Source organism: Diabrotica undecimpunctata, chromosome 3, assembly GCF_040954645.1.
Source record: "Diabrotica undecimpunctata isolate CICGRU chromosome 3, icDiaUnde3, whole genome shotgun sequence".
Classification (NCBI taxonomy): Eukaryota; Metazoa; Arthropoda; class Insecta; order Coleoptera; family Chrysomelidae; genus Diabrotica; species Diabrotica undecimpunctata.
Genome location: NC_092805.1, coordinates 103,930,988 through 104,171,201, shown reverse-complemented (window position 1 = coordinate 104,171,201; position 240,214 = coordinate 103,930,988). Strand labels below are relative to the sequence as shown.

General features: G+C 32.6%; 5 protein-coding genes and 1 long non-coding RNA gene across 8 annotated transcripts in view; 4 read left to right on the top strand and 2 right to left on the bottom strand.

The window, feature by feature from the left end:
* The first annotated feature begins 2,319 nt into the window (after positions 1 to 2,319).
* On the top strand, positions 2,320 to 8,141 carry LOC140437135 (uncharacterized). The gene is made up of 3 exons (XR_011950351.1): positions 2,320 to 2,400; positions 2,543 to 2,647; positions 6,881 to 8,141. It is a non-coding gene; the product is annotated as an uncharacterized lncRNA (long non-coding RNA).
* On the bottom strand, positions 6,334 to 32,143 carry LOC140437134 (lipid scramblase CLPTM1L). The gene is made up of 7 exons (XM_072526469.1): positions 31,841 to 32,143; positions 30,308 to 30,550; positions 27,538 to 27,901; positions 22,580 to 22,768; positions 22,296 to 22,492; positions 8,414 to 8,665; positions 6,334 to 6,482 (listed from the first exon to the last, which is right to left on the bottom strand). Exons 1-7 carry the CDS (start codon positions 32,083 to 32,085, stop codon positions 6,389 to 6,391), a joined length of 1,584 nt encoding a protein of 527 aa, XP_072382570.1. The 5' UTR covers positions 32,086 to 32,143; the 3' UTR covers positions 6,334 to 6,388.
* Positions 32,144 to 34,427: 2,284 nt separating this feature from the next.
* LOC140435963 (retinol dehydrogenase 11-like) lies at positions 34,428 to 48,169 on the top strand. 2 transcript variants are annotated; one of them, XM_072524675.1, is made up of 3 exons: positions 34,428 to 34,768; positions 40,191 to 40,712; positions 40,976 to 41,092. In XM_072524675.1, the coding sequence occupies exons 1-3, from the start codon at positions 34,499 to 34,501 to the stop codon at positions 41,075 to 41,077; spliced, it is 894 nt and encodes a 297-aa protein (XP_072380776.1). In that variant the 5' UTR covers positions 34,428 to 34,498; the 3' UTR covers positions 41,078 to 41,092. The 2 variants fall into 2 exon arrangements, with proteins under 2 accessions (XP_072380776.1, XP_072380775.1); XM_072524674.1 differs by lacking the exon at positions 40,976 to 41,092 and adding an exon at positions 47,897 to 48,169 and having other exon boundaries at positions 34,431 to 34,768.
* A 6,724-nt stretch (positions 48,170 to 54,893) lies between these two features.
* Positions 54,894 to 238,075, bottom strand: Spred (Sprouty-related protein with EVH-1 domain). 2 transcript variants are annotated; one of them, XM_072526482.1, is made up of 7 exons: positions 237,922 to 238,075; positions 142,206 to 142,434; positions 105,032 to 105,200; positions 81,875 to 81,948; positions 74,881 to 75,037; positions 72,732 to 72,960; positions 54,894 to 65,862 (listed from the first exon to the last, which is right to left on the bottom strand). In XM_072526482.1, exons 1-7 carry the CDS (start codon positions 237,942 to 237,944, stop codon positions 65,538 to 65,540), a joined length of 1,206 nt encoding a protein of 401 aa, XP_072382583.1. In that variant the 5' UTR covers positions 237,945 to 238,075; the 3' UTR covers positions 54,894 to 65,537. The 2 variants fall into 2 exon arrangements, with proteins under 2 accessions (XP_072382583.1, XP_072382584.1); XM_072526483.1 differs by lacking the exon at positions 237,922 to 238,075 and adding an exon at positions 148,986 to 149,127.
* On the top strand, positions 113,284 to 135,801 carry LOC140437144 (glutathione S-transferase 1-like). Its single transcript, XM_072526484.1, has 3 exons — positions 113,284 to 113,613; positions 118,365 to 118,548; positions 135,341 to 135,801. Exons 1-3 carry the CDS (start codon positions 113,392 to 113,394, stop codon positions 135,583 to 135,585), a joined length of 651 nt encoding a protein of 216 aa, XP_072382585.1. The 5' UTR covers positions 113,284 to 113,391; the 3' UTR covers positions 135,586 to 135,801.
* Positions 238,076 to 239,643: 1,568 nt separating the features above from the next.
* Positions 239,644 to 240,214, top strand: part of LOC140435960 (tubulin polyglutamylase complex subunit 2) — a 5,219-nt gene continuing 4,648 nt past the window's right edge. Inside the window, exon 1 of the mRNA XM_072524671.1 lies at positions 239,644 to 239,810. The gene's annotated coding sequence lies outside the window, so the exon portion shown is untranslated. The remainder of the gene's footprint in view (positions 239,811 to 240,214) is intronic.

Sequence of the window (240,214 nt, the reverse complement as noted above, 5' to 3'; positions counted from 1 at the left end):
CAAACAAATTATAAAAAATAAATTTTTTCCCTTAAAAACCATTTTTTTTTAATAATTTGGGTTATCTTAAGATGAAAGTTATTATTGTCCAAATATATATGGCGCAAGAGCACAATTCGTGAAACGCTCCGTGTATGAAATCGGGTACCTATCATTAGAGTCTTATAACGCGTTATTTCTACATAACCTTGCTTTGTCAGCTACATAGGTAAATACAAATTCAAACACAGCACGGTTAGCGAATGTCTGTGCTTATTTTTCACCTGAAGTGGTAGCTACAAAAGGTGCCATCTATTTTGATGGCCATAAACGAAATACGGTTTAATAAAATTGTTTTCTATCCTTTTGAGCTGTTCAATAATTGCAAAGTTTACACTTCAGCAAAAGCCTGCTTTCGGCTTTGATAGAAAAGCCAAATATAAAGGCGTAGCCAAATATATATGGCGTGTAATGCGCAAAAATAAGGTAGTAAAGCTAGAGAAGAAGTCACTTGGTAGCTGCCACCCTGTATTTTCACCAGAACAAGAACAACAACTTGTAAGGCATATCCTAGATTTTGAAAGTAGGATGTATGGACTCATCTTGCGTGATTTGCGACAATTAGCCTATCAGCTTGAAAAAAACAAACTGCCCTACAAGTTTCCCATGTCGAAAAAGCTGCTGGTAAAGATTGGTTGAATGGTTTTAGAAGAAGACACCCAGAAATTTGCTTGAGATATCCTGAAGCGATCTCAGCTGCTAGAGCAAAAGCCTTCAACAAACCGGTTGTGGCAAAGTTCTTTAATCTGTTTAGAGAGATTTATGCAAAAAATAATTATGCTCCTCACCAAGTTTATAACAGACGAGACTTCGATTTCTACTGTTCCCGGGCGAAATTCAAGAATATTAGCAAAAAAAGGTTCCACACAAGTTGGGAAGGTAACATCAGCGGAGCGCGGAATTTAGACGACAGCTGTAGTTTGCAGCAGAAATCGAATGAAAGCTGAACTGACAGACGAAGCTCCTCCGGGTACCATATTTGCTTGTCTCCATGAGCCCGTCTTATTTATATTAGATGAACATTTATTGCATACCAGAAATCTCGATGTTATTGTTAATGCCAGAGAAAACTTTGTAACTATCTTGTATTTACCTACCCACTGCACGCACAAGGTACAGTTGCTGTACGTTGTTGTTACGGGTCAACTTAGCGTTTATTTAGACCAAGTATTAAAAAAATGGTTAAACGATCATCCTGGTAGAACTGTGTCAGTGTTTCAAATTAGCCAAATATTTTGCGAAGGCTACTTGAAGTCTTATATACCAACAAATGGGATAATCGGGTTCGATAAAACTGACATATTTCCATTTGACCAGGTTAAATGGAAATATTAACTAAGAAAATATTAACTGCGTAGAGTCTATTTGCGTGTTAATTAAATAAATTCCCACAACAAATTTGAAGGTCCAGCACTCTTAAGGTTCATTATCGAATCAAAAGCGTAATTAAAAAGAGTTCCGATTAGCTGGAGGTTAGAAACTAGATGGGGTGAGACAGAGAGATGGCTGACAACGAAAGGTTAGTAGGAGTTAAAGGTCTGAGAAGCGGAGAGAACGAATTGGGTTCTAAACGATAAAGGATTATTTTCGGTGATAGTTTAAAAAACCGGCAAATTTTGGCTTAATTCAAATGAGCTTTGGTTAAAAAAAAAGAGATTAGGCTCAAATGCTATGTAGCAGTCTTTGTGAAGCGAGATAATCACCGGTTTGTTGCTGTATTCCGTGTCACGGGATCTGATAAACAGCATGTCTGAGGGCTAACTGAGGCCCACGTGGTTTTAAGTGAAAATTAAGCAGCCGAGTTTTGAAGAATATATATTGTTATCATCCAGAATAACCTGAAGTCCAGTTCGATGTTTGACCTCCCCAAGTTTTGTCCAGCTTCCGTTTTGTGTCTCCCATGGGTAGAATCCAGATCGTTTGAAGTTTGTGTGGGACAGTGTTTTTTTTTGTATCCAATTCCAAGATAACAAACTTTTTTAATAATTTAAAAGGAAATAATTAGCCAGTGAAGAAGATAGTTTTGTTAAATTTTTCTAAATAAACATTTTTCGTTAATATACTAAGATTTGCTTTCATGACAAATTAATAAGTTTATAAATAAATACAAGTTTTATGGATCAGCTAATTGTCATATTTTAGTTTTTTTTAAATAAAGTTAACCTTCATAATTAATTAATAATTTAGAAAAGTTTGATATTTGACATATGACAATCAGTGATATCTTTTTCTGTCATTTAGTACATTACCAAAATTTTAAAGTCTGTAGATTCTAACTCGATGGTTTTGTTAGAAGGTTCAATATAACAATTGTTGATAAACTTAGCTTAAATTCTGTTTTATTAGAAGGTTAAACTCAATGTAAGTTTTGTAGATAAATTTGTATATTTTTATTTGTAATAACTGTTTATGTGAAATAAAAATAAATATGTAATGTTTCTCTTTAAATCAGGAGTTTAAAATTATTTCTTTTAAACACATTTTCATCCTCGAAATTTTTTAGGAGAGAAAAACAAGTCTTTCCAAGCTGCAAGAGGATTGTTTTCAACGGCGTCCTATTTTAAATAGTTTAGGAATCTTCTTGTGTAGTGTTGCCCAGGACATCTCTGTAAGTATTTTTTTGATTTATTTTTCGTAGTTGGTTTCTCCCAGTCCCCAAATAAAGAAACCCTTATCCACGACCTAGCTCTCCAACCAAATCACGAGTAGTAAACATGGCCGCCGAGCAATTTTAAGAGGTTGTCATATCTGCGTTCGAAGACAATTGTTCATAGATAGCGAGGATTTCCAACAGGAAAGTACCTTGGTAGAATAACAACCTTGAAAATAAAAGGAAAATTTAATTTCGAAAAAAAAAACAAGTAAGTGGGGCGATTATCGCAAAGCTCCGACTAAATATAATAAGGAACAGACTGCAGATGTGTCAAGGCTCCATAAAGTTTACTTAAATAAGTATTCCCCTCAGATAACTATTCCCTCACTCCAAAAAGAGTCAGGTGAATACACTGACAATGATGAAAGAAGAAAGAACTTTTTAGGGTAAACTTTCCTGAGTCTAAAACAAAACTGATACCTCTAGACACATGGTAGCAGACTGGACTGAACCATAATTTAAGGTTCTCGGTAAAACTGGCGTGTGGCAAAAAAAATGGTAAACCTGCATAAAATCAAATGGACAATAAACTCATTTAAGTAATATAAATCACCGTGTCCGGACGGGTTATATACAATACTTCTACTGAAGAAAAACGGCCTTCTGTATAGAAAATTATGTATGATACTGCAAGCTAGCTTAGGACTGGACTACATACCAAAAGCATGGAGGCTGATAAGAGTAGATTTAAGTTCCAAACCTGGCAAACCAGAAAGAAAAAAATGCTCGATAGGGAAATTAGAGATGGCATTTGGTTAAAAGTTCTATACATCAGGGACGTATCGAGCAGGCCTTTTTACTGAAACGGCACCATCTCCGGGTGTACGTTCTAGAAAACCAAGAGGTGATGTTAAGTACATTTCTTCGACAGAGACGAAGCATTCGATAACCACTCCTACGAAGCAATCACAAGTACGATTCGCCTGAAAGAAATAGTCGAAATAAGCTGCAGATGAATAGACTGCTTACTAAGGAACCGTGTGATATACGCAACGTTACTGGGGGATAGAGTGTCAGCAGAAGTAGCTACTGACTGTTCGCAGGAGGGGAGTATTATCTTCTATCTTGTGGAATCTGGAACGACAGGCATCATGGCTTGTGCTATGCGGATGACCTAGTCATCTTAGCCAACGGTAATCTAATGGCATAGTCGGAGATATAATGTAACAGACTTTGACTTATCAGTCGTCTAAATTCAAATCCGATATGTCCATTAAAAAGAATTTTAAGTAAACCCGAAAAAACTTTATTTCTGTTTGAAATAACCTGAATCAAAGTATATTATTTTTGTTTGGCTATTTCTACACCTAAATAAATTGTGTCCATAAATATTTTTTTAATGAAATTTAAATTTTGACATGTCGGGTTTTGCTTAAAATAGCAGAAATCTGAAAAACTTAATATTTTTGATATTTTTTATTAAACAAAAATGTGTGGTTATGGTTCTTCCAAACAAAATTTTTCAGTTTTGATTTCGTCTGCTTCCTACTCCCTCAAAGCATCTTGCGATTTAAGGCAACTAGCTAATTTTGACGTAAATACTGTAGGATTTTTGTTAAAGGCTTTCTTGAAACAAGATAATTTTTCATCTTTTTGTCAAGAACTGAGGTATTGACCCCTCGACATTTTAATATATTGGTCAGGACACGTAACTTCAGTAATTTTCTATGACTGTAAAGTTTTTATTTTCAGCGCCATAGCCATCACAGGAGAGGTGAACGGTTTTTGCATTGTTACTAAATTTAAATGTTGTAAGGGTATGGTATAGTGCTGGCGCTAACTTCTATTATGACCCAGTTCTGCCCATATATACGATATAACTGTAGATGGATTCAATATTCACTTGGAACTTTCACCTTGGAAAGTTGGTCTGCCATTTTTAGGAGTACTAAGTTTTTTTGGCAATCAAAGCTGAATGTCAGACACGTGGAACATAAGTCAGTTTTTGGGATACCAAAAACATTATATTATCGCGTAAAAATATTCGAAAAACGATTCCCTAACCTTCAGGTTTCTTACAGTGTAATTAAACATTTTCCAGAGCTTTCGTATGGTTAGCTCTGTTCGTAAATAAAATCTGTGGAACGTTTTGGAACGACAGTAATGAGACTCACAGAACTTTAGAGACTAGTTTCTTATCATTTTTTCCTCTCTGTCTCCTCCACCACGTTATTTGAGCATGTTATTACATGCTCTTTTTAAACCTCTTGGCAATATTTAAAATTCTGTCTTTTTTCACTAATAAAATTTCCACAAAAGCTTGTCTACACACATTAAACATCCACACAACTATTAAATCATCACTTCTTTTAGTCTGACATGCGCCTTAGGCACGTGGTACATCCAACTCCATTCTTATTGGTTGACGTGGACATGTCGGTGTTTGCACCGAAGTCGGCTGTAGATATGTCGGGTTTTGCATCTACAGCTTGTTTTTTATCCAGAATAATTTATGTAAGATGTCGACTTTTAAATTAAGACTATACAGCAACTGGTAACCCTTTATATTACGGGTAGAATGACGTATAAATCTCAAAATCGTAAAGGTTAGCTCTGTTCGTAAATAAAATCTGTGGAACGTTTTGGAACGACAGTAATGAGACTCACAGAACTTTAGAGACTAGTTTCTTATCATTTTTTCCTCTCTGTCTCCTCTACGACGTTATTTGAGCATGTTATTACATGCTCTTTTTGAACCTCTTGGCAATATTTAAAATTCTGTCTTTTTTCGCTAATAAAATTTCCACAAAAGCTTGTCTACACACATTAAACATCCACACAACTATTAAACCATCCCTTCTTTTAGTCCGACATGCGCCTTAGGCACGTGGTGCATCCAACTCCATTCTTATTGGTTGACGTGGACATGTCGGTGTTTGCACTGAAGTCGGCTGTAGATATGTCGGGTTTTGCATCTACAGCTTGTTTTTCATCCAGAATATTTTATGTAAGATGTCGACTTTTATATTAAGACTATACAGCAACTGGTAGCCCTTTATATTACGGGTAGAATGACGTATAAATCTCAAAATCGTAAAACATGTGACTTGTCGGGTTTTGCATTTAGGCGTACAGCCTTCGTGTACCTTGGCCTACCTGAAAACATCTTCATCCTTCCCTATCTAGTGACTGTCTTCTAAATCCCCTCACTCCAATCTCCCTGCACATCGTCCAGATATCGTGAGTTTAGGTCGTCCTTCTTCTTATTCCGAGTAGCTTATTTGTATGGATTTTAGCAGGATCACTTTCATCGGCATATCGTGGCTTACCCATCTTAAACGGTTTCTTTTGATAGTTTTCACGATATATCTCCGCCATATGTGGTCCTCGATACTTTTCTTTCAAATATTCGTAGTAACTATTCATTGCGCGTGGTCATTGCCCATATTTCCGATCTGCAAATGAGTACTGAGCGTATTATTGTTTTACAAAGTTTGCACTTTGTTGCTCTCGACATAATTCTCGTTCTTAGTTGAGGGCTAAAATCACAGCAATTAGCCACGCATATTCGTTTTCTTATTTCTTGGGATGCGGTATTTTTGCACCAGAGACCACAAGTAGCAAACTTCTTCCACTGGTTATATAGTTTAGCTAATTATTATTACTGTGTGTAATATTTAAAATGCAATAAAAAATAAAGATAATTGAAACAATTTTATTATCAAAATAAAACATAATTGAAACAATAACAACATATTAATTCTCTTTCTTTTCTTTTTTATTATCTTTTTTCTGCTCGCCAACAACATGCGACATATCGTCAGTTCTGCTTTTATCCACTGGATATAACCTAAAAAGAATGTAAATGGAATTTTAATCAATACAGGATTTGAAATATTTATCAAAAACTATGAAAATAAAATATTTTCAAATATGTGATCTAATGAAAACGTTTTATTTAACGTTCAACAATTTTTTTTACAAAATTATCTACGGTTTAAAATCTAAAGTGACAATCAGATGTAAAAGAGTTGTGTTAAAAAATGACTTATTGATAACTATTTAGTAATACTGGATATCCAAAAGAGTGTCTGTCCAAAAAAGGTGTCGATGGTTTGGTAATTAAACTAAATCAAATAATAAAATTATTTGTAAATATTTTATTTACAAATAGTGAATTGGTAACAACACGTTAGAACATTTCTCGCGAGATTGCCCTCATTTTTAATCAGTATTGTACTTTTTCAGATATTCTCTATAGAAAAGGTCAAGAGGACCCCTATACCAATGGCGCCTTTACAAGCAATCACTTTGTTTGGGAAATATTTGCTGCCGCAGCAATTGACGAGCCACAGGTATGGCAAGTGACCTCGTCTTCCTTGAACCATGTTTTCAAAATCTCTGTAGCATTCCATTTGTAAATTTTAGTAGAATAATATAATCTGGTTCAAGAACTGAATCAAAGAACCCCAAAAAAATACATCAAGGATGAAAATTTGGGACTAGGTAGATGAAAGTGTCTATTATTAAATAAAAAAAAGTTTACATTCCTAAGGTACCTCCGTTTTTCAGAAATTTTTCAAAAAGGATCGACTTCATATTTGTATGTATTTCGTAAAATAATGAAAAAAAAAAAATTTTTTAGAAAACTATTATCGGCATGACTTTATCTTTAAAATTTGTACAAACAATTTTTTTATACCTTTAGTAGTTTCTGAGAAACTTCAATTTTAATATGAATATATTTGCACAGTAAATTAAAAATTATTTAATTTAGAAAAATATGTTTAAAGATAAACACATAGTTTTTGAGATCAGCAAATATTTTTCGTCATAGAAATTTATATAATATTTATATTTAAAATTTTATATTACTTGTAAGTAAAGTAAAACTTTTAGGGGTGATGTTTTTACCCTCAGACTGTTACCCTCATCAAATTCTGACTATTTTGCGTATTTTTTGTGTTCTGCAGTGAGTATCGTAGTGGTTGTGCAACGTAGGTTGTGTAACATGAATTATATGATTGTGTATTGTGTGTTGCATAAGTATTGTGTGAGGTGTAGGCGATGTCTCCGCTTCCTATTACTCCGCTATTGGTGGTATGTTCCTGTTGTTGACTTCTTATTTAGTATTGACAACCAGCCTGCTACTTTCTGCTGGTGGGTTTGCTACACATTTTTCTTCATTAAGTAGCATAAAAGCTGCTTCTTTGACTGTTCTCTTTTTCATGTCTGTTTTCTTCAACTATAATCATGCTGTTGTCTACAAGATCAAGGCAAAGTATGTCAATTTTGAAAGACATAACCTATCTACAACCCGTTGGTCATACCATTATATTTCCAAGAATTCTTAAAAATAAACTATTTCGAGAACGATTTCCGAAGAGGAAATCGAAACGTCAAACTTTATATAGTTAAAATTGTGATTTTAATTAGAATCAATTGTGGTTCAATCCCATATAAACATAATATTCAAATTTGACAAAATAGTTTCCAGCGGAATCGTAGATACCTAATATTGACGTATCGTAGATACCTAATATTGACGTATTAAATCATCTCAGAATTGCAAATAATGTATTTATTAAATATTGTCATGAGTTATGGTGTTTGGCTCTATATTCATATTCTGACTGACCATAAAGCAATTTGAAATTGAATGTAAATACTGAGGTTACATTCATTTTTTCGTAATTATTTTTAAGATATTGTCACAAAACAAATTATATAAAATTTTTGTCCAATGAGTATATATTTAACTATCGTATAAACACTACTTACCATCTTTGGTATAAATAAATCAAAAAGACAACATCGTCTCTGAAACAAGCTACCCTGTGTGCAATAGGCATGGTAATGATAAAGGCGAAGATATCGTCTATAAAAGTGTTAAATGCTCTATAGGTGAAAGCCCTCCAAGGCAGGGCTGCTACAGACTTGAGGCGATAGTTGATGAACAGTTGGGGCAGCATGAATATAAAACCAAATGCGTAAACTCCGTTCACTAGGCTATTTATTGTCCACGAATACCAACTAAAAAATAAACAAAGCATGTACTCGTAATTTATTTTGTGTTTAAAAACAATAATTATATACAGAAGCAGTGGGTAAATGGGTAGCATAAAGAAATACAGTTAAGATTTAATTTCATGAATGGTGCCTCTGCTCATTCACTTATATGTATTTCGTCATCGCAGGACTTAGAAGCAGAAATGCAATTTTAGATTCTCCATGTCGGTCCATTTATCGTCTGTTTTATCTTGTAAAAGGCATAGATTTAAGCAAAAATCTGAATTTTGGTTTCGACAATTAAGAAATCTTCGTATTTCTACTTTTTATTATTATTCCTTCTTGATGGAAAAGATTTGTTTTCGCGTTCAGGGCTTCTGCAGAGTTGCTCAGATAAGTCCTGATAGGACGAAATACCTATAAGCGAATAAGCAGAGGCATTATACGTGAAATCAAATCTTAACTGTCTTTTTTAACTGCCTTTTAATATAATGTAGTTTATTTACTGCATTTAGAAATATAATATATTTGAAAAGATTTTAACAATAATAGTGTAGTACAGTTAGCTATATATTATAATCACATACAATGTTTTTAACGTTAATATACACATCGCGTAATTCTTCCCCCTTCCTATTATTTAAAAAAAACTTAAAAGTTCTCAAAAATTAAAAGGGTAGAACTTATAGTTAAGATTCTTAATTACAACCGTTATAGAGGTCACTACTAGCTCTTAACTCTTACGATCTGTGAGGTCGCCTTTCTTATGCATGATTATTATGATGGAACTGCTCCATGACATTGGGATTCTTCTAGTTTCTAAGCATCAAGTATGTCTTTCAGAGCGTAAATTAATTTTTCTCCTCCTTCCTTAATACTTTCAATCACAATGCCACCTACATATATGGCTCTGATATTTTTCATCTCTCTTAAGGTTGATCTTCACCCTCGATTAATTTGTTTCTGATCCTAGAGATGGCTCTACTGCGGCATACTACTGTGGTAATTTTTTTAACTTAATCGTAGATTTCTACATGACGACTCTGTAATATTTTCAAACCCTAATATAAATTACAGTTTTCTATAATTATATCCATTGGCTGAGGTGCCAAGTTGTGCAGACAATAATTTTATCAAATACCTAGTAGACCAAATAAGCAAAGATATCTTTAACAACATCTTTATGTATAATATTTTACTGCTCCGCTGTGTCAATCGGAATGTATTAAAGTTACGCATTTGCAAGAACATAATCCACACCATAACATTGAAAAATGACACATATTTATTATGTAAACATTTTTATCGACAAAGAGGTACTTAGCGGCGCTATCTGTGAATATCGTATTACCACTAAATTTATACATGCAATCATATATTAGATTTTTGTTGATAGAATAGTTAAAAATTAAATTATCTGGTATTATTTAATATTTTAGTGGGATTTATATGAAAAATGGTCAATCGTCAAAAATGTTATTTAAAACATGCGAACATGTCTTTCTTTTGGTCTGTTTATTACTGGTTTCAGGTTTGTTATCTTCCTTATTAGTGCGTCTTTTTCTCTTCTTTGTATGTGTCCAAACCATCTCAGTCTGTGTGGATTAATAAATTTTACTATGTCTTCCCCTTCGGTTATATTTCTATTTCTTATTTCATGCTTTATTAGTCTTCTATATTCTCCTTGTTCGGGCTTTATTGGGCTGTTTATTCTTATCATTTTGCTTTTAATAATTCTTACTTTTTCTTTATATTTTACTTTTTATTTATATTTTTATTTTCTTTATATCTATTTTCGTACGACATATTACTCTCGCTACGTATGCTATCACTGGTCTAATTGCTGCTCTATATATTTTTGTGTTTGTTTTTTGCTGTTTTTTATCTTTAAGTAGTGAATGATATTTCCAAAACACGATATTCTTCTCTCACCTTGTGTGCGTGGTACTGTCATGCGTTGGATGTACGATTTGGGGTAGTTGATGCCTATTTAGTTATCACGGTTCTATTTGGTCTAATTAGTTCTTCAGTTTCCGTATTCGACCATTTTATAAAGCCAAATGAGTATGTGAAAAGTGGTATTGAGTATGTGTTTATTGCTTTTACTATGTGCTTGAAATTAAGTTTGCTTTTGAGTATTAGTATCCCAGATTTAGTCATACGGCTCACACTCCATCTAAGGGGAAAATTGACTCATCCCAGATACCTACGGTATCAAAAGGATTGAGCTCTGGTGGGACTCTTTCCGTGTTACCGAGCCCTAGGTGGCTTGATATGTTGGAGTATCTCCCAAAAATTTTCGTACACATCTGGACGTTGAGGGTACTACAGCTTTCTGCATAGTCTTGTAGAGATGTTCATTCAGACCTAGCTTTTTTATGTTTTCTAGGAGTTTCTTTGGAATTACTCCAGTAGTAGAGAGAATAATAGGTATTGTCTGGGTACTTTCCATTCTCCACTGTCTTCGTATTTGAATTTCCAGATCCCTGTACGTGGCGATTTTTTCGTTCTGTTTAACACGAAGATTATGGTTGTTGGGTATCGCCACATCAATTAATGTTATTTGTCTCTTTAGTTTAATAACTAGTATGAGATCTGGTCTATTATGTGCCACTGTTTGTTCTGTGAGCACAGTGCGGTCCCAGGATAGCTTGTAGTTGTCATTGTCAAGTATACTCTCAGGAACGTATTGATAATATGGAAGATGGTTTGTTTGAAGAAGTCCGAGTTTGATAGCTATCTCTTGATGAATGATCTTTCTTACTGAGTCGTGCCGTTCCTTATATTCAGTTGCAGCAAATGCCTGACAGCCCCGGTAAGATGTTTGATGGTTTCCTGAGCTTAACATCCATATCGGCATTTGTCATTCTGGACCTGAGGGTCTTTGACGATATATTTCAGGTAATTTTTGGTTTGTATAACCTGATCCTGAATGTCTAGTAGTGAATCTTCTGTTTCAGGGAACATCTTTCCTGACGTCAGCCAATAGTTCGACGCTATATTGTCGACATGGTCTTGACTGACCTCATTGGGATGTCGCCCATGCAGAGGTTCACTCATCAAACAGAGAAAGAAATAGGTATGAACCCTGTGACTGTAAGAGAGATGATCGTGAAGATGACTGGAGGAAGTACGGAGGAATGGAATAGTGTTCACAATTACATCCGAGCAGTCATTAAAAAGAAAGAAGAAGAAGAGAAACACCAACCGAGCCAACGACAGAGATAAGATCTAATTACTATTTTAATGGAAATAAGCCACAATTGAAGGTTAAAATAAGTTTATTGACGTTTGAATCTTTGATCTTTGATCTTGCACTAATAACTTGTTTATACTCCAACAATTAATAGAAAAAAGAATAGTAGTTGGTACCAAAGTACATCTAGCCTTCATCGACCTAGAAAAGGCGTATTATACAGTTCCAAGACTTAAATTGTGGCAACAACTCGACATTAGTTCATACCTTTTAGGAATAATTACAGAAGTATACAGGGAGAACACTACTTACCTAAAAATCGGAAATAGACTATCAGAGCCAATAAAAGTAACTAAAGGACTAAAACAAGGGTGCATAATGTCACACTCACTGTTTAATTTATATATTGAGGCAGCCCTCCATAATTGGAAAAACCACTGCCTGGGAATGGGAATCCCCATAAGAAATGACGTACTGTTCTTCCTGAACTTTGCGGATGACCAAGTCGTCCTAGCTCAAGATTTTAGCGTCTATACAGAGAATATGTAAAATGTGGGTTACAAGTCAGCATGAAGAAAACAGAATATTTAGTTATCAATTCAGATGCAAGGTTTGAAGTGTTGATCGACGAGGACGTGGAAATCAAACAAGTGGAAAAATTTAAATATTTAAGTGCACTCATTACTAAGAACGGCTTGGGACAAACCAAAATTAAACACCGAATTACTCAGAGACGTAAAATTGTAGGATATCTGAACTCCTTATGGTGGGATCGCAACATTTCCAAAAGGAACAAAAAAAGAATAGGGCAAACCATGGTCGAATCAGTTCTTTGTTATGGCTCTGAAGTATAAACAATTGTCAATGCAGACCTGAAGAGAAGATTGTTAGCAGTTGAAATGGATTATTTGAGAAGAAGTGCTAGAACATCAAGCCAGGAAAGGAAGACCAACGCTACAGAAACGGTCATTGACAGAATAGAAAAAAAGAGGTTCAAAATGGTTTGGACACCTATTGAGAATGCCTGACGAACGTTGGCCCCAAAAACTTCACAAATGGATGCCCCCCGGAAGAAGAAAAAGAGGTAGAACTTGACGCTCATGGAATGAAGGAATTAGAAGAGCGATGGAATCGAAAGGTTTGGAGGAGGAGCATGCCTTAAACCGGCAGAATTGGCGGAGAAGAACGGGAATACGGCGATAGCCGTCTCCAAAATAAATTGTATTTACAAGTTGGCTTATTCCCATTAAAATAGTAATTACTTTAAAAGCCACAAGAAAATAGTTTCAGAACAATAGATAAGATTTAGATAAGAGAAGTGAGTGTTCCAAAAATGTCTTCACCCCACTTTCGGAGTACAGTACGTGCGACAGTCAAATGCACACAAGTAAGAGAGGGTGGTTTTAGTTGGTAGGCAGGATAATAGATACCTGAATCTTTGGCACTGCTATCTTTAGTACTTTAAATTAAACTAAAACCCAAATTTTATGGACTCAAAATGGAGGTAGCATAAAAAAATTTCAAACCCCCCCCCCTCAGACAAATTCTGTGTACGATACTGGTTATGCAAGAAACACTATTTTTATAAATACTAAAATAATTAACCATAAACGCCTAAATAGGTTTTTAAAACTAAATAGGTTTTTTATAGATATATTACTTATAGAGTGTAAATTTTATGATATCCTACTTTCAAAATAAAAGTTGCAGTATCTACTATTCTGTAACTCTGTAAGTTTCAGCATGACCGGTTCAAAGTTCAAACCGATAACATTCCTATTAAATTTTGTTGTTATCTGCCAAAGTGTTGTACAAAGTAATTGATATGGCAACCCTGTTAGTGTGACGTTTTGCTTGAAGCGTTTCGAAGCCGAACGTAATGCTATCTATCGATGATAAATACTACCATTGCTTCAGATGGAGCCATCTCCCTACATTACGATTTGAAGGCGGCAGTTCAAGACATAATTCTTGTTTAACGAGATTTTTCATATGTTTAGGAAAAAATATTTAACTTTTTGTTGCAAATATTTTCCACTTTTACAGTTTTAAATATGTTGTTATTAAAAAAATTTTCGGTTTCTTACCGGTAACTTTATTATAAGCCGAAACATATTATTTTTTCCTATTGGAACAAAACTGTAAATTCAAAAATTTTCAAAAAATTCATAAGTATTTCTTATAAGCATATCTTGATGCTGTAAACAAAATAAACAAAATCCTATGTTTGGTTTTCCCGCTTTATACTTGGAAAAAAGTAGTTTTTTTGAGTTTTTTCAAAAACGAAAACATGAAGTTTGTTTAAAAGTTGTCAAAATACTTCTAGACATCACATATACCTTCTCAAATTTTTTCAAATTTTTTGAATTTGGGGTTTGTCTTTTGGGGGGTGCAGATCAACCTTAATGCCATTTCACTTTCTAATAATGTAATTTCCGGTATATCTTCTAAGCCCTGATTATGAACTGTTGGAATATTTGTTACGTCACTGTTAGTGGTGGCATGTTTTTTGTACTATACGCAATAGAAATCTTCCACTATTTTTATTATTTTTTCTTTATCTGACCTTCTGTACCTGTACCTTCACGGTGCTTATGAATATGTTTTATTCCTTTGTCTGCAAGCTTCTTCTCGATCGTTTTAAGCTTTTATGTCGTTCTACTACTTCTTTCCTAATTTCTTTTGATACTTCTTCGCTTACTCTTCTATATTTTGATGTGACCTTCTTTTCAATTTATCTTTGTGCGTTGATCTATTGTATCAGATTTTTTATTTTGTTTACTACAATATCTGTCTACAGCGTGTTTCAGAACACCTGCTATTTGGTTATTTATTCCCTCCAGCTCTATGCTCTCTAGGTTTTGAAGATGGTCCATCAGATATTCTGCGTACATTGGAAGGGTTCTCTGGGGATGTCCACTTTGTTAGCTTCTACCTTGTTATCTTGTTTGATTTTTTCCTTACACTACCTACTAAAAACTTCACACTCCTAAAAGAATTTTCCTGCAAATGCTCTATGGAATTAAATTGATTGAATGTGTTGGGCAGTATGGTTGCTGCTTATTAGAGAACGTTTCTACACTTTTTATGAACTGGAGCCTAAAAATAAATTTTCTCAAATTTGATTTCGTAACAGATAAATAAATGATTGGATATTATTTTTGCCGTATATATTACCTGTCACTATTTGTCGCTTATACTTCCCCACGCCCAGTTAAGTGACGACTTATCTGGAGAAAGCCAAGCGTTCTTGTCCTCTCCCTCGTGACACCGACTATGACTATTTTGTAACAAATGTTGTGTCATCTGAGAAAATCATATTGTGACACTGTGAAGGGCACCATAGCTTACGTTCATGTGCCAATTCTATGCGTACGGCTTTAAGTCGTTTAAAAAGTCTTCTTCTTCAAATTCCATCTGCTGTCGAAGGTTGGAAATTATCAGGGCTATGCGAATCCTGTTGACTGCCGCTCTAAATAGTTCTGCACTACTGCATCCAAACCATTCCCTCTACTCTAGATACTCTCAAACTTCTAAATCTTAAATTAGCAGCATAAAATTTTAATTTAAATGTTATCTCCTTTTTACACATTTTATTGTTTATCGGGCGTATTAGTTTATTTTTAATTTTTGTGATTATGTACTCAGTGAAATTTTTCGGATTTAAATAAAATAGATTACGTTGTTGATGATGAGACTATTGATGGAATGAAGAGAAAATTTCTAATTATTGAAAAACGTCAAAAAAATCATTTGCACATTCTACCTACAAAAAAAAGAACGAGCTGAAATACAAAAATTATTGGGGCACAATTCTCTTGTGCTCCGCAAAACTATTTGTTCAACGTTTGTCTAATGTTCAACATCCTTCGAAATATATCCAACTACAAAAGGCAACGATCGACTCACCAGCACATATACAGTACGTAAAGTTTAACCGTCGACTTTCCACGAACCTCCGTTGACCCGTTGCCAATAATTTGTCATTATACCGTGGTTGTTTAAAGCAATAACAGCGTAGACTTTTTAATTTATTTTTGTAAACAGCATGTCCGTTTAAACGCACGCAGAAAAGGTTCAAGTAATAAAATGGTTTTATGGTGGTAATTTTGGACAGTGTGTAGCTTTATTTTCTGTGTTTTTTGAAGGGAGATCAATTCCTTGGGCACGGTCAATTCGTAATATTGTTAAAAATTTTGAGAGTTGTTATTGCCTCGAAAATTGCAGAAAATTTCAAGCTCAAGAAGTGTCACCAGAAAAATTTGAGGAAAGAGAATACCGAGATACACAAATTTGTGCAACAATCGAGGTAGATTTAACTCGTTCAAGTAGAAGTGTTGCTAGAGAGTTAGATGTTAACAATGTTACTGTAAGGAAAGTATGGAAAAAGCACAGTTACAAGAATTTTATTCGAAAAAGCACAGTTACAAGAATATTCGAAAACGCAGCAGCTTTATCCAGACGACTACTTCCGAAGATGGAGTTTTGTGAAACTCTAATAACGAAGGCTAATGATGAACCAAATTTTATTAAAAACATTTTATTCACTAATGAATCTTCTGTTTCGTTAGTAGGGAAACACAGTCCTTCCATTACGAGGTATTGGGCGCAAGAAAACCAACACAGAAGTGTTGTTTACCGAACTCAACGTCCTTAAAAAGTTAACGTCTGAATTGGCATTTTAGGAGACCACATAATAGGTCCATTTTTTATTGAGGGCAACTTGAATAGTAGAGTATACCTTGATCTGTTACAAAATTATGTTCTTCCCGCTATTCTCAATCTTCCTGATGTAAATCTGCAGAATGTTTGGTTTCATCAAGACGACTGTTCATTTCACAACGTTCGAACAATTAGGGAGTACTTAAACAATACTTTCCCGAATCTAGTTATCAGTGGAACAGGCGATATTAAGTGGCCTGCGCGATCTCCAGATTTTACACCCATGGACTTCTTTTTTTGGGGACATTTAAAAGTCTCCAATTCTGTTACATCATAAACTCGTTCATCTGTCCGCAGAAGTTTTTATCACAGATTGGGATACTGTTCAGTCGTAGAAGGTAAAATATTTAAATCATTTCTGTAGGGCATAAATAATTATTTCTTATTTTATTATGAATTATTTTTTATTTTCAATAAGAGTATACTTTTTGTTTTATCTTTTTAAAGAAATGCGCTTTTATTTTTAATTCAACCACAAAAAATTGTTCACATTATTAAAAACCGATATAAATGCACCACCTTATAAAGGTCAGTGTATTTTTATCGAGTTTATGTTTTAAGGAATAAACCGATCATACGCAATGAAAACAAAGATCGACGGAGGGAGGTGCATATCCGATGCATTGTTATGTGTTATTAAATGGTTTTCTCATTTTCTGTCTAGAAGTCGGACGGGATCGGAGAATTACAATTAAGTAGATCGGAGAGGTAATGTTGCCGATTTTAGCGCTGTATGTAGTGTGCAATATTTAATCCAAAACTTAACGTACTCTAGAAAAAACTAACTGAGAGTTTTCAAATATTCAAGGATAAAGGCGATAGGCTAGTCCCAACATTGTTTAATCTACCTCTTGAATCGGTCATAAGACAGGTGAATGTCGGAATAAATGTCGATGAGGTTGCGACGAAAATTATTCACTCAAAAGAACTCTAACACATACAAGAACAAGGGGACTCCGGAACCAAAATAAATTAGATGACGATGTTGAAGCGATAAAAAGCTTGACATATATGTAGAAGTCGAATGTACATCGGAAACAGCACGGAATCATACAAAAAGCGAAATTTCAAAAAATAATAATGAAGGAAATATTAAGGAAATATAAAAGACTTTTTGACTAATCAACGAAAATGGGATATGGAGATCCAGATCTAAACATGAATTTTACCAATTGTTAAAAAAAAATCTTAGAACTTGCCAAGCTTCAGAACCTTTTATGTCATGGATCATGTAGTTAGGATGAATGTAGAAGACTAAAAGGTCAGGGAGATCACAGAAAAAATAGAAGAGTGAAGTGGCAGAGGATCAGGAAAACTTAATAAACATCAGAATTTGAAGGAGGGCGAGGTTCAATTTAGGTTGTAGCGGTATTGGGAAAAGAAGAAAAAGTAAACTCTCTTGAAAGTTTTAATATTTGCCAGAACATAAAGCATTGTATAAGAATCTTTTGTGGCCTTTTCTCTGAGAAAATTCATAATTTAAGTTACGATGAAGGCAATTTGAGACTTGTTTAGGACTCATAATAAAGCGTAATAAACCCTAAAATCAAACTCTATTGAAGGATAATGCATAAGAAGAATATCTCAAAGAATTGATATTAGGCAATATATTGCTGGGTCTGTAAAAATTACCATCTAAATTGGGTTTATCAGGTTTGCCATTATGAAATGATTTTAATAAATCGAAAAAAAAAATTGATATTTTAAATATTTATGTACAATCAAGTCATACCTGAACCGCGTTTTTTTATGAAAGCGCTCTTTTCACTATTTTGAATTTTTCAACCGTCGAATAATGGAATAAAATGAATGAGTTCCGGTCCCATATTCTATTATTGAAAACATTACTGATAAAAATATCATTTAGTTATGAAGGAATTTCCTGTCGACTTTACTTCAAAAAGACACGAGTTTGGCAACACTAACAGTCCGTAAGAAATGTGCTTATGCTTTAGCGATGCAAAATGGAACAAAACGATTTAACAACATTTTATGTAAACCAAGAGGTGCCAGCTTAAAAAGAAACTAATGATGTATGTTATTTTCGATGAAATATATCAATGACACTGACCAGAACAAGAATCAAGTCATGATTAGATTTTTGATGCCCTTAGTTGATTCTGGCACATTAAAAAAAAGTTGTTTACATACTCTCGATGAAAGGATGTGACGTTTAAATTTCTTTAATTTTAAAACTTTTAACGAAACTGGATTTTCACGTTAACCCTCTGTCTAAGAAATTCATTTTTTATCGCTCAGAATACGTCAATTATGTGTACCTACTAGAAAAGTTTCCCTTTTCATAATACATTAACTTCGGCTATAATAGTGTTAAGATTTTCCCATATGAACGAAAATCACCACTTTTACCATGTAACCGTATACCCCTCTCTGAAAATTAATTAGCTTGGGCAAAACTATAAAAGAGCAAAACCCAATTTCAGTCGCAGTTGTTAGTTAGTTTTGTGTCAAAATGCATTTTGACGTTAATATAGTTGTTTAATTGTGATCACGAACTCACATATTATGTGGTAAGGTTTGTCAATTTATTGTTAATGTATCCGATATAAAGAAGTTTTTTCTTTATCTTCGGATAGGGTTCTTCTCCGGAGCAGATAACGGCCGGTAACCTCATTTTGCTGTCTGTTTTTCCATCTGGTTGTTTGCCGATGCGGTATAAAGGGATTTGAGAGCACCAACCTTCTTCCCTTTTCAATACTACCGAAATTAACCTGTTTTTTCGCCCGTATCAGATGCTTTCTTTGAATGTCGTTGAACTATGGGGTGTTTATTAGTTTTATTGACTATCTTTTTTGCCTTATTAAGAATATAAATTTTACAATCAAAAAATTATTGAGAGTTTTTTACGATACTATTTTTAATCTTTTGTTTACGTTACATGGTTTAGTTAATCAAAGGCCACGTAATTTCTTTATTTTTTTAAGTATGTTACCAGATGTACCAACGTTTGAGTTTATAATTTAATTTTAGTATTAACGAAAAAAGGCCAATTGAATTCGACTCAGATTTTAATCATTTCATTCAGTTGTGGTCAACTGTTCAATTATTTTTTGTCATTTTGTTACGTTTAGTAATTTAAAGTTTTAATTAAAATTAACTTGCTAATTAAGCCTTATTTCAATTTATTTAAAGACTGCAACTTGTTTAAATAATGTTTTAGAGACGATATAACTTTTTTTTGAAGATTTTATTGAATATATAATCTCTTTTAGCTCATGGATAAATATGTCGATTTTTATATATAGGTATATATATATTTTTTGATAATTCTTTGATATGTTTTCTGACGTGTTTTTCTGATGCCTTCGAGCGAAATGTCGATCAAATGTTTAGTTTATTTAAGCTTGAATTCCTTCATAAATTTCAGGATAAAACTTATTGGCGCCTATCTTATTTTGCAGTATAGCTGTATTCCGTGTTTCTTATTAAATTTTTCGTTTGTCAAATTGTTATACAATTATTATCTATCGTTTATCTATCTGTATTTAATCTGTTATTTCTCTATCATCTATATCCTTTTCCACTCAATGAAGTCCGAATTGAACAACGTGGTCTTCGTTAAGTCTTGGTAAAAGATACGTTTTTTACCATCTACTTTTGTTAGCTTTTTCGTGACAAGGTGATTTATATCTTTTCTGTCCCTGTCACAGCGATTTTGGTATTGTATGAAAGTTCAAGCATGACAGTTATTACTAAACAATGGAAGCAGCGGAAATCGTTGCCACCTCATAAAAAATGAATGCCGTTAAATTTATGGTAGACTTAAATGAGACACCAAGACGTTTCAACAATGGTGGCCAAGATTATACAAAAAATTATTTTCTAAAAGGAGACTTTAACAAAAAAAAAGGCCAAAGAAAGTATTTTATAAAGTACTACGAGCTCACTTGTACTGAAGCAGCGAATAAGAGAGCTTCTAATTTTATTGGAGTTTATGATTCACAATAGATGGCCAAACAGAGCGCTAAAATATCATCCTGCAAATAGAAGAAAACTAGGACGATCAAAAATAACATGGAAAAAGATATAATGAGTGAAAGAAACCTGGAAGAAAACGATTGGCAAGATAGGAGAAAATGGAGGTTAAGAGGCAGCAGTAGCTGTGAAACTCCGCGATATATAACATTACAGTCATATATTTACAAGATATTTTACACTTACGCAGACCTCAGAGAAATTAGGGAATTATAGTATTAGATTAGATTATATAAGAGCATTATATATAGTAAGTAGAGAAAATATGGGAATTTCAAATAAAAGATGGCGGCCAGTTGGATGGCTGGTATGTGGCGTTGAGGCCGTAGAAGTAGCCTCTGGGGATGTGGGGGGTGATGTACAAGAAATATAAGTATGAAAGAAGTACACCCTATCGTGATAGGGTTGAAAAAAAGGGTGAGAAGTAGAAAATACGCAATATTGTTGTAATAATATTGTTGCAATGAATAATTTGCTGACAGAGTTGGTTAGGTGGCGTTGGGGCCTCTGTAGATGTACACGAAAGCCTCCCCTGACGTCAGAGGGGGTGTGTGTTCGAAATGGTAAAGAAGAAGCGGTGAAAAGATGAGTAAAGGAAATTGTATGGTGTTATGTAGATATTTAGTAACAAAATATGATAAATGGGGAAATTAGGCAATGCAGATACGTCGTATATATTGGTCATTAGCAAGCTAAAAAGCAACGATTTAATTTTTTAGTATTAAATAAAATTTCATTTTATTCATATAAAGAAACGAATTTTTGCAATTTAAACCATCAACTAGATACGCCCACTTTCTGATAACGCGTAAAAGTATATACAGTTTTAGAATTAAGAGAAAATGATAATTTCATTTTATTCGAACGAATAAGTATTCTTTCATACTTATATTTCTTGTACATCACCCCCCACATCCCCAGAGGCTACTTCTACGGCCTCAACGCCACATACCAGCCATCCAACTGGCCGCCATCTTTTATTTGAAATTCCCATATTTTCTCTACTATAGTATAAGCTCTTAATTTTGGATAAGTTTGGTAATTTAGGTTAAATTAAAGTTTCTTATTGATCGTTTATGACCGCATTACAATAAAAAATAAACTATACGATTGAATGACCCCCTTTTTAATACATATATTGTGGTTTGATTTGTAATTTAGATATCTGTTTGTGTGTGTTGGTTTCAAAAACTTACTAGTTCTAATGCAATAATCATTTAGAAGGGAAACATTTTATTTACTAGAGTCAGTTATTCAGCATCATCATTAGCCCTTTAGAGTCCAATATTAAACATTAGCCTCCCGTAAACAATCCAATTGCATCCGATCCTGAGCACCTTGAATCCAGTTGTGCTGGATGCGCTTGATGTCGTCCGACCACCTTGTTGGAGGATGTCCTCGATTACGATAAGCATCGTGTCTAGGTCAACATTCTAAAATTTTCTTGGTCCATCTACCATCTCTGACTCTGACAACATGTCCTGCTCAGTTCCATTTCAGCATTGTAATTCTTTTTTTTCTCCCAACTATTTGATTTGAAACTTTGTTTCTGAGGGATATATTCAACATTGTCTCTCCATCGCCCCCTGTGCCACTCGTACCTTATTGATTACTTTTCTGGTAACAGTCAAAGTTTCTGCTCCATAGGTCAGTTATTAATATAAATGAAATGATTTTTATTTCTCAAATGATTCGAAATAAGGACAAAAGTCTTTTTATAAAAAAAAGCGATTTACTTACCTTTTGTGTGGCTGGTATATCAATGAGTAGACAGCAGCTGATATACACAAAGGATATAGAAGATAGCTCAAGTATCTCATACATTCTTCATCATATTCTCTAGTTTTCTTTTCTTCATCAGTCTCAGTTTGTGTTTTATTCAGCTTTAATCCCCTCCATGAAATGGTCGTCTTAAATACTTTACTAACTTTCCAAAACTACAAAAAGAGATTGCATAATGTTTTGCGTTTTTTAAACTGTGGTTCACTCTTTTGCAAGTTATGGAGATGTGATTAAAACCTTACCTCAATTAATGTTCCGATACCGCTTGGAATAAGAACCAATAAGGAGGTTCCCTCGTCTAAAAGAAACAGAAAAACAATAGTCTGTGAAAACGCTCTCCACAGTACAGCTCTGGTCGATAAACCTGCCATAGATGTCTGAGATTTCCAAAAACTGACGTCATTCTTGAATGTCAAGAAGTCCAGAAGAAGCTAAAAGTTGAATTTGTAGATTTAAAACATATACAATAGTACAATGTGAAATTTATTAATGACTGAGTACGGCTAATACACATCAAATCTAGGAGACACCCATTTTAACAGCTTTAAATCAATGTTAGCTGTAAATACAAAAATAAATTTACGTTTTTAATTTTTTTTGTTGTTTTGTCGATTATTGTACCATCTTGGACGGTAATGCTGATAAGAATGGCTATAAAAATTTAACAAAACTTCAATATGCATTTTTTATGTATAAGATAAAACGTAATATTTCTTTATTGGTATTTGATTTTCGATGTCTATGTGGATTTTTATTTAGTTTTGTAGAAGCTGGCAGAAGCCAAAAAGACGTTATTGAGGTCTTCCACACGAACAGAAGTGTCATTAATAATTTGTGGTTAAGGTGTCAAGAAACTGGTGATGTTGAACGTCATACAGGCCATACAAAGATAACCAATCAGGTTAAAGATCGCTTTATTAGGTTGCAGGCTTTGCGAGATCGCACTGTAACTGCATCACGATTACAAATGAGGCTGCAAGAGACCTATCATGTGTTTAGAAGTAGTCAAACCATTAGAAATAGACTGCATGAAGTAGGGTTAAATGCTCGAAGACCTGTGAGAGTTCCTGTGTTATCCAGAAGAAATCACGCTCATCGACTTCAATGGGCACAAGAACACGCAAATTGACTTAGATGTGAGTGGGCCTCTAGTTTGTTCACAGATGAGTTCCGATTTGGATTTGCACCAGATACAAGATGGACACAAATTTGGAGACGATCTGGCAAAGTTGAACGATTGGCCACCGTACAGGAGGTTCATAGACAGCAAGGCGACAATATAATGGTTTGAGGTGGCATCACTTCTGGTGGAAGAACCAATCTCGTTTGTCTGAAACGGTTTCTAAATGCAACAGAACAGACTACCGCGATATTATTCTCGAAATTGAGGTTTTACCATGGTCTGCACAATCGACAAATTTAAACTCAATTGAACATGTATGGGACACGCATTTTACAACGAAATATCGCGTCCAATACAAGACAGCAACTGTTTGAGTGCCTTTCAATGGAGTGGAACAGAATATCGCAGCAAGACATTGACCAGCTGATCATGAGTTTGCCTTACATATGTAGGACAGTAATCACAAACCGTATAAGTCATACACTATACTAACTTAACCTAAAGACTACTTTTTTAGGAGTTGAGGGGCAACAAATTAGTTTTTTTATTTTTTTTGTTACCATTTTTTGACTTATGGGAGTTCTCTTTTAATTTTCTTAACAGCTATTACGATAATTCTAAGAAAAATGTTTATTTTATATTCGGGACACTTATTTATAATTTTTTATTAAAAATATTTGAAATCCTTATGTAATCTCGAACTTTGTTTTTGTCCCCTAGATTATTTTAATGTATGTATATTTATTTCCTTATTTTCCAACAAAACAATGTTCACAAAAACTAAAAAAATTGTGAAGATACAAAAGTAAACATACCTAAAATACAAAAGCAATTCAAGACAGGAACAATATACAAAATACATCGAAAAATAAATTAAACAAATTCCAAAATCGAGTATAATAAAACGCAGGATAATATTGCACTAACACCAGTAACAATAGAGACAATAATGTATATGGAACACTACGGAAAGTCTTGATGTTCAAAAAAACAGATTTATTGAATCATTTGAAACGTAATCAAATTCAAAGACTAAATAATCACATATATCAAAAATTATAAAATAGGAAAGAACCGAGCAGTTATAATAGACTATATAAACTATTCAAATCTGGCTGTACACGTGTATAAATAATATACTTGAAATATTATACTAATCATCACGGAGATATTTGATCAGTGAAATAATGTAATGTGTAACATCATACAATCCACACACCATCTACCACATTCAGAATTGCTTATAAAGCATAAGAATAAGAAGAAGAAATTCAATAGGGTTCGACCTTGGAAAAAGCTATGTATCAAGTATCATGTTTTTGGATTTTTCCTTTATAGTTATAGCACATAAAGGCAGAAAAACAGACAGACAATAACTATTGAGTCCTTAATAATAAATATTAAAAGGGTCAAAAATTTTAGTATATAGTTTGTTCTCATAAATTGTGGAGATAATTACAACACATTCAACATATATTCTAGCTAGAATGAATGAATTTATTTAATATGCTAACGTGAAAAAAAAAACGAAATAACCCAAACAACTCTTTTCTGAACCTTAAAACTTGAATTATTAAATTTTTAGGTAACTGAACTAAGCCTGTTTTATTAATAGCGTCTTGGCGCCATTTTGTAAGATACTTTTAAATGGGACCATGGAGAAATTAATATATTATTTGAAAGCACTTGTATAAATCATTAGGTCCCTGGATTTTTTTTATTCTTCATGACACCGTTTCAAAATCATCACTAAATTGTGAAAATCTTATTAAATTAACTCTCGGTGAAAGAATAACTCTTTCTTCCTAGATGGATAACGTCACTAGTATCATATATATGCCAAAAAATCTTAATTTAAAAATAAAATCGACCTTTTTTGAGATTTATCTCCATACATATAAACATATACATAAAAGAAATTTAAAATAACAATCATTATATTTGTCCCTTTCATCTCTATATTCAATGATAAATAAAATAGTTTGGAAAATTAAATAATGTATAAAATTATCAAAACAATATTAAAAAAGATATTAAGATTTTTCCATTCTTTGATTTTTAAATTGCCGATTCAGTCCCGTATAAACTTCCAACGTCGAACGCGCATATAGAAGTATACCTTGAAAAACTTACAAACAAATTAACAAAAATAGCAAATACCCTTATAATGGAACTCTTTTGAACGAGAGAGTAGTAGTATTGAACAGGTGGCAGGAACACTTTAGTACGGTACTTAATGGAGAAAGTAGGAAAAGATACATAAAGCAATTCATTCTCTAGTCAGAAACCTGGAGCAGAACCGACCCGCCGAAATATTTAAATGTGGAGGTCAAACATTTGTAACCCTTCTTCACAAAAGATTGGAATATTGGAATTATATGTCCTATACACAAAAAAGTAAACGTGCTTGATTGTTCCAACTTTAGAGGGATTTCTTTTCTTACAGCATACAAAAGTTTGTCCCTTGTTATACTTAACGAACGGCTAGAACACTATACTGTCAACATAATAGGATCCTACCAAAAAGGCTTTTTGAAAAACAGGTCTACCATTGATCACAGATATACGACAGAGTACCACATAGACTGCCATTATTTCTTCGTAGATTTTAAGGTATCGTATTGACAAACCCCGATTATATTCGGTATGATCGAATTTGGAATAACAAAAGGATTGGTAGAATTCACTAAAATGAAAAAAAGGAAAGTCGAATGTAAAGTGCGGATACAACGGCATTTCAGAACCATTTAAAACTAACACCAGAAGACTACGCCACGGAGATGCCCTATCATGCACGCTGTTCAACCTAGCGTTAGAGAAAGTTATGAGAGACTGACTCGGGACTTAAATGACACGACATATATCCGTAGTATACAAATAATTACATATGCTGATGATATCGTGATAATTGGAAGAACCCGAAATGAAGCAGTTAAAGCTTTCACAATTATCAAAAACGCAGAAAACATCGGACTTGTGATTAACACCCAGAAAACTAAATACTACCGGCTATGTCAAAAATTCAACAAAATAACTTAGAGGTGCAACATGAAACGATAGAAACGGTGGAAGAAGTCTGCTACTTAGACACTGGCGGACTGAAAAAACAATACTTCAAAAGAAAAATAATATGCGTGGCTAACCGCTGTTATTTTGGCATATGCCCTCAACTAAGAGCAAGAAGTATGTCAGAAGTAACAAAGTGCAAACTTTATACTACAATAATACGTCCCAGTGCTCACTTACGGATCGGAAACATGGGCGATGACAACCCGAGCTGAAGAATTACTACGAATCTCTGAAAGAAAAGTTTTGAGGACTACGAGTATATATGGATGAAGTTAACGAGCAAGATCTATGGAGAAGGCGACATAATTTCCATTTAAGAGGGGTGGACCACGTTATGTGGGTGGATGAAATTTTTTGAGTAGTAGCTCCAACTAATTAATGACGATGATAATAAACACGCCATAGCACATACCGAAGTTGAGAGATAAATTAAGATAATATGCAGGATGTTAATATATTCGATCGAAAACGGTCTAACACAAAGAGATCTCACCAATAAATTAATGATGACCAATTGTTATATTGAGGTCATCGTATGTGCAGAACGCAACACTAAGGCAAACACTTGTTTAGCAAAATAACACTAACAAACGGTCAAATAGCACTATAAATCATAATCTGCAAAATATCTAAATACTTGCATACTTTAGCTCTATTTGAAAAATATTTACAAACAGTTTTTTCTGTTAAAAACAGAAATTATTTCTTGGTGTGAATAGTAAGATTATTTTGTTGCTAGCTAAACATACAGTTATAATTAATATTGTTTTAAATTTTTTAACAAAACAGTAAAATTTTAGATTTTATCATATCCAGTGCAATGCTATATTTATTCATTTTTTGCCATAAATCTACAATTAATTGGTAACTACAGTAAATTAAATATATTGGCATGGAAAACCATTGAAAAATGATGCTAACAAAAACTGACGATATAAATCTATGAATATGCAAAGGAGTAGAATTAGCAATAAACAATATATAATTCAAAAAAAATTTTCCACTTACATGAACACTTCCAATGAAGAGAGTAGCACATAACAAATGTAGATTAGTATCAGCAAAAACCCCTTTAACTTCGTCTAAATCCTTCTCAGTAAAACCTAAGTCTAAAAATTGTTTTAAAGTTATTTCGATTTGTAATATAAACCTCATTTTTCCAAAAGACGATGGTGTGTATATATAAGTGAAATTCAATGAAGTTGTTTCAGGTGTTATTTCTACAAGATCTCGTGTTCTCATGTTGAGAACATCAACATGGAAAATTGGCAGAAACTTCCGCTGTCTATTTACTCTAAAATCTCTTATTATTTCCATAGGAATGGCTGAATGGGGAACAGTCACTTCATCAGTGCACATTATCACAGCGTATCTGAAAAGATAATAAAACTTATAAAAAGAAAGTGTAACAAATTTTCTATTAATTATTTAATAAAAACTACTAAAATAGAGGAGCAACTGTTTTTCAAAGTGCCTCATATTTATATCTCCCTATTTTCATGATTATCTATTAATTAGTCAGTTTAAATTTAAGTCGTTGATTAATAATTACATCAAACACTTAAATTGATATCGTAGGCTTTCACAACCAGAGTCAGAATTATCCACTGAATGGTTTCTTATAAAAACGTTTTAAGTGCCAATTTTAAAATTTTCAACATATTTATTAAATACCTACATATAATAAAAACTAACAAACTTTCTCGTGTCACTAGAATAATATGAACATTTGTGTTAAAAATGGAAAATCTTTTGACTCAATCGTAAACGATTTATATAAGCTATGGATACTGAATGGATTTCAGCCTCCCTTTGGACAGAAAAATTACTGGAAAATAATTTAACACTGGTAGGAACAATAAGAAAAAATAAACCTGATATTCCAAAGCAATTATTCCAAAACTCGAAAGTGGCCACTTCGAATTTTGTATGCTATGATTGATATGGCTGGGTCCAATTCGATATAAAAATGTAGACAGAGAGGCGCTGTTTGCGACTCAAACACAATCAAAAATGCTACGATCACCAGAAAAGTATATCTCTGTTTAATTGACTACCAGAAAGCTTTTGATAGAGTCCAGCATAAAAATTGTTGTATGAATCATAGAAAATGAAGCTAGATGGATGGAAGCTGGATGGAAAAGATCTCCGCATAATTCAAAACGTTTATTGGAACCAAGTAGTAACCTTAAAATATTCCAACCACACTACTAAAAGCATCCTTATGCAAAGAGGTTTGTGTCAAGTCTCCATTTCTCTTTAACTTGACGGCGCCGAAATTGGTATAAACATAAACAGTAAATATATTAACAATATCAGGTATGCAGACGATACCGTTCTGTTATCAGAAAAAATGGAAGACTTGCAAAATATATGACACAGAGTTAATAATGCAAGTGAAGCAATGGGGCTGACAATAAATTTTCAAAAAAATTAATGGTGATTACCATAACTGACATAATTGTCCTATTGACCTAAATAACACTCAATTAGAACAAGTTCACAAATTCAGATACTTAGAAGCAGTACTAAACGACAAGTGAGATCCAGATATAGAAATAAAAACACAAATAGAACAGGCTAGGAACATATGGACTTAAAATTAAATACTATGAGACACCTACAAGCCTTTGACATGTGACTTTATCGCAGAATGCTCAGAATATATATAATCATGGACATAACACATTATGAATCGAACCATTTTAAACATGATCAATAGAAAGTTAGAATTTATAGCAATAATTAAGAAAAGAAAGACTTCGTAACTAGGCCACATAATGAGAAATGACAAATATAACCTGCTAAGAATAATAATTAAAGGGATGATAGAAGGGCCGAAGAGGTGTAGGCAGAAGAGCCATGTCATGGTTTCTCAATATCAGAACAATTACTAAGAGTGGAGAAGAATAGAAAAAATTTTGATGTAGTGATCGCAAACCTACAGTGATGGAGTGGACCAGAAGAAGATAAAAATGTAACTGTAAAACGAAATTACGGAAACGGTCCGATTTCCTAAAATATCTATCTTATTCACTTGTAGAAGATTATTTGAAAGAAAGAATGACCAATGCATGCTTCCCAAGTGAAATTAGGAATAATATTAATAAACCCCTGAATTGCAAAGAAGAACAAGAAACTGCTCAGAAGTGAAATGACTCATTAGGCCGACGTGACTTCTGCCACCAAAGAAAGAACAGAAAGGCTTGAAATAAATGTGAACATTGCCATAAAAGTGTACACACTGAATTTCACCTTAGCATTTGTGTAGATTGTAAATGACTTTTTTTGTAAACAATGTATCTTGTTTTTTATTTTACCAGTTCTAATACACACTATGATAAAAACGATTGGTGATGCATGTTTTCTTTAGGTATATATGAGTACGAATACAGCACATTTTTTAATTTTCTAATCACAATTTTTATAACTGGTGTTAATAAATCTTAATTTCAGTATGAAATGTTGATTAATACTGATTAAACACACTTTTTACCATAACAACTAAAGTTATAAATAGCAGGGATTGAAATATATAGAGGGAGTTTAGTGGTCTTACATGACTCTACCTTGTTACTAACGTTTCACAAACTCCACCTTGTGGTTCTAGGGTTAATTAAGTTCAAAACATTCATACTAGAATATATGAAACTTAATAGTACAGAAGTGATTTTAGAAACATAAAAAAAACTGGAACTTTACAATAAATCCTGATAGCCAAAATTTACATTTTTATCCACACACCACACAACCAAAAAAAAGTATGAAAATTTCTTACCTGGAACGGAGGTGAGTAACAGGTTTCCAAGTTAAAGTTTTTCCATTTTCTTTGAGTAGATTAAATGAGGCACTTATTGGAATGGAATATTTGGTAAGTCTACTTTTAATATAAGTGGAATCAGGTGCATCTACTAATTCCTTTAGATCATCTGTGTGTATTCTTTGGGATGGAACAAGTACTGAGTGTATGATGAGGGAGCCATTATTGCGAGCTGGTTTCGATATTTCAAGAGTTAACTGTCTGAAAATAATTACAATATAGAGCATTAAATTTTAATGATGAGACTAAGTGTGAGAGTATTTAAAAGCACTTGCATTTTTAATCAATCTTAGATTACTTGTAAAAATCACACCATATATTTGAAAGTAAAGATAGCCTTTAAAATTTGTATATATATTCAGATGCAAAAAATTAGATCCATTATATCATTCCCATTTTAATAGTTAGCAAACAGTAAAAATATTGAAACATTTCAAAAAATATTCTAATATCCCAGATAGACTCCTGAAATTTCTCCTGAGAGACTTGAGAGAGAGTGTGAGCCGTATGCTGTATGGCTAAATCTGTGTAAAATTTCATGTTTTATGGTAGAGTTGCTGAATACTTTATGGTGGTGTTAAAACAAGAATATATTCTTTATCCCAATTTTGATCATGTTATTCTCATAAAAGATTGTACAGGATTTAAAATAATTTGGGTTTGTCTGTTGGTTTCATTCTTCTTAGTCGCCATTAGTCTAATATGATTTATGAACCACAGTCTTGGTTATAACAGTAACTCAAATCCTGGCATTTTTTCTCTTTAGTTTAATCTCAATTTTATTTATTTCTCCTTCTAAACTGTTTATGTATCTCAGTTTTAATTTCTCTCTCTATAGGATATAGTGACAAAGACTGCTAAGGAAACAAATTTTTAAAATGTTAATATAGGTATATACATACATATACATATATATATATATATATATATATATATATATATATATATATATATATATATATATATATATATATATATATATATATATATATATATATATATATATATATATATATATATATATATATATATATATATATATATATATATATATATATATATATACGTATATACATATTGTAGTTTTGTTATAAAGTCAATTCAATTTGTTAATAGTGTTAAAGTTTGTCTCTGCCTCCATAATATACTTTTTATTTATACTAATATTTTACGAAAGATGTAAAAAAAACGTGTGTTTATTAGTACCATAGTTATTAATAAGACCTATTAAAACTAAACAGACTGATTTGGGACAAACTTAGTGTACAAGCTCAAGATATGCACAATTGTCATGAAACACTGTACATAATTATCTCAAAGTATTCACATGACCTTTCAATCAAAGAAAATACATTTATATATTGTATAAGGAAAGGATAAATAGATTTATACAAATGGATCAAAAATCGAAATATTATTTGGTTTTAGTAGGTCAAACTTTTTGAACCATTTCTTAAGTAAAACCGATTTTGATAACAGGAAGATACTTACTTTTCAAGCGGTGAGAAATAATCAAACTCTTTTAAGTGTAAAATTTTATCAAAATTTCCTGATTTTGAATTATCAGATAGAAAAACAACTAAATCGAGCTTTGGATTAGAATTTAAATACGATTTATAACATACGTCTCCCTTTTCACATACCGGTAATTGGAATATTCCAAAAAGACTATACATTGATTTTAAAATAAATATAAAAAATAATACTGTTAAAATTGAACCTAAAGAGGGTCTCATTTTCAATGTTTTAATGGTTTTTAAACACGTCAATCAATACTACGTCAAGATAATATTTTTAAAGCATTTGAACTACCATAGCACAGCCATAGTCCATGGTCCATGGTATAACATTTTACTAGTGTGAAGTTAGTAGCGTTTTAAATAACATTGGAATCAAAAACATCGTTATTACATAGGCGCATGTAATCGTAAATTCATTCATAAAACTTATATAAATAACTAATGCCCGCTATAATTAAAATTTAGGCAGAACGCTTAGTGCCTTTTTAGTTTGATATTTCTAAATTGTTTTTGAAACAAGCTACATTCCATATTTTTTTGTATGTAATGTGAAAGGAAGTTTATTTATATCTACAATATAAGTAATAGGGTTCAAAAATTAGAACGATGCTATTAGTAAGCTCGGCCCCTCAGATGGGTACTGGATATAAAAGGGAAATATTCATTTTATATCCTCAGTTTTGACATTCCGTTGGCGTCAAAATAAAAATCCGTGCACGTGTTACTAAATGTAGAATTCGAAAGTAAAATTTTTATTATTTACTTACCTAACTGTGAGGGTTTTGGTTTATTTACTTATATTCTTCTTTTTCTTCTTCTTCCTCTTTATGAGCAATTCTGCTTTTTCATTGGCGGATTAATATCTCTATGAAAGGTTGTCACTCCATCTTTTGCGCGGTCGACCGATACTTCTGTCGATTGGTGACTTATCTCTTGCTATTTTGACGACACGGGTTTCCTCCATTCTGCTTATGTGGTTATTCAATTCTTTTTTTCTATTTTATGTCCATTCATTTATACACTGTACGTTACATTTTCTTCTAATGTCTTCACTTCTCTTTCGATCTCTCAGCGTATTTCCTGTAATTCTTCTCAGTACTCTCATCTCTGCCGTTTCCAGAACCTTTGCGTTGTGGCTGTGTCAGGTCTTGTTTCTGAGGCATATGTCATTGTTGGTCTTACACTGGCTTTATAAATTCTTGATTTCATCTCAGTGTTAATGTGCATGTTTCGCCATATAGTATTATTAAGGCATCCTGCCATTCTATTTGCTTTTTGTACTTGATCTCTCACTTCTTTGTCCAGGTCTCCATAGCTAGACAGTGTAATTCCCAGGTATTTTATTTCCATTACTTGTTCAATACTGATGCCGTCAATTTCTATTTTACATCTGGTTTGTTCTTTACTGACTACTATTGTTTTAGTTTTCTGAGATGAGATTGTCATATTAAATTCTTTTGCTCTTATGTTAAATCTGTGGACCAGTCTTTGCAGACTATTTTCATCTTGGACTATCAATATTGCGTCGTCTGCGTAACAGAGTATTTAGATTTCTTTGTTTTCCATTCTGTATCCTCTTCCTTTGTTATACTGTTACTTATATTATTATTACTATTATTATCAAGCTATAAACCATACGGCTCTAACTCTTTCTAAAGAGATAATTCACTAATCCCAGATACCTGTGGTATCATAAATCTTGGTATGCTGAAAAATCTCCTTAGCTTGGCGATTTTCTCGTTATAAGTATTTAGCAGGCAGATTGTTGTATGATTATTATATGTATACTATACGGTAAATTTGTTTTGGACGACCTTAGCACTCTTACGATCTGAGACTGTGGATTAGCTCTAACCTGAACAGGACTCCATTTAAGACAGACTAGGTAACGAAGTTCTCATCCCCGAAACGGTGAATCCCAATGGCTAATAACGTCCTATGGATATATGGGACAATGGGAAAAGCGTGATTAAGGTATAACGAAATAAACACCCACGAATCAACTAAGAACATGATGTAATGGTAGCAGCATTTCATTAACTGTAGATTTTTGATTGAACATGACACATCCTCACACAAACACAAAATACACTGACACAGATGTACACCACCATATGTACACAAATAGTTTATCATACAGTTAGATTTATGCTGTGATCCCCAATCCCGAGGTATAACACCATCAGCCCATGGGATGCATCGCACAGTGAGAAGAAAAGTATTACTTAAGCGATGCTTCAAAGAACTGGCAAGCTCTGGAGGATTATAGCCTTGGCACAGTATGTGTATACTGCAGTATATACCTACTTGACAACAGAGAAGAAAAAAAGACTTTAGAAGTAGTCGTATTTGTATTGTAATCTATCGTTTGTAAAAACTTTATTTATCACTTATATATTTAGGGAACAATATGCACGTACCGTATTTGGTCATTCGTATTTTAAGATCCTGCCATGTATAAGTTCCTTCTATTATTTTATGCTCCTCCGCCTATGTTGCTACGTGAAAATAGCGGATATATAAAAGGTGACGAAAACTGGTTAGCTACCAAATACAGTAAAAGGCAATGCAAAGGTCGGTATGAAAAATAGATGTCTGAATTTGTTTATGTATTCTAGTTGTCAAAATAATGGGTTACTTGGTTTATTATATTTTTCCGACAATTTTGATTTTAGCCTTAATAAGAAAGTATCGTGAATCAAAATGGGGTAAATGTATAAATAACATCCAATTAGATGGAAAAACGGTCATTGTTACAGGTGCAAATTCGGGTATTGGTTTTGAAATCGCCAAGGAACTTGCCTCTAGAAAAGCACAAGTCATTCTAGCATGCAGAACTTTGAAAAAAGCTAAAGATAGTTGTTTATTAATTCAACAGAAAATTAATAACGTTATTGTCGTAAGTTTCAATATAGTATAATATAAATTAATCTAACCATATAAGGCATCTTTCTGAAATACCTACTTGACTTTACCTACTGTTTATCATGATTTATGTCGTAATTAAAGATAAATTACTCTTTAGCAGGAATGTAAATAAATAAATCAATTTTTAAAATAATTATAGTTTTTCAACTAATTATTAAGTGTATGAAAACATCTGACATAATTTTCTGCAATACTTAGTTTCTTTTATTTCATTTTATGCTATTAATATCACCTTTAGAATCTGTCCTTAAAGATTCAAATTTAACTAAATTTCCTTAATATCTGAAATACAGCAAATCAGATCAGAAGCCTTTCTTGAATATTTTTGGAATTCATTTTACTTTTAACTTTTATCTTACTTCATTTTTTATTTTACCCAACATTAATAGTTCTTTCCACTTTCTTGATAGTTTCAGTTAATTACCCTTACTTGTATTTTTGTGTTTGGTTTAGTTATGACATATCCATATTCCTATAATGTCTCATTGGCCCTATGCCTAGTTTCACATTGCTGTAAGATGAGATGAATAGAAACAGTTTTAAACTTTGAATAGAATAATTTATCATATCTAACATTATTATAAGATGTATGCATTTAAATCTTGCCGTGATTTATGGGTCTTAAATTTCTCTTAAAGACCTATCTCCATATCCATACTGTTTCTATTCACCTCATAGAGAGAGAGAGATGAATAGAAACATTTGATATATTTTTTAAAATGTTTCTAATCCAGAATTTGTGTGTGTAAAAACAACCAGTAATATTCAGGGGTAAATAGAAACACTATTCTGAATTAGTAAGAAATTTAATAAATAAAATTACTAATATCAAAGTGGTGAAAACAACAAAAAAATCCAAAATCGGAAAGACTTTACTGGAATATGGCTGGTTGATTTAGTAAATAGTAAACAAACTAAGATTGTCAATAAAACCAGTTTTGTCTTTCAAACAAGAAGTAGACTTTGAGAGTTTTGAGATATTAACAGGTAGCAGGAGTTTCCTGATGATCAACTGGTAAAAATGTAATATTAAAAAGCACTTATCTTCCTATAAAAAAATACTAATATAAGTATGGTCTTCAAGTTCAGTGTGTTGGGATATTTACATATGAAGTTTTTCACTTTTTTATGTTACAAATCAACTCTCTTTATTGAGTCTTTTAAGAACCTCCTCATTATGTACATAATCCATCCAGGGTTATTTTTTTGAAGAGTCTTTACTAAATCAACATTTCAAAGACTCCTAAGTATCTTTGTCTAAGTATTTATAGTTAACACCAAGTATCTATCCTCTGTTGGCAAATTCAAACAAAAATATAACTTCCAGACCATCTTTTACCACCTTTAGTCCAGACAAATTAATATATGCATTTAATATATTTTTTACAACCAAAAATGAGATGTTTTAACCAAATAATGCTTCAAATATAATGTGCAGAATAATTTTGAATTATGTTCCGCTAATGAACTTGCTTTTTTTTATCTTTAAAAGTAGAAAAAAGTTTCAATTATATTGCTTAATATTTCGTCTAAATATAATCGTCTAACAATTTTAACTGTACTAATGCCCAAGTATCAATTTTCAAGTTTTAAACTGATTGATTTACGATGAGTAATCTGGTTGTAAAAATACCAGCATGTGCCTTATCTAAAGGACTGGACTTGCAAATTTTTAGTTTAGTTGTATCTCTGCTACTAGCTTGTTTATAGATAGATGTGCATTGTGCATTGTTTAATTTTGAGTTGTGTTGAAATTTTGTTGTGAGTAGTTATAATAATTGTAGTATTTTTTGGTTCTTTGTTTTTTTTTAAACTGTCTATTTGTGTATAAAGAGAATGATTAGACCATGAGAAAAATCACCTACAGTTTTTCGTGCATGAGAGCAAGAGAACCCAAGTAGTAGTAGAGAAAGTGTAGTAGTCAACAATATTTTAAGTGTAAGTGATACAAAAAACAATGACACTGAGACTGTAACTGTAGAAAAGTTTTTAAGACTTCCAAAGAAAAGGATCGTTTTGAATGAACAATCTAAGAGAATTTGTATGAACGTTTACAAAAATCTTCAACATGATCCTGAAAATAGTTGTAAAGGCAATATTATAAGAAAAACAGCCTTTCTAACAGGAATTCCGTATTCTACCATCCGCGACATCATGAAAAGTGGTGTTAAAAAGAGAAAAACAAAATCGGATGCTGGAAAACCTAAACAAATTAATATCGTGACTGCTAAATGTTTAAGGAATTTGGTTTATGAGGAATACAAAAAAAATGTAATACCAACAATTGTTATTGCACCAAGCTTGTTGTGATGGGAAGAAGCTGCCCTAAAACCACTTTATGTAGACAGCTGAAAAAACTTGGGGTCAAATACAAAATCGTTGATAAACGGTTGGCTATTATGGAAAGTAAGAGGATAGTACACTGGCGTTTAGATTATTTAAAAAAAAATTCAAGAATATCGAGACCAACAACAGACTATATATTATTTAGATGAGACATGGTATGACAGGCATGATACCGCTAGTAAGGGTTGGACTGATGGTTCACTTAGGTGCCAGTTGAAAGGAGTACCTCCGAATAAAGGTTCTCGGGTGATTATTGTGCACTGTGGATCTGCAAATGGTTGGGTGCCAAATGGGTTAAAAATAGTTTTCCAAAATTTGACACGAAAGTGTTCGGTTTAATTCGATATGAACTATCAGAGGTTACAAGTGCCGACTGGAAAAAAGCAGTAAACCATGTAGTGAAAGTAGAAAATGAGTACAGAAGACTAGGACAATTATTTTCAAACAGTGGACAACTTATTATTAATCTGGTGGATAGTGATGATGATGAGAGCTCGCCTGTAGGAGAAATATTTTAGACAAAGTACGCTAATATGATGATTATTTCAGTTGAAACAATCAGTTTTTCATTATAAATTGCTAACTTTGTTTAAAACAATATTTTCTTAAATGTAAAATACTTTTCCACAGTTTCGTCTATGTACGTCATTGTTAAACGCTAATAGGGCTTTTCAACGCTTCTCATATGTTTCAGGCACTTGTGATATGTCGTATAAGTTTAATATATCTAGTTCATACGTTATTAGTATATAGTATATACCAATAACTATACATACCAAAGACGTATGAGGTAGATATATTAAAATTGTATGATGACATATCACAAGTGCCTGAAACAAATGAGAAGCGTTAAAAAGTCCTATAAAAGATGCCGTTGTATCACCTAGTACTTTTTTCGACAGGGTGGTAGAGTGATAATTTTTTTTACATTTCACTTTCAACCATTTAAAAAACAAAGAAATATAACGTTTTGTTTGGTTTTCCAAAATCAGAATTTCTGCTCTTTGACTATAATATACACATTATTGTTACACACATTGTTATTTTATGATATAATACTTGTATCAAAAAATTTGTGTCGGTGAAACAACCAATATCGCGAGACGTCCCTGGACATTGGTTACTCGAATTTCATAACATACAAATATTATCTGTTTGAATTTGCCGACGGACGAAATATCAATGGACTCGACTTTACTTTGAATGTTGAGGTTTCACAGCCATATAAGAGAACTGACTATAAAACTTTCACAATTGAAAAATCAACAGATTATATATACATCTGTCCATTTGATAACATTGTGTTGAAAGATAAGGATCTTATGAAGTGATAGGTATCTTAAACTGAATAGTCTGAATCTTCATCTATAGATGATTGGTAGGCAGATCTTTTGTTTACTCTATACCTATTTTTACAGGAAAATAGTCCACAGTTTGACCAGACCAAAAAATATCTTAGTATCATTAATTTTACCTTTTGTCAACTTTTTGGCATTTGCAACCCTACTATTACTATGCGTCTATATTCTTTGCTATTACTACTCATCCCATTTTATGGTATGTTTCGGATCAGTCACACGTTATAGGTCTCTTACTCAGTGGTTAAAAATATAGATTGCTCATTAAATAACAAAAAGCTGGTTTATATAGCTGTACAAATATATTCTAGAAAATAGCGGATGATTCTCGGAATTACTGCACTGGCCTGACAATCGATAACTCATGTAGAAGTTTCGAAATTTCCCCGAATGTATTAAATGTTACATGTTCGGATAACGTTCCAATAGTTTACATACTTCGGGAAATTGATTCCACTATCGTGCCTGTAGCTTACCTCGGTGTTTCGTATTTCGATAAACTAACTTGACGCTCGACTGTAATAGTGTGTTTCTCCGTTCGGTATGTAATATGTACATTTCATCTGCAGACCAAACAAGTTAGTAAAAAATAAGCATTTTTTCATCACAACTGTTTAGAAGGGTTTGACAGTTGAAATGTGTAGTATGAGATAGTACAAAAGATCTAGGGATTTATCAATTTTTTAGTGGAACTATTTTTAAATAAACAATCAAAACATCAAACTCATTATTTTGCTCTTAACTTAAAACTTATCTATTTAGAAGTTTAACGTCAAGTCAACTTTTTCAGAAAAACAGATATACAAAATGAGATATGCTTAATTAAAATCGGTTAATAAACAAAAAAGTTATTGCAAAATGAACAACAAAATTGCTGTTTGTTAATATTGCTAATAACGTTTTTATTATTTATTTAAATTTGTTTAAATGTGCCTGAACTTAAGGGTCTTATCGTGTTTAAATTGTAAACAAAAGATGGGCCAGATCAGTTGAATAGTTTTTGCAAAGTTTATAAGATTTTTTGAAAAATTAGCTAATTTCTATGGCCGCTCCAAATAATTTGACTAAATGGATCTCAATAATTCGGGACTTATTTTTTTGTATAAATAAACAAATTAAATTTCGCAAAAACTATTAAAACGATCTGGCCCATGTTTTGCACACAATTCAAACACGTTAGACCCTCAAGTTCAGGTACATTTAAACAAATTTTAATAAATAATAAGAAAAGTTATTAACAATATTCAAAAACAGCGATTTTGTAGTTCATTCTGCAACTACTTTTTTGTTTATTAACCGTTTTTAACTTAGCATATCTCATTTTGTGTATCTTTTTTTTTCTGAGTTTTCTGTTGACGTCAAATCTCTAAATAGACAAGTTTTTAAGTTATGAGCAAAATAATGAGTTTGACGTTTTGATTGTTTATTTAAAAATAGTTCCACTTAAAAATTGATGAATCCCTAGATGAGAGTCCTTTTGTAGTATATCATACTCCGCATTTCAACTGCTAAACCCGTCTATATACCTACAGTTGTGTCGAGTACAAATCTAACTTAGGTAATTGTTCTACTAATGGAGTTGCTTTGTTGATGTTTTTCGGCTTAATGAAATTGTTTTCTTTGTCATTAGTAGCTTTTCTAGTAACTAACCTCCTGATAAAGAAATATTTAATTGCTTATTTTTTGCAGGTGCCAATGGAATTAGATTTATCTTCATTAGAATCAATTAAGAGCTTTACAAACGAAGTGAAGAAAAACTTCAATGAAATTCACATTCTTATAAACAATGCTGGAGTACATCATCCTAACACAACAAGAGTAGAGACTAGTGATCATTTTGAAATTCATTTTGGAGTGAATTACTTAGGTCATTTCTATTTAACCAATCTTCTACTGGAACAACTATCCCTTCCTTCTGGAAAAAGTAGAGTTGTAGTCATAGCTTCTTCTTTACACGAAAGGGGAGAAATTCATCTGGATGATTTGAATAGTGAAAAAAATACTAGAAGAGCAAATCTTTATGCCAACTCTAAATTGGCAAATATTTATTTTGCACAAGAATTAGCCAATAGGATTAAGGAGAAAAATATTAATGTTTATGCTTGTTGTCCAGGATGGGTTTTCACTGGATTATTTAGGCACACAATTAGGTGGTATCACTTTTTTGTAGTTGCTCCTGTTGCTTTTTTCTTTATGAGGAGCCCCCAACAGGTAAGCATTTAGTTTTTAATATCTTTTCAGTTTATCTTTATTGAAAAATCTTTGAGATGAACTGTTTCGGCAGTTTATTGTCCATTTATCAATGAAGTCCTAATTATTTCTCAATTAAAATTTAACTTAAAATTAAATCTTATGTGTAGTTTTGATGAAATTTACCGCATTCCCGAATGTTGTAATTCTTTTTACATTGAAACACGGGAATATAGTATAAATATTCATTTCATTGAACCCAAGATAAACTTATTGTTATATAGTCAATGAAGAACCCGTCATTCAGTGGCGTAACCATACCAGCTGAGGCCCTGGGCAAATTCATTGGATGGGGTCTCAAGAAAAACCGTCACATTGTAATTTAATTTTAATAAATCACTGAGATAGTTACCCAACAGTAATAGTGTGTCCGTTTTAGTTAAATATATAATTTTTAAAAGCATAGGTATTACATATTTATATTAAAATAATAGTTTAATGTTAACAAGATATTTATTGATAAAATTCTTTTCTTCGCACTTTCTGTTCCGCAAAACTATCAATAATATCATCAAATTTATATAGAATAGTCAAGTTATGTAGAATGTTTTGTCTCATTAATAGGTTTTTATTAATTTTAGTTTCGAAAATGATCTTTTAGTACTAGCTGTAGTCACAGGTATTGTAACAAATAGCATTAATGTAGTACATACTTCAGGAAAGCTGCATGACATAAAATGATTCTTTATTATTAATAAATCGTCAAGTTCTTTAATTATTATAAGAAATAACATTAAGCATCATGAAACAAATAAAATTTGTAAAGTTAACATCCAAGCTACATCAGTGTCGGTCGAAGATTCACAATGCCCGATTATTCTATCTGCTGTTTACTGAATTTTACTGAATACTTTAAGATGCTCAGACACCGTTTCACTACTGCTGGAGATTATAATGCCAAAAATCACAAATGGAGTTCCAGAATCATAACCTCACGTGGACGAGAATTATTAAAAAGTATTAATGAGAATCATTTAATTCCTTTCTCTACTGGAGAGCCTACGTATTGACCTACTAGTAGACAAAAAATTCCTGATCTTATTGATTTCGCTATAGTAAAAGGAATATCACATACCTACCTCCAAATTTCTCCTTCATTTGACCTCTCATCAGATCATTCCCCTTTCTTCATATATCTACAAAGCCAAATTCATAACTGTCCTAAACATTTAACACTCTCTAATAAAAGAACACAGATGTGGAGTTGCTATGATCCTCAGTGAAAAGTAGCGAGATCAGTAACAGGCTTCGTTCCGATGTCCGAAAGAATTGTAATACTGCAGATATTGACAACCCATGGAAAAATGAACTTAATTCAGATTTATGCGCCAACTGCTGACAAAAATGAAGAAGAAATAGAAAGCTTTTATAGCGAAATTCAAAAAATATTACATCTCACAGCATCTAGAGATATAACAGTGATCATGGGTGATTTCAATGCAAAAATTGGCGAAGGAAAGTGCTACCCTAATGTAGCCATATGGACTTGGTGAACGAAACGACAGAGGAGATCGCCTAATAGAATTTTGCCAGGAGCATAATGTTATAGCCGCAAATACATTTTTTTAATTACCCAAGCGACGCCTTTATACATGGAAATCGCCAGCTGACAAAGACAACAAAATCGTCAGAAATCAAATTGATTACATCCTAATAAAACACAGATATCGAAACTCAATTCAGGCAGTAAAGGCATATCCAGGAGCAGACGTATCCTCTGATCACAGTCTTCTTATTGCTAGGTTTCAACTTCAACTAAAAAAGACGCAAAAGAGCCGCAACAACAATAAACTTAACATACAGAAACTAAAGTCAGAAGAAACAAAGGAAATCTGAAACACGAAATCGACACAAATCTAGATAGAAACCCAAGAAATAATTGCAACGTAGAACAGCAGTGGCAATTCTTCAAAACCTCTATATTGGAGCCAAGTAAGAAAGTACTTACAACAACCAAATGTAAGAAAAAAGAATGGATGACCGAGGAAATTCTAGAGTTGATGAATGAAAGGAGAAAAAACAAAACCATCAATACGATCCGCTATAAACAGCTTCAAAACCAAATAAGAAGAAAAATTAGGGAGGCTAAAGAAACCTACTTCTCTGAAAAATGTAAGTTACGAACAGTGAAGTACTGAGAAGAATAGGTAAAGAGAAGGAAGTTGAAATAACAATTAAAGAAAGAAAGCTACAGTATTTCGGACATGTGATGCGGGGCGAGAAGTATGGCATCCTGCGACTCATAATGCAAGGAAAGATAGATGGCAGAAGAAGCATCGGAAGAAGACGAATTTCATGGCTCAAGAACCTGAGAGAATGGTTTGGATGTAGCTCAAAACAACTTGTTAGAGCTACTGCCTCAAAAATTAAAATAGCTATGATGATTGCCAACCTCCGTAGCGGAGATGGTACCTGAAGAAGAAGAAGAAGAATAAAAGAACAAACTAACAGATATAGAGAATAAATAAAAACATCCATTAACCCAAACTTGCCTCTTAAAAGTGATAGCGACATATAAAATGCAGTTGCTCACGTAACTACAGTTATTCAGCAAGCTGCTTGGACGTCCACCCCAGAAATTAATTACAAACACAACTCCGAGTCTTATCCTGCACACATAAATACACCCATATTGGAAAAAAGGAAACTGCGAAAGAGGTATCACTAGGCATCCAAAAGATAAAGCAAATCTTAATAGAGCTTGCAGACTATTCAAAAGAAAACTGATCCAACATAAAGACAATGGAATCAACAAATATTTAATGAACCTCTCACCTGCAGATGATACAAACTATTCGATGTGGAAACTAACAAAAAAACTTAAACACAACGAACAAATGAATATGCCAATCAGGAAACAAAATGGCACTTGGGCTAAAACTGACATAGATAAAGCATATACTTTTGCAAATCATCTATGCGAGGTATTTCAACCGCATCAGAGGGAAGTCTCAGTTGAAGAAGAGCAAGCTATCCGTGAAGTCGTAAATGCACCATATCAAATGGTTCCACCTATGAAATCTATTAAGAAATATGAAATCAAGTTCCACAAGGAAGCACATTAAGTACCACCCTCTACTTAATATACACATCAGATCTCCCAACGACGACCAATACAACAATCGCTACATATACCGATGACACAGTTATCATGGCTTCAAATTCTACAGCAACTGAAGCATCCCAGGTATTACGAAATCACCTACTTAAACTAGAGAGCTGGCTTAAACTGTGGCGAGTCCAAGTTAACAGTTTAAAATCAAAACAAATAACGTTTATTGTGTCGCGCCACCAGTTTCTATAAACAACACTATAGTTAATAGTTAATACCACTACCAGTTAATAGTTAATACCGTGGTTAAATACTTAGGAATCCATTTGGATAGCAAAGGTAATTGGGGCATCCACATCTGGAAGAAACGCCTTCAACATAGCTTAATCTACAGGAAAATGTATTGGTACATGAGTCGAAAATCAAATCTTAGACTGGAGAATAAATTCTGATATATAAATGTATTTTAAAACCGGTATGGCAATATGCGGCACAAATCTGGGGTAAAGCAAGTAATACCAACATACAAAAACTTCAACGATTCCAATCGAAAGTACTGCGCCAGATCTGTAATGCCCCTTGGTATATTACGAACCATAGATTACATTACGATTTACAGTTACCAACAGTTAGCGAAGCAAAATCTGCTGTAAACTCTATATACAAGACCAGACTATCCTGCCATCCAAATCCGCTGGCCACGGATCTGCTCAACATTTCACACGTAAGAAGATTAAAACGACCAACCCTTTGGACCTCTAGTAAATTTGGAGATACGGAACATAGTGTCATGGTGCGGTGAAATAACAAGTTTTTATTCTGGTGTTTTCTAAATCTTTTCTTGATTTTTTTTTAGTCTTGTAATACTCATATGTGTGTAAGAGTTAAAAAAAAAGACTTTTCTATTTGATCACTGAAGGTGAACCGAAAACTGAGAATTTCTCTGGCAAATGATTCAGATATGTTTTTTTTATATTTCAATTTCATTCATTGGAAGAAAACACTCATAAATTTTCCGGATCTTTAAAAAGGTTCATCTTTGAAAAGTTCGTCAAAATGGTATTTCACCTTCCTCTAATAAATTTTAGAAAACCCAGGGTTGATGAACTACTTTTCTGTTACACTATTTCAGAGAGAGCTTCAGAGAGTTCGCAGAAATCCAAAAATATTTTTTTATATTCTTTTTGCTCAAAGCTATAAAAAAACCCTATTATTATCACGTCTAGCATGTAAAAATAAAATTAACACTTTCTGGCAAATCATTCGGTTGAATTTATGGTTTACTGTAATTAAATTATTTAAGTCTGAAATTAGTTTTGTACTGAGGAAGGTTGCTCTATAGTCAGTTATACTAATAAAGAGCAAATTAATGTTTCATAACATTTACACGCTTAGTTAACATAAATGTTGATCAAGTAATATCCAATTATTAAATATTTTTGGAGTGAAAACGGAATATATAGTTTTGAACTGAATAAACGATAAGTAAGAGGAGAACTGTGGGAAACGGTACCTTCTACCGAAACCAAAATATATTTAGAGACAAACAGATAAGACGAATCACGAAAATGAAAATACAAAACGACTATATGACATATTTTACGCCTCAAAAACAAGCACATTAATAGCAAGAGAGGAAGAAAAACTAAATATTCTTGAAAGAAAAATAATAAGAAATATTTTGGAACTAAGATAATAAACGAAAACATATCAATGTCTTGATGAATCATGAAATCAATATATGGATGAAAAACGAGAACATAGAGCAATAAAAACAAAGAATAATATCATCATCAGGCCGCATTAACTTTTTGGTTTACAATTGGTTGTGTGACTTGGTTTTTGTCCACAATGTTTCTCCATTCTTTTCTCTTTTTATAAATGGATTTCCATTCTCTTACCCATATCTTCCTAAGCTCCTCTATTATCCGATCCCTATTTTCGTTTTGGATCTTCCTCGTGGTCGACCTGAAACTTGTCTCCAGTTGATGATTTTCTTGATAACTATTTCTGGATATCTCCTTTCTAGATGCCCTATCCATCTGAGGCTTTGTACCTTATATCTAGATGCCTCTTACATCTGGTCTTATTAGACTGTAAAATTCTTGCTTAGAATCTATGAAGAGGATGTGTAAGTCAATATCATGTTCATAATCTTTCTCAATTAACTGTGTGATTATTTGTATTGCATGTATTGTTGACCTTATCTCTTAAAATCTCTGCTAGTAGTCTTCTATTTTAAATCATGAATGTGTTGCCTGTGTGAGTCCATTTCAAATAAGTAAAAAGAAATAAAATAAGACTTACTCACAATCAATTTAATGTTACCACCAAAACGACCGGTTTCGCTTCTACACTTTGCTAAGCATCTTCAGGTCTAACGGTACCAGGTAAATTAAATGCTGAAATTACAAAGCCCACATTAGGGTGCTGTCTTATAAAGATAACAATTACAGTAATTATGTCAATATTACAAGTCTGTGATTATTAATATGAATAAAATTGATGAAGCAGACAAAGTAAAAACCCACAAATTGATATAAGATAATCTATTGCATTGAAATAAATTAGTAAATAAACAAAATACTACTTGCATGCCTGTACAAGAATTATTAATTAATGATTCGTGAAACATAGTTCAAACTATCCTGGATTGCTGGTGATGGGTGATCATTTGTTTTATTGTAACTGTTTGATAGTTAGCGAGGAAGTTCTTGAGGGGGGAGAGATTAACAAATGAAATAGAAATAAGGTATTATGTAATTGTTTGTTAAATGAAAGTGATGATAGACAATTAGGGACAAACAGAACACAATTAAAAAGGCAAAACAGACATTAAATTAAAAAAAAAGGGGCACTTATTGGTACTACATCACTTGTTAGGAGAGGAACTGGTAAAAACTTAGTTTTTTGTTGTCTACTAGAATTTAAGAGGTAAATTTGAGAAGCTATTGTAGGTCAACAATTATTGTATATGTAGGATAATACTTATTTTAATTTATTTACACTAACACTAAAAATACAACCAATTAATTTATAATTTATTTATTACTTGACGATACAATATTTTAGACTGATTTTAAAGTCTAAGTTGTTCTTCATATATAGTCCGCCTTTGGTTCTAGCTTTCGGGGGAATCTTCTCGATGAAAAAACTCATCAAGACTCGTCATGATATCAGAACCGGGTACATACTTGGAATCTTGACCCGTCGATAGTAGATTCTACGATTCTAGACTCGACAGAGCTGTTCGGTCAGATTACTCGTGGTGCCAGGCCGTGGGAAACTTGCTTCGAGAATCATCTAATCTAGACGTCATAACACTTCCTATTGCCGTGCTATATCCTATTGTTTTGTCTGCTGCTATCAAAATGTGGCTTTTTATTTCTTGTCACGTTTCTCCTATATTGTTAAGGTTTGAATTTTTTAAATTTGCTTCCTACTCTTAAGGATCATTTTTATGAATAATGTGCGGGTCTAGTTTTCCTATATTCCAATTTTTTCTTTTAATATATTTCTTTGCGTCTTTAATTATTTTCATGTCAATATTTTGTATTACTAGCAAGCGGTTAGAATCCTCATTTACACCTTGATACGACCTGACATCTTGAATTGTTCTTCTCTACTTTTTTGAAATCAAAATAAGGTCTATTTGATTATTTTCAGTTAATCCTGATATTACGCATGTTATCTTTTTCATATAGCTCTTCGAGTTCTTCAAAGAATAATTTATAGTGGAAATATCATGAGTAAAGAAAAGACAAACCCGGAAAGATTAATAATGTAAGGGAAATGATCAGGATGAAGAGCGAGAAGAAGATCATAGTTCAAGAGGATTTGAAAAAAACTGGAGTTACAAAACAACGCTTTTCCAGAAAATATCATAAAACTTTTGAGTCTTGTTTAAATATGTAATATACTCTCCAAGTTGTCAACATAATGTAGGTGGTTTCGGTTAAATCGCAATAGAATACAATTACATAATTTTGATTGTTCTCAATGTAAGATAATAAGTCAGAAGATATTAATTTTTTTTAATGTACTAAATGATTTTTTTTGCATTTTGTTTTTAACACATATGTGTATTTTTTAGGGTGCCCAAACTCCAATTTTTTGTGCCACAGACCCTGAGTTGGAGTCTGAGACAGGTCTTTTATATAGAGATTGCAAACATTATAACAGTAAAGTGATTTTTTATGAAAATATTTCAAAAAAACTTTGGTCTGAAACTGAAAGCATGATCAACAAAGCTATTGGTCAAACAGAATAGAAAATGACATAAAATATCTGTTTAGCGAATGATATTGCTATCATATAGTTGTTAAAGTTATTAGTTATTTATTAATAAAGTGTTAGTTAAATTGTTCTTTCGTTTCTTCTTCTTCCCCCTCGGCTTTTTTTTTCAGGGGTCGCTGTTCCTTACTCTTCTTCGCCACTCATTTCTGTCTATTGCCTCTATCGTGTCTTCTTCACCAAACCTTTCTCTCTTAAGTCCTCTGCCACCCAGTCCTTCCATCTTCTCCTAGGTTTTCCTCTACCTCTAGTCCTCTTCCCGTCTAGTCTTACCCAACATCAACCGTAACATTTTCATTTCAGCTAACTCCATCTTCTTTTCCTTAATCTTGTTTACAGGATTCACCCTTCACCGCCGGACACCAACTCAGGTCTCACGGCACTCTTGTATATCTTTCCTTTCAACAATTCCCTGATTTTTCGATCTCTACCGTGTACCCCGCTTATTGGCTTCCAATTAAACCAACTAGTGTGTATCCGTTTTCACATTTTCTGTTATGTAGATCCAAGGTATTTAAATTCTCCTACTTGTCCTAGTTTTTCTCCAAGCAATGCAATGTCCCCAACCAGTCCCGCTCCTCCAACTACATATACTCAGTTTTCGACCTACTAAACCTGCTCTTTAATATCCATTCTCCTTAACCTTCATCTATCGATGTTTCTTACATGTGTACACGATGTACATTAACTTTAGTTCTTACAGTCCTGAATTTCCCCTTTATCTTTATACAAGAGTTGTGCCAAGAGCAGGACATCAGTCTGCAAATGCATTATCGTGTTTGAGAATGGAGTGATTGGGAAGACGAGTGGTTTGCTAAAAAGCAGTATTTAGTCAGAGTGGGCGAAGAAGTTTGTTAGCCATGCCGTCTTGAGGGGTACCTTCGCATGTTTACAGTTATACTTATGGCAACGGCTCTTTTGATTAAACATTTTTGGCTTTCAGATTATTAATATGTGCGATATCTTAGTGGCGTCGTTTCTAATGTGTTAAAAGACTCATCAGGAAGTTCGTTTCCAGCCAAGTTAAGAAGTTTGGTCGGGAGGAAAGGAACTTTATTTGTGGGATGCCTGGTAAGTATGTGCTCTCATCGGTGGCAAGATTTTTGGAGGACCTCCTTTGCTCTGATGTTGGACCTCTTTATAGTTCGTAAGACGTAACTCTTGCCAAGGAAGCGAATTTTGCTCTCTATGTTAGGAATATTCGAGATTTGGTGGATTAATGCCGACTGATAGTCTGCACGTTTCCCCATGATCTTCCTCAAGATTTTACATTTTGTGGCCATGATGGCGTTTATTGAGTGCGGAGTAAAGAACACCCCTGTATTCAATTATCGGTCTGATGTACGTTTTATGTGTAGAAGAATTTTGCTTTGTGCGCTACCAAATTTGCCTGATAGTGCTCCTAAGAGTGTAGCCCTCCTTGTCACCCTGTTTAGAGTAAGATTTAGTTCGGTGTCCCAGTTGAGGTTCCTCTGAAATTTAACGCCCAAATAGGAAACCGTCCTTTGAAAGGGAAGCCTAGCTCCGTATAGCTCTATCAGGTTGCCCTCGTATTCAAATCGGCAAGCACCCGGTATATGAAGAGGATGGCTTGTGTCTTGGTTGGATTGAGGGTGACTCTCCATTTGTTGCACCATTTGACTATTTTATCAAGTTGGGCTTGTGACCTGTTAAACACAGAGCTGTTCCTCATCGTTTCGTCAACTGTGCCTGAGGAGAGTAGTGTACTATCATTGGCATAGAGAAGGGTAGTTTCATTTTGGTCTGTAGCGCGGGGGAGGTCGCTCTTGTAAACTGTGTATAGGATTGGTGCTAAAATTGAGCCTTGTGGAGTGAATGGCGTGGAGAATTTATTATTGATTATAACTCTTATGGTTTGATTGGAGAGATATAAGTGGATTGTTTTTAGAAATGAGGTTGGCAGTCCAGGATATCTCTGAAATATGGGTATAATATCACTCCGGGGTTAACAAGGATTCTGAAAAGTGTTGAAAATAGCTTTGGTAATAATAATAACAACATTAAACTTAATGTGGCTTGTAGATCAGCCCTAACAATTAATAATGTTTATTCTAAGATAAAAGATAAGACTCCCATAGATAGGCTTAGTAACATTGTCTACAACATTCCATGCCTCTCTTGCAACAATTCCTACATCGGCCAAACATCTCAATTATTGAAATCACGTATTACACTACACAAAAGTGATTCTCGACTTCACCCTGACCGTTGTGCATTAGCCAAACATGTCCATTCCACTGGTCATCTCATGGACTATACTAACACTACAATTCTCCACCGTGAGAACAATAAATCTACGAGAGAGTTCAGATAACTAACTTGACTGATATATCCATTAACAACTAACCTACCTTTATAATTAATTTTTATTAACTAAAAAAGATAACATTCCCTTGCTTTTCTTAGATACATCTCAATAAGATATAATAATACATGAACAATAGAATATAATTAAAAAAGAAAATCAAAATAATATTTCCCTATACTGGGATTTAATTTCATTCGTTTTTACCAATGAACCTTAACGACATAAAGATTCATAAGAACTACTTGAATTTATCAGCGCATGCTTTCTGGCTAAAACGGAACCTCACTTTTAAACTTTCTAACAATTAAAAATTTGTATACATTTTGTAAAAATTTCTAACAATTAAAAATTGATACTCATTAGAGTCTTTCTCGCAGATTTCCCCAATATTTAAGAGTTTACTATTTAACTTATCTACAAAGATTAAATTTCTTTTCTATATATATATATATATATATATATATATATATATACATATATATATATATATATACATATATACATATATGAGGAGGTAACATGCAAACAGCCGTAAGTCACACAAAAATCAAAGTTGAGTTAGATGTGCCAATGCATTGTTCTGTTGTAGCCAAAGTGGTTTATTTTATCTGATTCATGCAAAAATTATTACCCATGGTAAAAGCATATTAAAAACCACCTTTACATGCAAAACAACTTATTTCCACTATACTGGTTCATGCTAACCAGCTTATTTCCAACCAACCAATAGGAGCTCTGCAACTGCCACTTAGCTGACCCAGTGAGACTTACAAATTGTTAGGGTTTATTAGAGGTTATGTGAGGGTTTATTGGCAAAGTATTTAAAAAAAATTAGTAATTACTTTATTATTTAAAGAACAATGGATGGGGCAGGTGGAAATGTAAGGACTAGAAAGAGAAGAGTACAGGAGGAAAAAGGAAAAGTGAACAAATTACCAAGTATGTAGCTCCTAAAAGAGCACTAGTTTTTGTACCGTTTAAGCACAGCAATACACGTTTAACGTGCGTAAAAATAAGGCCTATTTACATCAGCACTTTCAAAGAAGAGTTTTATAAAGTTCCGGACACGAAAAGACAAGACAATATAATTTCCACTCTGATTTATACAACACAAATCAAAATACATAGGCCTAGGTAGGGAAACAAAAAGAAAAAACCTGGACCCAAGCGAAAGTACTTAATATGTACAATACTTTTTTCCAACTGTCTTTGGTGCTAAGAATTTTGTATATTTAAAATTTTTTCGCACTGTTGTTGGTATTGAAGAAACTACACTGCGCGCCACGAAAAAGATGCCACCTAGAATTTTGTAAGAATTTTTCAATAACTTTAAGTTTATACACTTTATTCTATTGTAACTAAATTCCCACAATGCAGAAACACTTTAAGCGTCTTTTAGGCACCGACAAACGGTGCCAACAGGTTAATTAAGGGTAATAAGTTTGCAGAATTGATATCAGTTTTACGACTTCGGATAAAGCCCGTATTGCCTGTACCTTATTTTTCTTGGAATATGGCTATTCTGTTTTTCCAAAACCTTTCACTAGTGTACAATTGTTCGAAGAGCAAACTTGAGCAATTTTTAAATTAAAAACTATGGCTGAGAAATTTTCTAGATCTGTTCAAATTGTTACTTTGATTGGTAATGGAATGAGTCAAAGAGAAGTGGCCAGACAGCTTGGAGTCAGTCGTTGTATGGTCCTAAAAATTTACCAACGATTCGTAGAGACTGGATCTCACGAACAACGACCAGGATCAGGCCCGAGAAGACCGTTCTTTACAACGCACTTCTTTGCAAAATCGGTTCTTTACGGCTAGATCAATCCAAAACCGCTTTCAAAATGCTCACAGGTGGACTTTAAGCACTTCTACCGTGAGGGAATTTGGTCCAAGGGCTCGCTGTCCAGGAACAGGACCTTTGTTAACAGCAGCAGATCGACAACAGTTTGCTAGAGACCACGAGTAATGGACGAATAGAAGATTGGAAAAATGTTTTGTTTAGTTATCCAGGATGGTTCTTTATGGCTCAAATGGTCGCATCAAAACATACTGAAGACGTGGGGAATGATATGCTGCTTGTGTTCGACGAGTACGTGTTGCTTTTGGAGGAGGTTCGGTAATGTTTTGGGCAGGCATTTCATTCGAGGGCCGTACTGATCTCGTATTTATTGATAGAGGAGCGTTGAATGCACACCGATACATTACCGCAATTCTAGACGAGCATGTAATGCCTTTTGCTGGCTTTGTCGGCGAAATCTTTATTTCTATGCAGGACAACGCGCGGCCACACATAGCCTGGATGGTAACGCAATATCTGGAAACTTCGGTGTGCCAAAAATGAACTGGCCGGCTCAAAATCCAGATTTGAACCCGATTGAACATGTTTGGGACCAACTCAAACGAAGGGTAAGAAACAGAATATTGATCAATTCAATGCCAAATCGAATGAGGAGTGTAATTCAAAATAGAGGTGGTAATACACAGTATTAATAATCACGACTTAATTTTATAAAGAAAACAGAAAAAATGTAGAATGTTAATTTTTTTTTATTTTTCAATAAAAGCATTATTTTGGAAGAAGTTATTTTTTGACATTTGTTATTTAAAAAATGATTGCATACTGCTTTAGAACATACTCTTTAAACTCCACAAGGAAACTAAATTCTGTAGCTGTGGCTGTATACCATGTATCACAAAAATTTCTTATTAAAATCCTTTATAAAAGGTATATAATTAAAAAACACAATCGGGTTATGTCATAAAGACAGAACGATTTTGGAATCCATATTCCATCATCAGTGTCTAGGTATACATGTTTAAAGCCACTAAATATCTGGGTAACAACCTGTTAAAAGTTGTAGGTTAAAATTAGGTTTACATTATTTGATCTTATGTACTAAGATGTTAAAGTTACCAGTGGATTTGATAACATGGCAACGTACGACTCTACATGAAGTAGAGTCTTAGAACTTCATAGATATTTAGTGGCTTTAAACATGTATACCTAGACACTGATGATGGAATATGGATTTTATAAACCTTTTAATAAAATATATATATATTTTTAATAAAAAATATTCTTAAACATTACACAAACATCTAATGACAATCACTTTGTGGTATGATTCGTAAAAATTAAAAAATGGCAAAAATTTTAGGCGGCCTCTTTTTCGTGACGCGCAGTGTACAATAAAAACATAGCCAAATAAGTGCATTTTGGGTTTGCTGTTGAAGGAAAAAGAGGAGGTAACTAAGATTATATCTGAGTAGTAAGTTAAGTATTAGTAAACTAAGTAAAACATTAACATAGGTTTTAAGTCACCTGCCTCCGATACTTACAGTACGTGCTGCCTTTTCAAAGATTAAATTAAGCACAGTCTGCTGAAAAAGCGCAGCTAATGGTTGAAAAGCGGATTCATTCAAGAAGAGCAAAGGCGTTTTATTAGTGCTTGGAAACAGATGTTTCACATTCTGTGAACTTTGATTTTCAACAAATTCAGCCACAACCTAAAAGTCCAATTCAAGATTACATTATTACAGACAACTTTGGTTTTATACCTTTTGTATTACTGATCTAAAAACTCAAAACCACATGTTCTACACTTGGACAGAGAAGCAAGCAGGAAAAGGCAGTGGCTTTTCCTGCTTGCTTCTCTAAAAGGCTCTCTTTAACTATTTGAAAGAAGCTGATGTTTAGGGCTGTTCTGTACTAAGGTTGTTTAGCGATGATTGTTTTTCTTAAAATAAAAATAATATTGTTCTGAGAACACGGATTTATTATTTGGAAATGCACAAAACATAAATCCAAAGGATTTTATTGTATTTTGTTGTACGCGGGCATAGTTTTTTACCTGCCGATCGGGTTTTTAGAGGAGCAAAAAAACCCATATTTTTAATTTAACAGGAATACCATGACATCTACAGTGGTATAGGCAAGGTAAGCGCACTAGGAGAAGATTGACCACTTATTGATACTAAGAAGCTAAGTGAATACTATAAGGATATCCAATCAATTAGTAAACTGAAGAGAATTGAAATATGCTACCGGACACAAGAAGAAATTGAACCCTTTCGAAAAAAGGGAAAAGGAAAGTCTTACAAAAATATTGTGTTGGTAAGAGACTTGAAAAACTACAAGTATGAAGGAAAAGAGTCTTTTCCTGCCCTTCTTGATTATCATTGGGCGTGAATATTTCTCTTAGATGAATGACGAATTTGATTCTCTTTATTGATTCTGGCCTAATTACCATTTTCTATATCTTTGGTTTCTTCTTAAGCTTTGTTCCCTTAATTATTATTTTGCTCTTATCACTTTGATATTTTTATATGGGATGTCACAATTGATTGTAATAGAAATAACATTTTATATGCCACAAGAAAACACTTTCAGAACTGTGAACACTTGTTAGATTACTTAGTTATTTTCGTTATTATGAAAGGGAATAAAACAAGGTATTTAATAACATATTCTTTATTATTTATTCTTAATATATTATTTTTAATTAAAATATCACTCACACATTTTTTATTTTAAGCCATATCATACTTTTATTAATAACATATATATACACACAATAAAAACTATTAAGTTTTTCTTTCTAACCGATTGCATGAGTGCAATAATGGAATCTCAGTAAAAAATTAGAATCAAGAAGTCGATTCGAACTTTTTACATTGTTTATTTACAATCAACAACATAACTATTCAACATTATATGCCTATGTGTAAAAGTAAATGATACGCTCCCGAGCCATAGGATGCGTTCACTTAAATTTACGTCAGGTACCAAGACTAGTTTAAAAAAGACATAACTTAAATTTAATATTAAGGAAGTGTTAAATTATGTAGTATTAAACAAAATAAAAAATTACTATGTTTGAATAGTTATGTTGCTTTTTAGCAAATGTTAAGAAATTGTATTTCTCAACATTTGGTTAAGATTCTTGGACAAAAGTTAAGATACACGGCTCAAATTTAATTAAAATAAAACAGTATTTAAATATGAACGTTTTTAATCGAGAATTAGATATTTATTAACACATATCAAAAGTAACATTTGTTCTTATAACTTTGTAAAAATATTATATGTAGCTAGTTATTCGAACTTAGTTAGATATTTTAAAATACTTCTTAAAACACTAAAAAGTCTTTTAATAAGTAGTGTTGTGTAAAACGTGTAATCTTTTTTACTTGAACAAATCGTAGCCCTGATATGTAGAAACAAAATGTCTAGCTTTACCATAAAAAATAAATGATTAACACATACAAATGTTAATATATGTTTTGAGCTGTGTACTCATTGGCGTTTTTCTTTTTGGTTAATGCATGTATGAATTTTTTGTCGGAAAGTTCAAACACCCACTTCTAGGAATTCATACATGTTTATTTCCAAAAATAATTTTAAACTGTATTACATTTTTGACAGTCGAACAGATATCACCCAAATCACAAAAATACCTATTCTGGGTATAACACTTAACCTGAAATTTGTACTGATAGTTAAATTCATTAACAATATCAGGTGCCATACAAAGTTAGCTTCACTCCTGTTTCTTTATTATGTCAAAAGATATAATTTGAATTGATATTGTATATCATTGTACTAAAACAACATTCAGCATCTTGAAATTATGTGGAATTATAGATGGCGAAAAGAAATAAACAGTTTTTACATCTTTTTTTATTACAGCCAACCGTTTAATTTTATATCTATATATTAGTTAATCAACTCTGCCTTTTTTTTACTTATTGCTGTTTTGATTTAGTATATATCTTTACATTCAATATGCAACATTAGTGATGACTCATCCATTTTTGAAGTTAGAACAAGGTTTGAAATCCCAACAGTCCCACAGCAGTTAATTTTAAAGCCTCAAAATCACTTAAGTAATTTTGTACTTTTATGCAATACATGAAATTAGGGGAGGCTTATGTTTAACTTTGGACGCAGAAGGCTGGATAATGATGCAGTAGACCCCTGCAGAGATTATATATCTCATTAAATGTTTCCAGGCAAATCTTTCTTCCATTTATACAATTTATTGCAATAAAACAAGCCTAAATACATAAAAAACATAAATTTTAGTGACAATAGCAAATAATTTGATTAGAATTTAAACGTGGAAGACCAAAGCCCCATTAATATTTTGCAAATATTAGTCTTATCATATATATATCAATTTATCAATAACGAAAAAAAAAATGTTTTCTTGAATTATAGAAAAATTTATAATTTCATGCCAAACCTACATCTTCCAGAATACTGAATGTTTGTGTTATTATTTGCCTTGTGTATATTCTTTTTAAAAATCCAGTGATAGGTTAGGTTAAAAAATAAGTCAAAAGAAATGTTTGATATAAAAGTAGCAACTTTCTGTGACACTCTGTATAAATACATTTCGTAATACAGTTTGATGGGAGGGTAAGATTTTGTTATTACTTATCCAAAATTTTGAAATGAATAAATGACGAATTTTATACTACAATATTTAATATAAAACACTGAACTTCTATTGGTATTTTAGCTTTTATGATTTTTATTATCTGTATTGTCATTACTATGTACCATGATATTTACATTTTAATTTTGGTGGCATGGCAGTTCTTAGTCTTGAATTTATGATTAGGGGATGACAAATGTCATCTAATGCCAGAGAATGACATCGACTAGTGATTTTTTTTACCCATTGGTCGAACCGACAGTCTGGAATACCTACTTTGAAAACTACCTGAAATTCAGTATTTCTTGCTAAAGAGCAAGTTCCAATCACCTTCAGCTGTCGAGAACTACCTGATTAATTTCATATTTGTCTAAAAATAATAGCAATAATCGGCAATATATTCTCTTTTTTATTTTTTACCTCATTTTAATTGAAATCACTATGTTTAACATTAAAAACAAAAACTTAGACAATTGTGTTTAACTTCATTGATTAATTTTTAAAACTGGATATAAATAAATATCGGATGGATATTGAGATGAAAAATAAATGAAATGGGAAGGGGCGACAATTTTAACTTTTACAAAAGTTTATGAATCGAAATAAGTAGCTTTCCCAACATAGAGCGATTCTTAATCATTTTGATCACCTGAAGTAAAATACTATAAATCAATTAGAGGCATTTTAAAACAATGACCACCCATGTACCAAAAGTAAATCTTTACTCACTCTAAATGACCGCGCCTAAAGTGGTTATTAATCTGCGATTTTTCTGCAGCAGGGATGCAATATCTCGCAGTTGTCACTAAAAGAAACACAAATAATTTTTGTGGTTTGTAAATTGCCACTAATTTCCTCGTATCACTTTAATATATGGTCAGAAAATGTAACAATGGTCTTGTGCGATGTTATTAGTGTGCTAGTATATTAGAATAAACCAGAATTATGATATACCGCTGATAGAAAAAAATAGAACACCCTAGATTTAACTAAACGATCATAGGCAGAAACATCGAAATGGATGAATGGAAAGAAGAAACAAGTAAATTCGAACTTGGAATTAATAGACATGGTAGTATAATGCGTTGCAAGATATAATAGAAAATCGTCTCGTATTGTAGATAAAGTGAAGCCCAAATAAACTATGAAAATTTATGGATGTTTAAGTCCGATGCTTTCAGATGCAGATAATGGACAAATCAACAAAAAAAAATTAAAGTCGAAACAAACCGAAATAACCTTGGAACCAGATAAGCACTATTTAGTATTCCGGTTATGGTACAGAGATGTCGACCATCCAGTTTACACATTTTTTATTGATTTGGAGAAGGTCTTTGATCGAGTAAAATATACTGAAACGGTAGCCATTCTTCAACAGATAGGTATTGATGATAAAGACCTACATATCATTAAAAATCTTTACTGGCATCAACGTTCAAACGTCAGGATTGGTCAGGATAATTCCGAGTTTCAAATATGAAGAGGAGTAAGACAGGCAATGGCGTCAAATTTGAGGTACGCGGATGACACGGTGTTAATTGCAAAACACGTGTAATGAATACAGAGTGAAGCTAAACACTACAAAGACAAAGGTAATGGTTGTCAGTAAAACATCAATAAATCAGAAGTAGTAAAAGCTTATGCAGATCAGTTGAAGAGAACCAACAACATCCCTTATCTTGGTTGTAATCTAAATGAGAATTGGTCTTCTCTAAATGAGAAGGCTAGAGCTGCATATTTTAAGATGGATAAAATCTTATGTTGAAACAATATTACTTTGAGACTGACAATTAAATTAGTAAGATGTTATGTGTTCTTTATTCTTTTATATGGTGTCGAAAGCTGGACTGTAACGGATACACTTCTCAGAAAACTTAAATCCTCTGAAATCTGGGTGTATCGGAGAATACTACGAACAAGTTAGAGTTGGCGACGAGGTTGTTTTGCAGCGGATGGGAAAAGTTACGGAAGTGGCCGGAACAGTTAAAAATCGAAAACTGGAATAGTTTGGTCATGTTATGCGTCGTCCAGAGAGATACAATATACTTCATTTAATAATACAAGGTAAGATATACGGAAGAAGTGAGCCAGGTCGAAGAATAATGTCATGGCTTAGAAACCTGAGGGAATGGTTCTTACGAGCTGCCGCCAACAAAATTAGTATAACCAATTTGATAGCCAACGCACGATAATCGAGCTTGGCACAGGAAGAAGAAATGGGTTATATGTTATCAGGAATAAAATTAAAATTATAATTCCTTATGGTACCATAGGGGACAAAATCAATTAAAAATGGAAGGGGGTAGGTAGTATGCTAATAAGCCTTCCTTCGAAATAAGTTCTGAAAATTAATATAAAAATATTTTTTATGTTGACACTGAGTATATTAATAGAGCTAAAAAAGGAATTGCCTTCTTCCGAAGCTATAAAGGAAGCTATTTTGTAAGTTGCAATACTTTTTTTTACTAAACAGACATTTTATATTAATATTTTTGATATATACCAATGGAAATCTTGTAATGGTAAGTGTTTTTATACTTTTCTTCAAGTATTACTAGTTTTTACTCAACAATTACTCAATTTTTACTCAATTCTGATCTGTGAACGATTTACGGGTTGCCAGAGGTTTGCGCTTACTAGATTATCTTGTTGAAATGGACTATATATAAGGTTATGGCCTCTGATGTTTTGTAGTTAGTTTGACAGTGACGTTTCAAATGACTTTTTTGTCGAAGAAGATTCTCGAAAAATCGTTACTTTAAGTTGTTTCTTGGTTTACATCGTAGAATACATCAAATAACTTATTTTAAATCAACATTTTAAGACTGCCAAGGGTTTAGAATTTTGTTAAATGCAACAAAAAGGCTTTGCATTATGAAAGCGATTTATGGTTTCTATATCCTAAAGAACCCAACGTTTGATCACTTGTCACAGTAACAATCCATGCCATTCATAGAACAGTCAGATAACTAGAATTGCATTTTGGAGTCGCATTACCTTATGTAATGCAAACAATATAGAGACCAAAATTAATTATTACCAATATTTTTAGACATAAGTCGCTTTAGTGTGAATCATCCCTATTTATTACATATAGTACATAGATTGGCATTTTTAATGGTTAACAACACATAAATTATATGTAAAGCTTTTAATCGAACAGCACAATGATGTAAAACCATCACTATGGACATTTTTAGAATTGTTACAAAGTAAATTTACATCAAATATTAATCATATTTACCGTTTGAATCCGTATAAGATTTACAATTCTATATACAATTACAGATTTTTACATTTTGTAAATTTACTCTGTATAGTTACACATTTACAGCGTGTAAAAAGTTACTATGTAAGTTACATTTTTGTTCAACAAAAACATATAGTAGAAGATTAGATTATTAAGGAGAATTAGGGATTCTTAAAAATTGTAAATAAATTACTGAATCCATTTTCGGTTTCAGCAATGTATTTTGAAAATTTTCAGATTGACTATAATGTTGTCTCTGTTCAATTAGTCCAAAAATGTGTCAGTTTTTGAAATTAATAAAGGTCCAAATAATAAAAAAAACTCCAGTGAAAAGCAAAATATCTGATCAGTACTTGCGTTAGTCCTTCATTATTATCACGTTATAGAGAGCCCATACTTTTCCAGTTTCCGCTTCAATAGGTTCTTTGTTTTACTTAGTACTTTGTAGTAAACCGTTGGTAAGCGGTTGACCATAACTTTTTTTTATTATACTCCATTCTGGTTTATGCTTACGCAGTAGTACCACTGATTTAAATATTTTGTACGAATTGACACACCAATCAATTTTGTACCACGACCATCATTTTGATGATTGGAATATTAAACTTAGTACTCTTTCTTACATTTTTGATTTTTACGGTTTATAAGATTAATGAGGAACAAAAACGCAAATATACATGATCAATTTTTACATAAATATATACACATGGCAAAAATGGCATGATAGTCATATTTTTACACCTTTGAACTTGGAACACATCAACAATATTAAATTCTGTAATTCGGGATACTCCCGAATTATTTATAAAATAAATAAATTTGATTAAAAAAGTTTAGCGCAAATTTACATTTAAAAATCAACAAATATACTACTTAATATAATTAGGGGAACATCTATTTATAATTCAACAAATATTTTATAGCAAGATTCAGATAAACTATACCGACGCAAATCCACCATTTTGTTCAAAAATTAATTTACTTATATTTCCAAAATTTCTTCAAAACACTTATTAGTATTTGCTATATTTTCTCATAGAGTAGTTTTCACGAGTTATTTTTATAATAAAGGTATAATATTTGTAGACATATACAATGGTTTCGCTTTAATGAGCATAATTTTGCGTTTAAAAATATACATTAATACTAGTGATCAACATAAGCTTGTATTTAGGCTATTGGCTGAGTTTTAAATGGGTACACACAGGATCACATTGGTCAGATACGTGATATATTATTTCTTGAATTGCCCATATAAATGTTATACTATAAAGGAGACCATAGAATCAGAGTGGCCTAACTGCATATTTTTCAATATCAATTTTATCCAACCAGCCATAAGTAAATGTTCAAACCGATATTGCCACAGTGGCCAAGAATTAGTTATCAATAAAATACAGAGGATGGCAGCACAGAACTACTTTAGCTTCAGTGTAATTTTTAAACATGAGTAGTGCTATAGTAGCCTATGTGAGTTAGGGCACTGTCATAAAATAATTTTGTCAAAAATTTGACACTTAGGCCTAACTTCACGTTAATTAAAACTAGTATTTGTTTATGTTTTATTAGAATCGTGCTAGTTCAATCAAACAATCACCTTCATTTTTAATAATTATGTTAGTTAAGTAATATTAGTAGATAACTGATTATTGTTTGTATTCACTAAGATAACAAGAATCCGTGCCGATGTTGTGTCCCAATCAGGGCGATCTGGCCGGTGATTCACCGCTGAGGAGGGTGTTTTTTAGCAGGTAAGTCTCTGCTAAAAAGGCTGCCGAGGTTCTGTTTTGAATTCTCAATGCCAAAGTGGCCTCACACATTGTTAGTCTCCGACCATTTTCCTTGAATATGTAATGTTCTTATCAGTTATGCCACTCTGGTTCTCATGGCCTCAAACTCAAGGTCGAGATATATGTCAAATGAATGAACATAATTACATTATTAATTTGGGCGTATTTTCCAATTTTGCTACTGGGCAGTACCTGAGATAATCGAAAAAAAAAATCCATTTAGGTAACTAACTTAAAAAATTGACTGAACCTCGATTTGAACTTTGATGCTTAAGGTACGATTCCAACAACGACTCCAGACGGCAGTTGGTGCCGTGGCATACATTACTTTATAGTATTAATTTGTAGGAGACTGATTCTGACATATGACTGCAACTGCTGCCCAGCAGAACGTCAGTTGCTGTGCCGCCCGACACCAGACGACACACTTAAACAAACACAGTACTATCGTTAGTGCCGTCTCGTGAAGTTGGACGACATGGAAGTATTGACAAATGAAGAAAGTGGTGATTATTTTATTGATCTAGTGTCTAAATATCCCTGTTTATTCGACTACTAAAATGCGAATTATAAAAATTCACATCTCAAAGAAAATATTTGGAAGGAGATCGCCCAAAAAGTGAATAAAATCTTTTCTTAAAGTCTTCTTAAGTCTAGAGTCTAGTTAGTTAAGTACAATACAATAATACAAATCGTCGTCATCTTCTTCTTCTTGCAGTAAAACTTACAGCTTTTTGTAATCCATATTTTTTATGTAATACCCAACCTTAAGTGTTTTATGCCATCACGTAACTGAAGTAGCTGTTGCTGACTTCGGAATCAATACGACGCCTAGTACTGCCCGACGGCAACTGTAACTGCCGTGTGTAGTTGCTGTCTGCCGTCATTGTCGAAACCGTACCTTCACTGTGCGTTCTCAAAAGAGAGAAAGTGAGAGAACGAGAACAAACAAGAAATTGAGTCCTCTGTTCAGCACTATCCCTTGCAGACCACATTTAGCTATTGTTTTATGGCACTTAAGAAATTATACAGTACTTATATGAAGTATACAAAAAAACTGAAAGTTTAGTTTGCATATAATCTATATTGTATGTAAGCAAAACAAAACAATTACTGAAACCAGAAACTGATTGTTTATCGGAGGAACTACCAAAAATAGAGGCAGGAAGAAATTATTTTAGTAGTTGCAAAGTTCCAATTGAAGTAATATAATGTTTCAACGTCAATAAGAATTGTGAGTAAAATAACAGTACATAGTTGTTAGTAAATAACATGCTTTTAGCAGAGTAGTAGATCTTTTTTTAGACTTATTAACTACATAAATATATCATTTATTTTATGTAGTAGAGCTTATGTTAGGTCATAGAGCTGTTGCTGTACTTCAGCTAGCACCTACCTACGTGCCTTGTGATTAAATCAAAATCTAACAGTTAATTTTGAACTAGATACAATAAAAGTAAAACGAAAATAAATTTCAAAACAAAATCACTTTGCACAAACAATAAAAACAACACTTCAAGCATATCATTGATATTTTTGAATGCTTTGTATTTGTTATCATTCATTAGTTATCTATAGCTCATAAACTCACTTGATACTATTAATTCAATTTTGACTGGTAGTTATTTTAAATTGTCACGATTTTACTGAACCATTTCAAGATTGCTATAAGCAAATTTGAACAGTTGCTGAATTCTAAATAAAAGTTTCCCTAATTATTTTGGGCAGTATATAAACAGTCTTTTAATTTTTTCCATGGATAAGCTTAACATGTAAGTTTCTTCTAACAATGTTCACAACCCTCAACTTGTTAAGCAGGTATTTTACGATATTAGGTACCATAGTTTCCAGGAAAATTGAAAATCATAGAAAATCTCTATTACTATGAAATGCTTACTAGTAAATCACAGATGCTTTAAAGATATTATTTAAATTGGATCGAAAAGAAATTATTACTACTATCGATAACGATAGCTAGTTTGTCAGTATTAATAAAAACTAATTTGACTATAAATACTTAGGGATCCAAATTGATAAAAAAAGGGAAAACCGCATTTTATTTAAATGACAACAACAGACCTGCTATCAGTAATATTTTTGAGCAAAACATTCAGAGGAAAAGGCATGAATAAATTTGATTTGTATAATAGATAATGATTTAAAACAATATGAAACCTTAACTGATTCTTCCCCTACTTGACTTTTTTCTCATTTTGTTAAAGGAACATTTGCTGGTATAACAAACTTCAAAAAACTATTGTAACTTTGACATAATATGACAATTATGTGTGATTATGTACTGACAAAGGAGCATTTTTTGTTACCGAATAAAAAAATGTATTTTAACTCTAAATCTAAACAGTCGAAAATCTAAAAATGCATTTTTATTATTAAAATTGGATTGCCAATTTGTCAATGGTTATTTAAGATAAAAAAAAACTCAAAAACGCTTCTCGGTTATACCACAGCATAAATCATAATTACTAGAAGAGAATTTCTTCTTTTATGAAGAGAATATTGTATTTAAAGTACTTTTAATGCATACTATACTTCATCTAATTTACTAACCGTTGCACGTAAAGAAATACACAATAATATGTTTCATTTAATTTGTATAAATGCATTATAAAGCGTTTTTATGAAGAACATTTGTTCGGAATACACTGTAACTGTAATCGAACGAAGGTGATATTTTGGCATAAATTGGTAACACTTATTTGACAGTTGCGGTGTTGACACTTTTTGTACTTTATTATTTTGAATTTTAAAGTGAATACCACTCGTTTTATATTTTTGCCTATTTAAAAAAATCTGTTCTTTTTAGAACAAAATTAGTGTTTTATTTTAAAAATGTCAAGTAAGAATTTAAATAGTCGTTGTAAAGAGATGGTAGCTTCTTTGATTCATTATTTTGAACAGTTATAGATAGGATAATATAATAATGGATTCAGGATTTTTTTATACTTTGGCAACTATGTCAACTTCGATCTCTGTCAATGATAATGACATGCAACGGTAAGTAAATTAGATGGACTGTAATCAAGTACTTCCTCACTAAGAATTCCAGTCAGTTAAATCTACATATATTTTTGATATATTTTGATAAAACACAAAAGGGGAAATGCAAAAACTGCATTATGTATTGAATACAAAAAGCAAAGCACATGTATGCGACATGAAAAATGATTTTATTGAATTCATGAACGTTTATGTCATATTAATATATTACATGAAATAATAAAACTGATGGGAATAGGCACGAGGCGAACAATAAACTAGATAAAATCATGTAGAACCAATGTCTATCTAGCAATTATATATTAGCTGTAGTAAAAATATAAAAAGAGAGCAAACGAAGTCTTAGGGTCAGTTATCAATACTGACGATTATAATGTATTATTATATTTCATCTGTCTGTGATAAATGTTAAATAAATTATTTTAAACGAAGCATTGAAAAATTTTTAAAAATATATAAAATGACTAGATAAATATGTCTTGACAGAAATCAGTCACAGTAATTTGTCATTTTGCAGTATTGGCAATCTTGTCAATAAAATAAACTGAATCAAAATATAGAGACCTGCTGTCGACAAACCTTAGAGCCTAATATCGTAAAATATGATTCATAGATCACATACTGTGTCTACCCCCGCACATCCCACACTTCACCCCACACCAGTGGCACATCTTAAGAGGCGGGTACAACCAGAGACAGGGCACCAAAATCGATAGAAACGTCAAACAGAACCACCGTTTCACACAGTTCTCGTCACTACAGTCACATGGATGTTGCGCAAAGTCACCTTCTTCGTCCGAGGCGCAATGGTAGTCTATACCCTCCGCACATCCCAAGCACGTTATTCGGTTGATGGCCGTTTTGATGACATCGGGAGCGTACTCGCACGCACCGCGAGGGTTCTTATCTTCCGTATAATATTCGTGACAGTGGCGACACCTGCAAACAGAAAAGACTTCATTAAAAGAAGAAAGCAGCATTAAAGGAAAAAAGGAAATTCGTGGTTTATGTACCTTTGTCTAAATAAAATTTGTTTATATCCACAATTACTACTATATTGATATAAAAATTATATAGACATTATCATTAAATTAATATATGTAAAACATATGGCAAATTCGGCCCGCAGCCGATGTAATTAAATATACCGCCATACTTTCATGCTAGAATTGCCAGATACTCAGCCTTTTTTTACTTTTAGTTGAAAACTTTTTCAGCCATATCTCGAACTGCACATTTCTAGAATTTGCTCTTATCGATTGTCGAAATCATAGAGAGGTTACATGATAAGGAAGACATTTATAGACTCAAAAAATGGTAATGGAAATAGAGAAGACACATCACTTGATGAATCCGATACAAAATTATTAAATAGCTATAATAACGAAATCAACAATGCTGTCACAAATAAAAGAGATGCACGACCCATACAAGGGTCGGAAAATGGCGGTGTAAAAGATGATTTATTAGAGTAATAATGAAAACAAAATATGATTTCTAATTCTAATAATTAAATGCTATATTTTGAGAAAAATAAAACAATTAAAAGTAATAAATCAAGAAAGCGTTAACAGTTTAAAAAGCAGATACATAATAGAAATGTTACGACAAAGTTGCTTCACATTGACTAAAATTGAAACTAAGACACAACGTTTTAGTTAAAATTCCTGATGTTGATAGGTAATGCTTAGATTCTCGTAATGTTTTGAATGTTGTATTGCATGTACTGACTTTTAAGGGTTCCAATGCCATGATGAGAATATGATGGACATAGATTTAAATATGACAGAGGCATTTGTATTGAAAAAGAAGTTAGGCAAGGTCTTAACAACACTTAACACTTAACAACTTTAAAAGTGGAATCGACATGAGAATACGAAGGTAGACAACCATACCTACAAATCTGCCTCCACCTTACCCTACCTAGGCACAATAATAAATGAGAGCAACCGACCTCAGTCAAGAACTATAAGCACGTATTCTTAGTGGTAATAAGTGCTTTTATGCATATAAAGACATAATGAAAAGTAAGTTACGGAATCGTGAGTCTAAGCTTAGAATATACGTAACAGTAATTAGACCAGTGGTCACACATGGATGTGAAACGTGGACACTGTCAACCATTGATGAAAATCAATTGAAAATATTTGACCACAAAATATTAAGAAAGATATTTGAACCAATCCATTATAGCGATGTTTCTTGGAGAATAAAAATGAACTATGAGCTGGATGAATTAATGCAGAACGCAAATATCGTTAGATTTGTAAAGTCACAAAGACTAAACTGGCTTGGCTATTTAGAAAAATGCCAGATAATCGAGCTGTAAAAGTTAACCAGAGATGGAAACCCCAAGGAAATAGGATAAGGGGGAGGTCCCGTAAAAGCTGGATAGACGATGTAGAGAAGATCTTAACGCTATGAACATCAGGCGGTGGCGAAGGAAAGTATCCTACAGGGCAGAATGGAAGAACGTTGTTAAGCAGGCCAAGACCCACAAAGAGTTGTAGCGTCATTAGAGTAGAAGCTTGCATGTAATAGAAAATGTTATTCAAGTACTTTTTGTCGCAATCAATAATAACATAAATAATTCTTCCCGTAGCCCGTAGCATTTGTTCATTGCCCTATCTGTCATACATGGCTATATTGACTTAACGACAAAATGTTTGTGTTTTTATTATATGGTGTACATGTATTTTTTTGTATATTTGTTTTTTTAACAATTAAATTACATATTTCAAATACGCCAATGTATTCTGAAAAAATTGACGTGCTCAAGTATTTTGAGAGCAAAAAAAGCTGGACAAACTTTAAGACTAGTTGAAGATCTTGATGAATTCATTAATTATTGTGGATCTAAGTATTTTATCTATATATGTTTTAACGCGGTTCTGAGTCCTTAGATGTGCCATTGCCTACTATGAAAAATGTATCTCCTGTTTAATATTTATGTACAAAATTATAACAGTCAAAAATTTGGTAAATAATCGTCAGCGAGAATACAGCTTGTGACTTGAGTTGAAGGTTTTGCTCTTGTCGCATGTTTAAGTTAAATATTGTATTTATATGGGATTAAGCCATAATAATACAGCACTAACGACCACTTACTAGTGATAAAGGACCTAATAGAGAAGTCTGGAGAATACAACAAACCATTGGCACTGATATTTGTCGACTACGAGAAAGCATTCGATACCAAAAGCCATCAGAAAATGTTAAAAGCATTGACAGAATGCCAAATAGACCATCGCTACACTAACATAATCAAATATATCTACCAAAATGCCACAGCTAGCGTAAGACTATTTGAACAAGAAACAAATAAATTCTGTATACAGCGAGGAGTGCGGCAAGGAGACACAGTCTCTCCAAAACTATTCACGACGCTTTTAGAACATACTTGTAAAAATACACATCTGAGCTAGCATGGTATCAACATAAATGGAGAGAAGCTCAGTCATTTGAGATTTGCAGATGACATCGTTCTTATAGCCGATCGTATGGATGATGCAATAATAATGTTTGAAAAATTATATCACGCTTCCTTTGAGGTCGGACTAAAGATTAATATGAACAAGACGCAAATAATGACGAATCTGCTGCTAAATCGAAATATTGCTGTTGATGGAAGGGATATTGACTATATCGTATAAGTACCTAGGACATGAAATTCGGTTGGGCAGAGATAACCAGACATGTGAGCCCCCACGTCGCATAGGATTAGCCTGGACAGCGTTTGGTAAATTAAACTATGTATTTAAATCGGACTTACCCATATGCCTCAAAAGGAAAATCTTTGACAAATGTGTATTACATGTACTCACATATGGAGCGGAAACATTAACACTCACAAAAAAGGTAGTTGATAAGGTTCGCGTGAGTCAGATGGAGCGACAGATGTTGGGAATCTCTCTGAGAGACCGAATCCCAAACGAAGAAATACGTTGTAGAACAAAAACAACAGACGCTATCGAAAAAATCGCGTCGTTAAAATGGAATTGGACAGGACATGTAGCGAGATAATCAGATAACCGATGGACAAAACGGACCACCAACTAGATGGACTGACAACCTGAAGCGTGTTAGCAATAACTGGATGCAAGTCGCACAAGACAGAGACATATGGAAAGAGCTGAGGGAGACCTCTGTCCAGCAGTGGACGCATACAGGTTTGTGATGTTGAAGCCATAATAAATGAAAAGAAAAGACATTTAAAATTTGATTTCACATACACTGCGTTTGTGTATCCGCTTATACGTATCTCACCCTAAAAGGGATATTCGGAGCGGCTATTCACAACCGCTCTGAACGTGAAAATAACCTTTCCTGTCATATTAGAAGCAACTATAAAATGGCTTCAATCTGGACGCAATAGCGACATCTGATAAATAAATCCGTAAACTAATTTTCGAAACCAAGTTCAGATTTCTGCGTTAATCTGTGTCTTCTAAGAATTGCAAGGCAAAACAGACGTTGATAAAGATGTTATTAGAGAAATGGTGAATCTAAAATTGCATTCCACAACATATATCCTCAACTAAGCAAAAATCCTTAGCGAATTGGTTTCTCGTACTCATAAAGAGTAAATCGGAATAAAAAGAAAAGACAGTTAAGATTTGATTTCACGTACAGTGCTTTTGTGTATCCGATTATACGTATTTCACCCTAAAAGGGATCTTCGGAGCGGCTACTCACAACCGCTCTGAACGTGAAAATAATCTTTCCTGTCATATTAGAAGCAACTATAAAATGGCTTCGATCTGGACGCAATAGCGACATCTGATGATTAAATCCGATCCAAATAATAATTGATTGTAGTAAAAATTACATTTTTATTTGACGTTTCGTTTTCCAATCCGGAAATCGTTATCAAACAATAAATTATTGTAAATAGAAATTATTTTTACCTGTCGATGTTTATTAGTTAGCGCATTGTAACCATAGACATATAATACAAGATAGACTGACTGCTGCAATGCAAACATGACCTTCTCATTGGCCATTTAGGTCACGTGGTCGATAAACCTGGCAAATTAGAAAGAGATGCAGGGACTGCTTTGCGTCAGTTTTCTCTGTCCCACTGGGGGAATGGGCTAGTATAGCAACGATCAGTCTATCTTGTATTATATATCTATGTTTGTAACATCCAATTTGACAGTTGACTTCCTTAGCCTAATAATTACTTGGCATCGATCTTTGTAGGTAAATAGCCATGTTTTGAGTTGAAACTCTAAGAGTGATGTTTTACCCTCCGGATTGATATCCAATTCTGATTTTTATGTGCATGTGTAGTTAATTGGCGTGGAGCTACTACTAACACTTTGCACACAAAATACTTATTTTTAACTAAATAATGAATTCTATAACCAAAATTTCAGATTAGAAATGGGCTCATCCTTATCTCCATTATTAGCAGATATATTCATGGAGGATTTCGAATAAAACATTGTCCACAAACAAGACAAACAATCCATAGTATGGTGGAGATAGGTAGATGATGAGTTCTCCATTTGGTCTCATGGACCAGAACCATCTAATAAATTCCTGATGGATATTTGCAATAAAGAAGAATCAATCAAATTCACCATGGAAAACAACAATTTACTTCCTTTTCTGGATGTGCTAATCACAAGAGAGCATACATGATTTACAACCAAAGTTTACAGAAAACCAACCCACACCAACAGATATTTAAATTACCACTCAAATCAGCACGTAAACATCAAAAAAGGAATCATCCAATTATTATATGATAGAGCCCAAAACACCTGCTCTAATGAAAAGACATTTAAAGAAGAAAAAACTGCTAACAAAGGTTTTAACACAAAAAATGGCTACCTGACAATAAATGTCATTTATCAACGAGGAATTCCACAAGATAGAAGAAATAAAACAACAAAACACCACAAGCAATCCAGAACCACTCACAAGAAGGGACTCAAGGATGACAACAATATCATATGTAAAGGGCTTATCACAATTAAAATGGATAGGAAATAAGTATAACATCACAACATTTAAAACAACTAATACACTCAGATCTATCCTGTCCAAAACCCAACCCAACAACACAAAAGAGAAATCGAAGAACTGCATCTATAAAATACCCTGTGAATGCAACAATTTTTGAATCAATAATTATGAAAGAAACAGACATGAAAAAGAGAAAAATCAAAGAAAAGAAGAAGTCAACAATAAGATTATAGCAACAATAGCGGATTAAGAAACTCTTGAGATATATCGTCTTAAATCATACACAATACATATATAACACACAAACACAATACACGAACGCTCACCCACACACATCCGTTTAAGCACATACAAATAATGCAGAAACACACAGAATGATCAAAATTTGAAGTTCCATAGGACATAAAATCCACACTCATATCTGTACAGCCAAAGTATGGCTGTTGCCTAGGACACAATGACTTATCGCCAATTAACTTTCAATGTTTGAGAAGACATAACCTCAAACATAACACCATATAAAATTATAATCTTCATAATAACCTATCCAATATTAACATTTAAACCACTTATAAGAAAATAGAAAACATAAATAAAATGTAGATATTATGTAGATGAAATGTCTATATTCACTCATAATAGGACATGAGGATATATTCTCAGGCTCACGAGAGTGGCCCAAAAATTAACAAAACAAATGTACTGGCTGATTATTCAGTAGAATAAAAGCCAAAAAGAAGAACAACTTGGCGGTTATATACTTTTCAACAAAATTCTTAATTAATCTTTTCACAAACGATTTCCGGAGTGGAAATCGAAATGTCAAACTGTAGTTGTCAAAAATGTAATTTTAATAAGCATTACCCATAAACCTAATGTGACAATGTTTGGAAGCTACCCCCAAACGAGAAAAGTCTAATCTAACCTTAAATGAAGAATATAAACAAATGGAAAAGCTGATCTTTCAGTATCACCCAGTTGTCAATTAGCAGTAAACAGTAACCTTAAATGAAGAAGATAAACAAATGGAAAAGCTGATCTTTCAGTATCACCCAGTTGTCAATTAGCAGTAAACAGAAGTAGAACTTTATCCCTGGTTGTGCATTGCCTAGAGCAAGACGAGCATAACCTTACATGTACTGGGTAAATGATTATATAATCGAAACCCAAAAACAAACGAAGAAGAAGAAGAAGTAATTTTAATTACAATCAATTGTAGCCTAATCCCATATAAACACAATATTTAAGTTAGACAGGTCACAAGAAAACAGTTTCAGAACCTTATTAACTAACGTTTATATTTCTTGATATAAAAGAATATTACTAATACATGGATTTGAAAGGGAAATGATAGAAGTATCGTTTGAGATAAAATTGTGAAATGAAATGAAAAATAACCATTTTAACAGGATAGCCCGTGACTACTGGTTAACATTATTAGAAATAGCATGATTATTTTTGTTATTTGTAATGTTAAAAACAAGTCTCTTTTCCGAAACGAAAGAGTATAAGATACAAGATGAGAATAAAAGAAAAATTAAAATTCAGAAAATACCCAGGAAGGATTTATGATTAAGACGGAGGAAAAATAAGTAAAACAACAGTTCATATGATATGGCCATGATACGAGTCAGAAGACAGAAAAGATACATTTTAGAACGTTATGGCATGAATAACATCATATCATCATCATATACCTACATGATAATCAGTACTAAATTAGTGTCACTTCAAAGGTAATAACAGGTAATGTTATAGAAATACCAAACCTGCCATCACATGATTGACTCGGGAAAGGATATATTTGTCTCGATTAGATTGCATTTATTTCTTACCTGATTTGTATCTTTCCCTTGTGTTTGACACCCTTAAAAGGCAACGGAGGTTGCTGAGGTGGGTTCATCTCTACACCGATGTTGGATTTTTTAAGGCTCGAGTTTGAGTCGCGCCTCATGAGCGGTGGTTTTTGTTGGTCCTCGGCAGGGTAAATATATTCGTGGACTGCCGTCAGCTGAACATAGGGGTAATTTTCGCTTCCACCTCCAACCCCTTGGGCAGAAACGTCTGAAATAAGTAAAACGAAATTAAAAACCTAAAATAATATAGAGAAAATGTGTTGAAATGTTATGGGCATATGGAAAAATGATAAACCTTTTGTTTATAATTTTACTGTTTATTAATGATAAATAGAGGAAGGGAATATCAGCAAGCGAATAACTATAGAAACAATGACAAAAATTATTGGATGAACGAAGAATCAGGAATATATTAAGTTAGTAAGCGAATCTGTAAATCAGTTTTTACAAATTATAATTGCAGATGAAGTACATCAAACATCAATTGAGCCAAGGTGCACGAACTGACATATTTTTGCCTCGAGATAGCGGACTGATAGACTTGCGCTCACCACTGGTTCATGCCACGATTTACTTAACCAATACCGCTACAATCATTCCTTTTAAAATTTGCAAGATGAAAGTTCACCGTAATTAGCGAATAGCTAGCTAAAAGCTGAAGTTGGTCTGCTGAAGATTAGTATATGAATAAATCAAAATTTTATATGTGTAGGATAAGCTTGTTCAAATAATACTGTGCTACTTGAAATGTTTTGATTATGTACGATTAAAAGTACAATAAGAATAAGTAAAGAATCGTTAAATATGAAGTACGAGGATAGATTGATATTAAACTAGCCTTTGATAGATGGCGCTACTTGATACCGAATTGGTTTCGGTGCTGACATTTGCCATTCATGACATGACATCTGTCAAAATTTTAAGTTTTAAAAACAATTAGTTTGGTTTTTACAGCCGTCAAAAGCAAGCAAATTTTGTGTTTTCGGAGAAATGGAAAAAGTCATTCACACGAGTATCTTTCGGTGATTAAGTTCCTCCACAAAAAGGGTAAAACGAATGTGCAAATCAAAGCCGACCTGGAAGAAGTTTATGGTGAGGTTGCAACTTCGTTAACAACAGTAAAATTTTGGAAAGCTGAATTTGTTCGTGATCGTACGAGTGTTTTTGATGATGAGCGTCCCGGGAGGCCAAATAAAGTCACCACGCCGGAAATGATCAAAAAGTCCATGACATGATTATGGCAGATCGTCGAATTAAGCTCCGCGACTTAATAGAGATCCTAAACATTTCCTACGAACGCATACACAACATCATTCACTATCATTTGGACATGAAAAAGCTATCCGCACGATGGGTGCCGCATTTGCTGACAATCGATCAAATGCAAAAACGTGTGACCACTTCCGAGACGCTTTTGGCGATGATACGGCGCGATCCGAAGGATTTTTTTCGTCGATTTATCACCGTTGATGAAACCTGGGTGCATTATTACACACTGGAAACCAAAGAACAGTCGAAACAGTGGCACAAACGCGGCGAAGGGCCGCCGAAGAAGGCAAAGAGTGCACATTCGGCCGGCAAAGTGATGGCGACTGTTTTCTGGGATGCGAAGGGCATCATCCACATCGACTACTTGGAAAAAGGAAAAACAATCAATGGTGAGTACTACGCAGCATTATTGGATCGATTCGGTGCCGAATTGCGTCGAAAACGCCCCGGTTTGGAACGCAAAAAAGTGATCTTTTACCAAGACAATGCACCGGCTCACCGATCGGCCGTCGCCATGGCAAAATTACACGAATTGGGCTATGAATTGATTGAACACCCACCGTATTCCTCAGATCTTACCTTCCTGTTTCCAAACCTAAAAAAATGGCTCGGAGGACGCCGTTTCGCAACAAATGATGAAGTCGTCGCTGAAACTTCGGCCTATTTTGAACAGCTCGAGCAAAAGTACTATTCGGATGGGATAAAAAAATTGGAACATCCTCTTAGTAAGTGTATCCAGCTAAAAGGGGACTATGTTGAGAAATAAATCGATTTAATTCCAAAAAACTTGTTTTTCTATCAAAGGCTAGTTTTATATCAATCCACCCTCGTATGTAAAAGTAGTCACTTATTTACGCACCTTTAGGTCCTTTTTGTGGGTCGTAAGTAGGTAGCCTAGAATCTAACGGTTTGCTATCACGTCCTATGTATGTTACTTTGTGGAGATGTTCTGTTCCTTTGGTACTGGAGTCGCTCGAACTTCGAGAGTCTTTTGGGTCCTGTGGAAGGTTTAACGTCTAAAAAATATACAGTACTTATCAGAAACATAGTAAATTAAGTTACTAGAAAAGGGATTTAGTTTTACACTATAATAATTCTTTATGATGCTACACGTCTAAGAAACGCATTAATATATTAAGAAGTAATTGGAGTTAGCATTTCTTAATGTTTCTTCTGTAGGCTTTCTTGATTTTTTATTAATACGTATAATACCACATATATTAAATATTTTTCATTTTTAAGTCCTATTGTTTGTGCTATTATTTTTGCGGGTCTGAAAATTTAGAATACAACTAGAGAAACTGTTGGATAAAAGTAAACAAGAACGATAAAGCAGAAAGATTTAATTCCAATGCAGTGTCACTGCCATTCGCTTATACGTATTTCGACCTTCTTAGGTCTCCTCAGAGAAATATGCAGAGGCTTTGCATTAAAAATAAATCTCTCCCGCCACAAAAGTATAATTATAAAAATAATTATATAGGACGTTATAAATCTAATAACTAAAATTCAAATATTCTACTGTGCTTTTTTACAATATATAAAGCAGACCCTTCTCGGTCAATTCATCAATCTCCATTCCAAGAGATCTATAAAAAATTCAACCTGGTAGATTTGGCTGTATCAACTGTTAAATATATGCATTAGGAATCGTCAAAAAAAAGACAATATTAATTCTGTGTACCTATACAGATAGAAACGAAACATGGGGTAGATAGAGGAGAAAGATAACATTACGGATATTATTTTATTTATTAGAAAAATTAACGAATATAATATTGAACACCGTAGATGTAGAGATGTATAGGTATACAATAGTCGAAATATCTTTAATAAATCAACGCAAATTATTGCATATGCTGATGATCAGAATCTGATCGCTCGCACCGACCAAAAACTTTACTTCATTCATTCACACCACTTCAGCTGCACTCAAAATTTTGAGATAAACTTTCGAGTAAACAAATTCGTATACCTAGGTTCTTTCATGACCAGTGGTAACTCCACAGCAGAGAAAATGAAAACAAGGATACTACTAGCAAATGCATTTTTGGTTTTTGGACTTTGGATTAAACAAACACCTGAAAAGCATAAACTTAAGCCAAAAAACCAAACTAACAATATATAGCTTCGGAAACATAACAATTTTCATCGAACCAAATACTTAAAGCAATATATGACGAAATAACAGACGACAGAGATGCAATATCCTTCATAAAAATAGGTAGACTATGATGATCAAGACACATATCATGAGCGAATCAAAACTATCTTTTCCTATGAGAAATAGGAGTAGAAGCAGGTCAAGACCTGAGGTGGAAAGATCGTGTAAACGAGGTCGCGAGGAAAATTGGTGCTGTAAATTGGCAACGATTGGTGCTATTGGTGGTAAAGGAACGACTGACGTATAAGATTACGGAAAGTAGAAGCTGTTACTGGGGCTGTAGTTCCACTGATGATATTTACCATTATAAGAAGAGTTTAATAATATTATGGATGACTGACAATACGGAAGTCTGTAAAATCACCTGTAAATTTATCTAGGTACAATATTAGACGTATATAACGCAAGCGAAGTATATTTTGTTAGTTTAATTAAGGAAAGTGAAAGAAGAGGAATATAGAAAGAATGCGAATATAATGTTTTCTAATTTTATTGGAAATTTTGGCTATATATCAAAACAGATAAAGATCTGCATTTTCACAAGCCAATCTTAATGTATTTGTAATTCTTTTGACCTATTTATAACGAGTACTTACAAAAATATACTAACGAAGATCATTAACACTGTGCACCAAATGCTCCAAAAATATTTTAACGATACCTTTAAATATCATAATAGTAGTTACGTATTAAGGTTTTCGGAATTTTTTGTATTTGTTTACATTTACGTGTTTTGTTCGACGTTTTGTTACGTTTTTTAAACCATTTACGTCTATGTACCTCTTGTTTTTATGTTTTTGGCAATGAATGCACCCGGTTGTTTGATATTATTATCAGAAATTATTAATTAGCTAAACAATAGTACAAGGAGTAATATTTGTAATGTCAAGAATACGTTTTAAATAATTAACATATGTATATTAATTATTTATTTATTCAATATATCAATATTTAATTATTCTTGCGGAACTGTTCTATAAATTTGACTCAGAAAATTAATAAGACAGGTTCGCACAAAACAATTGAGTATACCGGACAATGTCCAACATTGATGCTATGCACATGCGAAGCAGATAGACATGTTACCTATCATGAAATTCTTGTATCATTGGGCATAAGCATGAGTCAAATACAAACAATTGCATGACCATTTGGCAGTGATAAAGATGTGCAGTTAGTGAATACTGCATAATGTTAATGCTACCCATAAGAAGGCACATGTCGATTGGTGCCGCGCCACACTCAACGATTCAACGGAGACAGTTCAAAATTGGAATGGTATATCGTGACCGCTGATGAAACATGGATATATTGCTATGAGCCCGAAACGAAAAATCACTCAACGATATTGGGGGTTTCAAGACGAAGCAAACTCAATCAAAACAGTCCGGGCTCTCAGCATTGGCAAACAAATGGTCGCGGTTTTTTTTTGCACAAACGGGATATGTTCTGATTTCATTGAATAATGGTAGAACGGTAAATGCTGTAAACGGTATACAACCATTTGTTTGCGGGAAGTGATTGATGAACTCCGAAAAAATAACCGGAATCATCGAATCCTCTTGCGCCAGGACAATGCCAACTCTCACGGATCATATAACATTCCAGGCGAATCATATAAAAGGCGAAAACATCGATTTCTTGGGCCCTTATGCATAAAGACCTGACTTGGCATCATGTGATCTCTTTGCGTTCCCGAGAATCAAAAACAAACCTCAGCAAAAGTGTACAGATCTTAAATGCTGATAAAGCTGATTTTGTTTTCAAAAATGTATTTTATTTATTTATTCCACTACAAACACTGTACAGAATAACATGTAATTACAAGTAGGGATTTTAGCATTAGATATACCTACATGCTAAAATAAAGTGATCGAAGCGGGTAGAAAGCTAGATTTAATGGCTTTGATGTTGGTGTTGAAGATATCTATGTCGCTATTTTTTTTTAGTATTATATTGCACTGCCTCATCATGTTGTTTATGGGCGAAGCAGTCTGTCTCACAAATAAAAAAAGCAGCCCTCTATGACTTAACCTTACGTTAATCTTAGGTACCAAGAACTTTATATAGTTGATCAAAGTCTTTATATTTTAAGTTATTCACAATATAATATACAAGTAGCATTGCTTGCATTTTCGCATTTTCCGTCTCTGTTCCAGTGTTACAAATTTGAAAGTTTCAAGCATACTCCGGTAAGACACCAAGTATGGATAGGAATTATATTTTCTAACATATAGATATCTTAAAAACCTTTTTTGTACCTTTTCAATTAAATCTATGTTTACTGAAGCATACTCAAGATGTGGTCTTACCAAGGAATTATATAGTTTAATTATGCTATCTATCATCTTAAAATGTTTGGTGTTTCTAATTATAAATCCTAACATCCTAAAAGCCTTATTAGTAACAATGTGGTAGTGATCATTGAAGTGCAAGCTTTGCTGAAAATTCACACCAAGATCTTTACACAGGGATTTTCTGGGCAATTCTCTATTATTGATATAATAAACCATTTTAATAAAGTTCCTATTACGTGTGAAGGTCATCACTGAATACTTTTCCAATATTTAGATCCATTCTGTTTATCTGAAACCAATTAGATACCGCTTTCAAATCTAATTGTAATAGTTGGCAATCACATTGATCTTCTACAACTCTAAACATCTTAAAATCATCTGCAAACATTAAACAAGTGGAACATTTGAGACAACTAGAAAGATCATTTATAAAGCAAGCAAATAAGAGTGGTCCCAGGTTGCTGCCCTGAGGAACTCCAGAAGTTACGGAATATTCCTCTGAGAAAAAATTACCTACTCTAACTTGCTGACTTTTTTTACGCTGACTACGTTATTTAATTAACAAAAAAAGTGAAAAATCGAGTGAGTGGGATATGGAATTTGATAATACCACACCTGAAATTACAAATTATGCAAATAATACAACCCACCACCTCCTAACGCAAGCACAGAGAAATGATTATAAAAAGTATTATGCACTGTTTAGGTATTGCCAACAAGAAAAACCAAGTCTTTTTGTTTTTAGAAAATGTTTTGATTATACTTTTTGAGTGATTTAGATTCATTAAAAAAATGGAAATCATCGACTCTCTGGAAAATATATTCGATCTTAAAACAAACGGTAAATGTGAAACACCATATCGTCATTTCAACGTATAAAAATTGACATCTTTGTTAAAATGTTCCCGTGATACTCGTAACTATGTAGCTAATAAATCAAAGGTTTCTACAGAAGAAAATATACAATTTCGGGTGAAACATTCTCAGGATGAGATATTTATTTAGCCACACAGGGAAAAAAAGTTATAATTTAAATAACATTAAAAAAAAAAATATTTTTTAAAGTTTTTATTTTTAGGTCGTTATTGTCATTGATATTTTTGGGATTTTAGAAAAAATGTGCTTTCCAACATTAAAATTTCGAAGATTAATAATTTGCGATCAGCAATACTATATAATACTATAGTAGTTAGTGATACAGTCAGTCAACAACGTAAATTGCTTGTGCTGGAAATTGGCTAAACATAGAGGAAAGAAAGCAAAAGATTTTAATTAGATTAGATGTATCCGAGATTAAAATAATAACAAACTAAGAAAAGTATATCAAAAACAGATGGAAAAAGTACTTTGGCAGTTTATTAAATGAAGAATTTAACAGCAAACCAGTTGAATTAACGGAGACAGTAACAGCAACGGCCACCAAAGTAACAAACGAGGAAGTGGTTCGAGCACTTCAAAATATAAAGAAAGGAAAAGCAGTTGGAACAGATGATATTCATGGGGAAGTGTGGACAACATTAGGAGAGACAGGAACAAGTTGGCTAACAGGTTTATTTAATAGAATTATGGAAGTGGAACATAAAAACAAGGGAGGTATACAACAATGCACAAACTACAGGGCCATAAAACAACTTAGTCACAGCATGAAAATATGGGAGAGAGTAATTGATAGACGGATACGTAAAGAAACCGAAATATCCGATACTCAGTTTGGTTTTAGGCAAGGCAGATTAACAACAGATGTAATTTTCATTATAAGGCAGGTGATGCAAAAATACAGGATTAAAGAAAAAAAGATTAATATGGTAGTCATTGATCTTGATAGAGCATATGATAGAGTTCCTCGAGAGATTCTGTGGTGGGCGCTCAATAAAAAATGAGTTCCCTGTGAATATGCAAAGATTGTGAGACATGTATGACTGAGTAACAATTAGTATTTGGACAGGTGTGGGAAGGGCTGATAAATTTTCTGTGAAAGTAGGATTGCACCAAGGCTCAGTGCTTAGTCCTTATCTATTATCATTAGTGTTGGATCAGATAACAGCGAAATTGCAGGATAACATTCGTTAGTGATTAATGTATACTGATGATGTTGTGTTCGTAGGAAATACTGAAAGCGATTTAGAACAAAAACTATAACAGCGGAGACAAGATCTTGAGGAAAAAGGTTTAAAACTTAGTAGGACAAAAACAGAGTATTTGGAATGTTCATTTAAAGATAGAATTACAACAAATAAAATTATTACATTAAGAACTATTATGGAAGAAACAAGAGCTGCCGAAATAAAAGATACCATTATTACATATATGTCTCAACTTGTGGCGTATGCTGATGCAATAGCACTAATTAGAAGATATTTAAACAGTTTGAAAGAAGAATTTGTGCAGTTGTGCAAGGAGGCATCCAAGGGAGGTTTTAGAAATAAACCAAAACGCAACAAAGTACCTTTGGTTATTGAAACTGAAAAATATGATTAATACGACAGAGATAAATATTGAAGACTCTGTGTTCGAAAAGGTACAACATTGTAAGTACATAGGAGTTTACACAAGTTAATGGAATTAATAAATAGAAGCATAAAAATTAACGAACGAACTCTGGAAGGAAACGCAACTTATTGGAAATACCTACAACAATTTTAAGATTAGCATCTCATTCAAAACACAGAACTGAAAATTTACAGAGCAGCAATTAGATCAGTAACCAGATATGGTGCTGAAACAATGAGCTTGGAACAGAAGGACAAGGACAGGTTAAAGATCCTAGAGAGAAAAATAATTCGGAGAATAGCAGGCCTAATAAACCTCGGTAATGGTGAATTTAGAAAATTGATGAACTACGAAGTAGTTTTTGAAAGAAGAAGACATCTTCAGATTTTGAAACTTTCAGTTATCAAGAAAATCACCAAATAGAGATCAGTAACAGGTAGGCCAAGAGGAAGACCCAAAATGAGATGGGAGGACCAGACAGATAATTGAGCACCTTGGGAAGATTGGAGTAACAGACTAGTAAGCCATATGCAAAAACAGGAAAGAATGGAGAAAGAGTGTAGAAAATGCCAAGATACACAACCAATTGTACAACCAAAAAAGTTATTGTGGACTGATTTCCCACGGCAAATGTATCGAAAGAGTCCGAAGAGGACGGTAATCGCTCCACTAGGAAAGTAGATGCCACGATGGATACATATATTTGAAACTTTTATTGGACATCCTAAATATTTATTTGTAAATTAGTCTTGAATATATTTCTATATATTTCAACGTGAAATGGTATATATTTTTAAACAGTAAAGCCTAAAATGTCTAATTAATAAACTCATTTATATTACTTGTTAACTTACTGACTGACCCTTAGTGTTAGTGTATAAATATGTAAGAATTTTGCTTACCATGAAAACGTCATCATCTCCTACGTCTTTCGGACATTTCGGCATAGGTGATACAGGAGAGGTATCCGCAAAACCTAAAAAGAAATGTTGATATTAATATTTGGAACTAAAATCGTTTAAGTAAAAAAATTAAGCACACTTTATAATCTATTTAGTTTCGAAAGAATCTATTTCTAAGAATACTATATCATAGTTCTTTGGCGAATGAGTATTCTATACACCAAAACCCATCCATAAATCAATCAGTTCAATTAAAAAGGTAGATTGGTCGATTTAGTATATAAATACTTTGGATGATTGGAAAATTTTCATTTTTGATTGACATACTTAGTATGTCATTATTAGTATTAATAGCACCAAGCTATTTATTCTTAAAATGCTGTCGTTAGACGGATGTTAGCTATTCTAATGAGCATTTTTTCTTGGCTGATTAAAATATCCGCACACTTCCCAAAGCTTCTTTAGGAAGTGTGCGGATATTTTAATCACTTTTTGTAATTCTTTGATTCATGGTATGTTCAAAACTCTTGTACTATGTTCATTCAAACTCCTACACAATCTACCACCTATACAAACCACCTATACGATCCGCAATTCAACTTAATTCAACCCACAAACGAATAGGTACGTGGAATGTACTAAGTCTATACCAACAAGGAAAAGATGATAACCTGATACAAGAAATCCAACGCTTAAAGATAGACATCCTTGGATGTAGTGACGTTTGATGGCCTAACAGCGGAAAAATGTAATAGACAACTACGTTTTTTTATTACTCTGGAGATAACACCCCACAAAATCGCAATGGAGTAGCTATTGTCATCAACAAAGAAACCGAAAGATCAGTCAAAGGGTTTATATCGATAACGAACAGAATTTGATTTATGAAATTAAAAGCCATGCCGTGCAATATAAACATCATTACAGCACACGCACCGACGTCTGATAGCATAGTGGAAGAAATAGACAGCTTTTACAATGAATTAGAGAAATCACTGGAAGAAACCAAAAAAGACGAAGTTAATATTATTTTAGGCGACTTCAATATGAAGGTAGGGAAAGGAATAGATGGAAAAGTAGTAGGCGAATATGGACTCGGAACATGTAATGAGAGAGAAGAGAGGCTACTTCAGTTTTGCAAGGACTACGAACTCATTATCAAGAACACATGGCACATACTAACAGTCAGAAGAATATACACCTAGAAAGTCCCTATAGGTGACGGTGAGAACATAATAAGAAACCAAATTGACTACATCATTATAAATCAAAGATTCCGCCACGCCATAGTATAGACTAAAGCTTACCCAGGGGCAGATATAGCAAGTGTCCACAACCTTGTTTTAGCAGACATGAAACTCACACTAAAGAAAATAAAAACAGCCACCAAAACACCTAGAATTAATCTAAGAAGACAAGAAGCTAATCTCTGCCAACAGATCAAAGAACAAATACACATGGAAGTCCAGATAGTAGAAAGACAAGGACAACTTAATGCTAAAGAAAAATGGAGAGAGTTATAGAAGATCCTGAGGAACATTATACAACAAAAACTGGAGGGCGACACATCCCCTAAAAGTAAACAATGGATAACAAGAAATAAACTCATTAATATAGGAAATGAGGAAATACAAGAATAAAAACGAACAACATTACAAAAAAAAATAACAAAACAATCAAACAAAAAAATCAAAGAAACGAAGGAATTGTGGCTATCAGAAAAATGTACAGAAAAAACAACATGACAGCTTTCACATGACAAGAAAATTAAATAAACAGCTGTTATATACAAAAAAGGGGTATTGGAAACAATGCACAAAAACGACAACATAATAATTGAAACTGCAGTGTAAATAAATAGATGGGAAGAATATATAAAAGAGCTATATAAAGACGACGAAAGAATGGAGACAATAAAACCAAGAGGTAGAAATAGACCTACAATTACCAAAGAGGAAATTGAAAAAGCACTTAAACGTATAAAAAATGATAAAGCCATGGGATCGGATGAAATACCTACAGAAATCTTAAGGCTACTAACAGAGAACCACATTGATATACTATCAGAATTATTCGATGAAATTTACTATATCGGGGAAATTCCGAAAGAATGGCTAATATTTGAGTTCATCCCAATACCCAAAAAACTCAACGCAATGTTGTTATTTTTCTTTAAAAATATTTATTTTATTTCAATTTCTTTTGATTGTATTCATCTATTAATATCTTTCATTTTACTATTTTTATTTTAAAAATAGTTGGTAAATGATTATAACCACATTTTAAAAGTCTTGTTGCGAGTGATACATGATACGTGATACATACCTGTCTACAAAAAACTAGACGATAGAATAACTGTGATTTACAAAAGGCTTTGGCACTAGAGAGGCATTATTTCTATACCAATCGTTACAAATCCATACTGATATCAGAAAGCCATAATACGAGTAGACCAATAAAAATCTAAAGAGATACCTATAAAAAGAGGAGTACGACAAGGATGTGTACTATCCCCTCTACTTTTTAATATATGCTCAGAAGAATGTTTAAAGGGGCACTAGAAGACATTTGTGAAGGCATATCAATTAACGGAACACTAGTGAATAATGTCAGATATCCAGTCGATACAATACTCCTTGTAGACAGCAGAGAAGGGCTACAAATTTTGGTTGATCACATTACGCAGTACTGTGGGAGGTATGGAACGTCTCTGAAAAAAAAAAATCATGATTGTGAGTGAGAACAAGATTGAAGACGAAACAATGAATAGAAATTAGAACTAGAGTATTCAGATGCTACGTATTCTCTGTCCTTTTATATGGACTTGAAGCCTGAACAATTACGGAAAGTAACAAACACGGAAACATTAAGAAAGATAAAAAAAAAACGAAACACTCAACACTATGAATGAAAGAAAAATGAGCTACTTTGGCCACATTCTAAGAAATGAAAAATATGAGTTGATGCGATTGGTTATACAAGGAAAACTGAAAGGAAAAAAAGGACCGGAAAGACGACGCACATCCTGGTTGAAAAATTTAAAGCAGTGGAGTGGAAAAACAACAATAGAACTCTTCAGAACAACTGCAGACACAGTAAAATGAGCCGTAAAGATTGTTAATGTCCTTAACGGATGAGGCACACGAAGAAGAAAAATGGCCATTCAAATAATATAATTAAAAAACCTTTACTCTATTTTAATTGTGCTTGTCAATGTATATATCTCAGATATGTATAACGATATACTAAAGATGAAGAATCATCTTCGTAAATCATTGAGCGAAGACTATACAAGTTAGAAGTGAAATTACAAATTTCTGATACTCCATTTTAATCCGCCTGTTAATTTAAGTCATTACATTCATTATATAGTTGAATATTAAGTGATTGTTCTTGTTAAATCATGTTCTCATCTATCGTTATCATTTGTGGTCTTTTTGTAGCAGTTATTTATTTTATCTCTCTAAAGTTTATGTTAAGTATCATCTTAGTATGCTTCGACTTTAAACCCTTTAACGCTCTACATAGATATTCAATGCTAGTTGCAACGATTGTGATCCCATTAATATATAATCCAATTTACTACTTTTATTGGGAATAAGCCAGAATTTTACTTTAAAGTAAGTTTATTTTGACGTTTCGATTTCCACTTCGAAAGTCGTTCCGATAAAACGTTCAGGTAAATTGTATTTAGATGTCACAAGAAAATAGCTTCAGAACAGTTTAATTTATATATAGCATGTTATATATTAAGAACAATCTTCATCGTATATATATATATATATATATATATATATATATATATATATATATATATATATATATATCAAATACTGTTCCTTGTTTTCTGTCTGATGCAAAAAAAGAGTTAAAAATATCTCTACTATATTGGATTATTTTTGGTTCAAAATAATAGTTTTTTTAATAGAGCTATCGCCACGCTTCGTAAATTCTCTAAAAGCATTTTAAGCAATTTTGTAAAAAAATTCGCCACCTACGGATCTATGTACCTTCAATAGATCCACCAACAATGACGTTACGCCCATTCATATTTTTTCACAAAAAAAGGTAATGAAATTCCTCACTCAAAGAGCTTTAGAAAGATTCCAAAAAGCCTCATATAGCGTAAAATGTGCGTCACATTCTTTCATTTTTCTATTTTTAGACCCATCTCGTTGAAATGTCCTTAATTTTTAGTTAATTGATGTAATTGTATTAACTTTTGTCCTATTCCGTTTCATAAGAGTTTTCGGCAGAGGCGCACAGAAATTCTGATAGTAAAAATTTCTTTATTTACGTCTAAAAAGCTAAATATAGCAATTCCGATGCAAGCGGCAATTATCTGAGAGTATGTAATTAGCTAGACGCATCCAATTGAAATATACTGACAGGTATATAACATATATGACAGTTTGAAAAAAAAAGTAGCATCTGACTGCAATTATTAGCCGAATTCAGCTAATCCAGAAATTCTACATTGGAAAAAATTTATTACAATGAGCTAATAATTGAAATTGTTTATTTTTTACATTAATCAAAAATATTACTTTTTCACCGTTTATTGTTGTAAAAGATCGTATATAAATTCATAGCTCCATTAAGTTAGAGCTCCCTAAGACAGCGGAGCCGTTTTCAAGAGTTTGTAATATGTCGTGATGTGATAAGCGTAAGAAGCCAGACATCTTAAAGTTGATAAGAGATGTTATATTAAGAGAAAGTCAACTAGCGAACTAGCGTTTAGTCGGTGAAGAATGGACTAATGATATATTATTACTAACAATTTGCTTGGTAAATTATGGTTTTACGGAAATACTTTCGGAAATTTGTTTAATTGGGTTTTCTGTAATCGTTATTCTTGATTTTTTGTAACACTTTATTTTCTACCTAATTGATCAAAATTTTGTCATTTTCGTAAGTTTATTAATAGTTTGTACCAGTTTATTGATTTACAAATATACACCCCTACGAGAAAAATACCTCCCGAATTGTTCCAAATTGTAAATTAAAGTTCTTGTAACCTTGTGGCTGAGGTCGCGCAAGCGCCTCTAACATAACTTAAGACCACTATTTAGCCTGAAGTCTGTAAGTCAAAACTGTAATGACATCCGTAAAAAATAAAAGATTTTTGTTTAATACCTTGTGCTTTTGGTACAATAATAACACAAAATCATTAAGGGTAGAGTGTGTAGCATCGTAGTTAACTTTTTTCAAAAAAAATTGCAAAATTACCATATGGACATTAGTTACGCGACATACGGGCTAACAAAGCAAAGAATTATGTCAAGTTTACTTAGCTAAAACCACGTATTATCCAATATCCAAATTTGGCTTGGTTTTAACTATGTAATTATTATAAAATTTATATAACTGCCTCGAAAGGCAAAACATTTAAGTATTTTAATAATATTTTTTATGAACATTTGTTGAATAAAACATAAGTATTTACGAAAAAAGTTTATTTAAAAATACAAAATGAAAATTATTATTAATCGGGAGTTGGCAATTCTTCCCAAAATTGATGGCGCTTCGCCGATATAATTTGACCTAAGTTTTTTAATATTTGTTCTTTTCTCTTCTTAGCAATCCCAGAAGGTTTCGTTACAGGTGTGGGGTTCTTTATCCCAGATTTTAACACTCTGGCCTGCAAAAAGTACATCTCTATCAACTCAACGTCGACTACGACTAACGTCAATCTTAACGTTTAAAATCTTGCTCTCTCTCTTCACAATTACTTTAACAGTTTGTGATAGGTAACTACGTGAATATGTTTTCTTTAATTTTGACTGTGATGATAAGTCTTTCCAAATAAGAAAATCGGAAGCCCCCATTTCTTTCACCACCACACGATTCAAATTACACGTGTTAACGGCATCGACAAATTCATGATAATCCTAAACTTTCTTCTTTTTCTTTAACGATAGTTCCACTTGGTGGTGGAAACTATTAGCGATGTTGCTTTATTCCTTAGAAAAAATCTCGCATATCGTTTTATCCTACGTTAAAAACCCGTATCTGCTGAGCATATACCAGGTTTTTACTACGAAGCGTTAAATGCCAGGTATATACTAAGCATAATAGTCATTTTTGACGTTTACGGGGAAACTATTTTCTTTCACAAAACATTTAGAAATGTAAAATACGGGTTTTTCTCTATGTGAAATTGTTATATAAATCATAATTATTCATATGGTGCAAATATCCCAATTTTTCAAATTTTGGAGATACGGGGTTCTTTCTTAGTAGGGCAGTATATCATTTCAGCATTCAGCAACTCTAAGAACACACATTATTTGCCAGTTACTATTGGAAAACACACTGCGTTGTTGCTAAAAATGGTCAGAAAAAGATAAACAGAGTTAGAACACAGTAAAGAATATGACTAAATTTTGGTAAGATGGGGTATTAGTAGAGGAGATGTGCCATATACGGAATATCGTTTTTATTTGGTTTGTAATTTTTTTGTTTTTTAAAAAAAATTGTGATTCTTCTGTAAAAATTTGTGAAAATCTGTGATCAGATTATAATAGTAAAAATAAGATAGTTTGTATACCGGGATAGTCAATAGTAATATTTGTAAAAGAGACATTTTATGTCTAATATGGAATATGTACGTAATATGGAACACGGTAACATGCATATAAATAGAAAAATATTATTAAACATAAAGCAGTACATATTTTACGATATTCTTTACTTTTATATTTTAAATATAAGGATTTAGATACTTTCCAATTATTGAAAAAACATATTAATTATCTTAGCAAATCTCGCAAGCGAAGGTATAAGTTTTATACCCGGAACAATATGTATGGTACCATCGAAGAATTTTCCATCGCAATAAAAACAAGTAGTATCGTCTTCCTCAGGGATGTCGGCTGCAATGTCTGTTATATCATCATCAGACGAATTGTCTTTGAAATTTAATTATTCGCATTCCGAAAAGAAATTTTGAAAGATTGCCTTCTTCTTAGTCCTACGTAAATGCTGGCCACTACAGGATGATTGTTGGTTATCTAATGATTCCTTTAACACTTTTTGCTTTACTGTTTTGGCTTGTTTTGAAGAGAAATTTATTGAAGTTTTCTAAATCATCTTTTTATGGAGACGAGGTAATAATCGCTGCTTTTCCAGGTGCCCTTCCCCTTCGAGACCCTTTCTTTTTTTGAAAGGTTGGCATCGGTGTAATGTATTAGAGTCCAATAAATTCCCTTTCATGTAAACCAATGTCGGCAATATTTTCAACTACTACAGATTATTCTTTTTCAACATTTTCTTGTTCTGCAACAAGGAAATCGCTTTCGTTAAAGATATGACCATTTAAAATAAATATTCCATTCTTTTTAAAGCCATTAACGGCAATTGTCCCAGTTTGCACCTTAAGATATGCTTTTCCAAATAGTTCAGCAATGACATAGTGTGTACTTAATTGGGATTTGACTTTACCTTAAAAATGATTTCAACTCCTAACTATAATGAGCTTTCAAGGATCCCATTAACGTAGGAACCACTATATAAAAATATGGGTTTGAAGCCACCCACTTGGATGACGCACATTTTTGGACCATGAGGCACCCTTTTCCAATAAAACGTTGCGGTTTTTTCTGTGAAAAATCAGATATGGTGGAACAAAAGTCCTGTTAGCACCCATGCACAACATTAAAGAACCTTTTTTTGCGGAGGTTAAGGTTCCTACCTGCTTCGAGCGCCTGTTTTCTTTCAGCACTCTCTTTGGAAAACGGATTTGATATAATTTATTTTAGGTAGTCAGCTGACAAGCCATCCTTTTAACATAATTTCTTGTTAACCCATAAAACTTTTTTGTCTACCAAATGATCTTTTCTTTCTTCATTGCCTATAGTATTACTCTGGCAAAAACATGTTAATATGTAGATCATATATTTATAGAGTATTTATTTTAATGGAATGTATCATATAAGGTACACTACACGGTCATCTTTTTTTTTTCGTTGACCAAATTAAAGTGTTAGCACCAGGTTAATCTTAAACTGCAATATCAGAAACTTAAACTTTTAAGCATTATAAACGTGCAATACACAGTCTGATATTTCTATGCTTATTTTAACTAGGTGAATACATACCTTAAATAATTTTCTAGATAGCGTAAAAACAAACCGAACTACAAAATTACAACAATTAGATGAAACGGTTTATATGACTGTCTACAGGCACGACTAGCACTAGCTACATGCTGGCGATGACGTTCTGCTGTTGCCACTTTTAGTTTGTTCAATTTTAGTGTATTCCATAATGGGGACATATTCCATATTTGGCACATTTCCTCTATTATTATAGAATGCATGTACGACTGAATTGTTGAAAATGGATTACTCGACGACTATATAACAATAACAAGCGGTGTGTCTTTATATTGTAAAATGTGACGTAAAGTGTGTATAAATTTGGGATCAATTTTAGTGTATTCCATAATGGGGACATATTCCATATTTGGCACATTTCCTCTATTATTATAGAATGCATGTACGACTGAATTGTTGAAAATGGATTACTCGACGACTATATAACAATAACAAGCGGTGTGTCTTTATATTGTAAAATGTGACGTAAAGTGTGTATAAATTTGGGATGTCGAAATTCGTACAATACCATAGGAAGAAATTAACGTCTTTTAAAACCACAAATCAAGGTAAGAGTACATGACAAATTTTGGTATGTAGGTATAAAATATAAGAGAGACATAATATAAACATTAGGTTAGTTATTGGCTTGATAGTTGGCAGTGAACGTCACATAAAAAATTAAACTCATAAAAGAGTTGAGATCTAAATTGGATCTACATGTACAAGAAAATGGAGATTAAAAAGGTCATTGAGGAATGGAATTCCTCCAGGAAAAATGAAGTTGTAACAATTATACATATTGAGTAGTAATATAGATGATAAAAAGTAAAGTAAAAAGTAAATGCATTATTTCGTTGGTCAATTAATTTTGTTAATTGAAGACATAGACTGAAGATCGTCAATTATTCGGTAACAATTGGTAGAACTACCTAAAATTTGGAGAAGCTAGGATATAAATATACATAAAAAACTCAGGATGGTTAGATACAGGAATATAGCTGTTTTTTATAAGTATAAAACAGGTCATTATCAATGAACGATTAAAGACGCATGCACCCAAATAAATAATAAACTATTTTAGACATGTAAATCTTAGAAACGGTCCTAAAACGATTGCAATTAGCGAAAAGTAGAAGGGTAGATAAATACACCACAATATCCACCGGATTTTGTAACTTAGGTCTGGACAAAAAAATGTAACTTATACTTTTTAAAAAATTGGGCAGTATTAATAATCAAAAAATGGGAAAAATGAAGAATAACTTGAAATAAAAAAAAAATAAACAATGTACGCCACTGATCTGTGGCACTTGTTTTTGCACCAAATTGTGTAAATTGCTCGTAATGCCTCTAATAAACTATAAAATTAACTATATATTTTTAAATTGCGATGTACGTTATAGATCATCGGTAGAGAAGTTGAACTATGTAGCAGACACGAGAAATTTTCTTGTACATTGCGGTTTCGCATACTCTCTAGGTATAATTTATAATACCAATTTTATTAGTAAAAGGGTCTACTTTAATATTAAACACTTTCAAGTTACATAATATACGGTAAATATAAAGGAAACAATGTGCTTCTATTTCTTCATATTGCAATTGCCTAATCTGTAGTGGTAACTAGAACTTATCCCCTCATTGTTTTCTGACATGGTTATTGAATACCAAACCAACAGAGGTTTGGCAGTATAGTTGTAAAGCTTATTTCGGCATTCGGCAATATAGTTGTTAAGTTCATTTTGGCGTTTACGTCATCATAGCATACGAAATACCTAATATAAATAAATTTAGAAGGCGCCATTTTCTAAAGTATGTATGATTGGGCAATTATTGTTTAAAATTGAAATGCAAATTTTGTGGTTTTGGGCTAAAACCCATAATCTTGCAAGTGTTAAAAGGAACTTACTACTGGTTTTCAAATCAGGTATTACTTGTAATATGATCCTATTTAAAATAATTTTGCAAAACAGTGCCCATTTCTCAATTTTAATGATTACATGCCTTAGTTCAGGTACTTGAAAATGTATTATTTTTAATTTATGGTTGACGAGGAGGAACTTCAACTTAAAACGATGATTAAGTCGTATCTTGCAAGGTAGGGAAATACAAATAAAAAAGATTTAAGTGAAAAGCTAGAAATATTCAAATATTAATATGCAAATAATTGTATAGTAGTAATTCAAAATAAACTGTCTGTGTTCAAAATAAACTTGGCTCCCTTCAGTAATTAATTCTACAAAACAGTAGCAGTAACAGTAACATTTTTATCAAGGTTTATAGCTCTTAGTAACTTATTTGCTTCTGACGTTTAGACTGAAACTGCGGCAGACATTATCAATATGACTTACAACTACATATGGATCGTGGAGGTGTCAGAGTAAGGCGTGCTGAACTTCATACTGCAACAATACTTCGAGAAACGTTCACTGTTTCTGAGCGAAAGTAGACGTAGGGGCGAAATCTCTACTCCCATGTCCTGGAAGACATTTATGTCACGTAACCACTGGATCCTGTGGTTAATGTGCTGATCCTTCAATGGTCATTCGGAAGACATGTGATATGCTACACGTTTCGATATCTTACCTCGGAATATGGATGGATTAGATGAAAACTGTTTTGAAAAGGTGGAAATTTTGGCTATCACACCAAGCACAATATTGGTTGAAGATACAACTTCATATCTCGAGTTGGAAATTCGTGATTTTCTGCAGGATACTGCAGAAAAAATTCGGATGGAGACTTAACGAATACTACGACGAGTCAAACCATCTAAAAGAATTGTCACGTCTTTGGAAAAAAAGGTCATTAAAGACCTAAATGCTGACACGAACATTTTAATTTTTCTTAATAAACGGAAGGTCACTGTTGTACTTAAAACCGAATACTTAACAATAATACTAAACAATTAGTAATAACTACTGGATACGAAGACAAAATAAAGTAAAATATCATCCCACTAGAAGTGATTTGAGCAAAACTAATCACTTTTTTTCCGGGTGATACGACCACGGAGTAGATACTTAAGGAAGATAATCATTGACTGATGGGAACGATGTGAGATCACATCTACTTCCGCTTATAAAAGAGACAGTGCTGGAAAAACTGAATATTGAACCTTAAATGTACCACCTTTTTTGGTGCTGTTAGGCGGCAATGGTCTTATAAATGTACCAATATTTATAATTCGTTGTGGCGTACATTGCAGTAGTACAGATTTTCGACCAATGTAAATCTACTGGAGAGTGAACAAATACGCCGGCATGCCTAAATCCAGATTTTATCGTAGTCTGTAGTCACAAACTTTTTATTGTCAGTGCATCGTATACTGAAGCTTGTCGACAGTTTTTTTTGTAAATAAGTTACTAAAAACTAAAATATTTACAAAATAATGGTGTTCAATCTAGGTATACCTAAGAAATACATCAGCCTCATAAAAATGACATTGCAGGGTTCAAAAGCCGCAGTCAGAGTAGATGGAGAACTGACTCCCTTGTTTAACATCAACATGAGAGTATGACAGGGAGATGCCCTATCAACCATGCTATTCAACCTAGTTCTTGAGGCAGTCATCAGAAAAACCAATATAACCGGCCATATAAACACCAAATCAGTACAAATTACTGCATATGCAGACGATGTAGCCATCATTAGTAGGAATAAGCCACGACTAATGGAAGTGTTCAAACAAATTGATCCTGAAGCAAGAAAAAGAGGTCTCAAAATAAACGAAGCAAAAACGAAGTATATGACAGTCAAAAGAATAACTGACAATGAAAATAATATCACAATAGACAACTATACTATCGAACGAGTGGGTGCCTTTACATATCTTGGCACAGAAATCAATCAGAAGAACTCCGTAAGTAGCGAAATTAATGCACGTATTTCCAGCGGGAATCGTACATACTATGCTAATAAAAGATTGATGACATCGAAATTATTAGACAAAAGAACCAAAATGACTATCTACAGAACACTGATTAGACCCGTAGTAACCTATGGATGTGAAACTTAGGTAATGACGAAAAAAGATGAAGCCCAACTCAGGACATTCGAGAGAAAAATACCGAGGAAAGTATATGGCCCGGTACAAGAGGAAGATGGCACATGGAGAATCAGGAGAAACGACGAGGTTAATGAGTTAAATGAAGGTTATGACATTGTAAGATTTGTGAAAAGTCAAAGACTGTCATGGCTGGGACATGTGCAGAGACAAAACGATGCAAAAACAACAAAGAAAATGTTACAATGGAAGCCCATAGGAAGGCGAAAAAAAAAAAGGAAGGCCCAGAACGAGATGGTTGGATGACGTGGAAGACGACCTGAAAACAATGAACATAAGACAATGGAGAAGAAGGGCACAAGAGAGATCTGAATGAAAGGACATAGCCAGACAGGCAAAGACCCATCCAGGGTTATGATGCCAAAAGAAGAAGAAGAATTGTGTTCAAGACTTGTGTTGATGTTGCTAGGTAAGTCATAATTAACCTGATTGATAATATTTGTGTGGGAATTAAAAATTCTCAAGGAAAATCCTTTTTCTCGTTGTACAATATTCGTACAACCATTCCGAATACGATATTTCACTAAATTAATTTCATCTAGGATAATGTCAAGATTGAGAAAGGACGGTGTATCTTTTACCCTAATCGGAAGAACGTTGGACGAATAAGTGGAAGTGGATAATATAGATGAAGACCTAGAAGCAGTACCATCTGATTTTAAATCGATAGTGGACGATTCTGAAAATGAAGATCCCGAAGCGATTGAAACTGCAACGACGGGTGTCGAAGAAATTTATAGCAGTTCTGGTGAAGACTCCCAGTCTGACTTGCCACTGGAGGTGACAGCAGATATAACTAAAGCTCCTATACCATAAAATAATGCTTCTGCTTATAGACCTCTAACATAGCCAACTAATCATATACCTATCTCTCCTGAAAACTTTGCACATTCTTCTGTAGTTCCACACTTTATGCAAAAGCTTGATAATCCAACCCCATATAATTTGTTTCAGCTGTTTATAAGGCTGTATATAAATGATTTTATTAAACATTTGGTCTTCCAAACTAATTTATATGCAGTACAAACAAAAACTTCTCATGGTAAAAATTTGTGAAGTAATTATAAAGAAATAAAAACATTCTTGGGTATAAACTTGCTAATGGGTATGAAGCGATATCCTAGTTATAAAGACGACACAATGCAAATCAAAAAGAAAAGCCGTTTGTTCCCATTGAGGTGCGACTAAATTCTTCAGAACATCAGCCACAGCGAAGTTCAAGAAGAAGATGTGCTTTGCTTAGCACCAAAGATAAACAAGTTGGAAGTAAATGAATTTATTCTGTATGTAAAGTTTTGTTATGGTTATCGTAAAAAGTAAATTATGCTTTCAGAAATATCAAAATAAACTCTAGGTTCGCTTTTTAATATTGACGTATATTAATTTTATGTCTGCAAACTTGTACCAACTGGTACGGTGGTACAAAACCTGTACCACCCCATAATTAAAAAAATGGAAAACTTAGTTGCAAAAAAAAACATTGATTTTGTATCAATCATAAATAATTAACCCATTTATGTGTTTTTGCATAGATACTTTTGCTCCTCAAAGAGGTAAAGAACAGAAAGCTTGAGTTTCTTGGCTACGGCTCTAGAGACATAAGATATGAGTTTCTACATTTTATATTGCAAGGAAATATAGTTGGACGTAGAAGAATTATTTGGCTGCGAAACTTCGTGAATTCTAAAACACGTCGATTTTTAAATTTAATGTTCTACATTTTACAATAAAATTTTATTATACAAGGTGATACACATTACAGTGATGACGTCATCGGCTCTTTTTTTGTAACACCCTGTATTTTAGGACATTTTTAGATCGATAAAAATGAGCTGATTCCAAAAAAGTATAATACTGGGGGTCTAACGGATATAATTTAAAGATATGCGCTTAGAAAATTATTTTTTATTGATTTATAATATTAATAAATTATAAATAAATTATAATAAATAACTTGAAAGTAATCCAGTAATTAATACATGACTTAATCTTAAATGTTCGAATTGTAGCCCTTGTTATATATGTCAGTAACCCAAACGTTGTACAAATTCTTGTAGAACCTTGTTTATGCTTTCTTGAGAAACTTTGTTTATTTCTTTACGAATTATTGTTTTTAAGTCTCCAATATTTGCAGGTTCCGTTTTATAAACAACATTCTTTAAATGCCTCATTTAAAATAATCCAAAGGATAGAGGTCTGGCGACCTCGCTGGCCATTCAATATGTCCACGTCTTCCAATCCACCTCTTCGAAAAAATTTCGTTTAGGTACCTTCGAACATCTAAAGCATAATGCGGAGGCGCACCATCCTGTTGAAACCATAAACTTTTATCAAAACTTCCAAGATTAATTATACTGGGGAATAAATTAACTAAAGTAGATACGAGATACCCACTTAAAAACTGAAGGTATGCTGGCCCGTTTAAATTACCTTCGAAATAGTAGGGTCAAATGATTTTATTTCTTAGAATGCCAGCCCATACGTTTACCTTTTGCGGTATTGTGTATGATGTTCCCGCATCCAGTTGAAGTTTTCTTTTGCCCAGTATCTACAATTCTGACGGTTGACCTCGCCATTTAATTTGACTGTAGCCTCATCAGAAAAAATAATATTTTGAACCAAGAGAGGGGTTTCGGTGGCTGTTATCCATCATTATTTCGCAAAATTGTATTCTTTTACCTGGATCATCCTCGTTTAATTCCTGTACAACTGTGCATTTTACTTACTTTACTTACTTTTACGTACTTTGTGTACCGTTGTTTTGCAACCATCGAGATCACTACATCCTTACGAACAGAAGTGTGCGCATCTTCTTCAAAAGCAAGTAGAACATCTAATGTTGTAACATAATTTACAGCGGGACGACCTGATTTGCGTGAATTTTCAATCATACCAGTTTCTTGAAATTTCTTTTCAATCTTACTTACTGTTGACTGCGTAATAGGTATTTATGGATATTTATCATTAAATAAATTACACACTTCCATCTGAGTTCGCGATTTGTCTCCATACCCAATCATCATGAGTATTTCAATTCTTGGCTTTATACTCAAATTTATTTTTACTTAAAATTAATTCTAAGCAATAATACAGAACATTCACGAATTAATACAAATATTGTACTACTTAATTGTTATCGAACGTTACTAAAAATAATTACAGTTTACCAAAAACTAGAAGTAGGCTACTTTTTTGCAATTGATAATATCTTTCAAATTATATTCATTAGACCCGAGTATTATACTTTTTTGAAATCAGCTCATTTTTATCGATCTAAGAATGTCCTAAAATATAGGGTGTTACATTTAAAAAAAGAGCCACGTCAAAAAAAGGCGTCATCACTGTAATGTGTATCACCTTGTATAATGAAATTTTATTGTAAAATGTAGAACATTAAATTTAAAAATCGTCGTGTTTAGATTTTTTTAAAAAGGCTTTTCATTTAGGAAATATCTAATTTATTCCATACTTTACGGACACACTGTATATTAAATGTAAACGTGACCATATTTTCCACATGTTTATATGGTTTATTCAATACTACATATATCTAAATCTACCATAAATATAGTAAGCTACAACAAATTTAATATTAAGATAACAAAAATCAGGAATTTATTTCTTAAACCACAAAGATTATTTTCTAAAACAGAATAAAATAGGTAGACAGTAAAAGTAAAAAATTGTATATCGTAAGAAGATCGTGATGTTCAAACGAATAGAAAAAAAAAAAAAATAATAGAACACATGTCGAATAGTATAAAAACTAGAAGGTTTTAGGTTGTCTCTTTTATTTATACAAAACTAAAAAATTTCAAAAAAATGTTGGCATTATATTATTATAATATACTCTACTTATAGGTAAAATAAACATAATCCCTACTCAAGGTTACGGTAAATGTCAAATTCCACATTTAGCTAAGATTGTTTCTAAAGGAAATTCCGTATCACGAAAGTGACAAATAGTAGATTTTTTTTAGATTATCTCAGTAAATTAGCAAATTTGGAGGCTTTAATTGCACTGGACTTTTTTTGCACATTAATTAACCTCGAGTGACGATTATGATTATTTTACATACACATATAGTATAATTTATTAATTTTTAGGCGATGAGAGAACCTGAAAAATGTGACAAACAGATATTTAGGTAGATATGCTGTCAGAGATGTGATTTATCGCTACTCATGGGTAACTTTGAAAAAAGTTTAAAAAATACGCTCAATATTATTAAAAAGGGAGTAACCGTTAACGAAAAATTAGTCAACAACATAGGATATGCAGGTGACACTGTGATCACTGTGAACGAGCGTAGAATACCTACAACATTTAATCGAAAGTTTAAGTATGAATAGTGCTGAAATGGTGATTACTATAAACGCTAAAAAAACTGAAATATATCCTAATTACAAAAAGACCACATGTAAACCACATATTGGTAAATATACAGTTACAATAAAATGGCTAAATATATAGTTACAATAAATGGTAACGTAATAGAAAGTAGAACAATATAAGTTTTTGGGAACTTTGATCAATAAAACCAATGATCATAGTGCAGAAATAAACGTTAAAAATATTATGGACTGCTATAATTATTACAAATGAAGAAGTACTGGAGAGGGTTGGTAAAAAAGCCAAATAAGAAAACTGGATTACCTAGGCCCACGTGATGAGGGGACCAAAATATAAAATTTTGAGACACATACTACAGGAAAATTTTCAAGGAGAAAGATCTGTTGGCCGAAGGCAGAATTCTTGGATGAAGAATCCACGTGAGTAGTATCAATTCAGATCGATTGATTTGTTTAGAGCAACAAGTTTAAAAATAAAAAAAAGCCGTTATGATTGCCAACATCTGTAGGGGACGGTACTCTAAGAAGAAGTTGTGAGATAAATATTGCAAAGTTAAGAGTCTGGACATATGAACAGTCTTCATTTCGCAGAGTAACGAGTCCAAATTTGTAAAAAAAAACAGTTTTAAATACTTTTAATATTAAAAATATGTGCTTAACTACGTCATTAAGAAACGCCATTACAATTATGAGGGTATATCTTGAGATTTGCGATGATGGCATATTATATACTGTTATAGAAAAATTAAAATTTCAGTTCTTTAATGTACAAATTCTATTTCAGTAAAAGAATCATAATATATAAAGCAAATAACATCCAAGATGTATTTCGATCAAACTTCTCGTTTCCAAAATTCCATTCACTCTATAAGGAATGGATGCTGATGTGATAAGCTAGCTACTAGACAGAGTCCAATATAGACATAATATTTAAATACATACATAAAACGATGGATGACAAGAGCACCGGATAGAGACAAATGAAAGACAAAACGGAAGGTCTATGTTCAACAATGGATAGAATAAGGCACAATTTTTTGGTGTAATTTTAAGTCTAACACAAGTTTTTCATAAAATCCAACATAAAGGCTTATATAACAATCTTATATCGCAAAAGCATGAATTAAATAAAATAAAGCCACCAAAATGTAGATATCCTAAGCGCATACTCCGCAAAGATTACGCAATTTGGGAAAAAACAAAATGATGAATGGGGAATTTTAAATAAGTAATCGCTGCATTTATGCTAGGTAATCTTCAACAGGTTCTACACTTCTTATTCCAGTCGTCAGAGAGGAAAATGGCACTGAACTTAAAAAAAAATATACGAACAAGCTGAATTTTGCGCAGAATGTTAATTTTTGGACCCCAAAAAAGATGTAAATAAGTTTAGCACTTTTACCCCCCGGCTTCCCCCTAAAACGCCACCTCGGGGGGTAAAACGGAAAAACTCGATTTACCAAGAATCTGAATGCCGTAGAAAAAAATGTTTTAATAAAAAATGTAGCTGAGATAATTATGAACAAAAATGTTTATTAGCATTTTTTGTGTAGAATGAACCGTTCTCTCAAAAACAACGCTTGAAGCGACCGGCGATTTTGAATGTCAGTTACGAAATCGAAAGCGAAATCAATTTTAAATAAAATTTGTATCAACTCGACGGCAAAAATTCGATATCTTTTGTATGCGATTTTTGTATTTTGCACCAAATAAAGTCAGTTTTTATAAATCTATTCAATAAATAAAGGATGCGCGGTTAAAGATCAACAAAATCGAAATGATCACTTTTTTCTATTATTAGTAGATTATTTTACTTTAATTATATAATTATATTATTATTATTAATAGAAATTAATTTCTATTATTAGATCCAAATCTTCAAAATCTATACCTAGCATTAAATTTCGTTTAATGGTTTTCAGTTTTAGCAACAGATGTGAGGCTTTGAAATATGACAAACAAACGCTAAATTTAAACTTTCACGTTACAAACGATCTAAAACGTTTAAAACTATTTCTTTTTGATTGCACAACTCCGTTTTTCGAAAATACACAAGTTCAGCTACAAAATTTCACCCAATATTGCCTTCGTGTAAGTCTTTCCCGTGGCATGTGATCGTTTGTAGTTTAAAAGTTTAAATTCTGCGTTTTTTAGGCATATTATAAATACCTCCTATTGAATGCCAAAACTCAAAATCGAAATTTCATGTTATATGGTTTGAAGACTAGGCTCTAACAATGTAAATTCCCCTACGACTGGTCAATGAAAGTTATATACTTTATTGATGTTTTGAGAATCGTAAAATATGACAAAAATTGCACAACGTTTATTTATTTAACACCTTTATAAAAACTGACTTCAAAATACAAAAAGAGGTGCACTTTTTATCTTTAAAACGAATTTTGATTTTTGTCGAAGGACATTCTGATCAAAAGATATCGAATTTTTACCGTCGAGTTGATACAAATTTTATTTAAAATTGATTTTAACTGACATTCAAAATCTCCGGATCCTTCATCCGTTGTTTATGAAAGAATGGTTCATTTTACGCAAAAAGTCCTAATAAACATTTTTGTTCAAAATTATCTCAGCTACATTTTTTATTTGAAACATTTTTTCTACGGCGTATAGATTCTCCGTAAATTGATTTTTTCCGTTCCCCCTCTACGATGGGGCGTTTCAGGAGGAAGCCGGGTGGTAAAAGTGGTAAACTTTTTACATCTTTTTTGGGGTCCTAAAATTAACTCAGCAAAATTCAACTTGTTCGTATGATTTTTAGAGGTCAAATCTCTGACGACTGGACTGTATGTGTTCTGAGAGCAGATTCAATTATGGAATAGTTATAGTTAGCTCCAGTAAAAAATATATCGCCTGGAAAAAAATGGGGTGAATCAGAAAGAAATTTTGAGTAAGTGTTGTCCAGGGAAAAATCGACGTATTTTTATTTTACCGAGTAAAATATATGATCAGTCTCGAAAAACCAAACAAAATTTAAAAAATTAAGTTGAAACGTTAAGCTCAAAATAACGAACAAATTTTAAGCAGTTCACATGTAAACACTTTGTTACAAGGAAAACCGTTATCATAAATAGTGAAAATATATATGACAAACCAAAATTTTATACTCCCGCTTTTCAAAGAAATGCCTCTGTCATTACCTATTATTCATTGCATATGAATAGCTTTTTCATAATTTGGGAGCTTCAGACATATTGTCCAAAAAAATATGAAAATGAAAGTACGCTTGTTTTCAATTTTTTTTTGTATATTAAAGAAGAAAAATAATAACATTAGCAGAAACGAATTCTAAATTATTTAGCACAATGTATATCAAGCATTATTTAGTTAAAAAATCTCATTTTAGCGATGACTTAATTTCTTCGAACAAAAGGCGGCATTTGTTTCAATTATCTACGGGCAATATACTCTGGGGCTAACTATACTTATTGTAATGATACATTGTATTCCTAACTTATATTTCGTTACTTATAAATCTTCTGACAACATTGTAATGTTAGACGTACAAAAATCTAAAAAGGTACAAATTTCTGGTTAGTCCTGATTTTTGTTAACGTTTACGTAAAATATTGTACTCACCATGTAGGAATCCCGTAGTAGTAAAGGAAGCATTGAAAAAAATACAAATACAGCAAAATGAGAAATATTAATTGAACCTATATATAGCTAGTTTTAATGATTTTTTTATATTTCAGTTCCTTTGGAGTGTTTGTCCCACATATTTTGTTCAAAACTATCAATTACTATACTACGGTAATTGATTAAAACATTATATGTATTTAGACTAAGATCTTTGGTGTTCAAATTTCATTAATTCATAGTTACATTATTTGTGACACTATAGCTTGAAGCCTAGCAATACTATGTAGCAAGCAAGGATATGAAAATATCAAGAACACTAAGCAAAATGATTAAATTATTAAGAAATCCAACATGTTTTAAAGAACTATTTTCCAAATTATCCAGGATATATTGATCACGTCACAATACACAATCACGTCTTCCTTCTCTCCAACGAGAACATCAACTATTTTTGCTATTTATTAAAAATGTCAGAAATGTGAGATTTCGGTAGGTGTACCTATACCTAACGAGTAAACATCGTTTTGCCGCTATCGTAAATTAGTGAGTATAAATAGATTTTAAACTTGTTTTGCGATTTTAGACTTGCTCCGGAAAATAATAAAGTGCAGTTTCTATATGCGTATTTTCACTGGTGCATTTAATCGCTAAATTTACATAAACAATATTTCATCTCATTAGTGCATATAACCTCGCAAGAAAATCAGAATCACAACAAAGTACATTACATTAGTTGCCCCATATTTAGGCAACTTTCATCACTATGGTGTATGATAAGTTGCCGACTTCTGACTCTCCCCAATTAATTCAAACAAAACTCAAGAAGCTGTTTTTTGACTACGAGGGCAGTTCAAATTCAAAAATTTCATCAAACCTAATTGTGACCAACACAAACTCAACCACCAACAGTAACGTATCTTTACGGCTGCAGTAAAATCCGCACCTAGACCAACGTTCCCAAAAAGGATCAGGCCCCTTGTTTCTTCATGAAAATAGTTTAAAGTTATATGATAACGTACACGCAATTGGTACAATCATTGGAACTAAGAATATTTGCTTCGCATCCAGGATATCAAATAATACGGTATTTACTTATCTAATTCTGAATTTGTCGAAAAATTGATAAATTCTCATCCATTCATTCAAATTAATATATTCTTGCTTAACATTCGGAGGCTAATATCTCCAACCAAAAGAATTGTTATTTCAAATGTATTCATCATGATCTAGCTGAAAACACTATAAAAAGTCTTGGCTTACAACTAGCATCCCCAATATCGTTTATCAAAGCAGGTAATTCTGGATGATGAATACAGCCAGGTATTAATAGTCCATTAAAATGTTACATTTTTTATGCCTTAGCGTGCATTTCTTAGGACACAAGCTTAAGTTCAAGTTTGAGTGGTCGCCACAAAAGGTCGCCGAAAGGGTTTTCGCGCTGTATCTTATAAACTAGTAACCCTACAAAACATTTTATTAGACATTATCTGTAGCAAATTAAATTGTCTACAAATTTATTCGTATTACTTTTTGTAGTAAAATGGCAAATAAAAAAACAAAAATACCTAAAAAAATTTTAACGACAGGACAATTATAAAATAATAAATTGTAAATGTTAAAATAATATAACTGATCCTATATTTATAACGACAATTACTAAACGTTTTAACAGTAAGTTTCTGTAATACAATTTTTATCAAGATGCAAAACCATCTTTTCCTGTTTTTATTCACTTATAATCCAAAATAAATTAAAATTAACCTGCGGTTAGGATTACTACATAAAAAAATGTACTTGCAAAACCAGGAATCATTGGTAATAATAGTCATATCAATATGACTATTATTTTATTTGAATTTTGAGTTTTTGTTCTTTGTATACAGATGAAAATATAGTCAATGATAATATAATCAAAAATTGTAATATGTACTAAGGCGGTCCGATAAGTACTTCGTCTACAAAAGAAAAACGAAAATTTTGGAAAAATGGCGATTTATTTCTCAACATAGTCTCCTTCTAGCTCCATACACCTGACTCAGCGATGACCCTACGGGATAAAGCCTTCGACGGCTTTAACCCGTCTGAAAAATACGTTTTCCAGAAGTAGTCGATGTACATAACCCCTTCTGAATCCCAAAAAACGGTGGCCATCACTTTTCCGGTCGATAGGACAGTCTTTGCCTTCTTCGAGCATGTTCACCGGATGCTGTTCACTATTTAGACTTTTCCTTGGTCTCTGATGTGTATCAGTGGATCCATGTTTCGTCGACAGTTACGAAACTACGTAAAGATCATTCGGATTACGCTTAAATAGCGTCAAACACCGCTCTGAAGTAGTCTCACGGTCGGGAATGAGCAAACACGGTATCCATCGCGCCGACAGCTTTCTCATGACCAAAATTTCATGCAGGATATGACATATGCGGTCTTATGAGATGTTTATTATCTCAGCTATCTCGCGCATCTTCAGTCGGCGGTCTGCGAATACAGATTGTGGACTTTTGTCATGCTATCTTCAGTGGTAGCCATTTTCGGAGCATGGGGCGTGGCTCATCAAAAACCGACGTGCGACCTCGTTGGAACTCGTTAATTCAATTTTTGACTGTTGCCACCGAAGGAGAAGAGTCACCGTACACAGCATGCAAGCACTCTTCACTGCTCGATTTCCCTTTTAAAAACAAGAATCAAATCACCCACCGATTTTTCCAAAGATAAGCCCGCTTTCACACGCGGTCAAAACAAAACTACGAGTCCGATTCGGCTAAAATTTTGACATTAGCCGTCTACGAGAATCGAGAATACTTATCGGACCGCCTACGTATGTTGTGGATCTTACACTTAAATGATGATAATTATTTTGCAAAACATAAATGTTGTTTATAAAGAGTGTATAGTTGATTCAGTCGACAAACACCAAATTTATCAACAAGATGGGACTGGGTTCAGTGAAAAAGAGTATATTCAAAATTTTATTATAAGTTAAGTTGTCATTTTAATTGGACAGACTAAATTAAAAAAAAATTAAAGAAATCCTCTTACCGTCCAGCAGATCCTGAATAGCAGTCTTCACTCCCTTGTCAAAGGCGCGTGCGTCAGCAGCAGCTTGAAACGTCAAGCCGTATTTTTTGTCGCCGGTCTTCCAGTGGTGAAAAGTTGGCATCACCTTATTGTACTCGAAATCCTTCTTTATCGTGCAACTCAAAACAATCTGTAACAAAAAAAGAGGAAATTGAATATGTGGTATATGATGTGTATATCCTCTTGTCGTAATCAGTAGCATTTATATAATTGTATTGACAATATATTTTAAATTTTTTAAGAATGAACCACAATGAATGTTATTAATGTTACATGTCTTTGCCTTTTCGAGTACCAGTTTGGAAATATGTAGTATTAAAAAACTTTTTTGAATATAAAAAATTGATATAACCTGTATAATATTACTTATGCTTTTTGTCAATTAACTGGTGATAACTTGAATATTGACTGTTTAAGACTTACTTTGTCTTGATATTGGTCGCGTTATGTACTGTACTTCTAATGCTAGAGGATATCATTATCATGGCTCTACAGCCCTTTGTGGGCATTGTCCTGTTTCTCCATCCTCTAATACAACTGTTTTGAGATACTATTCTAGTTCTATTTCCTACTGGGTTTTGCAACAAAGATATTCTGGTGGGGTTTCCAGAGTTCATTTCATTTAAGGTTTTCAGGTTTCCAGGTTTGCCTGGATAGGTTTCTTGATCTAAGTTGAAGGAGCGGATCATAATAGCATCTATTTGCCAGGACTATACGGCGTTTTATTTCCATGGTGACATCGTTTTGGCCGTTGACGAGTGAGCCCAGATAAACGAAATCACTGATACACTCTATTTGTGCTTGTTCTAGTTGCAGCACTCTATTCTGTATTGGCTGCATTGTCCGCATATACCTGGGTTTTATTAATGTTTATCACCAGCCCCATATCCCTCGCTGCCAGTTCTAGTGTTTTGTATGCTTCCACAACAGCCATTTATTTTCGGCCAATAATGTCTGATGCGTTTCTATATTTAGCTCCCATGCTTTCTCCAGGATTTGCCTTAGCGTAGAAATCTGGTCTGTAGTTGATTTACCAGCCATAAGACCCGTTTGGTATTTTCCAATTAACCTTTCAGCATACGGTTTTAGGTGACTACAAAGAAGTATGGAGAATATTTCATAAGCGCTGTTGTGATCTCTATACAGTTGGATGATTCGAGCATATCACACGTAATCGGTGTACGTAGACATCTACAGGGTCTACAGAGGTTTTCTCCGCCCTTATTTAAACAGCTGACATATTGTCAGTGCCGAGTGACTTAGTGTTTGTTAGCTTATTTATTGCTTCACTTACATCGGTTAGTGATGGTGGTACCCTTTCTCATTTTCTCTTTCTATTTTCCCCGGGTTTTGCTTCACTTTTTGAGTTGATAAAGTGAAAATGTTCTCTCCATCGGATTAATATTTCGATTAATATTTCTTCTTTGTTTGTGATTAAATCGCCATTTTTGTTTTTTTATTATTGTACTGTTCTAGGTTGGTATTTTTTTCTCATGTGATTAACCTTTCTATAGAATTTAAAACTTTCATTTATCTCATTCATTTCTTCGATATCTCGTAGTTATTGTTCATAAAAAGTTGTTTTCTTCGCTCTAAGTATGCGTTTCCCTAGCCGTCTCGTATCATTATAGTCCTCCGTTGCTGCTCTTGCCCTACGTGTTTGCGTTTTTCTGTATGCTTCGTTTTTAATTCTGGTGGTCTCTTCTCATTCTCCATCATACCGTTCATTTCTTCTTCTTGTCTGGTGCTCCATACCCATTACTTCCTGAGCGGTCAATTGCATTACATATCTTAATTTGTTCTAGTGTTCATATTGGCAAGTACATTTTGAAGGAATTCTGTTAGACAGCTGTACATGTTGGTCGAAAGATCATCGGCCTTACTAGGGTATCTAAGTTCATTAACGTTATACCTCATTTGCTTTGTTCGTTTTCCTTTGCTGACTTCTGATATTCTTGCCCGTATCTTCGCTTTAATAAGGTGATGATCCGAGTCCATATTTGCTCCCCTGTAACTGCGACAATCCATGACCTCCGAGCCATGCCTAGTATCAATCAGAAAATTATCGATTTGGTTCCTTGTATATCCATCTGGCGACACCCATGATGTTTTGTGTAAGCTTTTATGTTGGAAACATGTGTTGACTGTTGTCAGATCGAGTGACGTGGCAAAAATAGTCAGTCGAGTTCTGTTGTCGTTGTCGTCAATGAAGCGTGTCCCCTCGAGATCAGGGTTTATAGGTAGTTTTGTCCACCAGTGTTGCCGGTAAAAATTTTAGTAAGTTGGACAATTTATACAATGATAAAAATTCCACCACAACTTCGTTAGAGCACTCCATAGTAAAATTACCACGACACTGACCGTACCGGTTCCTAAGTAACGTCAGAAGGTTTGATGGAGGACTGTGTTAATTTACCGACAAACAACGGGACTGGATGCGCTGGCCATAAATAGATTGTTTTGCCCTATCCACATTAGGGATCGTAAAACACAAACATTGAGGGTAAAAACGCTATTCCAGGTTACGTTGGTTCCTGTTTTTATATTTTGTCTTGTTTTATGAATTTTCTATTTCTCTTCGCCAATGAAGAACGCCGCTCCACGTTCTGTCTGATCGCACCTTTAAAGTGATAGAAGAGAGTGTTATTCTTAAAATATGTTATTGTAACCCTAGATTGACATCAAATTCTGACATTTTTATGCCACTGTCATTCGTTTGTGTTATTCTTAAATTATGAATAATGTGTCATATTATTAACATATTAACTTTTTTCCATCAGAAAAGAAAAATAACACATATTGCAAATAAAAGAACAAAATAAAGACCAATAGAAATATGTATTATGTTTTGAATCAGATATTTTCGAAAATAAAATCAGGATAGAAGGAAGCATAACAGAAAAATTTAAAGGTAAGAAAGGAGTGGAGACGGGGATCCGTTGTCAACAGTATTTTTATATTGTTTTCTTTTGTTAAAGACAACAACGAGGGAAAGGGGACTAAGAACACAAGGAATGATCTGCGATAACAGAAGCCAAGAGCTTGCGTTTGTCTACGAAGTGATACTAATAGCGAGAACGAAAAGGGAATTGCTGAGGATATTAAAGTTGTTCGAGAAGAAGGCTAAGTACTAGTAATATAGACTGATTATTAAAGATTAGAAAACAAAGTAATTGGAATTGGAAAACAATGAAGAGTATTTTTTACCAAGGTGCAAGATTTTGTTTATCTAGAAGCTACCTCAACAACTAAAGGAGATGGAAGTCAAGAAACTGAGAGGTAGATTGCGACAGGAAGAAAAATTGTTGGAGCTTTGCATAAATCACTGAAAGCAAATCAAGGCCAAGAGCTTGCGTTTGTCTACGAAGTAATACTAATAGCGAGAACGAAAAGGGAATTGCTGAGGATATTAAAGTTGTTCGAGAAGAAGGCTAAGTACTAGTAATATAGACTGATTATTAAAGATTAGAAAACAAAGTAATTGGAATTGGAAAACAATGAAGAGTATTTTTTACCAAGGTGCAAGAGTTTGTTTATCTAGAAGCTACCTCAACAAGTAAAGGAGATGGAAGTCAAGAAACTGAGAGGTAGATTGCGTCAGGAAGAAAAATTGTTGGAGCTTTGCATAAATCACTGAAAGCAAATCAAGGCGACAACATTGGGACTATATCGAACAGTGTTTAAACTCAGGGTCACGGTTTATAGCAGCGAATTCTGTTATAAACAAAAAAACCAGAAAATATAAGACAGTAGTAATGATGTCTAAAATTAAAATAAGCATTACAAAAGAGACAAACGCGGGAACAACCGATATTTAAATAATTAGAATTTAAATCACTCTCAATGCCACGAGAGTAAACGTAGTGTAGAAGTTATAATTTGTAACAGTGATTGTGTAAGAAACTAATAGCTGTTTCTGGTGTGAATGATTCAGCTAAAATAGGCAATCAAGTTTCATTCAATGGTTTAGTATAACAAATCATGAGTCATAAGTTTTATTTTAATAATATAAACAGGTGTTTTTAGTGGTAATATAATATAGAGATACACTAATAAAATTTGTTGTAAACAACATCCTTAGATACTGAAGTTTAAGGCATCAAACAAACGATTTATTTACATAATTATGTTTTTTCCAGCTCACTACTTCTATTTTATTCTACAAATTATTACATAAGTAAATAAATGTATGTATATTATAATAATATAGTTAAATTTAAAACGCGAATATTAAATAATACTGGAATGGATTATTTATTTGCCAACTTTATTAAATAACAAAATATTTATAATTAGGGACTTTTTAATTTTGTTTTTTTTTTTCAATTTCAATTAAAAATATTGATAATATTTTAACTTTGTAATAGAGGATAGCAGCTGCATTTAAATTGGCGACAAAAAAACAGTATACATTATACGAAAAAAAAAAAAAAGTCAAAAATCCTGTTTTATCTTCTCTGGGTAAAAGCAGACCTCATTTAAAAAAGAAAACTACTGATTTACCTTAGGACAATAAAATGGCAATTCAAAATACAATATATAATATGTACCAGGATAGAAAGTAAACCAACTTTCTGTTAAGAATTATGAGTAGAACTTAACATGTTATAGTAATATATTAAAATAAATAAACTTTTAGAAAAACATGTAACCCATGAAGCGTTGATCAATGAGCTACAGGCTAAAGAAATAATTGTTTCTACAAGTAAAACATTCTTGAGTAGAATATTAAAAGATTTGGGCTTTAAATTTAAAAAAGATGATCATCGAAGAGCTTTAATTGTAATGTTAAGAGAAGGTGTATTTTTAGACGAAACGTGGATTTTTTTAGGGGAAATAAAATGATGTCGTGGCAGGATGATAACAGCAGACGTGTACGTAAACCAGATGGTTATGATGGAAAAGATTTATTATGGTTCATGCCGGTTCAGCAAAGGGTTTTATTTCAGACGCCAGTTTGTTATTTTGTTCCAAATCCTTGACTGCAGATTATCACAGTGAAATGAATAGTAGAATATTTACTAAATCGATAAGTACACAATTACTTTCTAATTTAGAACACCCATCTTTGATTGCCATGGGCAATGCACCCCATCATAGTGAAATCATGAAAAAACAACCTTCCGCTAAATTTTAAAATCAGACATAGATTGGTTGAAGAAATACATCAGATGAACATCAGTTAAAACCAGAATTGTTACATTTGGCCAAGAGGAATCGATATATATATATATATATATATATATATATATATATATATATATATATATATATATATATATATATAACTGTTTTGGATGGGTTTGAGTCAATAAAAGGGCTATTGGTTAACTATTTTTGTTAATCTCGAGCTTTCAATTGTGTTTACAATTATTATCAAGAGCTAAAAAAGACAAAATATCTTACAAGGTTGAACTAGAAAGAAAAAACAATTTTTGTTAACTTACCAAAAAAAAATTAGTTTAGTAAATAAAAATTGTTGCTAATACATCTTAAAAATAATTAATATAAAAATGTCCTAATCTAATAAATGCTTCTCTGAAAATTTTTTATAATTTTGAAAACATTTTTTTAATACAAAAATAATTGAATTTATAAATAAGTTAAAATAGCAACCAATTACAAATAAGCCTCAATGTCATAAATGACAAGTTAAAATTTTTATTTTTGACAATTATATTGCCAAAAGTAAAATTTCGTTTAAACATTCTTTTTTGTTTAGTAACAAAAAAGAAAAAGATTTATTCACCGTTGACAGATGTCTGAAAAAATGTAACAGATATATGGAGAATTAAATATGACATTTTACAAGTTTTATATATAAATCATAAAGAAAGAATATAATTATAAATTTTGCTTAGATTTTGAATTTCTGATCTTTTGTTTAAATTATTATCACTTTTGCTAATACAAACCATTTCCAAAAAAGTCCTTTTAAATTTATTACTTTCACTACATAAAATTTTAATGTTATCAAAATCCACAATATGGTTTTTATCGATTACATGCTCTGCCAAAGCACAAGATGGTTTTTTAATTCTGCAATCACTTTTGTGAGAAATAATGCGATTTGAAAGATTTCTTCCGAATATATATATATATATATATATATATATATATATATATATATATATATATATATATATATATATATATATGGTCTGTAGGAAATAAAACTCTATTTGTTCTATGTCTCAATATTTCGTCACGATTTTGTGACTTCTTCAGGAGAAAACTGTAAATTTATTATAATTATTATATGTAAAAAAAGTGAATTCATTATTATATGTAAACAAAGAAGTCACAAAATCGTGAAAAAATATTGAGACATAGAACAAATAGAGTTTTATTTCCTACAGACCGATTCCTACTGATACTATAAATCAATATTTAACACAGTACTGTCGAAAATAAATTGGAAAAATATACTGCGCGTCAAGAAAAACAGACCACCTAAAATTTTTGTCATTTTTTAATTTTTACGAATCATACCACAAAGAGATTGTCATTAGATGTTTGTATAATGTTTAAGAATATGTTCTAAACCAGTATGCAATCATTTTTTAAATAACAAATGTCAAAAAATAACTTCTTTCAAAATAATATTTTATTGAGACTGAGATTGAAATTATTATCAAATCTGCACTTTGAGCCGGCCAGTTCATTTTTGGCACACCGACAGTTTCCAGATATTGAGCTACCATCCTGGCTACGTGTGGCCGCGCGTTGTCTTGCATAAAAAGAAGGTTTTCGCCGACAAACCCAGCAAAAGGCATTACATGCTCGTCTAGAATTTCGGTAATGTATCGGTGTGCATTCAATGCTCATCTATCAATAAATACGAGATCAGTACGGCCCTCGAATGAAATGCCTGCCCAAAACATTACCGAACCTCCTCCAAAAGCAACACATACTCGTCGAACACATCACTAAACAAAATATTTTTCCAATCTTCTATCGTCCAATGCTCGTGGTCTCTAGCAAATTGTAGTCGGAGTTGTGATGTGTTGCTGTTAACAAAGGTCCTGTTGCTGAACAGCGAGCCCTTAGACCAAATTCCCTCAACCTTCTTCTCACGGTAGAAGTGCTTTAAGTCCACCCGTGAGCATTTTGAAAACGGTTTTGGATTGATCTAGCCGAATTGATACGTGAACATGGACACCAGATTTGAATGCTATGGAATTAGTACGAGCAGATTGAAGACTTACTATAATAAATATATTGGCAGGTATGGATATAGAGATGAATATGTTTTTAGTATGTGGAAGGATGCAATTCAAAAGTATAACGATGTCGCTTGGACAAGGTCTGTAGAACATACTAACAAATTAATTGAACAGTGGTTTATTAGAGAAGAAAACATGTGTAATATTAATATCGAACCTGTAATAACTAACATTGAATCAGTAATAATTAACAAAAAATGAATTTTTTCAAGAAATGTAAACCAAAAATGAAAACAAAACAAAATCAGCTGCATAATCTTCAAGGATTTGTCATCAGCTACCCCTCATATAGTTTTTAAAAGCTTCAAAAACCTGTATAAGATTTTTTTAGCTTGTTTTCCTTTACTGGCCTAATATGACTGTTCTTTGTATTCTCAATTTTATGGCTGTGGTTTTTTAAAATAGGAAAATATTAACGTAAAATTATAGAAGGCAAATGAACTTAGAGAAAAATATACAGATGTCAAAAGAGGAAAATTTTGAGTTTTTGCACAAACCCCGTGATATATTCTGGAATTTAGGTTTATTTCCAACAAGATATTTGTTAAAAAATAATCTATAAAGAATCAGTTTCAGAAGAATATTTCTTAAACATCTTTCGAACAATTTAAAACTATTAAACTTTTGCATCATAAATAGTTGAGTATTAGAAATATCACACACAAAATGTCATGAGCTTATATTAAAATAACAATTTCAAACTTGATTAGAAATTATTAATGATTTTTTGGAAATAATAATTAAAAATATGTAAGTGTACATATATCATCATTTTTAACCTTATTAGCAATGATTTAGTAAATTTTAGTCAGCGGAAAAGTAAAGTATAATGCTCCATATCTCACCAAAACCAAACGTTTCCCCATAGAAATTTCCCAAACCAACATTCCCCACAATCTCCGCTTCCCGTCAATATTCGAAACAAACCAACAACCATTATTCTCCGTAAATTAAAAAGATACCTTATCTATATAACCGGTTGATCGCTTCAACAAACATTCAGTTGCTGTAGTGATTTCGTGGCGTTCGAACCAATTCACTTTCATCAACCTTGATCAGTCGTATTTTCCTAACAGTTTTAACAAAATCGAGAAAATGGCCCCCAAATTATACTGCGCAGAGGTCAGTCCTGCCGTCAGATCCACTCTTTTAACGATCAAGGCTCTGGGTTTGGATGTTGAGTTGGTTCCTGTTAATTTGGCAACGGGAGAACAACTCACCCCTGATTTCCTGAAAATGAACCCTTTGCATACAGTACCTACATTGCAGGACGGAGATTTCGTTGTATGGGATAGTCACGCTATTAACATTTATCTGGTAGGTTATTGTTTTAACTGTTCTTAATAATTTTATATGCTCTATATTATCGAACGAACAAAATTTAACAGTTCATGGCATCCTTTGCTTTGTACCCACCTAGCCTCCTTTGTCAATGTCTATTTCGTTTAACACTCTTTTTATCTCATTATTTTTGTATCTCATAATTTGCAAATAAAAAATCTCTGCAATGTAAAAATTACCAAAATTTGTCAAATATTGTTTGTGAATTTAAGAATTTTGCTGTGCGTTTCCGAAGGTTATTTACTCTTATTTAGTAGCTTCTATTATATACATATATATATATATATATATATATATATATATATATATATATATATATATATATATATATATATATATATATATATATAAAGTAAATGCGGGTTGATATAATTTTTTCTAGTAGTTTTTCTGGGCAAAGCTAGAGATCATGTACATATATAAATGCGTAAAAACATTTAAAATTCGTCAAATGCCAATCGATTTCATTAACTATTTTTAGATATTACGGGAAGAACATTTAAATTGTTAAATTAAAAAAAAATATTTATCTTTATGGCATTGTGCTTAACAAAGATAATCTCTTTCAACTCATTACAGCAATAAATAATTTTTTTTAGTTTCAAGTATGTATGTTAGCAAGTATCTAAAACTTTTAAAATTGTATATTAATATTAATCGTGATGTTGTCACAATAATCCATGTACTAATCTATAATATAAATTAAATTATTTTCTAGATTTATCTTAGTCTAATAAATAAGTCTTTTAAAGTACCATGTTATGATAACATTCAATTTTTATAAGGTATTTAAACAAATATTTACGTTACTTTACATACACAATAATTTTAGTTTTATTATATTAAATAATATAATAAAATTTTATACCTTTTAAGTAATTGAAGACTGTTGATATATTTTTGGTCGGGATGATTTTGAGATCAGAGAGTTCTTCCTTGAAGTCAAGCGTGCTCCGTTTGATTGTCAGTGGAACACAGCAGTTAATGTATATTGGCGGTGTCTTGTTTTATATTAAAGACTTTTGTGTTAAGATAGGATGACCAATTTACAACCGGTCAGGTCAATAATGACTTGGTTTCTTCTACTTGAAGGGTTATTCAAAAATGTATTTACTTTCTAATTTTTGTTGCGTGGTTTGAGCTTTCAAATAACAAGGATATGCATATGGTATTTGTGGACTTAAGGAAGGTTTACGATTCAGTAACGAAATCAGAACTCTGGAAAGCAATGCACAAATTGCAAATACAAAAAGAATTAATATACGCCAAAAAAAATCGGCATAAAGATAACGAAGCGTTCATTAAAATGGTAACGAGAATCATAGGGAGTTTTAATACAACAAGATGTGTCCCACATCTCCATTACTGGTTTAAAAAACACACAAAAAACATGGAAGAAAAAATGCGACATAAAAATCAAGCTTGGCGATAATGAAGTAGTGATAGTGCAGGACTGTGACCATCTGAATTTCATGGTGAGGAATATCGTTGCGTGATACCAAACAATAGTGGACTAAGAGTTAGAAGATTTACGTATAAACGGTAACATAATAATAATAAAGGAGAAATCTAAATTTTACAGGGTTTACAATGACGACAAAACTTCAATGAAAAAGAAAGTACAACAAAAAGGATAGAAAAAACACGAACAGCATTTAGACAACTGATCCCCATCTAGTGAGATAAGCACCTGAGCATGAAATCAAAACCACAATATACAATATATATATATATATATATATATATATATATATATATATATATATATATATATATATATATATATATACAACAGAGTGTCAATTTTAAAACTTACAACGAGCTATATCTCAAGAACAAAAGCTGATATTGAAAAATTCTTAAAACAGTTTCTAGGATAGTAAAGGGGAACTACAATGTCATGATGACATGAAAGAGAATTCACCCCCATCAATAATTATACAGGGTCATCAACAGAATCAACAAAAACCTCATTAAATTTTCCATTTAAGTCAAAGTTTCACAATTATTGCTTCACCCTGTATAATTATTATTTATACCATTGGATAGCATTTTTTATAGTCTTTTCAATGATGTATCAAAAGTAGGGGTTTGCAATTTAAATTTTTTTGGTTGTGGTGGGTGGGGCCTAGGAGTTTGATGGGGGTGAGTTCTCTTTCATGTCATTTTAGTTCCCCCTTACTATTCTAGAAACAGTTTCAAGCATTTTTCGATATCAGCTTTTGTTCGTGAGATATAGCCCATTAAGTTTTAAAATTGACACACTGTATATAACATTGCAAAGTATTATGACCTATGGTGCAGAAAATGAAATTATAAACAAAATACACAGATACCTTATCTATATAACCGTTGATCGCTCCAACTTTCAACAAACATTAAGTTGCTGTAGTGATTTCGTGGGGTTAGAACCAATTCACTTTCATCAAGCTTGATCAGTCGTATTTTCCTAACAGTTTTATCAAAATCGAGAAAATGGCTCCCAAATTACACTGCGCAGAGGTCTGTCCTACCGTCAGATCCACTATTTTAACGATCAAGGCTCTGGGTTTGGATGTTGAGTTGATTCCTGTTAATTTGGCAACGGGAGAACAACTCACCCCTGATTTCCTGAAAATGAACCCTTTGCATACAGTACCTACACTGCAGGACGGAGATTTCGTTTTATAGGATAGTCACGCTGTTAACATTTATCTGGTAGGTTATTGTTTTAACTGTTCTTAATAATTTTATATGCTCTATATTATCGAACGGACAAAATTTAAACAGTTCTTGACATCCTTTGCTTTGTACCCACCTAGCCTCCTTTGTCACCTATTTCGTTTAACACTCTTTTTATCTCATTCTTTTTCTATCTCATAACAAATCGGTATAATTTTTAGGATTGGCATTTATAAATATTTAGAAACTACTTAAAAGGTTGTTTTTCAGTATTTCGAAAAACCTCTCTCAAAAATCTGTGTATTCATGTGTTTTATTAGACTTTGCAAATAAAAAAAATTACCAAAATTTGTCAAATATTGTTTTGTGAATTTTACAATTTTGTTGGGTGTTTCCGAAGGTCATTTACTCTTAGTTAGTAGACATTATATATATATATATATATATATATATATATATATATATATATATATACAAAGTAAGTGCAGGATGACCGATTTACAAGCGGTCACGTCAATAATGACTTGGTTTTTTCTACTTGTATGGATATTGAATTTAAATTCCCTAGTAGTTTTATCATAGTTCTAATGGATATGCATATGGTGTTTGTGGACTTAAGGAAGGTTTACGACTCAGTACGAAATCAGAGCTCTGGAAAGTAATTCACAAATTGCAAATACAAAAGAATTAGTACACACCACAAAAATCTGTATAAAGATATAGAAGTGTTCATTAAAATGGTAGCGAGAATCATGGGGAGTTTTAATATAAGACGATGTGTTCCACATCTTCATTACTAGTTTAAACACACTAAAAAACATGGAAGAAAAAATGCGACATAAACATTAAGCTTGACAGATGATAAAGTTGTGATAGTGCAGGACTTTGACTATTTGAATTACATGGTGAGGAATACAATATGAAGTAAGAGTTAAAAGATTTACGTATAAACGGCAACATAATAATAAAGGAGAAATCTAAATAAAAGCTTACAGAGTTTACAATGACAACAAAACTTCAAAGAAAACGAAATTAAAAAAAGATAGACAAAACACGAACAGCAATGACACAATTGATTCCCATCTAGTGAGATAAGCACCAGAGCATGAAAACAAAAACACACATATAATATATATATATATATATATATATATATATATATATATATACACATTACAACATATAACATACATACAACATTAGTGCGAAGTATTATGACCTATGGTGTAGAAAACGGAATTATATACAAAATACACAGCAGCAAGATTACACACAGTAACATTGATGGATTTCCTTCGAAGATGCTGTTAAGAACAAGAATATACAGAATATGAAATAAAGAAATAAGAGAAACCATTGCTAGAAAAAATAATACGATTGAAATTGTACGGACATGCAAAAAGGCCCAGCATCATCAGATGGATAAATGAATGGTGCCACGTGTAGAAGGAAGAGAGGACAGGAATAGAAACGTCTGAAGAAACTAAGTAGACGAAACAGTGGTGATCTCTCATGGTAAGAGTGATAAGGAAGGAAACAACAGGAGTATATGAAAAAGTTGAGTGGAGAAACGCAGTGAAGACTATAGGTAATATTCTTGAATATATAAAAAATGATTTGTGATCTTTAAAACCTTAAAAGATTAATTTAAGAGTATTTTCATTAATCAGCTTCTGTTTCCCAATTTAGTACATTTCGATGCATGCATTTCAATATCTTGAATTTGGTTGTAGTATGTTGCTCTAAATGTCAAAATAATCTTATTTTAAAGTAAAATTGTGGCTTATTCCCAATAAAAATAGTAAATTATTTATATATATATATATATATATATATATATATATATATATATATATATATATATATATATATATTAAGAATCATTCGAGCTAAGACTAGTTATCTGCTTACAATTTAACATATTCTCAATAAATCTACTTAAGAACAAAATATTTTTAGAATCTCATCTGCTGCGTTTAGACTTGTATTATTTTTAAATCTTAAATATCTAGAACCCTTTAAATATTAAATATCTAGAATTATTTTTACGGTAAATGTATTTTCAGATTGAAAAGTATCATCCAGAAACCGACCTCTATCCAAAGTGCATTCAGACGAGAGCTACCATCCACCAAAGACTGTTCTTCGATGCCGGCATCCTTTTTGCCAGGATGTCTGATATCGTCAGAGGCATCATTAGAGAAGGCGTGAAAATGGTTAGCAAAGACAAGGCAGACAAAATTATCGAAGGTTAGTGAACAATTTACGAATCAATAGTTTTTCTTTGTGATGTTTAAAATACCGCAAATATTCCACATACAAAATATATGGTACAAGCCAGTTTTCTTGGCGTGGAGTTTTATTGTACTTCAGGTTTTGCTGTTTCATATAACGTTCCTAATACTGTGTCACTTCTAGTATAAAGCTGCAGACGTAGACCATTGAAATTTTATTTATTAAGATAGTTAATTTTTATTGAATATGTCGTGGTTACTTTTGATTGTTGATAAAGCTACAAAAATGCTGCACACGCTCTATAAAGTGTCAAAAACAATTGGTCTTAAAATTAACACCTCAAAGACAAAATTTATGACCAACCTTGTTTGTCAGCGGTAAAATTCTGATTGAGAGCCGTAGCATCGATCAAGTAATAGCTTACAAATATCTAGGGCATGAGATTCGCTTAGGCCGAGATAATCAGACAACTGAAATACAAAGAAGGATAGGTCTCACATGGGCTGTCTTTGGTAGATTGAATAACATTTTTAAGTCTGTTATCCCAGTTTGTTTAAAAAGAAAGGTTTTTAACCAGTGCGTTTTACCGGTTCTTACATATGGTGCAGAAACACTGACTCTGACAAAAAGAACAATAGATAAAATAAGAGTTACACAACGCGCTATGGAAAGATCAATATTAGGTATTACCATCAGAGATAAAGTACCAAACCTAGAAATAAGAAGAAGAACAGGAGTCACAGATGCAGTTGAAAAAATAGCCATGGCTAAAAGGGCTTGGGCCGGACATGTTTCCAGATTAACGGATGATAGACGGACCAGAAAGATTCTGGAATGGCGACCAAGGCAAGAGGCATATCGAAGCAGAGGACGACCACCGACTAGATGGACCGATGATATCAAGCGCATCACCACAAACTGGATGCAAGAAGCACAAGATAGAAATAGGTGAAAAATTTTACGGGAGGCCTACGTTCAGCAGTGGACAAATATAGGCTAATTGATGATGATGATGACTTTTGATTGTATCGTCATTATAATCATCTGCTTATCCCAATGACCCTAGCCCTAGAGCTATTTATAATACTGCATTATCACTTTTATTACATTGTTATATTATATTATATTATATCAACGTTGTTCTGTTATTATATGGCTATTATATATATATATATATATATATTTCGGAAAAATATTTTCAATAGAAAAGAAAAAAAAAGGTAGACTCCGAAGATCATGGAGGGATGAAGTGGACAAGACAATGGAAATGGCAGGATAGAAAGGACTAGAGACATTGGCTGAAAGAAGGAAGGCGGCGACAACCGTAGAAATATATATCGAAAAAGGAGAACGATTATCAATTTAAATGAAATCTTTAGTTCACAAGGATTGTGGTAGGGTTGTGGGTCAAAAAGTGGAGAAAAAAACAAAGGATCTTGTAACTTCATCCTTTAATGAAAACATTTTTTATATATACATAATATGGTACGAAACATCTTCATGAAAGGATGAAGTAGCAAGATCCTGTGTATACATTTTGTATTCCAATTGATGATCATACTCCTTTTCCGACATTTATTATATATATATATATATATATATATATATATATATAAATATATATATATATATATATATATATATATATATATATATATAATACATGTATAAAAATATGGTATTTCTGTACCTTGTATCACTTATCTTTGAGAAGCATAGAGTGTTGATGAACGTACATCTAAGTAAAGGCGTGTGGTATATATCCTGTTATGTTCTATCCACTCAATTTGGAATTGGAGAACTTAGTGTTAAATAATGCCATTATATAGCTAATTTGTTTGCATGGATCGATAATATTTTTAAATGAATTTGATTTTAATGCTTTTCAGATGATGTAGTGTTATCGAAATTATTTTGACTATACTAATTTCTTTGAGACTTTTAAATGTTTCATAGCCTCATAGATGTGTTTCCCATTGGCACTGTTAATATTGTTTAAAATTGTTAAGGACAAATAATTATTTTTATACTCTGATATAGGACCTGCACCTAACTTGGTATATTTTCATTATATTTCTCATGTATATGTTCTGGGAGATTGTTTTGCCTGTATATTATTTATTGCCTTTCAAAAATAACCATTTCCACGTAATTTTTGATTTCCTTTTAATGCACCGTCATATTTCTGTCCCAATACTCCGTGACTGTCATTAATCCGAAGGTTTTGGATAATGACGTGTTGGCTCATGTAGTTGTTCCCTACCTGATTTTATCTAAACAATCCAATATGATAATAAAAAAAGTTGCCCTATTTTGTTTGTAAACGTTGGCAAATAAATGTATGTCGACGATCATATGTTATACGACGAAATTAATGAATTTGGTTAAAATGATTTGCGTTACTCAATATAAATGACTCACTTTTTTTATTAAAACAAGATTACAGATATCGATAGCGTAATATTCAAGGGTATACAATCAAACGCACCTTTCACGGCAACCTACAAGTAATACAAGGTGAATGAAGCATTTATTTATTCTTGTTTAAAAAAAAATTAATGAATATCATAACAGATTGCATAAGCGTTAAAATGTTTAGGGTTTAACACAATAAGAAATTTTTTAACTCTAAAAGCACCCCCAAATATTCTATTAGACAATTTGATCAGTACTATTAATGAGTGGCTTTATTACCATTGAGTATAATAAATACATTTTATTCTTTCTTTTTCTATACGAGGGTTGTCTTTTTAGTTTTGCATGTAGCCACGAATGGAATTCTTGATCTTTGGGAACGTGAAGAAGTCGTTAAGACTAAGGTCGGGACTATACGGTGGATGGTTTAACAATTCGATGTTTTGAAACTCCAAAAACTCTATTGTCTTTTGGGCAGTGTGAGCACTTGTATTGTCCTGATGTAGGATGATTCGCCCTTGTGTGTTGCTTTGTCGGAGTTTCGCGATAACTTCTGGTAAACAAACGGTTATATACCAATCAGAAGTCACCGTTCTACGATCCTCTAAAGCATTTTCTTTGACACACTTCGACAACTGATTACTTTTGTTGGTTTTTCCTAATCGTGAAACATCCGTTTCACGATGAGGCGTTTATTTTCCGCTTTGTAGGAATAAATTCAAGATTCATCGCCACTAACAATACTATAAACGTTTTTTGAGCTCCCTTTGTTGAACTGTTCCAATGTTTTTCTACATTGTTCATGTTTCGACAGTTTTTGATGTAGAATCTTTTGGAACGACGTCTTTGAAATACCCAAAGATGCCTCTATCTTCCGGTATGTTACACGTAGGTCATTCTTAATTAGCTGACGAACAGCATTAATGTTTTGCTGTGTGGTTTCAGTTTCGCGTGGACCTGGCCTGGATTCGTCGCTGAGACTGGAGCGACCACTTTGAAATTTGCAATACCAGCGGGAAATAGTTAACTGGTGTGATGCTTCATTCCAAACACAGAAACCATTTCAGCGAGACATTGCTGTTGGGATAATCTCCGAAAATTGTAAAAAATTATTGCTCGCAAATGTTCTCGGCTAAGATTCATGTTTCGACAGACATTGTTACTGACTATTTTTATTTGTTTTAAAGTAGTGTTTAACTCTTCTCTTCCCCCTCCTAGTACTCCACAGTAGTTTTCATGGTCTCTGCGATCTCCTCTCTTAAAAAATATTAACATTTTCTTCATTTCTGCATTTGTCAGACATTTTATTTGGTGAGGACAAGGAATAAAATGCAATCCTAACTTTATCACTTTTAGTAACGTTTCTATAGGTTCAATTTAACAATAAAGGACCTATTTGTCTTTTTTCAGGTGCGTTCTGCCGTAAACTTTTGCTTGTAGAAGCAATTCGACATTTCGAAGACTGTCCTTTCATGCTTCGTTTTCAGAAGTAAATTTAGACTTGAACAACAGTAGATACCCAAATTAAGGAAAGATATTTCAACAGAACGGTCTTATTGTTTAAAATATATGTTCATATTCTACTTTCGATATCTTGAAGATTGATGGTCAATTGGGTGTTGATATTAATAATAATAAATTTTTCTTTCCCAATCCATTGTTCAAATCCATTATGTAACAAACGTCATCTAAGTGACTACAAGTTTTCAAGGCAAAAGCGATCAAAGAGAGCTTTTATTTGAACCTTCCTCGTAAAAATTAACAATAAAAATAGAATAAAATTGAAAATTCGCTTATAATTAATGATTCAACCTCCAGAATTTAAAGATATGTGAGATTTTTCAAATTTTCGATTTTTTCTTTATGAGAGGCGGGACTAGCACGAGTCCACGCGCAGCTGAAATTGGAGCGTTTTCCAGCGTGGTTGTAGTTAGCTCCTCCCATGCCTACATTGTTAGTTAGGCTGGGCACTCTGCGGAAATTGTGCAAAAAAAAACAATTATTTTTACAACATATATTACGTTTAAGCTATATACAGGGTAAGGTACAGACTTTGAGGATTGATTATAACTGTTTTTTCGAAAAGTATTAATTTGAAATTAATCTTCACTTAAACTAAACATGAAAACAAAACAATAAAAAGGACAAAATACACAAAAATGGATACTAGGGAATAATTAGAACCGTATTAGATGGTTTAGGGATTAGATACAAAGCTTGTTTTATTTATTAGTTAATTAATAAAATAAAATCCTAGAAGTAACAGAAAACGATGACAAGGTATTAGAGAGTTAGTTCAGATTATATTATCATTATAAAATAAATCATAGAAAAATTATTAAAATTATAAGAAATGTGTGTTTTTATGTAAATTAGCACTACTGACCATGTACGACCATGACTTGATGTTGCTATACTAACAATAAGGTCCTAGGAGTTCCAAACAAATTTTTCTTACTCTCTTACTAATACAATATTTACTTTGCTATATCCGTATACTATCCGTTCCTTTCCGTAGTATTTTATCTCTGGATCGAAACATGTTCAAGTGAAACTTAGTAGGTATTATTTTCTTAATATTTCCATCGCCTGTCTAATCGTCTACCTCCATTCGTTCTTGTTTATTGTCTTCTCTTTTCAGTTTGTGACGACGTCTCTTTAAATCTACTGCTCTCATTTTTTCACATCATCTTCTGCCGGCCTCTTCGTTGCTTTCTTCCTATCAAGTTAGTTAAAGGTTTTTTTTGGTACCTTCCATTTGACATTTTTTTCATATCAATTCTTTATATATCCCAACCATCTTAATCTTTGCGATTTTATTACGCATATTATGATGGGATCTTAATATTGCTCTTCTACTTGTAGGTCTTATTTGTCCTGTTCATTCATAGTCCATCTATATTTTACTCCAAATATTTCTTAATATTTTTCTTTCCTATATTTCAACATATCTATTTAACTATCGGTCTTATCACCCTTATATTATACACCATTAAGGCGTGTAGACTTATACACGCATGGATTTTCTGGCGTGTAGTGGTGAGCCAGTTCGAAAAGTGCATGCATTGTTCCAGTAAAGTTAGAATCTTCCAACTTTTCATGCGCCAGTAAGCAAATTATGGGCGTTTTAAATTGAATATGCACGTATAAACCTTTATATTTTGTGGTTATTTTAAATTATAATATTTTTTTATAATTATTATTTATTATATATATGTTATAGTCAAACCTCGAAACTCCGGCACTCGTTAGTTTGGCTACACAATCCTCAGGTCTGACTTACGGTCTTAATCAAACCCCGAAATAAATTCCATTTTCCGCCTTTGACTAGAGAATTTTCGTCAAACCTAGGAGAGACTAATTTGGTCAGGCAAACGTCGAAACTTAATTTCATGAGATCGGGGTTTGACCAGTCAAACTCCGATAAGGTATTAAAACGTCATAGTTTGTAAGATTAGTTGTTATTAATGTCATTTTTTAATTTTAATGTTTATTATTTTTATATTGTCGTAATTAAAATAAAAAATTAGTCTTTACTCTTGACATAGTGAGGCATTATGACATTTAGAATTGCATAATACGTTAGACCTTTTACATCTACATGATTTTGAAAACCATTTTTTAGTGCAGTAACATTTTATAAAGACTTGCCCCCCAAATTTGAAATCTTTTGCACTGATTTCTCTAGAGGCAGCTGAACGTCGGGTACATCTGCGAAATTAAGAAAATTCTCTTTACATTCTTTTATTTGATTCCTCGAAAAAAATGTGTTTATTGTTCCGTGTGTCGTCCCTGCTCTGTATAAATAGTCAACTATTTTATCCTTATGATACCCAAAACTTTTCAAGCCTCTCCTTTGGCTCTATCAAGGCTGGGAATAGGTATGATTACAGTTTTTCCAATCGCAATTGGCGGAAATTTTTGTTCAATTAATTGCTTCATAACATTAGCCTGAGCAAGAAGACCTTCAATCGCCATCTCTTTATTTATTTTTATATTTTCTGTCTGTGCACACCGCATGCACAGTTACATAAAGCATGCATAAAGTTACATAACTTTACTTTCGAAGCCTTCCTGGTATGCACCAAGCGTGATGTCAGCGTACACAACATGTACAACCTGATTACAAATTATGCACGTATGTGCGCCAGAGCACTCTTTTTGGCAAATACAACAAACCACATCTGAAGAAGTAATCTCAATTGTTAAATAATTTTGTTCCTCTCTTAGTGACGATGGTTCAGGGGCTTTGTCAGTATGGTCATCTTTAGTTTTTTCTCCGATTGCAGTATCTTCTTTCACAGTTGACGATGCCGGTCCAGGTATTCCCATTTCATATCTTTCAGCTAAAATAAAATTCATATACTTTGGTAAACCAAAATTACATATAAATAATAATTGACGAGCTTATTTTTAAAGTGTCTTAAATCCAACATTTCAATTTTTCGATGTTTGTATTTTATTAAAGACGTTATAGATTTCTTCAGACCTAAAATAAAGATTTATGCACCCAAACGGGTTATTTATCATTTGAAAGTCGATTTGACAATTGTATTTATTTTTAAAAAGTCTCATCTCCCTACTGGTTTTATTTTCAAAGCGTCTTAAATCCGCTTTGCCAATCTATGAGCGCATAGATGTTACGTGACTCATCATGGTTGTTTACTCGTTTGCTTCTAGTTGATGTGTACAGTAAGTGCCAAGCATCTGTGTTACAAACGTGCATTGTTTTTCTTTATTTATTTGTGTGAATAACGATAATGGCTAGTTTTGAAGATGTCTCGTACGGGTCGTACCGCGAAAAAAAGATTAAGAACAAGTTATTTGCCAGTAGATCGGGTATTAGATCAGTACCAACTGATTATCACATTATATGTATTTGAAAAGTTTGGATATGTGATTCTCCTAGGCGAGGACTGGTTTACTCCTGACTGGAAACTATTGGTTAGGAGGTACATAAAATCCAAAATGGACTTCAATATAACAGAAATGAAATCGATAGAGATAACAGGTAGCAGAGTGGGCTGCAAGTCAAGCTACTCTGATCTTTCTATATGTTATCACTATCACACACTGTTAAAAAGGGGAAAGAAATGGTCACCTCTTAAGCCAAACAGAAATTCCTTATGCCATTAAATCTAGAAAGAGTAGTTGAAAGTTATTAAATTACTTTTAAGTAAGCTAGGAATTTTCGAACCTCATTCTGCCATGTCCTTTTGGTAGAAAGTTATATCAGCTGATATAAATAATGCTGTTGAAAATTCTTTTTCTAACGACGGTGGTGATGATTGAATAACTTTTAAAAGCTGTTTTGGCTAATATTACTTACTGTAACCTAAGAATAAATACACAATTTTCATTACCTACGTTTTATTAAAACTAATTTAACACGGAGTTTCGACTGGTCAAACCCCGATTTCATGAAATTAAGTTTCGACGTTTGCCTGACTAAATTAGTCTCTCTTAGGTTTGACAAAATTTTTTTAGTCAATTTATTTCGGAGTTTGACCGCAAGTCAGACCTGAGGAATGGCGGCCTAGGAGCGCCGGAGTTTCGAAGTTTGACTATAACATATAGATAATATTTTATAATATAATATTTTTACATTTGTGGTTAACCAATTTTATCAAATGCCACTTGAAATGAGCAGTTCACGAGGTAAAAAATGTAATTCCCAGGAGATTGTAGCAATCCAGTTTCTAATTCAAATTGGGCCTCTCCGCACATCATTTCTTCTCTTTTCCAACCGGCTAATCATCTGTTCAACAATACTTTTTAGTTTTTTAGAATTAAACGACACCCTACACGAACTCCTCATTTAATTTCCTCGATTGACATATTACTATTGTGTAAACGACCATGACAAATTAGAATTGAAAAGAATATTCCACTGTGCAAACTTAAAAATTCAACTGGCGTGCCAACATATTCTGTCCTGTAAATTTAGTGTGAATCTTTACTGGCGTGGCTACTGGCGCCAGCAAATCCATGCGTGTATAAACTGGCCTTTACTCTTGCGCCCCCTTGACACATGTTTGCATTTTATCAGCTTTTACAAAGCAACAATTTTCAGCCATATCTTCCCGTTTGCTGATTTTCGACTTATAATATCCCCAAGTATGCAAATCTCTCTCGTTTCTTCGAATTTTGATATTTTTTAAAATTGTCTACTATTAGATAGGTTGCTTGTGTAAATTCATTCAATCCATTCGTCATTCAACTCATTGATGTATAGTCTTTTTTCCAGCGTTCTCCCCATTCTCCCTCCAGCGTTATTTTTATGGCTTGTTGTTCTTTACTTCTTGCTGGTATTTATTAGAAATACCAAAACTCTTACATAAACAGAAGATACCGTATATGTATAAAATATGTAGTTCACTGTGACAGTGGAGAGTTATCGGTCAAAAGTCGAAGAATAAAAAAAAGGGATACTAGCTACTTCATCCTTTATTGAAGACGTTTTGTATAGGAATCCATACACATTATCAATTCATCGAAAATCCGCTAAATGAACTCAGCTGTTGTAAGGTAAATCTGTAGCTATTTTCTCTATAGATACATGATCATTTAACTGATTTTAGATGAACTGATGATGCGTATGGATTCATATACGAAACGTCTTCAAGGATGAAGTAGCAAATACCTTTCTGTTAGTCTCAAACTTGTGACCGATAACCCTACATATTGTACTTAAATTGATGGTACTCCTTTTCTCGATAACACTGGTGGGACTCGACAAGTAGTATGTGTGATTAGTTGGTTTGCCGTTTGATTAGATACTTTTTGCAATTAAAACACCTAATGAGGTGTTTGCTTCATCGTCAGCTATATACTAATCTAAGATAAAAACGTGGTATGCAAAGCAATGAAACGCTAGTTAAAAAAAATTATCCGAAGGATAAATCACTAAATTTCTTAAAATACCTTTTAAACATTTTAATCTATTATCAGATGTTAACATAACATAATATTGTTTATCTAAATATTCAAAAATGATAAAAATAATTCACCTTTATAACTCTTCTAAGAAGTACAGTTAAAGTACAAGTGGCGCCAGTATATGTTTGTAAAATATGCTGCTGATTTTACGTCAACAACGATGAAGTTTACATGATAAGACACGTTTCAACAAAAATTGTCTACCAAAAATAGCGATTTTTTGATACTACAGATCCCAGTCAAACTATGGAAAAATAGAGTAGATTGGTTGTCTCCCAGAAGAAAATATTTGTGTCAGAAAAAGCACATCATGACAGAAGCTAACTCTCGATTCTTACTACTGAGGTTCTGAAGACGTTTGTTGGCTTGGTGTTTCAGTTCGTATTCAGCTATCCGTTACCTGAAGAGATCAAAACAAGGTTGAAATGATATCATAGTACGAAGCTGACAAATCAGTATCAGTACAGAAAGCAGTAAAAATTCAGCGTAAAATAACAGGATGAAACAAACAATAAAAGGAATGAAGATGAATGGGTTTTTAATTAACAATATTAAATATGTTGATGACACAGACGATAATTTGAATGGAATATTAAAGTTAGTGGAGAATATTCTTCTTATACTTCTATTTTTGAGCCCTCTAATTATATGGCCGTAAGTACTCCGTTTTTTCTTCTCTTTATGATGTTTGTGGGAAAGCGTTCTGAAGTCAGCATTTTAAGAACATCTTCATTAGAAGTGTGCGAAACCCATGATATTTTTAGGATCTGTTGTTGGCATCATAATTCGAATGCTTCTAATTTGTTAAGCATTGTGGTTTTTGTCCATGTTTCACAATCATATAATAGGATAGACCACACATAACATTTCAGGACCTTCAATTCTAGGCCAGCACATAGAAAAAGAAAAGAAGTAACTGGAAATACTAATAGCAGAAAATATCGAGTACACTATAGAAATAAAAGTTAGAATTGAAAAAGTACGTGCTAACTTTATAAAAATCAAAAACGTTCTTTACAACGGGGATTTATCATCCCTAATTATCCGATTGAGTAAATGGTTACGTATACAGTGCCATATACTATGAAGTTGAATCGTGGACGCAAAGAAGATTTAACTCCTTTGAAATATAGACTTCTGATGATTTCATGGGTGGATCACAATACGAATGTTGAAGCGTTAAGATCAATGAAATATTAATAAGGCCAAATACCAAGGTAAACTAAAGGGCAGAAGGAGAGAAACTTCCTTCTGAAAGACTGGTAATTCCTTCTGGAGAATTGATGATCTACATAATGGCACTGCACATTGCTATCCTAAGTTTATGCTTCTTAACAGAAAATTAAAAAAATATTCAAATCATGAATGTGTTGCTTGTGTGAGTCCATTTCAAATAGGTAAAAGAAATAAAATAAGACTTACAATCAATTTAATTTTACTACCAAAACGACCGGTTTCGCTTTCTACACTTTGCAAAGCATCTCCAGGTCAAGCGGTACAAAGTAAATTAAATGCTGAAATTATAAAAAGCCCATATTTATATCTTTATAAGACAGCACCCTAATATGGGCTTTTTATAATTTCAGCATTTAATTTACTTTGTACCGTTTGACCTGAAGATGCTTTGCAAAGTGTAGAAAGCGAAACCGGTCGTTTTGGTAGTAAAATTAAATTGATTGTGAGTAAGTCCTATTTTATTTCTTTTACCTATTTAAAAAAAATATTCAACTAGAGAAAATCTGGGGTGAGCGTCATTCTGTTACATAGCTATAATCTTAGCACCCATACGGCAGCTGAAATAGTGGATTTTTATCGTATCTATTGTACTTTTTGTTTTAAGAAATCCTTGGACAGCAAAAAATAATATGAATCAGCTGAAATATGATTTTTTTTCTTCGAGAAAATGGAAAATAAAAGAAGAAATGAAAAAATAAGTAGAAAGTTAACAAAACTGGAAATGAAAAAAATCGAAAAAAGAAATAAACAAACTCCGTATACTCTATTAGGAAAAATTTTAAACTGTGCAAAAATATTGATTATATCTTATTAAATCTCGGAAAAAAGAAAAAGTTGAATCGTTATATTAAATTTTTCGTTTATACAATGTATCTTATCGGAGCTCTCCATTTAGAGAAATGATAATGTTTGCAAATAAAGATAATAAAACTATAAATTTTTATAATTGTAGAATAATTTTTTTTAAATTGTTATACAAAATACAAAGACATCATTACAGAAAAAAGATGGTACAATAGAGGGTAAAATCGACTAGCGCGACTTCATTCTGTATTTTTAATATTTAAATATTTTTAAAATTGAATAAAGTATTAGGGTCACTCCGAAATTATTATTCTTTATTAACTATTTTCGGTTGTAACATATTTTACTATTGGACTGCTTAAAAAAATTGTTGTTGTTGCTGGTTCGATAAGCGTTTGAGATAAAAAGGGCCCTTTACTCTAATTCCTAAAAACCATTATCAGCATAGTTTTTCTTTCTGTGGTTTTAACGTCAATTGTAAATTGTTTGTGCAATACTGTTACTGTCAGTGTACTGTAATGAGCATAATTTCTGTTGTGACGGCGTTAGAAGATAGCCACGGTCAGCGCGAAACTGCGAGAAACGTTGGCGTAAGTCTCTCGAGTATGGGGACGGGCTGCTTACTCGAAGACCTAGTTCAGATTGAGGCAGAATTACAACAGCTAGAGATGACCGCTTTGTCGTTTCTAGTGCTTTGAGAAACCGAACGGTCACTGCAGTTTTTCTTTGAAATCATCTGCAAAAAGTGAGAAATGTAAACGTAAGTGTAAGTAATAAACAGTTAGGAGGCGACCTCATGCTGCTGGTTTATCTTGTCGAACTAGGGTAACTGGACCGCTGCTTTCTCGTGAACACTTTATTTACCAGATTGAATTTTGCACGAGAACACTTGGCTTGGACAATATAGGATTGAAGTCGTAAATTGTTTTCCGATGAATCGAGATTTGCGCGTTTGCGAGAAATACGGGTTTGTTTTACGAGCTCACACAAACGCGTAAGAGCGTGGTGACGTCCAGGCGAGAGATTTGCTCAAGCATGTGTTGCTGAGGGACTTCCATTTGGTAGAGGATCAGTTATATCATGGGGAGGCGTATAGTTTCACGCTCGCACAGAGTAAGTCTTTATCGAGAATGGGACATTGACTGCGGGCAGGTATCTGACACAGATTCTAGATGACTATATTTTACCGTTTATTATGGTTATTCTTGGAGATGACAGTGACAGTTCAACATTTATGCATGGCAGTGCACGGCCCCACTTTGCTCGGATAGTTATTGAGTATCTTAACGAGGTTCAAATCACAAGATTTGTTTGTTCTACTGTCAGTTCAGATATCATTCCCATAGGTCATCTTTAGGATAAGATGAGAGGACTTTTACGGAGTCATGTGCCGGTCCAAATAAATTCAAAAGGGCTTCGCGACGTATTGGTGCAGGAATGGAACAATCTTCCGCAGAATGTGATCCAAAGCATGCCTCGTCATTTGCAACCTGTTATCACTGCCATAGGAAAGAATACTCAATACTGGAATTCTTAAAATTTCTTTTGTTTCAATAAAATGCATATCAAATTAAAATTGTCCATTTGCAATATTTAATATATCAAGGAAAATTGTTTATTTTCAAGGACAAAAACGTTGTTTTCTTTAAGCAATCCGTTAGTAAACTATGTTGGAACCGAAAATAGTTTAGACTGGCGCGCAGCTTCATACTACGTTTTCTTTACTTTGAAAATGTAAATCAAATTTTTACAATTGAATAAAATAATTTTATTATTTATTTTTTATATTTAAAAAAAAATCAATAAATTATTATATTTGCTCCCAACGCCACCTGTTGACGTATTAACAAAGCATACGTCGTTTACTTCTGACAGACCTGTTAAATTCAGACGAAATGAAATTGCAAGATTTGTAAAGTAGTTGGAAGGGAAAGCAATCCATCTCAATCTAGACCAGCCAAACAATCAGTAGCTGCAACAACCGCGTCTTCTAAAAACTCCTACATACTGACCAACACAAGAAACCTTTCCAAGACCCTAACATGTATTGCTAAAATTTCATGTATTGACTTTTTCTCGTAGTTTAAACTTGTATACGACATTTATTTGGAGCTTTAAGTTAAGCGTTTGGATTTATAGTAGATTTTAGATTACAAAGTGGTTATTTGGCCTTCTAGACATTTCCACACTGCGAATTAAAAGATCTTTCATATATACTACATCTATTTGTAGGTCCAAAATATCTAAGTTTATTATCCGTTTTGGGGCTACATTCGTGTCACGTTCTAAACAGACATATTCCAGGTATTTACAGACCCCTTTAGCTGTTACCCGACTGAGCTGTCCTCTTTTTTTACAAAGATGATATCTGAATGTGCGTTGTCTTTGGTCTTGCATTTTTTTCCATTTACTGTGGATCTATGATATAAAACGGTTTTTAGAATTTGCTCTGGATTCCTCAATTAGAAAACCTCTTAATGTTGTACTGAAATAGTTTAATTAAGGTTTTACAATTTGTAAACTATTTAATCTAAAAAGTATAAACAATATAATCAATGCATATTGTGTGTCTTTGATTATGAGAACATATCACTTTACATAATTAGTGATAGTTATTATTTTTATTATTAAGTCTATTGTTTATTCAATACTTATCATATTATTTGTTTTGGTTTGAAATGGTTCAATTGTTAGTGTTTTATTATAGTTGGTAAACTACTTATTTAATCTAAAATATACAAAAATATTATAAATGCGTATTTTGTGATTATGAGAACATGTCACTTTACATAATTAGTGATAATTATGTTTATTATTAACTCTATTGCTTATTCAACACCTTATCATATCTGTTTTGATTTCTATTTCTAAAACTTAATCTATGTTTAAAGAATGTTACATTTAATTTAGATGATAAATAAACAACTGCAATCTGTCTATAAAAAAAACCGAAACAAATTGATTGATAAAATATGATGAGTCAATTCTTTGATCTAAAGCGACATTAAATAAACGGGATATTCAAATTATTAATAATAAAATAACGTATGGTTGATTAAAAAAAAAATCGTACACCAGTGTATATAACGAAATTTTTATTGTTTCCCTTATATTAGTTATTTTATTTATACCAATATTATAGACATATGGTTAAATAAAATTATTTTTTTTAACTAATAAATTCACTACAAAATTTATTTAAAATCTTTTAAATATATTTTGTTTTATCACCGCATCTATCTAGAGTGAACTTTTTCGGCATGTGTATTTTGATCTATGAGTTAATAAAAAAATTGGATCAGGTCATTCACTGATAATTGAAATTTTACAAGTACAGTAAAGCATGAAGGAGTAGGAATATTCGTACTGATATCAGACTATTGATAAACCTACAATATTCCAAGCTGAGTTACCACATGGAGTGTCACATATTTGTGAGCTCAAGAGTACCTACCTGAAAAATGCCTCAATTCTACCATAAATATATTTATGGCTTCTGATAACTGAGCTGTACTAAAGATGTAATGTCAATAACTTCTGACTCCGTAAGAACTCGGAACCCGTAAGGACATAAAGGAATTGCTGATAAAGAGATTGCTGATAGTCTTGCTAAAGAAAGAGTCAGTATGTAGAGATAGTAGATTATCTAAACGGCTATGATTCATACATGCGCAAAGTACAAGTTTACGCTTTGACCGTACTTACAAATTTTAATAATTTTGGACCATCCGACGGGGTACTTCTTTCGGGAGTTTACATAAGACAGTGTTCTTCTTTCGGGAAAGCGTTCCGTGTATAAAGCTTGAGCATTTCGACCATTTTTTTTTCTACATTCACCATAAATCAACAACATATTTATGTATTCATTAGGTGTGACTAGAAAAGGCATTATTACTACTGTATGAACTCACTATATTTCAAAATTCTGTTTTAAAATTACAATGCACGTATTAGTGAGTGAACACAAGAGAAAAAATTTAGCGTATTTATTAACATTAATGCCCTTATTGTGGTGCACCGTTGAATTTGCGATAAAAAGCTTTTCGTTTGACCTAAACTTCACCTCCGTGATCTATTTAATTTTTTCCATTGTAATGGCGTCACAGATCTTATATATATATATATATATATATATATATATATATATATATATATATATATATATATATATATATATATATATATATATATATATATATATATATATATGTATGTATATATATAAATCAATTGATAGTATTGTAGGTCCAACTGACATTTCCCAATTTTCAAAAAAAATATTCATTACTTCCTGAATTGTAGGCTGTTAAAAACATCTTGGAACACTCTGTACACGCATATCAAATATTTTTTTTGTATTAGAGTTTCCCAAAACGAGTTTTTTGTTTTTCTGGACATTGTGCACAGTGTCATCCATCCCCTTCTCTCTGACGTTGTTCATAACCTTTTTTCATGTTCGTAAACTTCTTTTTATCTGCTCAGTTCATATTTTCAAAACGCATATTTTCAAAATATGGACAAAAAGGTTACCGCATTATTTTAAATAAAAATTATGATGGATTCTGTAAAAATCAGCCGTGAGATAGTAAATTTTTTTGCATAACTTTCGGATTTATCGCTTGTCCAAAGCGTCAAACGACCCAAACTTTTCGTCCGACAAATTTTGTTCAGCTTTTTATATGCTAAAAACTGTAGATTGAAAAAAAATTACCAGTGTGGTTATAAATTTTTTTCTCGTATAAAATCCATGACTTTTTGATAGCTTGAGAAACGCTCCATTGCCATGCTTCGCTAAGATCAAAATTTGTCCGACTCCACCCAAATAACAAATACACGAAGTTTCAACAGTGTGGTCATGAAAAGTTCTTCTAGACATGGGCTTAAGCACTATTAAATAAAATTTGCCAAATCTGTCTCTCATTACCGGTCTAGAAACACGGAGAAGCATCCAATACTCAACGAGGAGTATTAGACAAGGATATTATTAGAGAGCTATTAAGAATGTTCTACACGATTATTTAACACTTTTTAACCCACAATGCTTTATTAAAATATAGATGAAATATGTATTAAAATATATGGGAAGTACTATTGACATCGTCATTAGCATAGCAAATATATACATTTTATTGAAAAATCGTAATTTTGAAACAGTTTCAAAATTGCATAAAGGTTATTGAATTGAAACACGTTGAAATTAAACTTTTATTTTTAAGTTAATGTCTTCAACTTTGTTATCAAGATGAAAATAAATTATAAAAACGCAGATTCAACTTCGTTCTGTACCATTCGCAGATGTACTATTTAAATATAGGTACGTCTTGTTCTCAATTTCATATATATTTTTTTAAGCTATACCTGTACAATATTTTGTATTTAAACGGAAGAATTAATTAATTTTTTATTGTTATAGGTTACAGTTTCTTGGAAACACTACTAGAAACGAGTAAATACGCCGCTGGAGATAACGTCACCATCGCTGACTTCAGTCTAGTAACCACTGTTGCCTCTTGCAATGTTGTGGTGCCAATAGCCTCGAACAGATACCCCAAGATCTCTGAATGGATGACTAATATGGAACAGCTGCCATATTACAAAGAAGCAGTCCAGGCTGGACTAGACATGTTCACCGGAATGATCAAAAGTAAACTGGCTTAATTTCAAAATAACTTGCTGGTTACGATTAAAATAATCACAACGTTGGCAATTGGTATTAGTTATAATATGTTGCGACATGTTGTTTGGCCGACATGACAAATATATTAGAATAATCATTATATCTATAAATTGATGTCATCTTTATGTGCTCCACCTTTATTTATTTCTTTGTTATGTGCAAACCTATATAAATATATTTTAAATGTCAAAATGGAACTACTTTTTGTATTATCCTTTAAAGAATTACACTGTTACAATTGTATATAATCACGTATCGTATATTATATAGTTAAAACAAAAGATAGAACAAAAAAAAATAGATCGACCATAGATCAGATTTTTACTCTAAGGCAGCGGCTTGAAAAAAGATATAAATTCAATAGAACTAACTATCCTTAATCTCTTCATAGATTTCCGACAAGCATACAATAGCATTAAAAGGGATCAGATGTGGAATACAATGGAAGAACTTTCAGTTCCAAAAAAACTTATCCAGCTCGTTAAAATATGTGTAAACGGCTGTAGATCCAGAGTACGGATAGGTAAAAAAACTCTCAAAATCGTTTGAAATAAACAGTGGCCTGAACCAAGGAGATGCCCTGTCACCCCTCCTCTTTAATATAAGCCTGGAGAAAATGAAAATAGTGAGCACAAATTAGAATAGAAATACTGACAGTAAATGGACCAAAACCAAAATTACCACTAGGATATGCGGATGACATTGACATTGTAAACACCGTCACCAATGTAAAGAAAACTTTAAAAAAATTAGACAAAGGCAAAAAAAGCCGGCCAAGGAAGAGAAAACCAAATATATGTGCAATATCAGACCAAAGAGACGAGATAGAATTGGGCAAAATGTAACAATACACTCACATAACTTTAAAAGAGCGTTTTAAATATCTCGGAGCGACAATAAAACCGTATATAACGATATCAAGGAAGATATAAAAGGGAGAATTCAGGCAACAAACAGACGTCTGTATAGCCTCCACAACACATAAGATCCTACCACGAACATTAAAAACCAGGATATATAAAACAGTGATTAGACCGGTGCTCATGTATGAGCGTGAGATAAAGGCTAGCGACGTGGTGTAAGATGGGCTGGCCATGTCCATAAGCTCCCTAATAGCCGCCTTGCCAAGTTAATCTGGAAGGAAGCCCCGACAGGGAGAGAATGCCCTTAGGACGTCCACAAGTGCGGTGGAGAGATAAGATATGGTCAGATTTAAGAACAATGGGCTACCCACTGACTCAACTATCATGGACAACCGTTTGAGATAGAAGCAAGTTGTGCATTCAGCCAAGACCAACCCCCCGTTGTAGTGCTATGAGAAGAAGAAGAAGAACACAAAAGAGACTCTTACAATAAATCTGAAATCGACACATAAGTTTTCAGTAGTATTTGGCCATAATAGATTAGGTGGTTCAGCACTATTAGCTAACTAAACGAGCGACCACTTTAATAGTTTTAAAATATAGTAAGGGACACAGAACTCCCAGTAAAATATGGTTTTTTTTTTAAATTATCTGTAACTATTTAAAGAAACATTGTAAGGAACAGATTAAAATTTCAATTCATTTTTGAACAAAGTGCTACACATTCATTGATCATTGATGCGCTTAGAAATATCAGCAAGTATTTCTAAATTTAGGACTCTTCTACCCATAATTTAGAAGATTGGAGATAAATCAGGAAATCTTGAATGCTGTGATAAAATAAGGTAATAATAAGTAGTCCATTGTTAATATGACTACATTTGAACTACCATTATTTTGTTGAAAAATCAGATTTGGGAGTATTGGGATGTGCGGTCATCTTATCTCTGATACACAACACTAGAAAGAACGTAGATCTATAAGGTAATTAAACTCCACGCCATAACCGCGGAGAGGTGGCATAAAATGCGGAGAACATGGTTTTCTACAAAATACTGTGGAATTCTTTTCTCACCACGTTGCCTTAGACACCTGGCCCGGCCACCAGCCTTAGAACCGAGTTTTGTCACTAATGAATATTGAAATCCACTCCCAAGATCGTAATAATCGTTCCCTATACTCTGTAATCTAGATATTTCGATGTTCTGCAATTAGAGGTAATACCCATGGCGGTAAGTAACGAAAAAGGTCAAATGCTCTAATTCGACGATAAAAGGTTCTCATTTCAACTCCTCTCCCATGCTCTGTAAACAACTTGAAAAGTAACAAAACTAGAGAGATAAAGAAGAAAATAAGACTGAGATTGATTCTTCTAGAACAAATTTGGACTTTTTTACAGATTACGTTTTGTTACACTCCTTAAAACCTAAAAATTTATTTGAGAATATGAACGAAGATATTCAGTGCATACGATCTACTTGTTCTAAGATCCGAGACAAATAAATAGGCAGAAACGACTGGTACAATAGTGTTACAAAATAGTGAAAATATATAAAACGCTTACTTGTGTGAGGTAGCAGCAAAAAGTTGTGAAAAAAGTCTCGAGATGTTCATTGTAGTGAATAGAAAAAAATGGACAAAAATCCTGTGTAAAACTGTTTTCAAAATTATACACCACCCATGCAATATGTGTATATATCTAATGTAGCAATTTAAAATTATTTATTTAATTAACATACATTTATGGACAAACAATTATTAAAATACACCTATTAGGACGAACACATTATGAAGTTGTCACTATTGAAGTCACATGGTCAATAAGTTAAATAGCAAATACCTCAAGGTGATGGAAGCCTGTAAGTTATCAGATCCGAAAGTTTCTGTCAAAGAACAATGACAGTTTTCGGTTTTAATTCTTGTCAGCTTACGTGTTAGATTTTGTATGAAAGACAACACACAATATTTTGAAGAAGTTTGGGTAGTCACAGTGTTATGTGTATCAATATTAGTGATTATGTTAGTAGGATAGTAGGTATTAAATTTATTGGAGTGCTTATGTTTCCAATGGTGCTATATAGAAAGTCCCTAGAAGAGAAGTGGATAGGAATTATTTATAAGTAAATCATAAAGTATTTTGAGATTTTTCTGGTAAAGAAACTTATCTGAAATTTTTAGAATCCTATTTTTCATTTGTTTTACCAAATTAACTTTCGTAGAATGTTTATGGTAGGACATGTAGTTGATGTATCTACCTGAACTCATTGATTTTATATACCAATCACTTGTAATGATTTTATTATTTGAACGAACTAATCTATGTAGTATCTAAAAAACCGAACCCGAAAAAACCCGAACATAAACTTTCCTAAGGTTAGTCTTTGTTAAAATATTAAATAGCTTCTTCAAGGGCACACTATCACATGCTTTTTCCAGATATATAAATACGAGATGGCTAGGTAGATTTTGAGCATAACGTTTTATTATTTTTCTGTGAAGAGTAAATATATTCAATCAATCTCCCTATTGACTGGTGTTGTTAATTTCTCTTTAGTTCCCACAAATATTTCTGTCACCATTTTTGTAGATCGATCTTATGATACGTTCAAGTATAATGGAAGACCAATGGAATTATTTCCTGACTCCTCAGATTTGTCATTTTTCATTCCTCTTAATATCACTTTTATCTTATCTACCGATATTTTCTCCACTCGTCCTTCTAGTAATCTAATTTCGCCTATTTCTCCTTTAAATTGACTTCTTTTCTCTGTAATAGGGCTAGTGTTCTTCTCATTCTATACTACTTATTAATTCCATGTTTCCAGCTCTTCTTTTTTTTTCAGATTCTTTATGGTCTTCCATGCAAGTTCCTTCTAGACATCTCTCTATCTAATCAGAGTTTTCTTCACATTTTGTATTTTTTCTTTTTGCTACCATTCTTTTAACGTTTCTGTTGAATCTTACACATATATTCGTCTATTTTATTAGTCTTTAGTAGCCACGTTTGATAAGCTTTTTTTCCCTCTACCAATTATTTTATTTCTTCTGGCCACCATTCTGGATTGTTCTTTCGATATACCTCTTTATTTCCCAGAGTTTCTTTTGCCCCTCGATGAAGGCAGTCTTTAACTGATTCGTACTTCCATTCTGTCTGTCGTCCTTAATACACTATATCCGCAGTTATATAGTCATACGAAGTTTATACAGGAATTGTGTTGACTGCTGCTCGAGCCTATCTATATGATATTTCTCGGTTTTTAACACATCATTTTTATCATTAATTTCTCCATTTTCATGTTCTGTTCGTCGTTAGTTTACCATTACTTTCCCTATTACCAAATGGTGGACTTATAATAAATAGTAAGTCATTGTGTCATTGATTATTACAATAAATAGTTTAATTTAGCATTCATTTTTTTGCAAATAAAAAAAATAAATGAAATTAGTGATGAAACAAATAAAAACATTGGAAACCATATCTTAAGTTATAAAAAACAAAATATAGTTTAGCCATAAATTAACAATATTAAATTGCATAATTCATATTTCCATAAAAAGGTGGCAAATTCTCGTGGTTTAGAAATAAAGATAATTAATATCGCGGTGAATGCAAAATAAAAAAAAACAACTATTATGTCCAGGATATTGCGAAATAAAAGGAAGTACGGTGTACCAAAATAAATTTGTCGTTCTAATCAACAAAGTACAATAACGTAACAATTTGAGGTGGCCTATAGTATTAGGATACTCTAAGACAACTCAATAAAATGAAATATAAAATATGAAATTATATTTTTCAGAAGCTATTTTGTTGTGGCATTTTAATATTATTTATTATCTTTAATGATAATTAACCACAATTACCCGTCAGAAAAATCATAGCATGTGATTCATCTTTAAAAAGACAACCACGCACAATAATGACAATAGAATTCTCTCGTTAGTGATTCCATTGTAGATCATGAGGAAAAAACCAGAAACAAACCTCATACGATCTCGAAATGGTAAGTATTTGTTCTTATATTTAGTTTACTGTCAATATTAACATCAAACTTTAATTTTATATGTATGTCACTTTAAAACATATATAACGTAATCTCAATATGTTATTGATTTAATAATAGTGGTATTTTTTTAATAATTTCTTCTTTTAATATTGGTAACCAGATCCTAACCTTGCTCAAGACAGAAACGAATGAAGGCACGTTGTCAAGTCGGCCTAAACCCACGAAGGGTAACGCCACCGAGTGAGTAAGTAACCAGCTCCTATTGCTTTCTACCGAGGAATTTGCGATGCAATTGGTTTCATTTAACATAATAAGATCAGCTTCTTTGATTTTTTTTACCATGTGTTTCTTTGAGGACTACACGTGAACCATTCCACAGAATTCTATGTCCATTTTACCATGTGTGTTAATATATTTGAGATCTGCCAAATTCTCTATTTTTGATATAAGATCGATGTTCACTTATTCTAACATTTAATGGTCTTGATGTTTCACCCAAATAAAAATGTTCGCATTCACAAGGTATTTTATAAATACAATTCTTTGTTCTGACTTATTCGTAATTAGGTTTGATTTTAGGTAAAATCAATCTCAATGTGTGATGTTTTAAATGTTGTTGTAATATTGAATTTATTTCCTATTCTTTTAAGCTGTTCTAATAATACTTTTATGTATAGTATCGTTGTTTTCCTCTTATCGTGTACTGTAAATTTTATAGAATCCCGTTCTATGTTCTTCTGTTTCATCTTCCCTATTTTTTAAAATACCTTATTTATAATCATTTTTTATTAAAATAGGTAAAATATTTTTCGCATCTAAGAAAAAATTTTCGTTATAACAATTGTGGCATTATAATTGAATGCTTTAATGATTCCCTTTTTAACATCCATGCTATGGCTTGATTTGTAATTTAGATTATGTTGGTGTGATATATCCTCCTTTGTGATTAAAACATCCAGGAAAGATAATGAGTTACTATATTCCTTTACCCTGGTAAATGTTATCCACTCTTCTCTAACGTGAATGTTCATTAGGAATGTGTCCAACAACTCTGATCCATGAGTCCACATAGAGAACAGATCATTTACATATCTCCACCAAATTGTGGGTATTCAATATTGGTCAGAAATATTTGTTTCGAAGTATTCCATAAATATATTCGTTCATAATTTTGATGTCGATTCATTCATTCAAGGGGGGTTGAGGTTAATTGTGTATAGAGCTAATTGAAAGCCAAGTGTACTCTGTTTAACAGTTCATTATATTTCGCCAATTTTCATTGGCATCATCAGATGAGAGCTACTTGGTACGACTTGATAATTAGTTGTTATTTTATATCTTACTTGATTGTGGTTAACGTCAGTGTAATTTTTATTAAAATCAAATACAATGCTTGTATGCTTGATTGCAATCCACATTTCATCCATAAAGCATTGTACTTGATGTTATTAAAAATCACACTGCCGTTAACCTCAATCAAGTAAGATATAAAATAACAACTAATTATTAAGTCGTACCATGTTTTAAATGATTGTAGCTCTCATCTGATGATGCCAATGAAAATTGGCGAAATATAATGAACTGTTAAACAGAGTACACTTGTCTTTCAATCGCTGTATACCCAATTAACCTCAACCCCCTTTTCATCTACCAGATCAGCTGTTATTTTAAAGGATATATTATGTATATAGTTTTACAGATCAATATAGAACTGAAATAAAGTACACTTACCGAATTATCACTTATTCTCTTGCCGTAAATGAGGTAATCGTGTTTGGGTTTGGTGGGTTGGGCGTCGGGGGGCAACGGCCCCCCTCCTCCGGGCCCAGCCGACGGGGTGGGTCGCGGCCTTTTCCGTACCGACACGTTGCTGAGCCCCCCGCCACCCAACGGAACCCATCCACCCGAGCTGTCATCCCTCGACATCACCTGCGCTCGCACGCGCACCAAATAATTTCCACTGAAACAAAAAAATCTGAATTAGTATTTTGGCCAAATTAAAATTTAGATTATCGACTATGCACATTAGCTTTCCAAAAAATCTTGCGGCATATTCAGCTGATTACTAAAATTTTCCTTTCGGCAGGTCGAATCCAATCTCGGATCCGTGATTTTAGCCTTTGTTCCTAGTAAGAATTAGGCATTCGGTTGGAATGGACACGCGTTAATTTTGATAGAAATGAATTTATTATTGTATTAAATCTGCCTTAACGTGTATCCTTAGTGATAGACAGGAGGTAGACCAAATAGAATAAAATTTCTTGCATTTAAGAGAAAAAGTGGAAATAACAAAGGTCGAAAGAAGTAGGAGAAAGACACAAATTTTGGTATGCACGGAAAAATAGCACTACGAATAGAGTTGGTATAATTGCTCATAGAGAAATAAAAGAGTACGTAGTAGAAGTTATAATAACGAGTATTTCTGGTATTTTCCTAACGTAACAGGGGCTTGGCCACAGGTGTTTCTGCATCATAAAACAGATGAAGAATAGCTGAGAGGAGATTGAATTTGTTATTGGGGAATCTCTGGATCGCTGATGGTAACATTATGTTCTCAAGAATGTGTTTGTAATACGATCCTGTTCATTTTGCTTCTATATGAGAAGAAACGTCCGGGCCTTCAGAACTTATCCATCTCCATACGTTGACCGGGAATCCCCCACATTTCTTAAGTGATGAGTATACCGTTCATCAAACTTATGATTTTTCGGCCTATAAATTCTTATTCGATAATCTATTGAAAATATATATGGAAAATATAAATAAATATGGAAAAAAATCTTACTTGATTTATATACGTATCCTAAATATGATATTATGTAGTTTTACCACCTAACTTCAATGCGCATTACATACAACTTTACATACCAAAATTATAATATTCAGCAGTGTAAAAAGCCCCAAAAACCAATCTATACAATAAAAAGAAAATAATTTAAGAAATACTAAACAAAAAATTAGACAAGAAAATATTGTATCACCTATCCTCATCGTTGTCTTCACCTTCGTTAAATATTTCTTCAGTTCCTTCAACTATATTAGTTATTACATTTTCCTTAGCGTTATTTTGTTCTAATTGGTTTTCTTTGATGGTACTCATTTCTTTATTTTCGCCATCATTACGCATGTTTGGTTAAGTTTTTATGTAGGTAGAATAACTTCTGAGTAAAGATACTGTTTAATACTAATTATACAATAGACATCGTTATAAAGTTTTCAAATACTATAGGTCATTATTTTTAATTGAGTACTTGCATTCATTTTACAACAGTCATTAGTGTAAAGAATAATGTGCAGGTAACTAATTATCTTTTTTCCAACAAAAAAAAACACATAACAAATTTATATTTTCAAAATTCAATACGTTTATTGTTATATTGGTATTTTCAATTTTTTAAATACCGAACTAAACGGTGTGAGGTTTATTTACTGTTCTAAGTTTGAATCCTTGGAGAAGAAACAACAAAGAGCTAATTTTAAAAATAACCAAAAGTCAGAGCCTGAACAAATAACGATCGTTTGTTGAGTTTTTGTCATAAATGCTTAGGTTGTCAAGAGGTTATAGAAAACGCTCATTTTACTCCCTAACAAGTATGCAATCGTGATGAAATTGATCTACTTTGGAATAAAAAAGTTAAACAGGATCTATATCACACAAGAAGAGAAGTCATTGCAGCGACAGAAGCCAGGACAGACCAACTATTATGGAATATTGTGGTAATGTAAATAAAGTCTTGAGGTTGATCTACAACTCTGAAAACCTAAAGGTACTTAAAAACATACAGTATAGAAGTAACAGCTGCCTTTTATGTGAAGATCAGGCAACGAGGCTGGCGTAATAGCAATATTTCAGAGAATTGTTTAATGTTCCATTTACCACAGACAGGATTAACCCCGAGAGAGTTCTGGAAAAATCACTTTATTATCGTATATCCTACACAGTGGCAAAACTTGACAAAAACGTTGCCATAGAACGATAAACTACCTCTACATGAAGAAATCTGTGGCTACAAGCTCTATCCGAAAATGACGTAGAATCTAGGGTATGCATAGTGGAGAATCTTGTTTCTTTAGAGAGATCCATGGAACCTGATGTATGTGATAATTATGTGGAAGAACACAATCTAGAACTGACCAATGAGGAGTTACAGGAACTGGAAAATGATGAGCTTGAGCGGACTAGAATAGGTAGACTCTCTTCCAATCCAGAGGAGGAACCTCCTTCTTCAATAATCAAATAAATTCTCCCACTACGAATGAACTTTTTTGTTCCAAAAATATTAACCTAACAAAGTTCAAATAAACAGTAATAATATTAGTAATAAAGAAAATTAATATGTTATCATATTCTACCTTTAAATTTAAATGGTGATAATATGTACCTTGATTTTTTAAACAATCGCTTATTCGTGATAGTAGAAGATATAACGCTAAATGAGTGAAGATCTTAATTTTTTATGCACGATGAGCTGTATCGCACTTTGATAGAAGGTGCCATAATTGGTTGAATAAAAATTTTCCGAATCGATGGATTGGTAGAGGTGTAGAAGCTCCGATTCACACATTTCGATTACACAGTTTGGTAGTAAATTAGGGAAAAAGTCTAGCTGATTCCCAACCGTTTAGAAGATTAATGAAATCTCTAGATTATAGACTTGTGTATTTGTGAAAACGGGGGACATTTTGATCACTTAATTTAATTGAATTTTATTTTATGTTCTTAGTCTTTTTTAATTAATAACTTTATCATTACTTTATACCAGCATCGGTTATTACTTCATAATTTGCAAATTAAAATATTCCGAGTTTTATCATGAATACCTTCTTGTATAGAATTTCCAATCTCCGAAAATTTTGAATAATACCTTCTTGGCGTAAAATTGTATGATGTTTAAGTTCACTTGGAATTTTGATTAATAATTCTACACGGACTTCTCTAAAGCCTTCGATAGAGTTAACCATTGTCTGCTATGGATTGCTAAATTACGAGGCTATGGAGGTAAAATATGGAAATTGCTTATCTCAGCGTGACCTCAGGAGTTCCTCAGGGGTCCCATATTGGGCCTCTCTTATTTAATATATTTGTTAATGATATTATATCATCAGTCATTAAAAGTAGTAAGATCTTAAAATATTTCGAATAGCTAATAACTTAGTTGATGTCTCTTTGTTACATAAGGACCTTAAAAGCTTAGCTAGTTGGTGTGACGTAAATATGCTATACTTACATATAAACAAATGTTTTAAATTACTTTTGGTAGATCAAGGGAGTTGGTAAGTTATTGCTATTGTATAAATAATGTACCTTTAGAGGCACGTAATAATATCACTGATTTGGGTATAAACTTTGATTCTAAATTAACTTTTAAATATCATATTAATGAAACTTCAACTTAAGCTTTTAATATGTTGGGATTTATTCTTAGAAATTGTAATCAGTTTTCAGTACAAACTTTAAAAATGTTATACTTTAATTTAGTTTTATCGAGAGAGTTCAAAATAAATTTTTGAGAGTATGTGCTTACAAGATTGGTTTTATCAGACAATAACATACATATGATGGTATACGTTCAATACTTAATATTTCGTCACTACATCATAGAAGGTTTCATAAGATTATGAATGGATACGTTGAAGATCCAGAGTTACTAAGTTTAAAAGTTTTAATATTAATACTAGAAGGACTAGTAATACTGAGATTTTCAACATTTCTTTTTATACTACAAACTATGGTCAAAATGAGCATATTACAAGAATTCTAAGAAATGCAAATGAGCACAGCAAAAGTTTGGAGTTATTTGGAATACCTACAACAACATTTAAGAAATCACTTAAGGTTTTGAGTATGATTACCTAATAAAAATTAATTTAACTTACTTTTAACTTTAGTGTGTTTTTTTTTAACACAACTTATGCTTTGTACAGGTTGACGTTATATTTTTGTAAAAATGTAACGTCATGTAATGTTAAAAACGTAATGTTGTATATCCGTAAATAAATAAATAAAATAAAAAATCATAAAAAATGTGTAATTTTTTTCTTCAACGCCCTATATCTTGAAAACGGATGGCGTTACAAAAAATTTTTACTAAGCAAACACCAATTATGTTTCAGTTTTTTACCTATCCTAGAGACGGTGTTATTTTTTAAACACCCTGTATATGCTGTAGAGTGTGTAGAGAAAAAAGATTATAAAGTATGTTTCAATTATTTAAAGGTAAATAAAATATACTATGATATAGATTGTTTGGTTTTGTGGACAAAAACATATTCAAATGTTGAGCTTCACCTTCTTCCTTAAGTATCGTCTTCTATCGTCGTATGGGACGTAGATGGAAGTACCGTTGAATTTTCTCAGGTACCACAGTATTCGAAAAAATTATGTTGTTGACAGTTTTTTCGTTTATTATAGATTTACTCACTGACCTGATTTTAATTTTTGCACGGATTTCATTATATATTACCATTTCTATGAACTGATTCCAGTAAAACTGTATCATCATTTTTAAATCTCTATTGTTTATAAGTTATGTTTGTAGAATTTGGACTAGCTTATGTTTCGGGGATGGATTTTTTTTTCTGATAAGACAAAGTGATCTCGTTAATAGCCGAAATGTCGCTATTGTTCTGACGTTAAACTCCATTGGATGAGGAAAACTCACATTCAGCACCCAGTAAAAATTAATGTTTGGACGCGGGGTCCTATATTCTTTGATGATAAATTGACTGGAGGATGGTATCAGCACTTTCTTCAAAACGAACTAGTTTCGCCCTTATCTGCTTTATACTCAAGACACATATATGCCTCACATTACGCTGGTGACGTGCGTCAATACTTGGACGATTTTTTTCCAAATATATGAATTGGTTGGTAGAAAATTTACGATAGAATGGCCAGCACAATTTCCTGACCTTACCTCACTCGACCTTTGTTTATGGGGATAAATACTTAGGGCTAAAAACAGTTTACGTGAAATCCACGGAAGACATATAATTTTACCATCGTCTTGATTATACCAGTACGTAAATGGTGAACATTTTTAGAATATTTTACGTAAATTATAACGGGTCAGCAGCTGAATTAATCAAGTCAAATATATTTCGCTATACTTTATACCATCAGCAGTGATAGCTAAAATGTTATTGGATGAGTTACATATTGAACAATAATCAAAGATTAAACCATACAAAAGTGAGATTACGGCCATAACAGGGGAATATAATATAAATATATTTTAAAATTCCATTGACAAATAGCGTTTCATTTTCTTGATTGATATTAAAATTTCTTTAAAATAATTATTTAACAATTGAATCAGAAACTACTTCTACATAACACTTTAAAAAAATGGTTTCTTAATTTAATACTAAACTCTTGAGAATCCAAGATCAGGCAAAACGTGTAATTTTTGGTTATTGTTGGTTCTTTTAATTAGTAAAAAGTTGATAGTGGGTTATATTGGAGGTAATACTTATATTCTGTAATTTTAACATATGAAGTTGACCACGACTGATATGACTTGGTCAGTCTGTTTTGTGTTGTGTTCATTTATAGATAGCCTCTACCTACAGTTGTAAACAGATGTACGAAACAATAGAAAACCACATCTTTCATTTTTAAACATTCAAATTTAAGTTGTTGCCATATCTTTTTAGCATTGGATTCCTTGTCTAAATATAATCAATGTGAGCATTTAAATGGTTAATGTCAGACCTTTTATTAATGGTTTTCTCTGTTGCAGAGATAAAAGTTATCTCAAGAAACAATCTCTTAAAATAATTATTCTCTGTTGCTAATACCTTGACTCCTGTATAATTCATTACATGAGCATTTTGATTGGGATGCGTAGCTAAACTACACCTATCTGGATATTTCCTGGTATCACTTCTGTGCGAGATAATACGGTCCTTTAAACGTTTTGATGCGTGGCCAATATATTGCAAATTACAATTTGTATATATATATATATATATATATATATATATACTGTTAGAACTGTTTTACCCTGCAGCCATTTGTGCGATTTACTGACATTATATTTAGACAAGGAATTCAATGCTAAAAGACATCGTAACAACGTAAATTTGAAAGTTTAAAACTGGAAGATGTGGTTTTGTATTATTTCGTTTTGGAAATTTATCTGTTTACAACTGTAGGTAAGGCTTAACTATAAATTAACTGACTGTCTAGTCATCTGTTAAAATCATAGAACATAAGTATTACCACCAATTTAACCGACTGTCAATTTTTTACTAATTAAGATAACCAACAATAAAACAAGCTGTTGTACCTGATCTTGGATTCTCAAGAGTTGTAGTAAATTTATAAAAAAATGTTTATGTAGAAGTAGTTTGTGATTCAATTGTTTAATAATTATTTTAAAGAAATTTTAACATCAATCAAGAAAATGGAACACTATTTGTCCTCAAAGCAGTAAAAATTGTGTATTTCTTGTAAAAAATGAAATGATCTGTTTAATAAATTAACAAAAAGTTTTCTATAAAACTTACTAATTATGAGCTTGAATTTTCATATCTTCATCTATATCCACCTTCGCAGAAAAATATAACCACGCGAAATGATTAAACAACCTTTAAAAACTCGAAACACTTTCAAGACTACGGCCAAGCACTTCTGCCTATCAAGTCAAAACTTCTCGAACTGCTCCGCCACAAATTCCCGATCACTGAGGAGAAATCTCCCCTTCAATGAGGGCGCAGGGCATCATTGACGTCATATCTGTCCCCACCACAAAATCATCCCCCTCGCCGCACCCTCCGTTATGCAGTCCACGTGTGGATGAAATGTAGGTAACTAGGTGTTAAGTTCATCGGCCCATTTTGAGGGAAAATTTGGATTTTCATTTTGAGTTTTCCGGGGATGCTGCAGTCGGTCGATGTAGATTTTCATTGATGCGGTTTATTCAAATCCCTTTAGTATACCAGCCAAACCTCAAAATATGACAAAGAAACGCATTGAAAATAATTCCTTTTTTGTTTAGATATATTATAATATATGTATAGCAAACAGGTTCTTCGTTTATCTCTACTTTCAATCTCAATCGGTTAGTTTAAATTAATTGCTATAACACACACACATATATACATACATACATACATACATACATACATACATATATATATATATATATAATATATATATATATATATATATATATATATATATATATATATATATATATATATATATATATATGGCGTGTTATTAAAAATTTAAAATAATATCAGCATTTTCATTTTTCCAAATTTTTTATAAGAATGTTTCAGAAGAAGAAGCATCTATTTTCAATTGTACACTAGCCGACACGATTTTTATGACAATTCAGCCCATTATTTTCATATTACTAATATCTTTCTAATACGCAATAGAAACGATACACAAAGTCCTAAGACGTCAACTTTTCCGTAGGCTCTTTTAACAACTTTTAAGTGAAATTTTGTTATATTTGTGGGAAGAGAACTTCTGGTAAAGTGACAGCAGACCATTTTCTGAACATGTGAAAAAAGCCTATTTATTTTCATACGATCAAAAAAAAAAGTTTTTAAGAAGTATTGTGAACCACTTTTTAGTTAAAAATAATGCATAAGAGGATGCAAACTATGAAAAACCAGTTCATGACTTTTTATCCTCCTTCAAATCGCTTTAAACTTGAATAGTAGGACCACTAATGGCCTCAAGTTCCTATTCCAACGTTTCCATAGGCCGTCTAATTTTAAGAGAATCTAAGATCTCATCCAAGGTCATCTAGACAGCGCTGGCTGTGTGATAGTTTAATTGCTCCACCTTGTCCTAACCCAACCAGGAAGTGGACACTTAAGACTCGAAAGTTGCCTGGAAAGAGTCTGAGTACTTTCCATTTGGTAGTTTTACTAAATTCCGTCCCTTGTTATCACCTCCCTTAAGAATTCTGTTTACCTTGGCACTGTCGGGTGAAATTTCGATGTTGTCAGAAAAGTCCTTTCTCTGACAACAAAAATTTTCCTTATTTGTTTATGGTTTTATTGTAGGTGTTCAGGTTAATCTTATATGCCCTCCGTTTAGATGAGTTCTTTGCCCTTAAGTACCACGTAGCCTGTCTTGAAGGTCAACTAGTTCCAACTAGTTCCATCGATATTTATGTTCAGCAACATACTTCCAATTTGTTCTGGCAATTTGTTTAATGTCATCTACCCATCTCATCCATGATTTTCCTCTTGGTCGTTTAAGGACTCCAGTACTGTATTGTAACGTTCCAACATTGGTGTTTTTGTCTAACAGTGTGGCCTGCGAGGCTCCATTTGAGTTTGGCAATTTTTGTTGTGATATCCAAGATTTTTGTTTTTCATCTTACCCCGTCGTTCGTCTTTTTATTACAACAGTCGTATACCTAATATGGCCCTTTCTGGTGTGGCTAGTTTATTCATTTTTGCCTGGATTAGGGGCCAGGTTTGACATACATTTGTCATAGTAGGAAGGATGCACTGGTTGAACACTTTGCTCCTCAAATATTGAGGTATTTTGCGGTTCTTAACCATCCTGCTTAAGAGCTTTCCAAATCATGTCCGTACCAGTCTTACTCTTCTAGTGATTTTCGCATTTTGGTTCTCTTTGTCAAGTTTCAGAATTTGGCTTCTATAGATATATTCTTGGATTTATTCTATCTCATTTTATTTTAGGCCAACATATTGAGAGGTACCTGCTAGTTCCTCCATCATAGTTTGTAGTTCCTCGAATGTGCTCGCTATAATCACCTAGAATTTAAGGTGGTTTAACTTGTTGCCATTGACGTCTTCTAGGGCTATATTTGGCAATATTACCTGAGAGGTGCCTGCTAGTTCCTCCATCATAGTTTGTAGTTCCTCGAATGTGCTCGCTATAATCACCTCGAATTTGAAGTGGTTTAACTCGTTGCCATTAACGTCTTCTAGGTCTAGTTGTACTTCATAATTTTCATATATATTATGTATTAGTTGCCTATATCTCGAATCTATTCTACAATTATTAATAGCTTGTCCTATAGCCCACATCTCGATACTGTCAAATGCCTTTCCATAGTCTATGAAGGCAAGAAATACGGGTAGTTGGTTTTCAGTTGCCTTCTCAACGTTCGCATTGTCAGCAGATCATCTGATGTACTATATCCTTTGCGCAAGCCCGCCTGTTCTACCGGTTGGTAGAACAGGCGGGAATAAATAATTAATTATCCATTTTGTAAGTCAACCTATTGTTAATAACTCTCATAAACAGTTTGTACACTTGACTAAGCATCGATATAGGTTTATCTTTCTTTGTCGCATTTATTCTCTTTTTTGTGTAAAAGTATTACTAGACTTTAGTTTAGTTCCACCCTTTAGCGATTTTGCTATTATGGAGACATATATTAAATAGTGGGCAGTTCTCCCCAAATGGTGCGATGATTGCTTGTTGTAGCCAATCCTTTGGCAACTCTTCTGCCTTCAAATTGCTCTTGGGCCTCTTTAAATACCTTAGCATCCATGTTTCCACATCCAGCACCTTTTAAGATCATTGCATAAACTCTTTCTACTTCAAAGCAAATGTATAAATGATCCGACATAGATGTGACGTGCGTCACATGCCAGTTGGATATCATGTCCCCGATATTTGATTCTAACCTTTCACCGGCCAATCAACGGAAGAACATTACATTTCTGATCACCTTCAACCGGATTCCTTCTTCAAGAGCAATGCTACGCCTTTCCTGGTTTTTTTTATGGTGCTGAGAATGAAAAATGAGAATGAGAATGAGAATGAAAAAGAACTGAGAGGTACTGATCACCATCAAATCACGAAATATACAATACTTCGTACCTAACTACAATAAATTCGCTATGTAAGGTATCTAGCATCCTACAGCTCCAAAAATCGTAATCAAAAGGTACTAATGTTGCTTATTCTCTCTTGTCGTTTCCTCATTGCTGAGGATCGTGATTTCCTACAATGCGGGCTGTCAATTCTCTCCATCTCTTGCGATTTTGGGCTGCTCTCATGGACTCGGAAAACGTCTCTCCAGTGGCTTTCTGTACTTGATCTGACCATCGGATAGGTGAGCGTCCTCTGCCTCTACGTCCTTCTACGTTTCCGCATACAATTAATCTTTCTAAGTTGTCATTGTCTCTTCTCGCAATGTGGCCAAAAAACTTTAAAATATTTGCAAGACACTGAGAGGAGAGTCTGGTCTGAATGTTTAGCTCTTCGAGAATCGACTGATTGGATCTGTGCTCCGTCCACGAGTAGCGTAGCATTCGTCTCCAGCACCACATTTCGAATGCGTCAATCCTTTTCCTATCCTCTGATTTTATTGTCCATGTTTCGGCACCGTAACTGAAGATTGAAAAAATGAGTGTCCGTACCAGTCTCATTTTGAGTTTTTTGGATAAAGAGCGGTCCTTCCATATTTTTGACAGTCGACTCATCGCGTTCTTGGCCATCCCTATTCTTCTGCGAATTTCCGTATGGGAGGAGGCTGCATTGCTTAAGGAAGATCCTAGATACGTGAACTCGTCTACTTTCTCGAATTGATTTAGGGCGCCTGTTGTTTGGAGGATATTCGCGTGGTCCACAATCATGATTTTTGTTTTCTGATTATTAATCTTGAGCCCACATTTGTTGCTTTCGGTTTCTACTCTCTTTATCAGTCTCGACATCTCCTCTTCAGATGTTGCTATCAGTGTTGTATCGTCTACGAATCTTAAGTTTGAGATCTTTTTTCCTGCAATGGAGATGCCGCCTCTCCATCCATCGAGTGCGTTCCTCATTATGTATTCTCCATATAAATTGAACAGGTCTGGAGATAGTATGCACCCTTGTCGTACACCTCTGCTGGTTTTGAAGGTATCAGATTGCTGGTTTTCAATTCTTATTTTAACTGAGTTATCTTCGTATAAGTTTTTAATTAATATTGCCAAATGATCTGGAACTCCCATCTCATGAAGAACTGTCCAGAGAACTTCCCACTTCACACAATCAAATGCCTTTTGGTAGTCTAGAAAACAGATTATTATTGGAATTTTAAATTCGCGGGCCTTTTCTATGAGCTGCCGCATATTAAGGATTTGCTCTCTCGTACCCTTCCCTTTGACAAAGCCTGCTTGTTCTTGGGGAATTTGTTTGTCTAAGTATTGTTGCAAACGGCGTTTAATGATTCTTAGTAATATTTTGCTTGGATGGGAAATCAGTGAGATGGTACGATAATTACTACACTTTGTAGTTGTTCCTTTTTTATGGATTGGTATGCACAATGATGTGCGCCATTCTCTGGGCCACTTTCCGCATCTCCAAATTTTATTACAAAGTTTCCACATTATGTAACATCCTTTGTCTCCCATGTTCTGAAGGAGCTCTCCCGTGATATCATCGCAGCCAGGGGATTTATTCTTCTTGAGGTGAGTTACAGCTTCTTCAATCTCGGACAGCAGAATTTCAGGTTCAGGGTTGTATGCGATGTTTTCGAGGGCCGAAGTGTGGCCTAGATTTACGTGTTCTTCCCTGTAGAGATCTGAACAATAGTTTTTCCATGTTTCCAACACTCTGTCGATATCACTTATGATAATACCCTGTTTGTCCTCTATTGCATAGTTCTTGGGTTTAAATTCTCTCGCAAGAATTTTCACTTTCCGGAAGAGGTCTTTGGTTTCATTTCGATATCCGTGATTTTCTATTTCTTGACAGATTTCAGAGATGTATTCTTGTTTGTCTTTTCGGCATCTTTGTTGAATATCTCTGGAGAGAGCTTTATATGTCTGTTGATCACAGGGGCCAACTTTAAGTTGCTTTCTTTGTTCAATCACTTTCCACGTGTTTCTGCTGATCCACGGTTTAATGCTATTATTTATAGATGGTTGGCGACATTGGTTCACTGTTGTTACGATGGTTTCTTTAATATCTGTCCAGGCTTCATCCACACTTTGTTCTGCCCGATTGTTCTCTATTCTGGTTAGTGCTGGTTCAATTCTCTCTTTAAAGATAGCTAATTCGGGGTCCGTTAGCCTAAAAGAACGGGGAGAAGCTTTGCGTATGTTCTTGAAACGTATTCTGTAATCAGCCATCAAGAGCTGGTGATCGCTTCCGCATTCTGCTCCTGGAAATGTTTTTGCGTTGGTAATTGAAGACTTCCATCTCGAACTGATCAGAATAAAGTCTATTTGATTTCTTGTTCTATCTCCAGGTGATTTCCAGGTATAGAGTCTACGCGGATGATGCTTGAAATGCGTGTTCATTACAGAGAATTTCCTTTGGTTGCAGAATTCTAATAGTCGGTCTCCTCGCTCATTCCTATCTCCTAGACCATATGGCCCTACAATCATCTTCATGTGGTCATCTAGATTCGTTCTTCCAAGTTTGGCATTAAAGTCGCCTAGTATCACCACTATGTCTTTGTTTGGTATTTTATCAAGTACACCTTCGAGAGCCATATAAAAGTCTTCTAGTGTTGCTTGTTCTGCCGTGGCTGTCGGGGCATATATTTGTATGATGTGGAGGATGGATGTTGAGCACTTTAGTCTCAGATGTATAATTCTGTCATTAACTGCATCATATCCATTTACGTAGTTCTGGAATGTGGGTGGTATTATAATTGCAACCCCATTGATGCTCTTGCCCCCCCAATGCCCCCCAATGTTGCTTAATGGTTATTAAAAGCTTTATGTTTATTTAAGTCGTTGATGGCACACACTCTCGGTAGATGGTACTACCAGTTTGACTTTAACTCCATCGTGTTACAGGGGGTGCGTTTTAAGGCCACTCTTCCTTTTTGATTTTCCTTATACACTTGATTTATGAATATAAATTAACACAATTTTAACTCCTAAAGTAAGGGTCTATATTATTATAAGATCTTGATTTAGCCAGTAATTTAGTCAGTAAGACAGCCGTAAGATCTTGTTATGGTGGAGTGTTATGCTCGGTGGTTTTCTATAATTATGGAAGATCAGCACGAAAAGTAGAAGCTAAGGTCGCCTCAGCTTCGGATAGCATTTCTTAACTTCTTGTGGAACAAGAATGGATCAGGATCTACAAATATTGTAAGTAAAACCAAAAAAAAAATAAAAAATAAATTTGGGAGAAATGAAACTAATTGATTGTAATTATTTCAAAGTATACAAAATACATTAAATTAAAATTTCGAGAGCAAATTAATAATAGACGAAGAAGATATAGACGAAGACGACTCACAAGTTAGGGAATTTGATGTACACTTAGGAGCTCCAACAAATCCTAAGATGTTGAATGGACAGTTAGTTTCATCGTTAGATTTGTTTTAACGTACTAAAGTTTTACTTAGCACATATTTCGCTCTGTATTGGTTCAAAATCCGTATTTTCGTACGTTTTTGTATAGTCTACATTACAATATTTTTCGGATTAGCAAATTAGTTCCACTTGTACTCGATGTACCGAGCACCCAATTTCCTCTACGAAATTTTCGCTTTCGCAAACATTCCACCAATTTGCACATTCTCCACACTCGCCCATCCATTATCTTTCTCGCGCGAGATCTCCATCGATTCGTATAGGCATTATACATTTGCGTAGTTGCCAAGTTTTCGAAGTTATTCCATTCAATTAGTTTTTATTGTATGTGGGCGAATCCAGTTTTGATGTTCATTCATTCATTCCATGTCAGCAACAGTTAACTCGCTAGGAAAGAGGACCGAACGACTTCCACTTTAATTTATAAATAATAAAGCTATAGGTATGTTACGTCTGTTTTGTAAGAGGGGTATACAATTTTGCTCTCAGCAGAGACGGTTCGAGTAAGCTACTGTGATGATAATTAAATTAAAACGTTGATGTTCAAAGAATATATATATATATATATATATATATATATATATATATATATATATAATGAAAGTAGTCAACTACTTTATTGATTTATTCGAATACGTTTCGCTTTTATTTTTAAAAGCATCATCAGTTCAAAATAGGTTTTTTTTAGATGTTATGAAATCTCTACGATAACTTAACATTAAAGATTAATAACTAAACGAGAGAAACGAAACAAAAAAATACAAGAAAAACTGTAAGAACACTATTGTTCATTTAATTTTAACCGATGGCTTCATTTGAATGTTGGTTTAAGCTCTTTCGAGGGTCAAACCACACTGACCCTTACTGAAAATTTTTTTCAGTATTTTACGAAATATAGCTTCTTTTTTTTTCAGTATTTTACGAAATATAGCTTCTTCTTACTGAATATAAAAAAGAGAAAACTTGAATACTTTGGACACCTGATGAGAGGACAAAAGTACACATTCCTACAAAATATAATACAAGGAAAAATCCAAGGACGCAGAAATCCAGGCCGTAGAAGAATGTCCTGGATGAGACATTTAAGAGAGTGGTTTGGCTGTACCACTAACGAATTATTCAAAACAGCAGTAAATAAAATTAGAATCGCCCTAATGATATCCAATTTCCGATAGGAGAGGCACTCAAAGAAGAAGAAGCTTCTTCTTCTTGTAGTTCCTTCTCCTATCGGAGGTTGGCTATCATCACAGCTATCCATACCTTATTAGCGGCAACTCTGAAAAGATCTACTCAGCTTCCTATGGATCTTTTACCCTTGATTTTACCTTGCATTATGAGCCTTAATATCTCATATTTCGCACCTCTAGAAATGTGGCCTAAATATTCCAGATTTCTTGTTTAGATGTGCTTTACGACCTCGCAATCCTTTTGTAGCCTTCTTAACACTTCTGCATTTGTAACTCGTTGGGTCCATGGTATTTTCAAAATCCTTATATAGCACCACATCTCAAATGATTCCAACTTCTTCATATTATCCACTTTTAGTGTCCAGCTTTCCATTCGATACAACAAAGTCGAGGACACGTAGCATCTTAAGACTCTTATCTTCAGCTCCAGAGGAAGGTCTCGATTAACAAATATTGTTTTCATTTTTATAAATGCTTGTCTTGCAATTTCAATGCGTGTCCTTATTTCTCTACCTTGGTCGTAGTTTTCATTTACCCAGGTTCCCAGATATTTGTAGTTATTCGCTCTTTCTACTTGTTTTCCCTCGATATCTAGCCTTCCTACTGTATGTTGCTTAGAAATAATCATGCACTTGGTTTTCTTAACGTTCATTTGTAGTCCATATTTTATACTGACTTGATGTAATCTATTTACTAAGCGTTGCAGTGATTCTAGACTGTTTGCAAAAACAGCGGAGTCGTCTGCGAATCTTATGTTGTTCAAGATTTTTCCGTTTATTGATATACCCTGTTGTTCCTCTGATATTGCTTCCTTAAAAATAGCTTCGCTGTACAGATTGAATAACAATGGGGACAGCACGCAACCCTGTCTAACACCTCTTTTGATTTGTATAGTTTCTGTATTGACATTTTCGATTCTAACCTTTGCTTTTTGATTCCAGTACAGACTTACAATAATCCGTATATCTCGACTATCCACATTCTGTTCTTTTAACAGTTTTACGAGTTTCTGATGTCGTACTCTATCAAAAGCCTTTTGATAATCTATAAAGCAAACATCGAGATCCTGGTTTATATCTAGTCGTCTTTGCGCGAGAACGTTAAAAGCGAACAGAGCCTCTCTCGTTCCTAGTCCTCCTCTGAGTCCAAACTGGGTGTCATCTATATCTTCTTCTATTTTTTTGTATAGTTTTCCATGTATTATCTTGAGAAATATCTTAAGTGTGTGGCTTATTAAGAAAATTGTTCTGTACTGGGAGCATTCTGTCGCATGTACTGACTTTGGTAGTGTTACAAACGTGGACAGCAGCCAATCTTCGGGTATTACTCCTGTTGTATGTATATACTTTGTTGAACAGATCTAGAAGTATATGCAGTGTTTCTTCGTCAATGCATTTAATTAGCTCAGTGGGTATCTGGTCTGGGATTTTGCGGTCTTTGCATTTCTAATTGTCTGTTCTAATTCGCACATTATTATTTTCGGTCCTGTTTGTTCCTGTGGTTCTTCTTTTATCATTCTACCATCGTCGAATAGTTTCATTATGTCTTCTTCTTCTTGTTGTGCCTATCCGTTAAAAATGTTGGCGATCATCATGACAATCTTTATCTTATCTGCAGCAGCGCGGAAAAGCTGCACAGATGTTGTATTGAACCAGATTCTGAGGTTCTTTAACCAAGATGTTCTTCTTCCTGAACCTCGTTTTCCAAATATTTTTCCTTGCAGGATGGCTTGAAGGAGAGCATATCTGGGTTCATTATGTATTCTTGCCAAAATCTTAGTTTATCTTTGATGTCTGCAATGAGTTTACCATTATTATCTTTGAGTCTCCCATAGTGTGCTCGCTTTTTGGTATTTATTAATTTTTTTTGTTATAGTACAATTTGTGAAAGAAAACTCAATCCTTTTTGCACGTTCACCCTAGGTAACGTTAACTGAGCTAGTGCGAGCGATAGCCAGATAATATCTCAGATATCTTTGATCTCTTTTTGGCTATACTATAAGTTCTAAGTAAGGGTCAACTTCCTGTCTAAATTATGGTTTCCGTATTATTCAAAGCATACCTCGGAGAGTTGAGGAAAGTATTAAGGTTAGAGGGGACAAATTATTAAAATGTTTTGATTTTGGCTGCCTCTTCAAATTTACACAGTATATTTTGGTTAAATATACGGCAAAGAAAAAAAAATGGTCAGAATATGATATTCGGGATAGCGGTTTATTTATTTAACCCTTATACATCAGTTGACGACTTTTTTATTCTATAATACGACTCTTCAAGAGTCTCCAGTTAAAATTTCAGAGTGATCGGTGCAAAATTGATGGAGTTTTAAGCATTTAGGAGTGAGTGAGTTAAGTGAGTCCGGTGAATGAGTGAGATGAGTGAGTGAAGTGAGTGAGTGAGGTGAGTGAGTTATTGAGGTGAGTGATGTGAGTGAGTGAGTGAGGTGAGTGAGTGAGTGAGGTGAGTGAGTGAGGTGAGTGAGTGAGTGAGTGAGTGAAGTGAATGATTGAGGTGAATGATTGAGGTGAATGATTGAGGTGAATGATTCAGGTGAGTGAGTGAGTGAAATGAGGAGTAAGGAAAATGAGCTCAGTGATTAAGTGAGATTAGTGAGATTAGTGAGATAAGCGAGTGAGAAGAGCGAGTGAGATGAGCGAGTGATGTGAGTGAGCACTCACATAAAAATTGCCACAGGTAATAATCGAATTACTAGAGCGGATAAAATGACTGCAGATGGAACAGAAAACGCAGAGTTCGTCGAAAGTAGGAGCAAAAAGATGCTCTAGATATTTTACCAGGAAGCACGTCGCTATCTGGGCCTAGAATAAACGATACTGTGTAAATATTAAAAAGAGCTTTTTTTTAACGCGTTTTTCTCGGAAAAAAAGCGCACTTATTTTATAGATAAATTCTAAAATTAAAAAAAAAAACGATAAAATGAACAATATCTCTACATTGTGACCTACGAAAACTCAAACTAACGAAATATTTTTGGTTTTTTGTTAATAGGATCTAGTTATAAGTTATAGTCAATAGGATCTGGTTATAAGTTATAATGAACACCGCAAAGTAATTTTTTTTTATCTTAAAAAATTTCTTAATTTTTAATACTTTTGTACCAAAATTTCAGATAATACTGTTGAAACGTTGTACTATGAAGTACTAATGTTATAAATAAATTTATATTAAACAATTTTCAAAAAAAAAATGTTTACAAATGTTGAAAATAAACCCTCCTCCTCCTCAGTCCTAATCCCTTTTGGGATGTGGTGACAAAATCAGACCTTTACATTTTTTTCACGATTTCCCTAACAAACCCTAGGGAGTATTCCTTAAAAGGGAATAAACCCTACCCACCGTTAATTCCATATTATTTTATTATGTGGTTTGTGCACCTTAATTTTTATATAATCAGTGAACATACTTCAAAAGACTTTTTTAATTGTGTTTAGTTTGAACATATTTTTAATCAGGTATTCAGGTGTACCAAATCTGAATTTAGTGGTGACATTCCAATCTTATACGGCCGGTCCTGTAGCCCAATCTTTAACACCGTTTGTCTTACCCCTCTAATGAATGGAACGAGGGGGGTGGAACTACGTCACAGATAGGATCGTTTCCACAATGTTTTATACAGAAATGTTTACAGCTGGGTAGTCGAAATGATCAAAGCTTGCTGTGATATGACTCGAAAATATCTCACTTGTGTGTTTTAAAGTAAAAAACCCCCATTACAGGAGGGATATTAGTCAGAGAGCTGGAAAAAGGTGAAAGATTGGTCAACACTGATAGAGATAAATTTGGAGTTGTGATGAAAATTATGACGTATTTACGAAAGATGACGTAAAATAAAATTCGTTCAAATCATACAATGATAATTTGTTCCAGCTAAAAAATCCCATAAACGGTGAAATTCGTGCTTGGGTAGAGTCAAAAAAGATCGTAATGGATTATCCATAGTCCCACCTAAAAAACTTAATTAAGGCCCCGCAATAAATATTTCGTATTTCGGTTGGCATTATAGTCACTTTCACAAATAAATACTTTATCCATAACCTAACTTGATATTTACAATTTTCTGCTTTCTGTAAAACATAAATTTAAAGAATTTTAATTTAAAAAAGTTTGGATACCCTTATGACAATATTCCTTTAGATACCTTTATAGCATAAATACAGGAGTTATTTGTCAGAAATGTAATAAATCTAACAAACAATAATTTTAGATTAAAACTCATTCATCTCATGTCTAGGCGATTCTAAGTATTTCTCAAAAGTTCTTAAGCATATGGAAAATTTGCAGAATTTACACCCTGTGCTTAATACGAAAGTAAGTACTCCACAATCAAAAATTGCAGTGGTGCCATTGATATGTGGTGAAATGAGGAAATGGAGTTACTGAAATCAATTCTAAGATTTAAATTAATCCTGAGTTCATAGCATCTATCATCAGAACAAAATATTGTCTCTCGATTTGATTATAATCTGGATGAATCTATTTTCATAAAAATCATTAATTCATAATGTATTTCCTTCCAAAAATAATAATATAATGGTCATAAAATCCATGCCATAACTGTTGAAAGCTATGACCTTACTCTTTACTTTAGTTTGCACTATTTATTCGCACTAACCTTTTCATTTTGTTTTGAACGTTCTAAACGTTTCACGAATAGCTGTAGCTTCTTCCGCGCATTTGTTAGTTGTTGCTCTGATATCTCAAGGTGTTGTATTGTCACAAATTGGTTGCATAAATCCTTTCCTAAGTTAATTTTTTTCTGCTCTAACTTGACTACACCTGATGACAATTTAGAATGAAAGAAAAAGAAAAGCAATTGCAAAAGCAATGCAAATTGCGTCTATCTATGAAATCAGTCAAAGGACAGTATACCGAGTGTTAACTAGAAACAAATTTCATCCATACAAATTAAAAATTTTGTACCAACTTTCAATGATGCTCCCGACCGAATACTAGAATTCTGTGAAAATATGTCCAATCAAATTAACCAACAGTCAGATTACATAAAAACAATTTGATTTAGTGACGAAAGTACTTTTTCACCTCAATGGAAATGTTAGCACACACAATGTGAGATCTTGAAATGACACAAAAAACATACTCAATTTACAGAAAAAGTAAATGTTTGGGCAGGTATTTTGGGAAACCATATAGTTGGGCCTGTTTTCCTCAATGCTCAATGCGGTAAAGTGTATCTGGAGATGTTACAAAAGCAATTGAGGCGTTAATTCTTGAAATTCTGGAAAATAATTAAGGTGAATTCGGCAACTTGGAAATAACGTGTCAACAAGATGATGCTCCTGCACACTATTATGGTGATTGTTAAAGAATGTGGGACAATTTCCCCGGACACATTTGAACAAGTACGACAAGAGTATAGAAATAGGATGTATTACTGTTAGGAAATAGATGGAGCACATTTTGAACACTTAATATAAGAACTAACTCTTAATTCTTTATTAATTAAATGCGAAACTACAATTTTAGTATTTATTTAATTTATTCATCAAAATCAGCTTAAACCCAAACAAAATTAGTATGACTGAACAGGTATTTTAAATACCTTTCAAACGAGGTATCATTTGGAATAAAGTCCAAGGCCCCACGATAAGGTTTAAAATTATCGGTCACAGTGGCTCTGTAACGTCAGCTAAGACTATTACGTCACCTGCTATGACTAGTTGAGAAGCCCACGTCCGTTTATTTCCTCCCTCCAAATGTCACTATTATAAGTATAACCGTTCAAAGGATACGCGGGAGGAGAGGACTTTTGGCTAGTACTGTATATTTATATGTATGTACCTAGTTTGTTTAAGATGAAATAAAATTGTTTATACTTTATTAACAGTTAAAAATAACTACTCTTTACGGAGAAGCGATTTTCCTGGATGTGAACAACGATTCACCCATTTATTTCTTTTTCTAAAGAGATTTTAATTATTTTTATTTGCATCGGCTGATACGAATTTCGAGATCTCTGGGCGGTTATATTTATCTCAAAAGGAAATAATCACTTAAATATACCGCTTGATTGGTCAAATACTAACTCCCTCTAAATATAGATCCCTATATCGAGTTTGTGTTCGAGAATCAATTTAAAGTTTGATAGAAAGTCACCAAAGGAAGACAGCGGAGTCGATCTATCATTTAATTCATTTTTTTAATGTAGGCGGAATGACGATAGATTTGGTTAGATGGGGAGAAATTAATAAATACGGAGAGTGTTACGAACATGTATATTTCTTCTCGAAGCCAAGTTTTTAATATAGCTATGAAACGATAATGATGCAAATATTTTTTTGTCTCCTTGATTAGACTGGTAGTGTGTCTGGAGGAGTAACCTATTTTGATAGAGGACTATGATTATTCAGTTTTACTTAATTTATAATATAATAAACCTAAAGTTCAGTTGTCAATAAAAGACTTGCGCGGTTGCTTTCCAAAAATTAGCCTCAATAGATTTAACAGATGTCCGTGATGGAACTTGAAACAAAGAAAAGAAACAAAGATCAGACATAAACTGTATATTCTATCCAATCATGGCAAAGTGACCAAATACATGAATTTTACTTTCTTAAATAAACTACTGTCTTTTGATGTGTATATTTTGATTATCCCTATATGTTTTGTCTGAAATGTCTTTAAATTGTTTAAAACATATTAAACACTGTTTTTATAAAAATACTTTGCAACCAAAGTAAGAATTTTATAAAAATTTTAGTTCTAATAAGCGGCTTTACGTATAACTGTTACTATCTTGTACCTAGTTCTGTTTTATGCTAATACAAAGGCCGATAATTTTGCCGCCGTAGTAACCTTTTTGCTACATTGTAATCGCACTCAATAATAAGTGGCCCAAATATTCATCATTCAAGATTACATGAAAGTGGACCTAGAGCCAGACGATGTGGTTGACATCCCTAGATAACAAGGGTAATCGTCTTATCCGTAGAGTTTGATTTACTCAACATCGGTATTGGACTACAGCATAATGGAATATACAGATTTTGCCTGAGTATCATACTTGGTTGTATTCTGCTTGAAGGGAACGTCGAAAGAGATACCTTGGCCAAATGACTTCAAGTGTTGCATTTGGAAGAGGATTTGTTCCTGTCCCGGTGGAATTTCTTTGACGGCACTAGTTTTTCTTGACAAGCAATGAATATGGATAATGCTGGATACACAAAATTACATAATGGAGTCTGATAGGAGAGCGAAAACGAGTAAAAACCGAAAATCATACGAAGAAGATGGAGCATTGGAAACAAGAAACACGCAAGATAAAGATAGCGACAAGAGAAAGGTTGAGATAATGAATACAGTGACACTGTGAAAATCCTTAGTACCTACTAGTAATGTGAGGTTTAAGGAGGGACCTGAAACGAACAAAGACGTTCTGCGCCCTGGACGATGCTCAACATCAAGAACAGAAAACATCCAGAAAATTGGTAGATTAAAAGCTCGTGATCTGAGTGTCCAATTCTTGATGAAATCTCAGGAATTAATAAAGAAAGGTCAGATTTTGCATGAATCATTAATAAATATGCGAAAAATTTGTGCGCTAAAACTCCTTACTCCATAGTAAAAGGTATCGATAATTTTACCACTACCAGCGCTCGACCTGACCCTCTGTGACTTTCTCTTATTATTTGCTAAGGTAAACTCGGAGCCTAAGGGGACAATATTTGACAGGGTGAAAGTAGTGAAAGCGTGAGCGATAGAAGTTCTCAAGAAGCTGACAAAACCGAACTTCTGAGCACTACGTTCAACAATGGAAAAATCATATACAGCGTTGTGGACATCCGCAAGGAAAGTACGGTTGCGGCCATTGAATAGTTTACACTCTTACATATCCAGTAGCCGAATTTTTAAATTTTTATCTTTATGTCGGATAAAAACCTACTTTTAATCTTTTTATCTATTTATATTTTAAACGCACATTTTACGTCAAAGTGACGTTAATTACCAGTGACGGACCCAAAATAGTTTTCATTACGTTATAAAATATTTTCTATAATTAGGAAATTCAAAAATGTTGTTCGATGCATTAATACTACTAAAATTTACGCTGCGCTTTTATTTTTGTTCTCTAAAATTTAATTTTCTTGTGAATCTAGCGTTGGGCCAACTGATATGGTAAGGGGCTCGTATAGCACCAATCTCCTCATGTTATATTCAAAAAGCTCCCCCCATGCCTGCTCATTATTTCCCCTAGTTCAATTCTTTTCCATGACCTAAGGTTTCTTTCTTTGTCAACTCTGCCCACACATTTTCGATGGGGTTAAGATCCGCACTCCGGGAAGGCCACTGAAGAACATTATGATGTCAATATTATGTTCTCAAAAATATGTTTGTAATACAATCCTGTTATTTTTTCTTCTATATGAGAATAAACTCCAGGGCCTTCAGCACTTATCCATCTCCATACGTTGACGGAGAATCCTCCACTATTTCTTAAATTATTAATATACCGTTCATCAAACCTGATTTCTCGGCCTATAAACTCTTATTCAACCATTGCTATATAATTGAAGCACTTTTTCATCGGAAAATGCACGTTAGACCAAAAATTGTCTTCGCGGTTTATGAATTCATTACAAAACGCAACTCGTCTCCTCTTGTGATCCTTAGTGAAAAAAGGTTTCCTTGCAGCTGCACAATTTATTAATTCACTTTTCGAGCTGTGGCAAAAGCAGTTTCTCTCAAATAATTTACTAACACCTCATCTTAACATAACTTCTTAACATCTTAACTTAAATAATTGCAAAGTTGTTTCTTTTTTAAACATAATATATTTACCAACAAATTATATTACAAAACGGTAAAAATTTTGTGCTCTACGTGTGACATGCAAAAATAACAAACACAGATTAGCGTATTATGACTGAAATTGAAACGACATTTAAATAATTAATTTTTCTATTTTACTATTTTGTATAACACTAGCAGAAAAAAAGCTCATTTTGGCGCTTCCTAACAGAGGCGTCTGCATTCAGTGCATCCCTTGCAGGCCGTTATCGCCGGCTCTGTGTTAACTATTCAGTGACCGCAGCCGTACATTGAATGGGATAAACTTTGTAATGTAATTGGTGATTAATAAAGCATTTTGTAGCACTAGACCAGATATTTAATTGCCACACTTCGTATTTCGTAAATAATTTAAAAAAAATTGCTAAAATAAACATTGATAAAAAAATTTGTTTCTTCTAACAACATTCTGCTCTATCATTCCTTTTTTTCTTTACTGTCCGATCGTCATAGTTTTTAGAACCACCCCTATACCATCCGTCTATATTTTATGGGACCTTCCTCTGGTTCCTCTTTCTTGGGGCTTGGCTAAAAGTTTTGTTGGTGCGTTGATTTTGTCCATGACTATACGCGTATAGAATTCTCTATTCATTTATTTATTGGCAAAATTAGTAAACATGTAGCCATGTGTTTTTCAACAAACAAGAACCAAGATGTGACAACTGTGAAGAAAAGATAACAATCAAACATATATTAGAGAAATGCCCAACATTAACGACAAAGCGCATGTTGTACAATATACCCAACAAACTAAGTGATATTTTAGGTCTACAGTGCAATATGTCAAACCTAAAAAGTTTCTTAAGTTCAATTAACATTCTAAACGTTATCTAAATATATAAATGCAATACAAATTATTGTTCGCTACTATTGTTTCGCTAATAGCCAATTTGGCTCATGCTATTTTTGCTAATAAAAAAAATTAGTAAGACAAGTAAATATAAATCCATATCAACAATGTGTTTTATTTTTCTGACGAAAAAATATTTTAGATACTCCTTATTTTATAATTATTTACCAATATACAATGATTTACTTATTTTGAATAATGATGCTGTTGTTCCTACTAGAAAAGCTGTATGATTTTATTTATAAATTTTAAATAAACACTGTATCATACATTTTTTTCTTCTCTCAGAATATTAGGATGCTTTTAACAGCATATTACACCTACAGGAAAAGGTCTTTGTCATAAGCAAACTGCTTTTAGTGCTACAGCTGTTTCAAAGTGGCTAAAATTCAATTAAACATCGTGGAGTTCGATGAGTGATAGGGAAAATTATTGCAATACATTCTGATAAATCGAGAATGAATGTAGGCGAAACTTTGATCGTAATACGATTGGTCTAGTTATAGTAGGATGAAATTATATTAAGTGTGTTTACATGTACTTTTAGATAATATCCATATACCATGGTGAACAAAAAATTGAGGTCAATTATGATGAACCAATAACGCCGAGAGTTTCATTACAGTGTCGGTTTTGCACAATTGTACAACTAATCGATCACAAATTTTATATAAAGACCATTACAAGACTAAATGACTGTTGAAAGTAATGTGTAATTTTTTGGTGTTAACAAATTGGAAAGATATAAACTAATGGCTGCATTTTCACAACTGCACGGTCTAAGAAATGCAAAAATTTTATTTCAGTTTTGTTTTAAAAAATCACTCATCATACAGGCCAATGGCTTCAATAATTTTCTTCATATTTTTCCTATCTTGTGCTAGATTCAATCTTTGACTTTTAGAAATTTCAGAACTTTTTGTATCACTCGATTTATTTTCTTCCAGGGCATCCCCTTTTTGTTTTTGTACCAGCTTCAGTTTCAACGAACTCTCTAGATATTATCCCTTCTCTCATTCTAGCTACATGTCAGAACAGCTTCCATCCTTGAACCTTCGCAAGTACTGTTATTTTTGGCTGTCCACATAATTGCGTTATTTAATTGTTTGAAACGAGTAGTAGAGAAAAGATTAGTATATGATCTCCAGACTCAATGGGTATTTGTTGACTTGACTAAGGCTTATAATAGCTTAAAGCTTTCTAAACTGTGGACCGCCATGGCAATCAAGGCGTAAGCTCCAAAAATATAAATGCTGTAAAGAAGTTGTACAGAGGTACAACGGAGAGGTAAAGTCGGAAGAAAATTAAGCAGCACAATTAGTACCAACAAGGGTCTAAAGTCTAAAGCAAGGCTGCTCATAGCTCCTACTTTGTTCAAAATTACCTCTATGAAGCTTTTACCACTTGGCGAAAAAATTGCTATAGTATGGATATTCCCATTGGAGATCAGAGGCTTTTTACTATGGGGACGATCAGGTTATTCTCACATAAACAATTTAAAAATTGAATATCTAGTAGTAGGAAACGAAGGAAATGATCTTCACATGGGGGCACACGTAATAAAAGGAAGATAAACTTTTAAATACCACGGAGTAAAAGGTACATCATCGAAGCAATGGCAAGCATAGGCCTAACACAACAAGATTTTTTTTAAAAGAAGACGCTTGCTGGCAGCCTTAAAATAAATCGCATGTACGTGTGTGTGTTAATTTATTGTTTGTTTTTCTTTGCCTTACAGTACTATTCTTAAACCCCATATACTCGTATTCTTCTAAAAATCTTCCGCTCCCGATTTTAATTAAAGCATTGTGTTAAGATCCTTATTTGGATTAGATATTATAAATGATTCCTTATATGTTGTTTATCTTGATATACGTTGTTTTTTCTTCGTTTATTTCCAGCTCGGACAATAGTGAAAATCGACACCACAAAGGATTAAAAACTTTGAAGAATAATAACAAATAAAGAGTATAGCAGTATTTCATTGAGGATGAAGCCAAAATACAGAAATAATAAAAGGACAAAGCGAAATAGGAAAATAAAAAAGATATCGAGATAAAGGCTGGTATAGTGAATCTGCTATCTCACAAATTTTCAATCGACGATGTGCACACTTGTAACGACCATGAATAAATTCAGCTTTCCTAAATTGAACTCTTGGTAATGACGATGCAGACTCCCCATAATCAGCATCTAGTTTGGCTTTGATTTGTGATTTTGCTTTCAAGTGAATGGTACTTTAGAATCGATTTTTTCTATAAAAAAACGAAAGTTGCTTAAGACTATTAACTATTAAAACCTAACTAATTGTTGTTTTTTCTCGAAACTTTGAAAAGCGTCGTGCGTTAGATGACCGATGTAAATATCGAGAGCAATTCTTTCACACCGAGCCCCATCTATCGAAGACTAGATTAATGTCGAACTTCCGTAGTAGTAGCGGAATCACTTTCATGTTCATAGTTAAAATTTTACCGGAGGCGCGGCAATTACTGAATTTAATATTTGTAATTTTGCCGACGTCTTCAATATTCATCAAAAAATAAATAAAAATTGTACAGTTTAAGTTCTATAAAATAACGTTAAAATCGTAATTTTAAAGATTCTCAAACTTGTACATATACGGAAATTGTAAAAGTTGTCAATTTGTCTTTGATTCGAAATAGATCTGTATTTTTAAATGAATTTAGATACAGACAAAGCCGGGCTAATTGATTAATAAACGCAATAAATAATTCCAATAAACAATTTTCAGAAACTTAATAAATATGGAGGTCGATATTATTCAAACTTTATCCGGTATGATGATTCGATCCTCTACAGTAAAAGTACAAACACGTGTAATTAAACTCGATTTGAGGTGGTTCTCAGCCTAATACTACAAAATTTTTTAGTACAGAAGTATTGTGCTTAAAACGATCAACCCAACCACATATAGTAAAATTTGGTAAGTGTTTTTAGAAATTATAAAAGAATAAAAATAATTCAAATTTTACAAAGGGAGCAAACAAAACCTTCGAGGTGTTCAATCGGGTTTTTTTCCTTATCGGTAGAAAGTCAAAGTAATCAGGACCGCACTTCTTAAAAACCGTTAGGATAAAGGAAACTAGAAACATTAAACAAGATGCCCAGTGTGATGAAAAAATTTACGTGGATATAAAAATCAGAAGAAAAATAAACAAAACATGTTATATGACAACTATAGTGAAAAACAAAAAAGTCATGATAAATAAAAATAAATTGCGGAATATTTATATAAATAAAATTTTAGTAAAGATTATATAAGAACAGATGATAGACTAGAACAGGTTAAGATAATAAGAAAAACACATTTGGAAATGGAATAACGTACAGAAAAACTTCAAATAGTTAAAAACCATCAAAAAATAGGTTTAAATAACGGGTAGTCAAAGATAAAGTAAAGACAAGGTTTAATAGACGATTACGAATTAAAAACATAAAACAAGTTAGTACTACAAAGTATATAATAAAACTGGGAACATGGAATATGAGAAACATCCAAAGAAAGGAAATAACACTAGGTTAAAGGATTTGAAAGAGCAAAGCTACCCATATTAATAATCAAAAATTGCACACATATATGTGAATGAACATATACTGGTGGCAAAAAAAATGCAACACTTTGTATACGATTATTTATTTGGATCAAAAGTATTTCTTTGTAAGTCTTATCTAAAAATATATATGTGATAGTTTTGTAATGTATCAGCCACATACCCAAGGGAAACAACCCCACCCCCAAATGCAATCGTTAATCAGTTAGCCGGTATGTAGAAGTCAACATAGCAAGTAAAAAAGAAACAAAATAAGGGGTAGTTAGCCTAGAAAAGAATAATTAAAATTAATTAAATAATATTCCAATATCCAAATTAATAAGAATAAATTCGACACAGTTTAACGTATACATTTCAAATTAAAAACAAAGAATAACAATTGGCCTAGTTTAACACAAGCCTGAATGTTTAAAAAATTACGACACTTTAGATCTTGTTGGAAAAGAATACAAGGTACGAATTGTTAAACAAGTGATAAATAAGAATTGAGCTGACTAAGAAGTTTTACATGGCGTGATCCAGTTTAACACATGGAATAGATGGCATAATCAGCGAAAACGTAGAAACAAACCTCCACTTCGGACGTGACAAAGGACAGGTACGAGTTGATGAGAGATAAAAACAAACAGAAGTTGGTCAAACGAGGAGTAGCGTTCTGGCAACCGAGCCAGAGGGTAATGCTGGCGCGTCCGGTGCCAGTGGTAAAGATAGTTCAAACACTCCTGACCATGGAGCTGCGCGAAGGCGGAGTCAAATTCACGTAAAGGCAGAAAGGTTCTATTGTAAGTGGAATTATACAGTGCATAGTACAATGCGTTTCGCATGGAAGTGGGGACTAAACCAAATTTCGTCTACTGCGCCGTGGTCAGGAGTGCTTGCATTATCTCTACCTCGGCAGTCAGCAGTCAGCGCGGCAAGCGTTAAGGTGGGTACACATATGCGAGTCGAACGGTATACGTACCGTACGCGTACAGATCCTTGAAAAATATTCTACATCGTACTGATCGCATACTTATCTCGATCCATGGAAAGCGACAAACCAACAACGAACACACACGTGCGAAATGATTCATTTTATTTATAATTTGGGTACTGATTTATGTTCCTGTTTTTGCTTGTTTAACAAAAATAAAAATATGTACAATAATCAGTTTACTGTTTTCTCACATCTCTCTAGGAAGGAACACGTCATTCACACAATGTCGATTTGATGACACAATAAAAATGTTCGCTGCGTCTAGTAAGCGCCGTCCAAACTGAAAGACGAGCTTCCTTTAAAGTCGTGAAATAAACCGCAACAATTTGGTTCGCGACGAGTCACGATGAAACAGTACCCAAGCGGTTTTTTCTGCCATACACATTAACGAATATAGCGTTCGCATACCGTATGCATACCGTTTGGCTCGTATATGTGTACGGACCTTTAGCTCAATTATCGTGATATTCGTGTGCGACGGAAGGTAGAGATTCGAAAATACGAATTTTTCGTCTCGCTCAGTACCGCCATAGCGTACAGTGAATTCCAGCGTTCATCCAGACTATTCCAGAGTTCCAGTTTGGACTACAACGCGTATTCATTAGCTAGGGCCTAAGTACGCTAAGGTAACGAACAATGTTTACTAACCATTTTGGGAACAATTAATAGTAGGTTGTCCGCCTTTTAAATTCCCTTAGTAAAATCTCTTCTCGTCTCCCTTCGCAAACAATAATAACCACTAATAGCTCATTGTACGCTTTGTGTAGTAGTTGTAAAATTACGATTTGTTAATTATACAGTAAGTTGAAAGTGGCTTGTTTTATTTTACCGTTAGATAGAGACAAGAAGGGAACACATTTTTGCTTTGTACATCTTCCTGGCTTCTAACGCAAGCCCATAGCCTCTGACTCTTTACAGGGCCTGCATCGGAGTACCCCCCTTCAGCCCCTATCCTGTTTCTCTTCCTACCCTCTTGTAAATCCGCGGGGACGAAATCACGACCTATTCGAACTAGTGGACCAGTATGCCTCAAATTCGCTCGGACAGCTAAATCTCCTTTAAACACAGGGGATATTTCAGTGGTGACAGTGCTAAGCATCCTTTAGCTCCAATCCTAGATTTATTACAGTTTTTACCTTTATTTTTTCTTTAACTGAAGTTTTTTTCTTTCTTTTTTTTTCGCAAAAAAACAAAAAATAAGAAAGTTTATATTTGTGTATATAATATAACTGTAGTTTATTTGTAATTTGTAGTCATTTTGGATTGTTTTTGATTTGCCCAAAAAATTTAAAATGTCAAGAGTTCGCGGTCGTCGGCAATTTCGTCATTTCAGCGACTTCAAAAAAGGACGCATTGTAGGCATGAAAAGGCCGGTTTTGGTTTACGGAAAATTTCACAAAGAGTTGAAGGTGTTAAGAGTTTGTAGGAGATGGTCCAATGATGAGACTTATCGGCATCGTGGAGGGTCTGGACGTCCTAAAATATTGCAAGGCCGTGATGTACGCCATCTTAGACTTCTTGCTCTCAGAAATAGACGGGACAGTGTTCATCAAGTAAGAGATGATTTAGATGATTAGAGATAAATAATAATCATAAGACAATAGCAAGATTAGAAAGTTGCTTAACTACACTAAAAAACACTATAATTAAGGTTTATAATAAACTATTCCACCGTTATAAAATGAAACAAATGCGAAAACTTGAGGATCTTAAGAGTAAAGCACTAAGGTGGTATGTCACAATGTTAAAATTTATATACTTTTTAGGTACAGTTATCGTCACTATTTCAAAACAAATCTTCAACTTATGATTATGTACGTAAACTGTACACCTTCTATTTTAATGATATCTAGTTAAAATTTCCAAAGAAAGCAGTAATTTTTTTATAACTGTACTTAAATAAATCGATGTCATAACTTACGTGGTAACGTGCCTAAAAATTGGTATTGTGTAATAATTTTTGAACTTAGGTACAAAATAACTACGTTAAATGATTAACTATCCAAAAACCTTTATTTTAAGCAAATGTTCGTTATCCATACTGCCCTAATTTTTAAATTAACTGTACCTAAAGATAAAATTACAATTAAAAGCTGCAAACTAGGGATTTTGTTGATGTTACCATTATAAGTTGGCATTTTGATAGTGAGAAATTAGTTCGGCTATCACTTAATAGATGGGAAAATAAGTTCACGTGTCATTTAGTAGAAGGCAGCAGTGATGTATTACATAGCGACAAATGCGTGTTTGCCGAATTTAAGAAAAATCTGCAAAACATTAAAACCTAGTTTTGTGGTTATGCCAATTGTCTATTTGTTATGCAGTAACCATGGTAATACGAATCACGTGGTTTTGTTTAGCAAAGCGGCCCCTCCCAGTTAATATTTTGGCTTCGTTTGACTTTCAATTATCAAGAACTTGAGTCATAATTAGAAATCAGATGAAAACCTGAAATTTTCTGAGGAAAAAACTTCCACTGTTAACATTTGATATGAAAAAAGTTATTATTGTAGTGACGCTGTTTTTCAACTGACTAACATATTTTAGATTTCTTAAAAATACTGTTCTTATAAATAAATGGTCTAATTACCATAATTCCTTTTTTGATTATTATTTACCTGCTTTTCAAACAATTCCAAATTTCTTTATCAGTTTGGAATAAATATTTTTGGGCAGATAAAGAATTCAGAATTGTCATAAATATTTCCAAATGAATGAACGTTTTGTGTGTATGTAGTAGTATAAAAAATATCAAGTAATTAATATGTTTACTAAAAAAATTCCCAGTCAGCACATCCGGCTAAGTGCTGGTGTAAGATAATTAAATTTTACGACCTTTTTCGTCTGAGAATGTATTGAGTATCATGTATCATATCAATAACTGTTGATAATATGTATTAGAATTGCATATATATAGTTAGTCGATTTTTTACCACAAGAGCAAGCTGTAATAAAACCACACTTGTGTAATTTAATACAAAACAGGTTTTTTGTTTAAAATTTAATTTTGTATTATTTCGAACCCCGCATCTTTCGTGAAAAATAACTGCGGGACGTGACAGGACTTATATACGGGAAGTTAGTTGTTTTCGCTTATTTTAGTGCAAACTTTTTTTCTGGCAAATAATTTTGTTTTTGCCGTAAGGGTCGGCCAAAGTTAACCTCGGAAAATGAAATCAGATAGAAAAAGCAGAACGGTACTTCGTATAGTGCATTTACGAAAATTGTCAATGTTTTGGACAGTTTGTTACAATAGCTTTACTTGTAAGTTGTAAGCCTTACAAGTAAAGTACAATGAGCTTTGTGAAGTGGAAAGTGCGGTACTTAAAAGTATATTCGAAGAAGTTTCCGAAGAAGAGATAATCAGTGAGATGGAGGCAACGGATAAATACAGTGCAAGGTACTTTGAGTCATGAATTGTAAAAGGTAAGCGCAAATTTAAATTACCTCCAATCGAGTTAATAAATTATTAAGAGTTTGTAACCTAGGTTTGGCAGAGAGGATCTCCAGATTGAAGTTTACATTAGAGAGCTCTTAAAGATAATTTTCAGTCGAGTTTCTAGTAGTCCTTGTAAGATTTCTGCTCTTTATGATATGATTGAGAGTCAACTTCGTTCACTTGAGACCTTAGACAAAACCTGCTGACAAGTTTTCGGCGATATTGTATCCTCTTATTGAGTCAGGTTTGACAAAACATACCATTCGACTATAACATCTTGTTTGTTGTTGAGAAACTGCAGAAGTTACATCTTTAGAAACAAGATTGAGTGGGCTAATGAGCTTTTTACAGAGTGAATTTCAAAATAAAGAAGAAATTGATTTAGCAACGGAAGGTTTTGGTTTACCGACTGAAAATAAATATAAATTCAATAACCTTGTTGCCAAGAAAAATGTAAAATTACCTAAGCAAGGAACTGATCGGCCCTTAGCGACCGCTGCTGGGTTAATAAATTATGAGGTTTATGGAAAGTAGCTGCGGGACGTTCCACACGTATCAATAAATACACTTTTTAGTGTTTACATCTAGTTTCAATACTTAGAAATGTTAAAAAAAACAAAGCATATCAGAAATTTAATGATTTTTATTCTGACATTTTTTGTTTCTATCGACCATTTTCGGTAAAAAACAGTTAAATAAAAAAAACTATTGAGTTTTTCTATCATTCGAGCCCAAAGTTCTTCATCTCGCTCAATCTTTTCAATAAATAGGGGCTCTGTATCATTAACATATACTACAAAGTACTATTAATATCTATTTTCTTCAATAGTAGGAAACAAGACTGGTATACACTATTTAAAATGTTTATAAAACTAAAAAAACAACACTCAAAATCAAAACAGCAACCTCAAAGGTAAATAAATAACAACAAAACACGATTCAAAATTAAAAAAATATATGGGATGATCCAATCCGAAATTAAAAATTTCTGAAATTTCTACTAATAGCTCATATCAACTTACATTGAACAAGACTGCCGCAGACTGCCGATTGAGAGCGAACTGTACCGATCGTATTATATTAAAACTCCCAGTACTTGCCCTCACTGGCAACTATGTCGAGTATGTCGCTGGTCAGAGAAGTAAATTTCGGGAAAATTAAAAAATTAGAATATGATGCACGTGCTGCCATCTACTCAAAGAATTGTTAAACGTTAGTTTATTTGAATGCCACTCATTTTAACTGCGGCGTGAACATACCCCCTTAAATCCTTAAAAACAAACCAAAATTGGATAAAACACCTTCATAACATTGTTATTCCTAATGATATTTTAGAATTTTGGGCTCTTGGTCCGAACTTCAGTAGAGAGCCATCCAGAAAAGTGATGTCAACATAAAAAACTTATTAAGTGATATTGATTATATAACCTCATCAATAATAGACAGAAACCAAAGAAACAATATAATATAATATTATATATATATATATATATATATATATATATATATATATATATATATATATATATATATATATATATATATATATATATATATAAAGAATATTGCACAAACTACCAATGTCCTTAAGAATGATTTTATAAAAACAAGAACAAAACAACATATTACCATCAGTTATTTAATAAAACAAACAAGTTTCTTAAAAACCATTTAGAAATAATAGTAACTAGATCAGACAAAGGAAACGTGACAGTAATTATGTTAAAACAACAATATTCAGATCTTTCTAACATTCTTATTCTGAATGACAACTCATATACACAAATTAAAAATGACCTAACACAACGAAAAGCTAATTGTATAGTTAAATCATTAGTGACCACCGGACTAATAGATGAAGTTACAAAGAAGAAATACACGATATACAATAGTATTATACCAAAGTTTTACTCACTTCCTAAAATTCACAAACCAACACTGTCTGTTCGTCCTATTGTTGCTTGGTTGGAGCACCTACTGAAGTTATAGCAATGATTTTAACTGATATTCTTACTGAAGCATATGATATTAATAACCCATATTATATTAAACATTCTTTTGAAGTTAGTAATCTTTTCAATGATATGTCTCTACCTCAAAACTATGTATTGGCTAGCTTAGATGTGGTATCACTTTTTAGCAATGCATATTTAAATTTTTGTCTAAGATCTATAGACAAAAAACGGTCTGATATTACAAAACATTGCAAAATTACTACTGACAAATTATTTGATATGGTTACTTTTTTGTTTGAAAACACATATTTCACTTTTGCTGTCTATCCTTGCCACATATGTCATGGATGATTTATTAGATATAGTACTACCAACTCTATCTTTCAAAGTCATTTTCATGAAAAAGTATCTAGATGATATCATATTGGCATTACCTAAAGATGGAGTGGATGAATTACCTTTAACAGTTATGATCCTTACATTCAATTTACTGTTGGAATGGAAGATGATGAATATTCTAATCCCTTTTTAGATACACGTCTCATTCGTTCTACAGACAATAGAATAGTAGTTGATTGGTATAGGAAACCTATACTAATATCGTCAACTTGGGATGATACCAATCCAGATGAGGTTCTAGGGTTGTTAATGCATCCCGAAAAAGTCACTGTTTCATGTAGATTTTGGACTGGCGGCATCATCAATCCATATTTCTTTGAGAACGACGTTAGCCAGATAAACGTCAACAGTGAGCACTATAGATCGATTATTATTAACTTCTTTTGGCCTGCAGTGGATGATATGGACCCCAACGATATGTGGTTTTATTGGTGGTGATTTTAATAAGACGGAACTACCTACACAGAGCATGCTACATTGGACGAGGCACGCGTGATTTAAGGGCATGGTTATCTCACACTTTGGGTGATGTGAACTGGCTACCGTGATCTTTCGATTTGACCCCGTTGGATTCTTTCTTGTAGGGTTTTCTTAACCAACCCATTTCATCGGCCAAATGCAGCGTGATTGCGAGGGACAATTGAAATATGTTATATTCCATACAAATGGCATCGAGAGGCCTTTTAAAACGAATCAAAAATTTCCCTGGTATCTCACATAAATTTTGTTTTATTTAGATTTAAAGGTAGGAAGCGCTTAATTCAAGACCCGAATTCTACCAAAATTCTAAAAATCATCTACTACTACAATATGTCGGTTTATAACGTTCTCCGGCGTTTTCTGACTTGCAATCGCCACTTTGTCCGATCGTTCCATAGGTCTTCTTCCGTTTCTTTCTTTCAGCTCTTTGTCTATTCCTTCTCTCCAACATAATCTCGTTTTTTCTTGCACAGCTGGATAGAGTTATACTTTTCACTATAGTCTCATATATTTTCTTTGCTGACGGATTGGTCCCATAAAATACTATTTAATATAATAACGTAATAGCTTTTCTACGTGCCATATTTCTTTCTCTTTTTTATATAATTTTAATATGAGATCTTTTTGTTGTCCTCCAATACACAAGTATTCGATTTTCTTTTTACTGAATTTTATAGACCCCCTTTATCATACTCTTCAAGTCATTTTCGGGCAATATAGTTTAAACCGTCATAGTCTTGGGGCACTATTACTTGATCGCCTGCAAAGTACAGCGTATATATATTAGTGTTAGTGATTGGTATCCTTGTTGTTCTACTCTTTTGTTTCCATTTTTTAAAGCTCTTTCGAGGTATATTTTAAATAAAGTGGGGGGCAGGCAACAACAATCCTTGCTTCAATCTTTTCCTCATCTAAAAAAGTATATTTTTCTCAAGCGTATCTTTAGAACTTTTGACTTCAACAATATTTTCGTCTGATTTTAAGCAGAGATATCATAAGAAAATGTATAAACCAGGTACTCAAATTAGACAACCAGGAAATACGTCTCCTGTTTTATATTAAATATTTTTTTAATAAGTCTGAAGATAGTTGGAGACCACAAATTATATAAAAAAAGATTTAACTCATTTTATACTAATTGAGAGTTATATTTTTTTCATGCCATTCATTGTGTACGACTGACCTATATTTCCTTTAATTTGTAAGTAATTCTGTTGCACTGAAAAACGTAATAGTATATAATTAAATATCCTATGGGAAAGTTGCGTCGGATTCTTAATCGAGAACAATAGAGTAATTGTTTCTATGAAAATTGTGTTAACCACTTTCATTTCATTTCGTTCACGGTAAAAGTAAAGTTAGTGTAATGGTTTATGTTGTAATTATACAAAATGATACAGATAAGTTTTGTTTATCGACGAAACATAGGAACAAAGTAAATTGTAGCAAAGTAATGCAAAATTAAATACTTATAAATACATATATACATATATATATATATATATATATATATATATATATATATATATATATATATATATATATATACATATATATATATATATATATATATATATATATATATATATATATGGATATATTGGGTTTTGTAGTCAAATACTGGCCTTTAAGTAAAAATCTTTTAGGTTTGTGAAGCTTTCGAGTTTATTTAACTCATTCTCAAAACAATAATATAATGTCAAATGTTAAGTAATTTTGCTAATTTTATATTACAATTCTCACAAGGCATGTTTTGAGAAAGAGTTAAATAAACTCGAAAGCTGAACAAACCTAAAAGAGTTTTACTTAAAGGCCAGTATTTGACTACAAAACCCAATATATCCATGTATATTAATAATCACCTAGTCACTAAAGCCCTTTCCAACAAAAAAAAAACGTTTCGGCAAATTTGCCATTTTCAATAAGCACTTTATTTTATAAACATTACATTTTACAATTAAATTTCATGTTTACACTTTTTAATAAAGTTTAACATGGAAAAAAAAATTTCTTTAAAAATTATGAATAGTCTACTTTCATATGCTTAATTAAGTATATACAGAGTTCTCTATTGGTTAAGTAATGCTAATAAAAAAAAATATTATTCCCAATCACAAATACAGAATTTATAGAAAACATTTAAAAAGAATATTTTTTAATATAAACATATATGGTCTAAAAAAGTCAACCTAAATAGAAATATTTATATTTAAGGAATACATAAGATCGGTGTGTGCCTTTACTAAAGAACAATTTTATACATATTTTATTTCACAAATAGATTGGAACAATCTAACCAACTTCTCTTTGATTAATTATCAAAAATAATTTTCTTTGGCTGATAAAATCCGTCACTTATCGGTTTGATCCTCACTCTCAATTAAATCTTTCAGAAACTATTCGAACCATGCATATTATAATATTCAATGATTTATCTATCGGTAGCTATATCTATATATACAGCAAAAATGGGTCGCGAATGACGTCAGTACACCGCGGCTACGAAAATTCAGGGGAAAATAATGAGGGGGTCATGTACTGACGTCACTACGATAGGAACGGAGCATAGCGAGGGGGGCCGGCGGGGTTCCAGTGACCTACATAAAGGTATGAATGGCCTAGCTATAGGGCGACAACCCCATGCTGAAAATAGGTCGATCTCGACCCTATATCACTTCCCCGGACGGAGACGAGCTATATTTAGAATGGAGAAAATTTTCATTGTTGGAAAAGTATGAAATACTGTGCCTTGCGTCATATCGACGCCGAATCAAAAATGAACGTTTTCGAATTTTAGGAAGATGTCACAAAAATATTTGATATCTTTAAAATATATGCACCATACGTGGCGCTCCAGCAATATAAGAGAATTTATCTATATATTAATTAAACGTAAAAACTAAATATTTAAATTAATATTTCATTGTGTTAAATAACCGGAAAAATCGTAATCAAAAACATCGTGTCTTCTGAAAGTATACAGCCAATTATGCGGATATAACAAAAAACAATTCTCCAACAGAACCATTATTTAATTTTATATTAATCACAAATATTTTTTTATCGCAAAAAAAGAGCGGAAGAGCCAAATGGAATAAATTCGATATTTCAATAATAAAGCAAATTAAAAAAAAATCCCCAAACACATCAATTTGAGATTTTAAAATTACATCCTGTTGCATAAAAATTGTATCCCTTTGACACACATGGAGTAGAAGTTGCATTCCCTAAGTTTTTAAATTGGAAGCGGGTATTGTGACTCGTCATTTAAAAGATGTTTTCCATATCTATTCAATAATGTTATTGTTTTCAAATTTAATACAAAAGTTACCAGTAAGAAAATAGAATCATCTGTTTAGAGTAAATAAGCATTGCTCCAATACAACAAAGGATTGTAAAAAAACCAAGTAACTAAAACGGGGAGACTAGTTATCATATACAATCATATAGCAATATTACAAAAGTATTTAGGATGGAGATGGCACAACACAGTCAACAAGATCAGGCTCAAGAAGACCTGATCATCAACCAACTGAAACAAGCAGTGGATGAGGCTCCTCTCGGAAGTCAGAGTTAACTCCATAAATCATCGTTAAATGCCGGGACCTAGTGGATAAACTGTGAATAGACTTAAATGTAGTCGATCCCAATAATATGCCCAAGCGCCCCATCGCGTCCCCGAGAGACTAATACAATTATCAGGATCTGTCTAAAGTCCCGCAGGCGAACTTCCAGTAAGACGATTGCAGAAGAACTTACTGTTGTTATGAGAAGGTTTACAAGATTAAAATAAGAGGTCTATCGGGCATTGGTGGAGAGCTCATATAGCTCATCTGCCGAATTCCCGAGGACCTGTATAAGAGTCAAACGACATATCAAAACATTTCCATTGATGAATCTTTGTTCCAGGGATTTAACGACGGTAAAGATGAAGATCATAGATAGATAAAATACATATAAAGGAGATAATTTTCGGATCAGCATACCCTCCATATGATCCCGAATAACCACCACCTAGTGACTTGGAAGAAATGGTTAGAGTTTGCGGGAAAAATGAACTACAATTGATTATCAGTTGTGATGTGAATGCGCACCATCTAAACTGGGGTCGTACAAACAACAATGAAGGAGGTGAGTCATTACAACAGTTTGTTACACATGATTTAGACATACTAAACGTAGAAAACAAACTTTCGTAAATTCACAACGAAAGGAAGTAATTCATATAAAACTTGCTCAATGCTCTATTACAAAAATAATTGAAAAGCAACGAATGAGGTATAGAAGTAAATGTAAACAAAACGAAATAATTATGTATCGGAGAATAACAAAAACAATTAGTATTAGAAAAAATGATGAATATATGTTTTTTACGTCGTTGAGTTATATAAAGCCTTCGATAAAGTTCCAAATGATGATTTGACAAAACTCTTAAGGAAAAAAAATAGAACAAAAAAACATAAACATTTCATCTCAAGGTTGATGTGTCGGTTACGCCATATAGTGTTATTAAGGCATACTGCTAAGCTATTTGCTCTTTGTACTGGATCTCTTTCTTCTTTCTCAACCTCTCCATAGCTTGGACAGTGTAATTTATAGGTACTTTATTTCCATTACTTGTTCAATGCTAACTCCATCGACTTCCAGTTTACATCTTATTCGTTCGTTACTGATTACTACTGTTCTAGTTTTCTAAGAATTTTAATTTCGTCGTTCCTCATTCTTGGATACAGAATGGGGAAGAGGATGACAATTTTCACGTTTAAAATGATGCAATATTCGTCATAAAGCAAATTACTGAGGAATTACTAGGGTATATAAGACCAGCATTTCTGTGTCTGATTGACTTAAAGAAAGCATTTGACAGAGTAAGACTCAAAGATGTAATCCATCTTCCGTATAATAAAGAAGTTCCTCTAAATATTATAAAAACTGTTGAAAACATCTACCAAAACAACAAAATGGAAGTCAGAATAAATGGACAACTTACAGAACCTATAGAAATAGGCAGCGGAATAAGACAGGAGACTCATTGAGCCCTATGCTCTTGAATTTAATCATGGATGAAATCATCAAAAGTGTTAACAAAGGAAGAGGATACCGAATGGGAAACAAAGAAATAAAAATACTGTGTTACTCAGACGCCGCTATTTTGATAGCTCAAGATGAAGATAGTCTGCAAAGACTGGTCCACAGATTTAATAAAAGAGCAAAAGAATTTAATATGACAATCTCATCCCAGAAAACTAAACAATAGTAATCAGCAAAGAACCAACCAGATGTAAAATAGAAATTGATGGCATCAGTAATGGAAATAAAATACCTTGGAATTACACTGTCCAGCTACGGAGACCTAGACAAAGAAATGAGAGATTAAGTGCAAAAGGCAAATAGACTGGCAGGATGCCTTAATAACACTATATGGCGAAACAGACACATTAACACTGAGATGAAGTCAAGAATTTATAAAGCCAGTGTAAGACCAATAATGACTTATGCCTCAGAAACAAGACCTGACACAGCAACAACACAAAGGCTACTGGAAACAGCAGAGATGAGAGTACTGAGAAGAATTACAGGAAATACACTAAGAGATCGAAAGAGAAGTGAAGAAGCTAGAAGAAAATTAGAAGTAAAGTACAGTGTATAAACGAATGTACACTAAATAGAAAAAAAGAATGGAATAACCACATAAGCAGAACGGGGGAGACCTTGTAGTCAAAATAGAAGATAAGTCACCAATCGGCAGAAGAAGTATCAAACGATCGCGCAAAAGATGGAGTGACCTTCCATAGAGGTACTAATCCGCCAATGAACAAGCAGAATTGTTTATAAAGAGGAAGAACAAGTAGAAGAAGAAGAAAATGTATATAAAATCCACTTATATTATACTTGTAAATACTTGATGATTACTCACCTCTCGGCCATGACTATATAGTAAGTCATGTTTCACATTAGATACATATTCTTTATTTTTCTGACACAACTAATAGGTTGATTGGTTTTGTTTGTTTAACATTACAAATTCTTTAAATAAACATTTTTGTGACCAATTTGATTCATTTCGGTTTATTTCAATATAAGTATTCAGTTTTATTTTCCTTTATCCATTTTTTTTATTATTCTTTCTCATTTATTTATGTTCAGTCTATAAATATTGTCTAACTGTCGTTTATTTTAAGCAACGACTCATCTTGAACGTTTAGATTATATTAGACTACATTATTTATTGTAGTTTTAATTTTTTACAATTCTCTTGTTCTTGTAGTGGACCTCGTAGTGATCTACACGAAGTTAACCCGATCACATGTATTTTGCAATCCAAATAATATTCTAGGAAGCATGAACTCACCATCAAATATAGTCCTGTCTTGTATAATAATTATATATCTGATGAAGAGCTTGGAGATGATTAGAAACATGAGCAATCTCCAAAACAGATGAAAATGGTTATTCTGTGAACATTACATCTTTAGGAGAAATGCCAGTTGAAAAAGACGTGATATCTCTCACAAAAATTAGGAAGGCAAATTGACAATCACAAGAGTACAATCCTCTCTTGCTACGCCTTTTGTCACAGTCCGGATAAAGTGGGTCAATATAGTTAGATGGAAGAATGGTTCAAATGGGAGTCCTAAGAAAATTGGTTCGACAATTTTTCAAATGGATATAACTGATTAACGAAGAAGGCTTGAAAAGGTCGAAGCTCTACTTTAAGGCTGTAGAACCAGTGGTAATTATGATGTGTGATATTTTTTAATTTTTAAATTTTTTTATACATTACTAAAGCGTTAAGACAAGGATGCAGTATATCTCCTCTACTACTCAACCTTTATTTACTAAGAATTCTACATCAGTGGAGACATAACTTGGGGGTATAGAGATATCAGTAGGAGATGAATACTTAACTAGCATCAACTTTGAAGATGACCAAACTATTGTTGGAGAGGCCTCCTACAATCTGGAATTTATGCATCCTACAATCTAGAATTTATGCAGTATAAAGAATCGGGACTGAACATCAGCTTGCAAAAAACAAAAAAATAGTTAGTGGTAAACTCGGAAGCCAATTTTGAGGTTGTAACCGATAATAACGTGTAGATAACACAAGTAAAATACTTTAAGTATCAAGGAGCAATTAGAGGGGTTGGGAAAAGAGCAAACTAGACATTTGAACGACTCCTTTCAGACTCGGTGCATACGGTCATAGCGTATGAAAGTGAAGTGTGCATCTTAAATGCTAAAACTAAAGAAAATGTTAAGAAAATTAAACGTAATAGAAATGGTCTATCTCATGAAGATCTTAATGGATATCAATAAAGTTGATCACTTTCATTGATCAGTTGTAATAAAATTTCCATTTTTGGAGATTAATCTTTAAAACCTATGGACATTAAATTTCAATTTTGAATTGTGGTAATAAATATGAGGCATTTCAAATATGAATAAAAGCGCAGAATTTAATGTTTTACATTACAAACGATCACACGCCACGGGAAATGCATTTAAGAAGACGGTTTTGGGTGTAGTTTATTGCAGAAGTTTTGTTCTTTGTTTTAGATCGTTTGTTGTGTGAATGTTTAAATCCAGCGTTTTTTAAACATATTTCAAATGCCTCAAATTTGTTGCCAAAACTCAAAGCTAAAATTTCATGCTATAGGTTTTAAAGGTTAGGCTCTAGTAATCGAAAATTCATAGTGGCCAGTCAATGAAAAGGATAGATTGTATTGATCTCGTCAGAATTATAAAAAATGACAAAAATCGAGCCACGTTTATTTATTTAACAGCTGTATAAAATTGGAGTTTAGTTGCGGCAAAATACAAAAACTGCATGCGAAAGCTAAACTCTTTACCTTTAAAACGCATCTTGATTTTTGTCGATAGGTCACTTGAATCAAATGATATCGAATTTTTACCGTCGAGCTGATACAATTTTTATTGAACATTGATTTCGAGCGCGTAACTGACATGCAAAATCGATGGTCGCTTCAAGCGTTGTTTCTAAGAGAACGGTTCATTCTACACAAAAAATGCTTATCAACATTTTTGTTTAAAATTATCTCAGCTACATTTTTTATTTGAAACATTTTTTTCTACGGTGTACAGATTCTTGGTAAATAGATTTTTTTGCGTTTATACTCAACGCGAGGGGAGTTTTAGGGGGAAGCCCGGGGGTGAAAGTGGTAAACTTTTTTGCATCTTTTTTGGCGTCCTAAAATTGACATTCTCAGCAAAATTCGTATGATTTTTAGAGGTTCAGTGGCATTTTCGTCTCTGACGACTGGAGTATAATGGGATTGACGGTAGCAATATAGATTTCTTACTATATACGAGTATAATATTATAATATTTAAATTTGCAAAAGTTTCTATTAAAGGTATTGTTAACTGTTATTTTAAACCATTATTCTATTTTGTTTCATTTACTATATTTTCTTCATCACCGATTAACTATTAGTTCTTTTACAAATTACAAAAATAACTTTCGTAGTTTGATTTTTTTTGCATTTTGGAACAGTTGTTTTTGCCTATTTTTTACTTAACCTATGATTTTTTACAACTCCGTCACTGTCCATGGTAATATTTGAAATATATTATGTACTCGGTATTCTACTTGTAATATCACATACGAACAAAGAGTTTAATCATTCTCAAGCGCTGCTGATAAATATTATATTGCAACAACCGAATTTTTAAGGGGTTTCTAGAACAATACCGCGGTAGATTTGGCGAAATACAGAAGTTATTCCCTTTCATGGTTTTAGAAATTCTGTTGATTCAATGAATAAAAGCACAGGAAGTCCACGTCTCTGACCAAAACATCAATAAACGTTTCGCACTAAAAACAAAGTAGGCCACGTGCTCCCTTAGTGGAGAGGGTTGATGACGTCAGCGATGACAACGCAGGAGAATCTACAGTACTGGATTTTTATTGGGCTAGCTTTTCGAGAGGCGGAGTTGCACTCCATAAAATCAACGTGCTTGACACTAAGGAAGGGAGAACATGAACGTGAATAGTTAAGGGTGGGGTGAAAAGAATGCGAAGAAGCAATGGTGGGGATGTAAACAGCTTATTGTAATTTATAGTCTAGTTTTGCAGGGGTTGTAGCTGATTTTGGGTTGATCGTGTTGAAATAGAATGACGCAAATCTTGACCTCTTCAACAAGTTTCTGTATATGGAAAAACTGGAGCGATTAGATTGTTGATAACTAGAATTGTTGAGGTAGATACATCAGCTGACACATATAGTTATTTATAAACTAATACTGCAATATCTATCATTCATATTGTGTTAATATGCCAAGATACTGGGAATATAATATTCAAATGATATGATGATATACAAAGATATCAAATATCAAGTATGCAATAAACAACACCATCTTTAGAAAGAAATGTATAAAAATATAAATAAAAAATGATATAAATACAAACTAAAACTAAATATAAAATCTTCTAAATAGAAGAAATAATTTAAATAATCAGGGAATATATTTTTTCTTTCGTAAAAACACCTTATCAACATTTTTTACGGTTGCCATTTGGAAAAACGCTGTCCAACGATTTACGTACGATATCCTAAAACCAAGAGATTATCATAAGGAGTATTCTTATCAGAACTGATCAATAATGTACTGGATTAACATGATATACTTCTAAACACAAACAAACTTAAAAGGTTTTGTTCTTTCGAGTCTCCTTTTTAGTCTAGTGGTGTCAAGGAGCTCAAAATTCACATGGCGCTGGAGTCTCTTCTCGTCAGTAGCTACCTTCTTGATTATTTTATCGTCTCCATGCTCTATGCCTTGTTGGATATCACTGTTACGTATATACCAATAAGGATCAACAATATTCCTTAGGATATAACATGCTATGCTTCCATACTAAACACAAACCAACTTAAAGAGTTTTGTTCTTTTGAGTCTCCTTTTTAGTCCAGTGGTGTCAAGGAGCTCAAAATTCACATGACCGTGGAGTCTCCTCTCGTTAGTAGCTAGCTTCTTGATTATTTTATCGTCTCCAAGCTCCATGCCTTGTTGGATATCACTGATACGTATATACCAAGAAGGATCAACGATATTCCTTAGGACTTTATTCTGAAATCTCTATATGACTGCCACATTAATAGCTTCGGCTCAGTGCAAGGGTTAGCTATCACCTACCTACACTGGTCTTAGTATTCGGTTATAAACTAGTGTAGTAGTAATATAATACATTCATCTGTATGAAGTACCAAGTTCTTCTCTTTTATTTTTAACGTGGATTTTCCAGCGCCGTATTAAAGGTGTGATCCACGTACGAGCTATACCGCGGTTTTAAAGAACGTCGGTTTTACTCGCGGGTCGTTGGTACTGATAGAGGAGCGAGCAAAACAATCGTGCTTTTTGTGTTTTTTTTGTGTTCCTGTGATTTTGAGGTTTCTGAGCACTATTTAGACGAATTTTAATCGGTAATTTAAACCTTCATATCAAACTAGGAAACTTGGATCAAACTTGGAAATAAAGCACCTACGGATTACCTGTCCAGCTATGGAAACGTTGAAAAAGAAGTAAGAGATTAAGTACAAAGAGCAAATAGATTAGCAGTAACTGAGATGAAACCAAGAAATCAAGAAAGCCAGTATAAGACCAATAATGAAGTACACATCAGAAACAAGACTCGACACAGCCAAAAGACTGAGAGTGCTGGAAATAACAGAAATGAGAATGCTCAGAAGAATTACAGTAAACTTGCTAAGAGACCGAGAAAAGAGTGATAAGCTCAGAACAAAATGTAACGTACATGGTATAAACGAGTGGACACTAAAGAGAAACAAAGAATGGAATAATCACATCAGTACAATGGAGGAGACAAGAATCGTTAAAATAGTACGAGGCAAATCACCCCAGTGACAGAAGAAATATCATGCAAGAGATGGAGTGACAATCTTCCATAGAGTCAACAACCAGCCAATGATCAAGCAAAATTGCTTATAAAGGAAGAAGATATCAAACTTTATCAACAGTTCAAAGAAGCAGACTTTCTTATTTTCTAAAGATTTCTTTATACTGGTTCTTATATGACCTTAGTCTATTGCACAACGCTTATTTCTAAACCCAAATTGATGATTTGGACTCAGATTTTTGTTCCTATTATCTTTTCAAAAACAGTTCTTCAAACAATTTTGACATTACTAGTATACCACCCAAGAAGGCTATCAACGTGGTCTAGTCCAAATAAAGAACACAAAAATCAACTCGACTACATACTCGTTCGGAAAAGATGGAAAACTTCAGTATTAAATGAAGAGTCTAGTGGGAAAATTAATACATGAAACCTTCCTCTGGCACCGGATCGCAGCAAATGGAGTATCGGAATAGTAATATTTAGAGTGTCAGCACGACCTGACAAAGGGTTCAAAGAATGAGTAGTAGTGATATTGGTCTAAATTATGATACTTCATTAGGTTTTCCTAGTTTTCAGATTATCCTAACTTCTGACGGTTCCAACATAGTTTTGGATAATATTTTATGTATGGTTTAACAACGTGGTAAGTTTTTTAATATTATGCGAATTATTAGTGAATACAAGAGATACAAACCGACTATCTCAAAAAATTAACGTCAGGACAATTTAACTAACATATAACAAACACTACACTATAATAATGTGCTTTTGTAATAATAAAACACATAAATTAAATCAGGTGTCAGGAATGTCTATAAAATTCCGGTTCCTGATGATTCACGAAAAAGTTCTGATTAGGGAGGAAATGACTCATGAAAATTTGTCGACTTTACTAACGGCAGTTTCTGTTATAGGAGGCTTATTATTTCAAACGGCAATTAAAACGTATGCTATAAAATTTAATACTATGCAACAAAGATAGTGTTTAACGTATGTGTAAAAATGTAACAGTTAGCAAATAAGTAATACTTATAAGTAGTAAACAATAATAACAAGTTTAGATTGCAGGCCAAAAGTATAGATTAAAATTGTCAAATTAAAAGCCCTACAAATGTGTTGGTCCGTTTAACATTTGGCTAAAAAAGCAAAGTAAAATGTATACACAAATGAGATTTTAAGATACTTTTTATACCTATAGTTTGAAGAAAAATATATTGCTATTGCAATTATTGTGATTAAAGGAAATTCTAATCAACTAAAAATATTTCCTTATCAACACTAAATTAATCTGAATTAATTGGGTGCTATGGTAGGCAACTCACATTAAAATGTATTGTAGCTATCTATATTTTCACTATATGCAATTATGGTGACAAATATGTATTAAATAGCAACATTTGATAGCAATAATAAACATCCTTCAAAAATAGGAACACCAGACTTGGCACCACCTTTTGTTTTATGCCAGAAGATGCTTCAATTGGTCAACGTAACCAGGTACCCACCTAATGTTTTTTCACTTTTTTTTTTTTTTAATTTCCTATTTTATAGTGAAGATCTTTCAGATATTTCCACATATCCTCTTTGTATACTTACGTTTCTACTTCTGCATTTGTCGCCAAGGTCTCGCTTTGCTTGTATTCTTGTTATTCAGTTTTTTATGTTATGTTCAGTTCAGTTCATATACATAATACAAATAGACTGACTGCTGCCATACAGTCGCGTTCCCCCAGTGCGACAGAGAAAACTGACGCAAAGCAGCGCCTGCATCTTTTTCTAATGGGCCGGTTTATCGACCACGTGACCTTCTCATTGGTCATTTAGGTCACGTGGTCGATAAACCTGGCAAATTAGAAAGCGATGCAAGGACTGCTTTGCGTCAGTTTTCTCTGTTGCACAGGGGGAACGCGACTGTATTGTAGCACTCATTATATTTGTATTATATGTCTATGGTTCAGTTTTTATATATTCTGGGTTAAATCATAACAGCTACTGATATTTCTTTCTTTACATAAGCTCTCCTTTGATCAATTTTATATTTTTAAATTAAGTCTAAAAAAATTTTTAGTAGCGAAAAATATAAAGAATACATTTAAATAGTCTCCTTCAGTAATCTCAAAATATTTTGATCCCTTGCACTTTTTACTTTTGACCTACTTCGTCCGTCAATAAGTCACGGACCTAACCATGAGAAGGTGACTCTAATGATTTAGCCACATGACATTTCGGTAGTGTCAACGTTCAAAAGGTTGACATTACTTTTGTAATTTTTATTAACAATGGATTCAAAGCAGTTTCGTTGTTGATTTATCAAAAAAATACCGTCCGAACTGAGCAATGGCTCAAATATTGTTACCGGGATTCTGCTCCATTGATTACAACAATTAACGAAGGTTTGCTGAATTTAAACTCGGTCGTACCGACACCAATGATGCTGAGCGCTCTGGAAGGCCAAATGACGCAATAATTCCCGAATACATAAAAAAACGCCCAAGATTATTACGGAAAACCGGAAAAAAGTTGCAAGAGATAGTGTATATCTTACACCTAAATGTACATTTAGATGTAAGAAAGCTATTTTCCAAATTGGTGCCACGTTTTCTCACACCAGAGCAAAAGCAACAACCAATTAATGAGTCTCGGCGCTGTTTGGACATGTTTAATCGAAATAAGTCGAAGTTTTGTGTCGGTATGTCACAATGGATGAAACATGGATCCATCACTTCACTTCGAAATCAAATTGGCAGTCATCTGAGTGGATCAAATATGCAACAAACTGCCGGAACTGTTTTGGCCTCTGTATTTTGGGACCCGCAATGAATTATTTTCATTGACTATTTCAAATAAGGAGTAACAATCAACGGCGACTACTACATTGGTTTATTAAAGCATTTGAAGACCGAAACCACAAAGCAAAGACTTCATTTGTTGAAATAAAAATTGTTTCACCAAGACGATGCATCGTGTCACAAGTCTATGAAAACCATGACAAAAATACACGAATTGGGCTTTGAATTGCTTCCGAACCCACCGTACGGTCCAGATCTGGCCCCCAGCGACTACCACCTTTTTTGGATCTAAAAAATGCTCTGTAGTAAGAAATATCGCTCCGATGTGGAAATAATCGCCGAAACTGAAGCCTATTTTGAAGGCAATGATAAATCGTTTTACAAGGACGGAATCGAAAAAATAGAAAAGCGTTGGAGTGATTTTATTGCCGCTAAAGCAGATCATTTTTGTGAGTAAAGAATAATTTTTGGAAAAAAATGTTGATCTGGTAGTTAGGGACTTATTGACCGACGATGATGCTTCGCGCTTTTTTTATTTGTTAGCTTATTTTTTTTTAGGCTAAACTTGTCAAGTCAGTTCTATTCGGTGAAAATTAAACACTCTGCAATATGCAATTTCCATAAATGGCATATTGCAAGTGTTTTATTTGTTACTAGACCAGAGAATTGAGGATTTTCCCTTCATTCGTTGATACAAGTAACTAACAATTGCTTTTGATAAATTTGAAGATACCAATATGTAATAAGGAGAATATGCAAAATACTGAACGTCATTTTTTACTTATAAACAATATAGATATAAACAATGTAAGATCGCAATTTGATTTTAAATACTGAAGGTCGGTCAAGACCAGTAAATTATATGGAAACGTGACACAATTTTACTAAAAAGTATAGAAAATCCTTTAAAATGAGAGTTTGCAAAGTTATTTTTGTTAGGTTGTTGCTTAATTATTGCAAAAATAACTTGAAAAGTTGATTTTTTGAAAATTATTAATAACTTTTGTAAAACTGCACAAAAAACTTTCGATTTTTCTTAAGAATAAGAACAATCTCACAAATATTTCATCTTTAAAACTTTCAAGGAGTTTCAATTAATAGTTGTTGCAAAATTGAAATTGTTTATCCCAAAAAGCTTTTATCTACAACGTTATTATATTTAAATTATCGTGTTTTCAATCTGTGAAGGTATGTGAATTTTATTTCTGAAAGAATTTTCTACGTATCCCTCTGCTACAATAGTTGATTTCCATCCTCCGTGTCTTTTCAAGTTGGTTATAGTACCACCACTATCAGCCAGTAAAGTGGCTGAGCTCCTTCGTAGACAGTGCCCGGTGTATTCATTGGGATGCGGTAATTTAAGAATTCAGCAATAGTGCAGGCTATTTTTCCAAAAGTGAATACATGGTGAATACTAATAGGTTGTATAGTACACCTTCCATTTTTGTAATATACAAATAATCTACGATGCGGTGTGTTTGCTTGGCGCAATGACAAATATTTTCTGTATAAAGAAATGTTATTTTCTCCAATAACCACAAAGGTTCTTTCCATGTTCGTTTTAGAATTAGGAATTTTAATCACTAACATGGTTATCTTATCTTCTATATCATCTAAACTCATTTTGCAAAGCTCCTCACGACGACAAGCGCCTGCCAAAGCAATTATTAATGCAACCTAATATTTACAAAAAAAAAAAAATAATAAAAAAAAGAGAAATTATATTTAATTAAATATATAACCTTTCACATTAAGTAGATCTTATCTTAGGCTTCTGATAAAAATTTATCTATTTCTTCTTTATTCAATACTTTCTATTTTTTTGGTATGTAGAGATAGCCATAAGAAAAAGGTAAAATTTTGCAAAATAAATATTTATTTTAAATTGTTTAAACAAATTATTCGTTCAATAAACGATTCCAGAGACATCGCGACTTTTATTTTGAATTTATGAATTCCGTTTTTAAAATACTATAATCAAGAAATAAAAAAAATGTTATCTCGGGTTCTAAGGGTCGTAAGTCATTGAATTTTTTTTTTTTCAAATTCGTGTAAAAATGTCGGCATTCCGAATAAAAATTAACTTCCTTTATGTTGATGCGTCTGAGTTATTTTAAATATTTATAAGCTTAAAATCACAGTACTTTTGTTAAGCCTATTTTACAATATTTAACATACATTTTTTAATCATTAAATGATTTAATTTGATAAACTAATCCTTTCACTTCAATTTGGTGCTTTCAAAATTCATGTAGACCCAATAGTTTACGCATATTAACGTTGTAAATAAAAGCTTTCTGGGATAAACAATTTCAATTTTGCAATAACTGTTAAGTAGAACTTCTTGAAATTTTTATAAAAGCTGAATACTTATGGTAATGTCCCTATTATAACGCGAAATTATAGTTTCTTGTGCATTTTTAGTAAGTAATTAATAATTTTCAAAAAAAAGCTTTCGAAGCTATTTTTTCAATAACTAAACAACAAATTAACAAAAATAACTTTACAAACATTCATTTTAAAGGATTTTTAACAAAAACATTTATTGGGTACCTGTATCAAAGAGTGTCACGAAAAATGCTTTTTGTTTGCTAATTTCTCTGGTCTATACTGGACAAATTAAATAAAGATATCATGTAGAAATGAATAGAATTAATACGATATACAATTTATGAGAAACAGTAATCATATAATATACTAACAAGAAAAATATATGCAAATTCTTTTGCATAGCAATGCACTTAAATGGAAACTACTTCTCGGAAAATCCCGGAAAAGTCACGTTATTTAATTTAAAAAAATGTGACAACAACGATAATGTAAAATGGATGTATATTTGCAGTCTGCTTTTTAAAAACTCGATATCGCAATGACGTAAGTTCTCTGAGTGTCAGCAAATGCTGCAATGTTTGCTGCCGTTGACCGGACTAGTGCATGTTCAAGTGACCCAGTTGCGTTGCGGGCATGAATGGCTGTAATAAAGGGTATCAACCCCTGGTAAAGGCTCGATTTGGGTCACGGTGGAACTCTACCCAGTATGGCCCGAGCTAAAAACACGGTGCACGGCATCAGTATTATCTATTTATAGCTTTGGAAAAGTGTGAAGCAAAAGCCCTTCCACTAGGCAAGGCAAAGCGGCCATGAATGATGCATTGGCGAACCTTGCAGGGCTCCGAAAGGGTAATTATGTGCTCCAAGACCCCTAATTTACTTAATATCTTGCGTACATTTTGCGAAAATTACCAGCTATTATTGAGTTAAGTCGCTCGAAGAGAGTTTAAGGGTGCGTCACTGCTCGGTGACAAGTGTCACGACAGTGACTAATTATATACACTCCTCAACAAAATTAACGAATCAATAAAAATTTTTTTGGAAAGATGCATCTTACTACTTGAGGAATTCTATCATTTCAACTAATGTTTAATAAATTTGAAAGACATTTCTGTAAGTGGCATAAATACACGCCAAAAAAACAATGTCAAGTGCAAACAAAAAATTATGAATTAAGAGTTTAATACATTTAAGTACAAATTATGTGTATTTCTTTAGCTTATAGCCCTCATGCTTGCTGCCGTACGCGAGATCGAGCAAATGAGTACGTGGTAAACGTTTTCCATGAAAATATGCTTCCATTTAGGAACAAATTGCATTATTTCCTGAATTTATACATAAGCAGAGGTATGTAATGCTCAACTAACTAATTGATTCCTTTCAAATAGATTCTGGTGGCAAATATTTCCATGAAATGAGACCAATGGCATCACATGTTGCTCTACGATTTCCTTAAACTTAAGTTAAACTAAGAACCGAACATGGTTCATATTCTTTTTTGCGTTTCTAATTCGTTTGATCTCAGTTCCGCCTATAGAGTTTAAAATAAAATGCTGAGTTTTCATATGGACTATTTACGCATGAAATAAATAAACGTCCACTTAAGAATTTTTTTGTCGTCAATTGTGAGAGAATGAATTTTATCACAAGTCACTTCCATGTTGACGACCGTCAAGGTAAGATGTGGGGTCCAGCCCGGAAGGGTTGTTTGTTTTTTTTTCCGCAGTTAAGTACGTGGCCAGTAAAAAATGTGAAAATCCATATTAAAGTGCAGTACTAGTAATAAGTACATAATAATGTCTAATATCGAGAAATAGAAAATAGCTGAACATAGATGAAATAAATGTTAAAGATTAATTAAGTTAAAAGTTTAGAGTCAGTGCCGACTGGAGCCCGATGTAAGTTTAATTTAGTTTAAAGATTTGTCAAAATGTTTGGAGATACAATCTCAGAATGTTTTCTATCTGGGGAACACATAAATATACCTGATTTCATCTATAACTTTTATTACATACGCATTTAATGCAGTGCAGTGCCCAGTTTTTCTTAATAGGATATATCTCTCAAATTTTTTTGTATTCCGTAATTATCTTTTATTTTTGTGTACAACTTAAAAGTTTTTATGTTCAGTACTCTAGTGATCAAAAGGAATTGTTATACTTTTTGTTCAGCTAATTTGTAGGTATTTTTTTATTAGATAGTAAGTTATAATACCGATAATATCATGATAATTATACTATAACTGAGGCAATGTCAAAATATTTTTGTTAAGTTTTGCTGTTTGAATTCACACTCTAGCTTTATCCAGTTATAAAGGCATTCCATCTAATTTTAGGAATATTTGTTTAATACCTTATTGGTCTAAATTTACATTTTTGATTTTTGCTATTTGCCTTGTTTGATTTAAGTCTACTTTGCGAATGTGTTGAAATTCTATAATACTTTTACCCAGAAGAACTTTTAAAGAAATAAAAATTGTTAATTTGTAGCAATTATTTGTTTATTCTTCTCTCATAATCTTCCTTTCTTCTGGTAACTAATAAGACGGTAAATCTGACAGGAATGTAGAACGAAAATATAAGGTAAGTGTTATTATTTCTCCTTCTTTTTGACTATGTATGCATTTTGGTTTTCTTAGAGAGGTTTAACCCATCTGTCATTTTTTGGAATATTTCTTAAACCAATCTTCTCATAGGTCAAGTGTCGAGTTTTCCTCCTCCTTCGACAAAGGACTAGGTGGCACCCTTTATTTTTCCCCTTCTTTCAGCACCAAATTCTGTCATTTCCAATGGTACGTTTCAATTCCCAATTTTCTGAACTTTAAAACTCCCAATCTTTACTGATTTTATACAGTTTTTAAATCACTCGCTGACTTTTATATAAACAATTTGATTTCTTAGAATATTGTCTCCTCAATCACTTGGAGACTTCTAAGTGTACTTCCAATTTTTCCTCTTGGCAGAAGTGCACCAAGCGTTCTCGTCTTTTATTTCGTTGTCCTAGACCAAACTTCCAGTAGTATTGAGAGTACTTTATGATTCAACTTTTGCATTGAAGTCGCCTATGTACGAGTAAGTCCGTGTTTTGTTAGTTAATCCTTCTGGTGTAGTTGCTAAAATATTTCAATCACGGTATTTCCTTTGCCTGTCGTGTTTGCGTATACTTGTATTATGTTTATATCTACTCTAGAGGGATAGTCTTCAGAATTTTAAGCTCCGTCGTTTGGCCACCTTGTTTCGCTGACTCCTAATACAGAAATATCGAGTCTGTCGTGTGACATGTCATGTATAAGTAAGACACTAATATAGTTTGAATTTATTCACCTTTAGCCCAAGCTGTGGGTAAAAAAAAAGAAACAACTTCCCAGTCCGTGGAACAGCAATTTTTTTTGGTTATTATTTATTTATGAGACTTTGACGTGGTAAAATATGCACTTTTTGATTCAGATTGTTGCAAAGTCTAAGGTACGTAACTTTATAAAATATAGCCATAAAATCATCAAAGTACATCGGATAAGAGTTAATTTAAGCTTTTACAAGTTTATTTTGATCAATTGTTATTGGATAATTAGCACTTGAAGTTGAAAAACGGCACTTTATCAAAATGAAAATAACCAAATGGTTTCTTCTTTAATGGCCGATAATAGATGCCTATTATTTTTTTAAAAGTTACTCGTATATTTTGTATGCATATAAAAAGAGCAACATTGTAGTTTTATAATTAATCTCTATTTTAGAATTAGTAAATCAATTGTAGAAATAAATAAATCAAACATTTTTTGTCCTAAAACAAAATTATGGCCACATTAATGAACCAATGTTATAGTAGGTGGCGCCACCTAGGGTAAATGGTAAAACTAATATCATTTTCATATTAAGCATATTAAATAATTGCAAGATACCAAATTTCACTTAAATCGGTTGGATAGATTTCAATATATCCCTAAAAATAATATAAAAAAATATTAATGAATCACCCTGTAGAACGAAAACTAGCAACATTTTGCCTAAGCAATTTGAGCTCAAACGCTTTATTTTGATGTCAGCTATTAGCTATTAGCCATTAGCTAATGTCTAATTAATTATGGGACACTCTGTATACAGCAGGGAGATAGGTAGACCAAAGTAAGAAAAAATAAGAAATGAAGAAATTACTAACAGTTTACATTAGACAATAATAGTACAATAAGAAAAACTACGTCTAAAACTAAATCAAAAAATGAACCAGTAAAAACAAAGAAATATATAGTCTATAAAACATGAAACTTTACATGAAAATTGTGAATGCGAAAAACTTTATTTTGGTAAAACCTCAACACTACTAAATATCAGAATAAATATGTGTAAAGTTTGTTTAGCAGTAAATGGTTGACTTCAATTAGTACCGAATATAAACATCCTGGGTTAACCGATAATAGTATAGTATTTTTCATATAAAAATGCGTGCACGTAATTCAAGATTTACGACGTTAGAACCCCACACCGTTGCCAAAACATCAGAATAGTTAGTAAATGAGGAATGTTTAAAATGTTAACTATTTGTCAAACTATTATATTAAAAGTAAATACACTTAGTTTTAAGATTACTGCAACACATATAAGAAAACATTTTAATACAAAATTATATATTCTAAATTTGAAACTTACTACTTTTAGAGCATTAATAATAAAAACGTCCCGCCATTATTTCTTGTTCAAAATAATCTATGTTATATGAAAGCTTATTAGCTTTCTACAGACTATTTAGTTTTTTTGGCATAGCACAATCACAATACACAACAATAATTAGTTTTTAAAGCTATCAATCTAAATTTAATATGTATTTATAAATATAAACAAAATTCTTACTCTAAAAAAGCGGCAACACTTTGAACAATTTTACCACACGCTGAACTGTCAAAAAATTTGAAGTATTCCGATATCAGTTGCGTATATAATTAAATATATTGTCTAATATATTTAATTAAAATTATTATTTTGCAGAATATTAGTCTTATTTCACAGATTATTAAAAGAGTTATTTCATATAATTTATATTAGTAATAATAACAAATGTTTTTGGTTATTTAATTAATATAATTCTAAAATTCCCAATATAATGATGATTACATTTTTCTGATTATTATACCATGTTGACGCCTATGAAAGATCGAGCAGTTCCGTATGGGTTTCCTATTACTAGCTGTGTTAGGAAAATTTGAACTCTAAGGTTGACGTTCTGGAAATTTTAAATATAAGTGACGTCACTTTATATAAATTGTGGCTTGCACACGCATTTTTATATGAAAAATACTATATAAAAGGCTCAGTTTCAGGTAACAATGGTTTACCTGAGGTACAAGGTCTTAACAATGGGCCAAGTCAGATAAATTTAATAATATTTACGACCGCACAATTGAAGTCAACCATTATCTGCTAAACAAACTTTAAGCCTTTCTCATTTTATTAAATGAAGCAAACTGCGGAGTAAATTCCTCAATATAATGTAGTTGGAACTATAGTAGAACTAAACAGGAGAATAGATTGATTAATTGACGAATAGATTTGCATATACATTATTTGGTAAAAAAACAATAGGCGCATTAACCGCTATGCTCGTTGACGCATGATTCCCATGACTTTTATCATAAGAATGTATGTGTAAATCTATTCATCACCTTAAAATGAACTGGAACATGAAAGGGAGTCCGAATACTCCAAATATTCCTAATTATTAAGGAGGTTAAGTTAAAGTAAACATTGCGAAAATGTGCTCTATAGAAAAATCGCAAAAAAAGTTTTGTAGCATATGCATGAGAAATTACTACCACAATAGTTGTGCTAGGAAATCCGGCACAATGAAAGGAAATACAGTAAAATATGGTCAATGTTTACGCAAGATGGTCGATGTGCAAAAAGAAGGTTAAGTCAGCAGAAACTGAAATTTCATCATTGAAACCAAATGAAAACATTGAGGTTCAAAAATCTTTTCGGAAGATTGAAGATTCTATGGCTTTCTTAAGTAGTAAATTTGATTCTTTCATGTTGGAAAACCAGAGTGCACTAAAAGAACTAGTAGTAGTAAGAAGATATGAAGAAAGAAAATATCCAATAAAAAAACAGTCATACAGCTAGAGAAAAGAATGTGCGAATTAGAAATTAAAGAATTTTCCTGTAATCTGGAGATTCATGGAAGTTAAATTAAAAATGAAGATCTTAAAAAGGTTCTAATGGAAAATGCTAATGATCTTTTACCATTTAATTTGACTCGTCAGGATGTGTCAGACTGTTAGAACCAGGAAACTAAAAACGGATCAGCAATTGTGGTAAAATTGAGGTCTGAGATATTAAAACAAAAGTTATTAAAGCAAGAAAAAATCGTAAGATAGACAAACTCAAATATGATAAGTTGTATTAAAGACAAAAGTAATATTTCAAACATATACATAAATGAAAAACTAACTTTTTTAAACAGAAGTTTATTCAACATGGCTTATTCAAATATTGTTGGATAAAAAATGGTAGAGTCTATTTGAGAAAATCTGATGGTTCGGAGCCAATTTATATCCATAATGAATAATAAAGAAACTAAGTAATACAGGTCAGTAAAAATTATGGTAAAGTTTTTAAATTAAAAATGGCCAATGAATGTAAACTACAAATTCAATTTAGGATAGTTGACGCTCAATATAGTAATAGTACTGAGTTTAGTATACTTTACTTAAATGCTCAATCAATAAGGAATACAATTTTAGTACTGAAAGGATTGGTGGTTAAGTTGAATATGGCAGATGCAATTGTGGTAGCTGAAAATTGGTTGAGAACTGGTGAAGAACCATATTTTACTGTGAATGGATATAGTGCAGTGTATGTGTGTAGAGACAAGGAAGGTGGATGTGTAGGGATATTTATTAAAGACTGTTTGATTATTCTGAAGTCTATAGATATAACACAAAATGTTCAATACTTTTCTTACAGATTGATAGGCATTTGATAGTGGGAAGAGTGTATAGACCTCATGATTTCCATCGCAATGATCTTTTGGGGGTAGTGAATATGTCCTTAAACATTAATTTCCAAACAATATTGAAAAACACTGTTCCTACAAAAACTAAGTGCCACTCGGCTACTTGTATCGATTATATAGTGACCAACCTTAAATTATGATGCTAAGCTTTATATAGTGGATGAGGGCTTAGTTGATCATCAAATCCAGTTATTCAAATTGGCAAACTCATCACGTAAGTCTACCGAGAAATATACAGTAACAAAAATAAACTTTAGAATTCAAACAAACACTGAGAAATCAAATGTGGAGTGAACCTAATTCCTTGTGTGACGAAATCATAAGAATTTACTTAAATAATCTTAGTACAAAAACAATAAAAAACCGTTTTCGACCTTGGTTTAATATTACATAATCTTGTTTCAAAATGAGATTTCCACTACAGAAAGAATAAACAGTTTCCAAATAGTAAGTTTCTACAGGATACCTATAAATCTGCACAAAAACAGTTAATTGAAGCAGTGGCTAAAGCAAAAAAAGATTATTTCTCAAAATATCAGAGGCACAAATAAACGCCAAAAAAAGTATGGTCAACATTAAATCATATTATCCACAACTTAACATACAAGAAAGACAGTAACAATTAATGAGTTACAATATCATAATTCTGAGTAACAATCAATAGAGCTCAGGACATATCTAATCAATTAAATCAATATTGTGCACATGTAGGAAAATCTCTAGCAAATGACATACCACTTCCATCAAAACCTACAATAAATATAGAGCAAGGAAAATACATATTCGAATGGCAAAAATTCTCAGAAAACTATATTAGAGATACAAGGAAGATAAAAACGGAAAATCTCCAGGCTGCAATGGCTTTAGTGTGGATATTATTACAGAGCTTGCAGAAGAACCGTTATCGATTTTAACTAAATTAATTAAGCTATCTCTTTTCACTGGATTCATCCCAAACTTTATGAAACTGACGATAGTGGTACCGTTGTATAAAGGAGAGGACTCAAAGCAACCTAGAAGTTATCGTCAATATCTCTTTTAACAGCCATGTCAAAGATCTTGGAATCATGTGTAAATAACCAAATTGTATAATTCTTTGATTCATCCAGTGACTCTGGTTTAACAGGTTTTAGACATGATTCAAGCACAGTCTCAGCTGCTACTGACTTAAGGCTGTTTTAGCAGTTCAAGCCAACTGCGATTTGAAATGGGCGTATCACTTACTTTTCTACACTGCTTACGCGAGACCATCTTTACTCAGTGCCGCCGGCCGACGGGTAGTTTAATGACAACAAATACATTATTCTCCATTCAAATTAATTTTAAAACGAACTAACTGACCGTACGTTCATGAGATTTGACGTCACGAAGGCGATAACGATGAAACTAAGCCCAATAATGAGTAACACGTTTCACTATTAGATTTCAGTATTTTTTAGCAATTTTCTTTAAAGTTGGAACACGCTTTTCTCGATTGTTACTGGACACAGAAAGGTGAAACAAAAATCAACGATTACAGAAAAAAAACTCTTTCGAGTGATGGGCGTAAAAAGTTTGGTTATAATAGAACGTTAAACAGTATATTCCAATTTTTCAACAGAAGTTTCAAAAAAATAAAAAAAGTAAAACCATCAGTTTAAAGGCAACATAATTTCGAATAACGTGTCCAAATTTCAAGACATTTTGTCAGTAAATAACAGAGAAAACACTGTCCCTAGGTTTTGATGCACCGATAAAACAGCCTTAATTACAGACATGTACAATAAATTAGACAAAGGGTTAAGTTGTGTATTTGTATCATTGGATTTGCAAAAACCTTTCGATACGGTTGACCATGACATACTTATTTTAGTGCTTGAACAATATGGAATTACTGGAGTGGTTTTAGTTTGGTTGAAGGACTATTTGAGTGGCAGAATACAAGAAGTGCTATGTAACAATGCGCAGAAGATATTGCATGTGAAGTTCCTTAAGGGTCTATATTGGGACCAACACTTTTCCTGATTGATATGAATTCAATATCCAATTTATCGCTTTAAGGTTTCGATTTTTTCTTCGTTGCATTAGGTTTGATGATGATAAGGAAACTCCGTGCAGAGCGATCGAAAATTGACAAGCTCGCTCCCATTCGTATGATGTTTGACCAGTTCGTAAAAATTTGTCAAAATGATTATAATCACTCAGCATTTGTTACCATTGATGAGATGCTCCCTGCATTCAGATGGAAATGTTCGTTCCGTCAGTACATTCCCTCAAAACCTAATAAATACGGACTCAAGATATTTGCAGTTTGTGATTCAAAAGTATTTTACACTTCAAAAATGGAAGTCTACGTGGGATCTCAACCCGATGACCCATATAGATTTTCTAACAACCATAGGTTTCCTAACCTAACCACATTTCTAGTTTACGCGTTAACTTGACAATGGATAACTGGTTTACATCAGGTCCACTTGTGAAAAGTTGCTTCGGGATTACAAAATAACTACAATTGGAACGTTAAGAAAAAATAAAACAGAACTGCCAGTCAAGTTTCAAACCCTACTAAACGTCCAATCCATATTATCCATAAAAGCATGTTTGGCTTTATAGAGGATATCACAATTGTCTCTTATACCCAAAGCAACACAAAAATGTGATTTTAATATCAAGCATGCACCATCATGATGATATTGACATAAACAGTGGTAATAAATCTAAACCAGTAATAATCAATACTTATAATAGATAACACAAAAGGGGGTGTCGAGAGTAATGCACCGAAAATCAAGAAACGCCATTAACTTCTGGAAGGTGCATCTACTGCGGCTGGAGAAAGAATACAAAAACTCGTTTTATCTGCTAAAAATGCAATACATTTATGTGTTTAGAGCATATCACAGGTGTATGTCAGAACTGTAGGGAACTACAATAAAAGTATATCGTTTTGTTTTTTGTAGCTATTTGTTGCATTTATGTTCATTTAACATTTTTTAAGTATGTTTATTGTGTTACGTTTGTTTATTTTTATTTTATAAGGAAAAATTAATACACATGACATTTTTGTCAATAACTATTCAAATCACTGTTCTGTTTAGTTTAATAAAGTTTAAATTACTTTTTTTTTAACTAAAAAGTCTTAATATATTTACCTATTCTAAATTCCAACAAAATAAAAAAGAAAAATTATTTATTTCTATTTTTAGACCCACCTGGTCTATGACACCGGGGCAACTACACTTGTAAGAAATTATAGCGCCACTACCCGAAGATTAAAAACAGAAAGTGATATTCTTATATCCTTTTATAAGAGTAGATGATAGTGATTTCTTAAAAAAACAGTAAAATAAACGTACAAAGTTGAAAAAACCCTACATATTGATTAAATGTTCTTATTGATGTAAACAACAAAAAACGCAAGAACGCGTCTATTTTAGGGAAACGTATTTTGTAAATATAATCATTCTTAAATTTCAACCCCCAAAAGCGGGGTGGCCTTCATCCCTAAAATCTTAAGCAGAAAGGGGTATTATGTGATATATCATTTTAAAGATTATTTATTTTGGTATTTTGAAAAAATACATCGTATTTTTATTTTGGATGGCCAGTTGTTGTTGGGAAGTTAATTCTTAATATTTGGAATTAAAAAAGTTGACTGATAAAAATTTTAGTAAGTCACAAAAAATGGAATGGAGTAAATTTAAGAAATAAATAGTTTAGTCCTTCATTGGTTTCTACAAACGTTAACGTTTATTATCAAAATGGTGTACACTATTCAATAACGAGTTTGAATTGTCTGTCTCTCTTTTCTTTCGAAAAAACGATACCTGTTACAAATTAATTTAATGAACTACATCGCGATAGCGAAGTGTCCATATAGCCCAGTCTGGTTATACAAAAATCAACGATTTCACGGCAAAATGTTTCGCAGATATCTGAAGCTTTTAAGACATAGGTGGGGGTTACTAGATGACGAATAGATAAAAAGATACTCCTATTTTTACCTTGCGTTTTTTTTAAACAATAATTTATGGTCACAATTTGATTTTTTATCTATAAGTTTTTTCCCTTATAATTTAAATAAACAATATTTATACCATTTTTTTATATCAAGAATATCTTTATTTTCCCGTTTTTTCAATTAAAATTGATAAATAATTTACGGAGATATTTGCAAAAAAGCAGTTTTTTGTACTAATTTATAAATTTAATTAATTTTTTTATTAATAAAATAAAATGTTATTAGTACATTTCAACATTGAGGAATTACCGTCCTTTAAATTTGTGTGAAATTTCCCCCCGATCGGTCGAATAGTTTAAAAGTTATTCAATTTGTTTATCCCTGGGACTAATTATTTAAACCATTGAACTTGCCCTATGAATAATGCTAGACACATTTAACAAATTTCATAGGATTCTTTAAGACTTATACTATCACAGAAGTTAAATGAATATTGAGTTTTTATCGAAATTATTTACAAAATAAACGTTTGAAAAAGGGGTATGTTTTTTACTTATAAACAATTGTAATAACTTCTATATTTTTCAAGCTACAGACTTGTACGTACAACCATTAGATAGCTGGTAAAAAAACTCACATTTAACAAAAAAATAAACCTCCTATGAACAATAGGAACGAAGTTAGCGACAATTTTTTTGTTAATTATATCTCCATTGTTTATAAATATTAAAAAGTAAACTTTGCACTAATTTTGAATGAAAATCTAAACTTTATATTGAATTTTATAGCTATAAAATTCATCCAATTTTTCGAAACTTAAAACCTTTCGAAACGAAGTTACTTTCGAAAGATCGACATAGGAAAGTGGAGGGGAAACTGTTTTAGCTCCTCGCTGCAAAATTTAATATTATGGTTACGGATTTATCATTTAAAAGCTTCAACAGTTCTGTAGAAATTTCATCAGGTCCATTTGCTTTTCCATTTTTAGCGTTTCTTATTGCGTATCCTACTTCTTCTTTCAATATGTCTGGCCCAGTTGCATTGATTATCTGAGTTAAGTTGTTTCTATCGTCTTCAAATAATTCATTCAGGTATTCTGTCCATCTTTTTATTTTATTCTCTAGATCTACATTAAGATTTCCATCTTTGTCTTTAAGTTAACCTATTTGGCATTTCTTTATGCTTCCTGTTATCTCTTTTACTTTTTTGTGTATATTGAACGCATCGTACTCTTTCTCATAGGTTTCCATTTCTTCACATTGTTCTTTAATCCACTCCTCTTTGGCTTCTTTTATTCCCTTTTTTATAAGTTTATTTATTTCTTTGTATTTGTCTGGGTAATTCTTCATATTTCTTCTTTGTTCCATCAAGTCTAGTATATCTTGTGTCATCCACCTCTTATTCTTTGTTGTTGTTTTTGTAAATGGCCTCGCCTCTATCACAGTAACTACCGGGTTATGATCTGAGCCTATATCAGCTCCTGGGTACGTCTTAGTACATTTAACAGCATTATGATACCTCCTTGCTATCATAATGTAGTCTATTTGATTTCTCACTATTTTTTCTTTGGTATGTTGTGGAGATGTCCATGTATATAACCGTCGAGGAGGTAATTTGAAAAAGGTATTTGTTATTACGAAGTCTTCACTTTGGCAAAATTAAATCAATCGATCTCCTTCATTTCTGTTTTCAAGCCTATATTTTCCTACTTATTCTCCTACCTTACCTTGACCCACCTTGGCATTAAGATCGCCCATTATTATGTTAATGTATGGAAAGACTGACTTAATAAGTGAAGACAAACAATCTGCAACAAAAAGGTTCAGATGTGACAGTGAAGTCGAATAAATGAACCAAATTTTAACTTTTAAACCAATGTATGTAAAGAAAATAAAAAAAGTAAAGTTCAATAAACATTGCAAAATTTAATAAGGCAATTGATGAAAAAATCGACTTATTTTATCAAAGCAGTAAGGCAGATTAGATTAATATTGTATATCATATTTGTAAGAAAAATAGAATAAAAATCAATATTGTTAATTATAAAAATACAAACAATTATAATTAATATAAGGAATATAATAACATAATGTGTAAAAAATTACCTGAAATTTAATTTACAAATTAATAAGTATTATTACATCATTGATATAAAATGAAAAACATATGTTGATTTTCCGGGATTTTCCGAGATTTATGGGGGGTGAAAATTATGTCATCATTATTAATACTGCGACAGACTATTCGAGCAAATTAAAAAAAAAAGTAAGTATTTAGGGTGAATTTCAAATGGACTCAATTTTTCCGAGTTTTCCCATATTTTCCGGCCAGTGAAAACTATGTAGTTATTCATATTTCGACGAGCTACCCCAGAATAAAAAAAGAGGCTTGCAGCTGCAAAGGAAGCCGAGATAATGTAAATTTTTCCTACGTGTTGCAATTTGAAGTTCCGATGCCGAAAAAAAAAACGGAGCTGAAACAGATATCCTCTCCACTTTCCTAAGTCGATCTTTCGAAAATACCGTCGTTTCGAAAAATTAGATAAATTTTATAACTATAAGTTTCAATATAAAGTTTAGATTTTCATTTAAAATTTGTGCAAATTTTACTTCTTAATGTTTATAAACAATGGAGATATGATTTTTTTTAAAAATAGTCACCAACTTCGTTCCTATTGGTCATAGAAGGTTTTTTATTTATTAATGTGAGCTTTTTTACCAGCTATCCAATGGTTGTACGTACAAGTCTGTAGCTTGAAAAATATAGAAGTTATTACAATTGTTTATAAGTAAAAAACATACCCCTTTTTCAAACGTTTATTTTGTAAATAATTTCGATGAAAACTCAATATGCATTTAACTTCTGAGATAGTCTAAGTCTTAAAGAATCCTATGAAATTTGCTGAATGTGTCTAGCAACATGCATAGGGCAAGCTTACTAGTTTAAATAATTAGCCTCAGGGATAAATAAATTAAATAACTTATAAAATATTTGACTGATCGGGGTGAAATTTCGCACAAACCTAAAAGATGGTAATTCCTTGATGTTTAAATGTATTAATACCATTTTATTTTGTTAATAAAAAAATTAATAAAATTTATAAATTAGTGCAAAAAACTGCTTTTTTGTAATTATCTCTGTAAATTATTTATCAATTTTAATTAAAAAAACGGGAAAATAAAGATATTCTTGATATAAAAAAATGACATAAATATTGTTTATTTAAAATATAAGGGAAAAAATTTATAGACAAAAAATCAAATTGTGACCATAAATTATTGCTTAAAAAAAACGCAAGGTAAAACTAGGAGTATCTTTTCATCTATTCATCATCTAGTATCCCCCATCTACGTCTTAAAAGCTTCAGATATCTGCGAAACATTTTTCCACCTTTTTTTTAACCAGACTGGGCTAATAGTTATGTCGGTGAACTAGTGAGAAAATTTTAAAAAACTTGATCTGTGGCAAACAAAAAAAGAGTAATCGAAAATCCGCTAATCAATGAAGCAGTTCAGGTAGCTATTTTGGGCCATGCTACAATGGAACCTACCTTCAATACAAGAAAACTGTCAGAAGTTTCAGGATATGAAATTAATTACAAATAAAAGACACGAAAGTAACATCAATGCAGCAGAAATAAAACAACCGAGAAAGATAACTTGAAAGACGAAGCTGGACAGGGAAAGAAACGAAAACATCAGAAAAGACCTAAAACAGGAACAAATAAAGCAAAAAATAGAAAAAAAGAAAACTGAACTGGTATAGACACATATTAGAATGGAAGGGAACAGACTAGTAAAGAAGTTCAGTTCTTTTATTAAATCTTGCCCAAGTACTTTCGCTTTCAAAGCATCTTCAGGAGCGACATTACTTCAGGGCAAGATTTAATAAAAGAACTGTGCTCGATATCTGCCTTTTATTTGTAAAATTCATATATTCGAGCATTCAACCATATCTTATTTAATCCTAATGTTTTTAATATTTGTTTTTCCAATGAGTGCTCCTTTTACCTAAACGGTGAAGTTAACAGTCACAACTTCCTTATTGGTTGGACAATTCGAAAATATTGCATGAAGTGCATATCCATTCACAGAAAGTTTGGGCAGCAATTTTCTTTGATCATATTGTTGGACCAGTCTTTTTATCTAGAACTTTAAATGGCGAAATGTACATGGGTTTGTTGGAAAATACCATTAATCTTGCTTTAACCGCCATAATTAAACAAGACAACAGATATTGATTAAGAATATTTAACTTTTCAACAATATGAAGATCTTCCGCATTTCGCTGTACCTGTGAGATCATTTTTAAACGAGAGATTTCAATAATGGAGAACTACTAAATGGCCGGCATGTTTATCAGATTTGTCTCCATTGGATTTTTTTTGTGGGGGCGATTTAAAGATAAAATTTATGCAAAGTATCATTACTAGATATGCGGCAACGCATCGTACTCTAGAGTAGCAATATTACTCCCGAAATTCTTCACAATGTTAGATAACACTTTGAGCAATGTCACTACCCATACCCCTGCAAGTAGGTTAGTAAAAGGCATTTCAAACATCTAATAAAATAATGAATGGCTAATTGAAATATATACAACTGATAATCTAAATGTTAACTAAAATAAATTCTTCACTTAATTTCTTAAAGACTGGCCATCCAAAATGAAAATACGAGGTGGCGTTGAAAAAATAAATAACTAATTTTTAAAATCATGTATGACACGATATCCCTTTCTATTTAATATTTTAGAGATAAAGACATATTTACACAATGTGTCCCTCTAGATATAATAAAAATTGACAGTTCTGAACTTTATTACACTAAAGGAGAACGACTGGGCTTGAAGATTAATATAGACAAGACGAAGGTAATGGTGGTTAGCAGAACACGAAATATGCAATTAAATATAAGAGTAAACAATAAGAACATCCAAAAGGTCCCCAAGCTCAGATATCTCGGTAGTTGGATAACTGAAGATCTAGAACCAGACATAGATACGTAGCAGGATTGAGCAAGCCAGAACAGCATTTACTAATATCAGAATCTTGCTAAGCAACAGCAGCCTTAACTTAACGCTTCGATATCGCTTTGTAAAATGTTACATTTACTCCATACTACTATATGGTGTAGAAACTTGGATCATAAAGGCCAATGTGATGAACCGATTGGAGGCCTTTGAAATGTGGGTATTTAGAAGACTACTTAAAATTCCCTGGACAGATCACAACAAATGTCGAAGTATTAAATCGAATGAGCAGAGAACGAGAATTGCTGCCAATAATAAAAAGAAGAAGAACTGCTTATCTGGGTCATATATTTCGAAATTCCAAGTACCAGTTCTTAAAGCTTATTATGGAAGGGAAGATAGAAGGAAAACGGGGCATCGGAAGAAAGAAATACTCATGGCTTAAAAACATGAGGGACTGGACAAACCTCGATGCCCATGCACTCTTTAGAGCCATACAAGACCGAGAGGAGGCACCATAAGAAGAGGAACTTTATTTTGTTTTTGCCCACCCTGTATATTATACGTAAAATAATACAGACAATAAATTGCTTATTAAAAGTATGTCTTTTATCCTAAAAATGTATAGTTAATTCCTAGAATATGGTAATTAAAACCAAAGTTTTAAAACCAAAAGAAAAAAAAAGTATATTAGTTTGTGCAAGTGATTTGAATGAATTAAAAAAGATCAGATGAAAGGAAATATATACCCCAATTAACTGCCTGAAATGGCATTAAAGGTAAAATAAAATTTAAAGTGATTGTATTTGTAAGATAAATACAAGTTTTTTTATTGTTATATTTTAAACATTTTACTGCGAATGCTCTTACGCTAATCCACCATCCACCCTTGTAGATACGACTGCAGTGGCGCCCCTGAAAGGAGGAGAATTGTATGAGGCCTAAGAGGGGAGGTGTCCTGGATCAAGGTAGGCCATGCCGCTACCGCCAGCGTCGACGTCGATTCATCTTTTCTCGACGTTTTGTTGAATTGTGTTTATAACGAACGCAGCACAAGGTAAAACATTCTCTGGTCGATTCATAATGTAATAAAATTTCATTAATGAATTGCGAATATAGCAGAGGACACTAGCAGTGAGGGAGAGACAGAAATAGAACTCAATTTTTGTTCGACCGAGAATCCTCAGATTACAACATTACCCTGAATATTGCTGCTTCTCTCAATTTGAAACGATATATTTTTTAGAAAAGCGGCTACTGCGTTCGGGTTTTAAAATACTCTTGCTATATAGATTTAATAAAATAATTATTACAAAATATTATAAACAACAGAACATAAAAAACTTTTTGGAGTCCTTGGTCTTTTGATCAACGTTAATCATTAAACTTACTTTAATTTCAATCACCCTTAGACAAAACTTTTATTCTCTTTTCCCAGCACCAAAAATTTCTCCAAAACAAATTCGAAAACCAAAACACAACTAAATTGTATTTATATATATATATATATATATATATATATATATATATATATATATATATATATATATATATATATATATATATATATATATATATAAATTGTATATATATATATATATATATATATATATATGTATATATATATATATATATATATATATATATATATATAGCCATCGACAAAAGTTAGTAGGACAACAACTTCTATTCAGTTATATTTAATTTGTATACAAAAAGTTTTTACAAATCGCATGCGTTTTCGTTTTTTGCTGTTCCAGTATCCTTAAAGCGATTTTGGGGCATGATTGTCTTATGTGGAGGTGATATGAACTGGCCACCGAGACCTTGCAATTTGACCACATTCGACTCTTTCTTGTGGGGTTTTCTAAGTCGCAGGTCTATGCAAATAAACCACAAACCACACTGGCCCTCAAAGTCAACGTAGTCCATGCGATCAGTCAAATTCAGCCTTTGAGGCCGCGGCGGACATTTGAGCGATGTTATATTTCATACATAATGGCATCTAGAGGCCTTTCAAACGAATATAAAACGGGTCTGGCAGTCCAGTGGGACTGCCGGTAGAAGTTATACTTCTATACACGCGTTCGTCGTTACAAATTTATATGGGAGTCAATCTGCACAACCATTACATATGTAATGCTATAGGTAAGAGAAAACAGAAAGAAAAACAGAATTAGGTATATGGTGCATCGTTTGCTGTATATAAACAATCCTGCAACCTGTAATAGCACTATAGTAAATGAAGGATTGAATCAATATTTTGATGAAAATGTATATTTTTATTTTCATATATGTATGAAAGGAGTTGAATGCAAAAAAAATTTTTACACATACTCTGCAATAAAATTCATTTTTTATTTTGTTATTAATATAAAAATACAATACAATACACTGCAACATAATTCAATATAATAATCTTCTTCTTAAAGTGCCTATCCGTTCCGGACGTTGGCGATCATCACGGCTATCTTCACTTTGCTTATTGCAGCGCGGAACAGTTCAGTGGTAGTCGTGTTATACCACTTTCGCAAATTTTGAAGCCAGGAAATGCGTCTTCTTCCCGGTCCTCTCTTACCATTTACTTTCCCTTGGAGAATCAGCTGGAGAAGGCCGTAACGTTCTTGGTTTCTCATTACATGACCTAGATATTCCAACTTTTTAGTTTTGACGGTCATGAGAATTTCACATTCTTTCCCCATTCTACGCAGGACCTCCACATTAGTAACTCTGTCAACCCAGGATATACGTAAGATGCGCCTATAACACCACATTTCAAAAGCTTCGAGCCGATTCATAGATGCAACAGTCAGTGTCCATGCTTCCATTCCGTAGAGCAGAACTGTGAATATGTAGCAGTTCAATAGACGGCATTTTGTTTTTGTTTTTGTTTTTGTTTCAAAACAAAAAACAAAAACAAAACAAAATATAATAATACAATACAAATTAAAATGCAATATTCATAAGTATTTAAAAATGACAATATACATAACTTACTTACGCATGTTTAATTTACCATGATAATAATATTATTAAAATAAAAATATTGTTGCGTGATACAACTGTCAATTTGTCTGACATTGACAGATAAAAAATTTAATTGTTGTTTGTTGTGTATATAAGTACACATTTGAACTTTCTTGAGATATTTACAAGTTTTAATTTATAATTGAACATGCCTAACGAGGCTCAAGACAAATCTGTACAGAATGGAAAAATAATAATATTAATAAATATTAAATATATTTAAAAAAAGGAACATTTTTATTCTCGAGAGAGAAAATATATCTTCTGTCTCTCTCTTACCTATATCTTACATGTGTAATGATTTTGCCGATTCACTCCCGTACAAATTTCCAACGTCGAACGAGCGTATAAAAGTATAACTTCAAAAATTTGTGATGATATCTCACACACACTTTATTCTATTTAAATTAAAAATAGGAAGCATTAAATAAAGACCCTATAGTTTCATCTCTTACATGGCCAAGTAAACAAAAACCGGACCATCTTCTCCAGTACACCATTTAGGTTGATAGAAGACACAGTTTTGCTTATAACCCATACGTCAATCATGAATGAATCATAGTCAGTTAAACATTTCGTTTAGTTTTTTTTTGTTAGATTTCTACTCTACAAGATTAGGTATAGAAATATACTGCCCAACTAAGGAAAAGTGCCGTAAGTCCAAAAATATTGAATATTAAGAGTTATATATGGTTTCCTATATTTTCAACCATGCAGAATTCAATGGGCTACTCAAAATTGCCGTATCTCCAACAGTGATCGAGATATAAAATAATTTTTTGCAGTAAACGTATTAAAAGTTTTAAAATAATAAGCAAGACTACCGTAAATATAATAGACTAACCAAGAATGCAGTAACTCCTTTGTACATACTGCATTTATGCTTAGTAAAATACACCGTACTTACTGCAGTCTTGCTTAGTGGTTATTTAAACAGCTGATGTACTTCTGCATTTATGCTTAGTACACTGTACTTACTGCAGTCTTTCTTAGTGAATATTTAAACAGCTGATGTACTTACCACATTGTATTTATGTTGACCGTAAATAGTGAGGTTGTTTGTAACATATGAGTTTGCTAAAAATTTCCTGTATTCAGTTTAGGTTATAATAAGTCAATATTTGTGTTGTTAAATTTATTCAGAAAGTATATAAATTACATTTAGTTAATTGTTGTTTTGGAACATGAGTGCTTCAAAGTTTAATACAGTCTCAACTTGTTCTGAACTTATTGCACACTTAGCTCTAAAAAGCACCAACACTGACACAAAAGTTGTACAAGATGAGAAATCAGAGCTAATTTTGCCTACAAAATATCCTTCCAGTGATTTATTAGAAGAGAATGAAGTACATCAACCATCTAGCTGCACTATAACGTTGTCAGATGATGTTGGATGTGAGATTACCTGACAATATAACTCCACAGGTAACAGACAACCATAATATATTAGTTTATGACCTTAGTGAAAATACACTGATATCACGTCCACTTGAAGAATTTAATGTTGATAAATCTGTTTATTTAGAATCACATACTAACCTACAAGTTATAGATGTACCTGAAGTACTATTTGAAAATCTATTTACAAATGTGGTCCAACCAAACAATGATAATATAAACTTGGAAGAAGATTTAGGTGTTCCAGCTGCTAGGGTTGATTTTCTGATAACTGCAAATGAAAATAGTAAACAAACGAATGTATATTGTAATGACAATGCAGACCAACATATTGACAATATCGTCGTAGAAAATCAATTATCCCCTGTCACAAAGAAAAAAAAAAGGTTTGAAAGCAGTCTGGGAGAAAGAAAAAAACTTAAAGTTAAAGAAATGAAAATATCTCATGCAGTAAAACACATACCGTGTAAAAACGCTGATGCTTTTAAAAAAAAAAGTGGACAGAAAATTATTGAAGAACGAAGAGAGTTTATAAACAAAAAGTTTTGGGAAATTACGTGGTCTGAACGTAGACATTTCATTTTGACATCATGTGATAAGGTTGATGTTAAACGAAGAAGAAATAAAAACACTGAAACAAAAAGACAATCACTATCTATTCAATACAAACTAAAAGATTGCTCTGACGTCACACAAGAGGTTTGTAAGAGTTTTTTCCTCACCACATTAGGCTTTAAGAAAAATAATGACAGGTTTGTGCATTATACACTCACAAATACTCCTAAAGGTGCTTTAACTCCACCTAGTGATACGAGAGAAAGACAGCCATCAAAAAATAAAGGACCCCATCACTTAATTATCGAACACATCGAACCATTTCATCCCACGATTTCCCATTACAGACGGGAGCATGCTCCAAATGTGCGTTACCTTCCAGGTGATGTTAATGTAGCACTTATGTACAGTGAATTCATCAACAAATTTCCCGAGTTTAAAGGGAAAGTATCATATGATTTATACAGGCGAATCGTTAAAGAATAACATATATCATTCGTACAACTAGGACATGAGGAGTGCGAAAAATGTGAGCAGTTTACTCTTCATTCGCACAAAAAAGATAATCTTGACATTGATATATGTATGTAAACAATGGAAATTTCATAACGAATTAGTTATAGAAGCTAGAAACGCATATAAAAGCTTTTCTGAACAGGAAAGATCAAATAATGCAATATGTTTTTCAAGTGACATGCAGAAGGTTATCATGTTGCCAAGAGTGGACGGACATGTTCAAGAAAGTATTATTTATAAAGCGTTTAGTAGCCTATCATGAAACCTTTGCACCTGTAGGGAGAAAAAGTAAAGCAAAAGTTCACACCATTTTGTGGCATGAAGGAATTTCAGGCCGCAATAAAGAAGATAATGTTAGTGCGTTGTACATGTTTTTAAAACAACACAGAGATATTGAAAAAATAGTTCTTTGGTTAGACAACTGCTCTTCCCAAAACAAAAACTGGTGCCTTTACACAATTTTAGTGTACATAATAAACTCTGATGACATTGCAGCTAATGAAATAGTTTTAAACTATTTCCAACCTGGTCATTCATTCATGAGTGCAGACAGTTTTCACCATCAAGTAGAGCAATCATTAAAGGCCCAAAAGAAAACTTATGATTTTGAAGACTTTGTTAATGCAGTGAAAAAAACCAAATCTGGAAATGTCAATGTATACAAAATGCAACATTTTGATTTCTACCACTGGCCCAATTTCGTGTCCCAACAAAATTTAAAATCATTATCACGTTTGTATTTAAGTGACATAGTTAATATTAAAGCTGAACGAGGCAGTTATCATTTGTTGTGCAAGACAATTATGAAGTAATGAGCCCCTAACAACAATTGGACTTTTTACAAAAAAAATCAATGAAAGGGATTAAACTACCCAGCCATCACACTGCATCATGTGGATTTCCAGAAGATAAGAAGAAAAATTTCCTTGAGTCATTAAACGAAGTACTGCCAGAAAATCGAAAACAATTTTGGAAAGCCTACAAACATCTCAGCCAAAAGACTGAACCTATTGTGACATTCCTTCTACTTATGTAAAAGTATTGGTTATATTTTTTAGAAAATATGTTAAGTTAATCCATTCTTAAAACTGTATATTAAGTTTATTTTTCTTACATTAATTGATTATAAAATATCTATAAATTCTATAGATATATCTATAAATATCTATATAATATTCTATAAATATATCTTTTTTTATATACGGCAAAAATATAGCCATTCACATTACTAAAGAAGAGTGCCGTATGTACGACACCATTTTATATTTACCTTTTTTTTGCATTAAAAATTAGAATTATAGAATAAAAATTTTCATTTGTGTTTAACATAAATGTAGTTGAAGAATAAACAATTAATAACTAAAATATCTTCATATTCAAAATTACAGCATCCTTATAAACTTTATGTCGAGTATTCTCAAAATCCTACTATTGTTACTTACGGCACTTTTGGTTAGCTGGGCAGTATACTCTAGTATACATACATGGAATGGGGAGCAAAAACTCGCAAGAAAAAAGAGCAATTAAAGAACTCCGATAAATATGAATAGAATCAGAGAGGATATATGATTCTCATGAAAAAAATGAGTTAAGCGATATCAGAAATCAATGTACGGTGTTCATCACAGGTCGGGATGAACACCGGCATGTATTGTTTATAATTCTTCTTATTTGCTAACCCGATACAGTTGTGTTATCATGGGTTACCATAAGTTGGCCTTGTCCATTTTTCTCGATCTTCCGTCAATCCTGCATATTCTGATAGAGGAACACTAATGGTTGAGACGATGTGCTCGGTGTATCTTGTAGAGGATCTGCCTCTGGCTTTTTTACCTTCCACCCCACCCTGTATTGTGAGCTTCCCAAGGCCATTTATTCGAAAGACGTGTGTCCAAAATATCCTATTATTTGCTGTACTATATGTATCTTCTATTCTATTCTATTCATCTATTAATTTCTAAATTGTTTATGCTTATATCAGGTTTTTTTTTTTCAAAACTAAACATTTCTTGTGGTGGTGACTCCTCTAATCTGCCTCAGTCATCAGATTCTCGCAGTATTCCCTCCATCTTTGTATTATATGTTGTTTGGCCGTGAGTAGGATTTTGTTCTCATCTTTAATGACGTTATGATTGTCTTAAACATGTCTGGTGTTTCAGTTTTGTTTTTGTGTTCTTCTATTTCTTCACATATTTTGTTTAAGTACCGGTTTTGCCTTTTTGATAAAGTCGTGAAGCATTGAGAGACCTATCAATGCTTCAGGCATTGATAGGTCTCTCTTTCGTTCTCATGTCTTAATTCCCTAGCTTTCAGTTGCTTCCTTTCCCGTATTTTGCTTCAAGTGTCATCTGATATCCATTGTTTCCCTTTTTCTTTCGTATCATCTGAAGTGTCTGTAGCAACGTTATACGCTATGGATTTTACTTTTGTCCAAATGCTATTAGGCGATTGTTGTGATCTTATGAATTGATCGAGTTTGTGCAATTTCGGTACCACAGCTTTTATGAATGCTGAGAGGTACTGCTATTGAAATACTTAAAAAAACATCAGGAAAGAAGTATGAGAATAAAGAAACCTGGAGGTGGTCAAACGAAGTTTTTTAAACGAAGAGAAAATTATGTAAACAGTGGCAAGAAAATAGGTCGGACACAGATCATCAAAAAGGAAATGAAAGTAGCAGTAGCAAAAACTAAAGCAGATGCGTATACAAATCTATACGGTCAACTTGATACCAGGAAAGGCGAAAAGATATATAAAAGAGCCAAACATAGAGCAAAGAAAGCAAAAGATTTTAATCAGAATAGATGTATCCGAGATGAAAATAATAAAATACTAATTCACGAAATGGATGTCAAAAGAGATGGAAAAAGACCTTTGACAGTTTATTAACAGAATAATTTGACCAGTTGAGTTAACGGAAACAGTAACAGCAATGGTCACCAAAATATCAAATGAAGAAATGGTTCAGAACCAGAAAATAAAAAAAGATAAAGCAGTTGGACCAGATGATATTCCTGTGGAAGTGTGGAGAGCACGAGGAGAGACAGGAACATCTTGGCTAACAGGCTTATTTAATATAATTATAAAAGTTGGACAAAAGCAGGCGAATGGAGAAGTATGTTTACAAAAACAAGGTAGATCTACAACAATGTACAAACTACAGTTTTACAGCTTTAATAGTTTTAAATACCAAGGATCAGTATCTCTAGAGTAATGGGAAACTAGGAGATGCATGTAGTACAATTAGGGTTGGATGGATGAAGTTGAAGGAAGCGAGTTGTGTGTTGTGTAACAAAAATTTCCAACGTAGCTGAAGGGAAAATTCTATAAAACAGCCATATGACCAGCTATGATGTACAGAACTGAATGTTGGGCAGTTAAAAAGAAAGAGGAACAATGCATGCATGTGGCGGAAATGGGAATGCTTAGATGGATGAGGGGAGTGACATAAAAGGATAAAATTAAGAATGAGTATATTAGGGAGATCTAGGGGTGGCATCAAATAATGTCAAAATAAGAGAACATAGGTTAAGATGATTCTCCAGATAGACAATAAGATCAATGTCCAGGCGTTAGTCACCCAAAGAATTACTGATCTGCGGGTTCCTGGAAAAAATAGGAGAGGAAAACCAAAGAAGACCTGGAGATAAAAACCTATGGAGAAATCTAATTAGGGAAGCCGCTTAGGGACAATGGCAAAGAGAATGATCTATTGCCTAGAGATAAATATATTGTTTTCAATGCAGGAGTGAGAAGTCTTTCGACTCTTGCATTTCTTTCTCTAAGTCCATACAGGCCAACAGTCTTTCGCAGGTCATGATCTTTAGTTATGTCAATCTTGGTATTCAGATTTAGAATTACCTATTATAATTTATGTATTTAGCAGTTTTTAAACGTCTCTTCTAGTTTAATAAAAAAACTCTTCCATTTCCTCGGCGTCTGCTTCACTTGGAGCAAATTATATTTGTTTATAATATGGACAATAAGAAAGTTTGAATTACTAACATGGTTGGAAGCATTTAATATTGTTTATTATCTAGCACTTAACGACAAAAATGCATATCAAGTTCAAAAGAAGGTCATTACTTAACAATAAACATAAATGCCGTTTTAATTCTAAATATAATATTGCAGAACTACACAGTTGGTTACTATAAGTCTATAAAAGATTTTATATCTGAAAAAAACTTAAGAGAAGTAAAAACTTCCGGTGTATGATAGTATATTTTATTTAAAATATTTAAAATTTATTTAAAAGGATTACAAATCTTCAAAACGTTTTCGTTCCAGTCGGACCATCATCATCAGTGAAACATTTTAAAAGTAGTTGAAACTAGCTACGAAAATAGGTGTGAAAATGTCTGGATTACATGACAATCATGGTTAATTTTAATAATATAATGATACAAGATCGATGTTATCGGATTAGTACCAGCCAACTGTAAGTTGATCCAACAGGACTTCTTGATTATACTGGTCTTCTGTATAATAATAAAGATCCCAGAAAATTAGAAACTGATGTAGAAAAGCACTTATTATAAATAGATGAGTCGTTTAAGTATCAGAAACTCTCACTTAATATGAATAAGTGCAGTTATATGATAATTTAAAATGTAGATGCACATAGGGAGATGCACGTGAACTTTTTAAAATTCAAATGTAATAATATGGAGATGATATAGCATCTTGAATCGTATATAGATAAACGACTTACTTATATAACGGTTATAATGTGTTACGGGAACAACACATATTATAGATATGTCATAAAATAGCTCCAGCAGTGGGCATGCTAGGAAGAATTGCTAAATTGATCTCTCTCTCATCGCAAAATAGTGTATTATTCACTAATAAACTCACGTCTGTGTTATTTAACCATCATATGAGGTAATACCAACCAAACAGCGTCATAATCTTATGGTATTACAGAACAGGGCTATTAAATATGTTTTTCAATTGCCACCCTTCACCCAACAGAAGATCTGTACTGTCCAAGAAGAATACTCAATATTTAATAATACTTTCTCAAGTACTTACAAATATTGCCTTAACACTGACCGAAGATGTAGATGACTATCATACTAGGCAAATGAGTACTTTTCGTACAGGAAGAATACGAAATTCTGGAGCACACAGAAGCATATACTCAAATGGCCTGATCTTTTATAATAAACTTCCCAGTAATATGAAGGAAAGTCCACTAGGAAGATTGAAATTTGAACTTAAACAATTACTTCTTGATAACTACTTTAAGACCAATCAGATCTGAATCATTTAAAATTGTAATTATATATTTTGAAGTAATGGAAAAATGCTTTCTGTATTAACATAGATTACTTGATCAAATTTTGTAACTAAAAATATATTATTGCTTCTTTTTCTTCTAGTATATTCTTTCTTCTGTATTGTATATTTTGAAATTAATAAAATAAAAAAAAAATAAATCTTGTTTTTAAATCAGCCTATATAGTACTTTGTAACTCCAATTTTTACTTTTTTTGAAATTTTCAGACATTTCAAAGGCTAATATCGCCACTCCTAGATATTTTGCCGTGATAGTCAAAAAATAATTTGCATTAGTTGGTTAGTGAAACTGATGAATTTATGTACTCGTATATTGTCTAATTCCTCATTTCTTTTGTCACGCAGTTTCTACTGCTTATTGCAAAAGAAAACTAATGTAACATATATTTTCAGTGCACCTTCTTACCAGTCCCTTACCCAGATATTCAGCGTAGAGAAAGAAGCTCACTATTTTCTATTGGTAAGCGAAACCTTTCCGGTTTAAACTGTATCTAGAAAATCATTTATGACTTGACTAGGTGTGGAATTTGCCTGAGCTAGTCAACCAAGTGGAAGGGAATTGCAACAAAAATTCACTCGTTAAGGCGGAACAAGGCATAACCCAAAAAATGCATAGTTAAAGAGATATCCAATTACTATTCCGGAGCAACTGGCGCACACTTCGGTTTTAATTAGCATTTCTGCAACATGCGTCACTCTGTCATGAGTAAGCGCAATTCAAGCCCTGTCCACCCTCATCAAACCTCTCCATCTGTTACGGTCTATGGCCATTCTCCTCCACGATCGACTGCCAGGGAGATATCTGGCGTCCTCATCCCATCTTCCCATCGCTTTCTCGGTCTTCTAATAGGTCTATTCTCCTGGATTCTTGCATTCAACAGTTTTTTTGGAAGCCTGTTTTCTTCCGTCCTAAATTCGTAACCTTCCAGTTGAAGAATCTGTAGGCGGACATACTGAAAAAAAGGTGGGTCTTTACATATATTATATATTTCATAATTTTATCTCATTAGCCACATGTTGTTCTCATTTATAGGGCCTAGTATTCGTCGCAGTACCTTTATTTCAATGATGTCCATGCGGTTTACAGATTTTTGAGTTTTACATCTATAGCTCACTATCGGTCAGATCTTGTAGATTCGTATCTTAGTTCTTTGATGTCCTACGTCTTTTGATATAATTATCTGGTTCATAGCAAAGTATGCCGTATCGCTTGATAGCACCTTAAAATTTCTTATTTTGAAGAGTAATAAGAGGGGAATAGTTGGGCTGGTACAGAGATCTAATGAAGAAAAACTAAAATAGTTTAACTACGAAGATAATAGGTGCAAAGAGAATAAAGAAAATTAAAAGGAAAAAATGAATAGATAAAATTAACGAAATTGGACAAAAAACTGGTAAGACGATTGAAGAAATGGGAGCAATGAGTGCAGACCGGAGAACTGGAAGATATAGATAAGCAATAAACTCCTTGAGGGCATCCTTAAGGATGAAACTCGAAAATGGCTACCGAATCCCGTAAAAAGAGCCAAAAATATCCGACAAAACCTGCCAAATCCAACGATCTGCACGTAGTAAATCACAAAATGCCGCAATGAGCAGCTGTTAGAAAACTGGAACTGTCACTAGCTCCCAATAGCAAAAGAGTGCCAAGACTGCAAACAACAGCCTGCTACTTCGAGGTCCGTAAAACTCTCAAGAAATCGACGAGAGCAGAAAAATTGATACAAATTATAATATAATACAACGGTTACAGTGTCTCCAAATAAACCTTATCATGGAAAAATAGCAACTAGCGTGTTTATGCTTAAAATATTTATTGAAAGAAACATAACAGTGTAAATAAATTACACCGAGAGTTTCATTCACGTTACAATACATATAAGAGAAAATATTAAGGAGAGTAAATTATATAAATTAAAATAAAATGAGTAACGGCATAGTGCGCACAAAAAAAGATGATGAAATGTATAAAAAGATGTAAGGCAACATTAAACATGTATTTTTGACCTATACAGTGATGATTTCCCAAGTTAATTTTACCTATCCGTAAAAATCGTAATAATGTTGTTCTTCGTTCTAGTGTTACACTTAATAGTTACACGCTGTCAGTACGTTGTTACTTTAATAAAAAGAAAAAGATTTTCTGAGAGTTTATAAAAGTGTAATAGTTCATTATTCTACTACATAATATTACTAGAAAGACGATGACATATTTTATGGCTCCATCAAAATCAAACAAATCTCTGATAAACCAGATCTTTTACACATTATTCCCTTCCTTACATCCTATCCTGATTGTCCTATCATAAAAGTCTATGTCAAAACCTACATGTTTATGAAGAATTCTAGAAGACGTCATTTACCACATCATATACAAGCAATTTAAAAATGATAAAATATTCACCAGCAAACCGACGTGGCACCTGCTTTTTCATTACATAAACGCTGGCCGTTATTCTCTTCACCAGAGAATGAAAAACTCAAAAGAAAAATTGATAAGGTATTGAAATATTTAGAAGTAAAAAAATTTTACATTTTATTGGTCTAAAAAATTAAGTAAAAATCAATGTCCAGAAATAAAAAATAATATTTGGATATATATATATATATATATATATATATATATATATATATATATATATATATATATATATATATATATATATATATATATATATATATAACCTAAGGATAAAAAGAGACACCAAGGACACATACAGCAGACTAATTATACTTTGAAATAAAAAGTCGCATACCATATTATGCATTTTAATTACACGGAATGTAAAATGATCACCAAAGATCCGTGATTTTATTTTTGTACATCCGCTAAACCAAACCAACAAAGAAATCGCGCTTTATAAAAACTGCAGGTTCGTCTTTGTTAAATATCCATTCCATGTACATACGTACTTAACAGATATAGGAATAATATTTGCCAACTGTATTAAATTTGTGTATAACATAGCAAAGACAAGCCAGAACTAAATGTCATGTCACAACAGGAGTATGGGAAGTAAAACAAATTAACCGAAACGAAAAACAATAAATTGAGGGAGGTATATTTTTCTAATAAGAACACAAAACTGATGTAGGCTCTAACAGGAATATTCTTTTACAAAATACTCATAATTTACAATGCCCATCGTCTTACTGCCACTAGAGTTTATTCTAATAAAAATGCTACTTGTATACATGTTTACTAAATTCGCAATAATCCAATGTAAATTTGAATAATGACACTGATCGAGAATTCAAGAATAAGATTCCAATTTATGAATTCCATCCCTGAAGTGAGAATCTAGAAGGGTTGCCAAATACGCTTCCACAGCTGTTATTGATGGAAGTCGACCGGTGCCAAATCTGGTGAATACGGATAATGCTCAAACAATTCGAACTTTAATTCATGGATTTTAGCCATTGTCAAAATGCTCATATGACACAGTGCATTGTCCTGGGGAAGAAGCATTTTTTATTCTGCAAAACGGGTCTTTTTTCACGATTTTTGTCCTTCAGCTGTTCCAGAAGGTTACACTAATATTCAGAATGTACTACTTTACCAGTTTGCAAGTAATCCACAACCAAAATAATTTTTTTCGCACCCCTAAAAACTGATGCTACCACCTTCTTGGCCGATTTTTGGACACTCGTTTTGGAACCGAAGAATCAGGTTCACACCACTCTTTAGCCTCTTGTTTTGATTCAGGATCATGGTGATCGAACTAAGTCTCATCCATAGTGATGAATCGACGCACAAAATCCACTTTATCTTTTCGAAAACGCTCTAAATGTTGCTAAGAAAGTTGCTTTCGAGGGTGTTTTTGTTCAATTGTTAGCGAATATGGCACCCTTTGTGAACAGAGCTTTCTGAAACCCAATAATCCAGTCAAAATATTGCTTACACTGTCCAATGAGATGCATAGGACTTCTACTAAATCTGTTTCAGTCACTCAACGATTTTCCAATACGATATCCTGTATTTTTTTCTACAATTTCTGGTGTTGTTGGTGTTTTTGGACATCCTTGACGTGGATCATGTTCAAGGCTTGTAAGATCACGTCTAAATTCAACAACCCACCTTTCTACTGTATTAATTGAAGGCGAAGAGTATTTATACACTTTCAACATTCGTTCATAAATTTCCTTTGCTTTTAAACCTTCCAAAAATTAAAATTCAATCACTGCACGATACTTGATTTTTCCATTGTAAAAAAAATATTGTGACTTTTATTGTGATTTTTAGTATTACCTACTATAATTAATAATTATTGTAATAATAATCATTGTAATATAATATAATATAATATAATAATATTGTAATATAATATAATAATATAATAATATTGTAATATAATAATATTGTAATATAATAATTATTGTAATATAATTTAATAATATAATAATATTGTAATATAATAATTATTGTAATACCAGTATACTCCTGTTTGAACTAGGTACCGAATTCAGCAGCTTTTTGTATTAAAATCAACTCTTATTATTACTTTCTCCTCTGTTGTAAAATCTCTAAGTATGTTTACTAATTCATTAAAGCAAGCTTTTCTTTCATTGTCAACCAATTCGACCAGGATACACACATACACACACAATTTTCGCATCTGGCTGCAATTATTTTTAAATAAATTTACCTTTACGAGGTATTTTGTATAGTTTAGTGAAAATGAAGTCATTTTGACCCGATAATGATAAATATGTAACAATACACTCTGAGATTTACAAAAGTTATGTTACAGCACTAACAGAATTAAGAAGATGTACATTAAGATCAAATCTTGTCCAAAAGGAATATAGCTGCAAGTATTGTACGAGTAAATTGATCGCTCTAGTTGGTAAAAATTTTAAAATCAATTGCCATCCCCATTGAGCATACTCTACCAACGTAAATACTTGAACAATTACTGAACCCGATCCTGATTTTAACATTTACATCCGCTTGATCAGTGAACATACGAAAAAAAAAAACAAAGACCCAACTGCGAGCGCATTTATGAAAAGACCTATGGATTTCCAGTCGGTAAAATAAAAAAAATAAAAGCAATAATTGTTGGCTTAATCAGATACGGTTTCCTGTTTTGAATTATTTACTACTTCCTGTGTGTAAGTGAAACATTCTCGTTGTGGACATGAAAAAACACGTTAGATTACAGACCATCGAGGCTAGTAATCTCTATCGGACGGAGATTTCCGATGCATCTTAACTGGTAATTGAGAATGTCATAAACAGAGATTCAAAGAAAAATCTGGTGCTCTTGCTAAATATAATAAATATATTATACTGTTTATATTTGAAACTCAGTTTTCTTATATTATACATATAGGGCATAGGACATATATATATATATATATATATATATATATATATATATATATATAAGAAAAGCAGCTTGTCCAACATTTAATAATACATCAGACAAAGGCAGTAATATAACAACAGTCTGTGATAAATTCTCATCATTGAACCTGCTCATTGTCAACTTCACAGCGTTGTGGTATTTACAAAAATTATAGTCATATTGTTTAATTTTCCATTACATTTTCGTGCCTTGAGTTTATAAATTTTTTCAAAAAGAGTTGTTATAACGACTAACTGTTCACTTAGTGTTGGATTCCTTGATTAAGTATAAATTTTGCAGTTAAATTTTCTTACCTTTAATTTGACGTATCATTTTTGAATCTGGCTAAAACTATGTCTAACGGATCGATATAAAACATTATTTGTTGTCATAAATATCAAAAAAATATCAAACAGAATATTTTTTCAAGGTTTTTATTTTTAGAATATGCCTGGAAATACATTAAATTCTCAATCCCAGCAACTCGTGCTGAATTTGTATGAATATTTTGAGTTGGAAAAAAGGAACGGAGGACCCTTATTGGCACCTTTGGCTTGTGTTCAAGAGGTATTGTAATGAATTGTATGTTGTTTAATAATTTACCTATCATGAAATTGTTTTTAATTTAATTTAATTAAAAAACGAAAAGAAAGCAATCCTGTCCTTTCAAGTCCAGGCAAAAGTAGATGTCGTCGTACAAGCAAGACAACTGATCTGCCTGAAGGAACTAAAATGGCAATACGAAACACTGTGTACAATATGTACCTACAAAGTAAGTATAATTTGATATTGTACAAAATAAAAACGATCTGATTTATACCCCAGACAATAGATGTTTCACATCAAAATTAACACTTCTAAAATAAGTTTCACTTTTTTTTTTTAGAAAAGCATGTTAGTCTACAAAGTTTGAAATGTGAATTAGAGGAAAAAGAAGTTGTTACTATGGGAAAAACATCCTTGAGCATTGTACTGAGAGATATAGGATTTAAATATAAAAAGGATGACAATTGAAGATCATTATTCGAACGAACCAATATTGCTGCTTTAAGAGCAAAATTCTTTCGTAAGTACTTTGAGAACCTGGAAAGTGTGCATCCAAGAGAACTTGTTTTTTTGGATGAAACATGGATTTATTCAAAAGGAAATAAAACAACTTCCTGGCAAGACACTAGTAGCAAAAGTGTACGTAAACCAGAAGGTTTTGATGGTAAACGTTTCATAATTGTTCACGCTGGTTCTTCTAAAGGATTTATTTCTGAAGCAAGTTAATTGTTTTGTTCTAAGTCTAAACATATTGATTACCATGGAGAAATGAACAACGACATTTTTACTAAGTGGATAAGGACACAAGTAATTCCCAATTTAGAAGAACCATCCTTGATTGTAATGGATAATGCTCCATATCATAGTGTTCTTTTAGAAAAGCAACCTACCACTGCTTCAAAGAAAGATGAAATTGTTACCTGGCTGACAACAAATAACATCCAATTTGACCCAAAATTTACAAAACCAATTATTACAAGTTGCAAAAATGAATAAAAAAGAAAATGTGTATGTTATTGATGAGTTACTAAGAGAGCATGGTCATGAAGTGTTAAGACTACCTCTTTATCATTGCGAATTCAACGCTATTGAATTAATTTGGGCAAATTGCAAGTCATATGACAATAAGCATATTGGTAGGGACGGCTATTCTGATAGTGCTGTTATAAATATGTGGAAAGAGGCGCTTAATCAATGTAATGGAGACATTTGGGAAAATGTGTAAGATATCCTCATGAAATTATTCAAAAGTGGTGTGTCCGAGAGCAAAGTATAAGTAGTTGATATTGATATTCAACCCATCATAATAAATCCTGGAGATAGCTCGGATTCTGAAAGTGAAGGAAATATATAATTTTGATATTTTGTTTTTTTTTTCAATTTATTTTAATAATTTAGTCATTTAGTCATATATTTGTGGAAATAGGTTGTAACAAAGTAATTGATCCATTCTTTAGGCTAAAACAATGAAACCTTTTACACATAACTTTCCACACTTTATTTTGGAAACTAAGAGAATTCGATACACAAGTAAAAAAAAATTATAAAAACCAGCTAGTATAAAAAATAAATACTAAGTTTCTAGGTATGCGACATAAGGAAAGTCGTATTATTTTAGCCTAACAGATTGAGCACTAATTTGTAACACCCTTTAAATTTTCTACAAATTAATGTATTTTCGAAATTTTTCTTTTTCCATTGTTTTTATTGTTTTGTAAAGTTTAATTAATTTTCTTTGTGTTAGTAACTTTGTTCGAAAAGCATGCACAAGAGTTTTTTATCTTTTAGGGCATTTTCTTATGCTTAAGCTTAAAAATTGAATGTCATATGTATACGATTTTAATTTTTTTAGTTTAATATTGTATTTTGAATGAAAACTTTTTTTTCATCCAGTAACTGGCTTCGGCTGTTGGATGCTTTGGTGTATAAATAAATAAATAAATATGAGAATTTAAGCTGTTTGATCTTGGGTTCATCTTTCTCGACTACAGTATTTCAAATAGAGCATTTCTTCCAATAATCATAATAACGTTGAATATGCAGAAAACTCAAAATTACGTTCAAAACAATTCTATAATGAGTTTTTAACATCCAGTACAATAAATAAACAAAAACAATCACTGTAAATACGTTTAACGGGATATTAAACATTTCCTAATTATTTCATGAATCTAGAAAAGATTTACAACTATTAAGATCGCAGTTTTCACTAGTGATCACTATAAAAAATTCGGTAGGATTAAGTTAGAAACGCAGGCAGCTTTGAAAAATCAAATCGCAACAATTGTGCGGTCTCAATTCTGCAAAATCAAACTCGGAAATTTCAGATTTTATCTCTGTACAGTGTAAGAAATATAGTTAAAATATATAAAACATGTTCAGTCGTCACAAAGCCTGGCAATGTGAGAAAAAGCAAAATTACTGGCACCGATAGAAGAGCATTAAGAAGAATTATTGAAAAAAAATATGCGTGCAAATTATCTTGTGCTAAGTGTTCTGTGGAGTGATGCTATTGGAAGACGAATTTCCAGACACACATGTCACAGATATGCTCACAAGTTGGGATTTAGTACATACAAAGCAAGTTATTTGTTTAAAAAATGGACAAAAGAACACAAGGACTGACTTTTCAGTAATGGGGTGCTATACAATAGAGCGATAAGTCTAGATTTGAAAGTATGTGTAAGAATCAGTCGGGTTATTCGCAGGAAACTTTAGGCGTTTCATTCCGTCTTAAAAGAAAAGTGAAATGTCCTGCATCGGTGATGATTTGGGGCAGTAGGTATGTCATCAAAAAGTGTAGGAGAACGTCATATTATTGGAAGAATTTTAGATATAAGTAAATATTTGGACATTTTAGAGAATCTCTTTTACCGATTATGGAAGAACATTTGAATCAGGATAAGATTTTGTCTTCCAACACAACGGTGCAGGATGAAAAGAATTACAATTGGATGGAAGATTACGGTATACCATTTTGAAATGAGTTTCTGATAGACCCGACGTGTCTTTTATAGAAAGTTTGTAGCACGAGATTAAAAAAGCGCTTCGTAAACATCCCACCAGTAAAATCTCTAAAGTAAAGAAAATACTTTAAGAAATATGGGATTCCTTAACACCAAAATTTTACCGAGTCTTAGAATGTAGTTACGAAAGACGGTGCAGCAAAAATTTGGTAATAAATTAAGGAACGGCAGTAAGATAACTGCAATAGAGATTAAATGTCTTACGAGATACAGTCGGGTGACAAGATTGTAAGAATAATAAATCAGGGAACATCGTTCTAAATATTAACATGTAGAAGAGAAAAGATTGAAGTGGTAGAGACATATAAGAAGTAAAAGTGGATAAAAAATAACAGAATGATGCCCTATACGTAGAAAGAATGGAGGCCGACCGGAACGAAGTTGACCAAGCCGTGTTACAAAAGGGATTATGTGTGGGGGTATGGAAAGACAGAGATGAAGATGAAAAAGACTGAGCAAGAGAATACAATGAAAACTGTAATATCTTTGAAGAATAAACGTTTTTGTCTTGAAATGGTTGTTTATAATTGTTTTCCTATCTACGTAAAGTGGATAAGACAAACTTATTTTATATATCTCTATAACAGTAATATATATTCTGAACGTTTAAAATTCACAAGACTCATACACCTCTACTGTATATTTCCAGTTCCAGTAACAATTTAAGCTGCTCGAAAATTCAGACAACTTCAATTTGTTATAAAGTATCTCTTGTGTAGCAAATCGTGACAAAATCAGAACAATCGCCTGGTAATAGTTCCCCCAATATTTCTTAATAAGATAGCCAATAATTTGTAATAATATGGAATTTGCACTACTCCGCAACAATATAGAATTCCTAACAGCTGGTTATTATGCATGGAAAAATTTGAGAAAGCGAAATGTGGGAAGATGAAGAATATCGTGGCTTAAAAACTTGAAGGACTGGTTTGAATGCAGTAGTGGCAGAACTATTTAGAGCGACAGTCAACAGGGTCCGCATGGCCATGATGATTTCGATAGAAGATAGAACTTGAAAAAGAACAGCTGGCAAACAGTCTCTAAACAACTAGAGAAGCAGTAACTTTGTTATGTCTGTGATATTCCGAAAAGCCACATCGTGAAAGATGTCTGAAAATGGAAAGAGGAAATACGTGAATGTGGGAAAAGGTAAGCAAAAAGGTTATTACAAACTTCTGCTCGTAACGCAAAATACTCTTAGATCTTTTCATAAAATATGGCCAAATATATCGTCTTTATAGAACCTGATCTAACAAACGAATAAATCTTTCTTAGGAACCTAAAATGTTACATTTCGACTCATGGTCAAAGTAGTATTTCTTGCTAAATTAGTTATACAATTATGATAATAAAAAAAAGTAATTCCATATTATCAGATTTTAAATACGGTAAATATATAACTCATTTTTTCGTAGAAATACGAAAATGGAAAAAGTTCCAACTTACATGAACAAAGAGTTGTTAGAACATATAGAGCTTGTTTATAGCTATTTAGGTGATTAGTTTGTATCAAATATAGTACGTAAATTATCACCAAAACTTCTTGACGTTACTATTCCCTGCCAAGCTGTTCAATTTTGGATCGTGTACTCACGATCGTGTTCCACAAAACCCTACGACTTTTTAATTCTAGATCTTTTTGGGTTTCATTACTCTTATCAAGATCTGCATATGTTAATTACTGACTTTCTATGTTTTATATTGAATCATCTTCTATGTCTTAACTTATGATATTACATCATTGTAATTTTGGTCTTACACATATGTTTTAATATCTCAAGTATCTCAGTAAGTCCCAAGTTTGACTAACGTTAATACAGACGCTAGAGTTTTTGTTTGAATAGAATAATTCTCTTCCATTTTTCCCCAAATATATTCAGAAGGTTCAGATTTAAGTGTACTTCCAGTATTTAGCTCCTGGTTGTCTGAGGTTCTATTATATTTACAAATTTCGTAAAAATGTAGTCTACAGGGTGGGAGACTGTTAAAAAAAAATGGGAATATTAAAATTGAAGGTAAATTGCATTGATGATAACTCTAACAAAATGTCAGAGGCAATAAATAAATAAGACAGAAGAATCTTGGCACAGAAGTTTAGTAAGTTAAAACAGATTATTCTCAGTTATTCACTTATGACTTATCATCCTATTGCTTACTTCTAAATTCTTAACGCAATGGTTTCCAATCCATGATTAACTTGGGTGTAAACAAAACTAAAGTTTAAAATAAAAAAGGTATTTCAATAATAGGTTTATGTGATAACCATCACTAAACTATTCGTTTACTTTACCCTTGAACAATTTTGTGGTAAACAACTGGTAAAGATTAAAGCAGCATTTTCCAAACATAAAATATTAATTAAAATTTTATTGACTTGCAAAAATTGACATTAAAACATATTCCAATCAATGAAATAAATGTTATTAGTAGAGAACTAAGTATTGCCGCCATTAAGATTCATAACCCGTTGCAATGGGTAAAGGAACCCACTGCAACAGGTTCCATTTTAACAACCATTGGAAACTTTGTCGGAATTTATAAGTTTACAGCTAGTAAAACAGTATGGCATGTAAGTCAGAAATTTACCACTTGACCACAATAAATCCATATGCTACAAGATGGGAAAATTGGATAATTATAGACAAAATTTATACAATATTGCCTGATTTTCTCACTGCTTTAGGGCCACTGATTATAATCATGTGAGAATACAATCATCTGACAGAAACAATGATGTAATTTTTCGGACCAGTAAACACGGATGACAGATGCAGATTTAAAAATTCTGAATATTGTTGCATGCATAGATCTTTACATAATATGCTTATCTTTCAAAATTATGCAGTACAAATTGTTTTGAACAAAAATAATTGTTGGTGGTCAAAATCTTGTTGGTGACAATGGATACCCAATAAAAATCTTATTTAATGAAGCCATTCAGTAACACGAAAAATTAAACTAAATATTTGTATAATTAGCAGACGATTAATAACAGAAATTTGGTTAAGAGCTCTTAGAGTGTTTGGAAGCGACAATTTCTGGTATTCGCAGTAGGAATAAGACTTCATCTAGATACTGTACAAGGTGCAAGCACAGCTACTATTATGTTAAATACTATTGCTTCAGATCAAAGTGAAAATAAACTATCACTTAACCTAATATGTCATTATTTTTGTTTTGTTTTGAAAGATATATAATAAGAATGTATTTATTTAGGTATAAGAATTTTTAGTTATTGCTAATATTAAACTTGCTTACTGTACCTAGAAGTTGCTATTTTGATAATAGATATAGATCTTTTTCTATACAAGTTGGAGATCAAATTCATGTACTTCTTGTCAGATTTGTCTAAAATTATTATTAAATTGGTCTGCAGCTTCTTTGATAGTTTTGCTTTAATTAAAGCTTTTATTAGAGTTATCCCAAACATATTCCTACAAACATTAAATGTTTGGATAAATATATACGCTTGTAATTCAAATTCTACCTTATATTGCCATATTATCAATATTGAATAAAATTCTCCATCATATGAAACAGTTGGTGTGCTTCAAAATCTTTCAGTCTTTCAAACTTATCTTCTGAAAGCAAATAGAGCTGCTTGACAATCTTGGAATTTGTAGATATTTGATTGGTACTCCACCAGTTTTCCCTTTTAACAAAATTTGAAAAAAGAATTTCTTTTTGGCTTGCATTTTAATGTTAATGAATTTACTTTCAAGTTTGGGGTAGTTCTAAAGTTTGCATTGTCAACACTTTATGAATTGTCAACGCTTTATGAATTTTTACACAGCAAGTATCTTCCAGGTTAAGGCTCAATATTTTTATATTCCTGAATATATTTGTATTTTTCTACTAGTCCCACCAATTTCTGGTATGGAAACATAGGATATTTTCTTTTCCAATACAGTATTAAATTTTTGACAAGAAAATCAAAACCAAAGAAATTAAATGCAGATAAAACAAAAATTTTACATTAGCATGTTAATGTTACCAAAATGTAACACTGTAATCATGGGGACATATTAATATAAGCTACATGTTAGCAATACACCTGAATGAATTAAAACATGTTCTGACATTCATTACCTGAAGTCAACTATGGATATAGACATATAATACAAGATAGATTGATTGCTGTAATACAATCACATTCCCCCAGTGTGACAGAGAAAACTGATGCAAAAGCAGTCCCTGCATCTCTGGCTAATGGGCCAGGTTTATGGACCACTTGACCTTCTCATTGGTCATTTAGGTCATGTGGTTGATAAACATGGCAAATTAGAAAGAGATGCAGGGACTGCTATGTGTCAGTTTTTTCTGTTGTACTGATGGAATGGGCTGGAAATGCAACAATCAGTCTATCTTGTATTATATGTCTATGACTATGAGACATTGGTTCCTGTAATCTAGAAATGTACCATCAATTAAAACAATGGGCATGATTCTACTATTTTGAATTATAAATGAACTAAGATGTTTGCTCTTTTGCTCAGAAGTACTATTTATTTCTGAGATATTAAATAACTTTCATCTATAAAATAGAGGAAGGATTTTCTTATTAACTTTCAGTCTTATGGGCCTTTAAGTGGCAAATATGGCAGGTTTGGAGGCCAGTCAGTGTAAGTCAACATAATATGAGTGTTATTAGGTATAAAAAAACTTCTAAACATTTTTGTAAATTAACCTACAAATACAAACTTGCTATGTCCACTTAATGTTTGAACAATAGATGCATATGGATTATAAAACTGATTTTCCTGAATCTACTGACTTACACTGATTGGCACCTGAAGCCTCATACAGTGTCCTCCGTTCCTTTATATAGTCTACATATTTGTATTATTTGTTGTCTAAGCTTCCTTCCACCAAATTAATTTCGTTTTAATCCAAGTTCCACTAAACCTATCACCTTTCCTCCTCTTCATCTTCCCCATTTATAATAATTTACTTGTATAACAGTACTTGTATAATATAAAGTATCACTAAATCATGTATCATCTTCAGTTATTAGAAATTTTGGCTCCTCCACTGTATTCCTACTTACATATTTATATGTAACTGGCAATAGTCAGTTTTTGGTGCAGTACAGTATTGTTGACTTCCAGACAATATTATGTATTTTCATCCACATTTTTATATCTATTTTTCCTTAACACAGTATTTTCATGACAGTGTTTTTGTTTATGTTTCTTTTGAAACTTCTGCAAGTATACTATTGTTTACAATTGTAGTTTTTGGATCCTTTTTTTACCATTACCATCACCATTACTATCATTTTCCATAATCTATTCAAAGTAAACATTAGCTACTTTTGGTAACATGTGCTTATACTGTAATTTTGTGCAATTGCTATAATTGGTTTCTTGTAAAGGAGTATGTAAAAAATTGCTACAACCTAAAATTATATTATATGGATATTCTAGAGAAATTTACACATCTTTTTAGAAAAATCAACCGATTTTAACCACTGAGCCCTGGTGCAATCCTACTTTCACATGAAATTTATCAGTAACTCCCATACCTGTCCTAACACTAGTTATTACTCCCTCATACATGTCTCTTACAATCTTTACATATTCACTGGGGACTCCTTTCTGATTATGTGCCTACATCAGAACCTCTCGGGGAACTCAAGATCAAATCCCCTATAATATCATTGAATACCATATGAGTTTGTTTCTTTATTCCTGTATTTGTCTGTGATTCTTACAATGATTCTGTCAAAATATTCCCAAGCTGAGTGAATGGCCTATAGAAGTATAATGTAAGGTAAAGCATGACATAATCTGTGGAGACTATATGTATTAGTATTGTGGTTAGATTGGAGGATTATGTTAATACAGTTAAAAAAGGAGATTATTTTTCTTATGTAATCTATTACATTTAAGTGCAAAATACATAATTTAGTAGTTATGAAAACACAACCCAAATTATAATATTAAGCACATGTCAGTCAGTGCCCACATATTTATACACTCGCGATCATAAAATCCGGGTCATCTTGAAAATTTCAAGTTTCTTAAATATTTTTGACTCTGGTGCAGAAATAACCTTTTTTTTTGGCTAATGTATTTTTTATTTGTCATCAATGTTTGTTTTGAAAGAAAAAAAATGGTTTTTTATTGGTTTTATTGAAAAAAACAGAAAACAAATCAAATTGTTGATAAAGCAGACATATGAAAAAAAATGGAAAATACAGAACGTGGTAAAAAATCAGTGAAATTTCAATGACCTATATCGTGTATTGCCTCCCCTTGCTCTAATAACCTCTTGCAGACGACGGGGCATACTCTCAATTTTTCTCCGGATTACGTGTTGTGGTATGTTATTCCACTCTCTCACTAACAAATCCTTAAGCTCCTGTGCGTTGTTAGGAGGAGGTGTATGGGTTCGAATACATTTTTTCAAATCGTCCCAGAGATGTTCGATGGGATTCAGGTCCGGAGACCTAGCTGGCCAGGGTACCCTCGTAATTCCAACTTCGTCCAAGTATTACATACTGATCCTGGCAACGTGCGGTCGCACGTTGTCCTGCATAAAAACGGCGTTTTCTCCAAGCCCTGCCGTATTGGGCATAACATGTTCTTCCGGAATCTCCGTAATGTACCTTCGTGCAGTTATGGACCCATTTTCGATGAAGGGTAATTCTGTGTGGAAGTCGGAAGATATACCTCCCCAAGCCATGACCGAGCCTCCACCGAATGGCATTCTTGGAGCAATGCAAGCTTGTGAAAATCGTGCACCGGTTCTCCTCCAAACTCTTACACGTCCATCGGATCTAATTAGGCAGAAACGGGATTCATCTGAGAATAACACTTTGCTACAATCGTTAATTCCCCAATGCGCGTATTGTCGAGCAAAAGCTAGTCGTGCAACTCGAGGCACCCGGCGAAGTGGCGGTCCTCTAGCCATTACCCGAGAAGATAGTCAAGAAGAACGAAGTCTTCTTCTGACTGTTGCAACACTAAAATTGCGATTTCGTACTTCCTCTAGACGATTTTGATGCATAACCGCAGTTGAGGTCCGGTTTCGTAAAGCCTGAAACACAAGGAAACGGTCATCTAGTGCCTTGGTCGTTCTTCTTCGTCCAGAGCCAGGTCGCCTGGTTAGCAAACTTGCCTCCTGAAAGCGTTGAAGCACTCGTTGAACCGTAGAAAGGCTTACGCCAACAGTTCTTGCGACTTGCCGTTGAGTGTGACCGTCTTTCACAAGTGCAACAATTTGTGCCGTTTTAACAACAGTCAAAGGCATTTTTGTCAAAAAATAAACACAAATAATGGCACTAATAAACACTAATGGTGGCAATAATAACCGTTTGTCCGTTGCATTTGAACAGAAAGTCGAAGTACAAACGAGACATTTAAAACAAGCGGAGTTACAGGTAGCGTTCATTTTGGGAAGTGTGCACTTTACCGCGAAATCGGCACTATTGGAATTCTTTGTTACAAAAGAAACCGCAACAATTCTCAGAAACATGCATTAGTTTGTATTTGTGTTATTATTATTTACGATAAAGCTCCTTAAAAATGAAATATCAGTGATTTTCAAGGTGACCCGGATTTTATGATCGCGAGTGTAGTTCCATTAAATAAGCAACACTGATAGATCCCCATAATTGTTAATATTATTTATAACATAAAAGAAGCTTTAATTTATATATTATGAATGAAACATTTTTCAAATCAGATCTAATATGTTTACAATATTAACAATCAAAACAGCTGTTGTCTGAAGTATGTTCCAGTACATACTTAATAGTGTACATATATAATGAAACCTTTGTGTTTGAAATCTGTATATCCAATCTAAATTACAATAAATCAGCCAATAAAATGCAACAATTAAAGCAATAATCAATCAAATTTTTGTTTATAACATAATAAATAAGTGTTGTCAGTCAACTAAAAATATGTTTGTTGATAAAAGGAGTAAGAAATTTATTTTTAAAAAATTCAGATATGCAACTATAATTTTACACTGTAAGATTAATAACTCAAGATATTGAAATGACTTTATTTACTTTAAAAACACATTTTCGAGACATAAAACCACAGGTGTGAATATCTATGATACAAATTAATGAATTAAATACCCACACAACACCAAATTAAATCCTATGAGTATAAACAAAAACAAAGTAACACAGGACAGAAATACAATCTAAAACAACACACATGTTCCTATCATCAACAAAAACCTGCAAGCAGTAAAATATCATCAACTGTCAATCTTTCACCTCCTCTCGACTTCCAAATGAGATCTAGGTACTGAAATAAAAAGAAAACAATAGATGACAATACAAAACCTTCCGATGGAGCAGATGTTATCATTCAAGAAAAGAGCAGGCGAAACAAAAACAAGGAAGTGATAAATAAATGATAAAAATGATTTGACCCAACCTACGCTCAGGTATTACCACTGACTTTGGACAACCACAGAATTTCTGGTTCATTCAAAAATCTAACAGCTAATGTAACTAAAAACAGGCGTGGGCGTTTAAACTAGGAAAACTATCATAAACATTCGTTATATATTTAAGTGTTTAAAACACCGGTTTGTCGGTATAAACCAGATTCATGTAGCGATCTTATGAATGGAAATGGAACCATTGATTATTTGAGAATGAATGATAGTTCACCGAGTTATGACAGAAACTACACAGATAAGACGATCTAAATAAGCACAGCCCACTATTCTCGCGACGATTACTTAATTACGCATTGTTAAGCTGTAATTAATCGTATTTCCTGTTGAAACATGACGAGTAAAACTGGGAAAATATCATGGCCGACTATCAACCCCGAATAGGGGGTGTATCACCCAATGGGGTTAAAATTGTACTTACTCTTCAGCACGTGGATCGGTCATGATTTGTTTTGTGGATTATCCTACTGCTTGAAGTCCAATTTGTTGAACACCACATTTTTGCACAACATCAAACCCAACTTATCAACACGGGAACAACCATTGAACTAAAATACTGTTAACTTCAGACTAGTGCGCCGTTGCCAAACTTTTTCTTCATGATCCAAGACAGTACCGCAGTACTTACTGAAAGGACTGTTATCTATTATTCATAAATATTTAAATATATAATATAGTTTCTGGTCGTAAATTAAATTAGACAATTCAATATTATTTCATACAAAAAAGCAAATCTTTTAGCGTGAATACGGAAAAAAAAAGGGTTAGGTATAGCTAATAAATATATAGGTAGGTACCAATCATCTTTGAAAGCAATAATAGAAAACAAATGTTGATAATGTAATTGCATACCAAACATTTTATAAGATCCTAACAAACTATTAGAAAAAATTATAGTTTGATTAAATTTTGACATGTTCATATCTTTTAAAAAATACATACTTATAACTATGACAGTACTACAACTACCAGTTGGTATGAAGTTTTTAGTACGTTTATAGGATAGATGGACCAAACTAATAAAGCTATATAAACTAATAAATAACTATACCAGCATCTAAGTCAACTTTTAAGAAACTTAAAATTAGTTGATGAAAATATCCTTCAAATTAAGACTCGCCAGAGCAGCATTAAAGAGGGCCTCAAATTACACGCGCATAAAGCATGCAATCATCGTACTTAGGTACATTTAATTAAAAGCCTCTGTAATTGTACTACAGAGTTAAGTTATTTAAGTTGTTTAATATTTTTCTTATTATGAGTCATGCTTCGTTTAAGATTGCAAATAATTCATTGAGTAATTCGGAGGAAGTTGTTATTGTAAACATAAAGGGGAATGCTGACAGGGCTTCTAACAACTAAGACAAATACCTACATCCTAAATATTTAAATTTAGAACTCTTCAAACTGTAAAAGTTCTTGTAAAAAGTGAATTTTGACCCAAGAAACAATTAATAAAACAGTTTTTATGGCAAACCAGTACAAATGCAATTTAAACAGATTGGTAGGTAAGGTAAGTAAAAACATCTCTTACATTGTAAACTATAATAATATTAATAAAAAAGGAGGACATACCTACTACTTATGTACCGTTTATTATTCTTTTAGATTTCTTTGAATCGTCAAAAAACTTATGACACCCTGTGGTGTAAGAAAAAATTAACCATTGAAGACTGCAAAAGTCACAACATTGTAGATTTATAATAATAATGAAATAGAAAAAAGATATGAATACCGAGAATTTAATATAAAGATAATAAAAACATTTGTAACAGGGAAAAAATGGATTGGAGCAACAATAGTTGCTCAATGAAAAGTAGAGTTAACAAATTTATATCTAAACGTAAATTAACAACGACTTTTAAATTTAAAAAGAATAGAATTTACTATATTAACTATAAACATTATATTATTATAGTTTCCTTTTTCGCAAATTGCTTTTAAATATTTTTTTTTTCAAGAGATAATGCGCGAAGAATTGGCAACATAGCTCTGTCATACAAATTGCAGTAGCGCACGCGTTTGCGAACGCGCCGACTTGTTGGCTGCAGTGTTTGAATTTGCCCGCCTCACTTCTTATTGATTTATTTTCAACCAATTCTTGCGAAAGTATTGAAATAATAAATACCGCCCCGTGGCAATCGCACAAAGTAACATTAGCATTGATAAATCTTTTAAACATCACATTTGACAAAATTATACTAAGATAAGTTACGTCTAATACATGCATTGTAGTTGGCCCAACAGTATATTAAACAAAGAAAATAGATAAAATACCCAATATTAAAAGATAATAGTTTATTTGTTAAGGTGGGTTAATTTTATTTTTTTAAGTCATACAATATTTCGTACAAATATTTTTTTAATTAATAGAAAATGCATGATAATTTTTTAAGAATAAAAATTTTAAAAGTATTTACAAATTTCTAATTATTTGTTATACTACTAACAAATTAAAGTTTAAAAGTTGTGTCTTATATTCTATATTAGAGTAACAATTATACAAAATACTGTACAGTTGGTTGTCTACGTTAGACCCACACATCTCCCACAGGCGTAATGTTATCTATGAGACCTTCATTATTTTTATAAGATTTTAGATAACGTCATTGTGTTTTAATTTTTTTTCTTGTAAACGCAATTTCCCTTTTTGAAGTTTATTAATTCAGCATATTACGTCATTTATTTTCTTTTTAATTTAATATGGCCTTTCC

Bases quoted from the DNA above. Each gene is read 5' to 3' on its own strand.
- Spred (XM_072526482.1), bottom strand. From the start codon at position 237,944: ATGACCGATCCACGTGCTGAAGA. The intron at 142,435-237,921 runs GTAAGTACAATT...TTTTTGTTTCAG, and splicing joins ACCGATCCACGTGCTGAAGA to TGGAAATTATTTGGTGCGCG. The intron at 81,949-105,031 runs GTAAGAGGATTT...ATTTCTTTTTAG, and splicing joins TATTCAGGATCTGCTGGACG to GTTTTGCGGATACCTCTCCT.
- LOC140435963 (XM_072524674.1), top strand. From the start codon at position 34,499: ATGGGTTACTTGGTTTATTATATTTTTCCGACAATTTTGATTTTAGCC. The intron at 34,769-40,190 runs GTAAGTTTCAAT...TATTTTTTGCAG, and splicing joins AAATTAATAACGTTATTGTC to GTGCCAATGGAATTAGATTT. The intron at 40,713-47,896 runs GTAAGCATTTAG...TGTATTTTTTAG, and splicing joins TTATGAGGAGCCCCCAACAG to GGTGCCCAAACTCCAATTTT.
- LOC140437134 (XM_072526469.1), bottom strand. From the start codon at position 32,085: ATGAGACCCTCTTTAGGTTCAATTTTAACAGTATTATTTTTTATATTT. The intron at 27,902-30,307 runs GTAAGAAATTTT...TTATCTTTTCAG, and splicing joins GTTACTCACCTCCGTTCCAG to ATACGCTGTGATAATGTGCA. The intron at 22,769-27,537 runs GTAAGTGGAAAA...TTCAACTTTTAG, and splicing joins TCTTCATTGGAAGTGTTCAT to CTTCTTCTGGACTTCTTGAC.
- LOC140437144 (XM_072526484.1), top strand. From the start codon at position 113,392: ATGGCCCCCAAATTATACTGCGCAGAGGTCAGTCCTGCCGTCAGATCC. The intron at 113,614-118,364 runs GTAGGTTATTGT...ATGTATTTTCAG, and splicing joins ACGCTATTAACATTTATCTG to ATTGAAAAGTATCATCCAGA. The intron at 118,549-135,340 runs GTTAGTGAACAA...TTATTGTTATAG, and splicing joins GGCAGACAAAATTATCGAAG to GTTACAGTTTCTTGGAAACA.